Raw genomic sequence first — 282737 nt, 5'->3', positions numbered from 1 at the left:
TAGTTAGGGATGGGAGGGATTGTCTGGCAGGGCATGGGGTGTAGTATTCAGGGCCAGGACTAAGGTCACTGCAGGCTTTCAATCTCTTCCCTTTCCCACAGTGTGTCAGCTTCTCACTATCTGCAGAGTTTCTTCTCTGCCCTGCCCCACCGTCGCCCACTCAAACCAGGTCATGGGCTCCTGGGCGCTCTTCTGCAGCCCGCTGCCCCTAGGGAATATTCTTCTGCTGGATGGAGCCCCCAGATCCAGGCTCCTCACACATTTTCGCTGGGGTCAGAGTGACCTCAGTCCTACAGCGCAGGCTGGCAGGTTCTTGCCTCTCCCTTGGGGACCTGGATTACCTCACCCCGGGGGCAGAGCCAATGGTTAACCAGCCGCCTTGCAATGGGCCTCAGAGGTCTGCCCTGGAGCAGACACCCACGGGGCAGAGGGTAGACTAGACCTTGTCTAGCTGGAATGGGCAACTGCCACCCTCAGCTCCTACCACCTTACTTGCGTTATCACTCATGAATGTAGGGAAAATTATTTGTCTAGAATATAAAGAAATGAGCTGGGTCTGGTGGCCTGTGCCTAGAACCCCCACTCTTGAGAGGTGGAGGAAGGAAGATCAGAGATTAGGGCTGTACTTGGCTACCTAGCAAATTTGAGGCCAGCCTGGGTTACTAGAGTCTATCTCAGAAACAAAAGAAAACCAATAACAAAGAGCTTAGTATGAATACATATACAAGTGATAAGGCTTCCTGATGGTACAAAGTCCAGGTTTGGGTGGTTTATTTGTTTTTTTAATGCAAGTTTGGGTGGCTTCTGGCAGTGTTCTAGGTATATGTTAGTATCACTGGCAGCGATGGTAGTAGGTGCCTGTTACTCTAGTATACCATGGATGAAATCACAAAGATCCAGGGTCTTGGCTACATCCAGAATTTAAGGGCCAGCATGAACTACATGAAATTTGTCTTAAAACAAACAAGCAAGCAAGCAAGCAAACAAACAAACAAAAAACTAAAAAGCCAAAACCAGAAAACAGCCAAATGAACCATCTTTTGCGGTTCTTTGCTTCAGGATGTTTTTTTCCTACTTTATATGTCTATTGCATATATATTATGGCTTCTGGTCTTGTGCTTTTTTTTTTTTTTTTTTTAAACTATAGCTACATCATTTCCTGCTTCCCCTTCTGCTCTTCAAATTCTCTCATGTACCTCTTTTTTTTTTAAGATTTATTTATTTATTATATGTAAGTACACTGTAGCTGTCTTCAGACACTCCAGAAGAGGGAGTCAGATCTTGTTACAGATGGTTGTGAGCCACCATGTGGTTGCTGGGATTTGAACTCTGGACCATTCAGAAGAGCAGTCGGGTGCTCTTACCCACTGAGCCATCTCACCAGCCCCTGGTCTTGTGCTTTTATGAGAGTCCTGAGTGTGCAAACATATGATGGTATACTCCTTTAATTCCAGAATTCAGGAATCAGAGTCTGGCGGATTTCTACGAATTTGAAGCCCAGCTGGCTTTGTTAACTGGAGCTTCAAGAGACCCCGGATCTCTTGCTCTTCTGGCTCTGAGGGCACCCATAGGTGTGCATACACATAAATAAAGATAGATACATGAATGAATAAATCATTTGTTTAAAGTAGACCTTAGGAACAGTCAAATGGTGTTGGAAGTAGTGGCCCATGCCTGTCACCTCAGCATTCTGGAGACTGAAATAGCTCTGCAACACCTGGCTCCCTTTCTGGGTGGGGGCTTTTACTCTGGACCCTTTCCCCTCCTTCCCTGCCTTCCTTTCCCTGGCTCCCCACACATAGGAAGATAGTTTGTCTGTGGACGGTGGACCCCAGATCAAGGAGGAGAGAGACTAGCTCAGCTCTGACAGCTGTAGACTTTAAAATTAATGATCAATTTATTTTATTTAGAGAAAGGATCTCCCCCTCCTAAGCCTGCCCTGCTTTCCTCTTTTGAGACCTGGTCTCACTTTGTAGCCCTGGCTGTCCTGGAGCTTACTATGTAGACCAGGCTGGCCAGGAACTCACAGAGATCCGCCTGCCTCTGCCTCCTGAGTGCTGGGACTAAGGGAGGTGGATGCCACCAACCATGCCCAGCTGCTCTTCTTTCTTAATAAAATGCCCATGTTTTTATTAAAAGGGGGTAGGGATGGGGCTTTGTTTGTAGAGTGCTTACCTAGCATGCAAGAAGCTGTGGGTGGGTGTGAACCCCCAGCATGACACAACGCTGGCAATAAATAATGGTGCAAGGCTGAAATCTCTGCACTTAAGGAGGCAGAGGCAAGACAGTCACAAGTTCAAGGTCATCCATGGTTATAGACAGTTTGATGCCACCCTGTCTCAAAACAAATACCCACCAGCCACCAAAAACAAAAAACAAAACACAAAAAAACAAAACGAGAGAGAGAGAGAGAGAGAGAGAGAGAGAGAGAGAGAGAGAGAGAGAGAGAGAGAGAGAAATGGATGTACTCCTGGGAAAGAAATGACCCCTCCTGGTATTTCAGGCTCTTGGGCCGAGACGGCCACGCTGTAACGAATCAGCCTGATCTTAAGTTCAGAGTCCAGGTTCTCGCAGGACCCCAGTCCTTGAGGAAGATCTGGCCTCCCACTCTGAAAACACCTTTGTTTTAGCCCCAGGAGCTCTGGTCTCTGAGATTTCCCAACCTCAGATCCTGCCCTGTGCGTTTATCTCACCTGTTGACTCAGAGCCCTGAGATATGGGCCACCCAGTCATTGGCTGCCATTGGGTCTCAGAGGCCCATCTGCACCGGCAGCAGTACGAAGTCCCTTAGATGGTTTTCTTGGGTATTGCCCCAACAGGTATTCTCGAGAAAATGGCCGCAGAAGGTTTGCCGTGAAGCCAGACTCCTTTTTGCAGGCGTAGCCCCTGGGGGAAGCGCCATTTTGCAGCTGCCCATCAGGTATTTACAGTGCAGCTAGCAGGCGCGAGAGCGCCCAGGGCACAGGAATACACACTCTGAAATAGCTCTGCGACACCTGGCTCCCTTTCTGGGTGGGGGCTTTTACTCTGGCCCCTTTCCCCTCCTTCTCTGCCTTCCTTTCCCTGGCTCCCCACACGTAGGAAGATAGTTTGTCCGTGGACCATGGGCCCCAGATCAAGGAGGAGAGAGACTAGCTCTGCTCTGACAGCTGTAGACTTTAAAATTAATGATCAATTTATTTTATTTAGAGAAAGGATCTCACTATGTAGTCCTGACCAGCTACATACAACTTACTAGGTCAGCCGGGCAGATTCTGATTCTCAGAGATCTGACTCCTGAGTGTTGGGATTAAAGGTGTGCGTCCCCATGCCTGGTCACGGCTGTGGAATTTTCCAGCACAGGTTGCCCTAGACCATTGCTCCTTCTTAGACTATTGTTTCAGTGTGCTCTCCTTCAGTAGGCTCCCTTTTTGCACTGTAAGTGACTCAAAGGGATAAGCAGTATATGAATCCCCTAGACGGGGAAAATTCATAGGGTCAGGCAGTAGACAGTAGTTGCTAGGGACTAGACGGTGAGGTGTGGGAACTACTGCTTAACAGACCGTTTCAGCATAGGATCATGGAAAGTTCTGGAGGTGGGGCGTGGAGATCATTGTGCAACAGTGTGCCTGTGGGTGACAGCACAGAGCCCGGCACTCCTGACGTGGCTGAAATGTTAATGTTTGTGTCAGTTTTTCTAGGATTTGAAAAGGTAAGGGTTGGGAAGAAATGGTTTAATGGTAAAAGGGCCTGCTGGGAAAAGGGGAGGACTTGAGTTCGAATCCCCGGCATCTGTGTAAAAAGTTGGGCATGGCTGTCTGTGAGCCTGTAACCCAACTCAATGTTATGGGAGCAGAGAGAGGCAGATGGACCTTGCTAGCCACCAGCCTAGCTCCAGACTCAGTGAGAGATGCCGTCTCAAAGGGATAACATAGAGAAGGATAGACCTGACCATCCAGACTCTGGCCTTAATGTGATGCATGCACACACTCAGAAGCTGAGCATTGTGGGTAAAGGCCTTAGGAGGCTGGAAGCAGGAAGAGGTCGAGATAAGAAGATATTTCGATTTTTCGAGACAGGTTTTTCTGTGTAGCCCTGGCTGTCCTGGAACTCACTCTGTAGACCAGGCTGGCCTCGAACTCAGAAATCTGCCTGCCACTGCCTCCTGAGTGCTGGGATTAAAGGCGTGAGCCACTACTGCCTGGCTGTAAGAAGAGTTTTAATTCAAGCCAGCCTGTGTCTGTATTGAAGATTTTTGTCTTGAACAAATGAAAACCCAGGTAATAAGAATAACATTTTTTTTTGAGTTTTGCAATTTATTTATTGAAACCTTATACATACATTGTTTGGCTGTAGAATTCTAAAATCATAGTTTCCAAAATTTATCCCAAATCACAGAATGATTATAAGGAATACATTAATCACTCATTTTTGTTCCTCAATGTGTTATACAGTGAATTATTTGCTCATTTGGTAAACATTACCTCGTCAGCTTCTTCACCTTCTTCATCATAATCATCGTCATCGTCCTCGATAGCCTCTCCAGTGAAGTACAGCACTGATCTTGGGATTATGCGCTCACGTAAAAAGTGACCAATTTCAAAGTCTGCAGCCAGTATCGCCTCAGCATCATCATCCAGATCGCCATTCTCAGGAACTTCAGGAGGAGCAAAAAAATTAAAGAAAGAATCATTGGAAACTGTTTTAGTCACAGTACGAACTGTCCCACGCCCCTTGTGTTTCTGCTTCTTCTTAATGGTTTTCAAAGTAACATTCTTTCCTTTTTTCCAATCTATCTGGCACCCTGTACAGCCCATAATCTCTGGTCCGTCAAAAGAAAAGGGGTCAGAATCATCTGGTTCTGACCGCATCCTGTAAGTCTTTGTTAACACTTCATTTGTGAAATAGTCATTGGGTTCAAAGTGAAATTCTAAGACAAAACTCATAGGCTGGCCAGCATCCGAAAACTTCACTTTAATATCTTTCAAGTGCTTCAGAATAGGTTCATCATGTTCCTGAACCATGTCACTGAGCAAGTCAACATTCTTAAACACTGTCAACCAAAATTCAGGAATTCCTTTCGGGTCTTCTTTTTCTTCATCCTTTTTCTCATCTTCAATCTTGGCCTTTTCTTTCAGCTCCTCCGAAACTTCATCCTCCTCATCTGGTTTCCACTCGCATTCTTCTTCTGTAGGTTCATAGATTGCATTAATGATCTCAAATCGCTTATCAAATAAAGGCTGATAGAGAACAGCATACTTCCTCTCGAGATCATGAACTTCCTCATAGAATTTGGCTTCTATCTGTGCACATTTAACCTGAAGATTCTTGAGAGCATTCACTCGTCTTTTGACTACCTTAGGCAAGCTTTCAATGTATCCTGTTGGTGTGTCTACCAGACCATCAAGTCTTTCCTGAAGAGCTGCAAGAATCTGAGGATTTTGCATCATCTGAACAGTTAGCTGACGTGCTTTGATTTTTGTTTCTTCACCCGTTTCTTCTTCTTCTACTTCTTCAACATCTTCCAAATCTTGATCAAGTTCAGACTATTCTTTGTTGTCAATGTCGGCCATCTTGTAAGAACTCCAAATGTCGTTCCAGGAGGCTCGGACGCGGAGCCGGGCGGCGGGAGCTGCGCAGGCAGTGACTCAGGGCGGCGGCAGCGGCGGCGGGAGGAGCAGGAGGCAGCGCCGCGAGCAGATGGCGCTAAAAAAAGAAGAATAACATTTTTAATCCCAGCACCCCATAGGTAGGCAGATCTCTGTGAGTTTGAGGCTAGCCTAGTCTACATAGCAAGTTCAATAGCAAACAAGGACTATATAATAAGACTGTATCTCAAAAACAAAACATTCGGTTGCGGCACTTGGAAAAGTCAATTAGAAGCCGTTTGATACTCTCAGCTGGGTGACTGTGGGATTGACTATCTGTAGCCCTGGATATTATAAAGACCAAGGTAGGAGAAGTATGAGCCACCCACTTGAGGCTAGCCTGGACAGCAGAGCAAGCTGTTGTCTCAATAGTTTGAAAAAATATATTTAATTTAAAAAGACTCTCCTGCCAGTCAATGGTGGTGCATGCCTTTAATCCCAGCACTTGGGAGGGATTTCTGAGTTCGAGGCCAGCCTGGTCTACAGAGTGAGTTCCAGGACAGCCAGGGCTACACAGAGAAACCCTGTCTCGAAAAACCAAAAAAAAAGAAAAAAGAAAAAAAAAAAAGACTTTCCTGCCACATATTGTGGCTCAGGCCTTTGATGTCAGCACTTGGGAGGCAGAGGCAGGCAGATCTTTGTGACTTAAGGCCATCCTTGTCTACATAGTAAGTTCTAGGAAAGCTGGGGTTGTATAATAAGACCCTGTCTCTAACCAAACAAATACATTTTTCTCTGAATATAATTTAAAAGGAATCTCTGTTTCTATGTCCCATCAAGGATTTAACAGATTTAACAGGCTACTTATAATTTTCCTTAAAACTATTTTTTTGTGTGTATTTATTTTCTTAAACAGGATCACACAGTGTAGTTCAGGCTAGCCTCCAACTCACGGAAATCCTGTGAGCTTTGCCTTCTGAGCCCTGGGATTACAGGTTTGCAATATCACATCTGCCTTTAATATTCCTACTTAAACAGTCAAGTATAGTGGTACATGCTTGTAATCTCAGCACATGGGAGATGGAAGACCAGCTACAGACACAGTGTTAGCCTAGGGTATGAGACGCTATCTCAAAAATAATGAAACAAAAAAAAAAAAAAAAAAAGAAAGAAAGAAAAAAGAAAAGGAAAAAGTTCCCTAGAGACTGGCTGCCTTTGCAGCTATGGATGACTTAAGGTCCCTCTCCCTCTTGCCCATTTTCTGAGTGTTGGAGTTCTGGGCGTCTTTACCACTCTGGCCTATATTGTGCTAAAGAGCCATCTTGGGGCTTTGTACATTCTAGACAAGTTCTCTACCAACCGAGCATTGTCCCGGCCTCTAAGAATTTTGTAAATTTTTAAAAGAAGGGTTTGCCCATAAACTTTGTGAGTGATCTCGAACTCTTTTTCTCCAAACCTGGTTAACCCTGCAGACTATAGAAGTTACTAAACCTCAGATCCCAGCCTATACTGCCTTTTGGTCGCCGTGTGACCTTGAGCAAATGATTGGAATTCTCCGAGTTTGTCTCTTTAGCTGAAAAGTGAGGTGGTTAACCTCCCCACATGTCCAACACTGACCACGTGTCCAGCACTGACTATGTATCTAACACTATGTGTCCCACACTGACCATGAGTCCCACACTAACCATGTGTCCCACACTGACCATGAGTCCCACACTGACCATGTGTCCCGCACTGACCATGAGTCCCGCACTGACCATGAGTCCCACACTGACCATGAATCACACACTTACCATGAGTCCCACACTGACCATGTGTCCAGCACTGACCATGTGTCCAGCACTGACCGTGTGTCCATCTCTGGTTCCCACCACAGTCCTTGTGGCGTCTAGGAGGAAGCGCCAAAGGCTCCTAAGTGCCCTGTGTCCTATCTCACCTCGAGTGGACAGATCTGCTTGGGGAGGGAACACAACAATGACTTGTGTGCGCAGTGTGTGTAGGTGCACATGTGTGTTGTGCACATGTATGTGGAGTAGAGGACAAGCACAGGTGTTGTAGCTCATGTGTTACCCACTTTGTTTTTTGAGAAGAGTCTCTTCCTGACCTGGGGTGCAGCAATAATTCCTTACAAAAAGTCTCTTGTCTCCCTAGTGATGGCAGCACATGCCATCATGTCTAGCTTTTAAACCTGGATCAAACTTAGGTCCTCATGCCACCACAGTAACCAGTTCACAGTCCCCCAACCCAAAATAATATTCTTGTTTGTTTGTTTGTTTTGTTTTTCAAGACAGGTTTCTCCGTGTAGCCCTGGTTGTCCTGGAACTCACTCTGTAGACCATGATGACTCAAACTCAAAGATCTGCCTGTCTCTGCCTCCTGAGTGCTGGGTTTAAAGGTGTGTGCCCCGCTGCCAGGCTAGAATAATGTTCTTAACATTGTTACTGGATTTTACTATTTATACAATACTTTTATATTTGTCACCAATTTGATTTTTTCCTCTTTTATAGCCAGACTGGCCTCTGATTTACTATATAGATGAGGGTGGTCTTGAACTTCTGATCCTCCTGCCTCTACTTCCAAGAGCTGGGACTACAGGCATGTGTTACCATGTCAAGTCTATGTGATTCTAGGGATCAAACTCATGTACATGCATGCTAGGCAAGCACTCTACCAACTGAACACATGCCTAGTGCCACCGTGTTAGCTCTTCATCTGATGATACAATAAGAGAAGAAAAAAGGTAAAACACCTCGGGGAAGGGAGCTGGAAGCCAGAAAGGTGCATGCTCCAAGATTCACTTCCCACATCTTTAGTGCAAGCACTGACAAGGAAGAGGTAATAGGATCTCTATGAGTTTGAAGCCAACCTGGTCCACACAGCAAGTTTCAAGAAAAAAAAGATTCACTTTCTTTTTTTTTTTTTTTTTTTTTAAAGATTTATTTATTTATTATATGTAAGTACATTGTAGCTGTCTTCAGACACACCAGAAGAGGGAGTCAGATCTCGTTACGGATGGTTGTGAGCCACCATGTGGTTGCTGGGATTTGAACTCTGGACATTCGGAAGAGCAGTCGGGTGCTCTAACCCACTGAGCCATCTCACCAGCCCAAAGATTCACTTTCAAGACGAACCCAGAATCCTTGAACTCCCAGAGAAGGAAAGTAGAAAGGTGCTTTCGAGGGACTGAGTGTGGAGGGCCAAACGGGAATCAATGTTCGATAAACACAACTTCAGTGTGAGTGCACAGCAGTGTTCACCATGGCAACTCACCAATCTGTACAGTCACTCGGGCTTGATGAAGATGATAATTCACCACAATTTAAAACCAACAGCAAGCACGTAGTAGTGAAACGGTACATAACCTGGCACCAGCCCCTTGTGCTCGGGGCACAAAATGAGTTCCTGTGCTTCTGCCTCTGCTGCTCTTCTCAAGTGTGAGCACCAAAGCTAACAGGCAGAGACGGGGAGTCACTCGCTAGCAGGCACAAGTCCCCGAGTTCAAGTACCAGCACATACAAAGAAAGAGTTTGGAAAGACATCTCCTTGGTACGTTGATGTTGACCCATGCCTATCATCCCGGTCCTTCATTTGCTAAGACAGAGAGATGGCTGTGACTTTGAGGCCAGCCTAGGTGATGTAATGAGTTCCAGGTCACCAGTGTGATCAACAGAGTGAGACCTTGTCTCAAAAGACAGAAAATAAAAACAAAAATCAAAGCCCTATGGATCTACACACTGCTAGCTTCTGGAGCCCTGGTCTTATGGTTTCAGTGCCAGGCCTCAGATGGTCGGCTCCCTGCCCAGGATGTTCCTCCCCAGGCCTGGGCAAGAGCACAGCCTCTGGGGCCTCCCTGTTCTCTCTCCCCAGCATCGCTCAAAGTCTAATTCGTAGTCCTCTTGTGTGTGTTATTGGCTGACTTTTGGTAGCGCTTTAGAATAGAGGCTGAGGTGGGCTGGCAGAGCATTTCGTTTCCTTCTCTGATGTAATCCAGTCCCCCTAGAAGGGCATCTGGAATCTGATAGATACCCAAGAAATATTTGTTGACCGAATGGAGGGTTTTGAACTACTGTAGGCTATGTATTGAAAGCCTTTGGCAGAGACAAACCCTGAGAGGCCAGAGAGTATATTTTCACGTTCCCCTGTTTCTCCTGACTGGCTGAGGCCCTGTCCCAGGACAAGGGCCTGCTGTCCTCTACCTCTTCAGATGCCTTGAAGTGGGAAATGAAACCTAAGTGCCCAGCCCTCTGAGCAGACGCTCAGCAGACTCTAGCCAATGAAATGCAGCTCTCCAGTTGGGCCCTGGCCCTGGGCTGAGCAGGCTAGGTGTTGGCTATGACTGTAAGACGCAGACCATGGCTGGGAGGGAGTGGACAAGTGGGCCAAGGGAGGCCCTGCCAACAGGTGACAGGAGGTGGATGAGCCTCGGAGGGCAAATGGGGACGGGTTCTTTGCGCTTGGTTCTAGCCCCCCCTGCGGCGTGATGTGAACAGACTCTGAACCCAGTGAGGTACAAACAAAAGACTTGCTGCCTTTGTCCTCCTCCTGCCCCTTGTCCTCTGTTTACATCCTTCCTTCCCGTAAATGAGTTGGGCACTGGGCCCCGGTGGCTGCGAGCCAGACACACCTGTAGGACAGGTTGGGCTGAGATCTTGTGGGTGGAGAGTGGGTGGCAGCGCTGGCAGGTGGTTAAGGCCCTTGGGGTGCAAGCTGTTCCTTCCCATGGCGGCCAGGCCTTGCTGCTGCCGTAAGCCAGGGATTCTTGGTCCCTTCTAGAATGACAGGATGCTTCCTGGAAGCTCCCTTCTTTAGAGAAGGCCAGGAAATTCTGTGCCAGTGAATAAGAGGTGGACGGGCCAAGGGTTCTTTGTCCTTGGTGGGCATTCCCTAGAGGGGAATGGAGGCCTGAAGAAACACAGGCCTGGAGTGGCCATCAGACCCCCATGCTTGGTTGCCTGACTTCTTGAAGTGAGATCTGTCAGTACCCCGTGCCCTAGGCAGAGGTGGCTGCCCTGGAGCAAGGTTCTACCCTGCCTGATAACTGAGGTACACTCAGGGGCACTACCCTGCTCTGGGTTTGACCCCCCAGAGTGGATGAGTTAAATAAATGAGGGTGAGCCCAGCCATGCCTCTGGAAGGGACCAGAAGAGAAGGTAGGCTCCCAGAAAGGGGAAGAAGAATTGTAAGGACCAGGGCAGAGGTTCTATCCAAAAGGCATGTTGGTGTCTGCATCCAGGCCATCTGCAGCTCCCAGGCCTATTCCAGGGGGTAGGTCACAGTCCAAAACCTTGTAAGGATAGGAAGCATGGGACAAGTGTGACTCAGTCCGGGAAAGAAGTTTCCGTCTCTGTCAGAGGATTAACTGACCAGATTCACGTCAGACTGTTTTCCACCTCACTCTTCTCTGTCACTCTCAACAATGATGACAGGTCACTCTGTCACCAAGTATGCAATGGCTGCCTACTATGTGCCCAGCCTTTGGGTAAATGCTCAGATCACGGCTGGCTGTGTTCACTGGTGACTACCGGTCCTTGGCATTCAGCTCGGTGGGGGCTGTCTAGGCTAGCTTTATCTCCATCCCATCCCATCCGATTCCCTTCTTCCTGCACCATCACCTCCTAATAGATTCTCACCCGTGACCTTGTAGAACACACTTGCTGCTTCCCATTCTGTTGAATTGCTACTAATTTTTTTCCCTCTGAAAAGGATGCTAATTTTTTACCTCTGAGCTGGAGAGGGAGTCCCTTCCTTGCTCGACTCCTGGGGACAGGTAATCAACACATAGGCTCAGCTCTGAGACTACCTGAGGGCCTTTTTGAATAGGAGGCCTGAAGTCCCCTCAGCTGATGATGAGTGGTGACTTAGCTCATCCTGTCACTTCTCTGAAGCCTAACAGCTGCTGCTCCAATCCTGAATGTCCCGGGACCCAGGGCTTTACTTGGCCCTAGCCACAGACTCCCAAGGGTCCTGATGTGGTGGGTTTCCTAGACGGGGAAGGACTTCTCTTGTCTCCTTCATGTGAATGCTAGGTGCAGGGCAGTCGGGCCAATGGTTTCCCGGCCAACCCTAGTGAAGGGCTCTACCCCCGGGTTGTGCCAGGGTCTCATCCCCTAGACATCCAGCCTACTCGCCATTGAGGATACTTGTTCCTTGGGTCTCTCTGAGCTTTACTTTTCAAATGTATTTATCTTATTATTTTATGTGTTTAAGTATTTGTCTGCATGCATGGGTGTGCTCCACATGTATGTCTGGTGCTCCTGGAGGTTCGAGGAAGATGTTGGATCCCCTGGGAGTTACAGACCATTGTGAGCTTTGGCATGTGTCCTGGGACTCAAATCTAAGTCCTGTGCAAGAGCAACAAGTGCTCCTAACTACTAAGCCGGCTCTCCAGTCATCTCTCACTTCTGTATGGTACTGTTCAAGGTTCTCTGTCCATAGCCCACTACCTAGAAGAAGCCTTTCCCCCAAGCCCATGTCACCAGTGCTGGGAATTCAACTACCCCTCCAACATGGTAAGCCTTTCTTTCATTCCATCACTCCTGAATCCCCAGGCCAGGAGCAGCTGGACCACCCCTTCTCTGCCTGATTCTGCCCCTAGCACCCTGGATACCCAAATGGCCTGGCAGTGACTGAGTAGCTGTGAGGCCATGCAGGAGGAACGCTCTCCTCAGATGGATTCTGCCTGACTGCCCCACAGGACTGGGTGGTGGAGGTGACAGCAGGTGAGAGCTCCACCTTCAAGGAGCTCATTAAGATAAGGGAGCAGGCTGCAAGACTGCTCTGCCCTTCGTGTTACTGGAGACCATAAATTAAACTGATAAAAGACAGATAGACAATCAGACAGGAGAAAGGCATCGAACTTTAATTGATATATGACGTTTTATGTGTGGGAGTGCTACACAGAAAACAAGTGAATCTCCAGGCAGGTAGGTACATATTGGATTCGTGCCTCCAATCCCATACCTTAGGCGGGTGAAGCAGGAGCATCAGAAGTTTGAGAGCAGCCTGGATTATACAGCAGGGTGGAAAGCTGCCAAGATTATAAAGCCAGAGGGGAAAAGGGCTAGGAGGAGGAGGAGGGCAGGAGGAGGAGGAGGGAGAGGAGGGAGAGGAGGAGAGGAGGAGAGGAGGAGGAGGAGAAGGGGGAAGGAGAGAAGGAGAATGGGGAGGAGGAGGAGGGGGAGGAGGAGGAGGGGAAGAGGAGGGGGAGGAGGAGGAGGCAGCTGCTACAAAGAAGCCATTATGGGGGCTGGGAATTTAGCACAGTGATTGAATGCTTGGCTAGCAATCATGAAGCAAGCCCTGGGTTAGGTCCTCAGAAGCACAGAGCTGTGTATTAATATAGCACTCAGGAGGTGGAGATAGAAGAATCAAAGGTTCAAGCTCAATGTCAGCTACATAGCAAGCTCAAGGCAAGCCTGGGCCAGAGACCCACTTGCCTCTGCCTACCGAGTACTGGGATTAAAGGCATGCGCCACCACAGGCTAGCTCATTTACTAGCTTTAGTTTGAGATAGGATCAAATGGAGCCCAAGTTGATTTTGAGCTTGATATATAGCCAAGGCTAGCCTCACGCTCATGATCTTTCTGCATCAGCTTCTCAAGTGTTGGGATTGCAGGTGTGAACTGTCACACCTGATTACTCTCGCCTTTTCTGGAAAAGACACTTCAGCTCACCTTGTCCCTTGGCTCTGAGGCTCCAACAACTCCACCTGTCTCCAGCCGTGACTTCTCCATCTGTTTCCCTGCGGGTTTCTCTTCCTCTTTCAGAATATTTCACCTCAGAGTCAGCAGAAGGGATGGGAGGGGTGAGGAGGGGAGGGGAAAGCCACAGCTTCTTAGCTATGGATGTGGTTTACATATGTTATCTTACCTAATTCCTGAAAAGTCCTTTGAGGTAGGTATTATTATGATCCCTTTCTTCATGTGAGGAAACCTAAGAGTCACAGGGTGAGGTCAGTTACCCAAGGCTGGGTTGTGAGCATCCAGGAATGGAACCTTTATCCCAGCACAGGATTTTCAGAGCCACTCAGATGCTTTGCCAGGAAAGACCAGTTTGTTTGACAGTTGGCTGCTTTTGTTGTATGTATGTATGTATGTATGTATGTATGTATGTATGTATGTATGTATGTTGTTTTAAATTTATTTATTTTATATATGTAAGTACACTGTCTTTGTCTTCAGACACACCAGAAGAGGGCATCAGAACCCATTACAGGCTGGGCGTGGTGGCGCACCCTTTTAATCCTAGCACTTGGGAGGCAGTGGCAGGCAGATCTCTGAGTTCGAGGTCAGCCTAGTCTACAGAGTGAGTTCCAGGACAGCCAGGGCTACACAGAGAAACCCTATCTTGAAAAACAAAACAAAACAAACAAAAAAGAACCCATTACAGATGGTTGTGAGCCACCATGTGATTGCTGGGAATTGAACTCAGGACCTGTGGAAGAGCAGTCAGTGCTCTTAACCTCTGAGCCATTTCTCCTGCCCCACTGTATGTTTGTTGTTAATTAGTTTATGGACAGAGTCTGGCTTTGAAGCTTCAAAGCTCAGAAGTTTGCTTTGTTTTGATTTTCTGATCTAATAGTGTGGTTGGACGTGGTGGCTCGTGTCTGCAGCCCCAGCATTGAGTAGGAAGAGGCAGGAGGATCATGAACTTAAGGCAACTTGGGTACCATAGCCAAATCCAAGTCAGCCTGGTCTATACAAGACGGAGTCTCAGAGGAGAACCAGTCCACAGCGGCTTGGATGAGAATGGCCCCCATAGACTCATAGGTTTGAATTCTTGGTCTCCAGTTGGTGGAACAGTTTGGGAAGGATTAGGAGACATGGCCTTGTTGTAGGAGGTGTGTCACTCAGGGTAGGCTTTGAGGTTTCAAAAGACTTACCCTATTCCTGGTGTCTCTCTCACACACAGCCTCTGGATTTTGGATCAAGATGCTAGCTTTTAGCTCTAGCTGCTACCATGGCTTTGCCCCCACCCTCACCCTACCCCCACTCCCATCCCCACCCCCACCCCCACTCCCATCCCCACCCCCACTCCCACCCTCACCCTAGAGTCTAATCTTCTGAAACTATTAGCCTCAAATTAAGCATTTTATTTATTTGCTTTGCTTGTTTGTTTATTTTTTTTAAGATTTATTATTTTATGAATGTGAATATGTTGTCTTTCAGACACACCAAAAGAGGGCATCAGACCCCCATTACAGATGGTTGTGAGCCACCATGTGGTTGCTGGGAATTGAACTCAGGACCTCTAGAAGCTTAACCGCTGAGCCATCTCTCCAGCTTCGTTTGTTTGGATTTTTGAGACAGGGTTTTTCTGTGTAGCCCTGTCTGTCCTGGAACTTACTATGTAAATTAGGCTGGTCTTGAACTCAGAGATCTGCCTGCCTCTGCCTCCCAAATGCTGAAACTAAAGGCATGCACCACCGCTGCCTGGCTACCCATCCTTGTTATCGGGATCAACAAATACATTATTTTTTCAGCATTGCTATAAAACTTTGCAAGCCTGGAGCATCAGTGGTCCACAGAACTCCACGTGCTGCCTGCATCTCTGCTCAGCCTCCAGGCAGCCATTCTCTGAGACCACATCTCAAGAAAATCAAAGGCTTGACACTGTGACATGAGCCTCTCACTCCAGCACTTGAGAGACTGAAGCAGGAAGATCCTCAAGTGTGAGGCCAGCTTGGGCTACATTGTGATACCCTTACTCTAAATAAGTAGATACATTTTTTTAAAAAATAAAATAAAAGAGGCAATATTACATATGATGATTGGCAATAAATCCTAAAATTACCCAAATGTGGAAAGATGCCAGCTGCATCTCAGTGATTCTCAAGGCTCTTCAGAGAGGCACATTCATGTAAGAATCACTCTCTAACTGATCTACCAAAGTATTTAATTCAACCGTCCCCACTACCATTACTTAAATATATATCTAAGAGCTTGTGCTGTCTGAGCAAACCCAGCAGTTCTGGGCTAGGAAATACAGAGGTACCTAGGCCCGATGCCCTGGTGTCCCCATGGTCCTTTGTGGACGGTTTAACTTATAGAATAATCACTAGGTAGCCTGTGGAGGTGGTAGGGTCACCCATACCCAGTGTGTGGTGACACCAAAAGTCTCTAATAAGAGGTGGCTTCTTACATGGGACTAGGTAAGTTACGTAGACCTGTGCAGCTCCAGGATTGTGGAGAACTGCAGCAGACTAGGGTCTGGGTGAAAGAAAGGCAGTAAAGGCAGAGAGCATTCACAGAGTGATGTCATGTCATTAGGGCAACATTTCCCAGGAGTCTTTGGTGTGTTAAAATTTCCTGAAGCTAGATTGGAAGCTGAGCGGTAGAGCACTAGCCTAGAGTGCACAAGCCCCCAAGTCCAATCTGAGCACTCCAAACAAGAAAAAGGAAAGGAGGCTGGAGAGATGGCTCAGTGGTTAGGACCGCTTGCTGTTCTTCTCTGTTCCTCTCTCTTACATTTATTTATTATCTTATTTTATGTGTGGGAGTGTTTGGCCTTCACTCATGTATGTACACTGTATGTATTCCTGATGCTTTTGAAGATCAGAAGAGGGCATTAGGTCTCCTGGAGACTGGAGTTACAGAAGATTTCGGGCAGCCAGGTGGGTGCTGGAAATCAAACTTGAATCCTCTGCAAGAACAACGCGTACTTAATCTCTGAGCCATCCCCTAGCCCCGCACTTACTGTTCTTGCAGAGGCTCCGGGTTTGGTTCTCAGAGCCTACACGTCTGTCCATGGCCATCTTGAATCCCACTTCCAGGGGAATCAAAAACCCTCTTCTGGCCTCTGTGAGCACCAGGCACACACATGGTGCACACATATACATCCAAGCCAAACATCCAGACACATTAAATAAATCAGAAAAAAAAGATTAAAAAACATAAAAATAAATACATTTTTTTTTGTTTTTTATTTTTGGATTTTTTTGGTTTTTTTTTTTTTTGTTTTTTGTTTTTTGTTTTTATCGAGACAGGGTTTCTCTGTATAGCCCTGACTGTCCTGGAGCTCACTTTGTAGACCAGGCTTGGCCTCGAACTCAGAAATCCGCCTGCCTCTGCCTCCCGAGTGCTAGGATTAAAAGCGTGCACCACCACGCCCGGCTAAATAAATATATTTAAAAAGAAGAGTTGTAAGTTTCTCTACAAGCCACACTACACCCTTCTGGTCACCACAGCCCTGACCATACATGACCTGTTGCAGAGCAGGCTTCTGGAAGAATTCTTTCCTAAGCTTGGCTCGGGTTCCCATGAAATCATGGTTGTCAAGCTGAGTGTAATTACCTGTAAGTTTATACACTGGCACCAGAGGTCTGGCAGAACATTGGTAGATTAGGAGCTGCTACCTTTCCTGGTGAGATTTTCAATGCCTTCTCATTCCTCTTTTTACTTGTCTGGCATTTTAAAATCATATAAGAACATTTTTGAAAACAGTAGCTTTGGGCTGAGAATGTAGCTCAGTTGGTAGAGGGTTTGCCTGGGATGCACAAAAGCTTGGCCTACATCCTCAACAACGAGCAAACAAGGCTTGTTGTCACACACCTGTAATCCCAGCACTTGGGAGACAGAAGCAGGAAGATCAGAAATCAAGATCATTTTTGGCTACACATCAAGTTCTCAGCTACATGAGATTCAGTATTTAAAAAATAACTAGCTTATTGAAATCTAATTCACATTCACTTAGCATAAAATTGACACATCCTCTCTCACTTTGTGTGTGTGTGTGTGTGTGTGTGTGTGTGTGTGTGTTTGAACAGTTGTATTGTTTTTAGGATGGGGGTCATAGTCTATAGCCCAAGCTAGGCTAGAACTTGCTATGTAGGCAAGAATGACCTGGAATTCTCCAATCCTGCCCCTACAGTGCTAAGAATACAAAATGCATACCACCACACCTAACTAAAAATTGCCATCTTAAATAATATAATCCAAGTTGGAGAGATGGCTCAACCAGGCTCACAATCCAAAATATCAAGAATATTTCATATTGCAGAACATTTTCACATCTTTCTTCAGTTACTCCCAAACCTCCCGCCCCTTGGGCACTGGCACTAGAAATCTGTTTGCTGTCTCTATAGACTGGCATATTCTGCATATTTCATATCAATGGAATCATACAACACATGGGGTTTTTTTCACTTGGTATGATATGCTCATTTGTCCTCACCACCCACTTTTTTAAAGTCAAGGTCTCCGTAGCCCAGGCTGGTCTGGAACTTGCTATGTAGCCAAGGCCTCTTTTATAGCACCGGGAATCAAACCCAGGGCTATGCAGCAAATTCCTTATCAATTGAGTCCTGGGTTATCAGTTTTAAAGAGTGACCAAAAGGTCATAGTTCAGAGGCTAGGGAAATGAAAGAGCACTTGCTACTCTTCCAGAGTACCTGGGTTCAAGACCCGTACCCCATGGTGGCTCACAACCACCTGCAACGCCAGTTCGGAGGATTTAATGCTCTTTTCCAGCCTCCGTGGGCACCAGACCAGTACATAGCGCACACATACACATAGAGCGAGCATTTAATGCACAAACATATATACAGGCAAAACGCTAATACACACCAGGCAGTGTGGCACACCCCTTTAATCCCAGCACTCGGGCGGCAGATGCAGGTGAATCTCTAAGTTCGAGGCCAGCCTGGTCTACAGAGCTAGTTCCAGGACAGTATGGGTTACACAGAGAGACCCTGTCTTGAAAAACCAAAACAGGGGGCTGGAGAGATGGCTCCATGGTTAAGAGCACTGACTGCTCTTCCAGAGGTCCTGAGTTCAATTCCTAGCAACCACATAGTGGCTCACAACTATCTGTAAAGGGATAGATGCCCTCTTCTGGTGTGTCTGAAGACAGCAACGGTGTGCTCATATAAATAAAATAAATAAATAATTCTTAAAAAAATAATGTGATTTAAAAAAGAAAGAAAAACCAAAACAAACTAAACCAAACACTCACCCACATAAAATGAAAGTAAATTAAACTTTAAAAAAGGGTCCATAGTTTAGATCAGGGAATACATCTGCTTTTTGTGAGTTGAGTTTTTCCTTTTCCTTCTTTCTTTCTTTCTTTCTTTCTTTCTTTCTTTCTTTCTTTCTTTCTTTCTTTCTTTCTTTCTTTCTTTCTTCCTTCCTTCCTTCCTTCCTTCCTTCCTTCTTTCCTTTCTTCCTTCCTTTCTTTCTTTCTTTCTTTCTTTCTTTCTTTCTTTCTTTCTTTCTTTCTTTCTTTCTTTTTTGTTGTTTCGTTTTGTAGTTGTTGTTGTTGTTGCTGTTGTTGTTGTTGTTGCTGCTGCTGCTGCTGCTGTTTGGTTTGGTCTGTTTTCCATTGAGATAGGTTGTCACTACATATAGCCCAGGCTGAACCTGATCATCTTTTGTCAGCTTTTCAAGTGCTAAGACTATATAGGGATGTCCTGCTATAGTGCCATGTCTGGCTTCTAAGTCATTTTGGGGAAGTTTTCAGGGAAGTTTTTGAGTTTGGGGGGGTGGGGGTGGGGTGAGGGTGGCCTGGAACTGCGGGTGACTTTGAATTTCTGGCCCTTCTGTCTTCACCTTCTGTGTGTTGTGATTACAGGCATGGATCACACCCTATTTATGTGGTACAATAGATCAAACCCTGAGCTCCACACTTACTGTGTTAGCATGTACCAAATGAGTTATGTCCCAAGCCTTGGTAAGCCATCTTTACATTGGACTTGGATAGTATAGTCATGATAGTGAAAAATGGTATATAATAGGATTATATCTGGGCAGTGAAGCCAAAGGGCTCTGCTGAAAAATAAACAGTGAGGCAGAGGACACCAAGGTACCTGCCACAGGGTCAAAGGGTCAAAGGGAGGAAGGTGATGCCAAGTTGGGCCCAGGTGAGGATCACCTTGGTAACCTTGCTCAAAGATTCCAAAAACTCCTTGCAGTTGCTAAGGCTGTCTGCAACAGCATCCGTAGGCCAGAGCATCATAGTAGAGAAGAGCTAAGCCTAGCACTAAAGCTAGACTTAGGTGCACAGGACAAGTGTAGACAAGTCCCAGGCTTGGTGTGACACTGTACCATGGACCCTGGGGGAAAGTGAGTGGGACTGTCCCCTGCCTGCTGATATCTTAGACAACCAGGGCCGCCGTATGCTTTTGCTACTCCAGAGATTTAGAATAGGCCAAACTGTGTTTTTCAGCCACCCAAGCAACCTGGGGGGTGGGGTGCGGCCCTGCTACCCAGTTCCCAACCTCCTTTGTAGCCATGGGTTCCAAGGTTGATGTAACCTGAACTGCTCTCATTTGTGTGTGGGCGGGTGTGGTCCTGTGAGTCCCGGGCCAGTGAATGGGGCTCTGTCAGCTGCGCAGGGTGCCAGCGCTCTGCAAATAGATTGAAGTCACGAACCCAACAAAGGGTTCAGCTGGGTTGTCATTGAGGCTGCAGCAACTGTGACTGCACAGGGTGGGGCTGCTGACCAGTGTTCCTGCTCCGGTCTGCTTTCGATTATCCCAGGAGACAGGCTCCCCAAGGGACCGATGAAAACGATTAGTTGGGGGAGCACAGGGCCCTGAGAGCCTTCTGGAAACATCCCAGTAGGAGGAGTGAGGGCAGGTGGGGACCAGGTGAAACTGCCTTTTCTGGTATCTTTCCCCACGGTCCTTTTTGCAGAGAAGAAAATCTATACTGCAGGGATCAGTTCAACAAGGAGAGAACAAAAATTCGGGTTGAACCCCAAGCCAATTCCAGGGGCAGGAGTGGAAAGAGAAAGAAGAGAAAGCAAAAGTTCTGGTTGTCCTCTTTAGGCCAGAGGTTCTTCAGGCTGGAAGTGGGTACCCTGAGGCCTCCAGACACAAATAGAAAATCAACATCTGTATTCTCTCAACAAACACCTCTGGAGGGCCTTAGGTTTTTTCCATGTTTTAGTGTTGAAAATGGAACCCTGGGCTCCATGTATGTATGCAAGGCCAGTGCTGTACAGTAGCCCCAAGCACACATATGTTCATGCTCTTAACTGTTTGTTTGTTTGTTTGTTTGTTTAGAGTACTTCTTCATACTGAAGCCAAAGCTAAAACAGACATCGATTCTCTTTCTTTGTTTGCTTGAGACAAGTTTCTCTGTGTAGGAGACAATGAAAAGAAAAACAGGATAAGAGAATCTGAGTATTCATTTTGGAGAGACAAATGACAAGTTTATGAAGAATAGGGGTGTTTAAAAGGGGGAAATATGGGGCTAGAGAGATGGCTCAGTGGGTAAGAGGACTCCCTGCTTTGTCCACAGCCAGAGTCTGGTTCCTGGAACTTGCTCTGTAGACCAAGCTGGTCTCGAACTCACAGAGATCCACCTGTCTCTGCCTCCCAAGTGCTGGAGTGCATGTGCTACCACACACAACACTATTCTTTTATTTTTGACATAGGGTCTCACTATATAGCCCTGGCTGGTCAGACGAACCAGGCTGTCTTTTGGATTTATAGAGATCCACTTGCCTGGGCCTCCTAAATGCTGGGCTTAATGGTGTACGCCACTATCCCTGGCCACAGTTTTGATCATGGGATTTGTTCTCTCTCTTTCTATAAGGTACAGGACTATTTGATTTATTCTTGCTTCAGTTGTGTCACTTGTACCTGTGACACTTTGGTTTCCAAACACCGCTTTGGTTCTTGCTATGTCCTGTCACCCTGGAATTTGAAGGCTATTTCCGATCAGTCTGGGGATATTTTCTTGACTTAGTTCAGTGATGTCTCCTTTACTTTGATCCCCACCCTTTTTTCAAAAACAACAAAAACATTTTGAGACGGGGGTCTTACTATGTAGTTTCTCTGTGTAGCTTTGGCTATCCTGGAACTCAATTTATAGACCAGTCTGGGTTTGAAATCACAGAATCTGTCTGCCTCTGTCTCCCAACTGCTGACATTAAAGGTGTGCACCACCAAGCCTGCCTTATTTCCCCCTTTTAAACACCCCTATTTTTCATAGGTGTGTCATTTGTCTCTTCAAAATGTCGATTCAGTTTCTCTAACCCATTTTCTATCTCGTTGTCGTTTGGTTCTTTCTGGAGCATCCCTTTAACATATACTCTCTTTCTGTCGGTGTCAGGTTCAGGCTCCCTGGGTTTGGCATTACAAGCACAGGTCAGTCACTACCCCCGGCCTTTGTGTGAACTCAGGTCTTCACACTGACACAAGCCCTTAATGGTGCACATCACTGACTGAGCAGCGGAGCCATCTCCCCAGTCCATTTATTTTATCTTATTTTTTTATTTAAAAAAATTATGTTTGCCAGGCGGTGGTGATGCATGCCTTTAGTCCCAGCACTTGGGAGGCAGAAGCAGGTGGATCTCTGTGAGTTTTGAGGCCACAGAGTAGCCTGGGCTACAGAGTGACTTCTAGAACAGCCAGGACAACATGGAGAAACCCTGTCTAAAGAAAACAAAAAAACAAACAAAACTTATTGAGAGTTTTGTCTGCATGTGTGCACACGTACCATAGCTGCACCTGGCACCTGCAGAGGCCAGAAAAAGGGGTCAGAGCCCCTGAAACTGGCACTATGGACAGTTGTGAAGTACCATGTGGTACAGGAACCATTGCTGGGACTTGGATCATCTGCAAGAGCAACAAGCGCTCTTAACCACTGAGCCAGCTCCATAGCCTCTGGAGGTTTTGGTTTTGTTTGTTTGTTTTGTTTGTGACAATCTTCCTTCAGAATCTGACTGAGTAATAGGATTCTAGGAATGAGCACTAGATTTCCACAATGCTCTTACAACATCCTATGCATGGGCATTTGCTGTCTGTTACTATATGACCAATAACTCCAAAGTCCCAATTATTTATTATTTGACTTTTTGTTTGTTTGTTTGTTTGTTTTTGTTTTTGCTTTTCGAGACAGGGTTTCTCTGTGTAGCCCTGGCTGTCCTGGAACTCACTCTGTAGACCAGGCTGGCCCGAACTCAGAAATCCTCCTGCCTCTGTCTCCCAAGTGCTGGGATTAAAGGAGAGTACCACCATGCCCAGCACCAAAACTCAGATTTTTTTTTTTTGAGACAGGGTTTCTCTGTGTAGCCCTGGCTGTCCTGGAACTCAGTCCGTAGACCAGGCTGGCCTCGAACTCAGAAATTCACCTGCCTCTGCCTCCCAAGTGCTGGGATTAAAGGCGTGCACCACCACGCCTGGCCAAAACTCAGAATTTTAAAGCAACAATAGCAGTTATTGTCTCAGGATGCTCTTGGATTAGGAATACGGGTGTGCCTGGCAGCTGGGCTCAAACTCAGGATATCTCATAGGCTACAGCCAGAACATCGGCTTGTTCCACACTTGTCAGACATGGGCCTGGGGTGAGGAGCTGCTCAAGACAGGTTCTCATTAAGTAGCCCTTGCTGTCCTGGAACCCGCTTCATAGACCAGGCTGGGTTCAAACTGACAGAGATTCACCTGCCTCCTGAATTCTGGGATTCAAGGCATGCTCCACCACAGCCATCATGATTTTTGGCAGAAAACCCTAGTTGTTCTTTTCACAGCCCACTTCATATTGTGAGAACGTGTTGTCCTGTTAGGGGACAACAGACTTGCCCCAGAGCAAGCCATGAGGAGTAAAAATTAAAAGCTGTGACACTCACGTAACCCAGAAACAGGGAAGAAGAGAGTGGAGGTTCACAAGTTCAGACCATCCTGGCCTACACACAGAGTTGGAAGCCAGCCTGTCTACAGAGCGAGACAAGACCTCGTCTCAAACAAACCAGCAGCCATAAATGGATCTATATCAGTCTCCCTGTCCAAGGCTCAGGGTCCACGTGCCACGGAGGAAAAACTGTAAAAACTGTAGATGGAAAAGGCCTGGACAGAAACCACTTTCTGGTCAAACCAGGACCATCACACTCATGGTTAACAGCTGTGGTTGCCTGGGCAAGACCAGCAAAGCATGATGGGGAGGGACTCACAAGCTCTCACCCTCAGATGAGGAGTTGATGGCTGCTGGGGGAGGGAAAGTCAGTTTTCTTTAAGGGTGTGGTGCCTGGTAGGTCTTGTGTATGGTCCCACACCCGTGAGTATATGGGAAGGACAAACTGGAATCAGTCGGCTATAAAAAAGAAAAAAAAAAAAAGAGGTCAGGTGTTGTGGTAGATGCCTTAAACCAGTGGCTCTCAACCTTTCTAACACTGGGACAGTTCCTCATGTTGTAGGGACCCCCCCCAACCAGAAAATTACTTTCCTTACTACTGTTATGAATCATAATGTAAGTATCTTTGGAGATAGAGGTTTGCCAAAGGGGTTGTGATTCACAGGTTGAGAACCGATGCTTTAAACCCAGCATTTGAGAGGCAGGGGTAGCTGGATCTCTGTGAGTTCAAAGCCAGCCTGGTGTACATAGTGGGTTATCAGCCAGACAGGCTGCATGGTGAGGTCCAGTTGAGAGAGAGAGAGAGAGAGAGAGGGAGAGAGAGAGAGAGAGAGAGAGAGAGAGAGAGAGAGAGAGAGAAGTATATGAAAGTTAGGAGTGGGTGGAGGATGAGGGACGGATCTCCTGGGGTTAGGGAGGTTTGGGGCTTAAATATAATCAAAATATGTAGTATACGTGTGTAAATTCTCAAAAAATAATAAAAATATTATTTTTAATACATACACACAGGCCTGGCAGTGGTGGTGTACACCTTTGATTCCAGCACCAGGGAGGTGGAGGCAAGTGGATCACTGTGATTTCAGGCTAGCTTGCTTTACAAAGTTCAAAGCAAACACAGACTTGTAGCTCCAGCCACACATCACCAATGGCCACTTTTTAAAAATTTGAGGGTTATTTGTTTGATTTTGAAACAAAGTCTTACTCTCTCTCCCTAGTTGGCCTGAAACTCACTATGTAGCTTAGGTTGATATCAAAGTCACAGCAATCCTCCTGTTTCAGCCTCTGGGACACTGGAACCTCAGGCATGAGTCATGACTGGACATCCACCCATTTTCTGTGGATGTATGGTTGTTTTGTTTGTTTGTTTGTTTGTTTGTTTTGGTTTTTTGAGACAGGGTTTCTCTCTGTAGCCCTGGGTGTTCTAGAACTCACTCTGTAGACCAGGCTGGTCTTGAACTCAGAGATTTGCCTGCCTCTGCCTCCCAAGCATTGTCTCGAAGGGTGTGAGATACTATGCCCTTCCCTTCCAATGAAGCAGAGGTAGAAGTTGTTAAGAAAGGGTTTTTTTTTCTGTTTGTTTTGATTTTTAATATTTATCTATTTGTGTGTGCGTGTGTATGTGCATTAAACTTTCATAAAAACCTATATTTGGAAAAATTTATAAAGCTATAAGTTATAAGAATTATGGAGACTCAAGCCTATAGTCCTAACACTTGGTGGGCTAAGAGGAGAGGGGCAGGAGGATTGTGATTCAGAGCTAGCCTTGGCTAAAGTAGAAGACCATGTCAAGGGGAAACACAACACAAAAACAACAACAAAAGCTAACCAAGTTACTGCATAAGTTAGTAACTCCACTTTTAGGCATATAACCAGAAGAAGGAAAAAAACAAAACAAAACATAGCCAGGTAGTGGTGAGCACATGCCTTTAATTTCAGTTCTTGGGAGGCAGAAGCAGGCAGATCTCTGTGAGTTTGAGGCCAGCCTTCTCTACAGAGATATTTCCAGGATAGCCAAGGCTATGCAGAGATCCCTTTCTCAAAAACAAGCAAACAAACAACAACAAAATCAAAAAACTGAAAAACAAAAACCGACAACAAAAAAAAGAAATAAAACATGTCTATATGCAAACCTGCAAACAAATATTCACAGTAGTACTATGAGTAATAGGAAAAACCCAGTAACAATCCAAAAGGCTATCACCTGATAAATACAACTATATACATCAAAATAATTGAAATACTGACACACGCTATAACATGTATGAACCATGGAAGCATTTGCTAAGGTCACAGGACCAGTTACAAAAAGTCATATATTAGCTGGACTTGTAGCTCAGTGAGAGAGGCTTGTCTATCATGAGTGAGGCCTGGTTCAATCTCAGAACCACAAGAGAAAAAAAAATTTTTATTCCATTTATATAGAATGTCCAGAATCTGTTTGTTTGTTTGTTTGTTTGTTTTTTGGTTTTTCAAGACAGGGTTTCTCTGTACAGCCCTGGCTGTCCTGGAGCTCACTTTGTAGACCAGGCTGGCCTCGAACTCAGAAATCCACCTGCCTCTGCCTCCCGAGTGCTGGGATTAAAGGCGTATGCCACCACGCCGGGCTAGAATGTCCAGAATCTGATAGGCATGCAGGAAATAGTGTCTATAAGGAAACGAGTAAAAGGGGCTGGAGAGGTGGCTCAGCGGTTAAGAGTATGGACTGCTCTTCTAGAGGTCCTGAGTTCAAATCCCAGCAACCACATGCTGGCTCACAACCATCTGTAATGAGATCTGATGCCCTCTTCTGGTGTGTCTGAAGACAGCTACAGTGTACTTAAATATAACAAATAAATAAATCTTTAAAAAAGAAAAGAAAAGAAAAGAAAAGGGCATAGGCTGGGCATGTTGGCATACACTTTTAATCTCAGCATTGAAGGAAAAGGAGGAGGAGGAGGAGGAGGAGGAGGAGCTGCCAAACTACACAGACAGTGCTAAACACTGGTGATATTGGAGGGGAAGCTCTGGCAGCCTAAGCTGGAGATGGTTATAGAGATGGTTAATAAAGCATGGTGTCTGTTGGGACAAATAGATGCGCAGCTGGTCAGCCTGTGTTGCCAGAAGAAATCAAGGATTATAGCTAATTGATCTAGCTCTCAGGGCTTTCCACTTATCAATCACCCATGGCCTCTTAAACATGGCTGCTACCTGGGGGCTTTTTTCTCTGTAGGTTCTAGAGCTAGATGGCTGGAGAGAAGACTGGCCTGCTGTCATTCACAGAACAGGGAAGCATTCATGTGAGACCCTAATAACCAGTGAAGGGACTTCCCCTTATCTGAGTGGGTACAGAACCCCCGCCTGAGGAATCAGCCCCTCGGTGCCTCCATCAGATAAACATCAATCGGTGGCCACCTAGGCACCAGCTCGGAGTAGATATCACAGGAACCAGGAGGAACAACAGGGACTGGAGAGATGGCCCTGTTGGTTAGGTACCTCCTCCACAAGTAAGAGGGCCTGAGTTCAATCCCTAGAACCTATGAAAAGCCAGACCCAGTGGTACATACTTATAATCCCAGCACTTCGGGGAACAGAAACAAGAGGAGAAGTAGTTAGTATGTAAAGTCCTAGAGAGAAAGACTGCATCTCAAAAAGCAAGATGGACGACCACTGAGGAGTAACACCTGAGATTGACTGTAGGCGTAATATTTTTATGCATTGTGTAAAGATTATCCTTGTATTATTCCAGTGTTGATTTCTCTGCCCCTATCTCTGGTTACAATCCAGACATGGCATTGTAATACTTAGTCTAAGTATCCTAAGAATCTCCTGTCTCAATGTTGTATAAACGTTGCTCCATGTTTATTCTCTTATTGTCAATAAAAGCTGATTAGCCAATAACTGAGTAGAGGAGAGCCTAGGGCTAGACTTCTGCCAGCCAGGGAAGGCAGAGAGCAAGAGAGAGGAAGAGAGGATTTACCACGTGGAAAAGGTCCCGGAAAAACCATGAGAAAACACCCGGAGCAGAGAGAGAGCCAGATCAACACTAACATGCAGTTATCTCGGGGATTTTGGTGGAGAGGCAGCCAGATTAGCCTAGAGGATTAGAATAGAGCAACAACTGCTCAGCTACTGTGCCTCAAAAGCTTGATTAAATAAATCTTAAAATCTCTGTCATTCATTTGGGAGCTAGCCAGGATAAAGAGAAAACATCACTTATAAAATTTGTATAACAATTGACTTTTAGCCTTTACACACTGACATAGACACAGACACATGGGGACACACACACACAGAGAGAGACAGAGAGAAAGTGAAACTGTAGTAATTTTTGTCCCTGACTCTTGCCTATGACTTGTATTCAGAAGCCAGACTCAAGCAGACATGGGACAGTGACAGTCAATAACTGGAGGTAAAAGATGAACTGTAAGGAAGGACTTGACACCTGACTGTAGAGAGAGTGAGTGCTTCCAACTGCCAGCTCCTTCAGGGTTTGTCCAGCTACAAAGGACCACCTACCTCACTGAGCATGGGGTTGTCTTCCTCTGGCCACCCACCTCCGCCTCCTGAGCACTGGGATTAAAGTTGTTAGCTTCCACACCAGGCATGGTTTTGTTTTTTGAGATAGGGTCTCACAATAGTTTGGCTTGCCTGGAACTTACTACTTAGACTAGTTGGCCTCAAACTCACAGAGATCCATCTGCCTCTGTCTCCCGAGTGCTAGGATTATAGTTGTATGCCACCACACCTGGTTTTATGTGGTGGGACCCAGGTTCCTTTGAACCATCTACAACATATGTCAAGAACCAAATAGCATTGGAAACTGGGCATGGTGGCTCACACCTGTAATCCCAGCATTCAAGAAGCTGAGGCAGTGGGATTACTGTGTGCTTGAGGTTCGCCTGCACAAATAGCAATGCTGTTTAAACAAAAACAAACAAACAAACAAACAAACAAACACCGTATTACTACCATCAACAAAACCCAACTATCATTTGTCACTCTTCCTTAGACAAGCTGCTTATACTCAGAACCTAGAGTGATCTATCTTTCTGCCCAGTTTATCTGAAATGGCCCTGATATTCATCGATTGTCCCCACGTTAGGTGGGGCTCCTTTCGCTCTCAGATAGTTCTAGATTGGATAATCATTTACACTGTCTGGCCTAACATGATCGATTTGAATCATTAGAATCCTAGGAGCGAAGGCAGGGCATGTTGCATGTTGCACCTGCCTGCCGAGCATGTGCGGAGGCCTGGGTTCCGTCCCCAATACTAGAAAAGCTAACTATTAGGTAGTTAGTTCTTCTATAACTGCCTTGCCTGCTTGAGACCCCCATAGAACACATTGTAAATTTACCTTTCTCAAAGTAAAGGGGAAATTTTGGGGGGGGCAAGAGGGTATTTCTGGGAGTATTTATCCATAGCTCCATCCTACAGAGCCTGACACAAGTGAGGAACTAGGTTCCGTCCTCAGCATGACAACAATAATTAACTTGCAAGGATACCCATGCCCAACTGAAAACGAATCACAAGGACTCCCAGCAGGCTTATTTGGGAAAGCCTGCAGCTCACGAGGGATATGGAAGGAGAGTATCCAGTCTGGACCAGAGTAACCCCACCAGAGCCCAGCTGCCAGCCAGCCGACTGGCTGGTGATTAGGCCGACGGTTGGCCCTGCCACACCAATACACACGGACACACCCAGGTAGCCCAAAGTCCCCACCCGATTGGGTCTTTGCCCTGGCCAGCATTCCTTTTCTTTTCTCTCATTCTTCTACTTTCCAATTTTAAAGAAACGTCTTCATGCTCTCTGCTGCCTAGGCACAGCTAGGACATCTTATCCATGGTGAGCAAGATCCTCCAGGCTCTGTGCAGCCAAGTCTAGGATTCCACAGGAAACTGTGGATGAAGCCATATTAACCACACTGCCATTTATTTACTGCCTCCCCAGCCCCCCGCCTCCCGCCCCCCGCCCCAGCCTTTTGTGGCACTGGAGACTGAAGCCCGAGCCTTGTCACTGTTCATCCAGCATTATCCACGAGTTACTCAGTTCTGTTCATTATCCCACTTCCCTGGTTGTTTGGGTTTTTTTGTTTGATTGATTTGTTTGATCGATTTGTTTGTTTGTTTTTAAAGATTTATTTATTTATTATATATGAGTATACTTTAAATGTTTTCAGACACACCAGAAGAGGGCATCAGATCTCATTATGGATGTTTATGAGCAACCATGTGGTTGCTGGGATTCGAACTCAGGACCTTGGGAAGAGCAGTCAGTGTTCTTAACCGCTGAGCCATCTCTCCAGCCCCTGTTTGTTTGTTTGTTTGTTTGAGACAGGGTTTCCTCTGTGCAGCCCCAACTGTCCTGGAACTTGCTCTGTAGTCCAGGTCGGCCTCAAACTCAGAGATCTGCCTACCTCTGCCTCTCGAGCATGGGAATTAAAGGCATGCGCCACCACTGCCCGGCTATGTTTTGTTCTTGTCCCCACTTTACTGAGTAGAACTTGAACCTAACAATGTGCCTTGTCTAAGGGCCCTGGAATAAAGAACTGGGCTGCAGGAGTGTGTGGAGGGATACAGAACAGGGAAAGAAAATGTCCTTTGGTTACCATGGCAGTTGGGGCAAAGTTATGTGGTATAGTGTATGGATAGCACACTCTAGGCCCTGGGTTCACTGCCAGAAACAAGGTTAGTGAAGATTGTAGAGGTGTGTCACTCACTCACTCACTCATTCATTCACTCACTCATTCATTCATTCATTCATTCACTCACTCATTCCATAAGCATTTATTGACTTGAGTGTCTTGACATCTGGAAAAGGTGAGCTTCAAGCCAGGAATGGTACTTTGTGCCTCCAATGCCAACACTGGGGAGTCTGGGGCAGTGGGATTTCCAGGAGACTGAGGTAAGCCTAGGCTACACAGGGAGTTCCAAGCTAGCCTAAACTACAGAGTGAGACTCAAAAATGAAACAAAGCAATCCAGGTGGTGATGGTGCACACCTTTAATCCCAGCACTTGAGAGGCCGAGGCAGGAGAATCTCTGTGAGTTCAAGGCCTGCCTGGTCTACAGAGAGAGTTCCAGGACAGCCAGGGCTATTATTTAGAGAAACCCTGTCTTGAAAGACCACACACACACACACACTCAGCATAAACCTAAGGACAACACTGTACAAATCCTCTCTTGGTCTCTCTTCCTTTTGTGTGTGTGTGTGTGTGTGTGTGTGTGTTTGCTTTGTTTTTTGAGATGGAGTCTCTCTGTGTAGCCCTGGCTGTCCTAGAACTCATTATATAGACCAGACTGGCCTTGAACTCAAAAGGATCTGCCTGCCTCTGCCTTCTGAGTGCTGGAATTGATGGTGTGTACCACAGGGGCTGCTCCTTCTCTGGGTTTGTAGAGACAGAGGCCTGCCACTTATCACTGACTGATCTAAAACTGACTTTGTAGACTAGGTTGGCCTTGAGTGGTGACTCACTGCCTCTGTCTCCTGAGTGCTGGGAGTAGGGTATGCACCGAAATACTTGGTCTACCTTTCTCTGTGTGCACTGTACCAGGCCTTGCTACCCCTGACTGCGGGGTACCCTCCTTATTCATAGCGAGCAGAGTCTTTTGCCAATCTGCAAACGCAGTACCTCTTGTCCGTACTTTGGCCATTTGGGGCTTTTTCTGCGCCTGCTCGGATGTGAGCTCCTCGGTTCGTCTCAGCAGGCCGTCTCCCACCCAACACTTGCCATGCCTTTAGCCTGTCGGCCTATCTCCTATCTTTACCTTTCTCTCTGGTCTCTCACGCCCACCTTCTCACTGAGAAAAGCTCTGTGTGGGCACTAGTATGCCGGCCCAGCTCCGTTCTTTCTCCCACTTTCTCTACTTTTATTTATTTTATGTCTGTGAGTGTTTTACCTACATGTATGTATGCATACCACATGCATGCCATCAGAAGAGGGCATCAGATCCCTGGAACTGGAGCTACAGAGGGCTATGAATATGCTGGGGATTGAACCCAGGTCTAACTCTTAACTACTGAGCCATCTCTCCAGCCCTTCACGGGCTTCTTTCCCTCTTGCATCCTAGCAGCTCCAGGGTGCAGTGGGGAAGAGGGACAGGAGCCGGTTAACTTTGTTTCATTTTGTTTTGTTGCCGGGGATAAAACTCAGGACCCCATGCACTCTGCCTCTGAGTTACACTGCAGCTGGGCACTAAGGTAGGACTGGGAGGACTTTGTAGGCTGAGACAGGGATCATTTAAATCCACCAGTTCAAGGGCTGTCTGGGAACATAGTAAGAATTTATCTCAATAAATACATTAGCTGGGGTGATAGCACACGCCTTTAAGCTCAGCACTCACGAGTCAGAAGCAGATCTCTCTGAGTTCAAGACCAACCTACATAATGAATTCCAGACCAGCCCACACGACGTAGTGAAAGTGTCTCAAAACCAAACCAAACCCCAAACAAAACACCCTGAAATTAAAACGAAAGCCAGGTAGTGGTGGCACAAACCTTTCATAACGGTAGAGGCAGAAGCAGGTGATCTCTGAATTCGAGGCCAGCCTGGTCTGAACAGAGGGTTCCAAGACAGGTCGGGATACACAAAGAAACCCTGTCTTGAAAAATCAAAAAATAAAAATAAAGTTTAAAAAATAATCAGCTAAACAAATAAATAAATAACCCATAGGAAGCTTTCCCAAACATACACATATTCTTAGTGCGATGGGAGAAGCAGATAAGGTGGTATGGAGTCCTATGGTGCATCGTGTACCCAAGCCAACCTCTCTCTGGCTCCTACCCTACACTTGGCTTTCCCACCTCAAAGGGGCCTGGGCTTCAGCATGGCCTGAGGGAGGAGAGACGCAACCATGGTCTCCTAGATTTTTTTTTTTTTTTATGTGTGTGTTTTGAGACAGAAACTTTCCATGTTGTCCAGGCCAGCCTGAAACTCCAAACTCCCCTGCCTCAGCTTCTCAGGAGCTGGAATTACAGGTATGTACCACCACATCTCACTCTGAACGTTGGACCTGTGAGAGTCTGGGTCCCGCTGGGAATGATAAAGAAGACTTATTGTACTCTCTGCCCTGTTTCCCTGGCCATCAGCTTCTAAGTCCTGTAGGGGGCAGGGCCCCAGTGATGGGAGGTGTCTTCTCAGGACACAGGGATTTGTCTTCCTAGCAAGGTCTGCACTCCCACTGAGGGCCTCTGCCATCTGGGATGGTCTCAGAGCGGGGCTTATCATCTGAAGCACGCTCAGGGGCACCATGCAAGAACAGAGCCAGGCATATACCTGTAAACCCAGCATGGTAGTAGACATTGTAATCCCAGCACTCAGGAAGCTGAGGCAGGAGGACTGTGAATCCCAAGAAGCTGCTCTAGAGAATAAAGGTCCCGCCTCAAAACCCAAAAAGATGGCTAATGGCTCAGGTGGCCAGAAAAGGCTCGGCACCTGTCCCTTAACATGTTGGTGCAAGCAACAGGACCCCAGGAACCCCCAGACTGCACTTTTTAGCCCTGGTTTTAGCAAAGGCAGTTGCATGGAGATTCTGCTGGTCTCAGGCCCCTCCCTGTGATGAGGGCCCGGGAGGCGGAGCAGAAAGACAATCAGGCCTTTGCTAGGCCAGGCTGGGGATTTAGCACTGGGCTCCCATTAGCCTGAGAAGCTGTTATTCTAGAACCTGATAACTGCCTGGGCTGGGCTGAGCCGCTGATAAGAGGCAGCTGTTTGAAGTCCAGAGTGATAACAGCTTCAGAAAAAGTCAATTAAGGCAGTGGGAAACATGGGTTAAGGTCACCAGCCTTGCCCGTGCGCCTTTCAACAATTCTCTCAACACAGCACTTAACTCCCAGATCAGATAGCCCAGCACGATGAGGGGGCTCACGGCCACCGGTTTCCAATGGTCAGGCACTATCTCAATGTTGGTGGGTGTCCTTATGCATGAGCTCTGTTGTTGCTGATGGGAGCCTATCAGCAGCCTTCTTGACCTCACTTCTTCTCAAAGGCATTCACTCTGTCTGTATACATGCACTTCCCAAATATGTAGAGTGCTCAACTTTGTGGCAGACACAGTTCTGGGCACCAGAAAGTCAGTGGGGAAGTAAGTCAGCAAGCGCCCCGTCTGTTCTCCCAGGGCTCATGATCTGGATGGCTGGAGAAAAACAATGAACCACTAACTGTGGTGGGTGGTGGAGGCAAAGGAGGAAATGCCAAGGAGAGGCAGAGCAGGGTAATCAGGCAGAGAGCGCTGGACTGCTGTCTGGGAGTCAGAATGACCTTTCCGAAGAAATGTGGTGGCTAAGAATGAGGCAAGACAGACAGACTTTCTAGGGAGGAGAGATGGGTGCAGAGGCCCTTTGGTGGGAACTGGGGCTGTCTGGAGGTGTGTGAGAGAGACAGACCATGAAGGTGGGCAGAGGGTAAATGTAGGTGGCAGGGTGGGCAGGATTTGTTGAGAGGTGACTTGGCTGGGGTTATGGCTCAGTGGTCTGCCATGCTGGAGACCCTGGGTTTAATCCCCAGCACCATTGTCTTTTATTGGAGGGAGGGGGCTAGAGAGATAGCTTGGAGGATAGGAACACTTGTTGCTCTTCCAGAGGACCTGTGTGCAGTTTCTAGCACCCACATGAGGCTGCTCACAACCATCTGTAACTCTAGTCCCAGGGGATTCAAAGCCTCTGGCCTTCTTGGGCAATTATATCCTCGTGCACATACCCATATGGAGACACACACACACACACACACACACAGACAGACAGGCACAGACAGACACACACACAGAGACAGGCAGACACACAGAGAAAGAGAATGAGAGATAGTCACACACATATGTACACAGAGAGAGAGGGTAATACACACACACAACAGAGAGACAGACAGGCACATACAGACAGGCACACACAGAGACAGATAGAGACAGACAGACAGAGATAGACACACACATGTACAGAGAGAGAGAGGGTGATACACACACAAAGACACACACACAAAGGAGATACACACAGAGACAGACAGATAGACAGACAGAGGAAGAGACAGGCAGACATACACAGAAACAGACAGACAAACAGACACACACAGAGACAGACAGACACACATAGACACACACACACACACACACACACCAGAGATAACTGCAAGAAAGGAAACCATAGGAAGGCCATCCCAAGAAACTGGGTTTCTTTTCTGAAATTTTCACTTGGCACCAAGTGGAAGCCAGATCGGAGGCACAAGTGTGGTCAGCCTCAAGTGCACATCTGGGAAGATGAATGCAGGCTCTACCACACACCCTTAGACCTCGGGCCAGATGTCTCACCCCTCTGCGCTCTGTCTGCACAGCTTCAGAACAGGCTTCTACTCAGCCTGAATACCAGATGCCTATTTTGTCCTGGTCCTGCTCTGGCGGCACGGGAGAGCCTTATGGGGGCTCATTCCAAACAAGGAATCTAACACTAAAACCAGAAACCCACAGGGAATGCGACCACTGTGTGGAAAGTGAAAATAGCATTGTTAGAAGGTGACTGAATCCAGTCAGAGACCACTGTGAGGATGTCACAGTTGGCTGGGGATCCAGAGGACACAGGAGGGGCCTTCTGTAGTAACAGCCCCAAATGAGGAGACAGAGCTTCAGGGAGATACAGATGTAGAGAGCCTGCTTCCTAGAACTTTTCCTTAGGGACAATCGAAGGCACAGAAGAGTCTCTGGCCTGCAGTGCTCAAAGGATGTTGGGGAGATTTTGTTGTTGTTGTTGTTTTGGGATAGGTCTTTCTGTATACCTCAGACTGGCTCTGAACTCATCTGCCACCTCTGCCTCTAGAATGTTCAGCTTACAAGTGTATCCTACCACGCACAGCTTGTTTGGTTTTACATTTTGTGCATATGTGAGCTAGTGTGTGCGTGTGCACATGTGCTTGCACACACAGAGGACAACTTTCAAAAGATTCGGGTCTGACCTTCCTCCATGTGGATCCTGAAAATCAAACTCAGGTCCTGGGACTTGGTGGCAGGTGCTTTTACACACCGAGTCATCTTGCTGTTCATTTTGTTTTAAAGGCATGATCTGACTGTGTGGTCTAGGTTGGCCTCCAATTTATCCTGTGTCAAGCTCCAGCTGAGATTACAAGCCTGCCCCGCTGCACATGGCCATTTGCTAGTGTCTCTACAGATTACAATAGGAGAGCTGGGGAGAACTGCAGTTTGCAAGTTGAGCAGACTTGGGGACTGAAGATGAACTCAGAGCCACCTAGGTCTTTGGCTCCGTGGCAGCAGGGGTGGCTGGTATTGGTGGAGGCGTTACCTTTTCTCCTTGTCATTGTAGAGAATTCTCAGTCCTGGAGAGGACTTTAGTAGGGTCCTCTTAGCATCCCCTTCCTTCCATACCAGAGCTCACCACTCCAGAGATTAATGGGATCTTATCATTCAGAATCTCACCAATGAAATCTTACCTGCTTGCCTCCAATGTATCATGTGGAAAAACTGTGGTCACATGGTTTATTTAATATCCCCTTTCCTAGGCTGGAGATGTCGCTCTTGGGTACACTTGCCAAGCATATCCAAGGCCTTGGACATCAGTTACCAGCATGGTAAATATTTTTTAAAAATCACTTTTCTATAGCCTTTCAAAAATAGTTATTGCCGGGCAGTGGCGTCACAAACCTTTAAACCCAGCACTCGGGAGGCAGAGGCAGGTGGATTTCTTAGTTCTAGGCCAGCCTGGTCTACAGAGTGAGTTCCAGGGCAGCCAGAGCTACACAGAGAAACACTATCTCGGAAAAGAAAGAAAGAAAGAAAGAAAGAAAGAAAGAAAGAAAGAAAGAAAGAAAGAAAGAAAGAAAGAAAGAAAGAAAGAAAGAAAGAAAGAAAGAAAGAAAGGAAGGAAGGAAGGAAGGAAGGAAGGAAGGAAGGAAGGAAGGAAGGAAGGAAGGAAGGAAGGAAAGAAGAAAAAGAAAGAGACAAATATCCCATGTTTGCGGAGCTAATATTCTACCTGCAGAGAATGATGATTCAAATCTAATTAACCAGTCCACAGAAAGCCTGACATGAGCAGATATGACGTAGAAAGGGAATGGGGAGAGAGTAAGGATGCATGTGGCTCTCATGTAGGTTCAATGCAGGACTCTGGCTTAAGGCCACATTTGAGGGGTCAGCTAGGAATGCTCTTGGGGACAAGGACATCCCAGTTGAGTAGGGAGGGGGTTTGTGTGAGGAACAGCAAGGGGACACAGTACACAGCTGAAACAGTGCAGAATGTCAGGGGGATGGCTTCTGCAGAGGGGTAGGGTGCAGGCAATGAAGCGCTGTGGACTTTCCATTGCCGATGGCAAATCAGGGATGGCTGAAACTCTGACTGCACCGTGAAGAAGAGGACATGCAGAAGCCTCGAATTTTGTTCTTTCCAGCAGGACATTCCCACACATACCTTGGGCAAAGCTGGAAATGGGGTTGAGGAGAAGGGAGCTGGGTTGGTATCAGGAAACTAACTCATGCTGCCCAGGCACACTAAAGTTCTTGGGGACAAGACTGGAAGACACACCAAGTGAGTTAATTCGGGCAGTCTGGTGTGCAAATAGGCCTTCGACCGGTTTGATCCTCACATGGCCACAGACAGCCTGACTGAAGCATGGCAGCGAGGCCCTCAAAGTCTCCTCCTTCCAAAGCTTTCTAGAGTGCTGTGGCAGCCAAGTCTTGGATGTTAGCTGCCATTGCTTGGGTCCCCACCTTTATTCATGTCCTTTAGTCTTCCTCTGTTTGACTCTTAGCTTCTCAGGAAAGGACCACTTCCCAGACATGCTAATTAATCCAGACCTCTCCCCCACACTCTCCAAAAGTCACAAACCTTTATGACTTTTATGACTTTGGCCAGGAGACAAGTTGGGGAAGGGATCCAAATTCATGACCCCGGGAGTCAACCTCTAGCCTCGGTTGTGCCTTTAAACTTGCCAAGTTGGTACATGACCAGTGACATGTAAATTGTTTTGAAATTCCTAACAAAACCAGTGAGTAGCTCCTAGAACAACGGTTAGGTATAAAACCCTTTGCATGGCATTGGGGGAGGGGTGTCACAGGCCTCTGAACTGCCTCCGAAGGCCTCTTTAGCTCTGGTTTTTTGGTGCTGCCTGAGTCACCAGCCTTGGGGAGAGTCTGGGTTGTTTATTTGTTTGTCTATCTGTTTGTTTGGGGGGGTAAGGGGGGGCTCACGGGTGACTTAAGACTTGGGGTGGGTTTTTTTTTTCTTCAAGATTTGTATTCTTCAGCCAGGCATGGTGGCGCACGCCTTTAATCTCAGCAATCAGGAGGCAGAGGCAGGTGGATTTCTGAATTCGAGGCCAGCCTGGTCTACAGAGTGAGTTCTAGGACAGCCAGGGCTATAAAGAGATACCCTGTCTCGAAAAAACCAAAAAAAAAAAAAAAAATTTGTATTCTTCTTAATTATGTGACTATGTGTGCACATCTGTGTGTGGGTGCATGTACATGGAAGGCAAGAGGTGGCACAGGGAGCTTGGGTTGTGAGTCACCCAGTGTGGGTACTGAGGACTGAACTCAGGTACTCTGCAAGAGCAGTATCTCTTAACCACCGAGCCCTGGTCTTGCTTTCCTTGAGTTTTAAAACAGATTTCTTTGTAAAGACAAAGAACTTGTGTCTAGAACTTGCAAGCTGTTGTCTTGGGGACCCAGGGGTGCACATGTGTGATGGAGAAGGCAAGGTCCCCGTGGATGAAAGGCCCACCACTTGTTGCAAAATAAGAGATGCAAGGGTGGTGGGAAGGACCTTAAAGTAGGTGGAGAGGTGGAAAAAGAGAGATAGGTCCAGGGAACCACAGGCAGAATGAGGGGAAGCTGTGGGCAGAGCAGGGGACCAGGCCCTGGTATCTCCACAGAGAGGAAGCCACGCCCAGATGGGAGGAGGGAGGCCTCTGTGAATCTGAGGGCATGCGCTCCCACCTCCACTCACGTTGACAGAGGATCTGGGAGATCTGGTGGCTTTGAGCCAAATCAGTCACCACCCTTTCTCACCAGGTAGTGCCTCTCTGCACGTTCACACCCAGTGCCCTGCTGGCAGGGGCTGTAACCTGAGCCCTGAGAGCCAGCAGGAGGAGAGAGCCGGTCTCCCCCAGCTTCCTTGCACCCCAAGGCTCACACAGGTTCAGCCCACGAAAAAAAGGGTACGAGGATTAGAGACGGATGACAGGCTGTCAGCAGTTCCCTGAGGACAGCTCCGTAATCCCGACACCCCAAGCTACAGTGCCCTTTGATCCAGCCTCTGAAAGCTTGATTATAAGACCCAGCCCTTGTTTCCATAAAGGGGAGAACAATTGCTCCCAGCCCAGACAAAGGACTCTTTGTACAGACCTGGGACCCGCGCCCCAGGAGCCTCCTGGGGGAGGTAGGACAACCGCGCCCAGGGCAAGGAGGAGGGGTGATGAAGTAGGGCCGTGCTGGGGCGAGGCAACCAAGGCTCCCGCCAAGCGTGGGGGAGAAGGGCAAAGGCCTTTAGGGACGTCTTATGCTCCGCCCAAGGAGCAAGCCCAAGCTCAGAGGAGGCGGGGCTCCCTGCTGAATTGCTTTAGCCTTGAACTCAGGATATACTTGGTCATACCAAGTTCCAGAACAGCCAGAGCTACACCTTGAGACCTGTCTCGGAAACAAAACAAAACAAACAAAAAACCCGTAATCTTTATCCCTGTTAGACTGATGTTGGGGAAGGGCTGGCTCCTCTTTGCCAGGTATCAACACCTGAGCAAGCAAACTGGTATCAGGGTAGAGAGAGAATCTGGACTAATAAAGAAGGATGCTCGGTGGGGAGATAGCCACAGCTGTATTTGGACCAGCAGCCTGCTTGGCGCTGTCTTTGCCCATCTGCAGCTGCTGTACAACTTACCTGGATATAACCACACAACACCCTCAGACTTTGCCAAGCAAATCAGCCTATTGCAGCGGCAAGAGCTTTGCTGTCCTTCCCTGAGCAAGGGAGAGGCCTGTGGATTGGTGGCACTTGTACCCAAGCTTGCTACACCCTGAGTGCATTTGTTAGTTAAATCAATGCTTTCTTTCTTCACTCTGCGACTGCAGGCATTGACTAGGAGGAGGCTTGAGGGTGGCCGGAGGCTTCTTCCCTGACAGAGGCAGTTGTGAGCCAGGGAGTCTGGTTTGACCCTGGGGGAGTCAGGAGAACCAAGGCTGGGCTTGGGAACTTACTAAAGTTGCCCCTGCAGAAACCAAAACAGCTTATGTGATGGGGAGATTAAAAAAAAAAAAAAAAAAAAAAAAAAACCAAAACACTGTTGAACGTCAGCTTCACATATATTTACTATCAACTCAGTGATAGTATCTAGCCCAGCTTAGTACTCATCTTGAAGGGAGATAGCCACCTCCGTAGTATTGGCAACTGGGAGTTTAGGTTGAAGATATTTTAGGGGTGGCATCTGTAATCTTAATATCCGGGAGGCTAAGTCAGGGGGATGGTAAATCAAGGCTGGGTTACATAGTGGGGCCTTGTTTCTAAATTTAAGTAAATAAATAATAAATTGACTAACAAAATGAATAAACATGGCTCCAGGGCTGGAACTGTGCCTTTGTTGGTAGAGAGCAAGCCTAGCAAGCGCAAAGCCTTGGGTACCATCCTTCGCAGGACTAAGACTAGAGTGCTGCTGTAGCTCTGGGACGTGAAGGTAGGAGTATCAGTTCAAGTCCATGCTCAGCTACGCAGAGCTTGAAGTCAGTGTAGGGCAGATGGACTCTCAGAAACAAAGAAATAGAAGCTGATGGGATGGCCCAGTGGTTAAGAGCATTTGTTGTTCTTGCAGAGGACTCGATGTAGTTCCCGGCACCTACACTGGGCAGCTCATAAATCTAGTTCCAGAGGATTCTACCCTTCTTCTGGCCTCAGAGGGCACCTGCACATGCATGTAGGCATACATGCTATGCATATACGTTTTTTGTTTTTGTTTTTGTTTTTTTTGTTTTTTGAGACAGGGTTTCTCTGTGTAGCCCTGGCTGTCCTGGAACTCACTCTGTAGACCAGGCTGGCCTCGAACTCAGAAATCTGCCTGCCTCTGCCTCCCGAGTGCTGGGATTAAAGGCGTGCGCCACCGCGCCCAGCACATATAAGTATTTTTTAATTAAAAATAAGGAAGAATAATTAAGGGTTGGGGCTCAGTAGTAGAGAATTTGTCTAATATGCATGAAGACTTAAATTCTTAGTCTAGGGGAAAAGTCACATGCAAAAAATAAATAAATATAAAAAGGCCTTTCATTGAGAGGGAGGGAGGGGGCTTTGAAGAATGAGACCAGGTATAAATCACTAAGTAACAGATCAAAACACCAGTGATTCCCGCCTTGCCTTTAATCTCAGCCCTCAGGAGGCAGAGGCAAGAGGGTAGATCTCTCACTTCAAGTCCAGCCTGGTCTACAGAGTGAATTCCAGGACAGCCACGTCCTCACTGAGAAACCTTATCTCAAAAAACAAGACAAACCAAAACCAAAACCAAAACTGCCAGAGATTCAATAACTGGTAGGAAAAGCCAGGCCTAGGGTACATGCTTTTAAGCCCAGCATTCATTTGAGAGGGGAGAGTCAGGGAGACCTCAGAGAGTTTGAGGCCAGCCAGATCTACATAATGAGTTCCAAGCCAGCTACAGCTACATAGTAAGACCTGGATGCCTCCATTGACGATTGGTCTTTGGAGAAGTTCCTCAGATAAAATAGAGTTCTTTAGCTGGACAGAAGCTATGGCCATGCTAGCGTAGGAGATGAAGATCAAGTCATGTAAATGGGGGCTGGTGAGATGGCTCAGCAGTTAGGAACCCTTGTCATTCTTGCTGAGGACTTGGTCAGTCCCCGGTATCCACCCGGTTGCAGCTTAGAACTATACACAGGCACATACACATGCAGCCAAAACGCTCACACACATAAAATAAGCAAATCTTAAAAGAATTAAAAACAAATAAATAAGCTCATGCAAATAGCCCTAGACTGTGGGTCTGATCTGTAGACTATGAGAGATGTTTGGTACAAGAATGTAGAAGTCATGACTCCTTTGGGGGTTGAACAACCCTTTCCCAAGAGTCGCCTAAGACCTGGGACAACACAGATTTACATTATAATTCATAACAGTAGCAAAATTAGTTATGAAATAGCAACAAAAATAAGCTTATGGTTGGGCTCACCACAACATGAGGAACTGTATTAAAGGGCCCCAGCATTAGGAAGGCTGAGAGCCACTGCTCTAGAGGCAATGGGGCTCACGCTGGAGTGTGTCACAGGTCTCTGGGTCTGTAGGACAGTTGAGCAGACCTCATGATGAAGAAGGAGAAGCTTTGGAGTTGGGGACGAGAGGGAGGGGACCTCCAGCTGACCCCAGGGAGAAGGCTCATGGGCTGGAAAACAGGATCGCAGGTGCCAAACAGGTCCTTGCGCATGGAAACAGGCTTTGTTGACTTTGGCAGCCCCACCCTCAGCCTCCTCCTGCCCCATGAGGGCCTGAAACTGACACTGGGCCATTCTGGGGGGTTGGAGATGTTCCCAGTCCAGTCCTGTTCAGGCCAGCTGCAGCAGGCTGCTTGCGCTCCTGGCTTGCAAGAGGGCTTAAGAGGCACAAGGGGCTGGTACCCAGGCCCCGCAGGTGAAGGCCAGGGCTGGGGGACATTAAGACTGAAGGATTGGTCTCTTTTTCTCAGACTGTAAGCCCAGCTGAAGGAGATGACTGTTATAAGGACTGCTCCAGGGTGTCCCCTCAGGGGCCTGACATCCAGATAAGTGCTAATTAACCACCACAACAAATCGGCAGTTAAAGAAACAGATGTCCACAACCAGACTGACCGGGAAGGGACAAAGTGGCAGGGCCAGCTCTGCTGTACCACTTGGCAGCAGCCTCTTGGGTTGAGCGGGCATCTCATTCATCTGCCCGCATCAAGGGAGAAACTCAGGTCTCTCCTGACTTGACTGAAGGATTAGGTGGAAGCCATCACTGGGAAGGAGGGGATGAGAGATAAGGAAAAAAAAGCAGTCAATGGAGAAAGATAGGCACGAAAGGGAATAGAGCCTTTAATCCCAGCACTTGGGAGGCAGAGGCAGGCAGATTTCTGAGTTCGAGGCCAGCCTGGTCTACAGAGTGAGTTCCAGGATATCCAGGGCTGCACAGAGAAACCCTGTCTGGAAAAACCAAAATCAAAAAAAAAAAAAAAAGGGAATAGAGAACTGTGTGTGCTCACGTGTGTACATGTACACATATGAAATGTGTGTATTACTTGTGTATATACATTATTGTTATTGTTGTTGTTATAATTTTGAAACAAGGTCTCACCATGTAACCCTGGCTAGCTGTGTAGACCAGTCTGGCTCCAACTCTTAGAGATCCAACTGCTTCTGCCTCTGCAGTGATGGTGTTCAAGACAAATACCACTTCATCTGGCCTTAAAAAATTTTAAACAGTTTTTAAATTCACTTTGTAGACCAGGCTGGCCTCGAACTCAGAAATCCGCCTGCCTTTGCTTCCCGAGTGCTGGGATTAAAGAGGCGTGCGCCACCACGCCCGGCTTTTTTTTTTTTTTTTGTTTTGTTTTGTTTTGTTTTGTTTTGTTTTGTTTTTTGAGACAGGGTTTCTCTGTATAGCCCAGGCTGTCCTGGAACTCACTTTGTAGACTAGGCTGGCCTCGAAATCAGAAATCCACTTGCCTCTGCCTCCCAGGTGCTGGGATTAAAGGCATGTGCCACCACGCCCGGCTTTAAACGTTTTTGATAAATTATTTCATGTAGCAAGCCGGCCTGCCGCTTACAAGGACTGGGTACACCTGGGAGGCAGGCTGGGGCTGAAAGATCCAGAGAAATAATGGAGCCAAGATGATTCCCTGTTCAAGGCTCAATGTTTACTAGCAGTCTGTGCTTATAAAGGGGGGAAGCCCATCCCCTGCCATGCCAGGCTTCTTGATGTTTTGTTGCCACATTGTTAGCACTAGTCCGCCAGAGCCGTTAGCAGTAAGTCGCCAGTTCCACTCTTGGTGCCTGGAGTCATTCCAGGCTGCCAGGCTGGCAGTTTATTCAGGAATCTCTCAGGAAGACAGGTTCAGACTCTTGGCAGGTGGCAGAATCTCAGGGCAGTTGTCACTTCAAAAGAAGCCAGCCAAGTCAGAAAGCTGCACCGCAGGTGGGCCCACCTCAGTAACAAGGTTTGTACCAGCCCGCTTCAGGCTGGGGGAGGCTACAGTTTCACTTATCCCAGGCTGGCCTTGAACCTCTGATCCTCCTGCCTCTACCTCCCCAGTACTGGAATGGCGCTGAGATTACAGGCCTGAGCCACCCTGCCCAGTCTTGTGTGGTTTTGGAAACAGAAGCCAGAGCTCGATCGACTGAGCTACACCCAGAGTCCAACACTGAACAAATGTATTTACTGTTTGCCCAGCTGGCCTTAAATGTGTGATCTTCCTGCCTCAGTCTTCCAAGTGTTTTGATTTCAGGTGTGTACCTCAGAACCCAGCTCCAGTGTTCTACACTTTGTTACATCCCTTTTCAGAGAGCTCTCAGAAAGGTAGAAAGGTGATCTAAGAAGACCATCATGAAGGATGGAGAGGTGGGGTAGCACAGAATTCCAGGAATACGCTTTCTGGGCAAGGCAAAAGGACCAGCAATAGGAGAGTAGGAGGGAAGAGCAGGAGAAGTGCCACACACAGGCCATAGCCGACCTTGGTTCTTGTGGGCAAGCACCCTTCAGCTTATCACCCTGGTGCTGGCCAGTTCAGGGCTTCCTGTTCCATTTCTGCTGGCCATGTAGTCAGTGTTCCAGCTTACAGTTATCCCTACAGGCAGGGAGTTCAGTGGGCCAAAACCTTAGGACTACCCTCAGCAACTGGACTCCAGCAGTCTTTGCTTCCTGTCTTTGAGATAGATGCCTCTATTTTCTGCGCCCTAATTTGAGGGAAGTTGAGCACTCAGGGAGCTGTAAGCCCAGAGTAAGTTGCAGAGGCTGCGAGGGTGAAGGAGAAGCTGGAGGACTTGGGCTGTAACCTGAGGTTTCTCAACCCAGGTCCTGACTTTATTATCTCTGCATCAAAGTCTCCCTGCCCATCCTGTAGGAGATCTAATTACAATAACAGTAAACCAGTAACAGCTGCTATTTACTGAAAGCATTCCTTGGGCCATACATACCTCCAGATAAGTGCACTTATTTTAATTTACATCTAAAATAGCAAGAAAGACAATTCTTATGTTCTTTTGATTTTTTAATGTGGTTTTGTTTTGTTTTGTTTTGTTTTTTTGGTTTTTCGAGACAGGGTTTCTCTGTGTAGCCCTGGCTGTCCTGGAACTCACTTTGTAGACCAGGCTGGCCTCGAACTCAGAGATCTGCCTGCCTCTGCCTCCCAAGTGCTGGGATTAAAGGCGTGTGCCACCACTGCCCGGCTGTGGTTTTGATTTTTAAAATTTTTGTTTCTTGAGACAGGGTAGCTCTGGCTGTCCTGGAATTCCCCCTGCAGACCAAGCTGACCTCAAATTCAGAGATCTGCCTGCCTCTACCTCCTGAGTATTAGGCTTAAGGTGTACTCCACACCTGGATGTTTCAATTTTTTTGAGGCAGGGTCTCTCAAGACTCAGTCTAACATTAGTCGGTCTGAACTTGCTGTGGAGCTGAGGATAACCTTGAATTATTGATCATCCTGAGGCCATCTCCCAAACGCTGAGGTTTTATAGATAATGCATTTGTGTGCATGGTATGTGTGTGTATGTGTGCATGTTCACATGTGTATGAACATATGTATGTGTGCATGTGTACTCATGTGTGTGTAGAGGCCAAGGTTGATTTCAAGACACTTCTTGGATTGTTCTTTAACCTTCTTTTTAAAATTATTTACTTTTATTTTATGTGTATGAGTGTTTTGCCTGGTGTCCACAAAAGCCACAAGAAGATATTGGATCCCCTGGAAATGAAGTTCCTGGGAGTTGTGAGCCTTCATGTGCCTGCTGAGACTTGAACCCAGGAAGAGGAGCTTAGCCATTGCCACAGGTTTGCTGGCCTGAGCATCCTCTCAGCCAACCCAGCCTGCCAGTGCTCCCCAACTTCCCAACCTACCAGGGCTATCCAACTTCCCAGACTTTTCTTCCCCCACCCCCCCACCCCCCATTGAAATATCTTGAGTGGCCAAGATCTTTCTATGTAAGCATGAGATCAGATCTCCAGCAGCTTCCTGGAGCCAGATGCAGCAGCACATCTACCTGTGGTCTCTGCTCTCAGCCATCTGAGCTGTGCGGACAGGAGACTCCTCAGACGCGTTCTATGCCTGCTACATGTCACACCATGGCGGTGAAGGAGTCTCAGATAAAGTGGAAGGTGAGAACCCGTTTCTGAGGTTGTCTGACCTCTGCTGGAACAGTCACACAAAGAGGGAGAGGGAGAGGTAGGTGTGTGTGTGTGAGTCTCTCTGTGTGTTTTATTTTTATTGGGCTGACGAGATGGCTCAGCAGGTAAAGGCACTTGCTGCCAAGCCTGACAATCTGAGCTCAATCCACAGGACCCACATGGTGGAAGCAGAGAACTGACTCCTAAAAATTGTTCTGTGACCTCCACATGCATGACACACTTATATTCACAAATAAATAGCTAGGCTGGGTATGGTGGTATTCATCACTAATCCAAGCAGTACAGAAAGAAAGGCAGGCAATCACTTCAAATTAAAGGCCTGTCTAGTCTACATAGTGAGTTCCAAGTCAGTTGAGGCTTATAAATAAAAATAAATAAATAAATAAATAAATAAATAAATAAATAAATAAATAAATGTTAAAAAAAAAAAGCCACTCTAAGCCGGGCGTGGTGGCGCACACCTTTAATCCCAGCACTCGGGAGGCAGAGGCAGGTGGATCTCTGAGTTCGAGGCCAACCTGGTGTACAAAGTGAGTTCCAGGACAGCCAGGGCTACACAGAGAAACCCTGTCTTGAAAAACCAAAAAAAAAAAAAAAAAAAAAAAAAAAAAAGCCACTCTAGGGCTCTGAGAGTTGAGAGTATAAAAATTTGAAGGCAGGGCAGCCTGTCTTGGGGAAAAAGCCATCTTTATGCAAAAACTTGTGATATGTTTTTGTAGTATGGCCAGCTCCTGGGGAGCCAAGGCAGAAGGATGAGCCAGGAGTTAGAGGCCAGCCTAAATGGCACTGTGAGGTCTTGTTGCTAAGAGGAAAAAGGAAGAGGAGAGAAGAGGGAAAGAACGCCCCCCCGCCCCCCCCACCCCCCGTGTGAACACATCAGATATTCTTTTTGAAGGCCAAGGGATAGATATCAAGCCAGGAGTCCTGCTTCCTGGATGAGCACAGTTTGACTTGCCTCTCCTCCTGCTCGTAGACCCCTGAGGACCCCAGTCACCTCTCAGCGGAAGGTGAAAGAGAACACCTACCTGTGCCTGTTCCCATGGCTTCCCACCGCGTTCTCCCCACCGTATGGTACTAATCCACTGTGGCTTCATGGCGGAGGGAGGGGATGGGGGCATTCCCATGTTCTAAAATTCACTCGTGTGTTGAGTGAGTTTTGGCACATGCCAACAATCCTGTGCTCCGCACACAATCAAGTCTTGGAGCATTTCTTTCCTTTTTGAATTTTATGCATATAGGTATTTTACCCGAATGCATGTCTGTGCACAGTGTGTGTGTGCCTGGTGCCTGCAGAGGTCAGAAAAGGGTCAGATCCTTTGGTGTTATAGACAGTTGTGATCCATCGCCATATGGGTGCCAAGCACTGAACACAGTCTGTGTGTTTAACATCCAAGCCATCTCTCCAGTCACTTTCTTGTTTTGGTTTTGAGAGGATCTCACCACGCAGCTCTGTCATGCCTGGAACTCATTCTGTGGGCCAGGCTGACCTTGAACTCACAGAAGCAACCTGCCTCTGAGAAGACCAGAATTTGGTTCCCAGAATTCACATTCCCCGCTGCTATCAATCTCTGTAACTTCAGTTCCGGGGAATCCATCGCCCCCTCCATCCTCCATGGGCACTGCACTCACATGGTACCCTGACATATGTGCAGGAAAACAAAAAACAACTGTACGTACAAAATAAAAATAAATAAATAAAATTTAAAAACAATTTTATTTGTGGCTGGAGAGATGACTCAGCAGTTCAGAGTGGCTGGTGTACTTAGGACACCTATGGACTAATGCACACACATACATACACTCACAATATACATATAAACACACTCTCATACATACACACTTACATATACACATACATTCTCTCTCATACACACATACACTCACACATACACGTACAAATACTCTCTCATACACATACCACATACACACTCACTCATAAACGCATATATACATACATACATACATACATATATACATGTACCACATACACACAGACTCATTCACACATGTAGGAAGCCGCCCTCACATTCGCCGTTGCAAGATGGCGCTGACATCCTGTGTTCTAAGTGGTAAACAAATAATCTGCGCATGTGCCAAGGGTAGTTTTCCACCCCATGTGCTCTGCCTTCCCCGTGACAACTCGGCCGATGGGCTGCAGCCAATCAGGGAGTAATACGTCCTAGGCGGAGAATAATTCTCCTTAAAAAGGGACGGGTTTTCGCCATTCTCTCTCTTGCTCTGGCTCTTGCTTCTTGCTCCTAAAGATGTAAGCAATAAGGCTCTTGCACTCTTGCGCTCTGGCTCCTGAAGATGTAAGCAATAGAGCTCTGGCTCTCTTGCTCTCTGGCTCCTGATAAGTAAGCAATAAAGCTTTTGCCGCAGAAGATTCCGGTTTGCTGCGTTCTTCCTGGCCGGTCGCGTGAACGCGTGTAAGACACACACACACTCACACATATACATATAAATACTCTCTTACACACATACACATACAGACTCTCTCACACACATACACATACCACATACACATATACTCATTTACATACATAAACATTACCACACATACACACACATACTCATACACACACAAGCATACAGGTATATATACATACCACACACACACATACATGCACATACACCCACGTAATTAAAAATAAAATAAACTTTGAGAAAATTACTTATTATTATTTTGTGTGGGTACTCATACCACAGCACACATGGAGGCCAGAGGACAATTTCATGGAGTTGATTCTATGCCGTCACTTTAAGGGCATCTGTCAGTATGCTTGCATGCCAAAAGTCTTTACCCTCTGAGCATCTGCCAGCCATCAAGTCTGAAGTATTTCTAGCCCTTGTATTTCCCAGAACTGGTTTGGGATAAGCTTACTTCGACTCTTACCCCCAGATGAGCATTCATTCTGACACTATTGTTTTGTTTGGGTGTTTTTCAAGGCAAGGTTCTCTAGTAGCCTTGGCTGTCTGAAGTTCACTCTGTAGACCAGGCTGGCCTCCTCGGAGATCCACCTGCCTCTGCCTCCTGAGTGTTGCGACTCCTCCTTGGCTGACAGTGTTGTATTCCCTCCTCCCAAGCCCACTCTCCAGGTCTGAACCCAGGGCCTTGGTCTTGCTACACACATTCTACCACTGAGCTAAGTCCCAATCCTGACACTGTTGTTTAACTTTTTCTATAAGTAGAGTTAGGCAGTCTGGACTATTTTGTGTCTGGTTGCCTTGAGGTATACCCATTGTGTGTGAGCTTAAACTTTATTTTCTTTTATGATATATAAATGTACATTTATTATTATTATTATTATTATTATTTGCATAGTAATGAAACCTTGAACCCAGCACTTAGTGCTGCATGCATGTCGAGCAAGAACGCTAGCTATCATTGCATTATATCCGTTGTCCTCCACTGTGACTTTCTGTTGTTTTTCTAGAAATTAGGATTGATCATTAGGGGGCTGGTGAGATGGCTCAGGGGGTAAGAGCACCTGACTGCTCTTCCAAAGGTCTGAAGTTCAAATCCCAGCAACCACATGGTGGCTCACAACCACCTGTAACAGAGATCTGATGCCCTCTTCTGGTGTGTCTGAAGACAGCTACAGTGTACTTACATATAATAAATAAATAAGTTTTAAAAAAAAAAAAAAAAAAAGGATTGATCATTAGAATGTCTGTGTATTGGTGCTTTGCCTGCATTCGTGTGGTGGCATGTGTTCCTAGGACCTGCCAGAGGCCAAAAGAGGGCTTGGATTCCCTGGAACTGGAGTTGCAGACCTTTGTAAGTCAGCATGTGAATGCTGGGAACTGAGCCCATGTTCCCTGGAAGAGCAGCCAGTGTTTCTAATCACTGAGTCATCTCCCCAGGGTGCCTCCATTGTGCTTATCGCTGAGTCGTCACATCTCCACTGTGCTTTAGAGAGAATTAACTTACTCTTTGGTTTTGCCTGATAGTATTCCACACTGTGATACCCTACACTGTATTTTTATACATCCAAGCATCAGTAGACATTTTCATTGATTTAAAATCTGCCTTGAACAGATTTCTCCATTTCTCATGGATGCGTGCTAGGGAATGACACTGCTAATTTGTATGTTCATTAGAAACTAGGAATGGTTTATTGGTGTTTAAGAACGTCAAACACACCCTCTCCCCTCTATTTTCATTTGATGGGTAAAGCTTTACTACTTTAGCCTCCACTAAAGTAGAATTTAAAAACATAAAGTCGTACGTTAAATAGGAACATAAATATTACCCACCAGTTTTTTAATTTTATTTTTTATTTACTTAATAAATTGTTTTTTGCTCTTTTAGGAATTGAAGCCTAAACAGGGGCCTAAAATATGGTAGACAAGTCCTCTCTCATTAAGGTACCCTCCCTTCAACAGCCTGAGGACCAGGGTTCAATTTCCAACACTTAGACGAAGGCTCACAACTTATCTCTCACTCTAGTACGGGGAAATCATATACCCTCCTCTGGCTACCTTGGGCACTTCATGTATGCAGTATACAGACACAGTCATACATGCAGATAAAACACCCATACACATAAAAATTGATCATTATTTTTTTGAATTGAGAAAAGGAAGTCATGCTGGGTCTGAGTACGGTGGTCCACGCCTGCCTGTAATCCCAGGATGCAGGAGGCCAAGGCAGAAAGATGACATGAGTCTGAAGCTAGCCCAGGCTATATAGTGAGTGTTGTGTTCATCGTGCAGCTCCAGAAAGACCACACCAGGCCAAACAGTTCCACATGAGGTTTACTGAAGGAGAGAAGGGTAAAGGTGGCGGTGAAAAGTGGGGAGGGAGAGAGGGAGAGAGGGAGAGAGGGAGAGAGAGAGAGAGAGAGAGAGAGAGAGAGAGAGAGAGAGAGAGAGAGAGAGAGAGAGAGAGAGAGAGAGAGAGAGAGAGAGATCAGAGAGGTCTTCCTTTTATATGGATAGTGACACAGCTATAGGTAAAGGTGGGAGGTGAGCCAAGTGGATTCTGGGAATATGGTGACTGTTGCCTTAGCAACTGGTGCGCGGGGTTGCACTGTTGCCTAAGTGTGATGTTGCTGGGTTCAGAGAACCTGATACCAACAGTGAGCACCAAGGCAACTAGTGAAATAAATAGTTCCCTGAGTAGAGGAAGGGAGAGGAGGAGAGAAGGAAAAGGAGGAGGAAGAAAGAGAGAAAGAAAGAAAAAAGAAAGGAAGGAAGGAAGGAAGGAAGGAAGGAGGAAAAAGGGGGGAAAGGGGGAGGGAGGAAGGGGAAGAGAGAGAAGAGAGAGAGAGGGAGGGGGAGAGAGAGAGAGAGTTTCCTATAGTGCACAAGGAGGCTGGGGATCTCATTCCCAGCGCTACAGGAAAACTAAGTCATGCGCCAGGCTGTGCAAAACAGCTCCTTCACTCAGCACCAGCTTCTTTCTCTCGGTCTGAGATGCTCCTCTACCTCCTTGCCCTTGTCTGCTTTCTGCCCGTTGTCCTGCCTCTCCTCCCCTGACCTAAGGCCCTATCTTTCTCTGCCACCCCTGCCCTGACTGGCTTTGGGCACTTTCTTGGCTCCTTCAGTGCCTCGGGCTTCCTTCTTCCTGTCTCAGCATCCCAGCCCGCCAGTTGGCTCATTGGCCTCCTCTCCGGAACCGCGGGACTGAGTCCTCATTTCTGTGTTCCCAGGGCCTGGCTGGCACCCTACACAGTTTAGTGGCCGTTTGTGAATGAGATACTGCTAGATGTTTCCTCTAGATTTCTTCCAAACTTTTTGATGAGTATCCATTCATAAAGCGGTTGCCATGGTTTCTCTTCCCCTCATTCTCCACTGGAGAGAAACTCAGCCTTGGGCTTGGGAGAGCCAGTGTACAGAGAATCAACTTGAAGGCCTGGTGGCAAGTGTCACATTTATGCATTTTGGGTAGGACTCTTGTATCGCCAACCTTTTGTTTTCCGAGTGTTTGTTGTTGAAGAGAGGTCTCCCAATACCTAGGCTGAAATCAAAAGATGAACCCAGCAGGCCTTTACACTTTTAAATCCCTGGGCACTATGGGGCTGGATCTTCAAGAGACTGACCTTGGGTGGGCTGGGTTTGGAAGGATAAAGAGACATTCTATGGAAATGTCCTCCTTGCTACCTGCTGGGCTACTGAATTCTTTGTACCCGATTGTGCCTTTCTTTAGTTTGGCTAGTTAACTAAATGTGCCTAGGAAGGGGGTTCCCTTATCTGTGCTGCTAGACCCAAAGCCCTCAGCGTGAGCTTTGTCCTGCCTTGTCTCTTTCTCATTGCCCATTCGCTGCTCAACCCCACTCACAGTCCAGACTTACAACAGTGCCCCAGCCAACACCCCAGCACAGTGGAGAGAAGGGACAAAGCCACAGCAAAAAGAAAATCTAGAAGTCAATCAAGGAACCTTTGGCTTGGGGAGCCGGTACTTCAGGCCAACAGCAGAGTCCCAGTGAAGGCCAAAGCATTTGTCACCTGCAGTGCCCCCGTGTATTCCACTCCATAGCTACTCTCTCCCATCTCTAGTGGGAGGTGGTACTGGGAGATCTGCTCTAGATGGTACACGAGAAGTTCCCATCTAGGGAAGCTGAGACGATTCATGGCAAGAGACTGCAAGGACAGACTGTGACAGAGTAGCAGCAGTGGGAATAAGGGGTGGGGGGTCCTCAGAAACAGGTGGCAGAGTGCTGCACACTGATTGCCTCCAGAGGAGCCGGTCAGGATCAGCCTCCTTGTGGGAGCGGAAGCCTGTGCTGGGCTCTGTAGAAGCTGGCGTTAAATTAACTGGTAAAGATAGCTGTGGTGAGCAGCAGAGAATTCCTATCCAGAAGAAGAACGGGTAAGCTGGTTTCTCTGTTCTCTGGCCCGTTCCTCTCTGTACATCCCAATCCCCAAGAGTTCGAAGTTCAGAAGAAGCGACATGACAAGTCAGTCAGCTCGTTCAGAGGCGTGTGCCCCATCTGGCTCTAGGAAGCCAGGTTGAGAAGTGAATGCCAGAAAGAATATATATAGCACATTTCTTTCTGTGAATGTAGGGCTTTTAGGGCTTTGGTTTATTATTGTTTTTTATTTTTAAATATTTGTTTGTTTGTTTGTTTGTTTGTTTATTATATGTAAGTACACTGTAGCTGTCTTCAGACACTCCAGAAGAGGGCATCAGATCTCATTACCAGTGGTTGTGAGCCACCATGTGGTTGCTGAGATTTGAACTCAAGACCTCTGGAAGAGCAGTCAGTGCTCTTAACCACTGAGCCATCTCTCCAGCCCCTGTTGTTATTTTTTTGAAGGTCAAAACCAAAACCAAACAAACAAAAAACCAACCAAACAGGTAGTGGTGGCTTACACCTTTAATACCAGCACTCAGAGGGCAGAGGCAGGTGGATCTGTGAGTTCAGAAGCCAGTCTGGTCTACAGAGTGAGTTTCAGGACCTTTAGGGTTACACAGAGAAACCCTGTCTTGAAAAAACAAGAAAAAGAAAGAAAGAAAAGAAAAGGAAATATTAAAAATTTTAACTATATATATGTTTGTACGTGTGTGTGTGTGTGTGTGTGTGTGTGTGTGTGTGTGTGTGTGTGTGACAAATGTTGAGCCAAGGTCTTGAGGATTTTATCTCAGCAGGAGAATGAATGAATGAACACTCAGCATGCCCTGAGTCCAATTCCACTAGTATCGAGTGTGCACTCACACACACTGGTTGAGCCTGTGCCAGGCATTGTGCCTGAGGGACAATCGGGTCATCTCATTTCATCTACACAACAGTCCATGGGTAGGTATTGTCAGTCCTGATTTACAGAAGCCATTCAGTGAGGACAGGCCCAGCCCAGATCTCACAGCTGATTGGTGAGGAACCAGGATAACCGATACCATGAATTCTCAAAATTCCACCACTTACACCACAATACTCTGTGCTGTCAGCAAATGCTCAGCCGAGGTTATTCACAACTCACCACTGCTAGAGAGCTGACTCAGTCACCCAGGGCAAGCGCTCCTGGGAGGTGGGTAGCAGAGGGTACCAGTAACCCTACAGTTGACAGACCTACCCCATCTGACTGCACTGTGCAGCTGCAAGAGGCAGAACTGGATCTTTCTTCCCACCTCCAAGGGATCCAGCCCTGTGATGTCATACTGCCGGGCAGGGCTTCCAGGGATTGCTGACGTCAGGAAACTGATCCACTCCACCCAGGAACTACTGTCGCTTGTCTGCATCTTAGCCATGAATGTAACTGCAGACCCTTACGAGTCCTCGTCCTGGCAGGACAGAGAAGATCTGTGGTTCCGGGATTTAAACTCATGGATGATTTTGGAGCCTCAAGACGGCTCTCTGTGTCTCTCGATAAGTCATTTGTCCTCTCTGGAAAACCTATAGGGGTGGTCAGACTCCTTCCTCAACAAGACAAATCGCCCAAAAGAGGTTGGAAGATCATTTTCCAAATGCCAGTTAGAGAGTGCCGGGAGCAGGGAGTGGGGGAGGCGGGTGTGTGTGTGTGTGTGTGTGTGTGTGTGTGTGTGTGTGTGTGTGTGTGTGTGTAGGTAGGACACCCAGTTGGTCCTGTTCTGTGTCCTCAGCTGTGTTGCTCCCCGCTGTGTCCTCTCCATCTCCACCCCCCTCTAGTCCCTGAGAGCTACAATGCACATGACTCACCCGGCTCTCTGCACCCAGTTTCAGCCTCACCCCACCCCTGCCCTTGGCTTTCCATTTGCTGTTTACTCCAGGGAGGGAGGCATAGGTGTGCCTGGTCACCTAACCCCAGAGGGGAGAGATACAGGATTCCAGGCTTGAGCCCCAGGACTCTGCTGGCTTCACTCCCACTGGTGATCTGGGGTAGGGATAGGGTTGAGTTTCTAGCAAGGTAAAGGGAGTGGGGAGAAAAAGGCTTCAAGTGGGCCCCACAGAGCCACCTAGCACTCTGGTCCATAGTCTCTGGTCTCCTCCCCCGCCCTTAGTCTTCCGGGGTCACCAGTGGTTTCAATTCTCCCCACCCCCACCTCCAGCATTGTTTGGTGGAGCAGCCCTGCCTAACCCTCACCCTGAGGACACCACACAGAGGTAAGGACACCCTGAAAGTGGTGGGAGCCAGCAAGGCTGCTGCTAGCTCTGAGGTGTGCAGGGCCAGGCCAGGCCAGGCCAGGCCACTCCCTGTGTTGAACTGGTACAGGGAGTAAAAGGTCACTGGTCCAGGACGCTGATAACCTTGTGTTGGGCTCAGAACATGATAACCCCAAGTATGGCATCTCAGCATGGTGCAGACTCTGGAGAAGTCCTGAAGGCTCCAAGTTAGCTCCTGCCTTTAGGTCTCCTAACCCTTTGTTCTCCCAAACTCAGTGATAAATGTTAGAAATCTTCCCCAAGGTAGATCTCAGACACTAGGCACCCTCTCCCCGAAAGTCACATAAAACTTAAAGAAAGCCGATCTCTTCTTTCTCCGCTAGAGACCCTGTGCCGAGGGGATTCCATGGCAGGAAGAGGACAGGCTACAGCGAGCACAGGAGGAATCTAAATGGGTGACCAGCTTTGCTGGGTCCACTTTTTCCAGCTCCATCCCTTTCCTGTGTCCAGACATATTTTTGCTCCAGCTGTTTGTTCTCCATCCTTCCTCAGCAGAGAGGATTTCCTTTCGGGGTCTTTGTCCTCTGAAGGCTCTGGGCTACGCGAAGCTCAAGCATTGTCTGGACACATGTGCTCTTCTGTCCTGACTTTTGTTGGTTCTGACCTAGGGAGTATGTGAGGAGAGGTGTCACACCTTTAACCTGCTTCAGATAGTGATGGAGAAGGGATGGGGGAGGGAGACTCCCTAGGACAGAGAGTGGTGACAGATACTGGACTGTGAACCTGGAAACTTGGCTCTAAGCCCTGACTTGGCTACCATTTCCCTTTGTGACACAAGGTTTGCCCATTAGCACATCTTGGTGTCACTGTATAAGCATCATCCACACAAGGCAGGGGCTCAGTCAGTCCAGGCTGCTTCCAGGGACCAACCTTCCCAAAGCCTCATCTATCCCTGCATCTCTTCTAGGGAGGAGACAAGAGACCCAGTTGGGTTGTGAAGTAAGGAAAGGGTCCCCAAACAACCCAGGAGTTCTACTCCAAATACCTAGGGGGACCTGCCCCTCCCCAGGCCCAGGCTCCAGACCACAGAACAGAAAACATAGGCAAGCAGGTGGAAAATTCCCTCTGGCTCTCTGCCCAGGCACCCTGGATTACAACTGTGCCAGCGCAGGCAGGCAAGAGCCGGGAGTCCAGGGTACCAAAAGATCGCCCAGCAGTTGCTTTGAGGCCTCGGTAGCTCAACTGTCTCCACTGTCCAGTCGCATAAATTATACTTTGCTCTGGTGGACAGAAGGTGTCCACCACAATTTGTTAAAATCTGTGTGCATCTCGGGAGTTGCTCCCCGAAGCTAAGATCATTGTTGTGCCTACTCTTCCTGGAACTCTGGTCCAGGGGTCCCCGTGACTCTAATGGAGGGTCCGGAGCCCGGAGCACATCAGAGGACATGTACAAATAGAGCTTTGGCAAGTGCTGCAGGGACAATCATCCCCGTGTGTGTTCCCTGGGTTCTGTGACCTTGGGCTGTACTACTCCTTTTAGTCCTTGACTTGCCCATCCAAACACAGGGACAACTGTCTGCCCCTGTCCTCCTGAAGGGCATGATGCAGAAAAGTAAATAGCTGGGTATACACGTGACTACAGGCTGGGAAGCAAAATAAGTCTCATGCCTACATGCCCAAGGACCTAGGGCCTGAAGAGCCAGGGCAGGCTTCATTGTGGAGACTCTGCAGATCCCGAGTTACCATGGCAACACCTCCTGCCCATCTTTATGGAGGCCTTACCTACCTGGGATCTGGAACCAGTTTCTAGAATGTTTATCCACAAACACTTTCATGCTGCCAGTCAGTCCAGAATCGAGGAGGCCCCCATTCCTCTTTGCTAGGTTACAGCCTGACAGCCCCTCAGGTCACTCCCCGAGAACATGCCATTTTCCTGTCACTTGAGGTGCAAGGAGTCAGAGTGTGATGAGGTCAAGGCAAAACCCCCACACAGTGCTGGGAAAGCCACTCAAAGGGCACGTCCCACTGACCTGGAGTCAGCAGCCTATAAGCGTCATCGCCAACCTGGGAACATTGTCCGTCTGGGTTGGCAGGCAGAAGAAGGCCCTAAAGATAAGGCAGGGCATGAACCCGACTCCATGACAGCCCATTAGCTCCGCTCCAGGAACCTAACCGCCATGAGTCACCCACAGCCAATCAGGAGGCCCAGCCATGTACCGCTTTCAGCCAGACACACCTGTAACCTGCTAGCCATCTGTTGGACCACACCCTTGCCCCAGCCATTCTAGAAAGAAATAAAAAGGTATACAGCTGCGTGTGTGGGGCTCTGTAACCCTAAGATGGAAGGAGTTGCATTGTGGCACATCGTGATTCTAGACAGATACAAACACGGGCATGCACAGGGCATAGCTGAAAACACCATGCCACTTCCAGCCCAGTTCCTTCCTGCCTCTCTGCCAAGGTCCCTATCATCCCCCGCCTCCACCTCCTAGGTCAGAAATGGGTACTAAAGATAAAGCCTATGATATTGCAAATGATGTCGATATTTCGTCCACATTCAGTGGTGGCTTTTTGTGAACTATGAGACCAGAAGTTGCTCTAGACATTTCCCCATAAAATTCCCCTCCTTTTCTGTCAACAAACACACAGAACAAAATAAACAACAGCGACTGAGATCATCCAGAGAGGTTGCTCTGGGAACCCTGGACTGGAAAGGCATTGAGAACTCTCCAAGCAGATCCTCCTGATACAGACTGGGGCTCAGGCCCAGAGAGATGGGGTTCTCTATGCCAAGGAAGGATCTTCTCACTGGTATTGCCAGGTTCTCTCTTGTTTTGGTTTGTTGAGACAGGGTTTCTCTGTGTAGCCCTGGCTGTCCTGGAACTCACTCTGTAGACCAGGGTGGCCTTGAACTCAGAAATTTGCCTGCCTCTGCCTTCCAAGTGCTGGGATTAAGGGCGTGTGCCACCACACCGGGCTGCCAGATCCTCTTGCCAAAGTTCTAGGAGGCAGTGAAATACTGCCTGCTGCTGGTCATGGTGTCGCCCAGTCTCAAGTCTCAGCCCTCAGGAAACAGAAGCAGGTAGATCTCCTGTCAGTCTGAGGTCAGACTGCTCTGCATAGTGAGTTCCAGGCCAGCCAGGGCTATATAATAGTGAGATCCTGTCTCAAAACAACATAATGTCGGCTTCTGCCTCTTTCTGGAGACCCTCCTGGGTGGGTAACGTCAGCTGCTAGTGATGGACGACTTGTGGCCAGAGGAAGGCCTGGGAAAGGGACACTAAACCATGCTTCTATTGACTCTCCACCTCCCTGCCTAGGGCCTGCACGTCCTAGGAGAGCTGTGAGGTCAAAGGCACCGGAGTTCAGTGCTGTGTTATACAGGGCACACAAGCTACCTGGGATGGAACCTCCAGGCCTTGCCAAAAGCCTGACCCATCCTTCAGCAGAGCCTGCAGAGATCAAAACTAGCTATGTCTATGAAGCACACTCTTTTTTAAAATTTTTTTAAAAATATGTTTCTTGTATATTGATGAACTGATTGTGTTAGGACAGGACTCAGGTTTGTACGAGTGCTCTACCCTGAGCTACATCCTCAGTCTGAAGTTCATACTTAGGGTCAAACTCCATAGGGAGGAGAGGGTAAAGGGAGGGCCCACAGCTTGTTCTCATGGCGATAGGTATGGTAGCTTTAGCAAAAGGCCCCTCCTGCCGTCTCACCTCCAAATCCAAGGTTGCAGCTAAGTCCTGCAGACCGACAAGATTTTGGTGCTAGGTTAGACAAGAGGATCTAGAATGGGTCATAGGCTTGACTGCTTAACACAGACCAGGGTGTTAACATGGTATGATTAGGACCATGGGGCAGACAAAGCCAGGGGAGTGCTCTCTCCTCACAGATGGGTGGACAGCAGGCAGTGGTGTTGGAATAAGCTCCGACTGCGGCTGGAGATCATTCTGTCCATCTGTAGGTCATTTGTCCTCTGATCTTCGGCTGCCAATCTAGACCTGCCTATTCTGGGGAACAGAAGCTGGGCCGCAATTCTAAGGTGTGACAGAACTGGGCAGAACTAGGGGGTTGGATCTCTGTGTCTAACTTTAGTCTCTTTTGCATGCTGGGAATTTCCTCCGTGTTTCCCACAAAAAGGTGTGGCCAGGGACCTTTGCACCCCCACTTTGAAGCAAAAGCTGAGTCAGCGTCACATTGCTAGCCTAGCCTACAGAGAGTTCTCTGGGCTCCTATCTGTCAGGGGCATCGGGGGAACAAACACTGAGGTGCAGAGCGTTCAAGCAGCGCTCTTGGTATGGTTGGGGAGATGAAACAGGGGTAATGTTGGAAGAGAGGAGAGAAGAGGAGGGAGGGAAGGAGGGAGGGGAGGAGAGCTGGAGAGGGAGGGGGAGAGGGGGAGAGGGGGAGGGGGAGAGGGAGATGAGAGAGAGATTATGGCATTGACTGGGTATAAAGCCATTGACTTGTAATCCCAGCACAAAGGAGGCTTAGGCAGGAAGACCTGGAGTTTAGGGCCAGCCTGGGCTACTAATAGAACACCACTTTGTGAACTTTATGTCAAGAACGTTCCATGGTACTTAAGTTATATAACTTAGCTGACCAGGGCAATGTGATGAAGCTACACACTGCTGTCCACATCTCCAGGATAAAAGCATGAGATTCTGGCTGTGCATGGTGTCCTGTGTTCTTAATTCTAGCACTCAGGAGGCAGAAATGAGGCAGATCTCTGGGTTTGAGGATACCTTGCCTACACTGCAGATTCTAGGCCAGCCAGGGCTACAGAGTGAGACTGTCTCAAAACAAAACAAACTGGGAGTGGTGGCTCACACCTTTAATCACCAGCACTTGGGAAGCAGAGGCGGGCAGATTTCTGAGTTTGAGACCAGCCCAGTCTACAAAGAGAGTTCCAGGGCAGTTAGGGCTAAACAGAGAAGCCCTCTCTTGAAATTAAAAAACAAACAAACAAACAAACACAACAACAACAACAACAAATCCTCAGGGGTAAGCTTTGACTTACTGAGGCTACACAACTAGAAGTCAGGGAATTTGTATTTTCATAGGTCTGATTTCATGCTGTGTTAAGAATCACCCATCAGTGCAGAGTGGAGGAGGGAGCTCAGGAGGACCTGGGAGTGGAAGTCCATCCTTTGCATCAGCTCTCACCTTACCTGGCCTGATGCAGCCAGTGAAGGGCTAGCCCCTCCTCTTTGGCTCTGAGCTGCATTCTTTTGTGCTGAGCCCTGGGGTTGGCAACTCAAATCAAGAAAGCAGAAAGGACACAGCCAGGGCACCTGGCAATGGATAATCTGCTTATCCCAGCCCTGCTGCCCTGTGGCTGTGTGGTGCTGGTTGAAAGGGGACAGCACCGCAGGGCCTGGGAGCAAAGGGCTCAGGGCCTGGAGCTTACTCCTTCATCTCAGTTATGATTTAACACAGAAACTGTGGCAGCTTTCCATGCCTCTTAGCTGCTGCCACAGTCGGGGACGTGACTCTCCTCTGACATGCTTTTGTTTTGTTGTGTATGTGGGTACACTGTTTTGTGTCGTTGAGACAAGGTCTGTAGTCTGGCTAACCTGAGACTCACAATGTATCCAGAACTTGGAGACTCCTGTCTCAGGCTCCCAGGGGCCAGGATTATCATCTGTGGCACTATTTGAAAGGATTAAAAGGATTAGGAGGTGTGGCCTTGTTGCAGTGGGTGGGACCTTGATACAGTGGGTGTAGCCTTGTTGGAGGAAGTGTGTCACTGGGGGGGGGGGGCTTTGAGATTTCATAAAGCTCAAGCCAGGCCTAGTGTATCACCTTTACTTCTGCCTGTGGATCTGGATGTAGAATTCTCATCTATTTCTCCAGCACTATGTCTGCCTGCATGGTGACATGCTTCCTGCCATGATGAAAATGGACTAAACCTCTGAAACTGTGTGCAAGCCTCAAATAAATGTTTTTGTTTTATGGGTTGCCTTGGTCAGGGTGTCTTTCACAGCAATAGAACACTGACTTAGGATGCAGGAATATGCCACGACACTGGGTTTTTCATATATATATATATATATGATGTAGAAAGATTATTTTCCCCCAGCACCGAGTAGTGAATGTCGTAAACCCTTACAGATGCTGGACAGATGCTTATTACTGAGCTCTGTCTGCTGTTGGCTCAGCTGAGACTTTTTTTTTTTTTTTTTTTTTTTTTTTTTCTGAGACAAGGTTTCTCTGTGTAGCCCTGACTGTCCTGGAACTCACTTTGTAGACCAGGCTGGCCTCGAACTCAGAAATCTGCCTGCTTCTGCCTCCCAAGTGCTGGGATTAAAGGCGTGAGCCACCACCGCCCGGCTTAGCTGAGACTTTTATTTCACTGTCTCCACCCACTCCACGGCTGCAGAATCAGGATTTAGCTTCCACAGGACCTGTGGAGGGGTCTGAGTTCAAGAATCCCACACAAGCCTTTGCAGATATACAGAGACATGGCCTTTGGCCACTCTAGCCCTGACCAGGCTGAGCTACATCCCCACGTCAGGATCAAATACTTCTGAGTAGTGCTGTATTTTGGTTTCTGTTGCTGTGATAAAAGATTTCGACCAAAAGCAATGTGGGGAGGAAAGGTTTGGTTTAACTTACAGTTCCACATCACAGTCCGTCGCTGAGGGGACTCAGGGCTGGAACTCAAGCAGGGACCTAGAGGTGGGAACTGAAACAGAACTGACCAGCTTGCTCCCATGGCCTGCTCAGCTTGTCTTTTTATAACATCTGGGGCTACCTGCTCAGAGGTGGCATTGCCCACAGGGCTGGGTCCTCCCACATCAACCACCCATCAAAAGAAACCAAAAAACCCAAAACACCATCACCAACAACAACAACAAAAAACAAACCCAAAAACAACAACAACAACAACAATCCGCAGTCTTGCCTACAAGTCAATGAGATGGAAGCATTTTCTCAGTTGAGGTTCCTTCTTCCCTGATGATCATGGCTTGTGTCAAAGTAATTAAAAAAAAAAAAAAACAATAAAAAACCCTAGCCAGCAAAAGTAGCCATGTGTCTGGTACATGATGCACATTCAATAAACTTTTGTTTTATATTTTTAGTTTTACTTTTAAAATGTTTTTAACCTTTTTTTTTAAAGATTTATTTATTATTATATCTAAGTACACTGTAGCTGTCTTCAGACACACCAGAAGAGGGCATCAGATCTCATTACCAGTGGTTGTGAGCCAGCATGTGGTTGCTGGGATTTGAACTCAAGACCTCTGGAAGAACAGTCAGTGCTCTTACCCGCTGAGCCATCTCTCCAGCCCCCTAACCTTTCCACCATCACATGTGTCTATATGACACATGTGGGTTGCATCCCCTTGAACTGGAGTTACAGATAATTGTGAGCAGCCATGTGGGTACCACCTCTCCAGCTCCTTTAGAGATTTTTAAAGACAGTTTCAGGGCTGGAGAGATGGCCCAGCCTTTAAAAGCATTTGCTGGCTGGGTGTAATAGCACATGCCTTTAGCTGCAGCACTTGGGAGGCAGAGGCAGGTGAATCTTTGTGAGTTGCAGGTCAACTTGCTCTCCAAAATTAGACCCTGTTTTGTTTCTCTTGCAAAGAACCCAGGTCTGGTTTCTAGCACGCAGGTCAAGTGGCTACAATGGCTTAAACTCCAGCTCCCAGGGAGCTAATGCTGACTTCTAGCCTATTTGAGCAGACATGTGCTGTACATACAGATAAGCAGGCACACACACACATAAATAAAGTAAAACACCAAGGAAACCCAGTTTCATGTCTTTAAGGCTGGTCTCTAACATGCTCTGAGGCTGAGAGCGACCTTTGACCTTCGACTCTGTCTCCCAGCTGCTGGGATTACCACACCTGGTTACAGTTTTTTTTTTTTTTTTTTAACAAAGTTGAGGCTAGAAGGCAACAAGCATCCTAGGCAAACACTATGGTTTGAGCAACATCCCAGTCCCCCAATACATACTTGCTTTGAGAAATACTTCTAGTTGCATTTTATTAATCTGTGTACATGTTTTGCATATATAGGCACGTGTGTGTACATAGGCACATGTGCATCGGTGAGTGTGTCGATCAGCCGACAATGGGTAAGAATTGATTTTCTCCTTCTACCAAGTAGGTCCCAGGAATGAAACTCAGGTTGTTGGGCTTAGAGGCAAGCACCTTTATCTGATACGCTGCCTTATGTGTCCTCTTAAACATTTTAAGTATCTACCTGAATGCCAGGCACTGAGGACCCAGATAGGAAGACATGGATCACGTTCACCAGATGTTTGGTAACTCCATTGTCTGGGTTCTTCTAGGACCAGTGTACCTCCCTTCGTGCCCTACTTAGGGCTGTGCACAGGAGACCTTCTGTTTGAATATAAAAAGAAAATTTAACGAGTGTATTTTGAACCCCAGTTTAAATCAGAACATCAGAGTCCCCTGGTTCCCTCTCTGGTCCCACCCTTGGGGCAGTCTGAGGCGTGGAAATGTATATTGCATGCAAATGGCCAGGTGTTTCTGTCCCTCCCTTGTACGTTGATAAGTACCAGCTGTTATCATCACAGAAGGCTTACCATTTAAAGTGTTATTTAATTCTGCCAGGAATGGTGGTGCACACCTTTGATCCCAGTGCACGGGACGCTGAGGTAGTAGATGTCTAAGTTTAAGGTCAGCCTGGTCTACGTAGCGAGTTCCAGGTCAGCCAAGGCTACATAGTGAAAATCTACATCAAAAAACAAAAACAAACTCCACCCCAAAATAGAAACAACCATCCCAAATTTACCCTATTTTGAATTTATTTATTTAGTTATTTAGTTATTTAGTTATTTAGTTATTTAGTTAGTTAGTTAGTTAGTTAGTTAGTTAGTTAGTTAGTTAGTTTTTTGAGACAGGGTTTCTCTGTATAGCCCTGGCTGTCCTGGAACTCACTCTGTAGACCAGGCCAGCCTCGAACTCAGAAATCCACTTGCCTCTGCCTCCCGAGTGCTGGGATTAAAGGCGTGCGCCACCATGCCCGGCTTGATTTTGTTTTTTAATTAATTAATTTATTTATTTTTGGCAAGCTAGGGATGGAAGCCAGGACATTGTTCATTCCAGGCTAATTACTTTCCCTCTAAGCCATAACCCAGCGCCGAACCTTTTCATTTATATATAAAAGGCCACACAGTGACCACATCTTACTGTCACAGCATCTTGTGAGACTTCAGAGCCAGGCACCTCTACTTCTCGCCAACGATTAAGTGAAGGGTGAGGCGGTCCCATGGGCTTTCGGGTCCCTGTCCTTTCCCTCCATGCCTTTCACCACCCTTTAGGCTGTTTTGCAGATTCAGCTTTTTAGTGGCCGTATCCTTCACAATAAGGTGAACCCCAATTCTCATGTTCCCTCTTTTTATTTTGAAAACTTATTTATTATTTTTTTAATTATTTGTGTGTCTATATGTGAATTTGTGCTTGTGCATCTGGGTGCAGAGCCCTTAAAGGCCAGAAAAGGGTGCTAGAGCCCCTGGAGCTGGAGTTACAGATTGTCATTAGTCACCGGAAGTAGGTACAGGGAACTAAACATTGATCTGTTCAGGTCCTCTGAACAGAAAACAAGCATCCTTAACCACTGAGCCATCTCTCCAACCTCCCTCTTTATGTTAGTCCCTAGATGTACTTTGGCTGCCTGGAAATTTGCTACACAGTCCAGGCTGCTTCAGACTTGCGCTGATCCTCCTGGTTCTGGCGCGCACTCTCACACACAGCTCAAAGGTGAATTTCACCAGGGCTTCCTCTGCGCCTCACCCTGGCTCTGATCAGCCAGGGCAAAGCCCAACACACAGTAGGTGCTCAACAAATGTTTGTAAAATGAACTACATATGCAACTTTTAGCTCTTTATTTTTTAGTTTATTTGGCTTCTCGAAACAGGATGTCCCTGTTAGAATCTGTCATACTCGATTTTAGCTGTCTCCCGCCTTTCTGCTTTGATTTCTGGCCCTGTTAAAGAAAAATCATAGCTAGCACTCTCTCTCACAAGGGAAGATGTGAATTTTCTCTTGCTAGTGGCTAGTGAGTCATATGGGCTGGAGAGATGGCTCAGAGGTTAAGAGCACTGGCTGCTCCTCTAGAGGACCTGGGTTCAATTCCCAGTACCCACATGGCAGCTCATTCTATAACTTCAGTTCCAAGGGATCTGTGGCACATGGTGCACATGCACACACACATACACACACACACACACACATACATTATGTATGTAGGTGTATATGCACACATATATGCATGCAGGTGAAAACTCATACACATAAAATAAATAAATCTTTTTTTTTTAAGTGAGTCCACATTACCCCCAGTATTCACACCGATTTGATCTTCCCACTTCTCAGGAGCCTGTTGCTGCCCCATGCTATGGGTGAGGAGCCGAAGCAGGGTTAAGCACTTGAGCTACTGAGCAGCTGCGAGTCGTGTACAAGGTGGCATTTGCTCAGTGAAATATGGGCTTGTATTATTTTCTTTGGTGAGGAGTCCTCACCTACTTCATTGCCAGGGAGAGCCCCGGTCTCTGTTTCCCTCTCTCCCTCCCACCTACATAGCATGTTGCATGTAGTCTCTCCCTCCCACCTACATAGCATGTTGCATGTAGTCTCTCCCTCCCACCTACATAGCATGTTGCATGTAGTCTTTAGCTACCAGTGGGGGAAACTCCCAGGTGGAAGCTCGGGGAATTCCTGGGATCATGGAGAGTCAAGGGGAGATTACGCAGGAGCTAAGGTAAGCCAAGTAAGAGGGCTGGCGTAGATCATCTCTGAGCTCTTTGCTGTTACAGCTCTGCACCTTCAGTGCCTTTCTGGGGTTCTCCAAGCAAGTGCTCCTCCGGCCTGGTCCGGAAGCTTCCAGAAGCAGCCGAGGGTGGAGAGCACTTTGCAGGTAGGTGGCCCCTCTGGAGGTGTTGGGTAGCCGTGAGCACACAGTACCACCACCATCTGTGTTTGGATCAGATCTGCAGGCAGCTCACAAGAACTGTGGGCTGGACTTGGGTACTGTGGGCTAGCTAAGGCCGGGGACAGGAGAGGACCAAGGCTTGAGAGCTGTCTTAGTCTCCAACTCTGATTATTTGGTTCCACCTAGTGGCCTCTGGCATTTCAGCTGTCTTACTGGAAATCAGCAAGGAGATTGCATGTCCTTTTAGGCATTTGAAGAAGTGTGTGTGTGTGTGTGTGTGTGTGTGTGTGTGTGTGCATTCATGAATGTGTGCGCCTGTGTACACAAACTCAGAGGGAGACATGGGGTGTCATGCTCCATCACTCTGCCTTATTCCTTTGAGATAAGGACTGTCAGTAAACCAGAGGCTAGCCTGGCTCCAGAGAGCTACAGACATCTTTCTATCTCTGCCCCGTGGCACTGGAGTTATGGGTATATGGAGCCACATTTTTAAAAAAAAGATTTATTTATTATTTTTATGTAAGTCACTGTATCTGTCTTCAGACACACCAGGAAGGGGGGGGGTGTCAGATGTCATTACAGATGGTTGTGAACCACCATGTGGTTGCTGGGATTTGAACTCAGGAACTTCGAAAGAGCAGTCAGTGCTCTTAACCAGAGCCATTTCTCCAGCCCCCAATTAAAAAAAAATATTTCTTTACTTTGTGTGTGTGAATACTTGCACGCATGTATGTCATTCCTCAGCCATTATGTGGGTTCTGGGAATTGAACCCAAGTCCTTTGCAAGACAAGTGCCATCGATTGGAACTCATTTTTTAAAAAAAATGTATTTATTTATTATGTATACAGCGTCCTGTCTGCATGTACACCTACAGGCCAGAAGAGGGCATCAGATCCCATCACAGATGGTTGTGAGCCACCATGTGGTTGCTGGGACTTGAACTCATGACCTCCGGAAAAGCAGTCAGAGCAGTCAGTGCTCTTAACCACTGCGGCATCTCACCAGCCCCTGGAACTCACATTCTTAGCTCTCTTACCCACTGAGTCGTCTTCCAGCTCAAACTACACGGAGTGTCTAGCATATGCAAGCACAATGTGAAGCAGGATGGGCTAGAATATAGAATGAATGAAAAATATGTGTGAATATGAAAGAAAAGCAGAGGCCTAACTCTGGCTTCCATCAGCCCTGTGCTAAGATCTAGCCCAGCGGTTCTCAACTTCCTAGTGCCAAGACCCTTTAATATAGTTCCTCACTGTGGTGGCCCCCCCTCCCCCAGCCATAAAATTATCCCATCGCTACTTTTTTTTTTTTTTTTTTGGTTTCTCGAGACAGGGTTTCTCTGTATAGCCCTGGCTGTCCTGGACCTCACTTTGTAGACCAGGCTGGCCTCGAACTCAGAAATCCACCTGCCTCTGCCTCCGGAGTGCCGGGATTAAAGGCATGCGCCACCATGCCCGGCCCATCGCTACTTTGTAACAAATTTTGCTGCGGTTATGAATCATGGTGTGATCACCTGTGTTTGCCAATGGTCATAGGTAACCTCTGTGAAACGATCGTTCAACCCCAAAGGGGCCGTGACCCACAGGTTGAGAACCACCGATCTGGGTTCCAGCACCTGCCTGTGAAGCAAGCTAGGATCGCACAGTATAGATGTGGCTGCCCGAGTCTGTTGCCGTGGGACTTGGCCTCGCAGGTCTTCCGTTTCCACGTCTGAGAAGTAAAAGGGCTGGCGTAGATCATCTCTGAGCTCTTTGCTGTTACAGCCCTGCAAGCTACAAAGGAGCAGGGGAGGGGTTTAGGGTTGTGAGTCAAACCTTTCTTTCGGATGTCTGGGTCATTTCCTAGCTGAGTGTCCTTGAGCTGGTTTCTTTATCTCTCTGAGCCCGTGTAATGAAGTAAAGGCTACCTGGTAATCATGAGTGTTTAGGACAGAGCCTGGTACTTGGGGAATGCTTAGTACAAATAACGATGACTCCCCTTCACCCAACTAGCTACAGCATAAGGCAGCATAAGGCAGAAAGAAGGTGGAGGATTTTAGTCGCAGCGCAGCCGTTTAAGGTCATGGGAAAGACAAAAAGACCAGAGTGGTTCTGGGGCAGGTTCCTGGAGCAGTTCTCCGGGAGGATTAGAAGAGCCTGGCTGGTTCTGAGCACGGAAGAGCATGTGGTGCTCGGGGCGGGGCCTTAGCGCTTCTCTTAAGTTTCCCGAAGACACAGGATTCCTGTGGGGTCCAAGTGTCCTTTTCCTGATGACATAATCTGGGTCGTGGTGGTGATGAAGCTGGGCTGCTGGCTGGCATGCCAGACTTCAGACAGAGCTCTGGCAGCTCCCCAAGACTCCTCAGCAGAGGACAGACTCTCCTATCTTTCTCTTTGTCTCCTCCTCCTCCTACTCTTTTTCTCCTGGAACCCCTAGTTTTACACAGCATGTCGGGACCTACTGGGTAGGGTGGCAAGTTTCCTGGTCAGGAAGTCTTCTGGGAAAGCTGCTTTCAGATTGAAAGTCTTGGTAGCAGTGGTCAGTTAATGCTTGCCAGTGGACTGTGTAAATAGCTCCCAGTCAGCCCTGTGTCCTGTTTGCTTTGGCCGTTCTCCTTAGCTGCAGAAATCAACATCCCAGTGCTCCGGCATAGATTTCCACTGGTATCCAGAAGGTCTGTCCTGCAGAAATGGACGGGCAGAGTCCGTTCCCTCAGCCTTGATACCTCCCACACTCCCTGCAGTGAACCCCTCAGTGTTGCAGGCTCTCCTGGAAACAATACCTGCTTGTGCTGTTGGGAATCTGCTGCCCATCCTGGCCCCCTTGAAAGTTACCTGGTCAAGTCAATGCTCTTCTTTGTGACAGTGTGTAATATTCTCCCTTGCCTCTGGGATAACATCTTTTTGTTTTGTTTTAGAGTCAGGGTTTCTCTGTGTGGCAGTGGCTATCCTGGAATTCTCTCTGTAGACCAGAGTTGAACTCAGAGATCTGCCTGCCTCTGCTTCCTAAGTGCTGGGATTAAAGGTGCGCACCACAGTGTCTGAACTCCTTGGTCTAGCATACAAAAGCCTTCTTGCTCCTTTATCTGGTGATTCTTGCCCCAACCCCATTGCCCTGCTCTCCATTTCCCTAGCATCCCATCCTCCTGTGAATTATTGCTGTCTGGCAGGAACACCACCCACTTTCAGGACCCTGCCATTTGTGTGCTGTATCTTCTGCCTGGAGCATCTTTCTGTCCATCTCTTAGGAGCCTTTAAGGCTTCACTCCAAAGTCGTTTTGCTTCAGAGAACTTCCAGCCTTCCAGACAGCCCCAGGATCCTCGGACTCTGCCCTGTACCTTGACCCCGCCTTTCACTGCATCTGCCAGGCCAAGGTGTAATCATTGATTTACATCTCTATTTCCTTTCTCTTGACCACACTTTCATAATTTTAATTTCATATTATTATTATTATTATTATTATTGGTTTTGTTTTCATGTAGTTCCAGTGCTGGAGACAAAACCCAGGGCCTCAAACATGCTAGGCGAGGACTCCCACTAAGATATGCCGCCATCCTAGAGTGTCGTGTTTGGAATTTTTCCTTGTAGCTGCTTTCCTTTGGGAGTCTGTGTGGCTAGAAGGCAAGGAATGGGCTCTTGCCTGCTGAGACCAGCATTGAGTTCAAAGGCTATGGAGTCAACTCCATGTTTGAACTTGTGTCAACTACATAGTTATTAAGACTACCACAAATCTTAAAATTTGAACTTGAGATCACAACAGCACTGCCCCACGAAACATATTAAGAACCGTCAAGAGGGCTGGTGAGATGGCTCAGTGGGTAAGAGCACCCGACTGCTCTTCCGAAGGTCCAGAGTTCAAATCCCAGCAACCACATGGTGGCTCACAACCATCCGTAACGAGATCTGACTCCCTCTTCTGGAGTGTCTGAAGACAGCTACAATGTACTTTCATTTCATATAATAAATAAATAAATAAATAAATAAATAAATAAATAAATAAATAAAAATAAATCTTAAAAAAAAAAAAAAAGAACCGTCAAGAACCCAGCTGATAGATGTTGGTGGCTTGCATCTTTAATCCTAGTGGTCAGGAGGCAGAGGCAGATGGATCTCTGAGTTCGAGGACAGCCTGGTTTATAGAGTGAGTTTCAGGACAGCCAGGGCTACATAGAGACCCTGACTTTAAAACAGACAAACAAACAAATAAACAAACAAACTCCAGAAGAATGGTACACCTACCCATGAATCCAATAGTTTTGGCAATTATTATAATTCAAGTTTTGACCTTGGCAAATTAAAAAAAAAAAAAAGGCGCAAAACCAGGATCTTGCTATGTAGCCCAAGCTGGCCTTGAACTCTGTCCCCCGTCTCAACTTCCCAAGGGCTGGGATTACAGGCCATAGTCACCATACCGAGCCTATCTTTCTGTTTTGAATGTAGGATCTGCCTTAGAACTGGGTAGAACTGGGAGATCTATGCTCCAATTATAGTCTGCCTCTCCATCACCTGAAAACCTCATTTCCCCGGTTGCAGTGATTGGAGCAGGTCCCTCGAGGGATCCTCAATCTGCCCCGCTGTGGTCTCAGAGCCTGAAAACGGATGTGGTCGGGAATGCAATGTGTGCGGCCAGGACAGACAGCTCAGTGTCCAGCAGAGGGCCCTGGCTAGACCATGGCCAACAGGATGGGAGGAAGGGCCATCCATGCCAGACGCCTGACTGGAGGCGGACCCAGCTGCCAGCTGCCTCTCTTAATTCCACGCAGCCCTTAGGTCCCCTCACCCTCACCTCTCCGAGGCAGCTGTGCCCTGCTTTCCTGGCCATGCGGTGGCTGTGGCCCCTGGCTGTGTCTCTTGTTGTAGTGTTGACTGTGGGGCTGAGTGGGGTCTCTGGGGCTGCCACCTCATCTTTAGGTGGGCATAGAGCCAAGGTCCAGGAGCAGCAGAGTCGACCCCGAAGAGGCACCAAGGACGAGGGGCCCAAGGAGGTACAGCACTATGTACCCGAGGAGTGGGCTGAATATCCCAAGCCCATCCATCCTGCTGGCCTGCAGCCCACCAAGACTTTGGAGGCCACTAGCCCCAACCCAGACAAGGATGGGGCCACCCCAGGTAATGGACAAGAGCTGAGGGTCAACCTGACCGGGACGCCAAGTCAGAGGCTGCAGATTCAGAACCCCCTGTATCCGGTGACCGAGAGCTCCTACAGCGCCTACGCCATCATGCTCCTGGCTCTGGTGGTGTTTGCTGTGGGTATCGTTGGCAATCTGTCTGTCATGTGCATTGTGTGGCACAGCTACTACTTGAAGAGTGCCTGGAACTCTATCCTTGCCAGCCTGGCTCTCTGGGATTTCCTGGTCCTCTTCTTCTGCCTCCCAATTGTCATCTTCAATGAGATTACCAAGCAAAGGCTACTCGGGGATGTTTCTTGCCGGGCAGTGCCCTTCATGGAGGTGAGTATGTCTTTCTATAGCCTAATTATAGGCTAAAACCAGGGAAGGGGCTCCAGTGTCTGCAAAGATCTGTAGGTGTGTATAATCCCAGCACGCTGGCATTTCCAGTTTTCTCTGTGTCATTGGGGAAGGAGACAAACCCTATCAGGGAGGGAGACAAACTCAATATTGGCTTCTGGTAGCTCTCAGGAAAGCAAGTCAAGCCAGATGAACAGGCAGGTGTACAAGACCACTGGCTTGGGACCAACCCGGTCTTCTTCTTTTGGAGTAGCTGCACAGAGGACTCACCCTTTTCTAGAGAAAATTCTGAGCTGTCTGTCTCTGATGGGTGGTTCCCCTGACCCCCAAGTCTTTGGGGGTCTCCTTTTTTCTTTTACTGTGTCTCTTGCCACCTGCCTTGTACCCATGGCTCCTGTTTTTAACCCTTTGGTATCCCAACATCCTAGCAATTTCTTACTAACACCCCAGGTTGAGTCTGTGTTTATTCCCTGTGGATGCAAACACCAGGACAGGCCCTTCTTCCTTTTCTCATTGAGATTATTGTCACCTTCCTTCAAGGTCATCTCCATTACTGTCCTCCTAAGGCCTCTCTGAGAGGCAAGTCCTACTTCTGGGTACTTATAGAAACAGTAGTGTCAGCTCTGTCACTGTATTTTGCTTGTTGCTGGACATATCTCATCTCTTCTCCTGCTTCCTTAGCATGGAGGGTAGACCAGATGACCTTTCTAGCTGGTTTGCTCTATAATTCTGAAGTATAGTGCTGAACCCCCTTGAATGGGGACTTTCTTGTTAAGATAAGCACATGGGTGAAAATGGCTGTGTGGACCACAGGGAGACAGCTTAATCAAATCACTGCACACATCTACCCATGCGTGAGGGCTGTTCTATCAATGATAGTACCAAACAGCGGCCAGCTTTCTCTCTCTCTCTCTCTCTTTCTCATTCTCTTAATTTTTTTTAAAGACAAGAGTTCACTCTATAGCTCAGCTGATGTGGTACACACTGTGTAGACCAGGCTGGCCTCAAATTTACAGTGATTCTTTGCCTTGGCCTAGTATTTCTTTCCTTGTTTATTTATTAATTTGTGTGTGTGTGTGTGTGTGTGTGTGTGTGTGTGTGTGTGTGTGTGTGTGTGTGTGTGTGTATGTATTTGGGTGTGGATGTGGATGTGTGGATGTGTGTGTGTGTGTGTATGTCCTGTAGCTCAGGCTAGCTTCAAATTTTTTTTTTGTTGTTGTTGTTTTTGGTTTTTTTTTTCGAGACAGGGTTTGTCTGTAGCCCTGGCTGTCCTGGAACTCACTCTGTAGACCAGGCTGGCCTCAAACTCAGAAATCCACCTGCCTCTGCCTCCCAAGTGCTGTGATTAAAGGCATGTGCCACCACTGCCCAGCCCTAGCTTCAAATTTACTATGTAGTAAGTTCAGGGCTGACCCTGAATTCCTCTGTTTCCCTTGTTTCTATCTCCATTCTAAAGTGCTGAGATTGTAGGCATGTACTTACCACAGTCAAGTTTATTTTTCCTTTTTTTAAAGATAGGGTCTCACTATGTCATCCAGGCTGGTTTACAATCATACTCACAAAGACCTCCTGATTGGTGGGATTTAGGAGGAACAGTCTGTCTGTCTGTCTCTCTTAAGACATGGTGTAGTCCTGGCTATTCTAGAACTCACTCTGTAGATCAGGCTGGCCTCAAACTCACAGAAAACCTCTTGCCTCTGCCTCCCAAGTGCTGGGACTAAAGGTATCTAAAGGCATGAACCACTACATCTAGTGGGAACAGCAATTTAAATCCTGGCTATAGGGAACTAGAGTGGTTAAGAGCACCGGTTGCTCTTCTAGAGGACCAGGGGTTGGGTCCTTGCACCCACAATCAATAGTTCACAATCATCCATAGCTCTAGTTCCAAGGGATCTGATACTTACTTCTGAACTCCAAAGGCACCTGGCATATACATAGTGTATGTACACATGTGCACACAGAAACAATCATAATATGAAAAGAAAAATAAATACATGTTAAAATTAACAAACCTTGGCTATAAGGGGGACAATGAAGGAAATAATGGCCTCCCATGAGCTGGACACAGGTTCAAAGCCCCAATTAGCTCTATATTAGTGATTATTACAAAACTGGCTGCTCCAAGGCTTAGAAGCTGAAACGGGTTTTTCCTGTACCCTTAATGCATGGAGGCCATCTATTTGGTGGGTCAAAGGTCTCCCAGCTTTAAAGAGACCCTACAATTCAACACGGTCTTTGCATCTTGTTGTTTGATGAACCCTTTTATGTGACTCTTTTTCCAGCCTTGAACTCACTGAGTGTAGACCAAGCTGGCCTCAAGTTCACTGAGATCCACCTGCCTCTGTCTTCAGAGTGCTAAGATTAAAGGCATGAGCCACCATGAATGACATTGGTCTGTAGATCTTACCTGTCATCTGGTACTCATTGCCTAGGTGAGCTAAGTGGCTACATGTTTAGGTACACGAACTCGTGTGTGTGTGTTCATGTTGTTTTGTCTCATCATGTAGCCTTAGCTGGCTTAGAACTTGCCATATAAGCCAGGTTGGTCTCTAACTCATGGAGATCTTCCTGCCTCTGTCTCCCAAGTTTGGGAATAAATGCATCTCTGTGCTGGGCCAGCACATTGCTTTGGAATTGAACAGATTATACTAGAAACTGGTCTCTTTGTCCACTGCTGGACAAGTTATTTAACCTACCTAAGCCTCAGTGTTCTCATCTAGGTTGATAACTATCTGAGTGAGTCGGGATAATCTTAAGGGCTTCACACATTCTAAACATGTACACTTCAAGCCCCAAAGCTTTTTGATATTGCTGCTGTTGTTTTGAGACAGAGTCTTCCACTGTAACCCTGGAAGACCTGGTACTTAACTATAGCTGTAGTTCAGACTCAAGCTAGTGGCAATCTTCTACTTCTGCCTCCAAAGGGTTGGGATTGTAGCTGTGGGCCACCATGTCTGGCAACTATTTTTCTAGTTAGGGTTGAACCCGGGGCTTTCACATAGGCAAGCATTCTGCTGAATTGTACCTCCAGCCCACTGTCCCTTTTTTTTTTTTTTTTTTTTTTTAGCTTGGGATATTGAACTCAAGACCTTGTGCATTCGAGGTCAGTAGCCCACAACTACTGAGCTATATCACCATGACTAATTTGCTCAGGTTGAACTTGGACATACTCTGTAGTCTAGATAGGCCTTGGACTTTTTTTTTTTCTTTTTGCCTTAGCCACCCAATTAGTTGAGGTTTTATAGGTCTGAATAGCTATGTCCAGCAATCAGCCCCAATTATTATTATTATTATTAATTTTATTTTTTGATATGGTCTTATGTAACCCAATCTGGCTTCAAATTTGCTATGTTGCTAGAGATGACCTTGAACTCTTGACTGCTCAGTCTCAGCTTCCCAGTGCTGGGGTGACAGGCATGAGTATCACACCCAGTTACTTTAGGGCCAAATCTCTCTCTCTCTCTCTCTCTCTCTCTCTCTCTCTCTCTCTCTCTCTCTCTCTCTCTCTCCACCCCCATGATCTCCCATTGCTCCCCTTGGCTCCAAATTCACTATAATGGAGGATGGCCTTGACCTCCTATTCCTCTCCCTTCTACCTCCAGAGTGCAAGCTTTACAGGTGTGTGTCGTCACTCCACTTGGCTAGTCCTGATTCTTGAAGGATTAAAATGAGTAGCGTTCTGCATGTGCTTAGAATCAATGGAGCCTATGGTGGCTTTTACTGGGGCAAGGCTTAAGGAGAAGAGGGAAGAGGGCAAGGCACACAGCAGCTCTTGCGTGTGACTGTGAGCCTCTACTGCTGCCCAGAACTCTCCGGTAGGGAAGACCCCAGGATGGCCCCTTGGTAAGATTTGGAAGCGTTTCTGAGCAGTAGGGGAAAAGAGAGACCGCTGTTTTGCCGGAGGCTGAAGGCTGCTCCTCAGCAGGCCCAGGCTCCCCTGCCAAGAGAGGGGGTTGGGGTTCTTACAAAGGACACTTGGTGGCAGTGCAAAGAAGCCCTGAATTGTGTTGCCCCAGCCAGAGAAGGAGGGAGAGGGAGCACTCTCCCACCCCCAGTGGGAGCCATCAGCTCAGGGCCTTTTCCTCTCGCTAGCTGGTGTTTCTTGCCCTGCTGTTCTGGCTTCCTCTTGGCTCAACCGGGATGATTTTCCTGTGTGCTGATGGACGAACAGTGTGAAGGGACGGTGAGAGCCCAGGCCTCTCTCCAGGAGCTGCTCCCTGCATGTGGGACTGCTTAGGACAGTGTGGGCAGGGTGAAAGCAAGGGAGAGTAGGCCAAGTTCCCTGGCACTTAACTCAATGGTCTCACATGAGAAGGTACAGGAAGTAGAAAAACCTGCAAAAAATCCTAAATTTGTCCATTCATTCATTCATTCTTTTTTTTTCCCCTAGCTATCCTGGAACTCACTGTGTAGACCAGGCTGGCCTCAAACTCAGAGACTCACCTGCCTCTGAGTCTTTCAGTGCTGGGATTAAAGGTGTACGCCACCACTGCTTTCATCTTTCATTGTTCTTTTGTTCTTTCCCTCCCTTCTTTCTTTCCTTCAGTCTGTTTTGAGACAGGGTCTCATATATCCCAGGCTAGCCTTGACCTTTTTGTATGGCCAAGGTTGGCCTTGAACTCGTGATTCTCCTGCCTCTGGCTTTCAAGTTCTGGGGTCCCGTGTACATGCCGTCACTTCCAGGCTAAGCCCAGAATTTTTATGTCTTTGTCCTGGTTCTTCCTTAGAGGTGACGTCCAGTGTCTGAGGGACGTCAGGGTCTGTGGGAGGTAGGTCTAGCAGACTCTAGTTTGGGAAGTGGAAAAAGGATCAAGCAATGCCTATCTACCTCAGTTTCTCCATTCATCCATCACCTGTGTGGTTGTGGACAAGTCGCTTTTTCTGCCTGAGCTTCCGTTCCTTCTGTATGATGGTACATCATCTGTATGAAGTGCTAGGATCACACTGTGTGTGTGTTGACACTATGCAGGAAGACAATTGAGAGTTTGTGACATACAGGGAGCGCTGGATGGGTAGAAAATTCTTCACCAGTAGCAGTTATTATCATAGCTGCTAGTCTCTGTTCAGGTGTAACTCGTGTTTCTATTTAGCCTGGACCAGGATGTCGTTGCCTCCGTAATCATTCAACTGAGCACTCTCTCTTCCACATCCTTGTTCACAGGTCTCCTCCCTGGGAGTCACAACCTTCAGTCTCTGTGCCCTGGGCATAGACCGATTCCATGTGGCCACCAGCACCCTGCCAAAGGTGAGGCCCATTGAGCGATGTCAATCAATTCTGGCTAAACTAGCTGTCATCTGGGTGGGCTCCATGATGCTGGCCGTGCCCGAACTCCTGCTATGGCAGCTGGCCCAGGAGCCGGCTCCCACCGCAGGAACTGTGGACTCGTGTATCATGAAACCTTCAGCTGACCTGCCCGAATCTGTCTATTCGCTGGTGATGACCTACCAGAATGCCCGCATGTGGTGGTATTTTGGTTGCTACTTCTGTCTGCCCATCCTCTTCACCGTCACCTGTCAGCTGGTGACGTGGCGGGTGCGGGGCCCACCAGGCAGGAAGCCTGAGTGTAGAGCGGGCAGGCATGAGCAGTGTGAGAGCCAGCTCAACAGCACCGTGGTCGGCCTGACTGTGGTCTATGCCTTCTGTACACTCCCTGAGAACGTCTGCAATATCGTGGTGGCTTACCTCTCTACCGAGCTCACGCGGCAGACCCTGGACCTCCTGGGCCTCATCAACCAGTTCTCCACCTTCTTTAAGGGCGCCATCACCCCTGTGCTCCTCCTGTGCATCTGCAGGCCACTGGGCCAGGCCTTTCTGGATTGCTGCTGCTGCTGCTGCTGCGAGGAGTGCGGCGGGGCCTCAGACTCCTCAGCCACAGTCAGCGCGGACAGCAAGCTGAAGGCGGAAGTGTCCTCTTCTATCTACTTCCACAAGCCCAGGGAGTCGCCCCCACTCCTGCCCCTGGGCACCCCTTGCTGAGTCTATGGGGGATCGGGAGCAGGTGCAGAGCCGGCGGGGGAGGGGTGCCATCCCGGTCCATGATGGTCTGCTGATTCTTTGACACGGTCTCACTTTGACCCCTCTCTCATCTTGCTGTTTAGAGATGGACTTGGCTCATCTTGTCAAAGTCTGGGCTTTTCAAAGCTCCATCTACAAACAATGCTGTTCTTATCCTCCGAGGGGCCTGCCAGATCTCCACCTCCTTGTAGATGGAGATCTGTCTAGGTCATTAGAGTTGCCCAGAATCTCAATCTGGCCACCCTAGAGCCAGGGCTTGGCCTTTTGCCTATTCTCCCTTTGGTCTTAGGATCTGACTATTGGCTGAGCCTGTCCATCATGATGGATTGTGTGCTGGTGAGCTCCAACATCATTTCTACTCCTACCTAGCCTCCTATACTGGACTAGGGACTTCTAGGGGGCTAACCTAACCAAGCCCTGGTCTCCACTTTCTAAAGTGGGTCTGTCTTAGCCCTGCATGTGTTTTCCCTTTTCCCCAGAGCATTCTCTCACTCTGTCTTCCGTTCTCAGAGGTTCTCAGTTGCATTGTTCCCGTTAGGTGCTTTTCTGTAGAAGGCCATTCTGGAAAAAACAATAAAGTAGGTACCACAACCCTGTGCCCACAGAACTTCCTTGCCAATGGATGATGGTGTTTAGACATGTAGTGGAGCCTTTTCTGGGGTGGGGCAGTCCCCTTAGCCTGGGCTTGCAGTTATTCTGCCTTGGGGGAAGGGTCCTAAGGATGTTATAGCTTTTAAGGGACAGAGAGGAGGGGAGGCTTCGGGGAACCGGGCACTAAACCTTTATCCACAGCTAAACCCAGATGCCCCTGAGAAGTCAGCCCACTGGTCTCTGGAGCTCCCCGCCTTCGTCCACCCTCTCCACAAAGCCCCCATTTGAGGAAATCCAGAGGCCTTCCTTTCGTGAGCCACACAGCTTCTCAGCCCCCCCTCACTCAAACAGTGGCTCTTGTTCAGCTTCTTAGAATGGACTGTTTGCCTCTGAGATGGCCCAGCTGCCTTCCCCCACCACCCCCACCATATCACCCTTCCTAGCAGCGTTCTATAGTAGGTCCCAGTAGGTCGATCCAGTAGCTTCTCCCACTGGTTCCTGCCCTTGGAGTCATTTGCTCCGGTTCTTCCCCCCCAGGCACTTCCAAAGACCCCTTCTCTCTGCTGGGCTATCAGCCAGAAACGAATCTCAGCCCCGGCCACCAACATTCCTTCCCGAATGGCCCAGCTTTCTCAGAAGCACCTTTATCTGGAGCTCTGGGTCCCACAAAGACTCTTGCACATCAGTCCAATCTAGAACCTCTGCTAGCACAGGTCCTTAAGGGTGCAGGGTCATGGGCACCTGACTCCATTCTTTGCTTTGCTCATTCACCCATACTCCTGGGCCGTGGCCTGCCCAGTGGCCAAGCCTCCCTGCCCTCCCCCCCCCCCACTCGGAATCTGAACAGCCTTGTTCTCACTCCCTGGCACCCACCCCCCAGGGCCAGCGATGCTGGCCAAGAGAGGGAGTCTGTTGCTAAGTGATGGAGCTGCCATGTGCACCCTTTGTGCTGGAAAATGACACCCACCCATTTCTCGGCAGACCTGTTGCTACAGTGACCGAACTCTCCGGCTTTGTGTTTAGGAACTTTGAGTGTGTGGGTAGTTGGAGAGGGGGCAAAGGTGGGCCCATGTCTCTGAACAGAACCAGCCAGCATATGCTTTCTTCTATCTTCCCTCTACCCCAGCCCTGCACACACCAATAGCTCCTAACTGGCCGGGTGAACTGAGGTGAAGTCAGGGGCAGGGAGAGGATTGAGAGTGGAAGGCTAGGGGGTGGGGTGGGGTGGGGGTGGGTTCTGCATCCTGTTTGGTAGCCTCTTCCACAAAGGGCACACTCTGGACCTCCCTCTTGCCTGCTGGCTGGCCCAGAGCTGAAGGGGAATGGGAGGGGGGAGGCGGGAGATGGTGGCTCTTAGACCCTACCCCGTTGCCACCTTCCAAGCCTGCCAACGTGAATGGCTTGCAAAGCTAGTCAGCAGTCCAGCCAGTCTTGGGAAAGAGCCACTATCCCTCCAGCCTGAGCCAGCCAAGGAACAATGTGGGATTTGTTGTTCAGGGGTCCCAGGCTTCAGGGGGAGGGGTTGTTGCTCAAGGGTGGGCAGTGGCTTTGAGCTGGGATGCTCAGGAAAAAGATGATGACATCCACAGTCCTCGGAGCCCGATGCCAGGGGAGAGGCATCCCCTGACATTCCCCACGGGTTATCTTTGTTCTGTCTCGGCTCCACCCGTCACCCTGGGCCCTGAGTATACCTGCTTCAACCTCAGTCTCAGCTTCTCACTCTGGAAACCGGAACGATCTCTCCTTCACAGAGGCCTATGGTCATTAAATGAGGCCAGATGCATCATATGCTGGAGCTGGAGCCCAGGGGTAGACTCCTTGCCGAGTGTGCTCCAAGCTCTGGGACCCATGCCCATTGTTAAAGAGGAAGAGGATGGTGTTCTAAGCATCTGGCAAAGTTCAGTGCCTTTTGGGATTCAAATCTCTAGCAATATGGAATAGACTTGCTTTTTTGTTTTTGTTTTTTCGAGATAGAGTTTCTCTGTATAGCCCTGGCTGTCCTGGAACTCACTTTGTAGACCAGGCTGGCCTCGAACTCAGAAATCCGCCTGCTTCTGCCTCCCAAGTGCTGGGATTAAAGGCATGTGCCACCACCGCCCGGCTTAGACTTGCTTTTAAACTACTTTTTTTTTTTTTTTTTTTTTTTACCATTTTTAATCATGTGTATGTGTGTGGAGTATGTGCACATGGACACAGTACCCACATAGGTCAGAAGTCACCTGACACATGTCCTAGGAGCCAAACCTGTGTCCTCTGGAAGAGCAGTACATGCTCTGAGCCACCTCTCCAGCCCCTTGGCCAGATATTAACTCATCTACTTTTGCCCTCAGAGGACCCAACCATGATGTTGTTTATACATGTAGGTTTATATGCATACTATCCATAGTTTATTCCCTATCCAAGAACAGGTTGTTTAGCCCCCGCTGCATGCCTGTTGTATGAATTCACTGTGCAGGGTACTGATTTTGCATGCAGTGATAACAGGCTCATCATCAAATCGCATCTGGAGAACACAGGACCCAAGCGGCAGCTCAGTGCTGCAACATCCTCAATGGCTGAGAACAATGGTCCTCTCCAGATATAGGCATAGAAGCACAGCGACTTCCTTGAAGCAGGCAAGGCAAAAGACAGAGCCTGGGCCCATCCTCCTTCCCAACTAAGGGTCACATTTTTTTTTTTTTTAAAGATTTATTTTATATATGTGAGTACATTGTTGCTGTCTTCAGACACACCAAAGAGGGTATTGGATCCTGTTACAGACAGTTGTGAGCCACCATGTGGTTGCTAGGAATTGAACTCAGGACCTCTGGAAAAGCATCAGTGCTCTTAACCACTGAGCCATCTCTCCAGCCCCTAGGGGGTGCATCTTATCCTTGTAAGGGGTTGGAAAGCTCCTGAGAAGCAGCAAACACCATCCAGTTTTTCCTCAAATCTTTTTCCCCCATGCAGTCAATGGAAGCCAGGGCCTGGTCTATTGTATGCTCCATCAGCGCTCTGTCAATGAGCTAAATCTCCAGACCCTGTCTTCAAATCCCCCCAGCAATAAGAGATCCTCTTCCAGGCTGGATATATTCACGGCTGAGTAGTGGCCTCACCCAAATCCTCTCACAAACCAAGGACAGATGTGGCTGTTTCTTACTGCAGATGCAGGGTGAAGAGATTGCTTATTCTACACGGAACATTCCAGTCTCTATTTCCAGGCAAAGGGGAGGCAGAACAGGGAGTGGGGGAGGGGGACCCAAGAGATCGAGGGTCAGTATAAAACTAGCTGTGGTTGGATTCACATTGGATCAAGGAGGGCCCACAAGAACTGAGGCTGTGAGCTCCAGCTAGACAGGCAGGGTAGGAATTCTATCCATCGAGTTAACAAATGGTTGGGTCCTTTTCTTAGATTTTTGGTTGTGAGCCTAGCCTTTAACGGCTGAGCCATCTCTCCAGCCCTGGTTGGGTCCTTTCCAAGAGACCAATAGCATGGACAGCAAGGATGACAAAGGAAGACTCTGCAGGCCCAGTATACCCCTGAGGACATTTGATTTCTTCTTGGTGGGCACTGAGTGTGATGAGAGGATGCAGAGTTCTGTTCTGGCTCCACTCTGGCTATATGGGAACAAGCAGGTGTAGACTGAGAGGGGGCCATGAGCTTAAGTGTTTATGATGGAGAGCAATTCAGTTTGAATGCCACATGAAAGGCCCAGGTCTGGGCAGCTCCTCTAACAGACCTGCTTAGTGCCACTTGGCAGCTGTCAGCGTACAGGAGTGAGAAGCAGACAACAAGCAGGGCCCAGAAACACGTGTGGGCTGCTGTCCCAGTGTGAGCACACGTGATAGGCCACTGTGTTTCCAGAGAGCGTGAGTATGTGTTCCCTGTAGGTGTGGCACCCTGTGGTCATCCCTGTGTATGATGTGTAGTGGTGCTCATGCCCCTGTGGGTCCGCTGGTCGGTGATATCTGTGGGAAACAACCAGCACCATACACACCCCCCAACACAAAATTGGTAATTTATTGTTGTCATTATTAGGAGGCAAAAAAAAAAATGTACAGTTACAAGGATCGTTTTCCAAACAGAGGTTAAATATGAGCTGAAAACTGTAAAAAGGAAGAGGAACATCACTTTACAAATTATTAAATTAAACAAACAAACAAACAAACAAACAAAACCAAAGAACCAACCCTCCCATGCTGAGTTCTCTCCTTGTACAACTCTGTGAAATGAGAACAGAAAATGAGATGGGCCGTGGAGGTGGGGACCCTGGGTAGGGGCAGGACCTGGGGCCAGGAACAGTGACAGTGGGGGTTGCTGGGACGACATGGACCCTGGTCCTCCCTCTTAGACCTGGTTGTACCTGGTGGCCCTATCAAGGCTGGGGACAGAAAAGGAGGCTCCTGCTGGCCTTCAAATTCAGGTCCTCCACTGGGAGACAGAGATACTTTACAGGACATGGGGACAACCACTGCCCTATGTGGCAGTCTCCCCTCTTCTGCATATGAACTTGCCCCACATCGACCCTGCATCTCTCTCTGCCTTTCCAGTTTGCCCCTCCCAGGTCCCGATTGGCCCCTGCAGCATCAAATGGTTGATCTTAGTCTTTGCTTAAATTAAAAAATTAAAATATATATACATATATATACTGTACACACAGGACAATAACAGAGTGTTGAAAGGGGAAGAGGAGGGTGGGGCAGAGAGTGAGGAGAGGGCTTGCGGGGCCAGGGCTGTTGACAGGGAGGGGAGTGGGGTAGCTGAAGGGAAAAAGAGAGCAAGGGAGAGAGGTTAGGGGACCAGACTTGGGGAGAGGGCAATTATTTTACAATAAAAACAGGAGTTGAAACCTCAGCAGAATAGGGCTCTAGGAGCCCCAGAGGGCCCTCCCCACACTGGGTGAGGAGGAGTGGGCTTAGGGAGAGACAACAGGGTGGGCGGGGAGCTCGGCTTCAGGTTAGGTGACTGTGGTCCCTAGTCAGAAGAAGAGCCACAGTCTCAGCTTCTCCGTGACTTTGAGTGTTGAATAAGCCACTGTAGGGTGATGTCTGAGGGGAGACAAGAGAGAAAGTTGTAAGGCCTCCCTGTGTGAGAAGGGCCTGGGAGGTATGAACAGTTAAGCCAGGTTCCTGCAATGGCAGCCTGGATCAAGCTTAGAGCTGTGACCCCACCCCCCCCCACCCCCCACCCCCAGCTCCACCCCCCCCCACCCCCACCCCCCGCACCAAAAGCTCCAAGCTAGTGATATAAAAGACACAAAGCCACAGCTAGCAAAGAAGGGACTGGAATACCTGCTCTAACCAATCTCAGAAGTGGAAGAGGGGGCAGGGCTAGGGTAACACCCAGAACTGGGGCCTCCTAGCTGCCTGCTGCACCCAAGGACAAAGTGGCTCGGTATGGACTTCCCAGATACCGCATCAGAAGTATCTTTCCCTTCAGCCCAGCCACTCCTGGCAGAGTGCCAGCAACTTCCCCAAGCCACGCACCTATGTTGTCCTTCTCTTTGCAGGATATGGAGTAGCAGCAGATCTCTCGGTCCTGGATAGCAGACAGGTTCCTGCGGGAAGACCAGAGAGGAGTCAGCGGATGCTGGAGCAGTTAAGGGACCAGGGAAGGGCAGGGTGTTTTTCTCAGTAAAAGGTCTACAAGAGGAGGGCGAGGCTTCTGGGAAAGATACGTTCTGCTGCCACCATGTGGTAAACACCAAGAACAGCAACAAGCCCAGCCCAGAAGCCTTCGGCAGCTGGGGAATTTGGGGGAGCTGAAGCACACAAAGAAAGGCCACTCAGCTCACATTTTCTCGATTAGCTCCTTCTCATCTAGCGCTCCGGCGAGGTCTCGCTTGTTACCAAGGACTAAGACCTATACAGGAAGCAAGCCGGGGAGAGTTAGAGCAAGGATACCTGGGTACCTCGGCTGTACGGCGCTCCCCCCCTCCCCCGCCCCCGCCCCGTGATTTCTGATCAGCTCCCTCTCCCACCCGCTCCATCTCCAGCTGACCGGGATGCCTTGTAGCTGTGGCTTGTCTAGCAGGTTGTGGAGCTCATTCTTGGAGGCCTCGATCTTCTCCTGATCCGCAGCATCCACCATATACCTGGGGAAGGCAGTGAGGGATACCGTGGGTTGAGGCACACAGGAAGAGGAGCTGCTGAGGGGAAGAAGGCCTCCAGTTCCAGCCTGGTCGCCTCTGGAGAAATGGACTACCCTGGTCTGACTCAGAGAACACTTTCCCAAACATAGGTGTGAAGCACTGCAGGCTCAGTCCTCTGTGGAACTGGAGCCTGTAGGATTAGCTGTGAGTCGGGCCCAAAGTGACCCATTTACATTTTCATGGAAAGCCTAGATAGGACCAGAGTAGAAAAGGAAAGGCCTCCCTACCAAGGGACAGGGTACAATGCTATTTTCTTTTTCTTTCTTTCTTTCCTTCCTTCCTTTTTTCTTTTCTTTTCTTTTTTTTTTTTTTGAGACAGGGTTTTTTTTCTCTGTGTAGCCCTGGCTGTCCTGGAACTATGTAGATCAGGCTAGCCACCAACTCAAGAGATCAGCCTACCTCTGCCACCTGCGTGCTGGGATTAAAGGCATGTGCCAGCTACCACCACCTGGCTACAATGCTTGTATAAAAACTCAGGTTTAAGCTGATCAGGAGGCAGAGACAGGTAGATCTCTTGTGAGTTCAAGGCCAGCCTGGTCTACAGAGCGAGTTCCAAGACAGCCAAGACCACACAGAAGAACCCTGTCTGAAAAACAAAACAAAACAAAATATACCAAAAAAAAAAAAAAGTTTAAACTGGGAATGGTATGCATGCATTTAATCCTAGCACGTGAGAGGGGGAAGTCTATGAGTTAGAGGGCAGCATGGTCTTTCTATATAGTGAGATCCAGGCCAGACGGGTCTACATAGTTAGATCCTGTCTCAAAAAACAAAAAGACAAAACACTGTTTATTCTATTAAGAAAACTAAACTGGGCATACTTTTTTTTATTTGTGTGTGTATGTGAGGTGGGGGGAGGGGGGCTGGAGTTGAATCCAGAGTGTGTGTGAGACTGGAGTTGAACCCAGAGCCTTATATATGCTAGAGCTTTCAGACCAAGTTACATCCCTTGTCTGGATAAAATTAACAGGCAAAGGAAGGAGTCACTTAAACTACCCAAAATTCAAGACATGGTGATTTGGATTGGGAGAGACACTGTAGGCTGGCTGATCAGATCTGTATATATATTACAATTTTCTTTTTTAAAAAAATATAAATTCTTTTTTAAAAATATATATATATTCAAATAAACAGTATGCAAAATAATAAAAGCAGGCCACGTCCAGGCAGCAGGCATTAACAGGGACCATGTGTGTGGTTCTGCATCAGGCCTGATGGCTTGCAGGCGGGAGGGTGGGGAGACCCTACTTACACAATGGCGCTCACTCCTCTGCAGTAGCGTTCCCACATGCTTCGGAAACGGGGCTGCCCCCCAATGTCCCAGAGCTGAGAGAGAAGAGGATAGGGAGAAGGTGGCCTCAGGAGCAGGCAGACAACTGAAAGCCATTGGGTTCTTAGCTTCCCTTCTGCAGTCTCCCCCCACCCTAAGGTCACAGCTCCTTCCCCCTCCTACGTCTACAGTGCCTATCTTCAGCTCCCTTTCCCCAGTCCTCCAGCAGCCCAGCCGGTTGCCACCCTCCCCTCCCCTGGCTGGCACTTCCCAGGTGCCGCTGTCGCCCTCCCTCACCTTGATGGTCACATTCCCTTTGGTGATTTTTCGCATGTTGAAACCCACAGTGGGGATCATGTCCTCATTGAACTGTCCTGACTAGAGAGAAGAGAGCCAGGATTGGAAAAGATGCAAACATTGTCAGGACCCAGATGTGATGGCCCTCCCTGGTGGGTCCAGAGCAAGAGGTTGCAGGGCGACTTTTAGGTGACCTCAGATTTCCTCTTGAATGTCTTCTGCTTTCAGGGAGCATGGATGTCATCAACTTACATGCCGTCCACATCTGGAGGTCTATGGGGAAGAGGTCACTAGCTAGCCCTTAGGTAATCTCAGGGTCTCTCAGTCTAGACAGGGAGAAAGCTATTCCCAAGGTCTAACCTACAGTTCTTGTTAAAAGAAGCCCCTTTACTTAGTCTCCAGTTGAGTTAGAATACATTACTTCTCAGGAAAAGAGGCTCACCACAAGAGACATGGCCAGGAAAGCAGAGATTATCAAAGTAGTAGTAAAATGTTTTTTAAAAATGAGGAGCCGGGCAGTGGTGGCGCACACCCTTAATCCCAGCACTTGGGAGGCAGAGGCAGGTGGATCTCTGTGAGGCCATCCTGGTCTACATAGGGAGATCTAGGACAGCCTTGGCTACATAAATAGACTATGTCTGAATAGGTGGGTTGGGACTAAATTCACCACCCACAAAATGCAACACATATTAGTATTCATCTGTTATCCTCTACCATGGATAATCCACAGCCTATTATTTACCTACATGTGTGTCTCCTCTCTGGGCTGAGAGCTTTCTGGGGGAGAGGAGCCAGGTCTAGAGTAACAGTGTTAATGTTTACAGAATGAGCTGAGAATAATTCCAGCTCCCATAATTCCTTTCAATGTCTGGTATTTTTCTCTCCCTGCATTCATTGTGTTTGAAATCTCTGGGTTAATCTAAAGTAGACACAGGCTTCAAATAAGGCCAGCCCTAACTCCTCCCAGGTCACCTTCCCGTCACGGTCACAGGTGGGAGCAGGAGAGACAGATGGAGGCCACACAGGAGAGGGTTGATGTACCTGGAAGCTGAGGGTGATGATCGTGTGCCTGTACCACAGCTTTTTGTCTCCTACCAGGTAGTAGACTACTTTGCTTGAGTCCCATACAGAGACCAGGGGCTCTGACCACTAGACAAAGAGCAGGAGATGATCAGTTCTCAGTCAGTGCCTGGAAGCCTCAGTGACGTGCTCCAGGTGTACCAGATGAGCGAGCCACTCCCCTGCCTCTGAAGGCCCAATGCCCAGTGACAAGGAATAGCAGGGAATCCTCATCTGAGAACTGCAGCTGGATTTTGAAAGTCCTCTGAGCCCCCTGGATGTACAGTCATCCACAGGGGTGGGTCCAGGGCCTGCCTCACAGCTCCTCATGGAGATGGCATAGCAATGTTCTGCAGGGTTCCTAAAACCCCCGAATTCAGGTGGAGGGGGAAGAATTAAGAGTTCAAGGTCAGCCTCAGCTAAATAGTAAGTTTGAGGTCAGCCTGGGTTATATGAAATTTGATCTCAAAAACCAAAAAATAAAATAAAATAAAATAAAATAAAATAAAATAAAATAAAAAAATGCCAGCACACATCTAACGATATACTTTAATTCTATACTTATTTATTTACTCTGTGTGTGTGTACACGTGCGTGTGCACATGCCACAACATGCTTGTGGAGGTCAGAGGACAACTCTTGGGAGTTGGTTCTTGCCTACAATCTTTGCTGAGTCCTGGTATTAAATCCAGGCTATGTTGCCAGACTACCTTAGGGATAACTAAGCCACAGTACCCCAGAAGTGCCTGATCTTGTCTGATCTCAGAAGCTAAGCAAGGCTGGGCCTGTTTTGTACTTGGATGGGACATGTCTCCTGTGCTCAAGTGACCTCCTCCAGGACCCTAGACCAGCGGGGACTGTAGGTCTCCTGGACTATGGCTCAGTAAGTGCTTGGGAGTGGCTCTGATGCTGTGTGGAACCATCACTGCGCTTTGGGAACTGAAAGACCCATATGCTCCCAAATAGATGAGAGTATAGCCTGGAAGACCATGACCCTGGCAAAGAGATGCTAGGAGACTCTCAGACAACCAGGCCTTCTAACACCCAGTTTCTGCTCAGTTGGGAATCGGAGCTAAGTTGCAATCAGGCTATGATTTAATTTCCCTGCTAATGACTCAAATTCTTCCTGTAAGGATGGAAGCAACTTTACGTCATGTAACCCAACCTTTTGTCTCAGACTTGAATCTACTCTATATCATTCTCTTTTCTCCTTTACCTTCTCTCTCTCTCTCTCTTTCTTTTTTTTTTTGAGATAGGGGCTCATGTATCCCAAGCTGGCTTGTACTCAGAGGTACCCTGAACTTTGTATCCTCCTGTCTCCACCTCTCTGGTGCAAAGATTATAGGCGTGTGCCTCTGTGTCTGGCTTTATGTGGTGCTAGGGGTTGAGCTCAAGGCTTTGGACATGTTAGGCAAGCCCTTCTGTCAACAAAAATACATCCCTAGCTCCTCCATTTATTATTATTATTATTATTATTCATTACTATTATATGAAGTGATCAAGACTGGCCTTCAACTCCTAATCCTCCTGCCTCAGACCCTGAATGGCTAGGACTAACAGTGTGCACCACTGTGCTAGGCTTCCACTCCCTCTCATGTTAGTTCAAATTATCAGAAAGTTCTTTATGACTCAAAAACATATCTTCCTATAACCTGTGCCCCCCTTTGTTCTTTAGTCCTTCTGGGTACCCCAAGACCAGTTCATCTATAGTGACAGCCTTTCATGTTTTAAGATATTTGAAATGACCCCCGTCAATGGGCATAACCACTCATGCCTACAGTCTAGCACTAGGGAGACTAGAGGATTGACCAGACTCTGTCTCAAAGAGAAAGGAAAAGAACGGCCTTTTTGCTTCTCTTGGGCAAAAACCGATCTCCTGCCGGGCGTGGTGGCGCACGCCTTTAATCCCGGCACTTGGGAGGCAGAGGCAGGCGGATTTCTGAGTTCGAGGCCAGCCTGGTCTACAGAGTGAGTTCCAGGACAGTCAGGACTACACAGAGAAACCCTGTCTCAAAAAACCAAAAAAAAAAAAAAAAAAAGAAAAAAAAAAAGAAAAACGATCTCCCACTTTTCTAATAAAACAGCTTTCAGCACTCAGCCGAGTTTCTGTCTCTCAGACATACTGCAATGGCTCGTTACATTCTTTTTACTTAACCTGCTAAGCAGCTGAGCTCACTAAACTCAATTCCTATTCCCTGCCACATCTCATTGGTGGTGGTGGTGGGGCTGGACGAGGGGGCACAAGGGTTTTTCTCTGTTTGCTGAGACAAACAGAAGCCAAGTCGAGAGCAAAGGCAGTGGTGGGCATGGGCACAGAGCCCAGGGGTTCCCAATCCTTTTGTAACTGTAGGGGGAGCGGCAGAATGTCTGTCAGGGCTCTGGTGGGTCTGAGAAGGCTGGAGTTACCCAGCTGCTGGAATTCCCTGCAGCACCCTAGGTGGTGGTTTTACCTATTAGGGTCTCTTGAGAGAAAAGAAATTCAGCTTGTCCATTTAGTGGTAAATTTAGTATCAAAAAGGAGAAGGGGAGTGGGGGAAGGAATGTTGAATACCAAACAAAACTGGTTTGTCTTTGTCTGTTTTTGTTTGTTTTTTTAATTTCTGAAACAAAGTCTCTCTCTATCCCAGGCTGCTCTCAGACTAGGGATCCTGCCTCAGCATCCAGACTGCTGCGTTTACAGGCATGCTCCATCATGCTTAGTTTCAAGGAACCTCTTGACTCTGGCAGGAGAATTTGAGAACTTGGCTTCTGTCCCTGACCTGTCAGAGCCTTCCATTCTTTAAGAAGATGCTGGTCTTAAAGAGTAGGCCCAGGCCAGGAAGTTGAACCCACCTAGGTGTCTCTGCATCCCTATACTAACACGCCGCTGAGAAAGACATCCCTAGGGACTGGAAGTGGTGTCTTGGCAGAGTCCAAACAGCTAGTTTCTCCTTTTGAGAAATACAAAAACATCTCCCAGACCCAAATGCCCCAAACCAAGCCACCTAGGTCTGAAGAGACAGGTGGGAATCCGGGTGTTGGTTTCCTGCTCTGACAGCCTAAGAGGCAAGTCAACACCAAGCCTAACCAGGGTGTTTGGTCCTAGGGACACAGCATGGCAGTCAGGAAGCAAATGTGTGTTAGTTCAGAAAAACATGTCCCAAACATCAGCAGAGGCCCGTGGAATAAGAAGGGTCACTGAGTAGGGGAAGGTCCAGAGGTCAATGGCGGAGCATATTTAGGGAAGAGAGAGCGCCCATGCTATGATCACCTTTAAGTCCCTCTGAAGGCTCCCCTTGCAGGGATATTGAGCCCTATGGGGCTTCAGGGTCGGGCAACAATACAATACAGGCAAGTGGTGGTACCGAAGCTGGTGGTCTCACATCTTTGCGGACCTGCACATCAGCATCTTTAGCCTATATCTGGCGAATTCACAGTCCTTGGAAAACCCATCTTTGGGAACGGGCCTAGGTTCTGGGGGGGGGGGGGGAACTATGTCCCCGTCCCAAGCCTTACTTGGTCCCATAAGCCCAGTCTTGCCTAGCTTGGAAATACAGGCTGCAGCCATTACTGCAGCTCAGCTCACGCCCAGGGAGCTCATCTTCCTCTTTTTTAAAGAGAAAATTTAACTCCTTCTTCACCACTCCTCTGGCACAGACATACAACTGCAATCACCCCCCTCTCTCCTCCGCCTCCCCCAGTGCTGAGTCTCCAAAGCTGCTCTCTCCCCTGTCCCCAGGTGGATGGCGCCCCTCCAGCTCATCCTCTCGGGTCCTCGGTACCTACTCTTGCAACTTCTGAGCCAAGTGGAGTCTCCCAACTCCCTTTATGGTGCCATGCTTTCGGGACCCCAACGCTAAGGCAGGCCCGGGACAGGTTCCGGGGAGGAGTCTGGACTAGAGCCAGGACCTCAGCTGACTCCTCTGCCTCTAGGGATACCTTCCCCCCGCCCCAAAGGGCCGCGGCTTCCGCGTCCAGCAAGGGTAGGCAGAGCCCTCGGGGTGGGGCTGGGCTGCTAGGGCACCCTGGCAACACGCTCCGGCCGCGCGTCCCGTGACCCTCCACGCGCGGAGCGGGATTGTCCGGGCACTTTCGCCCCGTCATGCCTCTTTGCGCCCGCCTCGGGGGCCTGTCAGCCTGCGGCGGGTTCCCGGTGCGTGGAGACATCTCCGTGCCGCCAGCTCCGGAACGCAAGCTCGGTTCCCCTGGTCCTCGCTACCCCGCCCCCAGCCCTGCCATCCTAGCCCAGGCCAGAGAACGGGTGGCACGCCAGTCGGTCCCCCAAGAACCGTGCTAGGCCCTAAGTGCCCGGAGCCGGCTCCTCCCTGCCCGGAACCCGGCGGTGCCGGGCCACGCCAGGCGCCGACCCCAGCTGCCTAGGGCGCGGCGCCGGCGACACATCTGCCCGCATACCGCGATCACGTTGACGAAGGTGGTCTTGCCCGAGTACTGCAGCCCCACCAGCGTGAGCTCCATTTCCTCCTTCCAGAACAGGGCCTTGAACCAGTCCAGCAGCTTGTTGAACAAAGCGATCATGGTCGCTGCCACCGGCCGCGCCCGGTGCCGGGTCCCCGCCGCCTTCGGTGCCCTCGCGCTGCGGCCCGGAGCGGCCCCTCCCCGGTGCGGCCGGGTCCCGCGGCTCGGTGCGGGCGGAGGCTGGAGCGCGGCGGCCGACGACGCGCTGCCCGAGGATCCGCTCGCCGATGGGTGTGGCCACGGCGCCTCCACCTCCTCCTCCGCCGCCGCCGCCCTCCCGCGGGCCGGGCCGCGTCCTGCTCGCACCCGAGCGCGCTCCAGTCTCGCGCGCGGCCTAGGCCAGCGCCCGCGGGCGGGGCGGCGGGGACCCGCGGCGGCCGGGAGGAGCGTGATGGCGCGCTTGCGGAGAAAGCTGTAATTTTATTTTTTCTGCTGCCCTCGTTTGCCCCGCCCTGACTGCACCGCTTTCTGGCTTGAACGGTGGTCGGTCCTGGGCGGGTGGTGTCCCGATTAAGCTAGGGTATTTCCAGGCCGAAGAACCGTGACATGAAGATCTCCAAGAAACGGTTTTGTTCCCTGAACCTTTGCCTCTGAGCATCTCTGGGTACCGAATTCCATCCCCCGAAATGCCATAGAGAGTAACAGCCGGATTTAGAGCCCTTAATACTCCATCTTGTTTTGTTAACCACAGTTTGCCAGGCTACTTGTCTGGGAAGCCCAAAGTGAGATCGACATTTGAACTTGATGCTTGTCTTCACTATAAAGAGACGGGCAAAATCAGGGCAAGGGATTCCCTGTGAGGAACGGCGGTAGCAAAGGAAAAAATGTATGCTATTTTGATACAAAGTTTTTGATAGTGGGTGGTGGAGAGTCTGCCAAGAAGTCCCCATCCTCCCTTGCAGGAGATAACAGCTCAGTCAACCGGCTGTGCCTTCCTGGTCTCAGGATTCCTAGGCAGCTGGGCTCTCTTTGGGGGTCGGTTTTCACCTGGAGGCTGTGATGAACTGTTAACATCAACTGTATGGATTAAACCTATTAAAGAACCAGACAGCCCTCAACATCTGGATCAGCCTATTCTGATTTACTAACATCTGTCTAATAAGTTCTTCTCTTCCTCCGTAGGTACATGCTATAGTCTGACATGTTTAAATTAAAGTTTAAGTTATCATACAAAGTAATAGATTTTCATTGCTTTACATTTCTGTGTCTTTCCCCCAGATTCATATATTGAAATCCCACTCCTCAAAGTGATGACCATATAAGGCGACTAGGTTATGAGGGGGGAGGCCTCCTAGCTAAGATTAGTGCCCTTATATAAGGAGAGAACAACAGAGGTGCCCAGAGCCTATACTCCTCCCATCTTGAGGCTACAAAGAGAAGGCTGTAATCTATTAGCCAAAAAGTGACTCCTAACCAGACCCTGAATCTACCCGTACCATGACAGATCACTTTCCCATTTTTCAAGCCATGAGCAACAACTTTCTGTTGTTTATAAGTTGTGGGGTGTGGGGTGCTTTGTTACAGCACCCTGAACAAGGTAGTGCCTCTGTGTCTCCCTTCCATTGATTACAGTTTTGTTACCATGTCCTTAGAAGTACTGGAAAAGAGTGTATCTTAGGGGTGAAGATCTAGTAGCCTGTTTCTGCTCCCGAGAGCCTTACTCTGTTGCTAGAGAGAGCCCCAGAGGCTTAAAATGATGGAAAGAAGAATTGGGTGGGCATCCAAGAGGTTATTTATTTATTTATTATGCTTTTCCAGAGCCTGTGCCCTCTAGAACAGGGTTGGGGTGACTGTATAGGGAGGGAGCCCATAGGGCTGTACAATTGCTCCCTTGCACCCTTCTATACAGTCTCTGAGCTCATGTAGCATCCTGTACTTTAGAAGCCTATCCTGGGCAGCAGTGCAGACCTTTCAGGGGACTTAAAAAAAAAGTGGAAGTGCAAGCCACCACCCCAAGACTAAAGAAGCAGAGCACCTACTCAGCTCAGGTCGAGCATTAAAAATGTTAACCTCAGTTGTAGCCTCACATTATTTTTGTTTGTTTGTTTGTTTGTTTAGTTTCGTTTCTTTTCTTTCTTTCTTTCTTTCTTTCTTTCTTTCTTTCTTTCTTTCTTTCTTTCTTTCTTTTTTTTTTCTTTCGAGGCAGGGTTTCTCTGTATAGCCCTGGCTGTCCTGGAACTCACTTTGTAGACCAGGCTGGCCTTGAACTCAGAAATCCGCCTGCCTCTGCCTCCCGAGTGCTGGAATTAAAGGTATGCACCACCATGCCCCGCTGCTTAGTTTCTTTTTGTTTGCTTGCTTTTGAGATTGGGTCTCACATCGCCAAGGCTGGTCTGGAACTCCCGATTCTCCTGTCTTCCCTGTCCAAGTGCGGCTCACAGGCTTTCGACACTATGTCCAGAAGCACTTCGAGTTCTCCAGAGAGATGCCAGGAAGCAAGGAGGCAGTCACTCCTCCAACTCCTTGGGGTTTTCATGGAGGACTTGTGTCACTTAGCACATCCAGGAGCTGAGGACCAGACAGTAGGAATAGTATTCTGCCTTCCCCCCCACAGGCAGCCCAATCCGGGTCAAGGGAGACTCAGGGTTTGTCTGGCTTTCTGGGATTCATAGTTCATCCCTGAGATAGATCATGAGTTCCCTGGAAATTCTGTGAAGTGATGATGATGAGGGCTGAAGGTCTTAGCCCCATGCTGCTTGGAGTGGTGACCACCCAGCCTGCTTCTGGAACCAGATAAGCACTCTGCAAAGAAATACAAGCCAGGGGAGGTACGGCAGGTAGGTTTTCTTGAAGCAGACATAGCTCTTTGTCTCTTCTCTCCTCTTTCTTTGATACTTCATGGGTACCCAAAGGATGCTCTGAAGTCACAGAAGCAAAGCAGAGAGTGCTGGGTTTTCCCCCAGAGAGTGGTTGGGAGCAGATGACAGGAAGGAAGCCATAGAAGCAGAGGCAACCCTCATCTCCTCCAGAGAGCAGAGAGCTCAAGATTGCCTTAAAAAAAATCTTGCTATGTTGTCCTGGCTAGCCTGGTACTCAAAATGTAGATCTAGCTGACCTCAAACTCGCAGCAACCCACCTGCTTCTACTCCTGAGTGCTAGGATGACAGGTACATCATCACTTCTGGGCTCATACAGTGATCCCAACGGCTAGAGCTGGTTACCTCTGCATCTCCTTTTATGATATGTATGGAGGCAGGCCAATCAAGGCCCTTATTCTCTTCTGAGCCGGTCCTCCAGCACTCACGGGTGTATGGGGAGGAGCAGTCTATGTAGGATAGAGAAGATTTGACCAAGGTCAGACCAGGATTTTCCCTGCTGTTGCATCTGGCCTGTGTGTGGGAAAGGCCTTAATGGAAGAGGATCTTGCAATCACCATCTCTGCAGCCGCATCAGCAGGGCTACATCTGGAATGGCTTTCAGGAACATTCTGTTTGACTGACTCTTTGTGTCATGGACAAGGAAGGGAGCTCACCGAAAGCACCTAAATAAGCCAGCACTCCAGCTGCTCTCTCAATCCATTGCAAGGACCAGCTCCTATCTGTAAGTTCAGAGCCACAGGACGCTCCCGCATGTTCCACTGGGGGCCACTGAAGAAGGCAGAGTCGTGGTTGGAGGTGAAGACCCGTGGCCTGGCTCCTGTTGCTTGCTGGGGCAGTTTCCTGAGACTGTAAAGTATTCCAGGGATCCTTTTCCTGTGCGGATGCAGAAGCCATGCCAGAGCTCACAGCCCACTTCCCCAGACCCACTGTCTCAGGCCTGAGAGACCCATGAGCTGGTGGAGGGTCAGGGGTTGGGCTCCGGGGGCAGCTGGGCTGCATATAGGGCCAAAGTGTGGTGCAGAAACTGGTACTGCTCGGCCGTCTGGATCATGCCTCCTCTGTAAGCAGAGTCAAGAGTCAGAGTCAAGAACACCTGCACTGTGCTAAGGTTAGCATCCTCTCTCACTGTCCTGCTAGGGAAGCCCTGACTCTCTCCTCCCCATAGGCACCCTTGCCCTTCCTACTCCCCTTTACTGTCCTCTGCCAGGACAGCCCCAAGGGAGGAAGTGACTCTTGGTCTCCTGTCTCTTATCCAGCCAGCTCTTCAGCAAAATCAGACCCATGCTCAACTCTCTCATTTGTAATCTTAAAAACGAACCGTTAGCCCCACATGTGTAGAACAGGTCTCATTTCTAAAACACTCAAGAAGTGAACCCATTTCTTCTTCCAGTTGGGGGAGTAGACTTTACCCCTCTCAATTGCCACAGGGCAGTGGTGGTGTACACCTTAAATCTCAGCACTCAGGAGGCAGAGTCAGGCTGTGAGTTTGAGGTCAGATTAGTCTACACAATGAGCTCCAGGATAGCCAGGAATACATAGACTCTGACTCAAAAAAAAAAAAAAAAAAAAAAAAAAAAGGGTGTGTGTATTGGGGGAGTGGCTACAGAATTACCGTAGCAGCTAGTAGCATATACCCCAGAGTCTGAACTGGCTTCTCCATCTTCAAGCCCAGTGAATACCACTATACCCATAGCTACTTTGTATCTAGAACAAGTTGTATCTTTTCTTTAAAAAAAAAAAAAAAAGTCAAGACGCTTGCCCTCTGTAGCCTCATTGGCCTTGAGCTAACTAAGCAGCAAGCGAAGGCTCTGACCTCACATTCCCCACCCTCGCCCCTGCTTTCTGAGTGCTGGGTTTACAAACATGCAGCATCATACTACCCTTTGTTTAACTTGTTCCCTAGCTTTCTCCTGAGTAGAGAATTTGGGGGCCAGGAGAGATTGAGGGAAAATTCAGGGTGACATATTTAATTCCAGGCCCCCACGCTAACATTTCAGACCATCTTTCATGTGGGCTTAGTTATTGGCAAACTAGAAAGTTCTTTTGAATAAAACAAGTTCCTTGCTTTCTTCCAGGAGGACCTGCAGGTGATGTGCACCTCGGAGCCACCAATGTCCTTGTCAATTACTGTGGCCGCCCACACCTGTTTCCCATGGACCCACCTGTCTAGTCGAAGTTGGCACACGATGCCCAGAATATCCACCTCCCCTCGGGCCTTCAGCTGCTGGCAGCCGATGCGGGTGGCGATGAAGCAGCCGGTCCGGCCGATCCCTGCACTGGATGGAACCAGAGAGAGGATGGGGAGGTCACAGGAGACCAGGGAATGGGGGAGACAAGTGAGCATGGAAGGTTGAGGCAAGGCTTCACGTGATGAAAGAAGAAATGGTATTAAAGTGCTCTGTTTGTGGGGTGGGACTTGCACATCTCCGATTCCAGCATCCCTGGGATCCCTGGTGGAGGCAGAAACCAGCTTACGCAGGAGAAGTCTGTAAGCCCTTATTACTCTCACTCTATGCCTAGTCCAGCTCACCATTAATTAATTAATTAATTAATTAATTAATTAATTAATTAATTAATGTTTTTAAAGATAGGATTTCACTATGGCTGTCCTGGAACTCACTATGTAGAGCAAGCTGACCTTGAACTCAGAGATCCACCTGCCTCTTCCTCTCAAGTTCTGGGATTACCCACCCCACCCCACCCCCGATAGAGTTTTACTCTAAAGTCCAGGGAAGCCTGGAACTTACTATCTATCCTAAACTCACTGTAATCTTCCTGCTTCAGCCTCCTGAGTCCTGGTTGTCCAGGACAGTCAGAGTTACAGAAGAGTGCCACCATATCAAGTCTTTTTTTTTTTTTGTTAGTTTGTTTATTTGAGACAGATTCTCTCTCTGTAGCCCTTGCTGGCCCTGGACTTATTGGGTAGACCAGGCTGGCCTCAAATTCACAGCCATCTGCTTGCCTCTGCTCCCAATTGCTGGGATTGAAGCCCAGATTTGTACTTTTTCCAGTTGTTTTTTCTTTCTTTTTCTTTTATATTTTTATTTATTTTAATCTCTCTCTCTCTCTTTCTCTCTGTGTGTGTGTGCGTGTGTGTGTGTGTGTGTGCATGCATGCACACACATCACTGTACCTATGTGAAGCTCCAGTAGAGACCTCTCATGGGTCAGTTCTGTCCTTAAACCATGTAGGGCCCAGAGATTGAACTCAGATGTCAGGCTTGACTGCGGGTGCCTTTACCCATGGAGGCACCGTGGTGACCCCTGATTTTTCTTTTCTTTTTGATAATAGGGTCTAGTCATGTAGCCAGGACTGACCTTTGATTAGCAGTCTTACTGCTTCGGCCTCAAGTGTGCTCTGCCACACCCTAGTCCAGCGCACACGGTGGTGATCACATCTGTTTACAGCACCTGCCTGTGCAATGGCTGTCCCCCAGAGCGTTCCTTCTCTGACCACAGCCTCCTCCCAGCTCCATGTGAGCTTCCACAGATGCTCCAGGGCCCCCATCCCATTATCCTCTTCTCAGCTCCATCACCTTTCTCTCTTCCCACACCCCCTCCCCTTCTTGCCCTTTCTGGCTTTCAGCTCCCCACATAAGTCTTACATGTGCCTTCAGTAGAAGGAGGTGTATACTGGGGTGTGTAGAAGCCACTAGTGACTTCCAGCACTGAAGTGTGTGCGCGCGCGCCCTCTGCATGGGTCCAAGCATGCCCTGTGTGTACTGTTTGCTTCTCCCTCCTCCTCCTCGTCCTCCTCCTCCTCCTCTCTTTCCCTCTCAACAAAACATCATATATCCCAGGCTGGCCTGGAACTCCCTATGTACTTTAGATAGGCTTTCAGCTCCTGGTACTCCCGTCTCTACCTCCCAGGTGCTGGGAATACAGGAATATGCCGCTGTGCCCGGCCCCAGGCATTGCTTTTAAATGGTAGATTTGGGGTGTTGGATTCAGCATCACAAAACCCAAAACAAAATGGCAAATCTAAGTGTCTTAGCCAATCATGCAAGTCCGATTCATGAAGCCCTTAGCTGCCTTCCATACTGTTTTCCATCAGTGTCCCTACATATAAGCACCACTCATAACAAGCTCCACCCACAAGCTCCACCCACACCAAGCCCCACCCACACAAAGCCCCCCAAAGCTCCACCCACAACAAGCTCCACCCACCCACAAGCTTGGGACTCCTCTCTGACCCTCCTGACAGTGTATCTTTTTTGTTTTGTTTTGTTTTGTTTTGTTTTAAAGTTTATTTCCTGAGCATATAAGGTTCTCTGCCTGAACGTTTTCCTTTCCCCCTTTCAGAGGCTTATTCTCTCTCAGGTATTAGGTGACCTTACCCTGTGGCCTCTATACTACTCCATCTAGCTCTCTCTGAATTGTGGTCTGCTTCATTGTTTAATCTGCTACTCTTCTGACTAGTCTATTAACCTGCCCGGGAAGAAACTAAACTGTTTTGTTCACCGTTATCGTCTTAGTATTTAACATTGTGCCTGATGATAGCAATAATAGGTTTCCAATAAGCCCGTTACAGTTCATGCCTGTAATCCCAAACTGAGATTGAGAGGTTGAGAAGCTGAGGCAGGAGGATTGCCATGAGTTTGATGCTAACCTTGGGCACAAAGAGGGATCCTGTCTCAACAACAACAACAAAAAATAAAACAAAAAACCAAACAACACAACAAACCCAGCAAAAAACAAAACCAATCCCAACACTAAAAGACCTAAGCCAACGAAAATGTTATCTGGTGCCTAAACGGGCTCCTCAACAGTGGGGACGGAGTTTATCTCATTTCTACCTCACTAGAAACTTCCCACAAGCCAGAGCTCTGTCTAGGTAAGAGTTGGGTCTGTCTGGTGTGGCGTTGGATGCCTCCACACCAGAGACTTAGTGAGCAGAGAAGGCAAGCATTGGATCTGCGCTGGGACCAGGGAAGTCCCTACCTGCAGTGAACCACTATAGGCCCGGAGTTGGCAGCTGTCTCTGGAGTCTCCACCTCGGCCACCAGGCGCAGCAGGGGCCCCGCTGATTCTGGAGTCTGGTGGTCTGGCCAGGCTGAGAAGAGGATGTGCTTCACTGAACGGCATTCCTGTTGGTGCTGGGGTGTGAGAAACCAGGAGAATAAGGCTCAAGACGTGGGATGTGGGTGTGGGTGCTGTGATCTATCGATCAATCATGCACAGTGGGATGCAGCATGCAGGGGTGAGTCTCCTGGCTACTTTGCTATTCAGCTTAGCCCAGGCTCAAGTCTTGGCTGTGCCTCTATCTATTGTGGGACTGTGGATAAGTGCAATAATCTCATTTTCTTCCCTAGAAGTGGGCACAGTGATATCTTTTTTGTTTGCCTCCCAGGATGCTTGGGGAACAACGAACTGATACAGAAATCATTTGGAAGTGTAAGAATGTGTACCTTAACAGAAAGCCCTTCCTTCCTTCCTTCCTTCCTTCCTTCCTTCCTTCCTTCCTTCCTTCCTTCCTTCCTTCCTTTCTTCCTTCTGTCCTCCCTCACTCCCTCCTTCCCTTCTCTCTCGACAGGAATCTTGCTATGTTGTTCCAGTCAGTTCTCTTCTCCCGTCATGTGAGTTCTGGAATTGAACTTAGGACAGCAGGCTTGGCAGCAAGTGCCTTTACCCACTGAGCCCTTTCTCTGTCCCCTAGAAAGCATTTTTTAAAGTCCATCTGCATATCTCATCTGACTTCTCCTGAATCTCCCAGCATTCCCCTGGGGCTCTCTAGTCTCCTGGGGCCCAGATTTCGAGCACGGGGAGAGGTTGCTTCCTGGTGGCCTCTGTTTTGTTAGTTGGTGCATCCCTATTTAATTAGAGGTACCCCTGAGGGGTGTACCCACCTCTCTCTCTCTCTTTCTCTCTCTTAGTTTTTCGAGACAAGGTTTCTCTGTGTAGCCCTGGCTGTGCCGGAACTGACTGTAGACCAGGCTAGCCCCAAGCTCAGGGATCCACCTGTCTCTACCTCTCAAGTGCTGGGATTAAAAGTGTGAACCACCTCCGGGCATGGTGACGCACGCCTTTAATCCCAGCACTCGGGAGGCAGAGGCAGGCGGATTTCTGAGTTCGAGGCCAGCCTGGTCTACAGAGTGAGTTCCAGGACAGCCAGGGCTACACAGAGAAACCCTGTCTCGAAAAACCAACCAACCAAACAAACAAACAAAAAACCAAAAACAAACCAAAAACAAACAAACAAACAAAAAAAGGAACATCATGTGAGATCAAGGTTTAAGTTAGTAAACTTGGCGAATTTAGTAAATTTAGTGAAGGTGGAGCCTGAGTTTCAGAGATACTAGGGTGGCCCAAACCTCCCATTGGTCTGTCCCAGGGGGAGGTACCTGGATGGTGAGTTGCCTCACAGTGTATTCTGGGTGCTCTTTCATGTCCTGGATGCGGATCTGGAAGGGCCCATAGGCTTCCTCTTCTGTGGGCCAGTAGTGTACACATTTCTAGAAGGGAAGGATCTGGGAGTCAGAGTGGGAGGGCCCATCATGGCACGGGGCTGAAGCAGCAGAGAGGCCTAGTTTTCTCTCCTCATATCTTACCTCAAGACCCAGGCCAGTGACCAGAGTCTAGCTCTCTCAAGCTTCAAGTGTATAGTCACCCCACCCACAGCTTCCCTGGGGTGTATTCCTGAGAGATATGGCAGAGGGCCTCTTAGGACTCTCAGCCCCCACTGAGGCCTCTGGTCTGGTGTGCATGGGTGGTGTGACCGGGTAGGGTGCAGACCCTTTCCAGATGACCCTGCCTCCTACCTCCTTGCCCTCTCGGAGCTGGGTGAGCATGACAATGAGGGATACGTCTTCTTGCCACACCATCTCCCAGAAGTCTGCTACAGTGTTGGGCATGGGGCCCTGGGTGGCAATGTAGACCTTCTCCTTCCCGTCATAGCCCTGGGGAGACAAAGCACAGAAGGACGGAGATGCTGTGACTTCTCAGTTCGCAGTGCTGGGGAAAGGCTAAACACTTACACACATTCATGCACAGACATGCACATAGAAGCCACATGCTGGAGGAGGACATGGGACCTACTATGAGGAACACCCGAGTTCAAATTCTTGCCCTTCTGTTTCCTAGCTAAGTGGTCAGAGGCACATTCCTGACTCAGTTTTCCCTGAGCTGTAGACTGTGCCCAGTAATTATAATAGAGTGTGAGTTAAATCAATAAAACACATTGGCGGTCTCTCACACGGCAGGCACCATGTACATTTGTTCCCATCCTCTGCTGCTTTCTTCTAGGGCAAGATATGACAGTCCTCAATATTTGTAAATGAACGTCTCACATTTCACAAATTACTTTTATACATTTGACACCAAAGTCCAGCATACTGTACCTAGTCTGTTCTCCTCCCTCCCATCATCCTTAGCTTCCATCATCCTTCCATCATCCATGCATCCCACTGTTTGCCTGGTCCCTGCTGGCAAACAGAGGACCACGGATCTATTGTGCTGTCATGGATCTAGTCTGTCTGACTGTTTTGCTCCTCAGCACCCAGACTACTGTCCTACCACATTTGGCCACAAGAGGGCAGTGGTTTCACACCCATCCACCAAACAAGGTAAGAAGTTGGGATAGATGATCCCTCTTGCTTTGAGGTTGCTATTAGATGGACATCAGTCAGTCTCTACAAAGTAGGCAGTACTTGGTAGGGGTCAGGTGTGGGGGCAGAGACTGAGTGTGGGAAAGGAGATAATAGGAGATAGAGAAATTCCTACCTGAGCTGGCTTTGTACAGCTTATAGAAGCCGTTAGCCTTTAAGAAACTGGTGACTAGGCTCAGCCAAGTTTAGAGGGTTGTCATGGGTAGGGTAACAGGTTAGGTTAAGGTGGCTTGGAAATTTTGACCTCCTTTTCTAGACTGATTTCTTGGGGGTCACTCAGTATGTATCTCTTTCCCTGCTCCCAAGTCTAGCAGAGGGAGCTATGGCAGGAGGGAGTTGGAGCCCTTGAGGCCAAGTCGCAGATGGATTACAGAAGGTCTCATGCGGTATTTTCATCTTTAAGGCAGTCTGGCTCCCAGCTGCAGCAGCCGACCACTCACCCGGATGTAGTTGGCATTGATGTAGTCACTGTCCTCCTGGCTCTGTGCCCGGCCAAGACAGACACGGCTCTGGGGATCTAGGAAATGTAGATCAGTAAAGGTGAGAGGTCAGAAGGTGACCAATGAATGTAGACTGTGACAGAGTCAAAGGGGAGTTCGTGTCCTCACACTGTTTGCAGTACTTTGTGGACAGCAGGTAGTCCGTTGTTTTATTTTATAGACAGATAACATAATAGCTGTGTATTATAAAATATACTATTTCATGACAACAGGGAGCCATGATGTTTTTGAGCCGGAAAGTGGTGCAATCAAATCAGAAAGATGGACTGAATGGTGATGTGAAGCACAGACCATAGAGCTGCAGACACCAACTGGGATATTATCATGTTTTAACCTTGAGATCAGCAAGGGTATAAAATGGGAGCGAACTGATAGGAAGAGGAAGAGATTCTGCAAAGGAAAAAAATGCCTTTTTGATTATGAATACAAGCGTTAGACGAATACATTGTTTAAGATATCACTCAACCACAAGGAATATTGGCTTCGCTCTCCAGAGGTGTGGGTTCTTCCCCAATCAAACCGGATGGGGGATGAAGAAGCTAACTTCCTCTCTTTGATGGTTGGAGAGCTTGCTAGAATTAGGCCAAGGCCAAAACTGATCCAACTCACATTGACAAGTGTTCACAGACAGTGCCTGGTCTCTTCTAGCAGGCACTGAGCCTGGAGTCTCAGTCCTGGGCAGGACCCATGTGCTGGGCTGAATTCGGACCACAGTTCTAGAAGCCATTGTACTAAGCTCTGGGTATCAAGCTGGCCTATGGGAAGTTGGGGGTGCTAGGCCTGGGTCCATCTGTGTGAGTTCACACCTACCACACAGGCGTGCAACCGCAGGAAGTGTCTGTAAATGCTAGCATGCAACTGGGCAACAACTGTCTGTCTCCTGGCTGCCAGGGTGTGGGTTAGCCTTTCTCTGTTGAAAGACAAGTGTCTCAAGCATTGATCTTCCTTGGCTTTGGAGAGCTGCTTTTTGTTATTGTTGCTTGTTTTTGTGAAGGTCTCATATAAACCAAGCTAGCCTAGAACTTGCTATATAGCTGAAACCGGCCTTTAATTCCTGATCCTCTACCCCAACCTCCAAGAGCGAGGATTATTATAGTCATACATCATTATGCCTGGCTCCCAGGCCATATGTATATCTTGCCTTCTTGAGTTCTTCACCCTCAGGGACACCAACCCCCTCAGTCCCACCGTGCTCCTTACTTGGCAAGATGGTCTTGTAGCGGTCTTTGGAGGCGTGGCCAGGGATATCCAGGTCTTCAGGGTTGACAAAGTTTGAGGGAATCTTCTGTTGGGGGAGGATAAATGAGTTAATCTCTGTTCCCCCACTTCCCAGCCTCCTTTTCTTCCATTCCATCCTCTGCACACAGAGAGGAAGAGCAAGGATGGGGACAACCTCTCTCCTACACCCCAAGGAGAAGAGAGGCCCAAGGAATCCAGGATGGTCTGATATGGAAGTGTAAAGTGATGTGGAGAGGACCCCAGGATTCCTTACCAAGAATTCCTCCTCTAGCTGCTTGGGGCTGGGAGGTTGGTGCTGTAGCGTCCAGCGTGTAAGGGGGTGTCCAGCCGTGCGCAGGAAGTGTAGGGTGACTTCCCGGGGTGTGTTCACTGAGCAGATGGGTTCAACCGTGCCCAGAGACTGTACATCCAGCATCAGAGCCACACTGGAGCCCCTTCTGCAAGCACAGCCAACCATTGCCCAGTGAGCATCTCAGAGCATCTGCCTCGCTTTCAAGCTCCTTGTGGGCTCTGTCTGGGGAGGATCTGCTGAGTCTTTGTCTTGACCTAGAGGCCCAGGGCACTCAAGGGTCAGGCCCCTACTGCGTTCCCCTTTTCCTTTATCAGATAAGAACAGAGCAGCCTGCAGCTCTTCTGCTCCTTCCTGCTGTCTCTCTCTCCTACTCTCAAGCCAACACAGAGGCTCCAATGCACACCCAACTCCACAGAGGCCCCTAGCTTTGTCCCAGAGACTGTTCATCACAACTTGAAACTTAGAGAGCAGACAGACCAGGGATGACGAGAAACTTGGTGCCTCTGCCATACAAGGAATGGGCGAGCAACCTTCAAATGAGCATTATTTGGTTTGGTTTTTCCAGGCCTTGTGGATTCAGTTGTTAGAACTGGACAGGAAAGAAGGAAGGGAAGGGACGGTGATCCAGGCCTAGGAAGATCCTCCCTGTGAAAGATCTCACCTCTCCTGCAGCCGCACATGCTTCTTGGCTGGAGCTTTGGTGGGTGGAGGCTGAGTCATGTCTGCCCCCAAAGACAAGGTCGGCAGCTGTGCTCTGGAGCGCCCCTCACAGGCCTGGACCATGCTGGGGTAGGTTGCTGGGCCCAAGGGAGGCTCATTCAGCCATGAGGCATGCCTGAAAGACAAGGTCCCGCGAAGGCCTCATTAGCTAGAAGAAGGCTTCTAGTCCAGGCCAGCCAGCTATTCCCTCAAGCAAGCGGCCCAACAGCTCTCTGTTGGGATGCAGGATAGAGGACAGTTAGGGGTTAGAGTAGAAGGAAGGTACTAGAGAGAATACAGGTATGGGGAAGATAGGAAGGAATCCAGAAGGAGGAAGAGAGAGGATACCCAAGTCCACAGGGCTCTAAGCTGGGGTCTGCATGAGGCCAACAGCCTGCTAACCACACAGAAGGAAAGGGAGAAAGCATACAGCTCTCTGAGTCTAGCCAGCTAGCAGGCTTCTCTATAATGAGAAATGGAGGCCTTGAGAAGCACTGGATCCAGTCAGGGATCCAGGCACGCTCCAACTTCTAGAAGGGTCTTCTCATTGTCGGCAGTTCCACTCCAAGATCAGTTGTGGCTCCTGGGGTCTCTGTCTAGGGCGGTAGCCCAGGGGTGTTTCCTCCCTCCTCCTTCCCATCCCCCAGTCTCCCGCCTCTGCAACCGTCACAGGAAATGGCCTCATCAAACCCTAGAGCGCCAGCGCATGGTGAGGCTACAGCTGGGGGTACAAGAGAGAGGGGGCATAGAGGTGATGAGGGCATCACCTTTTGGGGGCAGCCCCTGTCTCTCAGAGCTAAGGCATGGGTGACGTGGTGGTGGGGTTAGAGTCGCTAACCCATGGGGACAGAGCTTTGGGAGCAGTGTGGGCCCATGCAGGTGTGGCTGGGACAGTACTTGCCCACAACAGGAAGGGGCCTTTAGCCTCTCCTCTCCTGGCACTCTGTGTGGCTTCTTAGCCCTCCAGTCACAGGGACACCAGATATGTCACTTCTCATGCCCTGGCCAGGCATGGGAGCCCCAAACTCAATGCTTCTTCAACCCATCCTTGGAGCCCCCCATCCCACCCCAGGGCCATAGGATGTCTGTACTCACTTCAAGTACTTACTGAAGAAGCTATGTCCCCCAGGCTGCCTCTTGCCAGCTGTCTGTCAGTCCGTCTATCTTTGAGGACTGAGAGGTTTCAGGAAGCCAGCTTCCTCCCTCCGCCCCTCCTGGCTTCCACCCACGCACACCCAACTGCGGGCTGCCCTTCTGTGCCTGCCACAAGCTGCCACCAGGGGTCGGGTGCATCCTTCCTGTGCCCTCTAAGAGCAAGCGGCTGCTGTCCCGCCACCCTCACTGGATGCCAAGGCTCTGGGAAGCGGCGAGAGATGAGGCCTTCCCTGACCACCTCGGGCCTCCTCCTCTGGGTCCTCATCAAGTGCTGTCCCCCACCCCCACCTCTTCCTTGATAGCCATGGGGAACCTTCTGCTGCTCTTCTGGTTGTGACCTTGGCTAGAGACTTATTTCCACTTCTCAGCTTCTGCCCCTGTAAGCTTTGTTGCTTCAAAGCCTGGGAATTCAGGGCCAAACCCAGACCCCCAAACAGAGCAGATGTGTCACAGAGGTGCCATAGGGGGTGGCAGGGAAGAGGAGGCAGGAGTCCTTGCTCTGTACAGGAAGGAGAGGCCAGGGCTAGGCAGGAAAGCTTCTTTCCAACTCCCTGGCCCCTCAGCCTGCAGACATAGGCTTGTCACCAGAGAACAAGTATCAGAGCTTAACTGGAGAGGACTCTGGGGTGGCTTCCATAGCAGCCCCTCAGACTACCCCTCTGGGAGTGTCTTAGAACCCTGTATCTCCTCTGAAGACTTACAGATAGGTGAAGGCTGTGACCCTCACATCAGAGACTTCCCAGGTCCTCTTCACCAGGGGGCCACTTGGATGCTTGGGGTGTGGAAAGGGAGCAGTCCCCAAGTCTAGAACTCCACACACCCCCTACCCCCGCCTGGCTTTGCTAGGCCATTCGCTGGCCCTCAGCCCAACTGGTTCGTGGTTCATGCTTGCTTGCAAGACTCCTTCACTCTGTAATGTTCCCCAAAGCGTTCCTGGGCCCCACTGCTTGAATTCCACATCCTCTCTCTCTTCCTCCCACTTCTCCGATTCAACTGTCAAACGGGTGACACCGAAAAAGAGCTGCTGTGCAGTAAGCACAGGGATGGCACCTGAGGGGGGGGGAGGGGCTGCCCTTCTCTGGCCCACGGGGAGGAGGGGAGGACCAGGAAGAGCCTTTGAAGTCCTAGGGCTTGGGGCACCTGTCTTTGTTCTTGGCTGTAAGTCAGAGGGTGGTTCTCCCAGCCTCTCCATGGCTGGTTGGTTGGTTCTGGCTCCCTTTTCTCTGTGCCTGCTCTCCTGAGAGGACTAGGTGGGATTTCCTGAGGGGGAAGCTCAGTGGAGTTGGGAAGTGGTTGGCCCTGATGCCAGGATGAGATGACAGCAGCAGGAGCCTGGGAATCCCTGCACACCCGAGCACAGGGACAGGGAGACTGGGCTCTGCCTGGACCTCCCCACAGGAGCGTCTGCCCTGGCAGATAGTGGAGGGAGTGGGAGCAGAGTGGAAAGAGAGCCACCCGCCCTGGGGCCAGCTGTTGATTAGGATCAAGAAAAGGAAGTGAGGATACCACAGGGGCGGGGAGAAGGAAGTAGGCAAAGCCCTCCCCCACCGGTCTGCCTAGCATCCTCAGTTCACAGTGTTAGCCTGCTGGCTGTGAGCACACCTCTTGACCCTCACAGTGAGGACCCGGTGGGGTTCTAGAAGTTGGAAGATGAGCTCTTGGGTAAAGAGCAAAGGAGGCTGGGAGATGGGGAAGGAAGTTGGTGGGGCAAAAGGGTCAATCAAGGCAGGAAACAAGACTCTGAGGCTCTGTCCAGGTCTCTAGATGGCTTCTCACTTTCCTGCCTCTTCTATCTGTTCTTCCCATCCCTGGGGGGCGGTGGGTTGGGGGGATTGGTCTTTCTGACTGGGAATTAGGATCCAGTACTGTCCACTTTAGAGAATGTAAAGTCCTGTTTGGAAGCCTAGTGAGCAAGCAGACACTTAGTGGTCATGTGACCTTGGCCAAGTTCCCTGAGTCTCAGGTTCCCCACCAGCCTCCTCCTTCCCTCCCTCCCTCCCTCCCTCCCTCCCTCCCTCCCTCCCTCCCTCCCTCCCTCCCTCCCTCCCTCCCTCCCTCCCTCCCTCCCTCCCTCCCTCCCTCCCTCCCTTCTTGTCAGGAAGACAGAGCCCTGTGAAGTACTTTGTCCACAGCCCCAGCACTTGGAAAGTCTGGAACTGAGAGCTAGGGAGCCTCACCTGGTGGTGGAAGTGGAAGGGAGGCTGAGTCTGTCTGTCTGTCTGTCTAGGCTCTTCCTTCTTCCCCTTCCTTTTTCCAGTCAGCCATCATCTTTTTTTTTTTTTTTTTTTTTTTTTTGGGAAGTTCCACTCAGGCAGTGGAGAGAGTCTAGGAGTCACTCCCAGCAGCCCGGCATGGGCAAAGTTCCTCATTTCAAAATGCGCAGAGAATGGCGGTCATGCCTAGACCCTGGCCAGGGGTGGAGAGGAGCAAGACTCCCACCTGGAGCCTCACCTGTGGTCCTATGGCTAGCCTAAGATTTCTCCCTCCCTGCCTCTCTCCCCTTGATACCGGGCTTCTTCTCTCCACTTCCATCCCAGGGGCCAGGAGCCACAACTCCCATAGCTAGTGCTGCTGAAGTTCCCAGAAGTCCTTGTGCACTGCAGCTCTTGGGGAACCAGATAGCTGCCAGTCCCCAAAGGCTAAAGCTGTCACCCTGTAACATTCTGGGATGCTCTGGGTGGATACAGACAGGATGAGAAGTCCCAGGATGGGAGGTGGCTGTTCCTGACTGCCTCCATCCCCCTCAAATACTGAGGCAGCTCTTCCTTCTCATCCCTGCAAGCCTAGGCTTGTCCTTGGTAGTGTGGGGGAGACAGAGTTCACCAAGGAGGAGCCAGGAAGACACCCAAGGAGGCAGGGTGAAGCCGTGGCACAAAGGCCGAGGCACCCCAGCGTGCCCCAGGCTGTACCTCCGTGACAGCTGTCCCAGGTGCCCCTTCCTGACCCAGTTTTCCTCCTGCTATCTTTTTGGTGCCCGCAGGTGTTCGGACTTTCCCATACCCCTTGTCACTGGTGCAGAGGACCAATTGCACAGCTCAGCATGGAACTATGCTTACCTTTCCTAGAGTGCCAGGAAGTAGCCCCGCTGTACCCGCTGCTGGGCTCAGTGCCCCGGCACAATGACTTCAAGCTGAAGGGGATTCCCTCCCTTTCTCCCAAGTCCAGGGCCAGAGGGATGGACACCTGCCCCACAATGGCCCTTCCCCCCCAGGGGCCCTTTATGTCCTTCCCACTGCTGTCATTGATGCTGGCTTATACACCCCCACCCCCAGCACATTAGTGGCTGTCCCCTCCAGTCCCTTGCTGAGCTCTCCCAGCCCGCTCAGGAGAAACTGGACCTTCTCCCTTTCCTGGTGACCTTCCCCAGTTTGTGGGAGGCAGAGGGGGCGACTTGTTCTCTTCTGCCTGGTAATTATCTTCCTTTAGTGTGGGGGATGCCCAAGGCCTGGCTTCAGGCTGTGGGAGAGCAGAGGAGGAGCTGGAAGAGCAGCCTACAACAGCTGTCGGGAGGGACCAGGGCTAGTTCACACTTGGAAGCTGGGATGCCAGGACCGGCCCTCCTGCCTCTCTCGGTCTCCATCGGCCTCCTGGTCAGCTCACTCCACACTGAGACGGTAAGCTTCAGGACTTTGCGGTTTTCTAGGCAGAGGATGTGGGTTTGCCTGTGGGGGTGGCTTCTGGGGGAAAAATATATTTTTGCTGAATAGAGAATCTCGGCCTGGGTGTGGGGGGGTCGGAGGGGGGGCGCTGCTTTCTTAACCTTTTTCTGAGCCTATCTCCCATTCCCAAGGTTGCTCTAACAGGGTAAGGCTGGTAGCAGGGCCTTCTACGACCTAAAACTTCCCCAAGGTTGGTTCATAGGGCTAGCCACGAAGCATGTTCTGTCCCCACAGGCCTCTCTCTTAGCGACTTTGGGATCCCAATCCTTTACACACACACACACACACACACACACACACACACACACACACACACCCCACCCCATGCACTCTGTGTGTCCTCTATACAGATTCTGAAGTAAGATGCTCCTGGCTCCTCACAGACTCTGCTACAAGAGACAGAGTGAAGTGTCCCCAGGTGAGATGGGGTTGATGAAGGACCAGGTTAGGATCTCTCCCCTACATCTTGGCCAGACTGAGGCCTGAGACACCCCCATACCCCGCTTTCTCTGGTTGCTAGCTCCACTCCTTGCCTCATTCAGAAGTGTCCCGTTTGAGCGCACGAGCATTCACACATGTGCGAGCGCACATACACACACACACACACACACACACACACACACACACACACACACACACTCTCACTCATACACGCACACAGCCTGGAAAACTTGATGAGTCTGCAGTACTAAGTTTCCAGGACCCCATCCAGGCCGGTGGGCGGCTCTGAGGTTTGGGGCTGGATGGAGCTGTGGTAGGGGGTGGGGCGGGCAGCAGTCCCTGGTGCTGGGCAGAGGGAGGAGGCAGGCAGGCAGAGCTGGTTTCTGGTGCAGGCCTGAGCTACTTGCTGAAGCAGGCTAGTCTGCCTTGGTGTTCAGAGTCTGTAGCTCTGTCTGTCTGCACAGCCTCTCACCCCCCACCCCTCCCTTGCTCGCTGAGTTCTGGGCTTCCTTCCCAGGGCTCAGAGCCTTTGACTCTGCTCCTTCCCTTCCCACGGCTGAGTTGGCACAGGAGCACCTGGGTGAGCTGCACCAGGTGAGCAGCTGGCTGTGGGTGGGTACAGGCAGAGCTGAGCTCTTGCGTCCTCGGTCGGCCAGGCCTCAGCTGGGTCTCTGCGGTGTCTGAGGGCTCAGAGAGGGCAGGGGAGTCAGGTGGGTCCTGCTGACTGAAGTAGAAGTAAGGAGAGGGGAGAAAACCCCAGGATGCCAATCACTTCCAGAAGCTTCCGAGCATAGAGGACTTGAGCTGGGGATGGGAAACACCCTCTGCCTTCTCTGCTTGATGGAGTCAGAAGTCCCGGGTTCAAGTCCAGCTTCTTTCCTCACACACCCACCCATGTATGTGTGGACCCCAGGCTGGACCCTCTCAATGTCAGCTTCCTCCTCTGAGCAGTGAGATGTGAGAGACGGGCTCCAGAGGCCAGGCAAGCTCTATGCACATGACGTTCCTCTGTGCCTGTGACTACTGGAGCAGGTTAGGCAAAGGGGCCACACACAGCTGGCTTGCCCACCTCATGTACTCAGGATGCCACCCTCATGCCTGCCTTGAAACCTCACCCCTGGAAACACTAACACTATCTCTCAGGAAGGCACAGGGGAAAGGACTAATGGATACCAAGGCCTATTCTGGAGACAGTGTGGGGGAACTAGACACTTCTGCTCTGTGTGTTTGTTTGCAAGGCCCCATGCAAGTCTTCCTCAAGAGCACAGGGCAGTTTTTCTTCCTGGAGAGCTGACTGCTGACAGCCAGTGGAGACGAGAGGAGCAGAGGGAGGAGGTGGGCTTGTGGACCACCTGAGAGTTGCAGCTCCCTTAGGGCCAGACGCTGCTTCTCTTCCACCTCGCAGCCTTTCCCAGAGCAGGCTGGATTGGGGTCAGGATCTGCTGCCTATCTGAAAGTCCACCCTTCCCACCCTGGCCTGCCAGCCAGCCATCAGGACAAGGGGAGAGCGAGGGGACCTAGCTCTGCCTCCCGATTTTGCCTCTGCAGACTTAAGAAGATGAGGCCCCCGATTCTGTTAGCTGCCCTCCTCTGGCTCCAGGACTCTTTGGCCCAGGTAAGGTGGGCATGGGGCAGGGTGGGGTGGGTGGGCCTGTTCTCTGGGGGCATGTCTAGGCTTCCCACCTCTCTATGGGGCTCCACAGCTGGTCTTCATTATGGCAGAGGGAAACCGCTCCCTTCCCTCCCAGGCCAGCACAGAAGCTGGGAGGAAAAAAAAAAATTGTTCCAGCCTTCCAGGCTGCTCGCTGCTGGCTACTGCCTGCTGCTGCCTGTACAGTGCTTTCAGGAATTGTCTCTTCAGTAGTGTGTGGCAGTCAGTGTGTGGGAGTCAGACACACAGGGAATCTTTTCTCTGGTCTGGATCCTCACTCCATGGGCTTTCCCAGAGGCCGGTGCTCCAGAGGCCTCGACACATCTGCTTCCTCCATTCCTCTCCTCCCTACAGGAAGATGTATGCTCATCCTTGGATGGGAGCCCAGACAGGCAGGGTGAAGGTAGGTGTCTTTAGAGAGAGGGAGAGGGCTCTGGGTGTGGGCAGTAGGTGGGTCATAGGGCTGATTTCACCACTAGACCCTGCCTGCCCCTGGTCCCTTGACTTGCCTTCCTTTTTCAGGGCAGAAAGGGTACCGGGTGAATGTACTGTATCCACCCCTGTCCCCCAGGTCCACCTCTGAGTGTGAACGTCAGCAGCCGCGGAAAGCCTACCAGCCTGTTTCTGAGCTGGGTAGCTGCAGAGCCAGGTGGATTTGACTAAGCCCTCTGCCTCAGGGCTGTGAACTTGTCGGGTTTTCCAGAAGGGCAACAGCTCCAGGCTCACACCAACGAGTCCAGCTTTGAGTTCCATGGCCTGGTGCCAGGGAGTCGCTACCAGCTGGAACTGACTGTCCTAAGACCCTGTTGGCAGAATGTCACAATTACCCTCACTGCTCGAACTGGTATGAAGCCTGCAAGCTGAGGGTGGTTTTACGTGGGGTTGGGACAGGAGGTGACAGCTGCTCTAGAGGACTAGTAGGGGGACTCAGAGAAACCAAGAGGCAGCTCCTAGGATGGTCAGCCCTTTGCACAGACTCTGTGCTTCTTTTGCCCTTCGGCACAGCCCCTACAGTGGTCCGTGGACTGCAACTGCATAGCACTGGGAGCCCAGCCAGCCTGGAAGCCTCATGGAGCGATGCCTCTGGGGATCAAGACAGCTATCAACTTCTCCTCTACCACCCGGAATCCCACACTCTGGCATGTAATGTCTCTGTGTCCCCTGACACCCTGTCTTACAATTTTGGTGACCTCTTGCCAGGTAGTCAGTATGTCTTGGAGGTTATCACCTGGGCTGGCAGTCTCCATGCGAAGACTAGCATCCTCCAATGGACAGGTAAGCTGGGTAGCTGGCCAGGGACCCAGGTAGCAGCTAGACTAGGGGGGATGTGAGAGCGATGTTGAGTCTGGAACTTCGTAGGTGATGTGTCCCAGTGTGGCTGAAGTCTGGGATCCCTCCTGCTAAAACTGGTGTGAGCATCTTGCTCCAGAGTCCTTCCTCAAGCCTGGCTTCCTCTATCTATGCTTCCTGCAGAGCCTGTCCCTCCTGATCACCTAACACTGCGTGCCTTGGGTACCAGTAGCCTGCAAGCCTTCTGGAACAGCTCTGAAGGGGCCACCTGGTTTCACCTGATACTTACAGACCTCCTAGAGGGTACCAACCTGACCAAAGTGGTCAGACAAGGCGTCTCAACCTACACCTTCCTTCGCCTGTCTCCGGGTACACCTTACCAGCTGAAGATCTGTGCTGCTGCTGGGCCCCACCAGATTTGGGGACCCAATGCCACTGAGTGGACCTGTGAGTGCCTAGGAGACACATAGAGGCTGTTCCATTCTCCTCTGGCCAAGTAGTGAAGAGCTGGGTTTCCTCCAAGCCCTGGAAGGGTGTGGCCCTCTGGTTGACTTGTGATAGCCTGAGGGGATAGTAGTGGTTATGATCAATTGAACTCTTTCCAGGTAGACTCTGAGCCTGCTACTTCCTGGGTAAGGTTCCGTTGAATCCCCAAAGAACCTGGATAAAGGTCTTGCTGCCCTATAATACTCTAGGCACAGAGGGAGCCGATCATACTTTGTATAAATGTGGTTGACTCTGAACCTAGGCTGGACACCTGCCTCTGCCATCATGACACCATGTTTTCACTGTGAGAAAGAGTTGCATGGTGGTTAACAGTTTCTGCTACCCATTGGCTGTGTGTCTCTGGGCATATTGTTTACCTTCTCTGGGTTTTAGTTAGGGTTAGTGTTGTGGGAGGTACCCTGTGTAGAATCCTCCGGGCCACGCTGGCTTGCAGAGATATGAGTACTTGATATACCCTTGTTTCTGTTACGGTTGTGTTGCCCATGGCTGGTTGGTAGCTGCCAGGACTTGGCATTCATTTGGAGTATGAAGAGTGAAGCTAGTAATACCCCAACAAGAGGCTGGCAGGTATGTGTAGTGGTTAGAGCACAGAATGAGTTTTCTCACACACTGTATCTACCCATGTCTCCTCAGATCCCTCTTACCCATCTGACCTGGTGCTGACCCCCTTATGGAATGAGCTCTGGGCAAGCTGGAAGGCAGGGCAGGGAGCCCGGGATGGCTATATACTGAAGTTAAGTGGGCCAGTGGAGAATACAACTACTCTGGGTCCTGAGGAGTGCAACGCTGTCTTCCCAGGGCCCCTGCCTCCAGGACACTACACTTTGGGGCTGAGGGTTCTAGCTGGACCTTATGATGCCTGGGTAGAGGGCAGTATCTGGCTGGCTGGTGAGTCTGGTTGGAACAGGGCTCAGGCTGGGGGCTTGCATAGGAGCTCTGCAGCCATAGGGACCAGGATCCTCACCCTCTGGGGCCTGCTGATTCCCCAGAATCTGCTGCTCGTCCCATGGAGGTCCCTGGTGCCAGACTGTGGCTAGAAGGACTGGAAGCTACTAAGCAACCTGGGAGACGGGCGCTGCTCTATTCTGCGGATGCCCCAGGCCTCCTAGGGAACATCTCTGTGTCTTCTGGTGCCACTCATGTCACCTTCTGTGGCTTGGTACCCGGAGCGCACTACAGGGTGGACATTGCCTCATCCATGGGAGACATCACTCAGAGCCTCACAGGCTACACAAGTGAGTGCCAGTGTGCGAGTCTATTGGGCCTGGGTCTGGAGGGAAGATAGGGTAAGGGAGGGATTCAGGAGAGCTGGGCATATGGCATCACAGGAGTATGACATGGCCTCTTGCCAAATCGCCCCCTCTTTAGGTCCCCTGCCACCACAGTCTCTGGAGATCATCAGCCGGAACAGCCCATCTGACCTGACTATCAGTTGGGTTCCAGCGCCAGGGCAGATGGAAGGTTATAAGGTCACCTGGCATCAGGATGGCAGCCAGAGGTCACCTGGCGACCTTGTTGACTTGGGCCCTGACATTTCGAGCCTGACTCTGAAATCTCTGGTACCTGGTTCCTGCTACACCGTATCAGCATGGGCCTGGTCTGGGAACCTCAGCTCTGACTCTCAGAAGATTCACAGTTGCACCCGTGAGTTCCTGACCTGTCCCTGGGAGGCTGCCCGGCAGTGTGCATGTGGCCTTGTGGCCTCTACTCTCTGCTCTTCTCTGTGGTGTGAGTGAAAATAGAGGCCTTTCCTGAGTCAAGCATCTTCTACCCCGGGTCACATGGTTGGCTAGCCATGCCTACCCATCTATGTGCCCCCTCACGCCCCCCTCTCCTGTCCACCTATCCATGCATCCCTCTGCCTCTTTATTCCTCCTTACAAATACCTATTTAATGCCACTCGTTGCTAAGGCTAGATTATGAACAAGTCCAGAAAGGAAGACTGACAAACACAGTTCATATACTGATGATGTAATGACTTCACATATCATATTATAACAAATATAGATTAGTAGGGATATGCATGACATGTGAACTATTTTCTTATACCTGATTATCAGGAATTTTATTGTGGGTTGACTACATCTTCTCATACTGATAGACAGACACCTGCATAGGGGGTCAGAACAGGGTTCCCCGAGAAGGAACAGGAATGGACTGAAAAAGAAACCCATGTGGCTAGACAGGATGATGGGTGGAGGGCCTGAGCTTGCCAAGGGCCCACAGTTTAGAAGCATTTTGCACCACATCAACCCATCAGTGAATGGGGGATAGTGGGGTCCTGAGGTGTGAGGGAGCAGGCACTGAGCTAGCTGTACTGGAGGCAAGAGAAGGAAACTGGACATGTGTTTAGGGAGCTAGCATACCTCAAGGTAGGAGGCAGGCATAGGGCAAGAGTCAAGGGTCAAGGGGAAGGGGGCAGGGGGCAGGGGGAGGGGCAGGTGTTGGGTCCCACCTCTGCAAGAGGTTATCCTGGGCAGGAAAAACAGCCATCTTAGAGCCTTCCTGAAGTTGGAACTTGGGGAGCATGGAAGGCAATTTCACATTGTCCTGACTCTGTCTCTTCTTGTCCTCAAAGGTCCTGCTCCTCCCACCAACCTGAGCCTGGGCTTTGCCCACCAGCCTGCAACACTGAGGGCTTCCTGGTGTCACCCACCGGGTGGCAGGGATGCCTTTCAGTTACGGCTTTACAGGCTGAGGCCCCTGACACTGGAAAGTGAGAAGATCCTATCCCAGGAGGCCCAGAACTTCTCCTGGGCCCAGCTGCCTGCAGGCTATGAATTCCAGGTACAGCTGTCTACCTTGTGGGGGTCGGAGGAGAGCGGCAGTGCCAACACCACAGGCTGGACACGTGAGTCTTCCCCTACCACAGACTCCTTCCCCAGTCTTTTCCTCTCAGGGACTCTGAGACTGTGAGAAGGCAGCTAGGCTGTCTGTGGGGTCTGTCTCATGTGGCCTTGGACCTCTGTGGAGGTCTGCCTCCTGGTCCTGAGGCACCAGGAATTTTCTCACAGCCCCCCACCCCCAGGGACTCTTGTGTTTGTGCTCTTGCACAGTGCCACACCATTCTTGGGATGTCCCTCTAATGCAGTCTGGGTGTGAGCCATTAATAACAATAGTGTACTCACTGGGCTCCTTGCATATCGCCCTACCCATGTTCTCTTGTGTACCTACCGTGACAAGTCTAGGAGCTGACACTGTGGTCATTTAGATTTATAGTGGAGGGAACTGAGGCACAAAGAGAGAAGATAACCTTTTCTAGTCTCCTTAGCCTTACAAGGAAGGCTGGGATTTTTGTTCAGGTAGCATGAGCAGAATAGTTTCTCTGATATAGCCAACCCCAACTTTGCATAGCAGGGGTGGGGCACAGAAACACAGAGGTGCAGAGTATATTTGAGCACCCCACAAAGAGCTCCCAGGGCCTGCAGAGCCGGGTTTGGAGTTCCCCCTTTCACACCAACTTGATGTCTTGGGCTTGTTCAGCCCACAGCTCTTGGGGACAAATGAGGAGGTGGGAGCTCCTGTCCCCAGCATAACCTTCTCCTACATGGGGACTCTCCACACCTGCCTATGCCCCCCCTTGACTTCCTTCTCTCCCTTGGGGCACTATCACTGTCCTTTACACTCCCAGCCCCACCACCACTAAGGACTGTAGGACCTCAGACACCTGGGGGAACAAGGTATAAAGATGCCTAGCCTGGAAGCCAGGAAACCAGGCTTCTAGCTGCAGCTTGGTTCAGAGAGCAAGTCTTTGCTCCCCCGAGCCTCAGTTTCCTTATCTGTAAAGAGGTCTGTTATGGTGTGACTAGGCCAAGCTCACATGGCTCCAGATCCCAGGCTTTGAAGGTGGATGAATCAGCGGCTAGGCCCCAGATGACCATCCTCTGACATATGGGTTTTCAAACTCCTTGGCTGTATGTAGGTTCTGGGAAGGATTATCCACCCATCCATCACTCCTGGACTGCTGAGTTTAGCTTTGCTTCCCAGTGGGAGGTGGCAGGGCCCGAGTGAGTGATAGACTTTGAGATTGTCTCAGTGGCTTAACATGCGTGTAAATCTGTTTCAGAGTCTAGTCAGAGGTTCACCTGCTGTCCTGAGCTGCACTGAACTCCTAGGCTCTGGGGCTGAGGATGGAGGAAACAGGGATGGTGGTGAGGGGACACTTAGTTTAGGTTATTATATCTCTATCTGTGTTCTCCCATCTACTCTCTCTGCAGCCCCCTCAGCTCCTACATTGGTAAATGTGACCAGTGAAGCCCCCACCCAGCTCCACGTATCCTGGGTCCACGCTGCTGGGGACCGGAGCAGCTACCAAGTGACCCTATACCAGGAGAGCACTCGGACAGCCACCAGCATTGTGGGGCCCAAGGCAGACAGCACAAGCTTTTGGGGTTTGACTCCTGGCACTAAGTACAAGGTGGAAGCCATCTCCTGGGCTGGGCCCCTTTACACTGCAGCAGCCAACGTTTCTGCTTGGACCTGTGAGTGGGGTGTGAAAGGCATTGGGGGAGGAGACCCCTGGTCACATTAACTCCACTCAATCCCATTTCTCAGCTCTACACCAAACACCCTGAATGAGGTCAGCCAGCCCCAGCACTGTGTGAGGCATTCTCAGGACTAGGACCAGGGGCCTGGCTGACCTCTGCCTTCTCTCCACAGACCCACTCACACCCAATGAGCTGCTCGCCTCTATGCAGGCAGGCAGTGCTGTGGTTAACCTGGCCTGGCCCAGTGGTCCCTTGGGGCAAGGGACATGCCATGCCCAACTCTCAGATGCTGGACACCTTTCATGGGAGCAACCGCTGTCGCTAGGCCAAGACCTCCTCATGCTAAGGAACCTCACACCAGGACATACGGTTTCATTGTCTGTGAAGTGTCGGGCAGGACCACTCCAGGCCTCCACTCACCCCGTGGTGCTGTCTGTAGGTACGTTCTCCATCTATCTTAGGTTCTCTTAAGACCTGTGGATGTCTTCAAAGGAAGGGTGATATGCCTGAGAGGCTTGCCCTTCTGCTCTAAATCATCTGCTCTTCCCAGGCAGATGTCTGGCTCACCCCTGCCCCAGTCTATGCCTCTTCAGATGAGCAAGGGTACCCCAAAGACAAGTCATTTCTCCATGACGCTGCTGTCTCTTTCATGGCCATAAATGGTAGCCCTTTGTGTCCTCTGGTTTTGAGAGTCCCTGACACTCACCCGACACGGACACCTAACAATGTGAGTGTTCTGTTTCTTCAGAGCCTGGCCCTGTGGAAGATGTGTTCTGTCAACCTGAGGCCACCTACCTGTCCCTGAACTGGACGATGCCTACTGGAGATGTGGCTGTCTGTCTGGTGGAGGTAGAGCAGCTGGTGCCAGGAGGGAGCGCTCATTTTGTCTTCCAGGTCAACACCTCGGAGGATGCACTTCTGCTGCCCAACTTGACGCCCACCACTTCTTACCGCCTTAGCCTCACTGTGCTGGGTGGGAATCGCCAGTGGAGCCGGGTGGTTACCCTGGTGTGCACTACTTCTGCTGAGGGTAGGCGCTCTCCACCTAGACTTCCTTGTCTACTGTCCACTGGTGCCGTCCCTCTACTGAGCCTGGCTGCCTGCGGCTCTCCTTGCTCACAGACCTGGCCCCTTCCTCTGACCCCTGTCCTGTATTTTGGAGCATCGTGCTCTAATACCCTAACCCAAGAAACCCTCCCAGGCCTTATTAAGTTGTTCATGAGCCATTTGTGTTGCCAGGTGTCATGAGAATGCTGGGTAGTGCTGGTGTGCCCTGGAAGGCTGATTGTTAGTGCTGAGTTGAAGCCTTTATTTCCTTTTCCCTAGTTTGGCACCCCCCAGAGCTAGCTGAGGCCCCCCAGGTGGAGCTGGGGACAGGGATGGGTGTGACAGTCACACGTGGCATGTTTGGTAAAGATGACGGGCAGATCCAGTGATATGGCATAATTGCCACCATCAACATGACATGTGAGTTCTGGGCTTGCAAGGGCTGGGGAGAGCATGGGAGCACAGGGGAGGGTCAGAGAGAGCATGGGAGCACAGGGGAGGGTCAGGGAGAGCATGAGAGCACAGGGGAGGGTCAGGGAGAGCATGAGAGCACAGGGGAGGGTCAGGGAGAGCATGAGAGCACAGGGGAAGGTCAGGGAGAGCATGGGTGCAGAGGCACAGGCAGGTAAGGATAATCTAGGGAGGGAGACTGCATGAAAAGCCAATGCCAGGGCCAGTCTGTAACAGGAAAGGGCTTGGCTGTTACTGAGGATAAAGTAGGTATGGGTCTTGACCCACTGCTCATCTTGCTCTGTCTCTTTCCCATTCCTCCTCAGTGGCCCAGCCTTCCCAGGAAGCCATCAACCACACATGGTATGACCACTACTATAGAGGACATGACTCCTACCTGGCTCTCCTGTTCCCAAATCCCTTCTACCCAGAGCCTTGGGCTGTGCCAAGATCCTGGACAGTACCTGTGGGTACAGAGGACTGTGACAACACCCAGGAGATATGCAATGGGCATCTCAAGCCAGGCTTCCAGTATAGGTGAGGGCTCAGGCCGCAGGGAGGGCAGTTACTCTAAACTCCACTCTGGGTTCCTGTTCTTTCAACAATAGACAGGGGCAGACTCCTAACAGACTGCAAGTGCCAGTCCACAAGACTCCACAGTTATTTGGATCACTTCCTGGGGTGGGGGTGGGGGTGGGAGTGGGAGGAGGAGGAAAGAGGATACCCACCAGATACATGGTTCTTTTGTTAAAAAGACCTGGGGGATAGATTCTTTGGGGACTTTCAGGGAAAATCCAAGGCTTTCTGGTTCCCTATATCTAGAGTTACCTCTTGCTCCCAGAACAAGCCAGAGGAAAAAGAAGAGAAGCCAGAGATGGTCTGTGCAGGATGATAAGGAGCAGGCAGGCTATCCAGCCTCTAAATACGACAGGATGGAAGCTAGTTAGCTGAGGTGGCCGTGGCTGCTCCCCAGCAAGGGTCTCCTTCCCAGGATAAAGTCCTGTTCCTTTGTCCCAGGTTCAGCATTGCAGCCTTTAGTAGGCTCAGCTCTCCAGAGACCATCCTGGCCTTCTCCGCCTTCTCAGGTAGGCCAGGCACCTGGCCGGGTTCCGGCTAGACTGGCTAGATGCTGGAGAGGGAAAAAGGCTGGAGAGGGGAGGCAGTGGGAGGGACTGATCTCATGGGAGTCAAGAACTGCTTGGCAGTGTTGGGGACCAGAACATCAATGACATGCGCTAGACTTCCGACCTGGGATGGGGCTTGGAGCAAGTGTGGGAGAGGCAGAGACTCTGAAGGGGCTGTCATGGTGTACAGCCTCTGGCACCTTCCTGCACCACTCCCTGTAACTGGCTACTCCCAAACCCCTTTCATTCAAGAACAGCTCTGTTCAGAAGGAACCCTAGGGGAGACTCCAAGGTAGCCAAACAGGATAAATAAATTACTATTTCCTAGTAGGTATATTGGAAACTAAAAAGAAATAGGTAGCTGGGTATGGTGACATATGCCTTTAATCTCATCTCCCCTATATCCTGGGAAGGCAGAAGCAGGCAAATCTTCAAGCCTACTTTGGTCTGCCTAGTTCCAGACCAAAGGCAATAGAAAGAAGTAAGTTACTTTTTAGCAATTGTTTTACTTAAAGGAGAATAGTTAAAAGTAAGTTAATGTTTCAAAATCAGAAGGCGTTTGAGAGTCTGGGGTAGGATGCTTGCCTAGCAGGCACCAAGGCCTAGGTTGGATTCCTAGCACTCAACAGACCACACCAGTAACCCCAGCATCTGAAAGATGGAGGCTGGGGAATCAGCAGTTCAAGACTGCCTTCAAACATCTGATTGGAAGTCATTCTTGAGACTATCTAAAACACAAAACAAAGCAAGCAAACAAAAACAACAACGGAAAAAAACCCAAACAAATAAAAACTGTGACCCCCCTCCTCCATCCCCCTCAGCCTTTGGCCACTCGTGTGGTCTCACACTGCACAGATCTTAAACTGCTGTAGCCACACTGTGGGTGCTCAAGAGCCCGATGTGGCTTCTGGTTACTGCAGCAGGTGCTACAGTCATCAAAGGTCTAGGAGGCTAGGGCTTCACCCTCATTCCTCTTAAGGGTGTCAGCAGGAAAGCAGGGTCTGTGGGGTGTGGCCAGCCACTAGAAGGAAAGCTGTCTGTCTACCCAAAGCCCCAGACAGTCCAGACATTTCTGGGCTCTGTTTAGTATCCAGGGTTTCTTGGAACATGGAGGGATATTACTATATTCTGTCTAGAGCAGTGGTTCTCAACCTTCTTAATGCTGTGGCCCTTTAATACAGTTCCTCATGTTGTGGTGACCCCCAACCGTAAAATTATTTCATTGCTACTTCATAACTGTAATCTTTCTACTGTTATGAATTGTAATGTAAATAGCTGATATGCAGGATATCTGATATGTGACCCCATAGGGGTTGTGACACACAGGTTGACAACCACTGATCTAGAAGGCCCAGGTCCAGGAGAGGCTGGCATGGCCTGTGGGGCCAGTTGTGGAGTTTCCCGGTCAGTGTTTCCTTGCCTTCCACAGAGCCTCAGGCTAGCATCTCTCTGGTGGCCATGCCCCTGACAGTTATGATGGGGACTGTGGTGGGCTGCATCATCATTGTGTGTGCAGTGCTATGCTTGTTGTGCCGGCGGCGCCTGAAGGGACCAAGGTGAGGAGGAGGCAGGTGGGACTGGGAAGCCTTGTGTGATGCGGGGAGACCCTCACTTGCCTCCTGTTCTCTTCTCCACTGTCACAGGTCAGAGAAGAATGGCTTTTCCCAGGAGTTGATGCCTTACAACCTGTGGTGAGTGCATTGAGACTTCCCAATGACACAACAGCAGTATGGCCCTACAGTGGCTCTGTGAGGCTCCGGGGCTGCACCAGACAGGGGGCTCTCGTCTCTGATAGCCCCCATCTTCTCAGGCTTTTCAGACGTGGCCCCTCTCTTTCAATTCGTCTTTTTCCTCTTATTGAAACTCTCACCGTAGAAGTCAAGGGTTTCAGAGAGATAGAATCAAGGATTGGGAATCCGATGAGGTAGCAGGCCAGAGACCCAGAGAAGGGTCTGAAGGCATCTGCTGGTGGAATCCCTCTCGGTGGGGACAGGTCAGTCTTAGTTGTATTAAGGCTTTTAACTGACTGGACAAGGCTATCTCACAAGAGGGAATCTCATTGGCTTTGCCTGGACTGCTGCTATTTTCTTTTTTTTTTTTTAAGATTTATTTATTTATTATATGTAAGTACACTGTAGCTGTCCTCAGATACTCCAGAAGAGGACATCAGATTTCGTTACAGATGGTTGTGAGCCACCATGTGGTTGCTGGGATTTGAACTCAGGACCTTCGGAAGAGCAGTCGGTGCTCTTAACCACTGAGCCATCTCACCAGCCCAGCTGCTATTTTCAAAGGGCCAAAGAGGGCTGGAGAGATGGTTCAGTGGGTAAAACAGTTGCTATGTAAGCATGAGAACTGGAGGTCTGGTGGGTACCACCACAGCCTGTCTGTGATGTCAGGGCTCAGAGGGAGGTGACAGAGTCCAAGAAGCAAGTTGGCTAGCTAGAACAGCCAAAATGGTGAACTCTAGGTTCATTTGAGAGACATTGTCTCAGTGCATAAGGTGGAGAGTGGCTGAGAGTGACCCCTGGCCCAGCCTCATGTGACCACAGCTTCATATGTGCCCCTCCCATATAAGCTGGGAGGATTTTTGATCCTAGCCCTTGGGAAGCAGAGGCAGGCAGATCTCTGTAAGCTATAGGCCAGCCTATACAGATTGAGTTCCAGGGCAGCCAGGGCTATACAGAGAGACCCTGTCTCAGGAAACAAGGGCAAAAGATTGATACGCTCTAAAGAAAAATCAGAGTCTTCCAGAGAAGTTGAATGTTAATATCACCCATAAAACATCTTCACAGCAGCATCCAGGATAGCATTTACCTAAAATTCGGGTGCCACGTCGGGCCAAGGTGGTACATACATTGAACATCACACTCTCCTTCTCCAGTCCTTGCTAACGGCTTCCTAACAAACCATGTGAACCTCAGAAAAACAAAAGTATTTGTTGAAAAATACACTATAAAAAGGAAAATGTAGCCCGGAGAAAGCGCGTGGACTGAATCAGGCCTGGTTGCTTTCCCTCTTACTGACTTCCTGTTAAGTGATCCCATGTAGGCTGGGCAACAGTTCAGAGCTAGAACATTTGCCTACTGTGTGCAGGCCCTGGTTTTGATCCCCCAAACTGAAGAAACTCCTAAACAACAAACTATTACTGTGTCCAAATGCTCTGGCACACACATGTACGGTCTTCCTGTATCTGGACTGTCTCCCTTGCTGGTCCCCTTTTTCATTTTATCACGCTATGGGTTTGGGGGGCCTGCTGGGTCTTAGAGAAACTTTCTGTTCTCCACAGGGAGGGGAGGGCAGGCCATCATCTGCATGTCCCATGCCTGCCTTCTCCATTGCCTCATTGGGCAGGTCGCTTTGCATCTGTCTCCCGGGACAGGGCAGGGCATGCATTCCTAAAGCTGGGCTCTATTCTATTCCTTCCCTCTTCTGCCAGGCCGACCCATCGGCCCATCCCCAGCCATAGCTTCCGGCAGAGCTATGAGGCCAAGAGTGCACGTGCACACCAGGCCTTCTTCCAGGAATTTGAGGTAAGTCCTGTGTCATCCTGTGTCCCGAAGAGGGAGGACCGGGACATCTGGGCTGGGCTGGACCTGCCTTGCAGCCTAACTTCCTCCACTCATCCTACCTGCTGTGGGGTGAGATGGGTTTGTCTCTGCAATGGGGCCTTGACTTCATAGGAGCTGAAGGAGGTGGGCAAGGACCAGCCCAGACTAGAGGCTGAGCATCCTGCCAACATCACCAAGAACCGGTACCCACACGTGCTACCTTGTGAGCAAATGCTGGGAGCAGGAGGGAGGTGTGGGTAAAGGGTTGGAGCTTGGCCTTAAGGAGGGGCTGGCTACATGTGCTGCTTCCAAATCTATATCATGTACCTCTCTGCAGATGACCACTCCAGGGTCAGGCTGACCCAGCTATCAGGAGAGCCTCATTCTGACTACATCAATGCCAACTTCATCCCAGTAAGGGCTGTCTGCAGGCATGAGGGGCATTCCTACTGGGCTTTTGCAGGACACTGTCCTGTGCTAGCTATTGTAGTTGTCTGGAAATATCACCAGGCCATGTTTTTAGGCTAGTCTGGCAAGAGGTCCACTGTGTGCCAGGCTCTATACTGGTTCCTCAGGAGGCATACCTACAAAGAGGCCCACCCATGGTGTGTGTGTGTGTGTGTGTGTGTGTGTGTGTGTGAGAGAGAGAGAGAGAGAGAGAGAGAGAGAGAGAGAGAGAGAGAGAGAGAGAGAGAGAGAGAGATTTCAGTGTGACAGGTGGTATGTCAGAGGAACAAGACAAGCATAGACTCAGGCACATGCAGGAAAGCTTGGCACACTTGAATAATCAAAAAGACCTTAGAGGAGGATAGATTTGATCTCTTGAAGGATGGATGGGATTTTGATAATCAATGGGAGAAGGACACCCCACATAGAAACATCTAGAAAACAGCCAGACAGGAAGGCACAGGGTTGTGTGTGTCTAGCAGAATGTAGAGTGGAGTGTCTGGAGTGTTAAGTGGTGGGATGTGGGTTTGGACTGGATGAAGAATAACGTGGATTATCACACTGAAGGCTTTGATTCCACCTGCCCAGAAGTGGCAGCCATGTACAACATGAATACACACACACACACACACACACACACACAGAGGTGGGGGGAAGTGTTAGTTTGGCTTTAGGAAGATTTCTCTGGACCTAGGCATGACGGCAGACACCTGTAATTCCAGCATATTGGAAACTGAGTCAAGAGAATTGGGAGTTCGAGGACAGCTTGGAGTACATCATAAATCACTGTCTCTAGAAAACAAAGTTACTCCAGGGTTAGTGGGGAGGGGCTGGGTAGACTGTTTCTAGCATGTCGGGAATCTTACATTCCCACGCATGTTTTTCTCACCCGTTCCGAGTGGGACATGGGTGGTGGCAGTGTCCTTCAGGTCACCCTCCAGGACCACAGTTCCTGTAGGTCATAGATGATCATAACCGCTGCTGAATGTTTGATGGGCCCGGCTGGCCAAGACACTCTGGTAACATGCCCCTACCCTGCACCCACACCTTAGGGCTATAGCCACCCACAGGAGATCATTGCCACCCAGGGGCCTCTCAAAAAGACGCTCGAGGACTTCTGGCGGTTGGTGTGGGAGCAGCAAGTCCACGTGATCATCATGCTAACTGTGGGCATGGAGAATGGGCGGGTGAGTGCCCTGCAGCTTCCCAGAATCACCACCAGGTGGCATATGTCCTCCTCGCAGGAGTGCCCTCCTCCTCGATCTTGGGGCAGGTGGGCAAGTTGGGAGTTGGTAAAGGATTCTGAGAATCACCTAAGAGGAGGAAGTGGGGCGAGGAGACAAATGGGTTCATAAGTTCCTGGTTTGATTTAGTTCCTCCTGGTCACTTATTCTAGGCAGTGCAGGGGCAAGGAAGGCTCTCCTCTGACAGCCCAAGGCCACCTTCTCTGTGCTGTGCATGGACAAGGCTGGCGTAGAGCAAACAGAGGTGGCTGAGTGTGTCCTCCTGTTGAAGCAATGAGGAAAGGCCAGACTCTCCCTAAGTCAGGGCTATCTAGCTTCCCAAGGGAGCCAAAGCCAACGCAGAGCCCTAAGGGGGTTATAAGGGCATTGGAGCATAGGTAGGGGAGGGAAGCTTCTGAAAGAGATGGTCTCACATCTAGGTGGAGGCAAAGAAAGGAATTTCATTAGAATGGCAGGGACCAAAAATATTGAGACCAGATACAGTAGGGAACAGCTCTAACAAGCACCCCCTTACTCCTAGGTACTGTGTGAGCACTACTGGCCAGTCAACTCCACGCCTGTCACCCACGGTCACATCACCACCCACCTCCTGGCAGAGGAATCTGAGGATGAGTGGACCAGGAGGGAATTCCAGCTGCAGCACGTGTGTGCCCAGGGGACAGGGCTGGTGGGAGGGGCACTAAAGCTGAGACTCCCCTCCTGTTCCACATGACCTGCTCCTGATGGGGGCCATATGCTCTTGGGCACAGGATGGGATAGCATGTGGGGAGGGGGTCAGAAGACACAGCGAAGGCTAAAGGCTGAGCCAAGATCACACTGATGGAAAGAAAGAGCGGGTCCTTCTACCTTATGCTGGGCTCAAAGATCCTCATTCCCTCTAACCTCCTTCTTGTTCCCACATGCTGTGACCTCTTAGAACCAGAAAAGCCAGAGACAAGAATAGCCTCCCTGCCTGGCCATCTTTGGGAGGTAGAGATACACCAAGAGACTAGAGGAGGATCAGAGGTCCACACCAGGGCAAGGGCATGGGCTAATGTCCCGTACTGTGAAGCAGGAGCTTGCCTCTGCCCTTAAAGAGTTGGTGAGGGGCTGGTGAGATGGCTCAGCGGGTAAGAGCACCCGACTGCTCTTCCGAAGGTCCGGAGTTCAAATCCCAGCAACCACATGGTGGCTCACAACCACCCGTAATGAGATCTGGCTCCCTCTTCTGGAGTGTCTGAAGACAGCTACAGTGTACTTACATATAATAAATAAATCTTTAAAAAAAAAAAAAAAAAAAAAAAAAAAGAGTTGGTGAGGAAGGTTTCTGAGGTTAGTAAGAGGCCCTGGCATTCAGAAAATGAGCACAGCCCTTTCACCACCCTCCCCAGGGTGCAGAGCAAAAACAGAGGCACGTGAAGCAGCTGCAGTTCACGACCTGGCCAGACCACAGTGTCCCCGAGGCTCCCAGCTCTCTGCTTGCTTTTGTGGAACTGGTGCAGGAGGAGGTGAAGGCAACTCAGGGCAAGGGGCCCATCCTGGTGCATTGCAGGTGAGGACCAGCGGCAGGGGTGAGGTGGAGGGTCCCGGCTGGCCTTGGGCAGGGGAAGGGATCTGGGTTTCTAGGAGCCCTTCCCTTCCCATGCTTAGTGTTCATGGGCTGTCCCTACAGTGCGGGTGTGGGCAGGACAGGCACCTTTGTGGCTCTCTTACGCCTGTTGCGACAACTAGAGGAAGAACAGGTGGTCGATGTGTTCAACACTGTGTACATACTCCGGCTGCACCGGCCCCTCATGATCCAGACCTTGGTGAGGGCCCCATGTATTGGTCTGGGCGGCTTAGACCCAAAGGAGTGGGAGAGGGTAGGCAGCTTCACGAGAGCGGGAAAAGTTGCTCATGGGAGCATGTGGAAGAGCAAGGGGTGAGGGTCACACCTAGGCTATCATCTTACCCTGACTGCCACCCGCCTTTCTGTAAAAGGAGAGAAGGTATTGGCCCCCGACACCCTTGACACTGTAGACAGACAGCTCAGGACTCTCCAGCCCCACTTGCTACACTCCTGCCTGTGGGTTGGGACCAGGGCTACTTCCCACCGGGACGGAGGCCACTTAGCACGTCAGTGCCCTCTTTCTGCAGAGTCAATACATCTTCCTGCACAGCTGCCTGCTGAACAAGATTCTGGAAGGGCCCTCTGACGCCTCAGAGTAAGTCAGCTACCCTTAGGTCCAGGCAGGTGGGCACTGGTGTCCTGTGCTTCCCGCTAGGCTCTGAGCTCCTAAGCACTAGACCCAGCAGAGAGGCCCGGAAGCAGGGGCTAGACAACCAAGTGCTTTCTCTCTCCTCCCTCCTCCAGCTCCGGCCCCATCCCTGTGATGAATTTTGCACAAGCTTGTGCCAAGAGGGCAGCCAATGCCAATGCCGGTTTCTTGAAGGAGTACAGGGTATACTTTGAGCTGAGGAGTGAGTAACCATGGAACAGTTCTCCCTGCCCAACCTTACCATGTCCATCCATCTCTTTCCCAGCTCCTGAAGCAGGCCATCAAGGATGAGACTGGCTCTCTGCTGCCCTCTCCTGACTATAATCAGAACAGCATCGCCTCCTGTGAGTCTCACGGGATACAACGTTGATTGGGGTGGAGCAAATGCCGACTGTGAGACCCCTGGCAACTTCATCCTCTTCATCTTCTCTCAGGTCATCATTCTCAGGAGCAGTTGGCCCTGGTGGAGGAGAGCCCAGCTGATAACATGCTGGCAGCCTCACTCTTCCCTGTGAGACGATGCTGAGCCTGCAGCCCTGCTTGATTATTTGTGCTTCCCTGCCTGGGGTTGGGGCTGGGTCCTAGGGGCTTATAGCACAGATGGACTATGGTCAGGAGACTCCTTAATCCCTGGGAACCAACAAACTGTGCTCTGCAGGGTGGGCCGTCTGGTCGCGACCATGTGGTGCTGACTGGCTCGGCCGGACCAAAGGAACTCTGGGAAATGGTGTGGGAACATGGCGCCTATGTGCTTGTCTCCCTGGGTCTGCCTGATACCAAGGAGAAGGTGAGGCGAGTGGAGGGACAGTATGTGTTGCTCCAGGAACGGGGCGGGGAGAGGAGTAGTATATGGTGTTGTTTGCTGTTCAGCTAGGGCATGGGTGGAAATTTTGGAAGCTGACTGTTTTGGTCCTAGCCACAAGACATCTGGCCAATGGAGATGCAGCCTATTGTCACAGACATGGTGACAGTGCACAGAGTGGCTGAGAGCAACACAGCTGGCTGGCCCAGTACCCTCATCAGAGTTATACATGTAGGTGTTGAGATCTCAGGGCTTGGGGCAGAGGGCAGTGATATGAGAATCCCATGCTGACTTCCCTCTGCCACCCTCCTGGAGCACTAATGCTGGTATTGCCCTTCCTCCAGGGGGACAGTGGGACGGAAAGGCAGGTTCAATGCCTGCAGTTTCCACACTGCCAGACTGGGAGTGAGCTCCCAGCTAACACCCTACTGACCTTCCTTGATGCTGTGGGCCAGTGCTGCTCCCGGGGCAATAGCAAGAAGCCAGGGACCCTGCTCAGTCACTCCAGGTGCCATCGACAAACGTCATGTGTTAACTTGGGTTATGGGTCAAAGGGTCTCCCAAGGCTCCGTCTCTTCTGCTCCATTTGCAGGGATTTGGTAGGGCTCTCTCTAGCCTGGCTGGCCAATCAAGTGCCTAGCATTATTTCCTAGTCCTTAGAACTAATCTTGGTTTCCCCATGTGCCTGGACACTACCCCATCTCCAGAGGTCCCACATCTAACTCTAGGTCACTTACAGCAAGGTCACATACCAGCTGGGCACCTTCTTGGCTATGGAACAGCTGCTACAGCAAGCAGGGACCGAGCGCACAGTGGATGTCTTCAGTGTGGCCCTGAAGCAGACACAGGCCTGTGGCCTTAAGACCCCAACGCTGGTGAGAGGCAAAGAGGGAGGGGCTTACTGTGAAAGGGATCAAAGACAGGCCTGGTCTTGTCCCAGCCACAGATGACTATTAGGTTACCACATCCAGGTCACCACTAGGTGGCTCTGTGGACCACCGTGCCCTGTCCAGAAGGAGTAGGGGTTAGGAGAACCCTGGGAGCCTTCTCTGTCAGGTTTGGGCAAGTAGGTAAGGTTTCTTGCCTGTGTCTAACCAGGAGCAGTATATCTACCTCTACAACTGTCTGAACAGCGCATTGAGGAACAGGCTGCCCCGAGCTAGGAAGTGACCTGTGCCCTGCTAGGCATCACGTTCCAGCAAATCCACCCAGGCCTGGCTTCCCCAGGAGAACAGATCTATCGGCCTCACGCTGTCAAAGGGCAGAGTCTGGGAATAAAGAGACATGGTCAAACTCATGGTTGTGTCTGCTTCTGCATCCTTCAATCTAGGGCATGGGTGACAGCCGGAGCTTGGTCTAGCTAAGCCTGTTGGCTAAAGCTGGCATACTCTTGACTATTCCCAGCTATTCCCTGTTCTCTAACCTTCTGCTTTTCCAGTGTATTCAGACATCAAACTTTCTACCTGTCTTAGTTACGGTTTCCATTGCTGTGAACAGACACCATGACCAAGGTAGCTCTTATAAAGGACATGATTTAATTGGGGCTGGCTTACAGGTTCAGAGGTTCCGTCCATTATCATCAATGTGGTTCGCATGGCGGTGTTCAGGCAGGCATGGCACTGGAGGAGCTGAGAAATCTACATCTTGTTTCAAAGATAAACAGAGAACTGGCTTCCAGGCAGCTAGGATGAGGGTCCTTAAAGCCTATGCCCACGGTGACACACTTCCTCCAACAAGGCCATATCTCCAAATAGTGCCACTCCCTGGGCCAAGTATATTCAAACTACTCCTAACATCCTGCGATGCTGAGCCCTATTTACTTATTGTTCTTTCTCCATTTTTCTCATCTGCCACTGGACCCCCTTGTCTATCTCCAGGGGCTATCCTCAGTCACTGTAGGCTCCTTGCCAGAGTAGAGGTGCTAATGCCACACTGTGACCCTTAAGTAAGGAACCAGGGGTGGCTCTGGTTGAACCTGTCAAGTTTCCCCCATTCCTGCACTGTCTTCCTTTCTTTTATACAGGCCACGCCCATGGCAGCAGTAGCCAGGTTTCTCATTGGCTAACTTGGTTCTTAGCCGTATGCAAGGGTCCGATGGTCTGCTTCGGTGAAGAAGTGGAAGGAAAGCTTTATGGGTCCTGGGAGGTAGTCAGTTTGTAGAATTCTTGCCTTGTATGCATGATATCCCGGTCCAGGGTTTGATCCCCTAATAGCGCATAGACTATGCATGGTAGCCCATGACTGGAATCCCAGCACTCAGGATGTAAAGACAAGAAGATCCGAACTCAAGATCATCCTTAGCTACATAGCAAGGGTGAGGCTAGCCTGGGCTACAGGAGATCCTGACTCAAGAAACAAAAGTAACAAAAAAACCCTAAGTAACAAAAGGGGGCGCTGGGCTGTCAGAAGCTCAATGGGCACCAGTGCTTGGTGCCAAACCTGATAACCTGGGCTCAATCTCTGGGACACATATGGTGATGGAGAGAATGGACTCCCACCGATTGGTCTCTGGTTACATACTTACGTCATGTGCCATGGCACATGTGCCCATGCTACCCTTACACAAAATGTGTGTGTGTGTGTGTGTGTGTGTGTGTGTGCCTGCATGTATGTCTGTGTGAGAGTGTCAGATCTTGGAGATACAGTTGTGAGTTGCCACGTGGTTGCTGGGAATTGAACCTGTGTCCTCTGGAAGAGCAGTGCTCTTAACCACTGAACCGTCTCTACAATCATACCCATACACAAGACAAGTGTACTTAAAAAAAAAGTGGGGCTTTCTACTAGCGAGGAGCTTTCCCAAAGTGAGAATGGGTTCTTGTGACCCCCTAGGACTGAACATTAATGTTTTCTTCAGTACTGCATTTCTCAGGAGTCCAAGGGTTGGCCCCAGAGTGACTCTCCATCCTGTGGGCAGGCTGGACACTCAGCTCTGAGTTGCCCAAGCCCACTTCAGAAGGCTGCTCCAGAGGTGGAAAGGGGCCCAAGTGTGATTTTCCAGCTTTGGCTGGGGACTTGGAGCAGCATGAATGGTGTGTGTGTGTGTGTGTGTGTGTGTGTGTGTGTGTGTGTGTGTATGAGGGGTTAGAGCCAAGGTGAAGGCAAGGGGTAAGCGAGAGTAAATACAGAGGGGGCTTCTGCTTGCAGGTCTGTGTGGCTGTGGAGGGACCTTCTTACAGGCTCATCTTGTAGTTCTATCACAGCTGCGGCTGGAGCCCTGGAAGCACAGCACAGTTCTTTTGGCTTCTTGGTCTGACTATGCAGCTTCCCCTCTGCGGGCCCTGCGGCGTCCGCAAAGATAGAGAGGGGTTGATGAAGTGTTTGGGATATAGAAGTAAAAGGTGGAGGGTATCTTGGCTACCTCCGTGTGGTCCTCATGGACCATGGGGATCAAACTGCTCCCAACTTGGTCTAGTTCCATCCTGGGGCTTGGCTCAGGGAAAGATCTGGAGACCAGAGAAAGCAAAAGGACACGTGAAGGAAGCACTGCTAGCCCAGGCTGGCCTAAGAAGAGAGCTGAGTCTTGACTCCAGTTTTAGCCACTATTGCCCTTGCTCTCCAAGGTCCTGGGATTATAGATGGATTATAGATGGAATCGGGCCCTTAAGGTGCTTGAGCTGCATCTGTAGTACTGGGCCTCCAGGTGGCGCCAATCAGCCGACTCGCTGGCAAGCTCTGGCAACCAGCTGTGCGGAGGGCAGCCCCTCTGCTGTCCTGGGTCCCGAGATCAAGGTTCAGGGTGATCTCTAGACCTTAGATCTTATAGTCTACATGAGTTCATTTCCATGCCCTGTGCATCAGGTGGAATCTACGCCAGTTGCTTGGTGTTGAGGAGTGGCTCCTCAATGAGGGGGCCCCTCCTCATTCCTACTACCAACCTGCGACCACGTCCTTCCTCCTTGAGACCTTCTTCCTTCCCTGGTCGGAATGGGTGTAAAGGAGTGATCTGGGCACTAGTTCTGAGGCTGTCCCCAACTGCCGTGTGACCTTGAACATCTCTTTCTCTCGGGTCTCTTTTCCCATCAGCCTAAAATCTGGTAGTGGGGCTCAAGTCTGTGGAACTCTCTTTTGTTGTTGTTTTTTTGTTTTGTTTTGTTTTTTGTTTGTTTGTTTCTCCCCTGATGGTCTCTGGTCCCTTGAGACCCTGTGGCTGTTCCCAAAGTCAAAAAGAATTCGACCCCATAGGCCCAGCTCTGGGGCACCCTTTCTAAACAAGTGCAGGTCTCTGATGTGCTGGCCCTTCCTAGCTTTCTTTGGGTTTCTTTGCTTTCTTCACCGCCCCTCTCCTACCCCACGCCCCCGATGAAATTCCTGCCAGCTGGGAAGGAAGGAGGGAAGGGGAGCGAGCCACAGCGTAGAAAGTTTCCTTGACTCCTCCTCCCAGCCCCCCCACCCCACCCCCGTGTCTCCCTCCCTCGCCAAGCCCAGCCTGTGAAACTGAATAACGAAGATCACTCAACAATGCCTGCCCCTCTCTGACTGCACCGTCCCGCCGCCGCTGCCGCCGCCGCGCCCAAGCCAAGTCGAGCGGGGGCGTTGCCCACCGACGGCGCAGCCCTCGGGCCCGCCCGGGACCAGGAGGTGAGCCGCGCGCGCACAACTCCGTGCGCTCGCCCGTCTGAGCGCCCGCCAGGTGCCCCGCAGCCCGCCGCCGAGATGCACAGCCCGCCTGGGCTCCTGGCGCTGTGGCTTTGCGCTGTGCTGTGCGCATCGGCGCGCGCGGGCAGCGACCCCCAGCCTGGCCCGGGGCGTCCCGCCTGCCCGGCTCCCTGCCACTGCCAGGAGGACGGCATCATGCTGTCCGCTGACTGCTCCGAGCTCGGGCTCTCAGTGGTGCCTGCGGACCTGGACCCCCTGACGGCTTACCTGTGAGTACTCACCTGCTGGTACCTGTTATTCGTAATGGCCGCCTGCCCCGCAAACACTCGTTTGGTGCCCTTGGACATGCGCATCCCCAAGAGGGCTCTTCCTTTTCCAAGAGTGAAGGACTGGGAAGCTAGTCTTAGAACTTGGGAAACTGAGGCAAGAAATGAGCCTAGGCCTCCCTGCTACCTTTCCCAGGTGTTTCTCCCCCACCCCTATGGGCTTAATGTGGGACCTGGTGAAGTGCAGTGTGAACGCCAAGCAAGAAAGTGGTGTGTGTGTGTGTGTGTGTGTGTGTGTGTGTGTGTGTGTGTGTGACAGTATATTCTTTTGCTGTCCTCCTCAGAAGAACACTGCCCAGGATTGATGAAGGCAAAAGTTAGTGCTCTGTTAGGAGGTGAGGGAAGTTTGCCCTGGTAGGGATGAAATGGGTTCTTCCACCACAGCAGGAAGCGGCACTGCCCCACTGAGGCAGGGGGCTTTGGTGAAGGGTCCACGCAGCTCTCCTCTCCTTAGTTAGGGACTCTGCCAGTACCATCTTCTTGTGTGGAGGTCTCCTACCCCCTCCCCAGGCCTCCCTGAAGTCTTGTCCCAGGAGGCTGTGTTAGAGACACTAATTTGTGGGCAGGCTTCAAGACTGAAAACCAGAGAACCATTTTTAGAGTCTGAGTTGGGGTGAGGTGGTGCACGAAGGGGACCCTATTGGGGGTAGCCGGCTCAGAATCGGGAGAGCCGGAAGCTGTAGCTGATCACTACCTGGGCAGGAGTGGGTGGGAGCATAGCCCGGACCTCTTGGCCCTGACCCCTGCTGCAGGGAGAGGAAACCCCCTGGCCTCCCCTGCTATCCCTTAGAAGAAGGAGAGAAGGTGGGAAGATCTGGGTAGAAAGTCTGGCCAGAGCTCCCTCAGGCCTGAGAGAGGCTCTCTCGGCTTTGGGATCCTAGAATTGAGGATCGCTGAGGAAGAGGCAGCCGGGCTTGTTCCCAGAGGCTCGGCAATAGAGCTGGTGGGGCCAGGGTGCGATGAGAGGGTGGTGTCCTGGTAAAAGTGGGGGATCCTGAACTAGTGCCCCTTGTGGGGCTCCTTCCATATCGCGATTACCTCCCCGCCCCCATATCCTTCTTCACTCCAAAAGAAACAGTTGTGGGAACAGAAACACCCATATTCCAGAAGGACAAACCAAGTCCTGTACAGCCCCTAGGGGTGATGGGAGAGGTGGGCACAGGTATTCACAGCAGAGCTGTGAGGGTGCCCAGCACCAAGCAGAGAGCAGCAGGTCTGGGCCCACCGCCATCACACCCCAGAAATTCCATTTCTAGCAGTTTAATACATTAGGGGTCTATGACACTGTTTCTTTGGAAGACAGGGAAGATGGCTAAAAAGACTTTAGAAATAACTTCTATTCAGCCTTCCAGGACAGCAGAAAAGAGGCCTCTTGCCTGTGTTAAAGGAACAGAGAGGACACAGGACCTTTCAGAGGGTGGCAGGTCAGGCCACATTTCTCAGCAACCAAAATTTTCTAGAGTAATCTGTGGACTTTTTTTTTTTTTTTTTTCCTGGCAGGGCTTGGGAATAAGGATAGAGTTTCACTTTGGGGATCCAAGTATTCCACGTTCCATGGTGACAACAGTTCCGTGACACTTTGACCCAGTGCCCTCTGATATGCGGGGTATCTTTGGGTTAGAAGAGGTGAAGGTTTCTGAGCTCTTCCTGAGTCTTTGTGGGTGTCAAGGAAGCCTTTGAGTTTCCGAGGGTAGGAGAAGGGAGTCACGGGTGTGGGTCCTGGGTGATCCGGAGATTTTTTTCAGCAATATACACAGCGTTGCAGAGAGCTGGAAAGACCCATCCTCCTGCCTGGGCTGTGCAGGGGTCCCAGTGGGGGGTGGAGGAGGGGCTTCTACTATCTGTAGATAGCTCAGAGGTGGAGCCTTCCCTCTTTGCTTTCTCAGGGGAGCTGCGAGGACATTTTACATCTCTCTCTCTCTCTCTCTCTCTCTCTCTCTCTCTCTCTCTCTCTCTCTCTGTGTGTGTGTGTGTGTGTATCTATGTTGGTGTGCACATGTCTGCAGGTACATGTTCAGTGTGTGTGGAGGCCAGGGGTCAACCGCAGGTGTCACATCTCAGGAGCTGTCCCTTTGGTTTGGTTTTGTCTTTGTTTTTTGAGACAGTGTCCCATGCTAACCTGGAGCTCATTGAGTGATCTAGGCGGGGAGTCCCAGGGATCTGCTCATATTCCTCACCTGGCGCTGGGGAATGACCAAGTGCACACCACCATTTCTGACTCTTTTTGCATGAACTCTGGGGAATGACCAAGTGCACGCCACCATTTCTGACTCTTTTTGCATGAACTCTGCAGGTAGAAACCAGATCTTCATGCCTGTGCATCACACACATCACTGTTCTGAGCTATCCTTCTAGCTCTGCAAAGGCCTTGGAAGGTAATGAGAGACAGATCATGAGAAGGAGCCAGGCAGGGATATCTTGGGACCCTGTCCCTTCTTGGCAGTATTAGGACCTGCTGGCGGGCCACAAAAGACATCCTGGGTCCCTTTTAGTGCTTCCTTGACAGAATTTCAGTATAAAACTACTTGGCCTCTGCTTCCCACCCGGGGATAGTAAGGATCCTTCCTAGCCAGTACCTGTCATGAAGTGGCTGCCTCCACCTCCCTCCATTCCTGTTCCCAGGGAGACCGAGAGTCTTTATGTCTATTTATTTGACACACAAGTCCAAAACCCACGAACAGTCTGGGGCCCAATGCCAGCCCTGTTTGATCAAAGTTAGGAGTCATTCATTTATACACAGTACTTCAAGTGTCTCTAGAAGGGCTCCTCCCACACCCTCACTGGAGTGAAGCTCAGGGAAATTTGCTGGGTTTTGTGTGTCTCCCTGAGTTGAGGCCTCTTACGGAAAGAGATGGAGAGGAATATGCCTCAGCTGGCTCTGGGGCACTGCAGTTTGTGGGGATGGGAATGAGAGGTGTCCCTGTCATGCCCCAGCACTAGCAGTCACAGGAATATACATGTAGCACGTGCTCGCTAGGCAAATGCACCCAGAGCTGGGGAATCCAGGGATTTACGTGGGGTCTCCTGTTTGCCTTCGGCACTGAGAAATGTTGGAGAGTGTGTGTGTACCTCTGGCTGTAAACTCTCAGAGGCTCAAGCACTGTGGGTTACCCCTAAGCATCCGTTTTGTTACTTACTGCTGCCAAAACGTTTGCTCTATGCCAGGCTACTCAAAGGGAATTCGCTTCCTTCAAGCCAGAATAACCACTGGGTTTGTGCGAAAGGTCAGGTGCGTGTGACTGTGCGTGTGTGTGTGCGTGTGCGTGTGCATGTGCGTGTGTGTGTGTGTGTGTGTGTGTGTGTGTGTGTAGAATCAGGATAATCTCTTGCCATTGCTTAAGCATGTCTATAACCAGACAGATGGAGGTGGAGGCAGTGTGTCATAGGAAGAGCACAGAAGGTTAAGGGTGGGCGTTGGTGTGAAGGGCAGCGCTAGCAGAAACTGAGCAAGTATATTGGTTTATAACTTGACCTGGCTTCTCCATCTATAAATGAAGCTAATACCTGATTCAAACGGTGGCTGTGTGGCTTCACTGAGGTAGTGTCTGCAGGTATAGGGTCCGGAAGAACACAGTGTTAATAGTGTTGTCACCAGGGAGCCAGGAGGCAGTTGTCTTGGAAGGCTCCCTGGAGGTGGAGGTGCTGGAGCTAGTACTGGAAAGCGGAGCAGCCTGCTATGGGAGTTGTTCAACAAGTCTCTGTATGCTGAGGGCTGTGTGTATGTGGCGGGAGAACACACTGTCATGTAGACATTGGTGGCGACCTTGGGGAACCAGAACACTTTTGCAGCTGCCCCCACCAGCTGGTACAGTCTCAAGACTTCGTGGAATGGGAGGGGGTGACCACTAGAAGACCCTAGCTTGCTCTCCAGCTTGCCCCAGATGGGTTACTGGAGGGACGAGAGGTGAGATTCACTTAGCATCAATTGGCAAACACTGGCCCTGGGTTAGAGTGTGTGTGTGTGTGTGGGGGGGTATCACTTTGTCAGCTCACTTCCTCATCTCGGAGGCTCCCTGCCTGGTCCAGCCTCTGCACTTCCGTTGTGATGAGGGGTACATAAATTCTAATCCTCAATCTCACAGTGGGTGAGAGACCCCCAGGTAAGTCCCAGGGTTTCTCTGGATCTCTGTGCTCCACATTTGGCTGGAAACCCTGGGTCCTTCGCTGCCGGTGTGGAACAGGGAGAGCTCTGGAATCCAGGAGGGAGAGAGAGAATCCAGGCAGCACCCAGACCAAAGCAGAGAGAAGCAAGCAAGGGAGGGATGGAGCAATTTCAGGAAGTGGGGTCCCCTGGGCCCTCCCTTGTTGAAAGAGCCTGGGGGGTTGCTGGAGGAGAGTGGCTGTGTGGGGGAGCTGTCACCCCAGTTCAAAGGAAAGGCAGGAGACAGCCTTAGGCAAAAAGAAAAAGGAAACCTCTGGGCTCTGGCGGCAGTGGGCACGGGAGCGGCTGGGTGGGGCACCGGCGGAGAAGAAAGCCTGGCTCAGAGGGAATTGGCCCCCAGCCCGCTCAGCACCACCATCTTCCCCCTCCCATGGGCACGCTCTGGATGGTTTTTTGTGCCACAGCCTGCTTCCTGCTCTGGCCCAGGCTCACAGGTGACAGAAGGTGGACGGGGCACAGGAGAAGGGGCCCACATGGGTGCCACTGGGTATTGGTAGCTTATCAGGTTCCAGAGATCAACACCAGCAACCCTGATGTGGGCAGAGCTCTTCTCTTCTCTTCTCTTCTCTTCTCTTCTCTTCTCTTCTCTTCTCTTCTCTTCTCTTCTCTTCTCTTCTCTTCTCTTCTCTTCTCTTCTCTTCTCTTCTCTTCTCTTCTCTTCTCTTCTCTCTCTTTGGGTTTTCTTTTTCTTCTTTCTTTCTTTCTTTCTTTCTTTCTTTCTTTCTTTCTTTCTTTCTTTCTTTCTTTCTTTCTTTCTTTCTTTCTTTCTTTCTTTCTTTCTTTCTTTCTTTCTTTCTTTTTTCGAGACAGGGTTTCTCTGTGTATCCCTGGCTGTCCTGGAACTCACTCTGTAGAGCAGGCTGGCCTTGAACTCACAAAGATCCATCTGCCTCTCCCTCCCGAGTTCTGGGATTAAAGTTGTGTGCCACCACTGCCCCACTTGTGGGGAGAGTTTTTAGCTCCAGACCCACAGTTTTAGTTTCTTAACCTAAAATGGAAATACTGCTTGTGTCTACCTAGAAGGGTTGCCAGGGGGAACATGGCTCAGAGGGAGTTGGCCCCCAGCCCACTCAGCACCACCACCTTCCCTCTCACTCACATGGGTACCCTCTGGATGGTCTCCTGTGCCACAGCTTGCTTCCTGCTCTGGCCCAGGCTCACAGGTGACAGAAGATGGACAGGGCACAGGACATAAGAAACACGTGTGACACTTCTCACAAGCACTTTAAGTACGGGCCCTCAAAGAGCACCAGCTGGACTTTTTTTCTCTCCGCACTTCAACTACAAGTGCCCCAAGAGGCCCAGAAGGGGGATGGTTGTAGTGCCAGAGCTTCATCTTTTAGGGCTCTTCAGAGGGGTCCTCCTTCCCACTGACTTCTTCACTAATTCCCTCCACTGACCTTCAGGGAAAGGGCCTTCCAGGGATACAGGCTGCTCCTGGGCTCCAGGCTGGGCGTTGGAGGAAGTGACCCTGTGTTGAGCCTGGAGGAGCCGCCAAGAGTGCCTGATGGGAGACTCTCCAAAGAGGAAGAGTCTGGCTCTCAGGTCAGGCTGCCTGGAGAGCCTGGCTTTTCCCCAGAACTGGAAGACATTTTCATGGGTACGGCCTCAGGTTAGTGGTGGGGTACTGGGACCTGGGCTTGGGTCTCACCCCGAGAGTGCCTGGAAGGGCCCTTTGCTCCTCTTTGCTCATCTCTGTTGGGTTGTGTGACCTTAGGCTAGTAACTGGCTCTACCGGGAGCAGAGTCAAGGACAAAGAGTCCTTCTAGGGCTTTGGTCACCTTGGGAAGGTGCAAGAGTAGGAGGTGGGGGGCCATCCCCTCCCTCTTCTGGAAATAACTTCCGTTAGCCAAACTGAATAGACTTATTGATTGAGGGGCTCTCAGAACTCTGGGAGCCCCTTTGTGCTAAGTAAGGAAATGGCAAGCCCCAATTTCTAACAATAATTTGGGTCTCTCCTGCTGCCCTTCAGACATGGGAGAACAGGTCCCAGGAGGAGAAAAACAGCCGAGAAGCCAAACTTGGGCAGTGAGCGAAGAGTTATTTTGGAAGCAGTGAAAGGACATGGTGGGGGGAAAGCTCAGGGCTTGGCACTGAGCCCCCCGGAGCCATGCCAGAGCAGGCCACAGCGGGCTGGTGTCGGGCGGGCAGGTGGGGGCTGGGCCGGCAGCTCAAAGACAAGGTACCTCCAGAGGAGAGGTTTTCTTTGTGTCCCTTCCCAGCCCTCTCAGCTGCCAGGCTTTTTCTCCTCCAGAGACCTCCAAGGGACTTGTGGCCTGCATCCGGATCAGAGGCCCCTCTGACTAATGGAAATGTGGCCACTGCAGCACTTACGTCCCTGGCTTTCTGCCGCTCCTGTCTGCTTCTAGGTGCAGCAGCGATGTCTTACTGGCTACAGTTTTCAGTTTTTTGATTGTGACCTTACCCCCAGAAGTACACTAGTTCCCCCAGGAAAGTCTATGTCTGGGGCCCAGTCAGGATGGCACCTGATGGTCCTGGAGAGACTCGTTTATGGACCTGCCATCACTCCTAAATCCATCACAGCAACTGCTGGCACTTCCTGGTTAGTTGCTCGGTGGCACAAGCTGCTTTCAAGCACTTTATCTGAAGCATCTAGTATAAACCCCGTGAGGGAGGGACTTGCGTGAGGTCCATCTTACAGTTGAGGAAGGTGAGGGATTTAGAGTCTAAGATCTCTCGCTGGTCACCCCCGGTGTTGTAGTTTCAACAGAACAAGCTCTTCCCTAACCCTTTGGATAGTACTGCTTAGAGGTCAAACTGGAAGGGCTCTGAGCTCCAGCAGGATGGGCTGCGTTCTGAGAAGTTAACACCCAGCTTAAGCAGCCTCACAAGGCCTGTGTCCAGTCTCCTCAGGGTTGGGATTCATTTCTGTCTCATCCACAGGGCATGACTTCTAGGGACTCATCCGTGGTAGCTGATTGAAGGGGACGGTTTGGGGCTCATCGCAATTGAAGAATTATAGCTGGGGAGGGTGAGACCATTGCTGTAGCAGACATTATCCTCAGTGGTGTTGTCAAAGACCTACTGTGTACTGAGACCTACTGGGTGCGATTATGGGAAATGGGGCCAAAGTGTTCGTGAAAACTGAACTCACTGGGCCAGATCTTCCTAGGAGCATCCTCAGAGAAGTGTGGTGAGGTTGACAGGTGCTCCGAGAGAGATGCCTGGTGGGTTCAGGGAAACTCTGGAGAAGAAGAGGCTGAAACCAGGCCACCTGAAGCATCTTATCTACCACCAGAAGACCCTGCAAGAGAAGAGAAAGCCTCGAGCCCTAGGAGACTCTCCAATCAAGTCAGGGTTTCTTTGTGTTTGTTTTGATTTTGAGGCAAAGTTTTGCCGTATAGTCTAGGCTGGCCTGGAATTCACAATCTTTCTCTCTCAGCCGCTAGAAAGCTGGGTTTACCTGGATCCTTCCTGATACCCAGCATGCACTGGTGCTTTGCTGCACTGTCCCGGCTGCCTCTCTGCACAGTTCTCAGAGGCAGGAGGTACCAGGGCAGCGCTTTCTGCCTTTCCTCCCCAGGGCACACATGTAAAGCAAACAAAAGGATTGGAGGTGTTCATCAGCTAGGACTTATCAATTGTGCTTCTCAGGCCGCCAGCACTGCCAACCAACCCCAGGCAACATCTGGCACATCTGGAACCACTGCCGTAGAAGGAAAGAACTCCTTCCTTGTGTGTGTGTGTGTGTGTGTGTGTGTGTGTGTGTGTGTGTGTGTGTGTGCATTCACCAGGGACTGGGCCTTGCACATTGTAGACGAGTACCACTGAACTACATTTCTAGCTTTTGGCTTTTAAATTTAATTTGTTTTTAGGTGTATATTTGCTTCACTTGCGTGCATACCTGTGAGTCGTGTATATGCCTGGTGCCTATGAAGGCTAGAAGGCGGCACTGCATTCTCTGTGATTGGAGTCACAGACACTTGTAAGCTGCCAGGTGGATCCTGGGAATGGAGTCTGGGTCCTCTGGAAGAGCAGCCATTGTTTTAAACCATCAGCTCACCTCTCCAGTCCCTGTTTAAAGCCTAAGATGGTCATTCTCCCTGCGTAGCCTCCTGAGCGCATGGTGCCCACGCCCAGGGTACCAGTGTGTTTCATTACGTCTGCCGGCCTGTTTCTGTAGCTCTAAACTGGAAACAATCACAGCAGACTCTGAGACAGACATTTGTAATTCAGCACAGTGCTTGGCACACCGCCATGGCTGACACGAGGCGGTTACGTAGGAGGGACTCTGCTATTCCCTTGGGAGAAGCATTTGGAAGGAGAAACTGAGTCTGTCTGTCTAGGACTTTGCTGAGGGTGATATCCAGAGGGCTTGTTCGAGAACAGAGTTCCTCTCTCTCTCTCTGCCACTTGCCCGATCTCTTTTGGCCTTAGAGGTGTTGGGGAAGGTGGGAGTGTCCCCGTGGCAGCACTCAGGAAGGTGCTGAGTGTCTCCTGTTGCACCAGTGTCTGAATGTGGTCCCCAGGGCCAAGGCCAAGGCCAATGGCTAATGCAGGGGAAAGAGAGGAACAGTGCTGGCAGACTCCTCATCACTGCCTCTCAACCTAACCCCGGAGATTGCTGGGCTCTCTGTAAGGGGCAAGAGCGTGTCCTCTTATTCAGGAATAAACAGGGGAATCAGAGGCACAAGCCCCAGCCAACCAGGGTTGATTGCAACTCCACTGTGACTTGGGATTTGGACTGCACCCCACCTGTTACCACGGGCTCCTGGGAAACAGGCCCAAATCGGCTGCTGCTGAAAGGTCTTTAACATGCCCTAGAGGAGGGAGCCTTTCCAGGTGACCCATTCTGTGGCTTCTTTCTGATAGGTCTCCAGGCCTCTCTGGTTTGCTCTGTGTTCCCCATGCATGCTATGAGGCAGGAGCGTAGGCTGAAGCCCAGCGACTTGTGAATTCTGGTGACACCTCTCACCCTAAGTCATGCAGTAAACACTCCCTTCCCATCTTGTTAACGGCTAGTGAGGAAGCTACTTGAACCCCCAGGCTGTCTCAGGGAGTAAACACTCGCTCACTCATTGACTGGCCGGACACAGACAGGATGCTTGCTCCCTGAGAGCCTCTGCATAAGGTTCTTTGCGTGAATGTCCCATGTGAGGACAAGACCACTGCTATCTCCTCTGAAAGGATGAGGCTATGGGGTCACAGAAGGGAGAAAAAGAGCCAAAGGTGAGCTTGGACTCCGTAGTCCATGCATGGTCTCCTCTGGGCCCGAGGCTCAAAACAAGCTGATAAGACAAACGCAAATAACACACACGAGGCGCCTTGTGGGAAGTGAGAAGTGCTGTAGGCGGGGTCAGATAACCACATGCCCTGGGCAGGCAGGGCAGAGGACAGGCTCCGCTGAACTAACTGAGGTCTCATGTGGGAATCCCTCTGAGAGGCAGTTGTGGTGTGAAAGAAAAGCCACAGGCCCTTGAGTGAATGATCTATGAGGACTGTTTGCCAGGTAGTGTAAGTCTCTCCCTGCTGATCTGTAGGAAGCAAGAGCCTGCCCAGGGGAAGGGCTTTTCACACAGGGAATGTGACTTTATTTTCTTTGAAAATATTAGGTATTATTAGAAACCGTCTGCATGAGTCTGTCTCTGAGTCCGAGTCCGTCTCTTTGATGGGGCTTTTTTTACTATCAGATTCGGAGCTCACGGGGTTCTTAACTCTGACTATCCTTTCACTTTAGACTGGGAGGGAGTCTCCTGCAGGCCTGGTCTATGCTCCCCGGCCCTTTTACTCAGTACCCTGTCAAACTTCCTCTTGCTTGTAGGCCCATAATATGGGTTTCTTCCTGCAGGGGGTGCTCTGGGTAGGGCCGGACAGACAGTCCACCTATAGGTATTTGGTCTTTGCTTCCTTCCTGTCAGCTCTAGATCTGGGGCAGTGAGGGTGTTTGAGGATGGGAAGGCTGGATCCAGTGTCCAGGTATTGCAAGAGTTGAGGCAGGAAGGGCTGTAAACAAATCCCCTGCCTTTGTGGTGGACCAAGCGGAGGAGGCAGGGAGGAGACAAGAAAGGAAGGCAACCATTGTTTAGGACAAAAGCAAGAGAGAATTGGGGCAGGACCTGGGTTCCCACCCTGCTTACCTGAGGACAGGTAGGTACTCAGAACCCTAGAGGATTGGAGGTGAGAGTCAGGTACCTCTGACTCCACCCTGGGCCCAAATCCTCCAATTACCTGGACATCAGCCTGTGAGTCACCCTGTCACTTGCCACCTATGCACTGCTTTGAAGGGCTCTAACTTGGGTCAGCACTCTGCTATTTCCACATGAGAGACTTTTATTTTGCACTGGATCCTGTTAAGTGTGCAACCCCCTCTCAGACTCTTAGGCCATCAGAGCCTCACACTCTGGTTTGTAGGGATGGGGTGTGTGTGTGTGTGTGTGTGTGTGTGTGTGTGTGTGTGTGTGTGTGTGTGTGTGTGTGATTTTTACCTTGACTTAGCTTCCATTTCAGGTAGTCATATGTTCTGTCTGTTCCTGAATGTTCCTCTTCATATGAACTAGGGACTGTCTATTATATATGATAGAGTTCCCCCTTACACTCAAGACGCTCCAGTTAGATGTCTAAGAGCTCAGTTAGTACCATGCCCTATATAATATGTGCTTCTACATGCTCACAGCGAACAAATATTACTTAGGTTATTAATTAAGCATGGGAATGTCACCAACAGTAACAATAAAATGAAATAGAACGATGAAAGAGACCTCACAGATGCTGTGACCCAATAGACACATTGCTGTCCCATTGCCCCTTGATGGTGACCCCTTTAGGTCTGATGGTTGGGGGATGGAAGGAAGGGACATCTATCTGTGGAATGCAGTGGTGTAGACGTGAGCTTTTGTCCAGATACACCAGAGGGGTCTAGGATTAGAGAAAGACTGGGCATCTCCAGGTTGCAGGTGATATTTAGTTTAAGAATGGCACCTGGTGGCCGGGTGGAAGTGGCACTTGCCTTTAATCCCAGCACTAGGGAAGCAGAGACAGGTAGATCTCTTGAGTTTGAGGCCAGTCTGGTCTACAGGCAGAGTTCTAGGACAGCCAGGGCTACACAGAGAAACCCTGTCTCAACAAAACAAAACAAAACAAAACAAAACAAAACAAAACAAAACAAAACAAAACAAAACAAAACAAAACAAACGAAAATGAATGGCATCTGCAGGGCCCAGGGCTATGGAGTATGCTGTGCTGAGGTGGGCAGGGAAGCACACTCAGTCCAGGTGGGATAGGTCGAGGGCTCCGATGCAAAGGCATTTGTTTAGTGGGAAGGAGGGAGGGAGGGAGGGAGGAAGGGAGGAGGGGAGGAGGGTAGGGAGGGAAGGGAAAAGAGAGAGAGAGAGAGAGAGAGAGAGAGAGAGAGAGAGAGAGTCCTGTATGGCAGACTCCATCCAAGTGCCAACACACTTGGTTAAGGGCACCACCCCCCAGCAGTCAGTCTGTCTGGGTTTAGATCCTGGCTCAGTACTCAGGAAGAGACTCTTGTTAGCTTCTTCCTATAAAATGGAATTAATGATACATACCACATGGGGATTGTGAGGACCACTGACACATCATAACCAGTTAGTGGACATTAGCCATCATTACGTTTGTTTCGACCAACAAATATTTCTTGAGTGTGTACTTGGTAGCAGACAAAGCTGAACTAGACCGTGGCATTAATTCTCAGTATTAGTGGTCCTTTCTTATTAAAAGTTCTAACTTTCTGCAGTTTCAGTTATCTGTGGCCAAACAAGGCCTGGAAATGTTACATGGAAAATCTCAGAAGTAAATAGTTGATCGTTTAAAATCGTGTGACATCCTCAGTAGCGTGATGGCGTCGTGCTGTCTCCGTCTCAGCAGAGCTCTGTTGCATCCCGTGTCCAAGGTTTCTGTGCTGTGTATGCACCTTCTTGATAGTCACTCAGTAGCCTTTTGCTACTCAGTTCATCTGAGAGGACCCTGCAGGGCAAGCAGGCCTTGGTTTAACAACCTTTGCTTTATGTCAAGATGGCCCCAAGTGCAAGAACAGGGAAATTGCAAATTCCTTTAAATTAAAAAAAAAAAAGTATAATAAACTTCTTTTAAGAGAGAATGAAGAATGCATGCACATTCGCTTAATTTTTATTAGAGTATATTCACTTAATTTTTATTAGAGTATATTGTTATAATTATCCTGTTTTAGTGTTGCTATTGATAGTATCTTACTATGCCTAATTTATTAATAATGTATATAAAGCATGTATGTAGTATATAGGCTTTGATATTATATGAGATCTTAGGCATATTGAGGTGTACCCCTCTTGGGTAAAGGGGACACTGTGTAATAGACAGTCCCTAGTCCACCCAGGGAGGAAGGCACTCCCGAGCTTCCAGATGTGGGAAGCCCTCCACCCTGGCTGCCCAACCTTCCAGGCTCACCCTGCTCTCCGCTGGGCTCTTCCCTACAGCGTCCATTCTTTGCAGTGTGAAGGGATCAGTAGGCCCCCTCCCCTTATGTCTGCAACTCCCCTGACCCTACCTGTCTAGAATGTTAGGTTTGTTCTCTCTTCTGTAGAACTGGAATCAGGGGTCCTAGGCTGGAACCTACCACTGACACCTGTTTATCTTGGCCAAGACCCAGGTCTCCTTGGGCCTATTTCCTGCAGGTAATAGCTCCTTTCTCCCAGATGTTATGGAGATAAATAAGGATGCAGAGGAGCTGGGGAGAGGCAGTGTAAGAGACCCAACGAGAGGGGACTTGATAGGAGGACCCAGCCTCCATTTTCCTTGAAATGTTCACTCCCTGAGACTTGAGATCCCAAGGGCTAAGATAGGGCATGACCGTCATTACTCTCTCTCTTTCCTTGTGTGTATGTGTGTGTGCTGACACTATGCCTAAGTGTTTTGAATGCAGAGGCCCAGGGTGCAGATACTTCACCCATCTGCCCCACGTTCACCTGACATATTAGCAATGGTAGTGGAAGGGTACCATTTTAGGCCCAGGGACATGCTAGTGGTAGAGTTAGCAATTGGCACTTCCAAGCTGGCCAATTCTCCAATGGCTGGTGTTGATGGACAGGTGGCTCTGTAGCTTTAGATGGTGGGGAGGGGGTCGAGAGTGTAGCTACAGAGGAACATCTAGAACTTCTGGAGCTGGGCCTGAAGAACCCACCTGTTGCTTTGCTCAGCCCTAACTGGAGCCTACAGATGGGCAGAACAGATCATTCAACACCCTGTTTCTACTTTCACCACTACCACCACACACACTTGCTTTGGTATTTGGCTTTGAGAACATTCTGGAAAGTGCCTCCTAGTATTTCCCCCTGCCTACCCCCACTGGCTGTGATGGCCCTATCCCCCAAGTTTATCCTCTTTCCCCAGGTTTCCTATTAGACTGGGGAGAGAGATATCAGCTAGTCCCTGCTTTGCTAGTAACAAAGGCATCAGTGAGATGGACTGGGTTTTGCTTTGTTTTGTCTAAGAGGAAGGAAACCTGGAATATAGAAGCTTTCAGAGATGCCATACACGTGACTCAGCATCCCCCAGGGTCTGCCCACTGATGAAGTGCCTGAGAACCTCTCTGTTTCCACATGACTGGTCACATCCTTGTAGCACCAGGCTGCACACACCTGCCATCGGGCTGCAGCTGGCATAGGGGATGCCCTTACGCAAGTGGCCTCATCTCATGTAAAGGGTCAGAGTTGTTAAGTGGAAGTGAGACAGGGTTTTAGCCTCTGCCTTTAGGTTCCTCTTTGGCCAGGAGCTTTATTTAGGCTAGACCACAAGGTGTTAACAGTACTGTGCCAAAGGGATCAACACTTAAGATGAAAATAGTGGTTGAAAAACTAGTCAAGGAAACAAAGAAATGATACAGTCAAAGTTACAAAGACTTAAGAGCAGGTGCTGCGGAGAGAGATGGAAAACACCAGGCTCTTGCCCATCCAGTGTGGAATCCTTTGGAAAACTCCAGAAATGGTCTGTAGTCTTTTCTGTTTAAAACAGGGTCCTAGGCTGGACTCAAGAGATCTGCTTCAGCCTCAGGAGTGCTAGGGCTCCAAGAGGGTACCACCACTCCCCTGTCCCCCCCCGCCCCCCATGTGTGTGCACTCACGCATGCATGTGCATATGTGTATGTGTGTACAGAGGTCTCGAGGAGCTGGAGAGAAGGTGCGGTTGGTACAGTGCTGACTGTTGAAGCACGGGAACCTAAGTTTGGTCCTCAGCACCAACACTTTCTAAAAAGCCAGGTGTGGTGACACACACGTATAATCTCAGTTCTGGGGTGACAGGGACAAATGGCTTTCTAGATTTCTTAGACAGAGAGCCTAGCCTAACCAGGGAGTCAGTCCCAGATCTCTCCTAGCTACTTGCTTAGCTGAGGCATTGTTAGTTCACGACCAGGATGGTAAGGAAGAGCCCTGTCATTGTTGAGTTTCTGCAAGACCATGGTTAAGAAACGGGTTCAGACAAGAAGCTTGCAGATCTGGGAGATGTTGGAGGTGGTCAGGAAAAGATCAGATTATCCCAGATGTTCAGGCAGGGTTTCCCAGAAAGGCCTCCACAGTCCTCAGCGCCAGAGAAGGCTCCCTTCTGCATCCTACAGTACCCTGGGGCCCTCACCCAGACTCTTTCCAGTATATTTGTTTCTTAAACTAGGGTGAGAGCACCAAGAAGACAGCCTTGGCCACCAGTGCACTGGAGGTATCCCCAAGGCAGGCACAAGCCCCACTGCATGTAGTGGTCAGGGGTATTGGGGCAAAGGACGAGATGTATAAATGAATGAATGCACGGAGGGCCGGATGCCAGGAGCTACAGAGCAGTAACAGGCTCAGGCTGGAGCAGACGGACATTCTGGAGAGACAGGGTGGGGATCGAGGGAGCCCTCTCCAGACAGGTGGTGGCACTAACCTGGCTCCACTGTGGGCAGGAGCTTGAGGTGTGGCATCCGACCCAGACGGCTGCGGTGAGGACAGAGCCGCAGTGGAGAGGCTCTAAAGCTGCCAGGCAGCCAGCTCATGGCCAGGCTTGGGTTTCATTAGAGTGAGCCATCTGTTCTATAAAGCCTTTCACTCGGAGGCTGTGGCCTTTCCTATTCATTGCCTTTATTTTTATGTTTAAAGGAAGACTTCTTTTGAAAATTTCCACCCTGTTCTAAGCAGGCTAAGATGAACAAAAATATGTGCCCGCCCTAGGCTGGGTTGGGCAGATGGTTCCAGGGACTTAAGTAGGTGGGCACTTGGATCCCAAGGGTGTGCCTGACATTTGCTGAAGACCCAGGATGAGTAAGAGCTACATTCTGTGTTTAGAGAGACCCCAGGCTGCTAGGTCAGGAAATTCCATTCTAAGCATTTAAATCGTAGGCAGGAGATGTGCAGATGTGCTCATGGGGGCACTCAGGAGATGCCTAGGTGGGGACAATGGGAGGGAAAACTGTGTCTCATGTGAAGTAGTGTGAAATCCAGGGAGCTCATCTGGTGCCAGGGAGGCCTGGGAGCAAAGTCGGGGGGGGGGTACTGATGCCTTAGTCATGCCGACAGAGCTCAAGTGTTTATTAAGGGTCTGTTACATGCCAGAGTTCGTGCAAGGTGCAAAGCGTACACAGAGAAGAAAGATGAAAACAAGACACAGAAGCAAACACTGGCACTTCAGCCCAGTGAGGTGACACGGGAGGAGTACCCACGCCAACCAGGGGGCAGAGAGGGAACCATTTGCCAGGCTGCACCTCATCGAAGATGGTTACTTATCTCTAGTTTTTAGATATCTATTTCTATTCCTGTGTATGTGTCTCTATGCCACCGATGTGTAGGTAGCTGGAGACCCCAAAGAGGGCGTCTGATGCCCTGGGGCTGGAGTTACAGGTAGCTTTTCACCACCTGATGTGGATGTTGGGAACTACACTCGGGTCCTTTATCTTATGGAAGAGCAACAACAGCCTCTCCTGGAAGACTTGTAGAAGGTGGGGTGTGTGTACACATATGCATTTGTGTACTTGTGCATGTAAAGGCCAGAGGGTATCTTCCTCAATTGTATACCGCCTTATTTATTTTATGTGTTTTGCCTACATGTAGGTATGTACACCCCCAAGTGTGTTTGGTAGCCAAGGAATTCAAAAGATGGCATGAGACCTTCTGGAACTGTCACTGATCATAGTTACGAACCACCATGTGGGGGTCGGTATCTGAACGCAGTTCCTTTGAACAGTACCAAGTGCTTTGGCAGAGCCATCTCTCCAGCCCTACTCGCTATCTATCTTTCTATCTATCTATCTTTCTATCTATCTATCTATCTATCTATCTATCTATCTATCTATCTATCTATCTATCTATCTATCTATCTATCTATGTGAGATAGACTCTCTCACTGAACCTGGAGCTTACAAGTTTGACTGGACTGGCTGGCCAGCAGGCCCAAGGAAGCCCCTTCTTGTTTCTCCAATGTTGGGGCTGCAGGTTCATCCGGTTTCTTTATGTCAGTGTTGGGGATTCTAACTCGGGGCCTCATCTCAGCCATTTTCCCAGCCCGTTTTGTAACTTTTAGAAAGAGTCTATCTGTAGATAGATAGCCCAAGTTGACCTCAAATCCATTATTTAGGCTAAGGTATTCTTAAACTGCTGCCTTTCCTTCCATTGCCTCCCAAGTGCTGGCATTACAGATCTGTATCACCATGCCTGCCACCCCCCCCCACCCACCCAAGGCTTTAAAACTAGCTTTGAGATAGTTCACTGGTAGGTATCTGCCTAGCATGTGTGAGGCCATAGGCTGCATCTTTAGCACCACAAAAGAACAAAGAGCTCCTGAGCCTTTAAGAACAATACACATTGCAGAAAGGAGTACATAGCATAGGTTGAGAGCTTCGTAATTTTTGCCAGTGAGTACATTGTGTAACCAGCACTCAGAGAAACAGAACACCATCGTCTCTGTGGAAGTTCTCTGCTCCCATGCCCTTTTCTGGTCACCATCTCCTCACAGGGTCAGCAGGGATGGAGAGTTCAGTGTTGGCTTTAAGCTTTATGGAAAGGGGAGGTATGTTGAGTCTGGCATGGTTTCCCCAGTATGTTTGTGATTCCTGCCTATGACTGCTGGTCCTGGCTTGCTCATCCTCATGGCTGTGTAGTGCTCACACAGATGAATATGGCACAATCTGTCCGTTCTGGGGATGCTGCTGGTGTTGCTATGGATATCACTGCTAAGGGTTGTTCTGTGTGGATGTTTAATGAGTACACAGATGCACTTCTGTTGGTTAAATGCCCAGGATGGGAGTTGCTGGGTCAGAGTAGTCCCAGGACAAGTCTCAAGAGGTGGAGTGACTGTTGTAGGTGGAAAGAATGAGATTGGTTGCTGGTTTGGCCTGAGGTACCAAGGGAGGGGCATGATGGGATCCCAGGGGAAAGGGGGTGCACAATTAATCCCACCTGACAGGCCCGTGGCATTTGTGTTAATTTCCAGTAGCTACCACGACAAAGTGCCAGAGAGCTGGTGTCTTAAAACAGAAGTTATTCTCCACCAGCGTTTGAGCCAGAAGCCTTTACTGTGTGTTTAGAGAAGAACCCACCTGTTATGGGATGGGAATAATCTCTGCTTTTCTTGTGCCTCCCCTGCCCCCGTGTGTATTAAGGGCAAATATCTACAGACTTTTGAGCCCCCCTGGAGGGTCCAGGATGGGCTTCTTATCTCAAATGTGTCATTTCACTGTGTCCACAAAGACCTATTCTCATATTCACAACTTCTAGGTAGCCATACAACTGCGTGTGTGTGTGTGTGTGTGTGTGTGTGTGTGTGTGACTATTCATCTCACTATCCCCCATACTCCTACTTTAATTTCTCCCTCAGCAAGCTCTAGGTCTGGGCGTTTACTGATGGGTATTATGCTCCCAGACCAGCTTCCTCCAGGAAGTCCTCTGTGATGGTACTTCGGTCCACAGGCTCTTGAGAGTCTCCTAGTACTAGTGTTCTGAGTTCTGCCCAGAGTGGATCTGTAGTCCCCACTCCCTCCCCAGACCTAGGGTTCCTGAGGTCCCGGAATCATCCTTTCTCCTTTTTATACAAGGCATACACACTTCCTGTGTACTCAACAAGGGATTTACATTCCAGGACACTGAGAACAAAGACCTTGGCCCTGGGAACCTTTCCATAGGGGTCTGGTCCAGCTAAGATGCTGAGCCAGCTAAGATGCTGAGCCTAGCTGGAGTAGCACCCAGAGCCAGGGGGCTTCCTCTCTTATTTTCTCTTCTTTCCAAAACCACTCTCAACCCCCTGCCACCTCAGGTGGACCTGGTTGTTACCTGATCTAAGGACCTGCGTGACTTCACAGAGCAGAGGAGGGGAGGAGGGAGGGGCCGGGGCATGGAGCAAGCCCAGCCCTTTGCCTTTCCTTGGAGGAGGCTGGAAGACAGGAAGACAGGAATGCCTTTGGCTGGGAGACCCTGGCCAGAGATCAGAAGATCAAAGGCAGAGAAGATCAGGGGCGAGGCAGGTGGCACCACAGAGAGAAGCAGCAGCTGGTGCCTCCTAAGGGCAGGGCTGACCCAGAACGCCCTCCCTTGCCACCTTGCCATCTTTGCTCCCTGCTGCTTTGCGGCTTGCTGCTTCTGTCTGATGGAGGCGTTGGGGGTGGTGTGTGTGAATGCCCCTGAAGGAAGGAACGCCTCTGGTGGGCAGATTTAATACCCTCACCATGCACCTGGATTCTACCACTTAAACCCCACAGCGGTTCACTTAAGAGGGACTATTATACAACCTTTCTTAGACCCCCTAAAGTGAGGCACACATAGGGTAAGTAGGCTTAACACCATCAAACCACTATTCAGTGTCGGTGCCAGGCCACAAAGTGGGTATCTGACAATAGAGAACTCCATAATGGATGGCCAAGAACGCTAGCACAACTGTAGTGTGAGTGAGAGTGGGGCTCAATGCCAAGGACTTCTTGTTGGGAAGGAGTTTTTTGAACCTGAATCTTTCGTCTAGTCTTTCTACAAATGTGATGATCCAAATAGGCAGAAGGTTGAGCAAAAGGGGAAGCGAGTGGGGCTCCACTTATAGGGAAGGACACACAGGCAGAGGCAACAGAACTAGAGTGGCTCAGCGTGGGCCGAATGGGCAAGGGTAGCAGCGCACAGAAGGCCTAAGGGTCTGGATGGAGCTCAGAGCGCCGGAGCCGCTCCGTGGCAGGCGGGGCCCCAGGGGCGGGGCCCCAGGCGCGGTGCAAGCAGGTGGGTCGGGGTGATGGGTGGGGGTTTGGGGAAGGGCGCGAAGCTCCAGAAAATGCCACAAGGTTCCGGGAAAGGAACCCCAAGATCTCCCGCACAGGTGGCGCCCTCCTGGCTGTTCTTGTCTCCAGGTGCGCCCGGGCGCAACAGAATTAAACCGCGTGGGTTCTCCTAGCAGCGGCTGTGTGATCTGGGGGCCGAGTGATATTTCCCAGTATCCATTTCCTCCTTTAACGTAGGGACAATGTTCATTCCCTTGCCCGTAAAAAAAAAAAAAAAAGTCGAATTAAATGAGACCTAGAAAGTGCCCGTGTTTTGGGTGGGAAGAGGGAAGGCTGATGCGGTTGGGGGTGGAGTGGGTCAGGCGGCAGCAGAGGCAGCTGTCCCGGGTACTCCGGCCAGATTCAGACTCAGTTTGAACAGGCCAGGTTGGCCCGCCCGGGAGGGTGTTGGTGCCGTGGTGCGGTGGTTCAGTGTGTGTGACACAGGCGGGGCGGCAGGGTGCAGCTAGGTGAAGGTTCTCCCCAACCTCCCACTGCTGTCCCGGACTGCCACTATCTTGCTCCCTATCCACTACTGAAAGCCCAGGCACTCCTCCTGTCCCGGATGGGGGTAGTTCCATCTGTGTGAGCACAGCTAAGGACCATGGATTGGGGGCCTTACATTAGTGTTCCACTCAGACACTCTGGGGATAAAGAGCTCAGGACAGTAGCCTCATCTGCGTGAGACTCCATCCCTCACCCCTCGCTGTTACTGTTGCTGCAGCCCCTCTAGCTAGGTTTTTTTTTGGGGGGGAGGGGGAAGGGGGGTTGTTTTGTTTTTCTGTTTTTGACTCTGCTCAGCGCTAGTTGTCGAATCTGGTAGTAGAGTCAAGACACAGGGATTGCCCGGGCAGTTCTTCCTTCATAGAAGGCTGTCAAGGCCGCCTCAGTGTGACCTCTCTCTCTAAGCCTTAGAGTCAGTCTAAGGGGTTCTAGTATGCAAGGGCAGTTAGATTTTTACACCCATGCAAAGCACCTCACTACAGAGCCATGATGGCCTTGTAGCTAGAGCTAGAGATCAAAATAAGGGCCAGAGCAGAAGCTGGTAAGTTGCAGGACCTAGTTTTGCAGGACTCAGTGGGTTACCCCTCAGATGACAGCAGTGTTGTAGGGCTAGAAAATGCTTCAGTGATTATGAGTGCTTGCTAGCCACTCTTCCAGAGGACTTGAGTTCAGTTCCCTGCCCCTACATCGTGTGTCTCATAATTGCCTGTAATACTCCTTCTTCTGACCTCTGAGGTCACCTACATACAGGCACACAACACAGAGAGACAGACAGACACACATATACAGACATGCACATACAGACACAGGCACATAGATGCACACACACACAGTCAGACACACACAGAGAAAGAGAGACAGACACACATACACAGACATACACATACAGACACAGGCACATAGATATACACAACACACAGAAAGAGACAGACAGACAGACATACACAGACACAGAAGCACAAACACAGGCACACAGACATATACACAGACACACAATACACACACAGACACAGCACACACACAGAGAAAGAGACAGACAGACAGACACACATATACAGATTTAGAAACACAGGCACACAGACACACACACACACAGAGAAAGAGACATAGACGGCACAAGCACACACACACACACACACACACACACACACACACACACAAATAAAAACAAAACTTAAAAAAAAAAAAAGAAAGAAAGAAAACGGACCTCGAAGCCGGCATGTGCGTGTGTGTGGCAAGGACAGAGAACTGGGCTCTGTGGCGGAACTCCCAGACTGTTTAGTGAGAGCAGCCACAGGAATGTGCCATCGGAGGGTAGGAGATGACAGCTCCTAATCAAGGACAGGATCCTGTGGCTTGCCCATGTGACTGCAGCCTCAGGGACCAGACTCAAAAAGCCACAGGGATTAGTCTGAGAAGCCCCGTGACTAAAGTCCCAGCCTTAGGCCTGGCCACTTACGCTTTAATTGTCCGCTCTACTGCCATTGTCTTCTATAGACTTGGCTCTTTAAGGACAGGGCACACACATTGCTGGGCTCTGTGGTTTCATCACTGAGGACAGTGCCTGTATGTTGCAGCCAGTTACAAATACTTACAGTGAAGACAGAGCTGCACGACTAAGTGGCTTGACCAGAGCTCTGGAGCTGGGGGGTGGGGGTGGGCCGTGAGGCTCACAGGTGATGTCTGCTGGCTTACCGCGCACCAGGCCTTGTTTAAGCTCTTTACCATCGAAGAGGGCAAGGCAGAGACAGGTGAACTCACTTACACAGAGTCTCAGGGCCTGCGAGAGTTCAGTCTCACTGCAGCAGGGCTGTTGCCGAGCCATGAAATGCCACAGGATGATGGGCTTTTCTAGGTCTCGCAAGGAAGAAGGAGCCAAGAGGGGCAGTGTGCAGGCACTGTGCAACCCATAGACCATGCTTTGCTCCCAGGAAAGGTCACCTGACTCTGAGTACCGCTAGGAGCAGCTCCCTCTGCCTTATCAAGGGTCTCAGGGAAGGGCAAAGGGGGCAGAAGTCATACGTTGCAGTTAACTTTTGGTGGCACTTCTGCGTGGAGTTTTAGGCCCTGAGGATGGGTCTAGCTTAGCAGCTTCACGAAGGAGTGTTGGGTCAGCTCATTTGGGATGGGCCTGGCTCCTTCCAAAGATATCGCCCTGTGGTTCTGAGGGTTAGAACCAGCCACAAGCTCCTGCTCTTCATTCTTCTCAGGTGCCCAGGCCCCCAGCTTGCTGCTGCTGTGACATGGTATCTCTATCTTCAGAGAACCACCATGTAGCCCAGGCTGTCCTAAAACTAACTCTGTAGTTCAGGCTAGCCTCAAACTCCCAATCCTCTTACTTTTTACTCCCAAGTGCTGGAATTATAGGAGTGCACAGTAACCACCACCACAACCACCACCACCACAACCACCACCACCACAACAACAATAACCACTAAAACAACTGCCACCACCACCAAACCCATTCTGTAAGAAAAAGGGGAAGCCCGGGTATAGTGGTACATCAAACCACAGTTTCTTGTATCTAGCAATTTTGAGAGGGAGGTATCTCTCCAGTTCTCTTGTCCTTGGCTTCCTATCTGTGCCACCCGACTTTGAGGCAACCCACAGAGGTCCTGGTGATGTGACAAGTAGCATGGTCTTTTAACCACAAGTACAAACAAAATCGTGTGTGTCTATCTCACCTGAATTTTAGTAATGTCTCCTTCCCTTTATCCTAGCCCCACCTTAATTAATTAGGCCACCTGTTGATGCCTTGGGTTTCCAGCTTTCTCCCTGGTACAATCTGACTTACACAAAGGTCTTCTTTTCCTGGCTGTCTCCTGGGAGTCCCCTTCATAGTACTCCAAACCCTTGCTAGCCCTTCAGCCTCTCCCTTCCTCACCCTGCCCGCTCTTTTTTCCCCCATCAGGGGTCCTCCTGGCACTGTTAGGCAGGCTGGGAGGCATTGTTACCAAAGAGGGAGCCAAGAAAAGACAAAACAAAGCAAACAGACATCTATTTAAAAGCACAACATTGTTCTCACATAGGAGTTTGTGCAAAGCCCAAGAGAACAATCTGTGCTGCTATGTGGATAGAGAAATACATTTTCCCGGATGGAAGTAACTCCCTGGTTTGGCAATTTATGAAAACTGCAAAATCCAAGAGAACTTGGTGTTGTGTTGTGAGTCTGGGGTTTTTAAGAAGATAATGACAAGGAGATCTTCCTTCTCCAATAGGAGGTTCATCTCCGGGAACAGACTACACGGAGGAGGCCACACTGGAAAGCCTGAGGTCCTTCTGGGCTTTAGAGCTCTTGGGGCACTGCAGGAACTTGCAGCATGACCACAGGTAGCCCTGCTCCTCCCCAGATCTGCTTTTGCTGTGTCAATGTGAGCAAGGTACCTGTCATGATGGGGCCTCTGCAGACATGTGGGATGATGCTTTTAGTCTTTATTGTATCCATCACTTACCGTGGTGCTGAAGATGGATCACAGGTCCTTTATTGTCTTAGGCAGATGTGGTGGGAATCCCCCTCTCTCCCCACTCTGGGCTTTCTAACATGCCCTATCCTACTCCTCACTGCCGCTATTAACTCCCTCACTGTCTCCCAGGATGGTGGGATGTCTGAATACTTCAGACTGGTCCTTAGGGAAGGGCTGTACTTAGGTGTTATGTGGCCTGCTGAGTCCCACCAGGAGACCATGAGAAGGCTCAGGAGAAATGCCTTGTCCCATTGTGGGTCCCAAATGGTGCTAGCCCATGTGCACTGGGTAGAATATTTGTACAAGCTATAACATACTGTAGCCATGAGTGACCTAGAGGGACATCGGGAAGATTCCCCTCAGAGATGACTTTGAGCCACAGGACTTATACTACGGAAGAACACTGTCTTTCATTAGTTGCAGCACAGTTATCTAGTTAGCTTTCTGTTTGGTACTGTGTGTGTGTGTGTGTGTACCAAGGGCCTGGGAAATGCAACGCAAGTGCTCTACCACTGAGCAAAATTCCCAGATCTCCTTTCCAACCATCCACTAATTTGTGGTTTATTACCACTATTTTCAGTTAGTATACAAAACAGTGAGTCTTACTGTGATTTTTTTCTTTCTTTTCTTTCTTCTTTATTTTTTATTTTTTTATTTTTTTGAGACAGGGTTTCTCTGTTGGCTGTCCTAGAATTCACTCTGTAGACCAGGCTGGCTTTGAACTTTGAACTCAAAGAGATCCACCTGTCTTTTCCTCCCAAGTGCTGTAATCAAAGGCGTGCACCACCACCATACCTGACTCTTACTGTGATATTTATTTACACACACACACACACACACACACACACACACACACATTTATAGTTTGTCCATGCTCAGTGACCCTCTCTTCATTACTACAGCATTCCCCACCTCCTTGCCAGCCCTTTCCTCTTCCGATAATCTCCTTTCTGTGTTCACTGACACACTTCATTGAAACCTTATCGAACACCTCTGTTTGCCAGATGCCCTAGTAAGCGTGAAGACTGCACAGATTAAATCCTCGCCTTGAAGAAGTGTGTAGTAAAGCTATGTGTGTTGGTACCCATCTCTAAATCTAAGCCCACAAGAATCTAAGGCAGGAATATTGCCAGTTCAAGACCAGTGTGACCATATATGTCTCAAAAAATGTGATGAGAAGTGTCATCATGTACCAGTAATTATAATTCAGTTAAATAACTATGATACTAAATACAGGCATATTTATTAGGCAGTTGTTTTACATTGTTAACTCTGGTAACTTCATATTGCAACTCCTGTCAGGTGAGTATTGATACTATTATCATCCCATTTTACAAGCGAGAGGATAGAAACTTAGAGGCAGAAGTGACAGGACCAGAGTCACAGAGTCAATTAATACACCCAGGCAATGTTAAATGCAGTATGGTTTTCAGTATGTGGCTCATTGGGTGACTGTGTACAAAGTACCACAGAGACTCCTGTGGCCCAGCTCTGTCTCTAAAGAGGTAACTATAGGACATAGGCATCGCCAGGGGTAGATTCATGCCACCCTATGACTCGAGTCAGTCAGTCAGTCAGTCAGTCAGTCAGTCAGTCAGTCAGTCAGTCTCTCACAAAGACATACACACACAGACTCACTCACACACCCCCGCCCCCATAGCTATGGAGGAGAGGATATGTTAATTAGTTTGACTGTGGTTCTTATTTCACAATGGAAATGTGTATCAAATCAGCAAGTTGCACAAATGTATAGAGTAAATTATATAATAAACGTGTTTACAATATATACAATATGTAGTATGTATTAATAAATACAATAATAGTAACCCAAAATAACTAACTGTAGAGATGGACAACTTGAGTTCTTATCCCAAAAAGGGTTCTGTGTTGTCAGCCCCTCCTCCAATGTGGGGTGTCCTTTCACCTGCTCCCCAGCAGAATGCACAACCTCTCTGTCATTGGTTTTTTTTTTTTTTTCTTCCTATAGGGAAAACTCAAGCAGACTAGTCTCCCTGGGTCCTTGGGTCTCAGCCAGCTCCTGGAGGAGCATCTCCAGGTGCCCACACCCTCCAGCCTGGTTCTGCTGCTCTGGGCCCCCTCTGTTTCCTAGCATCCTCCCTTTTATCAAACCTGTTCCCTGTCTCCATGGTGACACTGCCTCACCCAGCTTCCTTGGGTGGTCTGGTTGCCTCACCGGCTAAAGCTCTGAGAACATTTTCCTAATGTGCAGCCAGAAGCTTCCACTTCCTGTGCCCAGGGCTACCCCTTTCATATTGCCACACCCTTCACTTGAACAGCCTCTCTGTCAACATCACCCCCATCCCTCCCACCACACCATGCTGTGTCCAGCCGAGAGCACACATGGCCCCTCTGGGTATCCCAAGGCCTACTGGGAGGAAAGTTTCAGGGTGAGACTGTTGGCCACCCTCCACACCCTGTGGCTGTCAGTGACAACAGCTGAGGGAGGGTGCTAGGAAATTGAGGGGAGCAGCAGAACCAGGGCTCTCCAGAATGTGGGGCCCTATGAACTGGACAGTCCCCATGTCCCAAACTTAGCCCTGGAGAGCTGTGTGTGTGTGTATGTTGTGGTATATGTACTATAATGTATATATGCGGTATACATGTGACATGGTGTGAGTATGGTATGTATGGTATATATAGTCTATGTATGTGTTTTGTATGTGTGTGTGTGTATGATATGGCATGCTTGTTATGTGTGTGAACATGATGTGGTATGTGGTGTTTGGGTGATGTGTGCTGTATATGATGTGTATATGTGTAGTATGTGGCATGTGGTGTGTGGTGTGTGTGCTATGTGTATAGTGTGTGTAGTATAGTATGTGTGGTAATTGGTGTGTGTGTGGTATGTGTGGTATGTAATGGTGTTCATGGGTGTGGTGTGGCCTACATGTGATGTGTATCATGTGATGTAGTGTGTTCACGGGATGATGATGTTCATAGATGATGTTCATAGGATGACAGTGGTAGAACAGCATTGTGCTTAGGCTTGGGTACCTATTTCAGCCACAGATCAGTTAGATCCCAAAGCTGTGTTTCTGGACACTAGATGCTACCTGAATTAGACAATCGGAAAGTCACACAGCCAAAGAAGAGTTGGGGAAGCTGCTTTCTTCCTGCAAAGGGCCTCTGCCTTCCTGATAGGTAGATGCCCAAGGATACTTTGTAACCTTTGCTTAGCCAGAGCTCCAACATGCAAAGTGCTGAATGGAAGAAGTATCCATCTGTAGGACACATGGATGCCCAAGCTCTGAAGGACAACATAGGAAGGTACATCCAAGCATTCTCTTATCTCAGAATCATGTGGATAAGCCAATAGACCCACAACCTCACCTTCAGTACCCAAGGGTCCAGGTACCCTCCAATTTCCCTCAACCCCAGGCATGCCAGAAACATCAGAGCTGTGTCCCCTGGGTTCACAGCTGGTTTCCTCCAACCGGCACAGGTCAGAGCTTTCAAACTCTGTGCTGGGAGTGTCTGCCTGTCATTTCTTCCTTCTATTCCCTGAAGGATCCCAGAGCCATCCCTTGGACCTATGGCGGCAGTGTGGAGGGCCAGGGCTTGGTCTCCCTTCCTCAATCCTTGGAGCAGGCCTTTGCTTTCCTCTTCTCCTGGCACCAGCCTCACCCCTTTTCCCCCCACCAGACACCATTTAAAATCAACCCCCTGGCCCCACCCAGCTCCTCTACAGCAGCTGGGCTGGGTGCTTGTCTGCGGCAGGATGTGTGGAGGGGGAGTGAGTGGGTGGGGGCACAGCCCCCTCCTCCCCAGGGAGAACAATGAAGCCGCTGGCCTTGGTGGAAAGGTGGAGGGAGTGGGTGGGGGGCATGGAGCTGCATCAGAGCCTCTGAGTGCGGCCCCTGGGGGGACAGCTGAATGATGAGGCCTGAGTCACATGCCCTGTATGCTCCTTGAACTCCCGCTCCCCTGCCTGTCAGGACACATCCAGAAATGCACAGGGTAAATATTTAGAGGTAATCGTATTTTTTTTTTTTTGGTGGCACCTTGCACCTCCTCCTTCCTGAGGATGAGCCAGGCCTGAGATTCGAGGGAGAGAAATCCAGGTAGACTCAGGATTGTCTCTGTGAGCATCACTTCAGAGCTGAGGGATCATGAGGGTTGAGCCCAGGCTAACATCCACCAAGGAGCCCTCTTAGTTCCACCAGCCCCAGCCTTCCTCCACTGTGACCAGGGTGCCTCCTGCAGCTGTCACTGAGCCCACCCATCCTAGCCCCTCAAGCCTGCAGATGCCCTTCCATTTCCACAGGATAGCGGGGAGGGAGGACAGTCAGGAGAGGAGCAGCCCATGTTGCACATGGCATTTTTCTTGGCTTTACCCTGCATGGAAAGTCTTCCTTGGAAGACATGGTCTTGGAGCCCAGGCTTTATCAAAGATAAAACATTTTAGACTAAACAGTCTTTTTATAGACTGGAGCCGGGCGGGCTCTCTCAGCAAGTGTCCCTCGCCATCCCCAGCCTGCCTCTCGGAGCACGCATGGAAAGCAAACCTGTTTCTGGGCACATGGAACCGAGAAGGTTTGAGGGTGAATTGTACTTCTGCGGAAAGGGGACATCAGGAAGGCCTAAGCTGCCCAGTGATTTGGTCTGCCTCCACCTTTATAGCCCTAGGGGGTCCGCCTCCACCTCTATAGCCCTAGGGAGCAGGCACTCAGAGACAAGAGTCAGCTGGCAGGGGTTTGAGGCGGGATGGAGCTCAAATGTGTCAGGCATCCGTCTGTCACATGGCCACTCACTCAGGCACAAACATAAGAAAATGTTAACATTGGGCAGTACCCACAAATCAAGCTGTCATCGGCTCTGCCCCACCAGGTCTGCAGAGCTGAGACTGTTGTACATAGTACACCAGAGGGAGAGTGGAAGGGAGAAGGCAAATACTTCTTAACTGCGTACTATTTACCAGGCAGTCTGCAAACATTAGCTCACCTAATCCCCACAAAGACCTTACCTATCACTAATCCTTGTTTTTAAAAATGGATAAGGAAATGGAGGGTCACGGTGGTCAAGGTGGGTAACTAGGGGAGACATTTGATTTGGGGACTCTCTGACTCCACTCAACCTCTTCTGTTTTTAATTTTTACTTTTAAAACTTTTGTATGCGTTGGGGGAGGGGAGTGCCAGGAATATGGAACTATGTTTGGGAGTTGGTTCTTTCCTTCCATCATGTGGGTTCAAGGGAATGAGCCTAGGTCATAAGCCTCAGCAGGAGGTCCATTTATCCTTGGAGAAAAGTCGATGGCCCCTTTTTTGTTTGCCTGGATGTCAAATAGCAGTTCTGCTGGGATTATGGAAAGGTTTAAATGGGATTATTTGGCTAAAGGCTAGTTAGTGCCTAGTATTAAGGTGGGTCTTCAGTAATGTTGATGGAATTATAGTGATGGCTTTGTGTGCAGAGCATCTTAGGGAACAGCAACACAAGTTCCTTTGGATAACATAGGCACGTTAGAATGCTTTAGATGGTAAATACTCAGAGGCCAGCTCTGCACATCTAGATAGATACTCAGGTACCTGGGCATCTTTGGGGAAGTTCCAAGAAGCCAAGAAAGGCAGAGGTCTGGGGAAGCAGCGCCAAGAAGAGGAGGTTGGCAGAGACCTCAGCCTGCAGTGAGGCCCACCATTACTGAGCGGAGCAACACACGCGGCTGGGGAAAAACCTGGGTTCAGGAACATCAGAGCTTGCTGCATGGGTAGTGACCCTGGCTCTCAGACTGAAGACTGTCCTCACTAGGGACCTTGCCTTCCTGCTCTGAAATCTTATGCTTCCTTCTCTTCCTCTTCCTTCTCCTTCACCGCTGCTTCTTCTTCTCCTCCTCCTCCTCCTCTTCTTCTTCTTCTTCTTTTCTTTTTCTCCTTCCTCTTCCTCCTCCTCCTCCTGCTTCTTCTTCCCCAAGGCTCCTCTCAACAGTGAGGTGGTTTTCCTGGCTAACCATAGCTAGCTCAGGGAAAACCTGCCAAAGGAAGCATGAAAAGCAGAGGGACAGCAGAGGGGACTGGAAAGTGGCCCAGATTTTTGCTCCTAGACTTACATGTGGCTGCTGTTGCCAGACATCCAGTGGGGTCCAGATGGCATGCTGGGAAGGTGGAGGAACAGTGGGAAACCCTGGGCTTCCCCTATACAGGGCTGGAGCTGATCATCACAGATAGTATAGACAGGTAACCACAGCCTGCTTTCCACCTTCTCTCCACCCAGAGACCTCAGTATGAACAACCTCACGGAGCTTCAGCCGGGTCTCTTCCACCACCTGCGCTTCCTGGAGGAGCTGTGAGTTGATGGGTGGGCAGGAGTTGGGGTCTGGGTGGGTGGGAGGTGGGTGAGCAGGAGGCAGGGTCTGGGTGGGTGGAAGGTGGGTGGGTGGAACTCTCTGGTCAGCAGCTGTAGGGTCCTGGGCTCTCTGGAACTTGAGGGAGAAGGGAGAAAGCAGAGCTCACTCGGGAAAAAGGTGTTCAGTTGAGACCTGATACATGGGCAAAAATTCCAGCGTCCCAGTGTTAAGCCACGAGGCATTGGAGGTGTGAGCCAACACTCTCTGCAGCTCTTTCCCCTACCCCATGTTTTAAATTAATTAATTCATTAGTTTGTTTATTAAGACAGGGTCTTATTATATAGTTCAGAGTGGCCTGAAATTCACGATTGTAGCTCAGACTGGTCTTGAACTTAGCACTTATCTTGCCTCAGCCTCCTGAGGGCTGGGATATCAGGCATGAGTTACCTTACTTAACATAGCTTTCCTTCTTTAAAAAAAATTTGTTTTTTTTCCCCTTAATTTTATATGTATGGGTTTCATGTGTCTCTGTGCACAACATGCATGGCTGTTGCTCTAGGAGCCAGAAGAGGGCATCAAAGCCCTTGAAACTGAAGTTACAGATAGTGGTGAGAGCTGCCCAGTGGGTGCTGGGAATTGAACCCACTAGTGTCCATAAGACTGGGCAGTGTTTGTAAGTGCTGATTCTTTTCTCTGTGGCCTAGCTTCCACTCATGATCCCACCTGCCCCCTGGAAATCACCTTTGAACTTTTATCCCTAATATAAAGGCTCTCTGCCTGCGGGAAGGGGAGCTCCATGTGGGCGGGGCATTCTGAGGTGGGCGTGGCACAGCTGGGATGGGAACCTAGAGGAGAGCTAAGGCATTTAAGCAAGCCCAGCTTTCCATCTCTTACTCCCCAAGAAGGGGCTGGGCCTGTTTAAAAGGCCCCACCTAAGGGAGCAATCCACCACCTAGGCCCCCATCACAGAGCCCAAGGGTGGTGATCCCAACTCTGTCTTGTAAAACAGCAGATGTCAAATAAACAGACAGAGGCAATAGAGATTATCAGGGCCTTGGGCGCTCTGGCTCTGTCACTGAGCTGAATCCTTCTCATGGAAGCTGGCTGTGGTGGAGTGTGCCACCAGTGCTTATACAGGGCAGGCTGAGGCAGGAGAATTGTGAACATCAGGTCATCCTGGACTGCCTAGTGAGGCCCTGTCTAAAACCAACAGTGACAAAACCCCAAACAACATCAACAACAAAACAACATGCACGCAAGCGCGCGTAAAATAAGACCTTAGCTCTAACACACACACACACACACACACACACACACACACACACACACACACACACACACAAACTACCCCTCAGTTTTTCTTATCTGAAATTCGAGGGTAGTACAGGTTGAGTATTCTCAAATCTGAAATCTGAAATTTTTTTGAGACAGGGTCTTAGTATGTAGCCCAGGGTAGACTAGAATCGTCTATGTAGCCAAGCTGGCTTTGAACTCATACTTTTCTGCTTCCAAGTCCTTGGATTACAGGTATGTCGTACTACCACACCTACGTTTAAAATCGGAACCATGTTGTGCACTGGTAGGCCACCATGGTGGGCAGTTCTGCCCCTGACTTCATGTGACAAGCACAGGAACACTGAAATATTGCAAAAGTCAAGGACTGCAGCTCATTGTTGGGGTTATCACTCTCCGCAGGTTTGAGGTGCTGGCCTCCATCTTTAGTACCCCACTGGCCAACATAAACCTGCCTCAGGCTCCATGTTTATAAAGCAATCTCATTTTGGTCTAGTTGGTGAGATGCTCAGGGGGAAGGCACTTCCCACCAAGCCACACAACCTAAATTCAATGGTGAGAACCTTAGGCTGTCGTTTGACTCACCCGTGTGGGTCACGGCACATACTCAGTCACAAGCGTACACACACGCCAAATAAGTAAATGTGAAATCAAATAAAATCCAGTGAATTTATGTCTAAACTTGGACCCATCCCCAAGACAGCTCATTATCTAGATGCAAATATTTGTAGATCTGAGGAATCTGAAGGCCAAACACCCCTGGCTCTGAACACTTTAAATCTGGGATACTCACGGTCTCCTGCCCCTCCCAGGATTAACGGTGAAAGTGGAGCTGATGCCAGGAGGTGAACAGTGAACCTTGGAGCTCAGGAAATGCCAGTGCTGTCACCACCCTCTCTCCTGTACTCCCAGACAGAACCTCACCCCCTTCAAGGGTTCCCCGGCAACACCTCTGACCTCTGTCTTTGATTTGCAGGCGGCTCTCAGGGAACCACCTCTCACACATCCCGGGACAGGCATTCTCTGGCCTCCACAGCCTCAAAATTCTGTAAGTAGAGGCTAACCCTTTCACATGAAGATGTAGTGCTTAGAATGGCAGACAGGGTGGTGGGGGGCGGAGAGGGGTTGTCATTCAGAGTCTGGCTCTGGTCCTGGTTTCCGTATCTCCATTCCTCTTGTTTCTCATTATTTCTATGTCTTTTCTTTCCCTCATCTGATGTGTAAACAAAGATTAAGAGGAACCCAAAGTGCCTGGCAGCCCTTCAGGGATGAAGTGACTCTGTTTATGAATGGTGACCGTTGCAGGGCTCTGTTGGGGTTTATTTTATTTTTTTACATTTATTATTTATTTTTGTGTGTGTGTTGAGTGAGTGTGGAGGCCAGAGGACAGCTTTCAGGAATTGGTTCTCTCCTTCTCCCGGTGGGTCCGGAGGTCAGAACTCGGGCGGTCCATCAGGCCCAGCAGCAGGTGCCTTTACTCACCGACCACATCACTGCTCCTTTGTTTTAAGTTTTGAGGATTGGGGATGTAGTTCAGTTGGGAGAGTGTTTGCTTAACATATAGAAGGCTCTGGGTTAGGTCCCCGGCATGGTAGAAATGGGCATGATGGTGCATGCCTGTAATCCCAAAACTCTAAGATCCTCATCTGACAGATGTCCATAAGATCAAATTGCTTTGTCCATAAAGTGCTTGTCATGTGAAAATGAGGACCCGAGTTGAGTCTCCAGCCCCGTAATGAAGCCAAGTGTGATGGCTTGTGCTTATAAGGCCAGCACTTACAGGGTTGAGAAGGGCGAGCCCCTGGGTTCAGTTGTAAGCCAGCCTAGCCAAAGGGGTGAACCTGGTCCCAGTGAGAGACCTGGTCTCAAAAGACAAACAATCCCCCAAACAAACAAATCAAATCAAACCAAACAACAAAACAAAACAAAATAAACAAGATAAGAGAGAAAGAAGGAAAGAAAGAAAGAAAGAAAGAGAGAGAGAGAGAGAGGGAGAAGGAGGGAGGGAGGGAGGGAGGGAGGGAGAGAGGGAGGGAGGGAGGGAGGGAGGGAGGGAGGGAGGAAGGAAGGAAGGAAGGAAGGAAGGAAGGAAGGAAGGAAGGAAGGAAGGAAGGAAGGAAGGAAGGGAGGGTAGGTGCCTGGTGATGGCTCATGCCTTTAATCCTAGCCCTCCAGAGGCAGAGGCAGGCAGATCTCTGTGAGTTTGAGGCTAGCCTGGTCTACAGATCGAGTTCCAGGCTACACAGAGAAACTGTTTTGAAAAACAAAACAAAACAAAACAAACAAAAAAGCAAGGTGGAGGTGGTTGCTTCTTCCTGAAGAATGACACCCGAGACTGACTCTGTAGCTTATGTGCACATGGAATCACACACATGCACCTGCATGGCCATTAAGAGCACACGCACACACATATACAGAAATGAACTTCAACATCATTCTCAGCTATATAGCTTGAAAACTTTGTAAAACCCAGTACTTAAATTTTTTTTTTTTAGTGAACATACTAGATAATGGGTTTTCTTTTTACTATTCTCTGTGCTAAAATCATTTTAATGTCCTTACTAAGGAGTTATCTCAAGACACTAGCAGATGGAAAAGCAGTGTTCACTATGACATTTTAGCCATACATGTCGTACTTTGCTCAGACTTACTCTCCCCACCCTCCCCATCCTTCAGTTTGTCGATTGATTTATTTTGAATTTTTTTTGTTGTTGTTGGTTTTTTTTTTTTTTTTTTTGGTCCTTGACTTTTTGAGAGAGAATCTTTCTATGTAGACCTGGCTGACTCGCATCTCAACAACTCATTAAGTACACCAGGATCCCCTCAAATTTGTATTGATTCCCCTTGCCTTCTGCCCTTGTAAGCATGGTATACCCCAATCCAGCTTTTTTTCTTTTCTTCTCCTCCCTCCTTTTTTTTTTTTCCTAGACAAGCTCAGGATAGCTTTTCCTGTCTCAAACTCTGAGGTGCTGGGATTATACGTATGTACATGCCCAGCTCCGTATATGCCTTTTCCTCTTCCATGTTTCTCCTTAGTCTCCGTGTCTCCAGCTCTTTGCTATTAAAAACACTGCGAAGGAATTTCCTTCAAACTGGGCTGCCTCTTCTGGCCCCTTCATACCTTCTCAGGATCAAAAGGAGCACGAGGCTAGGAGAGGACCTGACTCTTAGTTAGTGAGCCCACTGTAGAGAGGAAAGTGGGCACTGTCCACTTCTACCCTAACCCATGACGTATCTTGTCCTTGCTAAGTCCATCTTTCCAAAAGGGGTAAAGGTGGGAGGAGATGGGAAGAAGTGGATACAGAGTCTAAAGGAGGGTGGAGATCAGAGAGGGCACAGCATCCCAAGGGACCAGTGTGAAGAAAATGAGCATTTGAGGGGCTGCTCCAAAAGCAACAGAATGAGCCCCAGGGCTTTCCAGTTCTGCTGTCTGGTCCCCACTCTAGATACAGCTCTTCTCTGTAGAGTTGTGCAGGTTGTTGGCTGCACAAACGCATCTGAGCGAGGGGAGAAGGCCTGAACCCCAATTCTGAACCCCAGTTCTGTGCCTGGGTTTGGAATGGTATCCATCCAAAGGCGATCCCTCTCCTGTTTTCTCAAAGTGGCTCATGACAGCAGCCCTTCCTCTGGACCTTCCAGTTTCCAGATGATCGCCGGTCTGTATCTGAGCACTTTGTGTATCTGGTGTCTTTAGTCTCCAGCTTCTTTCTCCATCTGCCTCTAGATCTCTGACTTCTAGGGCTCTGAGGCCTCAGTGTATTTATTCCCTGTAGCTGTCCAGGGTGCAGGGCGGGGAGGGGGAGAATGGGGGAGGAGGCATCTTGAACTCACAGCATAGTGCAGGCAGACTGCTTGGTGGTATATCTGTGCCCAGTGGCAGGTTTAGACCTGCAGTAGGATTAGAAAGCAGGGCTCTGTTTGCGGGGCCTTCAGAAGATGTGAGGCTCACATCCCGTTCCTAAGGCTCTGGCTTAGAGATGAGCCTCTTCTTTCTTCTCTGCCTGCATTAGGCAATAAATCAAAGACTGGAAGAAACCGCAGCCGGCCCGCCCCCTTTCAACCAGCGGCGCCTGGGCCCAGTGAGCAGGTTGGCCAAAAGCATTATGTGGAAGCCAGGACAGCCAAGCTGCTCACCCCCCCTCTGCCAGTGACCCCCCATTTTGCTCCATCCTTGAAGACCACCAATCACTAAAGTCTTGTATCCTCTGTCTGCAGAGTTCCCTTGTTCGGGGACAGGAGGCACGCTGGGGATCCCCACCCATCTCCCCCAGAGCAGGAGAGTCCATATGTGTCCTGGGTACTAAGTCCTTTCTAACATCCAATGACACTTTTGCTGGTTGTAGGTTCTTGTCTCTCAGACCTGTAAGAAAATAAGAACAGTAGTGCCCACCCCCACCCGTGGCCTAAGAGCTTCTTAGGAGTACAAGGAGACACTTGCTTTCTATGTTCAGACCCTTCCCAAGGCTGTGGCTTTTTTTTTTTCTGAGGCCTCTAGAGTAGACGGGCAACAGAGGACATGAAAATACAAGGAATCCTCTCTGCTCCCCTCCTAAGGGACTGCAGCAGAGTCCCTCCCAGGTGACCTCTCTACACTGACTGTGGCTCTCCTCTCCTCTGAGGGTCCTCAAGCCTGCCAGCTTAGTGCAGGTCTGATCAAGAGAGTCAGCCCAAGCAGGAAGGTCTAGCCTGAGGAAGAAGGTCCCGTGAGGCTGTAATGACCCAGGTGCTAAATTCACAGAGCTGCTCTAAGGGAAACCATACCCCTGATGCCCCAGACATGTGGGGCAAAGCCTGGACCTTTGGCTGTTCTGTCCGCTGTGCCTTTGCAGGGCGCAGAGCAGCTGTAGGCAGATTCCAGGATCCTGGCACCAGCCCAAGGAGATCATAGGATGTGTTGTGTTTCCCCACTTTACCTCCCCGCAAAGCTATCATCTTAGAAAACAAACATGGTCTAGCTTGACCCTTCCCATCCTCTGCAGACCATCCGAGGCTTAGAGCCACCCTGGTTCAGGTCAATGTAGCCCTATCTAGAACAACCCTGCTGAGTGAGCTTCAACTACCTTGCACCAGACCGAGATTTGAGTAACAAGGGTTATTCAAAGGAGGCTCAGGGCTTTCCTCCCCTCTTTGCCTTTAGAAACCTAGGTAGGAGGTTTCCCCGGGGGCCCTGCTCCTGGATAGAGCCTAGATCCCAGAGTGAGATTGTGACTCAGGATTCCCTCTTAGTAAAGACTAAGGTTCTAGAAGCTGCTCACTGCTTCTGATCTTGCCCATCCAGTCCAAAGCCTGGTTGGACACAGAAGGGAGGACGGGGGAGTTAGATCTTGGGTCCAGCACAAGGAAATCTAGTGTGACGTCAATGGTATGGAGCTATCTCAGGTTGACACTGCCCTCTTCCTCTCTGTTTGGACTGATGAACTGAGTGGAGCCGACTTGGAAAGGACTCGAGTTCCTTGAGAGCACTGAGGTCTTCAGTCTGCTTCTTGAGATGCTGTGAGGAGCCCAGGGAGATCTTTTATGCTGCTCTTCAGCAAGAGCTCAAGTTCCATCCTCCCAAGAGACTGGATGGCAGGAACTGGGGCTCTCTGGAAGCAGAGAGAAGTAGGGCTAGACTCAAGCAGACTCAAGACTTCACCAGTAAAGGGAACATGGCAATGGTGTAGGTCTGAACTTCCAGCACCGGAAAGGCTGAGGTAAAGGACCACTGAGTTCAAGCCAGGCTGAGCTAGAGATAAACTGTCTCTCAAAAAGCCGAGACCTGGAGCTGGAGAGATGGGATAGGGGTTAAGAACATATGTTGCTCCTGCAGAGGATCCAGGATCAGTTTTCAGCAGTCACATGGTGGTTCACAACCTTCCTTAACTCCAGCTTCAACAGCGCCAACATCCTCTCTGGGTCTCCTTGGGTACCAGACATGTACATAGCGCACATACATACATACATATAGACAAAGCACTCATGTATGTTGAAAAAAATTCAGTGGCAGAGTCCATGCTTAGCGTGTACAAGGCCTTGGGTTTGATCCCCAACACTACAAAAGCAAAACAAAAACATGAATACATCAAAATGATGAAGGATCTTTTACAGGCTGCAGAGGGTGGGTGAGCTTCAGACCCTGCCTCACTCATCCACACAAGCATCCCCATGGGCACCAGATCTCACAGAAAGAGCCTGGTGAAGAGCACTGGGGTGGGGTTGACTCTCTGCTACCTGCCCCACCACCCCTGCTCTCTGTCACTGAAATTCATGGTTTCTGCCCCCAGATACCTCCCTGGCAAGAGAAATATTCTGAGTATGTTCTTTGTAAATAAGTTTCAGAGGGGGGGGGCGTTGCTGAGGTGACTTGCACTAGACACCTGTTTGCACGTTGGACTCAATCTTGAGCTTAAAAATGAATAATGCATCATCTTTTACACCAAACATAGCCCCAGATGCTTAAGTGGACCGTCCTATGGCCTGAGCATTTTCCAGGTGCTTCTAGTGTGCATCTAGAACCAGGAGCAAAGGGTTAAATCCATGTTGCCCCTATCAAGCCCAGCCTTGGCTAGAAAGAGTGGATCTTAGAGCCTGGTCCTAATGTTGCTGTTAATACGATTTGTAACTCTGGGGAAATCACCTCCATTGCCTCACCCTAGAGAATAAAGGGTTACTCCCTTCTGACCATCTTTCCACCCAACTGGGCTTCCATACAGTAATGCTGGGAAAAGAGGCTGGGAACAGCAGAGAAAGCAGGTCAGGCCCAGCACCAGTGAGCACTTTACACTCCACCTTGCTGGGTATTGATTCTCAAAAGCAAGCCACACTATCTGTCCCAGCGTGGCTATCGGGGAGAAGCTGAGTTCCCTGACCCTGGAAGGAAGGAGAGTTAAGTGCATCCTTAAAGGCACAGCATGGAGACTTTAAAGATCTCTCTAGAGCCGGTGAGATGGCTCAGTGAGTAAAGGCCCCTGCCACCTCCAGGATGCACATGGTGAAGGGCGAGTCTGTTCTTACTAACTCTAATTTCTATCTGAATACACACGGATGCATACACACACAACAGAAATAAAGGAGTGGGGGTGACATCAGTTCTGATTGATATGTTAGGGGGGCTCCTTGGAGGTGCAGGTCACCTGTGCAGTGATAAGCTATAGCTTTGGGGACCTGGGAGTGGTATACGCAGTGACCACTACTTACCCAACCATAGTTTCTCATGGATCCTTGATCTGAGCTTGCTGTGATCTTTGTGTGGGAATCATGAGAAGCAAAGCAGTTGGCAGAGATCAGAGTAAAGAGGCACTCACAGCTTCAAAGTCAGGAGGTGGAGGAATGGAAGCACCCAAAGTAGTCAGCCAGAAAACTCTGCTAGCTCCCTCACCACATGCCCAGAACAGAGGTCTCCAAGGAGCTCCTAAGCTCTGCTTTGGGGTCATCTTCAGGCCTGATGTCGACCCAGTTCCAGGAGGGCAGCTGAGCCAGATGGTTTTCTTGACTGTCTTGTTATTTCTTCTGAGTTGTTGTGTGAGACTGCATTTCTCACGCGCGCTAAGCAAGGCCTCATTCACCATCACTATCATCTTTGTTTACGTCACCATCATCACCACCACCATCCCATCACCACCATTGTCATTTGGATAATTGAGGATAGAGCCCAGGGCCATGGGTATGGTAGGCAAATCCTCTGCCAATGAGCCATACCACCAGTACTTCTGAGAAAAGGTGTTGTCTCTAGGTCTCTTCTCTTAACCAAGGAGGGAATTGAGGCTCAGAGAGGGGAAGTGACCTCCTTAAATCAGCCAGTAAGCCATAGACCTTAGACCCAGACATTAACAGTGATAGTTGATGAGATCCGCTAGGGTGCTCTGAGTTCCATCTCTGTGTGAGACCTTGCTGTAAAGTAAGTTCCCTGCGGGACCATTGTATATGGAACCAATGAGCGGAGACGTGGTTGCCACACTTCCACAGTCACACAGCTGAAGAAGCGCAGAGCCCAGGGTTGGGATTCAGGCTACACAGCTTCAGTCATGGACATTGTACTTTTCAGTAAGTTGCTGAAGTCTGAAGCCCTCAGTGTGGACGGCATACCAAGCATACAGCAGGTGCTCACTGGGTGCTCACTCCCCATTGCATCCAGGGAGCATGGCTAGCTATTGAGGCAGACCTATTAATGCTCATGGCCCTTTCTGTAATAACATGCTTAGGGCAGCCTGGGAGGGAGGGAGGGAGGGAGGGAGGGAGGGAGGGAGGGCTCAGTTGGTAGTCGGTTGCGTCCTTCCTCTCTGTTCCCTACCTACTTCCTGAATCTGCCTTGTACCCTCCTTCTCTCACATCTGGATCTAGAGCGTGGAGATAAAGAATGCCCGTGGGACAGGAAAGATGGTTCCCTTGGTAAAGGGCAAGGATTTGGTTAAATCCCTAGAACCCACACTGAGAAGAAAGCCCTATGCCATGGTAAACCCTTGAGCTTGTAACCCAGCTCTGGGAGGCAGAAACACATGAATCTCTGGGGCTTTCTAGCAGGCCAGCTTAGTCTATGGTGAGGCCAGTGGGAGACAGACCCTGTCTCAGAAAACAAGGTGGGCATCTCCTTAGGAAGCTGAAGTTGTCCTCTAGCCTCTACCTACCTGTACTGGCCAGTTTTGTGTCAACTTGACACAGCTGGAGTTATCACAGAGAAAGGAGCTTCAGTTGAGGAAATGTCTCCATGAGATCCAACTGTAAGGCATTTTCTCAATTAGTGATCAAGGGGCAAAGGCCCCTTGTGGGTGGTGCCATCTCTGGGCTGGTAGTCTTGGGTTCTATAAGAGAGCAGGCTGAGCAAGCCAAGGGAAGCAAGCCAGTAAGTAACATCCCTCCATGGCCTCTGCATCAGCTCCTGCTTTCTGACCTGCTTGAGTTCCAGTCCTGACTTCCTTTGGTGATGAACAGCAGCATGGAAGTGTAAGCTGAATAAACCCTTTCCTCCCCAACTTGCTTCTTGGTCATGATGTTTGTGCAGGAATAGAGACCCTGACTAAGACACTACATAAGCACCCATGTTCATGAACACACACACACACACACACACACAAACACACACGCTTGCAAGCATGCACTCATGTTCTGGTGGTAACTGCTGCCCAAGGGCCTCTGCTGTATTTCTTTTTCGTAATGTATCTATTTAATTTTATGTGTGTGGGATTTGTCTATGTGTATGTTTCTGCACAATGTGTGTGCAGTACCCATGGAGTCCAGCAGAGGGTGTCAGGTATCCTAGACTTGGACTTACAGACAACTGTTAGCCATCATATGGGTATTGGGAATTGAACCCTGGTCCTATGGAAGGGCAGCCAGTGCTCTTAACCACTGACCCATCTCTCCAGACTGTTTTTAATCCACATATTTAATTTTCCTCCTTCTGGTCTCTGTGCTTTCCTCCCAGCTTACCTAAGGCCCCTGTTTTGCCTGGAACCCCTGGAGTCAGAGCACCCCTTGTAGAGATGCTTATCTTTCTGTTGTTACCCGTTGCAAGCTCCCCAACTCTCTCTCCTACATATAGGGTTTCTAGGCTCCCCAGGAGCTTTGTGGTTTCTGTCTGCAGTGCCCTCATGGGCTTTGTGGCTGGCTCTAGTGCTAGGCTGGCAGCCTCAAAAACAGTTACTTAGCGTGTGCTTATGTGAGCTTAAGCCACCACAATAGGCTGATGACGGGGGCACTTCGAATTGCTTCTGGAGGCAAGGACTCCGGAAAGCATATCTTTGCGATGCCCTGTTACTTGAGGGGGCAGTTCTCAGACTTACCTTTACCCATATCTTCCATCTCAAAAAGAATCCCTTAGCATCTCAGCTGAATAGATAGGGAAACTGAGGCCCATGAAGTAAAAACCAAACACTTCCTGGCCCAAACTCGGCAGTAAATCGTCTCATCTCTCTCCTTTTCCCCCTCCCCCTTCCTCCCTCCCCCTCTCTATCTGTCTCTCTATCTCTCTGATTCTTTCCCATTCTAGCTCAGGCTACCCTGGAACTCAATATATATCCCAGACTGTCCTTGAACTTCTCTCTGCCTCCCAAGTCCTGGACTAAATGTCTGTGCCTCCATATCTTGCTCTCCCCTCTCTTCATTGTCCTTTTCGTCCTGCCATGTTTCCCAAACCTATCTCAGGAGACCACACCTTAAACTCTGAGCCCTGAAGCAGGGGAATGGGGAGAGTTTAGAAGGAGGAGCCCCTCTCCTACTGCCCTCCCACCCGGGTGACTCTCACAGATCTCTCTCTCCCCTTCAGAATGCTGCAGAGCAACCAGCTCCGTGGGATCCCAGCAGAGGCACTATGGGAGCTGCCCAGCCTGCAGTCGCTGTGAGTCATTGAGGGCCTACCTCCCTGCTCTGGGGCACAATCCAGGTCCCATCTTACTTCCTTTTCCTCTGCACCCCACTCACTGGTGCAGTCAGTGCTCCTGGCTCTGCTTTCTTGAGGGTTTTCATTGTCATAAATGTGTGTCTATGGCACGTGTGTGTTTGCAGGACTGTAGAAATGGAACCTCACTAGGTAGGGCCACCAGGACAGCTTTCCTGGGGCCACTGGCATTCTGCCATGGGGGCTAGGTTGTGGGGTGGAGACTAGTGTCCCAAAGAAGTACCAGGAAGGGGCTGTCTCCTCCTCCTAGCTGGATTTTGCCTGGGGGCTCAATAGGAGGAGGGCCAGGTTCAAACACCTTCTTCCCTCCTTAGTGAGGGGTTAGGGAGTGTTAGGGGGTACTGTGATCAGAGACTCCAGGCCACCCATGATAGAGCCCACCCCCAGGGAACCCTGCAGTTCCCCTTTTACCCAGCAGGGGAATCATAGCAGCGAGACTAAGCCTGCACCTGGAAGTGGGAATCGGTGCTAGGGTCGGGAAGCTGGCCCTGCCCACCTACTGGGTTGAATGCATGCTATGCACAGCACAGGGCTGGGAACCTGGTTGGTGCCTCACGCCTGCTTATAGAAGCCAACTGAAGTTTCGGTTGCATCTCTTGCCATCCAATGACATGGATACATGCTTTTTGGAAATATCCAAGTTGGAGCATAGGACTCAGGTAGGTATGACGTGTAGCCTGCTGGAACCTAGGCATGAGTAGTGAGTGTATGGGACCAGACTTTTACTGTCCTTGGGTGTGGGTTTTGCTGTGGCCCTGCCCAGAGCACGGATATGGGAGTCAGACAGTCTTAACCTGTTGTGATTGTTTTGAGCAGGAAGAGGGAGATAGGGAAGGTGGCTTCTCTCTGGATTCTGCCTTTATTTGTTTATTTATTTACTTACTTACTTACTTATTTACTTATTTATTTATTTTTAAATCAATCATCCCATTCATTTACATCTCAAATGACAGCCTTCTTTGATACTCCTCCATAAAACCCCCCATCCCACATCCACCCTCTCCCTCCTCCCCTTTGCTTCTATGAGGGTGCTCCCTTGACCACCCACCCTTTCCTGCCCCACCACTCTAGCATCCCTCTATGCTGGGGCATCAAACCTCCACAGGATCAAGGGCCTCCCCTCCCATTGCTGTCGAATACTTGGATTCTACCTTTAAATCGAGGGTCTTTGGCTAGTCGCAGCCACTACTGTTTTGGCTTTCCTCTCTATGGTCTCTGGGTTTACACTGCTTCTGTTGCCTGAGTGTCCTGGGCGGTAGAACCTGCCTTCTCCCACTCTCTCATCTGTCTGCCCTCCATCCCAATGTGTCTAGGCTTCTGGCCTCAGCAGCCTCTCCCTCCGTCTAGCGGAGGCAGAGGTAGGCAGGATGCCTTGGGAGGCCAAGGCCAGTAGCTGAGAGCCAGGAAAGCCTGTGCGTGCCGTCTTGCAGGCAGACTAAACATTTGCTTAGGACACCAGCGAAGAGCTGGGAAAGCCAAAAATAAGAGGTGGTACGTGGGATGGGGGGAGGGGTGACATTTCAATCAAAGCATCAAACAGACTCATAGGAAAAACTTGGACTTGTTTGGAAGTTAAATTATTAATTAAAAGAAAAAAAGCGAGTCACACCTTGTGCTGGAAGTCCCTGAATGTCCTGCTTTCGGGACAGGCCTGGCACTTCTAGTGAGATGGGCAGTTTCCCTCATGCTTTTTGAGAGTGGGCTACCCAGTTTGTGGGAGTAGAGCATTTACCCCAGCCCCATTGCACCCCTCTGCTTAGGCAGATGAAAGCAGAAACCAAGGCAGATGGCTGGGTTTTGGCTCTTAAGGTCTGGAGAATGCCAGCCTGCCAGGCAAAGGTTGGCTTCAGCCTGTGCCTCTGATCCTGACTACATGCCTCAGTTTCTCCATCTTCAAAGATCATGATCTTACCCTGGCCACCTCCAAGGGCGTTCCTGAAAAGAACACGGAGAATCCATTTGAGAGAGGTAGGGAAACAGAAGGCTCCACAGAGCTGTTCATCTAACCAGTCATCAGCTTGTTCATCCCTAAGTATTGCTGAGGCTGTGCTGAGTCAGCAACATTTGATTTAGGTCTTGAAGGGCCAGGAAATGTCAATTATGTGAAGAAGCAGGGAAGGATGGGGTGGGCAGAGGGGCCAGAGGGAGTTAAGGTAGAGAGGTAAAGGGGGAAGAGACTGAGTGATTTGGCTGAACTCTGTGTGTGTGTTTGTGTTGTGTTGTATGTGTGTGTGCGCGAGCACACACACGTGCGATTGTGCATGTGTATGCATGTGTATGCATGTGTACAGTGACTTGTGTGTGTCTGGAAGAATGATTAGGAAAGGCGCAACGTGAAGACTCTGAATGGCTAGGGTTATACCCTGAGCTTTTGGAAGGTGGAAGACTCAAGAAAAGACCCCGCTCCAGACATCGAAGGGAGGTGCTCCCCACCAAATTCAGTCCTCACCATGTCAGGTACCTACAGTAAGACCAGGCTTGTGTTAAGAAGACGACATGGCTAAGCTGACTGCCCATAGGCCTGTGTATCAGCTCCATGTGTTATATCTACCATGTAGCTTCCATGTAACCTTTCTTAACAAGTGCCCTCAGCTAACAGATGAGGGGACCTGCAGGAAAGTTTTGGGGCTATCCAAGGTAGAATTGTTGAGGCATAGGTGTATTTCAGCTGTGGGATTCCAAAGGCCATGGCAGAGACTGTCCTTTGACTTCCATCGAGCAAGCATGACCCTCCTCTCTCCCCAGAGCAGGAGCAAATGACAATGTCCTGCTTTCTGTTGGAAGCTGGTGCATCAGGGAGGCACAGGGGCACGCCTCTTTCCATGTCCCCCAATAGTGTGGGCTGTCCTTCTTAGAGCAGGCCAGAGGCACAGAGGGTCTCATGCCATCTGACACCTCCATATAGCGGCATCTCTGTTCTGGAGCCATGCATAGCTCGGCCCTCAACCAGGCATGGTTCTACCTTCTACCAGCTAGAACCAGACCCAAGGAGCAGGAACTAGGTATGGGGAGTCGAGTGTGGGCCTGGAGCAGGCAGGGGCAGCCAGCCTGCATTCCAGGGTCCATGCATTGAGCTGGATGTGGCACAAGAGCTATTTAGTTTGGCACCTGGGCTGGCAGAACCTTACCCCCAGCACCCCCTCTGCACACACTTACTTCCTCTCTGACCAACATGGGAGGAGTACAGCCACACCAGACATGTCATGCCAGTCGTGAATCTAGGCCAAGAGAAACCACTGGAAGCCAGCAGAGCCTGGGGCTGAATAGAGACGGGGTGGGGGTGAGGCCGGGCGCTGGGGAGAGCCCATGGAAAAGCAGGAGCATGGCTCTCAAAGGCAGCGCCAGGTTGGGCTGGGGTTGGAGATCTTGGGCAGCACAGTGGCAAGGAAAAGGGGAAGAAGACAGAAAAAAGGCCAGTCTTAGAAGCTCTGACTTCTAAGGGGAGTGTTTATCACCAAGGACAACTACACAGGGTGACCCTGGAGAAGAGACTCAAGAGTAACACGGGAGCCTGGGATCCAGTCACACATCTAAAACACAAAAACCACTTGCTACTCAGAGGAGGTGTGGGGAGTCTGGAGCACAGGGTGTGTGTCCAGGGATGCGCTCTTGAGGACAGAAGGGCACTACTAGGCTATGGGGGGAGAGGCAGAGAGGGGAACTCACTTGGCAATGGCCATTATGCCAATCTTGAACACTCCCAGGTAGCTTCTAGTTATGACCATTTTGTAGACGAGGCACCGAAAGCCCAGAGAAGGTAAGCAGCTCACTTGAGGTCAAACAGCTGGGAGAGAACAGAGGTGGGAGTTTGCTTTAGTTCAGACTTCATAGTACCAAGGTCTTCCCTCTGCCGTTAATACCTTTTTGAAGCTTTAACACCTTAGGATCCAGAGATCTAGGTTCAAGTCTTGACTTTATCACTAGCTGTCAATCATCTCCCCTCTTTGAGCCTAGGGTTCCCCGTTTCTAAGATGGGAAGGTCAAATAAAATGATTGGACAGCCAGACTTCCAGGAGATCTTCTTGTCTGATGATGATAATTTCCTGATAGGGCTCTGGTCCTGTTCTGGAATGACTGATGGCTTCTGAGACTTGCTCATGTTGGGCCTCAGTCTCACTGTCTATGCTATGACCAAGTTCCCTGTGAACTTTGCATCTAGCATCTTGGGAACCCAGCAGAGCTGGACAGGGAGAAGAAGGACATGTGTTCAGGAGAAAGTGACAGAGAATTTGAGCATCCAGTCCCATGGCAGGTGACCCCTGAGCACAGGCATAAGAGGGTTCCTGGGAAAGATAAGGCAGGTGCCCCCTCCTGCATACTGTGACCTACTTTGGAGGGATAGACTAATGCCCCAGACCAGACTAATAAGAGCAGTGTGCAGATGACACTTGCTGTGTGACAGTCTCTTGCACCTGTCGGTCCTCACAGCACTCCTGTGGGACCAGTACTACCACTGATTTCTCCCCACTCCACAGATGAGCATCGCAAGGCACAGAGAGGTGATGTTATTTTAGTAGAGCCACCATCGGAACTCAGGTGGCCCCAAGAGGAAGCCACTCGCACATCGACTATACCTAGCTGCCTCCAAGATTGAGTCTGAGTGGCAGAGGAAGGAGATGGCCAGCTCTAGGGTTTGGGTTATTTTGGGGCTTTGGGGACAGGGTATTTCCAGGGCACCTGCTTCAGGAGCTGTTAGGCTCTGCCATATGAGTTGCGGCATCCTGGATGCAACTACTCCTGCCTCTATATTGGAACTTTAAAGTAGAGCCTCAATGGAAGAGACAGGATGATGTTGGTAACCTGAAGAGCTAGGGCCTACCAATATGTTAGCTTTATCCCCGAGAACTCTTAGCCTTGGTGGGAACCTGAAGACTTTTGGAGAGAGAGTTCTAGTATGCCATGCCTAGTGACCATGCCTTTGGAGGGTGTACTGACACTCCAGGAGTTGATCTACAGCTCCACTTACAGTCCTGGATCATAGCATGGGCCAGGGGGAGGGTCCACAGGAATCTTCTGGCGTGACTGTAGGACTTTCCCATCTATTCATAGGTAAATTGACAGGAGGCCCCAGGGGAGGCTTGAGTGGTCTCGGAAGAACCCAGTTAGGCCTGGGATAGGGTGGAGCATTCCCTCTGGGAGGTATTCTCCAGAGTCTCCAGAGAGCTGAGAGAAACCTGAGGAGGGCTGGGCCAAGGGAGGTGTCTTTGGGGAAGGAACTGTGGGCAGAGAATGGGCAAACTTAATTACTGGCAGAGCCCACAGAACAATGGTCCTCCAGTTTTTTTGTCCAGAATAGCTGATTGTATCACCTGGGACCAGTATGCTATGGCATTCTCAGCCCCGTGGGGCACTGTGGTACCAGCATTCCACAGGTAGAGGCGGAAGGGCTCCAGTCCAAGAGCAGCTTAAGCTACGTAATAAGCCGGGTCTCAAAGCTGGCAATGCACATTTCCAGGTCCTGGCCCATCTCCACTGGATCATGTCTGTGGGTGGACTTGACTGTCTGAGTCCTTCAGCAAGTCTTCCAGTGATTCTGACCTACTGACCTACTGACCATGAAATAGAGATATGGGGAGCTTCCTTTTCTGGACCCCCTTAACATACTCCAATGGTGTGGCTTAAACAGAACTTTACACAGACACAGTCCTTCAGTCACTAGCAGGCTGTACTTGGCTAGAAATCCCGGGAGACACTTTGCCTGCCTCCTTTAGCTTCTGGTGACTACTGGCATCCCTTGTGGCTGCATTGCTCCTGTGTCTGCCTTCTGTCTTCTCCTGGCCTCTTCTCCTCTCTTCTGTCTCCCTGTCACCTCTGATTGGATTTTAATGATCTCATCTCAAGAGACTTCCTTAGATTCTATCTGTAAAATCCCCAAATGAGATCTCTCGTCCTCGTTCTGGACATTTGGATGTGAACGTATCTTTCGGGGTCATGTTTCAGCCTCTTGCAAGGGAAGTTGTGAAGGAAGAGGAGGAGAAATGGCCCCAGAGCGCTACTTGAGGGTCAAGAGTTGAGGGTGGGGGAGGATAAACTCACACACTTCTATCCATAATCCCAGCCTTTGGGAGGTGGAAGCAGAAAGATCAGGAGCTGGGGGCCAGACTGGGCTACAACAGCCAGAGTGTCAAGAGGAAACAACATACTCGCAAAAACTAGAAGCAACAAAAGAGCAAAGGTTGAGTAAAAGGAAGCAAACAGAGAGGGGAGAAAGCTCATCACCCCAGCCTGCGCCTGCAGGAATGAGGCAGAGGGAGAGCTGACAGGAGAAGGAGCAACAAGGCCCTGAGGCCTGAGAACTCTGAAGAGCCCAGCCTGGAGTCACCCAGTCTGCCACGAGGAAGGGAAGTCCCCGTCTCCAAAGCTGGCCTCAAGCCCTGCTGGTGACTTGGTGAGTTCTGTTGGTACCCCAACTTAGCTGCAAGTTAGGGAGGGCCCTGGGGCCCAGCTGTGTCAGGGGGCCTAGCATGGGGTCCCTAGGGACTTGTGGGGTGGCGATGGCCTCCTTGACGTGGCTATTTCAGGCAGCATAATTATATGCCACCTTGTTTGGCTCTTCCAGGGTTCCGGCAGTTGATTACTACGTGTGTCTACGCAGAGGCTGCTCTGAGGTGGGCGGGTGGGCAGACTAGTGCCACTTGCAGCCCATGAGGGTCCCAACATGAGTCATTTGGCTCCCGAGAGACATGGGGAGAGTGTCAATGGTGGGATGGGCTTAGGGACCTGCTGGTGATTCTTTCAGCCATAAATGCTAGTCTGGAGCAGACTTGGCTCCAGCAGGGCCACCCAGGAGCAGCACTGGGCTCCTGCAGGATCCAGAGCACTGCAAGGCAGAGTCAGGGGCTCCTCATCTCCTGCAGGTGTTTCGGGGTTATGTGTGGTGCTGGGGGCTCCTTAGGTGGGTCAGACAGTCGCAGACTGAAGTTCTTGACTCCTAAAGTCTGTTAGAGATCTAGACTAAGAGACCAGAATATCCGGGGATGAGCCTGGGAGCTCAGATTAGATTTCTGCACAGGTTTCTCCTCCAGCTAGGCAAAGGGCCATTCCTAAGCAGCCAAGGCCATTTCAGAGCCTTAGCCTGGACTCTGGGAATGTCTACACAGATGGGACTCCACCAGCCCCCCCCAACCCCGCGCCCCAGTCCGCTGTCTCTCTGTGTCCCCCTTCCTTCTCTCAGGCCTTTCTCCATTTATCTATCCTTTTCCACTTTGTAGAATGCTTGTAATGCACAATGGTATTGAAGACACTGGGTTAATAAATGAAGGCCCTCCCACTTAGTGGCTGATGACTTATGTGGGGATGTCAGATAGCCAGGCTTCATCTTCCCATCAACCACACTGTTAGAGCCAAGCTCCTGAGACAGAGAAGCCACTGCACGAGAATAGGGTTCAAAGCAGGGGTAAAGAAGGGAGCTGGCTGCACGGCTGAAACCCTGGGAAAACAGAGTGTGTGTGACTGCAATCTCGCTGGGAGCTAATATTTGCTGGGTGCTTCGTGTGCGTGCGGCAAGGCTTAATGTGCAGCAGACACAGGCTCATTTATTCTTTGCCATTCATCTCCAAGGAAGGTGCTGTGACCTCCATTTTACAGACGAGCAAATGGGGCTTTAGGGAGTAGCTCACAGCTAGCTCATCTGAACTCTGAGTTCATGTATTTTTACTTTTTTATTTTTTTTTAAGATAGACTCTCACTCTACAGCCAGACTGACCTCAAATTTGTGGCTCTCTTGCCTATGCCTACTGAATACTAGGATTATAGGCCTGTGCCACCATGCCTGACCCATGAACACTCTTAGCAGGACTCTAGACTCACAGGAGTTAGCTACGAGGGAGCCTAAAAGACTATGCACCTCCAAACTCCAGAGATGCGTATCAAGTGCATTTCCAAGGTCCCTTCTCTGACCTGAACTGAGATTCCCCAGGATTGGAACCAAGACATCTGGGTCTTAGGACACTCCTCTCTGGTGATGGATGCAGTATCCACCTTGGGGACAATGTCCACACATGCCCTTGATACAGCATCAGCAGCCTCCTGAAGCATGGGAGACACACAAGGCCTCAAACAACACCCAGAACTCCTGATACAGAGTCCCCCCCACCCTGTAGGTGACCAGGAGTTTGACTTTAGAATCACTTTTTCCCCCCAGGATCTGGGGGTGGGGTGGGGTCTACCCTGAGTTTAATGGAGCCCTACCTTACCCTTCCAATCTCAGTAAGATGGACAGCAGCCATCACCAGCTGTCAATTTCCCACTGTTCTTAAATGACAAGGACTTTCTATACAAAGTTCCCAACGCTTTGAACTCCCCATTCATTCTTCTGCAGCTACCTCTACACGCAGGGTAGAGATACAAGAACTTAACTGGCTCAGTTGCAGTGCTGGGAGAAGGACTAGATAACCCCTTGAGGGAGGATGGAAAGAAAGGGTTAGATCTTGGGAAGAACTTCCAGTGGTCAATAACTCCAAAAGAGGGCTAGGATGCTAACTTCCTTGTGAAGGTAATTCAGGGTCACAATCTTCTCACTTGGCCTGCGGACCGGGAGAAATATGTCTATATCTCCTGACATCTCCTCAGAGCTCACGTTTTCCAGGATTCTGCCCCACAGAGGCCTCAGAGCAACCCAAAGGGAAGGTGAGAGAAGCTTCAGGTGACACTAGGAAGTGCCCTGGCCACCCCTGTATAGCTAGCAACTGCCTTTAGGCTCTAGACCGAGCCAGCCTGGTGAGAGAAATGGATCCAGAGCCAGGGAAGTGTGGTCTTTACAGAAAGTCTCTGTCTGGGTCATTTCCATTTGTGAGCCTGAACAGTTCAGGTGGCTCCTGGCCACTTCCTGTAGACTGGGAATCCACACGTTAACTGCAGAAGGCAGCGAATGACCCTGTTTCTTGCTGTGGCCCACCTAGAGAGGCATGGACAGAGCCTGCCCACCTGGGACCACAAGGCCTTAGTATATCGGGGCAGGAAGGTCTGCAGTCCAAAGGGCTCCTTTTCAGATGAGGAAACTGAGTCACACAGAGGGAGGAGCATTTCCAGCGTCACCCAGGAATCAGTGCAGAAGCCCAGGCCAGACCCATGTTTTCCTTTAGAAAGGGGATGAAATATTTATGAGCCCGTGTGGCCACTTAGGCCAGATGGCTGTAAGATCAGTTGCTCTGGAATGTGACCCTATTCGGGGACTCTTGCCAAAGTGGCTTCCTTCCCCTCACCAGTCCTGACACCTGTTTTGGGACTCAGAGCCAGCTCCTTCCCCCAACTCTCCTTTAAACAGCTCCAGCAGGTGGGGCAGGGCAGTGTGGGGTGGGGAAGCTGTATCAAAGAGCTCTAGACTCTTGGACAGGGCCTGGGACGGAGCAGGTGAGGAGTGAAAACTCATAGTGTCTGCAAGATGAGCCACTGTGAACGGCTGTGGCAAAGGATGCAGGGCTAGTACGGGCCTGGCAACCCATGCTAAGGGCTGTTGTTGTCCTTTGGCTCAGCAGTCTCTTGATGGGGAATGGGGGATGGGGCAATGGGGGATGGGGGTGGGTACTGTAGCCCTAAGCTTTTGCCACCCTCCCTTGTCTCCAGAGGTGTTTTCAGGATGGGTTTGCATTTTTATTCCCTGCTAAACTAGGAGCACAGTCCAGTCTCTGGCCCTAGAAAACTTTCAGTAGAGGTGACCTCAGCCCCATCCATCATCAGTACCAAGCCACCATCTTCAGGCTAAGATGGGAGGAACAGGAGGCGGGATGGAGAGGAAGGGACTCTGAGTTGCATGTACCTTATCCAGTCCTCACTCAGCAGCAGGTCTACTGGCCCACCTCTCAGGGCCCTGCTGTGCAGCCTCCAGCTGCATCAGGTCTTCTCACCAGCATCCTCCTGGGGCCGCCTGCAGTGCATGTGACCTCAGGCCCTGTTGGCTAATTAGAAGGGGAGGAGCCTCTATGTTCTCATTTCCCAGGGGAGGAGCCTCTATGTTCTCATTTCCCACCCTGGCTCTCTAGGTCTTACCTGGCTCTCTCCCCTTGGTGGCTACTAAAACTGGTTCTCCCCCGCCCCATCTCTGCCCTTCCTCCATCTTCTCAGTAGACCTCTCTCTTCTAGCTGATCATCTAAGGGGCACCATTCTTTAGTCTGTCCTCAGAGTCTGCCTGTGGGCTGACGATTCCCAGGGGCGACTACTTCCTCAGCCTAGGTTGATCCACTGAACTGGCCAGTGGAGTCTCTGCTTGGTGGGCCCAGAAGGACCTCACACGTCTCCCAAGGTAAGCCTATCGGCTTCCCTTCCATATTGCCTTTCTAAGTTCTAATTCTCTCCATGCCAGGAAGCCACACCGTTCGTTCACTTCCGTCATTTGGCAACTGGGTATCAGCTTTGACTCTAGCGCCTCCAATGTGTCTGATGAACTGGGTTCTAGGGATGGTCCCAGTTGCTCTGGAGCAAGCCCCACTTCTTTTGCCTGCAACAGCCTTCTAGCTGGTGACTTGCTTCTCTTCTGGACTTGCCCTCTGCCCTTTGCATCAGCCATATGGGGCTTAAAACCCAGATCTGACCTGCTTCCCTCTCCACACATGGCTCAGGACTTCCATGGTAGAGCATTTGCATTTGCTCTGCTGGCTGCTGCTGCTCTCCCTGGGACACTGGCTCCCATCTCCTTCTCAGCTCTCTCACCTGCTCATGCTTCAGGAGCTTTTGCTAATCCCCAGGTTCATCCCACAGCACTGAGCTACTCAGCATCACCTTCCAGTCCCAGTTTCTTCCTTACAGTCCTTGAGTTCCGCCCAGGTGAAGGTGGCGTGTCTCCACTGTTGCTGTTGTTAATTTGGGGGACAAAGTCTTTCTGTGTAGTCTCAGGCTGATCCCAAATTCGCTATCCTCCTGCTTCTGCCTCCTGAGTGCACCATCATGACTGGGTTTTTTTACCCCTTAGATTCTAATTCAGAAGCTGTGCCTGGCACATAGCAGGTACTGAGTGACTGCCAGAGGCATCCTGTTCCCCAATTCCTATCTTGAAAACACCTCTGATGACAGTTCATTTTGAGGGGGGAGCTGATGCCAGGTGGAGAGAGTGTATGGGTCCAGGCTGCCTTTTCCTTTGGGGGAAGGGGCAGTATGAATGTGTTGGAGCAAGGTCTCGGGACCAGAGATGTTAGTCTTTTGTTTGCCCAGTGGCTTGAGAGACCTGGGGCTTAAGTTCCAACTCAGGTGTGTCTGGGTCCTGAGGCCGTGAAGTTATTTGTTCCTTCCCACTTTCTAGATTCTTCCTTAGACCATGTGGTAGGTGTCTCTGAGGAAGGAGGAGGGAGTGAGGGTTCACAGAGTTTGCTCGCTCTCTTCCACTTTCTGGGGTGGTGGGAGAGCAGACAGGGCCGAGCAGGAGTCAGAGCGGAGGAGACACATGCGTTTGACATGAGCCGGATGCAGGTCACAGCCAATGTAGGCAAAGCAGCTGGGCTCGGTTCTGTGCCAGAGAGAGAGAGAGAGAGAGAGAGAGACAGAGAGAGAGAGACAGAGAGAGAGAGACAGAGAGAGAGAGACAGAGAGAGAGAGACAGAGACAGACAGAGACAGACAGAGACAGACAGACAGACAGACAGACAGACAGACATGGGGATACTGGCTGGACCTCCACCATTTGACAGTGTTTTGTGACGGATTGCACATTGGAACATACATCGCCCTAAATAAAACAATAAACTTGTTAATTTTGAAAAAGCCACGCTATGGCTCCCAGAGCCAAGAATACAGTTATTTAGAGTTACCTGCTACTTGAGGATAATCTATGTCCTGCAGTCACTCAGTGTTTGTGGGAAACAGACATCTTTCTGCAACAAAGAGGCAGGGTTTTGTAGAGAGACGGTGAAAGCTGACTACTTGGGGGTGTTCATAATTTCCAGAGTTCCGGGCTGGGGTGGGGGTGGGGAGGAAAGAGAAGCTTCCAGATCCAGGAGGCCCAGGAGCCAGGAGGCACCATTCCCTGAAGATGCTCTCCCTCCCCAGCCTAGTCCCCTTCCTTCCTGCTCCGTCAGCTTCAGTTGACAAGAATGAAGCTTTTCAGCCTCCTCAGGGACCAACCAGGCCTTCTGGGCCAAGGCAGCTGTCTTGGGCCCCCAGCCCCAGCCCCAGCCTGTTCCCCTGGCCCCCATTAACCTGCCTCTCAGCTGCACATCTGCTAACCTGGGGGCCTGGATGGCCTTAGGAGTAAAACCCCTTCAGACCATCTGGAGTGTGGGGGTGCGCCAGCCCCACCTGGACGGGAGAGGAGGCGAGAAGGGGGAGAAGGGAAGAAAGATGGAAGAGGAGAGGGGATGAGAACCAGAGAGGGAGGGCAGTGTGCTGTGCACATGGTGGGTGCTGGTGGGGAAACGGAAGCACACCAGCCCTGGGGTTCGGTGTCCATCCTTTGACAGGTAGGAAAGGACTGGGAGCAGGGACGAGGACAGGCTGAAGTGTGTACCCGAGGCTCCCATGGCACCAGCTAGGTAACCTGTGTCTTTCATTAGAGACCACGAAAAAGCCCTGACTCCTGGGGCAAACCTTTCGTTGTATTTCACAGTGGTATTCCTGTTCCCAGCTGTCTGTCCCAGCAAAGGAAGCCATCCCCTTGTTTCTCCAGACCTCCCAGACTTTGCCTGAATTGTTTCTCAAGCTAAGACGGTTTTCTTTACCACTCCTCCACACCGTGCCTCTCTCCTTCCTGCTACTATAGCACTTATCTCCTCCAGGAAGTCCTCCAGGATGGCTCCATGTAGCTCTGGGCCTGCTGGACACATGGAGAACATTCAGTCACAGAGCCAGGGAACCTTTTCTCTCTTCTTAGCTTTGGCTTTTGCATCCACAGCTGGGTGGCAGTTCTGAGCTTTGTGTGATGGAACTAGGCAAGCCCTCCCCATGGGGACACATGGGATAGTGAGTATTCTGCTCCAGCCAGGACCAGCCATGCCAGCTAGCCTGCTGGACCTAGAGTCTGCCATAGCTACCTGTATCAGAGGTCAGAGTGTGGGGTGGGATGGGGGTGGGTGGGGAAGTAAGCTGGAGATCTGGATTCAGTCTTAGGGGCTTTGGACATTAAATAGCCACATTTTGGTAAGCCTTGAGAAGGCCTTTATGTCCAGCCTGGGGCAAATGGCACCCATCTTAGCTGTCCCTCTTCTTAGTAAGACGTGACAAGCATTCTGCATCTGACTGCACCCAGGATGCTCTGTCTTCTGGAAGGAGAGAGGAAGGAAGGAGGCCTTGAGAGTGTTGGCCAGTGTGAGTGCTACGCCAGCCTCGTGCCCGGTTGTCTTTCTCCAGCCTTGTCATGAAGTCCTTCGCCAGCCAGAAGAGTCTGTCCAGGCTCCTTGAGTTCTGAAGCCCCGGCCAATGTCCCCCATCAGTGGACAGAATGCAGTGGGATTTTTATAGCCTCTTTCTATGAGAAAACTTTTCTTTGGAAGCCAGCTCTGCCTTTTTCTAGAAGAGAATTACAGATTATCTCAACATTCTGTTCTTCAATTTTGAAGTCTGTCAACTGGGAATAATAAAGAGACCATTTAGACGACAAATAGGACAATGAGTAGAGATATGAGCACTACACTGGGAGAACCCTAAGTACACAGGAAGCTGTGAGCACAACACGGGGAGCATTCTTAAGTACATAGGAAGGCATGAACACAACACAGGGAGCACTCAAGTGTGTAGGAAGGTGTGAACACAATACTGGGAGCACCCTAAGTACACAGAAAGGCATGAGCTCAACACTGGGTATACCCTAAGTACACAGGAAAGTGTGAGCACAACACTGGGAGCACTCCTAAGTACATAGGAAGGCCTGGTCCTGTATTAGAGTTACTGCTTCCCAGCCCATAGCACTGTCTCACTAGATGCCATCATTGGTAACAGGTTTATGGCATAATGGTGTGGGCAACTCAAAAAACCTGGTTATGCAGAACTAGAGTCAGACTGGTCATTTGAGAAGACTTGACTGTAAACTAAATTATTCCAAGAGAGACAGATCCTTTCCTAACCCCTGAACTCATAGCTGGCTGTCCCTTTTGCTCCTGCAGTGAGGCCGTTAGATCATTTCTTCCATTACTGTTTCTTTACGCAGATCCGAGTTGGGCATCTTCACAGTGATGCACTCAGTTCTCATGAGTTTGTTATTAAGTAAGAGGCTCATGACAAGGTCACAGATAGCCAATGTCAGGATAGAGTGATGCCTAAGAGGATCTGGAATACTGCGGGACAAGGAGGAGTTCTCCTCTGTTGGCCCCCAGCTATGTGGCGGGTGCTGCGCTGGCTTTTGAAGGAGGTGTATGAGTTGAAGTGGTGGGGAAGAAAGGACAGGAGGAAAACCTTGAGAAGACCCTGGGAAGGCAGCAAAGGGTACGGGGCACGGGGGAGTGGCACTTAGTCAGGGAAGAGCAATTTGATTTGGAGCAGACTCAGCTGGTCCCTACGCTTACAGCCCTTATTGTAACAAGGCTGTGCATAGGAGATCTGTCTCTACACAGATAGGTTTCAATGCAGAGAGGCAATTACAGGGTTTTTACACAGGCAGATGGACCCGAGAGAACCCGAGATGTCCACAGCACATCAAAGAGGCTCTGCTGGGGGCCATGAGTAAGCTTCCTTCAGAGACCATGGTGGGATAGGGACTAGACCACAGCAGTAGCCCTGTGGTCAGATCAAGGGGATGTGACCTTCAGATTCCAATGCTATGGCCTAGAGACTCCATAGGCAAGAGACACAGAGGGAGGTAAGGTACAGAGATGGCAAGATGCAGTGGGTGATAGGATCCCCACTGCACACTCCACTGCACACACTCCCAAACCTGCTCCTTAGGTCCCCTGCTCCAGGCTGCTGGCTCCACGGTGCACTCCCTTGCTGGCCCCCCTCGCCTCAGCACTCCAACGGTCTGGAACTTAATTATACACTGACGCACTTTGTTTTTTAAAAACATGTTTATTTTTGTTCTGACTCATTGCAGAAAATTTAGAAAATACAAAAAAAAAAAAAAGAAGAAGGAGAAGAAAATAAAAATCACCCACGGCTCTACCACCCAGACACAATGCTTGCTGGCATTTCGGGGTACTTCTCAGCAAATGGGCAGACATAGAAGCTAGCTTCATGCCATGTGCTAATACCTTCTGTTGGGTCTGGTTTAGTGTCTTATAATAATCACACTAGTACAATGCTAGTGTTAAAAAAACCACTAGTATAGGGGAGACTGGGAAGGGGGACAACATTTGACATATAAATAAATAAAATAATCAATAAAAACACTAGTCTATGACACATGTTAAGAAACACACTAAACTTAACTTAAAAATCACACGAGTATAACACTAGTGTTAAAAACACTAGTATATCTTAAAATCACACTAATGTAATTAGTATAACTATATACTAGTATAACTTAAAACCACATCAGTATAACTTTAACTCATGTAAGAACTTTTACTGAAGTATTTTTTAAAATTGTGATGTAATTCACACAGCATAGAATTCAGCCCCATCTAACGTGTACATGTCTTGTCATTCTTTGAAGAAAAGTTGGCTCCTCAGCCATCCCCACCCCACCCTAACATGCAGACTAATCATGTCTCCAGATGGTCCTGTTCTGGCCATTTCAGGAATTATACACCATGTAGCTTCCCCTCTGGCCTGTCATAGTGCTTTAAACCTTCATCCATACTTTGTAACTGTGGATTAATACTTCATCCTTTATTTCTGTTGACCCCTTTTTGATTAATCTGAGTCAGGGCTAGTAGCCCAGGCTAGCCTCAAACTCAAGATCCTTCTGCCTCTATCTCTTAATGGTTCATTCCTTTTATAGGTGAATGCTAGTCTTTATATGTGTAAGCAGTATTTTGATTTACCTATGAATCTGTTGATGGGTTTCCCCCTTTTTATTTTATTTAGTTTAGATTTGTCTTGTTTTTACAGTTTTCAGAGCATAGATTTTTCACTTTCTTGGGCGGTCAGGGATTTTGTGTAGGGATTTGCACGCCCTAGGCAAGCACTTGACCACTAAGATATATCTCTAGCTTCTAGGATTTTCACTCCTTTCTTTAATGTATCCCTAGGTAGTTTTGTTCTCATTAGTACTATTGCATATGGAATTGTTTTCTCCTTCTAGGGAAGGAATGCTGCAAGCACATAGAAACCAGGCAATCTGTGTGTGTGTGTGTGTGTGTGTGTGTGTGTGTGTGTGATCCACAGCCTCAGCACATAGTGTGTGAGTGTGTGTGTGTGTGTGTCTGTATATGTGTGCATGTATCATCCACAGCCCCAGCACATAGAAACCAGGCAATCTGTGTTTGTGTGTGTGATTCACATCCTCAGCACATTGTGTGTGTGTGGTGTGTTCATGTGCATGTGGTGTGTGTGTGTAGTGTGTGCATGTGGTGTGTGGTGTGTGTGTGTGTGATGGGTATGTAGTGTGTGTGTGGGGTGTGTGTGTGTGTGTGTGTGTCTGTATATGTGTGCATGTATCATCCACAGCCTCAGCACATAGAAACCAGGCAATCTGTGTGTGTGTGTGTGTGTGTGTGTGTGTGTGTGTGTGTGTGATCCACAGCCTCAGCACATAGTGTGAGTGTGTGTGTGTGTCTGTATATGTGTGCATGTATCATCCACAGCCTCAGCACATAGAAACCAGGCAATCTGTGTTTGTGTGTGATCCACAGCCTCAGCACATTGTGTGTGTGTGGTGTGTTCATGTGCATGTGGTGTGTGGTGTGTGTGTGTGTGATGGGTGTGTGGTGTGTGTGTGTGGGGTATGTATGTGTGTGTATGATCCACAGCCTCCTCTCTGCTGTGCTTGGTGTTTGGCTCTGGGGCTAGCTTTTTTTAAGTTTAATTAGGTTTTTCCTTATTGGCAGATGTTTTACAGTTTAGAAATGGAAGTCTCTGTCTTTTTTTCTGTTGTTTTGCTCACCTTTCATTTTATAACAGGAACATTAGTTTTTATTTCTTCAGTGCCCCAATCCCTTGCCAAGAACTTCTTGGTGGGGCTGTTGGCTTTTTATCGTCTATACATTGAATGCTTGCCGTCTTGCATACTTAGGAAATGCAGTCTATGCCCACAGGATTTAGGATTTTTCTTAATCCAAAACATCTTTGTAGATCACAATATACTTTTATTCCAGTCTCACTTGTTCTCATTAAGGACCTATATATTTCTTGCTAGAATGACTTCATGATGTTTATTGGGTTTTGTTGTGTGCAAGCTGTTTTGGCGGCTACTGCTAATATAAAAGGGCTGTTTCGCCATGTCCCTTCCGCTCCTTGCTGCCGGGTAGGGGACGAGTCAGGTGTTGTCCTAGCTTGTTTTCTGTGGCTATAATGAAATATTTGTACCCTGGTAATTTCTAAGGAAAAGTGTGGGAGTTTAGAGAGCTACTGGGAATTGAACATAGGCCTCTGCGGCTGCGTAGGTGCTTAATCATCACGATTGATACACTCCAGCCCAAACGCTGCAGTTCCTAACTCACAGTTCTGGAGAAACAGCACTGTATGTGGCATCTTCTCCTATATCACTCTGTGTATGTGTGTGTGTGTGTGTGTGTGTGTGTGTGTGTGTGTGTGTGTGTGTGTGTGTGTGTGATGGTATCGTGGTATGAGAACACACACAGAAGGAGAGAGAGCACACACACACACAGAGGCAGGGAGCAAGAGAGATTCATGGGTCAGCTCACTTGTTTGTTTGTTTGTTTGCTTGTTTGTGTTTGTTTGTTTGCTTGTTTGTTTGAACAACAAACTGCTCTCAAGGGAACTTAACCAGCACCTACAACAACTACATCAGTCCCTTCCAAGTGTGGTGCCAGTGGTCACCTAGTGACCTTCTCTCAGGAGTTACCTTCAAAGTTTTAGTCACTTCTCAACTTGACCAGACTGGGGACCAAGCTTCCAGCCCATGACCCTTTAGGGGACATACTCAAACTGGATCTAGATTGGAGTATGTACACACACTTGCCTTCTATCTGGGCACTTTGTTCAATGTTCACGTATTTACCTTGTTCTGAATTTTGTTTTGTTTTTAAAGATTTATTTATTTATTTGTTTGTTTATTTATTTGTTTGTTTATTTATTTATTTATTTATTTATTTATTTATTTATTTATTTATTTAATGTTATGTGAGCACACGGTTGCTGTCTTCAGATACACCAGAAGAGGGCATCAGATCCCATTACAGATGGTTGTGAGCTACCATGTGGGTGCTGGGAATTGAACTCAGGGCCTCTGGAAGAGCAGTCAGTGCTCTTAACCTCTGAGCCAGGTCTCCAGCCCTTGTTCTGGATTTTGAAAGGAAAATTTGTAGTATTTTATTGGTATAGTGGTGGAAAACCTCTAATATAAATAGTCCTTATGGTTTGGGGAAAGTACTTTCTTCTCTTCTCTTCTCTTCTCTTCTCTTCTCTTCTCTTCTCTTCTCTTCTCTTCTCTTCTCTTCTCTTCTCTTCTTTTTTCTTTTCTTTTCTTGACAGTGTTTCTCTATGTAGCCCTGGCTGTCCAGGAACTCACTAAGTATACCAGACTGGTCTCAAACTCACAGAGATCCATCTGCCTCTGCCTTCCAAGTGCTGGGATTAGAGGTATGAGCCACCATGACCAGCTCTTGGGTCACTTTTGAAATAGGATGTCACTCTATAGACCTGGCTGTCCTGGAACACACTATATAGCCTAGGCTTGCCTCAAACTTATGGCAATATGGCTGCTTTAGCTCCCTCAGAGTTGGGACTCTGGGCATTTGCCACCCTACTTAGCTTAAACAATACTGGGCATCAATCCTGGCCTTCATGAGTGCCACTAGGCAAGCACCTTAGCAGCTAAGCAGTAGACATTGTATCAGTAATATTATATTACATGCTAATAAAATAGTCATAAATGGCCATGGGCTAATAACTTGTGTTCTTGCTAGTAACTTCCATAGTCAGGCTGAGCCAAGGTAATGGAGTATCAGTCCAACTCTCTAATCCCTGCACCAGTTTATAAAGTGAGAGAAATTTTTTTTAAGAGCTTGGAAGGGTTTAACGATAAATCACACTGTCCCAGATGCTTGGCTTGGGAAGCAGATTCTTCGATAATGCTTCTAATGTCTTCTGGTTTTCTATCTCTCACTAGTTTGACTTTCTCTTTTCCCAATCACTCAGTTCACAGAGCTCTTCTCGCTTTCTGCCAATATATCAATTGGCCCAGAGGAAAGGCTGCACGTGACTTGCTCTCACTCCCAGTCCCAGTCAATACTTTAAAAAGCACTTCTTTGATCTTTCCACAGCTCCCCCCTCTCTTTCCATCCCCCCTCATTCTTGGTACTCTTGTCTCTCAAATCTGAGCCATCCTGACAGTTCCAAAGTCTGAATCCTGTCTCCTCAAGTGGCACAACCACGCTTTCTCTTTGAGTCTCTGCTTTGTGTGGAGGCCTAGAAGGTCTCTCCAGGCAGAGCGAGAACAGAAGGTTCACAGCACTGGGCTCCTTTCCTGGGCTGCCTGTGGCCCGTGGTTTTCCAGTTGAGGCAGAAGGGTTGGCCCCGTTCTTTTTACTTCATCCTCCCTGGAAGTAGAACACGTGAAGCCTTCATTCTGGAGGTTGGCAGTGTAGTTCAAGGTTTGAGCAATGTTCTACCTGGCTTGAGGCCCTGGCTTTGATCCCCATTCACTGAGAGGTGCTAGGAAAAGCTTTCATTCCCTGTTTTGTTTTGTTTTTTTAATTTTAATTTCTCTTGATGGCTCATTCTTTATTTTTTTTAGTAAGTTTTTCTTAAGCCAAGAGCAATATCAGCTACTCTATTAGCTGTTATAATCCCTTATAATGCAAGACTTTTGTTGTTAGGAATATATTTGTTGGGGAGATGGCTCAATTGGGGTTTTCTGTGCAAGTATAGTGACCTGAGTTCAATACCCAGAACCCATGTAAAAAGAAAAAAATCCTGGTGTGGTGGCAGGCTTGTGATCTAAGCACTGGGGAGCTAGGCAGATGCGTGGGTCTGGTTAGCTGGCCAGCCACGCCTCTTGGCAAGGTCCAAGACAGTCAGAGACCAAGTCTCAGACATGTAGATGGTACCTGAGAAGTGACACTTAAGGTTGCCTCCTGTATCCCAAACAGATGCGTGTGTATTCATGTGTGCACCGCCCTCCCCACATGCACACTCACAGAAATATGCAGACAGAAGTACACATACACAGAACACATTTGTGTGAACTTCATGAACGGTAGCCCAACTAACTAGACACAAAATCCTTGCATCCAAATGCTCTATGATATATATCTGTTTCCCTCCGGCATGTAGTATGCCTGAAAAATCTACGAGGTTTCCCTGATCATTTACCTCCGGGACAGCATACTTCCTTATGAATGCGTATGGTTACTTTATTTCATTTTTTCATTTAAAGTTGTTTTTACATTGTGTGTGCGCACGCGCGTGCGCGAGAGTTAGTCAGAAGACAGCTTTTGGGAGTCAATCTCTCCTTCCACCACATGGGTCCCGGGGATTGAACTCAGGTCATCAGGCTTGGTTGCAGGCCCCTTGACCTGCTGAGCCATCTTGTCAGTCTCATTGGTTTCTTATCCTCACATATGAGAGGTTTATCAGATTTTATCCAGGTATACATCATTTTTTCATGGGTCTATGTTTGCTTCGAACACAAAGAACACTTCAAACCTGTCTTGTTTTTTTGGTCTCAGTTTGTTCTTTTGGGGGAATCATGGACTTGTGTTCCATTCTCTCTGCTTGGATGCTTTGAAATATCTACAGTCCCCAGTAGCACAGGTCCCTCCTCTCTCCTATTTATCTCCTCTTCATTTCCATCGCTCTCACTCCGTTGCCCCTTTATCCTGAGTTTGAGGAAGTGTGTCAGGCCTGCCTTCCTGGTGTTCAGTCAGGGCAGGTTTATTCTTTGTCACCTTCAGTGTGAATTTGAATGTTGCTTTCAGCTTCTTTCCTTGCTGGCAGCTGCACCCCTCCTCGTTCTGTTGTTTTCGTTTGCCTTTGAAACAACCCTTTATACTTTTCCCATTTAACTTTCTGCTTTCATCTCAGCTTCTTTCCTTTCGACTGATGCCCGTTCCTGCTTCGTCTACGTTATGACTGCTCATACTTACTGTAGGAACAAATTACTCTCTGAAATGTGATCTTCTGGGTTTTCAAAATGCTACCACCTCTTCTTATATTTAATCTTTTTCAGAATTAAAAAAGAAGGTTGCTTTTTAGCTTTCCTCCCATCTTACATTTTAAATACTTTTTTATTTAAAAAATGATGGTAAAATATATATAACAAAAATTTGTCATTGTAACTACTTTTAAAATTACTTTGAATTATGGGTATATGCCTGTATGTGAGTGCAGGCACTGAGTAAGGTCCTCTGGATTTCAAGTTATAGGCGGCTGTGAGCTACCTGGCATGTGTGCTGGAACCTAACCAGAGCTCTCTGCAAGAAGCTCTTAACCATTTGCTCTGAACTCCAGGTCCTCTCTCCAGCCCACTTAACTATGTTTAAGTGCATAGGTTTACTGTATAGTGAGACAGCTCAGCGGGTAAAGGCCCTTACCCCCGAGCCTGACTTCATTCTCAGGATCCACATGGCAGAAGGAGAGAACTGACTCTCAAGGCTGTCCTCTGACTGTCATATGTGCATTATGATACACTCACATTATAAATATAATTTTGAAGCTAAAAAAGGAAAAAGGATTTCCTTCCACCTTAATGTGTAATAATAGTCCAGTGTACATCCAGAACTCACTTATCTGCTGGTGGATTTGGGGATGTTGGCTGTGTGCATCATGAGGCTGAGTGTATGTGTCTACATCTCTCTGAGTCTGTGTTTTGTTTCTTATCTTCAAATAGGAAAAAGCACCTCTGTCTAGATGTAGTATTTGTCACTATGGAAGTGATGGGAATTTTCCATGGTTTCATTCACTCTCCTTTCTGGGAGAGCTCAACCTGCTCTTCAGACACAGCTGGCAAGCAGGCTGGTGTGCACAGTTTTCAGAGAAGTTTTTAGCATCTGAGAAGATATGCATCTGGAATAGTGTTGATGTCCGGGGGCGGAATCCTTTACCTCTGGTTGGTTCTTCACTAAGGTCTATGTGATAGCCTACAAGTCCCTGGCTTGACTCACCAGAAGCCAGCAATGCTGAGCTCAGCTTCTGTCCCACACCAATGGGCTCCGAGATTGTAGGGAGAACTTGTAGGATTCCTAACTCTGGGGAGCTCCTTGGGTGATGCTACCATGGGGCCAGATTGGAGGAGAACCACAGCTTTGCTAGGTGGTGGCACACATCTGTGATCCCAGCACTTCAGGAGGCTCACATGTGAAAAATGTGTCTGTGGTTGTCCTTGACTATGTTAGGAGACCTGGGAGGGGAAAGGGGAAGAGAGAGAGAAAAAGCAGAAAGAAGGGAGGGAGGAAGGGAGGAAGAGAGAGAGAGAGAGAGAGAGAGAGAGAGAGAGAGAGAGAGAGAGAGAGAGAGAGAGAGAGCAGAGAGCAGAGAGCACAAGCTGTCCTGACTGCCACAGGCCAGCTCTACACGTTGGTTACATCAGAAAGGTTATGCAGGGATATGGTTTCCCCGTTTCCTAGATTTTGACTCATAGACATCCAGGGCAGGAGAAGATAGATGTGTTTTCACCTTCCATCTACACTGGCTGGACTATTCTGCGCCACAAAGCAAAACAGAGGGAGCCCCTCACCATTCGCAGAGATGCCATCCTCTGGCTTAGTGCTGCTTGTACTCCAGGTTTTATTTAAAGATACGTGTGAGTGTATGAATGTGTATGCATGTGCACACATGAGTGAGTGTCTGTGCATGTGTGTGCACATATGAGTGTCTGTGTGTGCGTGCCTGTACACATGTGAGTATGTGTGTGTGTGCAAGCATATTTGTATATGAGTGTGTGTATGTGTGTGTGTGTGTATGTGCGTGCGTGCGCATGTGTTTCTTTTTTCTATATGCTGATATATATTTTGGTGGTAGGTGATTAGTGGCTGCATGTCCCTTGGTTTTACAGATACAGCTTGAGCTTGCGTGTGCTTTCTTTGGCTTGTTTCCCCTCCAGGTGGGAGGAGAGGAACTATGGCCACTCTCCCTGTTTGTGGATGAGGCTGAAGGTCCTTGGGTCAGTCAGTCAGGACTGTGACAAAGCTGAGTATAAAAAAGGGATGATACCTGGTGGGCTCTAAAAGATCTTTTAAGCAAAGATTTGAAGAGAGGAGGAAAAACTATCATTTTAAGAGGCACAGCTCCTTGAAAGCAGAAGAATGATTAAGCGTGGACTCTGGGGTGGACCCTTCCCAGAGAGGCATGTTTGCAGCTGAGGTGGGGAATGGGAGAATGAGAAATGAAGCTGATGAGTCAACTCAGGGCCAACTAAAGAGGCTGTAGGTGACTGCAGGCTGTGGATGATTCTGAGGAAGACAAAGGCAAGACTGGTGTGACAACAACTCTCTAGTCTGTATGAGCGGTACATGGTTGGATGGATAGGGAGATGGGGAAGCCGAGAAAGATGGAATTAGCATCATGTAGGTGTAACCTCTGCATTTCTTATACAGTTCCACTGGGAGGAGAAAACAGATTATCAAAAGGCCTGGAACCCTGGCTAGGAAAGCCAGAACAATATGGATTTTTACCTTTTTTTCCTTCTCTTGCTTCTCCTTCTAGAAATGTTAAACTGTGATCTGGCTTTATTCTCCCTTGTACGTATTACTTCAGAGCCTGCTAATAGTATCTTTCAAGCACTGGGATGTCACTCATGTTCCCTAAACTCTGACATCACTTCACCCTATCTGGAGAGGCAAGTTTAGAAAAACCCCCATCTGCTTTCTCCTGCACCAACCACAGCTGCCTTTGCCAAGGGCAGGCACCAGGCCCAAGCAACCACAGAACTCAGCTCCCAAATACATCTCACACAGCCAGGCAGGTCCCCAGAAACCAACCTGTAGTTCGGAATCCAAAGGTTGGAGGGTGGGGGAGAGACGGGATAGCTTTTCACAGTCCCCACCCCCGGATTCCTGGATTGTCACCCACAAAGCTGGCCTTCTGCCCAGATTTGTAGGTCCATGTCTTTAGGGGAAGCTCATGAAGGCTACACGGTCTCTTGCTGCCTTCCTCCTGTAGGGCATGTAATTATTTTTATATATTGCTGCCGAATAGAACACAAGGAATGGCTTGCAGAAACACTCAGGTATCGGCCTTTGATGTACACAAAGGAAGCGGCTGCTCTGCCTCCTGGGGCTCTTGCACACCCATCAATTCTTCTGACAGATGGAAGGGAAGGGTGGCTTGGGCATTAGCATGGCCCTGAGAACGAGTTGGAATTGCCTTCATGTTAATATCCTACTTTTGATCTATTGGAAGGCTGACAGTGCGAGGGAAGGCATCTATAGGTGACATAAATCAGAGCTGATGAAATCCCTGCACCCCAGCAAAGTCAGCCCTTCCTTGTGTGGGGCAAGGGAGAGCCCCGAAGCCTCCCCGCTCCTTCAGTCACTGATGGAAACACACAATCATTTGGGGCTCCCCACACCTTTCTTGGCTCGACTCTTCACAAGTTCAGTTCAGGCCCTTGGTAGCTCAAGTGGCCTCCTCTCTGCTCCTCAGCCCCTGTCTCCCTGAGACCCATCGTCTATGAATGATCGATCTCCAGCTCTCTAGGGTTTGTCTGAGGATGCTTCTGTATGGGTGTGGCTCTCTGTGAGGTCCTGAGGTTAGGTTCCAATGTTGAGGTCATGGCTAGGAGCCATGGGAGAGAACCCAATGTTAGATGTGTCCAGGAAAGGCTCTTGGAACCCAGGATCCTCCCAGCAGCAGAGCCTGGGAGATGGGAGCATTAGACTCTGAATAGTAGATTCATACATAGCCAATATCTTCTTGATCATGCAATACTTCATTCAGTGACTTTGACCAAGTAACTTGGTCCCTTAGAGATTCCTGGTTGAACGGGGTCCCTTTCAGCTCTTATTTCTATGAATCTGTTCCCTTCTTAACAAGCAGTTCTCTAAGTAGTGCTAGAAGTCCTACTAGCTTCCCTTTCTTCCACTGCTAGAGATGAAACCCATGGAATTGTACATGTGAGGCAGGTGGTCTACCTGGTAGTGTTTAGCACCCAGTCCCAGCACTTAACTTGACTGATAAAGAGCACAGACTTGGAGGCATAGGGATATAGTGGTAGAGCACTTAGTCAGCCTGCTCAAGGCCCTGGTTTCAATCTTCAATACCATCTCAATCCCCACCCCAATCCACTGAAGAGAGGTTCAGGGAATGAGGTGACATAGTTCCTCTTCCTATGGCTTTTCCAGTACAATGGAGAAAAAAAAATTGAAGCAGTCTCTAAGGTGAAGACACTTGAAGATCCAAAGTTGGCCTTTGTCTTCCTCCACCTTGATTGATGTCCTTCCCAGCTCCCATCTCTCTGCACACCCTGTGTTCCATGCCTGTGTCTCATTTGCAGAAACTTTCCTCAAAAAAGATGTTCTCAGCTAAAAGGATACCAAATAATACTTGCCAGGTTTTAAAAACAATAGCGGGCAGATTCTACACTATAAAAAAGGTAATTCTGTCCAAATGGTAGGACTTTAGTCATGTTGGGATGCTTCTAGGGTGTGGAGTGGAGCTGGCTGCCTGAGCCTTGGCAGCACACTGCATGCTTTAAGCAGGCATGCTCAGCGAGTCTCCTGCCTCGGGACACAGGGACAAGAATAAGGAAGATTTTTGTCCAAAGATGGCATGGACTCCTTATAGGATACAGGCTTAAGAATCCTTCTTGGGTTCACCTTGTCTGGGTGAAGAAACTGAACCCAGGGGGAAGAGAAGAATGTACTAGACATCACAGAGCTCTGTGTCTCAGAGGAACATGATCCCAGCAGCTACCACCTGAGCTGTGTTCCTACCCTCAGCCTTCCCAATCCCTAAGGCTAAAAATCAGGCACACAGAGCCCCCAAGACTAGCACATTCTCCTCACAACTGCCTCTCCATCTTCCCTCCATTCCCCCTCTGTGCCCCCCCCAGCAGCTTCTGCTTCTGTGCACATAGTGGGTTGTTTCTCCTTTCCCATGGTGGGCTTTGGCCAGATGTCTGAGTATCTCCCCACTGAAAGACATCATCCTTCCTGTTTTACTGAAAGGGGCTTCAGTTGTCCTTAAGGCTCACTATGAATGTCAACCACTCACTTCTTTTGAAAGCCTGGTATACCTTCCCTGTCCTCATGATCATGACAATCACTGTCTCCTCTACACACACACACACACACACACACACACACACACACACACACACACACACACACACATACACACACACACTCATCTGCAGTACAAGACCACACTTACACTGTATCATGGTTGGTGGCTTATGTACTCTGAGTTCCCAAGAGGCAAGAACCAAATCTCCCTTGCACTGTAGCCGGATGTCTCACACAGAACCTAATTCCTCATAGCTGTCCAGTCTGGCAGCCACCAGCATCTTGTGTCAATGAAAATGAAATAAAATATAACCCGATTCCTCGGTAATGTGACTCAGATTTGAAGTAGTCAACAGCCCCGGGTGCCTCGTGGCTATTGTGTTGGACAGCACCCTTCCTCCTGTCACACAATGTTCTATTGGGTGGTTTCCCCTAAACACCAGGAACACTCAGCTACCAGAAAGAAGACCTGAGGGTCTAGGGAATCTCATCGCCTACATCCCATGTGCACTGGTACTTGGCACAGAGATGATGTTGGATGGGAACTTTCTGGAGCTGGGTGTGGAGTCCTATCCCATGTTCTCTAGGCTTGGTTACTATTTCTAGAACCAACATTCTGCCTGGTCTTTATTTGGAAAAAGCTCCAAGTGGCACCTCCTAAAGGCATCATGTGCTGGGACTGCCCTCCTTAGCTGAGACACCAGGTAGGGCCTTTCAGGACAAGCTCTGATGCTCACACCTGCACAAGGGAAGGCTTGCCAGTAGCCTGGGTTGCATGGCAGTAACTTGAAGGGTTCTTCTTCAAGGGTTACCCAGTTCTTCCCTTGGATAGAGATAAGAGGCACTTGCAGAGGACAGAGTGGCTTCCATACTGCCCACCCCGAGCCCAGGGTAGGCATCACGCCCTGCCCCCAGCCTACGGTTAACCTCACTGGGTGATCTTCTTCCACCCCACTTCAGCTTGTTATCTGCTGCCACCTACCCTTCCCTGCTCCTGCCACTTCCTCTCCAGCTTCTGCTCACACACTTGCCAGCTTTGAGTCTTTTGTGAGGCCTTCCCTGCTCTGGGCATTTGCTCTTACTGTTCTTGCTGCCTCTCGGGCTCTTTCTCTAACATCGCACAGAAAATCCTACCTTGGGAGATAATTTAAATGCCCCCTCCTTTGTGAGGCCTTCCTTGATTTCTCAAAGGCAAAAAGGGTTGGGCCCTGGCTCCAAGAGTGTTTTCTACAAGCTAGATCAAAGAGTGTGAAGCTGTGTGTTTAAAGCCAGAGGCTTTGGAGTCAGACCAATGACTTCCCCTCCCTGAGCCTCTCTCACTGTATGCAAAGGGCTGGGATGAAGATTAAGTAAGATAATATGTATATAATGTTCACTACACCTGCCAGACACCTAGTCCTCACTACACATCAGCTAAGGCCACTGAGCCACTAAGCCATATAGTCTTAGTAAATAATCAAGTAAATAGGCTGAGAACTTGTGTGGTGGGGAGACTATATGTTACTCAAGTTGATTCCCAGAGCTGAGCCCAACACTGGCATAAAAGGGTTGCTGAGTTTAATTCACTGGTTGGATGCTGTCAGTACTGAGGGGCATTTGAGACAACCTGATAGGTAATAGGGGATACCTCCAGGGCAGCAGAGTTTTGTGGAGGTCCTCATGACACAAGAGCCTTGGAGTGGTGTCAGTTTATATGAAGACAGACACTCAAGTACTGGTGCCCAAACTGCCTGAGTCCAGTACAGTCTGCTTTGTACCCAGACAGATAGATAGTCCTTATGCCAAGCAGAACTAGGGCATGCTGTGCACAGGGAGCCCACCCTCATGCAATGAGAGCCCCATGGCCTCTGTGCAAAAGCTGGCAACTTGTATAGAGGCTAGTGCTGGGGTGGGAGCCAGGGGACCTTGATGCCTGCAGAGGCCTGGGGCTCCTCCTCGCTGCTGTGCAGGTGCCAGCCTGCCCCTTCTGGAACCCTTACTTTCCCTGGCAGGCTCTTGGTCAGGGCTGTTGGTCCCTCCAGGCAATCAACGGCTCCTATGTAGGATTTTTCCCCCCACAGAATTACCATTTCCATAGCGGCTGCTTCTCTTTCTCTCTCTTCCCTATCTTCCCCTTCTGCTTTTATCAGAGCCTAAGAAGCCTACCCTCCATTTTCCCTCCTCCCTCCTATCTTCAGCGCTCCACCAAAAGTCCATCTATGAAGCCTTTGAGCTGGAGATAGGCCTATAAGGTGAAAGCCGAAGCCTGGGTTTGGCCCAAGCTATCAACAACTGTTTGAAGCTTCCTTGTTCTCAATCTCTCTCTTCCAACTTCTTCCTTCTCTTGACAGTTCCAATTAGGAAATGGGAACAGAAATTGCCCATAACTCCTGGGGAAGTTTTGAGTAAGGTTTAGTGCTGTTTTTACCATCTTGGGTTTTGTTTTGTTTTGTTTTGTTTTTCCAAGTCAGGGCCCCCATAGCCCAGGCTGGCCTAGAACTCACCATGTAGTCTGGCCTGGTCTAATGCTTTTAGTCATGCTGCTACCCAAGTGCTGGGAATCTATGCACAACTCGCCATCCTCAGGGTCACTGTGAACTTCTTCATTAGTGTTGAACAGGATGTCACAAGCTCATGTGTGTTGGGTCTTGAAAGTTATGTAGTGGGCCTTCAGGGTCAGTGGTGGGAGACTCCTAAGAGAGCAGAGGCAGCCAGAGGCAGCTGGGCTGGAGTATGGGTTGGGGCCAAGCAAGTGGCCAGAGGTTGCTCACTGGATGACTGCAAGCTAGGGGTTCCTGCTCTGAACCTGAATATCTCAAATGGAACCTCCATCCCTGTTCTCCAAAAAATCCTGGTGGACCAATGAGATCAAGGAACAGTCAGAGTCCTTGGGCTTGCAGAAGGGCTTTCTTCCAGTGAAGGGGCATGTTATAGGAGGAATCTAAAGGTCTAGCTCTCTCTGATTGGATGAGAAGCAGAACTCTCTCCCCAGATGTGCCCCCACCACAAGAAGCCTCCTTCATACCACCTTCCCTCCTGATCTCTGCTCTTGGAGACCCCTGTCCTGTATCTGCTACATCTTTCACACCATGTGCTGGAGAGGAGACCTAAATCATAAGCTGAGCAGGACAGGAGAGATGGGCACTCTCTCTGTTTCTGAGATGGTTTCTCAGCTGTCTTCCTGCTCTCCTTGCAGCCAATCGGCCTTCAGATTCCAACCAGTCTGGACTCAGAAAGCAAGCACAATTGCTGGGCACCAAGCCTAGAGCTTCTAAAGAATTGCCCCTTTAAGAGAATCGCTGGCAAGGACTGGAGGGATGGCTCAGAGGCTCAGAGCCCTGGCTGCTCTTGCAGAAGACACAGGTTCAGTTCCCAGCACCCGCATGCTGGTTCACAGCCCCCCTGTAACATGGGACGCACATGATGAACATACATGCAGGCAGGCAAAACAGTCATATACATTTTTAAAAACTAATAAATCTAAAAGAATCCCTGGTGACTTTGTGGGTCAGCTAGTGGCCCATATAGGAAGAAGTTCCAGAAAATTATATCAGCCTGCTCCCCTGTGTCTGTAAGAGCCTGTTTTCCTACAACTGAGAGACAAATCTTGTCCTCTTGTCATACTTTGTTATCTATCTATCTATCTATCTATCTATCTATCTATCTATCTATCTATCTATCTATCTCTATCATCTATCTACCTATCTTATCTCTCTACTTATCTATCTCTTCATATATCTATAATCTATCTATATCAAATATCTATTTCTATCATCTGTTTCTATCATCTATCTATATAATCTATCTATAATCTATCAATCAATTATCTATCTATCTATCTCTGTCTGTCTGTCTATCATCTATCTACCAACCTGCCTATCAACCTACCTATCTAATTTTGTTTATTCGAGACAATGAATCCTGTAACCCAGGTTGACCTCAAACTACATAGCTGGGAAGTAACGTGAACATAATTACTCCCTGCCTCCACTTTCTACAGGCAGGGATAATAGGCATATACTATCTCCAGTTTTATGTGATGTGAAGACTGGACCCTAGGCCTTGTACATGTTTCGCATGTGCTTTACCATCAGCCAAAGTCCTCTACATCCCAAGCCCCTCTCATCACTCTGGGGGAGTCAGAGTAGTAGAGCAGAAAGAAGCCCTGAATTCCACTTCCAGACCTGATCTCCCATTTGACATTTCCCTTGATATATCAGCGTATCAAGATCCTGATGTAACCTGAGCTAGATCTAGCATCCTTCAGGTCCCCATCAAATACACAGCTTGTCTTCTGGGTCACCCTTTGTGGACATTTCCTGCTGTCTAACCTGAAACTCTCCTTGTAGGTTCTCTACTCACGTTGGTCATGGGACAGACATGTCCTCTTCTCCCTGAAAAGTCTTGGAGCTAGACCCTCTCACCCTACCTGTTGCCTCTACCTCAGCATGGGGCTGAGAGTGGGAAGATGTTAAGCTGTTTCCCCAAAGCCCAGGCAAGCCCCAACTGGCCTGCCAGAGCTCTGCTAATCTGCCCTATCACCGCAGGGAAGAATTCTAATCGGAAAGCACTGGAGGGGCCAGGCCCACGTGGGGGAGAGGAGCGGTGTTGATTTTATTCCAGTGCTTAATTGGTATAATTGCTGTCTTCCGCCTGCCAAACCAGAGTCAGGGTTGGCTCTCCCACCTGCGGGCAGGCGGGCAGGCGGGCAGAAGCAACTCTGGAAGTTCTTAGTCCCCAAAGGCAGGTTCTGCTTGGCAGTAAAGAAGCCCCCATCAGCCCCTTCCACTCCCAGGTGGCAGGGAAACCTACTTATCCCAGGGGCCTAGGCACCCCAGTGGAGCCTGAACCCTCCCTCAAAGTGGATAGGAATGATTTCTGCAGAAGGTGCCCATCCTATGAAGGAGCCAGGTGGGAGAGATTTCTTTGCAGCAGGGTGCTGACCCTTGCAGGTCTCTAAGAGTCAGGCCACCCTAGTGGTAGTGGTGGTGGTGGTGGGATTAGAGCTAGTTTACTGCTTTCCCATGGGGCAGAAGGCTTGAGTCTTTTGAACTCAACACCGGGTGTTAGCCTCAAAGCCAAGGTCTCCAAGACCTACCATTTCCAGGTGCCCTGCTCCTTCCTGGGGTCACCAGCGCATCTCTAGATTGGCTGTTAAAGGGATAGAAGAAGGAGGGTGCCAATGGGGACATCAGTGCCATACACAGGCTAAAAGGAAGGGACGTGTGGCTGCAGCTAACAGCTAAACCCTCCTCCCCCCCAACTCTCCACACAGGAGCAGTTGCCAGATAAAACTCAAATACATTTCCAGATTTCTTTTAATGGGGCTCAGTGGCTGAAAGCACATATTACCCTGAAGAGGACCCTAGTGTAGTTCCCGGTATCCACATGATTCACAAACCATCCCTAAATTCCAATCCAGGAGATCTGATGCCCTCTTCTGACCTCCATGGGCACCAGGCATGAATTCAATGCACATAAATACATGCAGGAAAACACTCATACACATAAAATAAATAGATCTAAAACATTTTTAAATGTTTTCTTTTTATTTGTAACTGATGTGCATGTGTATTGTGATATCTGTGAGTATCTGCATGTGAGTGTAGCTGCCTACAGGGACCAGAGTCATCAGATTCTTGTGGAGTTGGAATTGCAGATAGTTGTGAACTGTCTGACATGGGTGTTGTAACCCAAACTCAGGTCTTCTGCGTGAGCAAGATGTATTTTAATCTCTTGCTGCACCATCTCTCCACCCCCTAAAATAAAAGTCTTACCAGGGGGTGGGGTGGGGACACACTTACCCTTTATCTGATATTTAAATTTTACTGGGCGTGGTTTTAAATATTACATGGGACAAATTTTTGCTAAAGGTCTTCATTTACATGCAATTCAATTTTAATTGGACAGAATGCATGCTGTTATTGCTGCCTACCGGACAGGGTCTCACTTTGAAGCCCAAGCTTGCCTTGAACTCATTAAGCAGTCCAGGCTGGCCTTGAACTCTTGACCCTCTTGCCCCATCTCTAGGGCTTGTACTTCAGGTGTGTCCCGCCAGGCCCTCCTGGCAGCATGTGTTTCAGTTCACTGTACCCAACAGTGCCATCCTGGGTTTGCTCCACCACAGAGCCCAGCTGGCGTGAGTGGAATGTGTAACTTCCCGGATCACCTCAAACTCGAATACAGGCTAGAATGACTTCATATTCTTGTCCTATTTCTCTCAGTTTGCTGATTCGCTTGACTTTCAACTTTGCCACTTCCCCATCTCCAAGTACCAGGAACAGGGATACAAACGGCCCTGTGGTCCAACAGCCTAGAACAGCTCTACCATAGATGTGTGAGCTATAGAGGCATCCTGGCTCCCTGCCCAAGGAGAAGAAGGGCTGGAGGGTCCTGCAATCAGTCCTTCCTTGAGAGGTGAGAAGGAGGAGGCCTTTCCGAGTGAGGTTGAAACACAGGACGCAGGAAGTCTTTGGATGCTAAATGACTAGCCTGGTTTCAGGGGCCCTACACAAGCTCTCGTGCCTATGGTTTGCACAAAATGCAGGAAGTGGGCTGCTCAGGACTGTAGTGTGCACGTGGAAGCATGTGATGCACGTGCAAAGGCCTACGTGTGTGCTCACACATGTCCATTCACACAGAAGTGACTTTCTGGAGTTGGCAAGATGGCTCAGTGGTAAGGGCACTTGCTGCCACGCCTTATGAACTGAGTTCAGTCTCCTGGGTTGGGACTCCGAGACCCACATGGTGGGAGGAATGAGCTGACTCCTGTAAGCTGTCCTCTGACCTCCACATGTGAGCCCACAAACATGCAAAAGTAAATAAATAACTGAAAAACAAGTTGTTTTTAAAATAACTGACTTCTATCCATCTTAGGCTCACAGGATTAAAAGTTGCCCCCATCTCACCCCCACATACATCCTGTCCCACTTCCTGTCTCCCTTAAGTAGGTGAGCAGGTTCTCGCCTCCCCTGATGTGTTGGAGTGTCAGCATCACGCAGTGGGAAGGTTCATGGATTTGAGTGTCAGCAGACAAGGGTTCAAATCTCATGACTTTGGCTCACTAGCTGAGTGACTTAGCCCAATCTCTGTAAAGTGGGGATAGTTAGAGCCACCTTGTGGTAGTGTTGAGCAGTCACATACCTGTACCTGGCCCTATAACTAGCATATGACAAGTGCTCAGAAATAGAAACAGTGACTACTGGTGGTGTCATGGTTACTGGATTCCCTATGGCTAAAGATATCACATGTACAGTGACAGAGGACCATGTCTGTGGTGACATGAATCCTTAGGAATAGAGAGCACTCACTGTAGAGATCTCTGGCCTCATCAGGTTATTATTAAAATTAATTATTTTAATTAGTTCACAAAATAATGAGTTTTATTATGACATAATGCATATCATTGTTCTCCAATCATATTTCCCATCCTCTTCTACTCTTCTTTGAACTTCCTGCCAACTTCTGCTGGTCTCTCAATGGTTTCACCTTCTACTTTTAAAAAAGGATTTGTTGCCGGGCAGTGGTGGCACATGCCTTTAATCCCAGCACTTGGGAGGCAGAGGCAGGCGGATTTCTAAGTTCCAGGTCAGCCTGGGCTACAGAGTGAGTTCCAGGACAGCCAGGGCTATACAGAGAAACCCTGTCTCGAAAAAAAAAAAAAAAAAGATTTGTTTTACTTTTGTGTGTAGAAGTGTTTTCCTGCATATATATGTATATATGCATATGGTATAGATATACTTTTATAGGTATGAGTATTATTCCTGAATATATATCTACATATCATCTATATATAGATTCATATCTTTCTATATAATCTACCTACCATTTGCATGCAGTTCCCATGGAAGGCAGAAGAGGGCATCAGATCCCCTGAAACTGGAGTTACAGATGCTTTTGAATCACCATATGGGTACTGGGAACTGAACCCAGGCCCTGTGTAAGAACAAGTGCTCTTAGCTTGTGAACCATCGCTCCAGCCCACCTTCTGCTTTAATGCCATATAAACATATACTATGTGTGTATGCATAGTTATAATTACATTATGCATGAGAAAAATAGGCAATATTTGTTCTTTTCTCCATGCCCCATTGTCTTCTCTTGTTTCTGCCCCCTTTTAGGCTTTTCTCTAATAACATATAATATTCCTTAATATTATATGTTTCATATAATATTTTCATATCACATTATGTATATATCTATTATATCCATCTATATGTATGTATATAGATAAATACATGCATGTTTACTTATTTATTTTTTATAGTCTTGAGCATACTATGCAACTATTTTGCCATTGAGCTATATCGCCAGTCTATACATATTATATATTTAGTCAAGATTCCATATACAATAGAAAACTCTTATATGGTTTTTATCTCTCTGAGTCACATAACACAATCCTCATATAGATTTCACTGACATGGCATGACTATTTTAATGTGTAAATAAAGCTCATTATCTGTATGCACCATGTGTTTTTACCCATTCCCCTGTTGATGGGCATCTGGTTTCCTTATCTTGGCTCTTGTACATAGCAGCGATAAACACAGAGGTTCAGGTTCTTCCCACCATCTATGCTGACGTGATGGAGGTCTTTCCAAATTGCAGCCTTCAGAGTGTGTCCTAATAATTTTGTCCTTATAACCAAAGGCTGTATGTCAGCCTGTCCCTCAGATTCCCCTTGATGCCTAGCTGGGGAGTTTCTCCCAGGGATGCATGAGACCGTCAGGGATGGTACTGCTAACGTAACTTAGGCAAGACACAGAAGCGCTGCTGGCCTTTTCTGAACAGGCTTGTGCTGTTAGGATAAAGGAAAATCACTTCTTCCCACCTTTCTGGTCAAGCAATTCCCCCCTTTGGATTCAGGATTGTGTACTTCAAGCTTTGTGAACAAGACCTGAGGCTTCCAAAATGGATATGAGAAGTCTGTGTGGGGAAGCCATGGCTCAGAGCTAAGACCCATTCAAGACAGCAGAGTCTAAGCATAAATACAAGAGCTTGTCACAGATCAGTTTGTCTTTGCTCCCTGTGCAGGACAACAGAGTTTCAGTCTAAGCCCCAGACTAAGAGGCAGAAACAGTAGCATCTCATGGCTTGGGCAGACCTGTGAAAAGATAAGTTATCTTATTCTGTCTATCTGCAGAACTAATAAATCCTCTAGGGATCATATCAAGTGTTTTGTGCTCTGGAATCTCTGTTCACATAGTCACCCATCTTTCACTTACCTGTTCTGAGAAGCAGCAAATAAAAGGTGTCTCCGTCAGTGATCTGTAGCTATGAGGAAATTCCATGGTCAATACAACTATTATGACAAAGCATGTAACTGGAGACATGCTTATAGTTTCAGAGATTTAGTCCATCATCGTCATGGTAGGGAGCACAAGCCTGCTTGAAACAGGTCAGCAATGCTTTTGTGTCTTGCCTATTTTTCTTTAGCAGTACCCTCCCTGATGGTCTCATGCATCCCTGGGAGAAACTCCCCAGCTAGAGGTGCTGGTATGGGCTTTTGAAACCTCAAAGCCCATCCCCAGTCACACTCTTCCTTTTACAAGGCTACACCTCTCAATCCTTCTAATCCTTTCAAATGGTGCCACTGCCTAGTGATTAAACATTCAGATATATGAGCTTATGGGGGCCATTCTTATTCAAACCACCACAAAAGGTTTGTTATACCTTGTACCTTCATAGGTCATTAACATATCTAGCAGCCCCAGGGCTTTGACAGGATCCATACAAAACCTGAAGGTCTTTGAGGAGTTAAGGAACAGGTTATGCCCTGATTAGGTGCCCTATGTCCCTGATTAGGTGACAATGACTTACATGTTTGAGGAGACATTTTCTTTAGTTATGTCTAGAAGGGAGAAATTTTCCTGTGTCACTGTAGGGGACAGATCCATTAATCTCCTTGGGGTGGACAGGACTGGGGAAATATCACACTCAGAGCAGGGGAACTAAGGATGCGTGGGAAGTGCTGGTTATCACAAATAGGCTATGGCTTCTATGTTGGTTCTGAGAGGGATAGTTAGGGTCATAAATAGGAATGCTGTGAATTGTGGGCTGGAATATTGAAGAGGTGGGATCCATGGTAAGTGGTACTGTAGAGTGCCTGTTAAAGCTTGATCTGTACCTGCGTTGGACTGATCCCTCTCCATCTTCTTTTCCTTCCACCAGGCGCCTAGATGCTAATCTCATCTCCCTGGTCCCTGAGAGAAGCTTTGAGGGGCTCTCCTCCCTCCGCCACCTCTGGCTGGATGACAATGCACTCACCGAGATCCCCGTCAGAGCTCTCAACAACCTTCCTGCCCTACAAGCCATGACCTTGGCTCTCAACCATATCCGCCACATCCCTGACTATGCCTTCCAGAACCTCACCAGTCTTGTGGTGCTGTGAGTGCCGGCTCAGTCCCCACCTCCTGCAGGGATGGGAGGCTGCACGCTTTCTCCAGTTGGGTTGGGAGCTTTGCTCTTCTTGGTATGATGTCAAGCCTTCTTGTTTCAGTTTCTGCTCTGTAGACAATGAAGATGACCGTCCCTCGTTGACTCTATAGGATGATCTCAAAGCCAGATGACATTAAGCTCATAGAAGTGTTCTGAGAGTCACTTAGGGGACTAATCACTATAATCAGAAACAGAAATATTTTTGTTCTTTTATTTTCTTACTATGCAAGTATAATAGCCACTCCATGCTAATTGAAATATAAATCAAGTGTTTCTTAAGTAATTCCCACTGCAGTTGACAATCAAAAGATACAGTCATATGCTTTGGCATAGGGATAGAATAAATCCATCTAATTTTGCAGGCCTAAAGAAGCAGGAAAGGCCATCACATGTAATTAGATGTCAAAGCCCCAGCAGGGTAATTACCTGCGAGATAGCATCCCTGGCAGGGATAGGGGCTGGGGTTAACTCTGTCTTCCTAGTGGGAACTTTACAGTGCAAATTAGCTTCTAGCTAATTGCTATGAATGATTGGTAAGTTCATAGTCTAATTACTAAGGGCTTGGAGGTCATGTGTAATTGCTCTGGGTTACATACTAATTGCTGCAGGAACATGTGTGTTAGTGGCTCTGCTAAATGGCAGCACTGCCTCCTTTGTTCTTGGGAATCTGGTGTGGTTTTCTAGGCCAGCATGAAGGGATGATGCTTAGTTCCATGTGAGAGATGAAGACGTAGGTAGTGATTTAATTGTCTAATGTTCTGTCTTGGGAACTTAGAGAGCCAACACGTATGTTCCCAGTGGAGTCTACTCTTCTATTAGAATGGCCATATCCTCCCTTGTTCTGGGAGTCAGTGTGGCTGGTTTTAGCTTTGGTGATGTCCCTGTGACCTCACATGGGAATAGGGTCAGGTCTCTGTGACAGACAAGATGACTGGAAAATGAGAACTTTAGGATGGGTCTCTGCTACATGGGCAACAGGCTCTGCTATATGAGCTTACAGAGCCTCTGTGTGTGTGTGCAGAAGGATTCGGCAGAACAGCTGGCCCACAGAGGGCTTACAGTCTGCTTTCCTCTGAAGAAAGACAACCAAGGCAGTTATGACTTTTGTCACTATAGCTAAGTGGTGAAGGCAGATTTGTACGTAGCACAGGAGCAGTGGGGAGGCCTCACAGCTGTGGGTGGGAAAGAAGAAGGCTTCCTGGGAGAGGCAAGACTGCGGCTGGACATGGAGAGACAGTGTATTGGACAAGCAAAGGGGGTTAGAGCATTTAAGACATAGTGGAGGAGACAGAATGTTTAGGTGTTGGTGATGGGACCATCCAGCTATAGTGGAGAGTCCTTGTGCAGAATATGGGAGAAAAGGCTGAGGAGGTGACTTTGGGGACAGACTATGTCAGAGCAAAGACTCTGGCTTTATTTGTCAATTGTGAAGGGAAGCTTGCAAGTTTTCAAGCAGATGTTAAAAGGAAATATTTTTAGGATGGTTAGAGTGGAGGGATGGATGGAGACACAGGGAGCCCAGAGACAGGAAAATTAGCTCTGAGGCACTTGTGTATCAAGGTTCAGCTTCGGAGGTAGCAGAAAGAAGGAGTGGGAGTGTGCTACTGGAAGGGGCATTTTGAAGGAAGAATTGATCTACCTCTGAGGTTTTCCCGACCAAGCAGAAAAGGCCTCATGGAACTTCAAGGCTTGGCTGGAAGTTAGGAAGCTGGCATGAGATTCAGGCCCAATATAGATATAGAAGGTGCGAGGTCCCACTGGGTATAAGAAGGGACAATTAAGGGAGAAAAGCTTGTGCAGAGGAGCAAAGCTGAAACATGCCAGGTTCCTTGGCACAGGGTGAGGCTTACTTCTCTGCCTCCCATTAGTGTGTGAAAGAGGCTTTGTAGCAGGAGGTGATAATGAAGGCAAAGAAGACTGGAGGATGTTGTCCCAGGACTTTGAGATATGCTGTGGGGAATCCCAGGAGGCAGATAAGGAAGAATAACCACAATAGGAAGCAAGAACAACGTTAGTTAAAACAAAGGGGCAGGCTATGTGGTGTGTGCCTGTGCACACTTGTAATTCTACAACCCGGAAGGCTGAGGCCAGAGGATGGCCAGGTAGAGACCAGTGTGGGTTATATAATGAGACCATACCTCAAAACAAAGAAAACAGAAAGACATATGTGTGCATGGGGGGCCTGTCAGGAGATATTCAGACAAGTGTATCAGAAGGGATTCCGTTCCCTCTAACAGCCTGTGCTCAGGTGCCACTCTGACATGTATGGAACCCCTTCCCACACGGGTGGCACAAGCAAGAACATTATGAAGCTTCTCTTTAGTAATGTCCGGTAGGTAATCTTATAAGCCCCAGCCTAGGTCCCTGGCTGCACTACTGGAGGCGCCAGGACTCCAGAGCTGAGTGAATAGTTCAGTGGAGAGAGCAGGAGCCACAGACCTGGAGGTCTAGAAGCTGAGATGGTCTGGACCAGAGCTGAAAGGGAAGGGGAGGGGAGTCTGGGAAACTGAGGCAGGCAGAATACACTTGGTGAGAGTTGCGATGGAGGGGGGAAGGAAATAGTAAAAGTTAAAAAGCCTCACTCAGAAGGCAAGGGTTGTTTTTCTTCAGGACCAGAAGATCCTTGAACTGGAGGCGGGGTCTGTCTTCCATACTGGGACCTGGTGGAGTAGGTGGGGATGGGAGTGTCACGAGACCCGTGGCCCTCCCTGTCTAGCTGGATGGCTTTGGTCTGGTGCCCTCATAGCTCAGCAGCATCTTTGCCAGCCAGCCTGCTTTTTACCCCCTCCTAAGTGATTTCCCTTTTCCGCCTAAAGATGTTTGTAAATTCTTGAACTTTAACAGTGTAACTCAAATATGCAACAGTGTAGAAAGTTCTGCATCTAATTTTCCCCCAGAACAATGGATGCCTTTGATGGGAGATTCTGTTCTTTCTTCCAGAGAATTTTTTGCATTATTGTATCTTCAGGCTCATGTTCAGGAGAATCATTTCCTTCAGAGAACCTCGGTTGCTAACCATTGATTGGGTTTTTAACTGTTTTAACTTTTGTTTCACTCTGCTGTGCCCACCCTGATTGTGTCCAGCTTTATCTTTTTCTTTGTTATTTTATTTATATGTGTGCATGCCCAAATGTATGTATGTATGTATGTATGTATGTATGTATGTATGTATGTATGTATATGCCCTGAGTGCATGCAGTGCTCACAGATGCCAGAAGAGGGCGACAGATCCCCTGAAACTGGAGTTACAGGTGGAGTTGAGCTGTAGTGTAGATGTGGAAAACTGACTCCCAGTCCCTTGTAAGAACAGCAGCTTACCTGTGTCCAGTTGTTGTTGTTGTTGTTGTTGTGTGTGTGTGTATATATATATATATATATATATATATATATATATGTCAACTTTCACCACTGCTTACTCTGTTCCTTGTTTCAAATTGACTAGCTCTTTCTTTTTTTCTTTTTTCTTTCTTAGTAATGAAGTTTGGGGCCCCAGTTTTACCTTAACCTACAGTGTAATTTTTCATTTAATTTTTTTCTTTGAAATGTCACTTAGGTTGTTTTGTAGTAGAAGGTTACTGTGATCAGTTTTCTTCTATTCCTCATTCATTAATTGTAATTTTCTTTTTTGAGGCAGGGTCTCGTGTAGCCCAGGCTAGCCTCCAACTCACTATGTAGTCAAGAGTAACTCTGAACTCCTGGTCCTCCTGCCTCTACTTCCAAATTGCTGGGGTTGCAGGGTTTCACTACCATGTCCAGCATTAGTTGAATTTTCTTCAAGGCTTGGATCTTTGCTATTCTTCACAATCCCCTTCTCCCTTTGTTAGCCTGTGGTTTCTTCTTTGGGGGGACCCTTGGGAAGCTCTGGGGAACACATCATGTCTAGGCTCTGTTGGTTGTCCCTGCCAAGCTGCCCTGTGTGGGCTAAGTCCACAGAAGTTACTTCTGTCCCATTCTGTACCCTGGTGGGGTAGGTGGGAGAGGCAGCATGTGCTGAGCTGGTGGCCAGTCTTGGGGAGGCCACCTGGGCTGAGTCTCTGCCACATCGTATTAAGTGTGGAGTTGAGTCCCTCTGCCCATGGGTACCCCTGGGCTTCACACACCTCTGGCTCCCTCCTCCATGACTAGTCTGAAGCTTTCCGTTTACCTTCTCTTTTGCCTGTTCCCTTTGGATGACAGAGTACAGAAGAAAACAAGAATATTTACGTGATTGGTCCTCACAAATTCGAGTGGGATTTTTTGGGGGTGGGGGTGGGGAATCAAATCTCAGAGTTTGTTTTCTCACTAGATCATTCTCTGAAACAAGGACTTTTGAAGACCCTCCCCCTAACTGTTTGCTTGGCCACAAGGTCTACAGCGTCTCTACACAAGGCTGGGTGCCTTGCCTGACTTTTGCTCCTTGTAAGAGACTTCAGGTGGAGTGGAGTTTGGTCTTGTTATTTTTGCTCAATTATGAGCAGGCAGAAGGCAATTTTGTTTTGCTTTCAGCGAACTGTTTTCCTTGGGAAGCTCTCCTAAAACTTCCCTCTGCACAGTCAGGTAACTCATGCACCTTCCTGTCACCCATCTGAGCCTGGAATCCCTTCCCTCCACTCAAGCGAGTTGCCTGTCAAGGCCCTGCTGAGGAGTGCCACCTCTGCTCTGAGAGGCCATGCTTGCTGCCTCAGCCTCACCAACCTCCCAGCTCTCTCAGCATGACCACAGCTCTCTCCAGTTGTAACAAAGTTTAGCCTTTAATTATATGTTGTCTGCAGTGGTTGACTGTTGGCTCCTCTAAGAACGTCTGGCCACTGAGTCAGGCTGGCTGAGTCCTAAGGAGTGGGGCCAGAGAAGAAGCCTCAGATGTGAGCCCCTATGACATCAGGTCTCTCTCCCAGTGCTTAGTCAGAACTCGCTGGAGCCTTGGCTGGGCTTTCCTCTTCCCAGAGCGGATCACTAGGAAGGCAATAAGGTATCCAGCCTGTGGTCGATCCTGCCTTGGCAATCGTGGCTTCAGAAATGGGTCTTGGCTGATTTGCTTGTCCCTGGAGAAAAGAGGTTGGACCACTGGGGTTTATCTGTTGGTGCTACACCCTTATTCTGCTGCTGTGTACACTGTCTGCCCTGGCTCCGAGGTTGTGCCACACACTCTGATGTGTCTCTCTCCTTCCCACGCAGGCATCTACATAACAACCGCATCCAGCATGTGGGGACCCACAGCTTCGAGGGGCTGCACAATCTGGAGACACTGTGAGTGGGAGAGCCTGTTTAAGTCCTAGTCTGCTGGGTGAGGACATCTTGACTAGAGTCGGGGTGTGGGCTTAGGAAGGGCCAGCAGGGTATGATCCGGTCCTGGTCACCTGTGTGCCCATTCTGGGACTCTTCTCTAAGATGTCACTCAGCAAGAATTCCTTCTCCCTTTAGGTGGGTACAAGGTAGTTCAGGGTAGGTAGCCCAGGAAGTAGGAGGGCAGGGTCCCTGCTAGCAGAGACATCAAATAATGCGTAGAAGGAAACAGTTAACAAGGCAGAGGGACTGGGGCATGAAGCTTGGAGACTGGAAGATTTCGGGGTGGGCTGGGGCTGACCTGATGGCAGTTTTGATGTCTGCTTAAGGGTGGCTGCTGACAGAAGGGAGAGGAATACCATGGAATAATGTCAGGAGTGTTTGCCAGCTGATCTAACTAGCTAAATGATTAATGGGGAAGTGGCCCGCTCAGCACCACAGCCTGCCTATAAAAAGCGCCCGAGCTGTTGACTCTTAAAAAGCCATATTATTCACACATCATCATCCAGGAATTCAGCTAAGGTCAGAATGCACCCAAGCCCTCCCATCACTTCCTCTGGAGGCCTGCCAGCCCCTGCAGAGTGGGCCGAGTGGGGCCCCACTGGGCAAACAATCAGCCAGGCTCTGCAAGAGTGACTGGTCATGCCAGCTGGGGTCTTTAGCTCCCCTGAGGGAACTGGCTACCACAGCCACCTGGTGCTGGATATGGAGTTGGGGGCTCTGGGAGAGAAGGGCCCCAGATCACCACAAGTGTAAGCCGGCAAGGGTGGGGAAAGGTTCATGAGAGATCAGGAGTTTATCACAACTTTTGAATCTCCTTCTCCAGTTATAAACAAGCCCCCATTTTCTAGCCCCCCCCCCCGACTGCTCTTAAGTTGATGGAGTCTTAGGAATCCAGTGCAGCAGAAGCTAAGATTCTGGAAGTCAGGCTGTGATGGGGGAAGCAACATGTTGGGAAAAACCACTCTGTAACGTCTACCCCAAGATGCCTTGGCTCCAGAATCTGTGGTTGTATGGGGAAACCGATGAGAGACTCATACCTAGGTCAGTCATATATTATTTCCTGTGGGTATGATTCCTAAGAACATGGCTGCTCTCTTGTGCTTAGTACATAGCAGGAGGAACAGCAGCGCTGGGTTCAACTCTCCTGGAATCCAGACCCTTTGACCAACTGTATATGAAGGAGCACTGTGTCAGGGCAGCATGCCCCAGCCTGGATGCAGGAACATTCCCATCTGTTCCCACTACTGTGCAAGGCTTAGACTATCTGCTCCTCCTCCATAGCTGTGACTGATGACTACACAGTTAGAACAGGCCAGTCTAGTCCTCTAAATCTCCATAAGAGAAAGTTCCTTTCCAGGAAGGCTGCGTAGTTCCTCTCAGAGTGATCCTTCTCCCAGGGTGACCTCCCAACTGTGCCCAGAGCAGATCAGAGTGTTAATGAGACAATGGGAGTCCTTAGGAGAGACCCTGGTTGTCCTACCCCCCTGGCCCAATGTATACTGAGTGGACCTACTGTGTGCTGATTCTGGAGCCTCCCTAGAGAAGCCCAACTCCTGGGTGGTGCTGAGATTGGATTGCAATTAACAGTGGGCCGGCGGGAGAGAGCACCTCCACCCTGGAATGTGGGGCTGTTTAGCTTTGCTGGGAAGTCAGGTGAGGATTGGGGCACAGATATGGAGTGAGTTGGCACCTCAAAAAAGCCAACAAGTAGCTGTTTCTTCACTTTTGGGGCACACTGCCTAACTCTTTCTCAATTAGCCACTGTCTTGCTGTGCAGGGCATTTGGCTCAGCGGCTGCTGGCTGAATTATAGAGCAGTCCTGCCGCTGCTAAGCACCCACTGTCTCTTTCATCTATCTTGGCCTCAACACACAAGGCCCCTGGGCTATGCCCACCTTGCAGATGGAAAAGCCAAGACCAAGAAACATGGAAAAGTCCTCCAACCTTTACAGTGTGGAGGCAGAAAAGCCCAGTGGTTATTCCCTTGGCACCAAGCAGCCCGGAGCCCTTACTGCCGGTTCTCCCAGCTGTCTGAGCTCAGCCGTTTGCCTTTCAAAGAGTCTTAATTTTCTAACCTATAACATAATGTCACAGGGTTGTATAAAGTTGTTACAGAGTCTGGCAGATATATAGGACCCTCCCCTCCTCCCTGTTTTCTTCCTCAGCCCTCTGTATGAGGCTTCATCTCCATGACACCCCATTTCCTCCCCACCCTCGAAGAGCAAGCCCTTCTTCCAACTTTTGATCTCCAATTAAAGCGGGGGTGGGGGGGAGTGTGTTCTTTCTCTTCTGTTCCCCAGAGCGTTTTCTTGGGGAGCCTGCAGGGGAAGGCAGATGTGGAGGAGGAGGAGCGGCTGCGAGAATGAAAGGGGGAAGAAATGATAGGCAAGTCTTTTAATTGTTGCATAATTGGCGTACTCGGCAGCCTTGGCTATTACTTGGGAGCTTTCATGTGTACTTCTTGCTGGAAGGGTACTTCTCCCTCGGGCCCTGTAAATCTCTGCCACTTAGACCTCTCTCATCTCTGGCAGCAGAGGGAAGATCAAACCCCCACAGCCCAGGCTGTGGTTTGGCTCACGCTGTGGTTTGGCTTCTCTGCAGCCTGCTCTTCAGAGCGAGAGCAGCCCCCAGCTTTGCCACCTGGGAGGAGGGGCCAGGTGCGGGCATGGACATGCGTGGCCACACAGGCTCTCAAACTAGGCACATGCAGCACACACAACGTAGCTCATGTCCTCTGCCACCCTCTTTCCATGCTGCCAATCCTTCTCATACCACCACAGCAGAGGTGTGCCCCCCCAAATGTACCTGTGTAACTCAGCTTCTTGAAAGTTCTCATGGATGAGGACCAGGCTGCCAGTTCTGCTGCTGTAGGCTGGGCCAGCAAAAGTACACGCCCTCCCTTCTGGGAGCAGGAGGCTACCCTAGATGGATGTGGTGGCACATGCTTGGAACCTCAGCACTCAGAAGGTAGAGGCAGGAAGCTCAGGAGTTCAAGGCTAGCTTGTGCTACATGAAACTTTGTCTCAAACAAAACAGAAAAGGGGGCATACAGGTCGTGTACCACACAACCTTTATTCTAAAGGAGCTTTGAGCAGAGTCTAGGGTGGGGCTCTGTTATGGCCTCTGTTGATGGACAGAATTACACAGCTCTGAAGAACAAACCTTGCTGTGCTCTGAGGAGTCCGGCATTCACAGAGGGGATGTTTCTCACAGTGTGGTCGTCACCATTCCAACCATTGCCAGGAAGCCTGAGCTTTATGCAGACCAGACTTGCTTAGTCCTGCAGCTACAAGCCTTTGATCTCCCACAGTGAGGATGACCACCGCTTTAAGGGAAACTCCAAAGCAGAGGTGGTCGAACCATCTGTCTCTAAAGTAGCAGGTCCTCTTTCCACGTTAGGCCCTCAGGTCAGTTCCAGGACTCCCTAGGTATATAGGTTGGGATTTAAAAGAAATCTAGGTTGAAAAAAAGAAAGGAAAAGAAAAGAAAAGAAAAGAAAAGAAAAGAAAAGAAAAGAAAAGAAAAGAAAAGAAAAGAAAAGAAAAGGTTCCAGGAAAATTCTCCATGAAACCAGGTGCCAATGTACGTTGGTCCGTCACTAGAATTTCAAGTTTGGGAAACACAGGCAGCTATGCCAGACTGAAAACCCACAGTATTCAAAGCCCCAACTATATATATACTTAACTGAAACAGGGATGGTTTGGGAACCCTGATTCCATCCTCAAGGGCCCATATCTGAGAACTTGATGCCTACATCTTAGCAGAACCCAGAGTGAGGGGGGGTTCAGGAACCTGTACAAAATAGCACCTCCCTTCCTCAAGCCCGGGCAATGATCTCTGGGCCTTGCTATGACCTTGTTAAATCTGGCCCATGTGGAGGCAGAGCTGGCTGGACATTCCCCTCTGGAAGAGGGCCTGGTCCTGAGTGAGAACAGAAGCCTTCTGGCTTGGCTCCCTCTCTAATCAGGACCAGCCCTCAACATGGGACTGTGAAGTGCAACGGACAGGGTAAGACTATATAGAATCTCACCTTAAAGTCCAGAATTGTGCATTCCTCATCAACTGACATCCCTGTGATGTTTCCAAAGGACATTCTTACTTCAACAGTAGCTGTGGCTAGAGAGTGTACTCCTGTCTCTTTGTCATTGAAACCACAAATGGTCAACAGGTTTCACTCTCAACTCGCTGGGAATTGGCCCTGAAAATGTCTGGCCACTTCCCAGTGCTGGGCTGACCAGCAACCTTTCATCAGAACATCAGGTGGGTTTCCACCAGGACTCTCCCAGGGCTCTGGGCATTCCAGAGACGATCAAGGATTAGACTTGAATTCGAAGACTTGGATTCAAATCCTGACACCGCCACCAGCACGTGGCATGTTCAAGTCACTTGACCTCTCGAAAGCTTTAGCTGTCACACGTAGGAAAGGAGGCCAATATTTTACAATGCACAGGACATTGCAAAAGTCACACTCAATGCAGTGACTCTGCACAGTGCTTTGGAGCACTGTTGTGCTTAGCTTATGTTGGCCGTGCCTTTCGGACTCAGCACTTGGTGTTAGCTGGAATGTGTCTGAAGGGGTCAGGGAGGGTGCTGCAGGGGCGGGGGAGGGGGTGTCACTTTACAGTGCTCCCTGCTGTGACTCATCACTCCACTAAGAATCAGAACTCTCAGGCACTCAGGACATGACTACTGTATTAGTTTCCTGTGGCTGCCATGACAAACTACCACAAACTTAGTGGCTTAACAAAACAGCCATTTATTCTTCCACAGTTCTAGAGGTCAGAAGTTCAAAATCAAGGGGTTGGCAGGACTGGTTACTTCTGTAAGGTTTGAGGCTGTCTGTATTCTCTTCCCCACCCCACCCCCTGTCTCTCTCTTTCTCCTCACATCTGACAGCTGCTGGCAACCCTTGCCATTCCTTGGTAAGAGACATATTCTCCAGTCACAGCCTCCATTCTCACAAAACTTCATTTTTGCCTTATAAAAATTCTCAACATTGGTTGGAGAGATGGCTAAGAACACTGGCTGCTCTTCAGAGGTTCTGAGTTCATTCCCAGCAACTACACGGTGCCTCACAGCCATCTATAATGGGATTTGATGCCCTCTTCTGGTGCGTCTGAAGAGAGTGACAGTGTACTCATCATATACATAAATAAATGAACCCTAAAACAAAAACAAAAACAAAAAACAAAACTCTTATCATTGGATTTAGTGCCTGACCTGATAACCCAGGCGGACATCTGGATTCTTTCACTAGATTCTTTCAGCAAAGGTGCTGTGCCCAGTCACTTTCATAGGCACCAACAGTTAGGATGAGTTGGGCATGTCTTTCAGGAAACATAGACAGACAGCATGGCTTCCTACTGGCAAGCTTCATGGCAGAGGGCAGAGGTCTAAATGAAGTTTTCTGACCTTTCTCTTTCTTGCTTCTTTCTCTTCCTGCCTTTCTTTAGACCGGATCTTGCTATGTTGTACAGGCTGGTCTTGAACTCACAATCACCTATACTAGCCTCCCAAGTGCTAGAATGACAGGCTTGTGTCACCACCTCCACTTGTTCTGATTCTGTTCCTCCTCCTTTCCTTCTTTTCCCCTTTCAGTTTTAGTAAGTTTGGTTGTGTGTGTGTGTGTGTGTGTGTGTGTGTGTGTGTGTGTGCACAAATGGGCATGTTCAGGCCAGAGGACAGCTTGCAGGAGTAAGTAGGTTTTCTCTTCCTGCTGTGTGGTCTCTGAGAAGCAGACGCCATTCCTCAGGCTTGGCGGCAGTCGCCTTTTCCTGCCTTGCCACATAGCTTGCTCTTTTCTGGTTTTGGATCTCAAGGCTGTCAGCTCACTTTGCTAGTTTCTGTTCTTCCTGTCTTAAGTCAGGGTCTGTCTATGTAGTCTACGCTGACCTCAGACTCACAAATGTCCTCTTGCCTCAGTCTCCCAGGGTGCTGGGGCCACAGGTGTGAGCCACCATGGCCAGCCTGTCCTTGTTCTAACATTAACTTCTTACCTTTGGAAAATGACAATTTCTTCTCTTCAATCTCATTTCTCCCCCTCCCCCCCCCAACTCCCAACCCCTGGCACTCATTGAGGAAGACAGGCAGGAACTGTGCAGCCTCTTGTAACAAATGGACAAACCAAGGCAGAGAGTTGACGACCTATCTAAGGCCACTCAGCTGGTTAAGAGGCAGGATCAGAACTCAGGCTTCTCTGCGCTTGGCCCCATGTCAGCTCCTCAGACCACAACGCCTCTTGAGGTCTCAAGGAACTCCTGCCCCCTTCCCCCCATTCTTAATCATCTTACACTTGTGGGTTTATTAGCTGCAAATTTGTGGGCTTCTGTGGCTTATAGAGGAATTTATTGTTCCATATAAACTTTTTCCCCCTGGCTTCCCCCACAGAACCACTAATGACTTTTAACAGGCAGAAAATTGAGCTGCCCAATGAGTTTGTCTTGCGTTCTGTGACCATGACGAGTTATTAATAGCTCTTCCCAGCACAACATTCCCTTCCCATCGTCCTGGCATTGGGGGTAGCCAAGGTCACCTCCTGTCACTGCTGCCCCTTCCTCCCTGTTGGCAATAGAGCAAAACTTCCACTCGACCCCTCACTCCCCCAGGGACCCTGGCCAGCTGGTCTGGAATGGAGAAGGATGGGAGGTTAGGGGAGGAGGGCTCCGCCGTGGATCCTTAACAGATGCCATGGAGAGGAGACAGAGGGGCCGAAGACTGGCCTTTGCTATCTGTAGGAAGGAAGAGCTGGAAAGAATCAATTATCCCCACTCCCTTTGCTTTTGTTGCCGCGCATTCAATCATCCCACAGATACCGAGCATCCCTTAAGCACCAGAGCTCATCGCAGGCTCCGAGGAACAGGTAGGCATTGTTGACACTAAAGGATTTTATCCCAGAAGTCTTGAGGTCCTTTAAGTTGATCACTAAGGTCACATCTCGTGCCTCAAGATTCCAAATCCTTAACAATATCACCCCGAGGGGCTCATTCTGTGGTGATGCTACACAGTCTGGTCTAGCTTTTAACACTGCATCCACCAAGATCTCCAGCCCAGACCTCATCCCTGAACATCAGGCTTAAGTGTCCCCTTATAGCCAGCCCAGTAGCTCCCTACCACAGATGTCCCGGCTCTAACTCACTGATAAGTGCTGGTCGTGGGCCTTGCTCATTGCAAAGGTCCCTCAGCTTCCACACTCTGATGAGATCAGGCACATTTACAGCCTCCAGGTGGTCCACATTGACAGGACCCTGACCCTGGGATCAAAGGTTGTCTCAGGGAACTGATCAAAACCCGAAAGTTAGATCCTGTTCTGGGTGTCACATCTTCAGAGCAACAAGGGCTTTCCTAGGTGAGAGATATGAGGTGTCTACAAAATGTGATTCAAAGAACCAGGGAGAAGCCGTGGGTGTGGTGTGGTGTTCTCCTTTGTTAGATATGTATGGGATGCATGGACTTCCAGCCGGAAGTAAGAGCCAAGGGAGGTGGTGAGGTAGCGTTTTTTTTTTTTGGTTCAGGGTGAAGAATCTTCACTCAGTGTGTTGAACAACCCCATGGTGGCTGCACTGGGCAGTCAGCAAACTTTAGAGTGTGTCTTACCACTGGAGACAGTCTAACCAAAAACTGGATCCTCCTCTGGCTAGAAGCTTGGAGTTGATTCCTGCTGTGGGGGCTGTTTAGAACATTACCTTTTATCTCCATTCCAAGCCCAGGCTCCTGCGATGCCAGGTGCTTCATTAGCTCAGGAAAACACGAAATCTCAGTAGGAGAGAGTAGCTCCTGTGGTTAAGATCGCCTGCTATTCCAAATGTACGCTGGCAAGGAGGAGCTTGGAGGTGGAAGGAGGGTGTGTCTATGTCTCTCAATAGAAACTGATGACAATTTTACTAATTGCTGCAGTTATGAATGGGTGGCCTTTTATGTAGGCTGTTTAGGAGGTAAAACAATGCTATTAGTCATAAAGTGTTGGTTCCTGGCTCTGCAGTCCTCTGCACCATGCACGTGCAGTGAGATTAGAGACAGGTGCTCCATCCACCGTGGAGGAAGAGCAGTTAGGACATGCATCCCCTGAGCTTGCATGCCGTAATTCCAGGCCTTGGGAGATAAAGTGGCTCAGAGTTTCCAGCCTATCTGAAACGGCCATGCGTTGTGTCTCATACCATGGAGTCAGGCTTACCTACATTTCCCCTGTGCCCTCCTTATCTGCAATCTGGTAATAAACATAAATATTAGTCTTGATAATAAAATGTTAAGTGGAAACCCAATTAATGTAATTCATCTCTCTTAATTGCTATGAGAAGTAGACAGAGCAACTTGTATACCTACAGTTGTAGCATGTGGTGAAGAAAGTATTTGCCAGTGTGCGGCGTCTACTAAAGCAGGACTCAAAAGGCCTTGGCGGTCTTTGATCAGCTACTCTGTGCTAGTCCCTGGCCCAGCTGAATAGAGCCGTGTTCTGCAGTGGGCCTTCTCAACTAACTTCAGGGAAAGAAGCACGCTGAGGAAATCAAGCAGCTTAATCAATGTGATCTTGTTGGTTAATGGAAGCCCAAGAACTTTGTACTCTCACATGGATAACTCACCAACAAACACGGCCTCTACATAATAATCATTTGGCCGCAAGTGTTATAAACACCTTTAGGAAATCCTATAGAACCTTCCCCTTGCACATTCCATCTTTCCCCTTCCCTTTGAGCCCTGCTGTTCATAGTCTTTCCAGGATCCAACTCTGGGTGGTTGAGAAAGTGGCCAAAAGGCCTGAGTTCAAAGTCTGTTTCTGAGAATCCCAACAACTTACCTTTTTTCTCCAACCCCTGTTTCCTCGTCAATAAAAAGACGTATGAAATCCTGCCAGCTGTGCCCACTGACCCACAGCAAGAGTCCCCAGAGATCTCAGGAACTGGGCACTCTGTGTACCCAGACTCGAGTTGGGAGTCCTGAAGCAGCCTGGGGCTCGGGCAGCCTTCTCGAATGTTCTGACTGACTGCTTGCCATCAGTTTGATTGGATTTGGCTGAAAACTGCTAAGCATACAGACGAAGGGGAGGATTGGGCACAGGCAGTCGCCGCTTCCAGGCGGAGCTCCAGTTGGAGATGGGGATGGTTTCTCTTTAACCTTAGTCCTTCTCCATCTGCTTCTGGCTCCTGCGAGAGGCAAGTGAGTGCTTCTTGGGCTTCTGGCTGATTCTAGGGACTATTAAAGATAACAGACTAAAAAGCCATAGAGCCATGAATGAGTTTTCTGTCCGAAGCACAGGGCATCACAAGAATCAGACTAAGCTGTGCTTTCTAAGAGTAGAGTAGATTCTCAAAAGACTGGGATGCTGCCCTGAAACTGCCAGTCACAAAGGCTAAAGGGGTTTCCACCATGTGGTCATGTGCAATGGGCTCAAATGATAATCTTTGACAATAGATAGTCACATGTGTAGCCCTGTACCCAGACTGCAGGGAACCCAAAATAGCACCCAGGAGCTCCCTGACTTCCAAACTTCCTGCCTCCCCAGAGTGGGAGAAGATATATGCAAATAACCTCACTGCTCTTGGCCTGCCTGCCATGGGGCTTCAAGCTCAGCTATTCCAGCTGCAAAGCTGTTGCCAAATGACTGCCTGTCTCTGTGCTCAGTTTCCTGTCTCCAAACAGTGCCTACCTCAAAGGGAATGGTGGAAATCAAATGGATTAACATATGCAAACCTCCAAGAAACATAGCCCTTGCACAGTAATTACTATTATTACCAAGGCATCGTCATCCGAAATGGCTGTTCTGCACGCCGAGGAAGAAAGTGCCAGAAAACTGCTGAGAGAGTGCGTGACTCTAAGTGTAGGGATGAGGTGGAGTCCATGGAAAAAGGTATATTTGGATGCAATTTCAAAGAATGACTAGAACTTCAACAGCTGAGGGTGTAGGGAAAAGGGCATTCCAGGCAAAACCAAAGAAATGTGAAAATACATGCAGGGCTGAGATGCAGATGAAGCAAAGGATTTGATCAAGGGCATCGGAGCCCGCTAAGGAATTTGGACTTTGTTTTGTCCTTTTTTTTCTGAAAGCTGTTCTAGACTTTTCAGTGTAGGAGAGTCATAGAGTCAGTTTTGTGGTTTAAAAAGAACTTCCTGGCAGATGTGTAGTAGTCAGAAGTGAAGACGCTATACTCTAGCCACCAGGGTTCAAATCCTGGCTGCGTGCATTCATGATAATAGGCTAAATTGATGGAATAAACAGACAAAGATGTGTGTGGTGGCCCACAGACAGTAGAAGGCAGGCATTTGTTTGTTTATTTGTTTTTCTGATTACTTAACAGTTCCAGGAGAATATGGCATGTGGCATTTCTTCCACGCGGTCACTCAGGAGCCTGGGTTCTTGCCACCCCTGGAACATTTAGCTGTTGGAAAGGTAGACTGACCATGGAAGAGGAAAGCCAGCTATTTTATAAAAGTCAGAGACAGAAATGCAGATAAATTTCTACCTACCATCTTGGGGAGAAATATGGTCATGACGCCACACTTAATGCAAGGGAGGCTGGGAAATATACTCTAGCTATATTTTTAGATATTCCTTCTGTTAGGCCATCTAATAGGATTCCCTGCAATGGTAGGAATGTTCCAGATCTGTGTTTTTAAATACAATAGCTGCTAGTCATGTATTGCTATAGAACATTTGAAATGTAGCTACTGAAACTAAGATTTTTAAAAACCTGAGATAGAAATCTCATTTACTTATAATTAAATAGCCAGACATGGCTTGGAGCTCTGGTATTGGACAGTTCAGTTATAGAGTAAAAAGGGGAGGGATCTAAGCAAATAGGCAGTGCTTTCTGCCAGTTACTTGCTAGGTACTGATGATTGAGCATCGGGTGTGTTTTCTCATTTCCCTCAACTGAAAAAATGGTTGTAGGAAGAGAATCCATCTCTCCAGACTGTTGGAGGATGGAGATTGTTCAGCCAAAGGACCATAGCGAGTGCCCAGCCAGTGTTGGTCCATCCAACTATGGCCGAAGGCAGGGATAGTATGTGGCAGTCCATGAGCGAGGGCTTCCCTTCCCTCTAAATAGTTCCATTTGCTTCACAGAGCTAAGCTACTTGTTCATCTCCTCTGAATTGTGTCCTTCAATTGTCCTTCAAATGTGCCCATCTCCATAAAGTCCTCCAGGTGTGGCCTCTACAGGTGTTGCCTCTACAGGTGTGGCTTCTCCAGGTGTGGCCTCTCCAGGTGTGACCTCTCCAGGTATGGCCTCTCCAGGTGCACAACAGTCCTGATGTTTTGTGGGCTGTCCAGCATCTGCAGCAGCATACTTAGGGATCTCATCTTGTCTTGTGCTTCTCTCCACCTCACCGTTTTCCACTCTGCCCAGCAGAATGCTTTGTGTATCTTGGGACATTTGCCAACACGTGTCTATCGCATTGAGTTGAACTCACTGGGTGCAGAGAGGGTTGCAAGGACACAGTTCCTGACCATGAGAGCCAGATTCCATCTGCATAGCACAAAACAAAGCTAGAGTTTGGCAACTTCTCAGGTCATTGAACCTATGTAGACATCCAAAGGCAGCCACCTCACTGGTATGGAGTTTGCAGAGCTCTTTTGGACATTTGTATGAGTTTTCTTCTCCCACATTTCTCTATAAAAATAGCCTTCTGGTTCACATGCCTTTTACCATACGCCTTTCCCCACTGTCTGTCTACTCCTGGCAAAGTTCCTGACCAGAAACTGCCAAGGAGAACTGGAACCACTCAATTTGGCAGCCTGGACATGGGTCCAATAAGCTATATACGTGCTCCATGGGAGCGAAGTCACCCAGAACACATCCCATGGTCTCTGAGGCTCAGGGCAACCCTGACAGTGTCCCTCCTGACTATCCTGTGTCATTTTGACATCCACCTAAAAAAAAAAATCTCAAGAATGTGCCTCTTAATGTCCTGAATTCTCATGAATTTATTGATTTTTTATTATTATTAATGAGCTTGCTTAGAGTTCTTCAGTTGCTCATTCAGCACATACTTGCTGAGATCCTGCTCTGTGTCAGATATTATTCTGGTGTTTAAGATTCAAAACAGACAGAATTCTCATGTTCAAGAAGCTTTCGTTCTGGTTGGGTAGGAAGAAAAGAAATGACATGTGCCAATAAGTTCTACGAAGGCAAAGAAAGCAGGAAGTCTCTTGTGTCATAAAAATCACTCCAAAACGTAGTGACCTAAAGTACCACCTTATTATTTCTCGTGGCTTGGCTGGGCTCCCTGGGATCGTGGAGGAGGCTGTAGTCACTGGAGGCTTAGAGAGGGCTAAAGGGTCTACCACAGCTCCTCTTACTTATCGGAAGCCCCACCACTGGCTGTCAGCGCATCCTCTTGGTATAGCTCACCACTTGTGAGTCCCATTTGGGCCGCCTTACAAGCTGCTGTGAGGATTCCTAGGTTGTGAAGGCAGAAGCTGCAAGACTTTATCACTTAGGGCTAGGCCACACTATATTCCTTCTGTCTTGTATTGGTCACTGCCATCGACAAGGCCAGGCAAGTCTTCAGAGTGACACATCTTTATTCCTTATGAAAAAATATAATTCCCCGTGGGCAAGAATCGAGAATTCTGAAAGGAGCTGAACCAACTTTAAAGGGGACACTTGATTTTCAAACATTGAGACATGAAGATGAACCAGTTATGTACCGCCATGTTAGGCTAGGAGAAACTCAGAAGAGGAAGAGGTGAACTGTAATGTAACATGGAGGTAGAGTGGGTAAGAGGTTGTGTTGTTTGAAATACGCTGGTCAGAGAAGGCTTCTCTGAAGAGGGATATCTTAGGAAGGGGACTAAGTAGCCATACAATTGTCTGGGGGTAGGATATTTTAGGTAGAGGGAATATATCGCTACCAAAGGTTTTCAGACCACACATCTGCAATGCTTTTTGTTAGAGACAATGGGATAGTATTTTGAGTGAAGAAATGTCCTTGTTACTTATGGAAAATATAACTCTTCCTGGGCAACAATGGAAAGTTCTTAAAGGAACTGAACTCAGTTGAAAGGGGGCCACTTGACTGTGAAACACTGAAATGTGAAGATCAACACTTATGGAGTTGAAGATTCAAAATGTGTCTGTCTCTGTCTGTCCCCTGCTATCTGCACTTGTGCTCCTCACCCGATGCACTGGGTGATTTGTGTAGCCCTTAGTAGAACTCCAAGAACCCCAGAGTTAGAAAAGTCCTGTTTCCAGTCTCAGTACCCCTACTTTCAGTCATCTTGAACCCCATCTACCTACAGCTTTGCCCTCACACAGCCTGTGGGAACGTCTCTGTGAGAAGATCAAACTGTGATTCATGGGAGAGCAAAGTGTCTGGCTTCCTGAAGGATGGGGCAGAGCAGAGGGGTTTTCTGGTATAATTACCCAAGGTCGAAGGGGCAGTTTGAGGGTAATAGGTAATTAGTATTCATGCAGAGGGGGACAATTATCTAGCACACTGACTGCCAGACGCTTGTCACTGTTCCTCTGGCCTCCTGGGCTGGGGTCCTGGCTCTACCTGTGGCCTATTAAGTGTAATGACCCTCCTGTGGAGAAGAGCCTCTCATTATCTCTGTGTTAACATGATACTTATCCACAAAACTCTGGCGAGCTACTTTGCAATTAAAAGACCTCCACATAGTCCCTTTCTGTGGCCTTGGACAGCCATTAAAGTTGTCAGGCTTTAAAAGGCTGAAAACATGGACTAGGGTCCTCCCTGAAAGGGTCAAGAGCCATTCCTGAAACTGACACCTCCACATACTCCCAAAGCTGGGGACTGTGGACCCCAGAAACAGGACTTCAGAGGCATCAAGACCCCCCCTACCAAATCAGGCACATTGCACATAGGCTAATTCATTGGCTACTGAGTGTCAAAACTGGCTAGTTTGTTGAAAGTTGCTGTCTTTTCTGAAGACTGTTGCAGCCCTGAGAGAGGGAATCCTATTACACAATGAAGCAAAACTTTCTGAAAGTCCTCCCAGAAAGCAAGGAAGGCAACTGTAAAGAGGGTCGCCACACAAGATGGCAAGGAGCTACAGGGACAATCCTTCTTCATCGTCACTCAAGAACCTCGTCTTAGCCGGGCAGTGGTGGTGCACACCTTTAGTCCCAGCACTCGGGAGGCAGAGGCAGGCAGATTTCTGAGTTCGAGGCCAGCCTGGTCTACAGAGTGAGTTCCAGGACAGCCAGGGAGACAAAGAGAAACCCTGTCTTGAAAAAAAAAAAAAGAACCTCGTCTTTCCGCAGGTGTCACCTGCGTGTGGGTTTGTCTACTTGTCCAGAGCAGTTCTGTGTCTTCTCATGAAAATTAAAATTAGCCCTCAGCCTGTCGCTCCTCTCCTCCTTTTACCCTACCATTGCTGCCCAAGAGCAAAACCAGAAGGTCTCTTGAAGGAGTGGAAAAGATGAAGTTGTGATTGCTTACAGGCCAGCCAGTATTGACTTCTATCAACTAAGAGAATACTATTATGAGTATCATTATACAAAAATCTTCACACACAGGCATGAACTTCTCTGTACAATAATGGACATAGGAGAGCCTGAGTATATGAAATTCAACTAGAAAAGATATCAAACTGTTAAAAGTCATGTGTATTTAGTTTATTAGAAAGCTTGCATCCCTCCTTCTGGCTGACTTGGCTTACTGCCCCTTTAGAAACTTTCGTTCATTATTTTCTGAGTATGCATGTGATAAATGTTCCCTGTACAAAGGAAAAATGGAATATGCAGCAAAATGTAAGAGAAAGTAAAGATTAACTCCCATGCCACCACCCAAAGGGAAAAAGATCAGCTAGGTATGTTGACACCCAACCATAACTCCAACACTGTGGAGTCTAAGGCTGAAGGATCAACTGTCCAAATCCAGCTATATCAGGGTTCCGTCAGCAAAATCTTTCTGGCATATGCAATAGTGTCTAGGTTTGGTGGTTGTATATGGGATGGATCCCCAGATGGGGCAGTCTCTGGATGGTCCTTTCTTCCATCTCAGCTCCGAACTTTGTCTCTGTAACTCCTTCCATGGGTATTTTGTTCCCCATTCTAAGAAGGAACAAAGTATCCACACTTTGGTCTTCCTTTTTCTTGAGTGACACTATTGCATATGCCAGCAAGATTTTGCTGGCAGGACCCTGATACAGCTATCTCTTGTAAGGCTATGCCAGTGCCTGGCAAATACAGAAGTGGATGCTCACAGTCATCTATTGGATGGAACACAGGGCCCCTAAAGAAGAAGCTAGAGAAAGTATCCAAGGAGCTTAAGGGGTTGGCAACCCTATAGAAGGATGAACAATACGAACTAACCAGTACCCCCCAGAACTGTGTCTCTAGTTGCATATGTAGTTGGCCATCAATGGGAGGAGAGGCCCTTGGTCTTACGAAGATCATATGCCCCAGTACAGGGCCAGGAAGTGGAAGTGGCTGGGTTGGGGAGCAGGGTGGGGGGTAGGGGAGGGTATAGGGGACTTTCAGGATAGCATTTGAAATGTAAATGAAGAAAATATCTAATAAAAATGAAATGTAAAAAAAAAAAGTCCAAATCCACCCGAGAGACACAGGGAGATTTTTGTCTCAAAAACAAGCCAGCAGAGCCTGCAGCTAAAGCACCTGTAATCTGGAGAACTCTCTGGAATTACTAGACTAGTAATGTGTTAAAGATCATTTCCTTATCTCTCTTCTCTCATCCCGTGAATCCAAAGACTTAAAATAGACTTTGCTGAACTTTTTAGAGATTATTCTGAGGTAGGCAGATCCAGATACACACACTCCTAAAATATATCCCCATTCAAAACAGTTCTAGTGCCAGGAAAGCTCCAAGCCCAAGGACTTGTGGAACAGAAATGGAATACAAACATTCAGAAAATGTGTTTTCAGACCTTGGCAGCTGGATCCAACAGATTGGAAAACCCATCTCCCGGGCCAACCCTACAGCCAAGTTTCCATGTCTCGGGGACCCTGACATGCCCCGTTAAGCCTCCGAGCTAATGACTGCCTCGCTTTTCATTCCAGAGACCTGAACTATAATGAGCTGCAGGAGTTCCCCTTGGCTATCCGGACCCTGGGCAGGCTGCAGGAATTGTAAGATCTTCTGCTGGTGTTTTTGGGTGCTTCTCCCAGGGACAAAGGCCAGCTCATTCATCAAGTTGCCTTCTATAGTCTTTATGACTGGTCCTTGTAAAAGCTGTGGGTGGAACCCTCCACAACCCCCAGAGCGGCAGTAGTCAGAATTCTTGGTAGCTTGGCTTTGAACATTTCTTGGGGGTGTCTGATCAGTATAAATGGGTTTGGGACCTTCAAGCCTGGGAGCATATGTGTAAGAAACCACCTCTTACAACCTGGATCTGGCTCTGAACTGTCTATGTCTAAAGAAGACTTAGAAGAACTGGGGGCTGGTTTATAGGGTCACTTTTTAATACCATCCATAAAAGGGTTAAGAAATTGAGCCTGGAGTCCTATGGCCATTAATTATTATGATTGTTTCATTTGTGTGCGCATGTGCATACAAATGTGTGCATGATGTGTGTGTGTGTGTGTGTGTGTGTGTGTGTGTGTGTGTGTGTGTGTGTGTGGTGCACATGCCCACAGCATGTGTGTGGAGGTCAGAGGACAACTTTATGGAGTTTGTCCCTTCTTCTATATTTATGTAGGTTCCAGGCATTGAACTCAGGATGCCTGGCTTGCACAGCAAGCACCTTTACCTGCTGAGCCATCTCACTTTCCCAACCATTTATTATCTGTTTGAATATTCATAGACTGGTCGCTGTGCTTAGTGTTAATACAAAATAATGGTAAGGTAGACATGAGATCCTCTAAAAAGCATCCCTCGCCTCACTCATGACACAAAGGCACATCCGTGAAACAGGAACAAGACAAAGCAACATATAACTCCAGCCTTAAACTGTGGTATAGTATATTGGCTAAAATAGCCATGGGAATTCAGAATGACTGCTCACTGTGGACTGAGTTCTCCTGAGCCTGGTCTCAGTGGATGAGTGGGATTCAGGTGACAATGAGGGTGGAAGGGAACAGTTGTTTTAGTCAGTAGAGCAGTACAAAGCACAGACCTGACAGGAAGTGGTTAAGGCAGAAAGAATGACCACAGAAGGGACACCAACCTTGATGGGGGTGTGCTCAGTGACCTCAGAGATCTAATATACAGCTATACTAGAATCCAAATAGGGAGACAAGGAGCTTCATGGTTTTCTTTTTTGGAGAAAAAAAAGGTACACATTTAGGTATGAGTCCATCCATCCATTTATCCAACCATGCATCCATCCATGCATGCATGCATCCATCATCTACTGAGAGAAACCTGCTTGAGGACAGGGCCTCTATCATGTAAATTTCTCAGCCTCTCAGAACTTAACCTAGCCTAAGACATGAAAGAGATATTCCAATAAACATGGTGAGTAGAAGGAAAGAACCAACGAGCCTTGGTGGGCAGCACTGGCCAGAGATATCTGAGGAGGAGCCTTGAGTGACTGAGCATGGAGGTGAAAGGGATGATGGGAAACAGGAGATGGAGAGAAGTGAGCATGTGCTAGGTACGACACAGAAAGCCAGAGACTTCCAGTAGGAGGGGGAGTGTTGAGAGGTTGGGAAAGCTTCCTAGCGACACAAACACACTGTTCCGGGCTTCCAGACACCCGGTGGGGAACTTCATTGCTCACCACCCATGGATGCAATCTGTGGCCACTGACCGGACTCTGTCCTTTATCTCCTCCATTGCTCTGTCCCCACCTCTGTGTTTCTTCACTTTAGGAGCCTCTGTCACCCAGCATCCCCTGGAAGTTCTTTACTTTCTGTACCTTCCTATTCCTTCCCACACACACCCTTGGCATCCTCTGTGGGGACCTGCCATGGCTCCTGCCACAGATGACCAAGGATTCCTTCCTCAGGACCTGAACTCAAAGGCTTTCTGAAGTTTGAAGCTTGAAACCTGGGACCTGTCCCTGTTTCACTCCCAACACACACACACACACACACACACACACACACACACAGAGAGAGAGAGAGAGAGAGAGAGAGAGAGAGAGAGAGAGAGAGAGAGAGAGAGGCTGAGTATGTTGTTGAATGGAGATGAGAACGCGCAGGCAGGATTGGAGGCTGAGCTTCCCAGGCTGAAGGCCCTTGATCTCAGGACCTGTCTAGTCAGCTGTCCCATGAAGCGCCACTTGAAGCTGTTCTTCCTCTCCACGCCTCTCTTCAAACCCTCACTGCTCCTGGTGCTGTCTTCCAGGGGTTTCCATAACAACAACATCAAGGCTATCCCAGAGAAAGCCTTCATGGGCAGCCCTCTCCTGCAGACAATGTGAGTGCTTGTCTGGTTCCTGGTGCTGTGTGTTTTCAGGGGGGGGGATGGAGGTTGTGTGAGGGGGAGGGGAATAGAGGGGGGCCCCCTAGAAAGAATGTGGGAGGGCTGTTGATCTCTTCCCAGAGGAGTGGGGACCTGAAAAAAGGTGAGATCTGAACTAGAGCTCCGGTCTTTTTCTTCCAGACATTTTTATGACAACCCAATCCAGTTTGTGGGAAGGTCAGCATTCCAGTACCTGTCTAAACTGCATACGCTGTAAGTGGGCACCAGAGGCTGCCATTGGATTCTACAATCTGGACTTCTCCCCTATCCCCTCCTGTCTGCTCTCTCCTGCCCTCTGCCTCTCAGAGGCAGACCTCTCCATGGCCAGGCACCACAAGACAGGCTTCTGGGGCCCTAGACTTACACTGTCTCAGACCTATCTCCAGATCTGCCAGAATCCTGGTTGCTTCTTCCTGTATCTGACATGGATGAAGAGAGCCCTTCTTCATCCCTGCAGGCACATCTCTGATTTTTTGGGTTCTACTTGGCTCGTGGTACACACCTGCATACACACCTGCAGTGAATTCTGCGTGCGCTTTGGACTGCTCCGGAGCCCTGTGCACAGCTTCCGGGGCCCTCGCTATGCCATCTTTCTCACGCTTAGCCTGAAGGAAGCCCCTTTGTTTCCTTTCCCAACTCATCTAACTCCAAGCCTAAGGTCCCACTTTTTAAAATGAGGCTCCCACGGATTGTTTGCGGCATACTGAGGCTTCGCTCCACACGGCTAGGCCCCTGCAGGCACGGTTCCCTCCTATGTTCCCATTACCTTTCCTCCCCACCCCAATCTGTGAGATAGGCACCTCAGTTGGTTCTATAGAGGAAACCTGAGGAGCATGAAGCCAGACTTCCATTAGTGGGCTCCTTACTGGATGCTGCTGTTTCCTCGGGGTCTCTCCCACACTGTTCTTTTGTGACAAGGTTTCACATGGCCAAGGCTGGCTTTTAACTCCTGCTCCTCAAGCTCCTACTTTCCAAGGGCTAAGAGTAAAGGCACGTGACACCACTCCCAACACTTGCCTTTTAGAGAAGACACTCCTGCCAGGAGCGGTGGCACAGGCATAATCTTAGTGCTCTGGGGAGGAAGGCAGGAGGATTAGGGGTTCGAGGCTAACTTCTGCTGTATAATAAGTTTGAATCCAGTCTGGGTTATGGGAGACCCCCATCTCAAAACAAAACAATAACAACATGGAACATTTGCATCTCTCATCTGGATTTGGTTTGGTCTTTTTACAAATGTAAAGGCCTCAATGCTGGAGCTGCTGGGCTCAATCTCAGCCCAGCTGGACTGAGCAGAGCCGTATCGATTTAAGACAGTGATTGGGAGCTAGGTATAGTGATGCATGCCTTTGATCTCAGCACTCAGGAGGCAGAGACAAGTAGGCTAGCCTGGTCTATGTAATGAGTTAGAACTACATAAAAGAGAGACACTGGTTGTTTTGTTTTGTTTTTTTAACTAACTAACAAATTATTATAAACATGGCTAAACTTCCCACGGGGCCAAAGTGGCTAATTTGAGGGAGTCTTGGGGGAAATGACATGTCCCCCCAAAAGGCAGAGCCCCTGAGCAGAAGACTGAAGCTGAGAGCACACATGTTGGCACGCCTGACCCACCCCTCCTCCAGAGCCTGTTCTCTCTATTTGCAGATCTTTGAATGGTGCCACTGATATCCAAGAGTTCCCAGACCTCAAAGGCACCACTAGCCTGGAGATCCTGTGAGTAGATTCCCTTTCCCCCCACGGGGGACTCTTCCACCTCCCTTCATCTGGATGGCTGTTCTTCTGTCACCCTTCCTCTAGTCTGCCTCTGCTACTGGCTCAGCCCCAGGGCCTTGGCCATCTCCAGATGTGGTGCTGCCTCCAGGCAAGGCAGGGGTAGCAGGGCGTGGGGAGGCTGGTATTCCTCTGTGTGATTCCATTTGTCAGGACTGGATTCAGAGTTCCTAATCCTGAGTCACAGTACACAGAGGACTTTGGCTTTGAGAGGACTGATTCCAACAATGTCTTTCTTAGTGTCTCCATGTTATACTCTGTGTCATGGGGATATGTATAAAATAGGCCCTCAAAATACTCTGCACCCTGAGATAAGCACATAGTAGGCCATCAACACATATTAAATAATGAAAGAAAATGAACAGGCACTTAGTGTGAACATTAGGAAGTCAACTCCTTGCCCATACCACACAACTCGTTCATGGCATAACTGGGACTGGCGCTTTCCTCTGTGTCTCTATCGTCTTCCTCCTAGCTCAGTGTCATGTGGAAAATTTTCCATAAAAGTGATAAATTACCCAAGGATGACCTTGACCTTGGAGTCTTTCTAGGGCTACCCAGTGCCTAATCCGAGAACAATCTCCAGTTTGCTCTCACAAGCCTCTGCACCCTAAGCTTGTTTCCTTCCCCTAGGCTCAGGGAGCAAAGTGTGTCCCCATGGTCCTACTGGACCTGACTCCTAGCTGCTCCTTGCCATGGCTGTCTCTCTCCTTGGAGGCCCCAAGAGCAGGGAAGATTTTGTCCCTAAGGCCTAGTGTTGCTGGGACAATTATGAGAGGTGGGGTGTGGGTGAGGTAAAGTTATATGGGTTGATTTGGATTTATAGGAATCATGGGGCAAGCAGAGCCTATGGATTGAGGCCCTCATTCTCTCTACTTCCTACCTAAGCTCGCCTAGGTCAGGGGAACTTACGTTCAGATGCGGGTGCCTGCTACTTCCTGTTCCCGTAGCCCCGCCCCTGCCCTGTGTCTCCCACTGCTCACTCTTGTCAGCTCTGTCCTCCCACAACAATATCAGGTCCAGTGTTAGAGACGGGTGGCTGGGAATGGCGGGGCTCTGGGCCTGGTGCTAGCTCTGTCTGTTCTCCCTGCAGGACCCTGACCCGTGCGGGCATCAGACTGCTCCCACCGGGAGTGTGCCAACAGCTGCCTAGGCTCCGAATCCTGTGAGTGGTTCATGACCCTTTTATAGTCCTGGCCTTGTAACCCTGTCCCTGTGTCTCAGTGAAAGCCTCTGCTGCTTCTGTTGTACTTGGTCACATCTCTTTTGGGAGAATGATCATCAACATAGACTCCTGCTGAGAATCTAGGAGAGACTGGTCCTCTCTTGTTCAAGAGGAAGGACTTTGGTCTCTGGAGTTGACTCTGAGTGGTTTGAGACCAGGTCTGCTTCTCACTAGCTGTGTTCATTTGGATTTATTCTTTAATACCTCTGAATGTAAACCTCCTGTTTAACATGAGAGTCGATTTGTGAGACCCGAAAGCAGTCTGTGTCTAATGCACATACCACATAGTAGGCACTTGGCATCATTCAGGCGAGGGACGTAATTGCTTCTGGTATTCAGAAGCTACTTAAGTTGGCCCAGTTTTTCTTCCCACCTGGATTCTAACTCAGTCTAAGGCTGCTCCCTAGAGATCTCACAAGCAGCTCAAGATGGGTACATTGACACCTGCAGATGTGGGCTCCAGACCAGGCAGTGTCTTTGGGCAGGTCCTATGCTGAGGACCCAGGCCTTAAGCTCCCTGCCTAAGGGAAGGGTTGAGCCGGATGAGGGCTCCCAGCATTTCTTTTCGCTGCTAGCTCCGTAGATGGTGGTTATCAGCACTATTTTCATGGGAACACTATTGCCATGAGTGACATTGAGCGTCTTGCTCAGCAGTGGCCAAACTTCCTATGGACTGGCTCAGCACCTTATTCCCTAATGCTGGCCTCTCTCCTCATCTTCATATCCCTCACTTTGAGCTGTTTTCCCCAGAATGTTCCCAGGGTCCTGCAGGATAACATGTTCATAAGGTAGCCCTGATGAAAAAACAAAAGCCAAGTTGGTTCTATGTAGGCTTAGTGCGAAGTGGGGCTTAGCAGGGAGGAGGGAAGAGAAAGCTAACGGAGGAGACTGGTACTCCACCGTGAGACCGCCATCCTGTGTTCCCGCAGAAAAGCACAGCCCTGACCACAGTGCGTTCCCTGCCCCCATCCCTGCCCCTGCCTTCTACCCTCATATAGCCACTGCTTCTCCCTGAGCTGGGCTCTGACTCTTCCCCAGGGAGCTGTCTCATAATCAGATCGAGGAGTTACCCAGCCTGCACAGGTGTCAGAAGCTGGAGGAAATGTAAGTCTGGGGTCCGCTAGGGCCAGAGTCACAAAAGGGACACTGGGCAGGTCTGAGGGAGGGGGCCAGGGCCTAAGCATGTTCTAACTCTTCTTTCTTCTCAGTTTGTTGGACCTAGATGTGGGGCTGGGGGCTCAGCAAGGCCTGGGTACGAACCCTAGGACTCAATAGTAGATGATTTGACTAGGAACAGGTGCCCAGAGGAGTCTCAGGGTAGCTCCTTCTACATCAATAGCAACAACAAACTACAGTTGTGATTAAGCCAGTGGAGGGCTAGGGCCACCATGGTGCTTTGGGTGAGACACGAGAAGTCTTTGGAGGAACTGGAAGCAGTCTAGGTTTGGAAGTATGTGCTTCCATGTTCTATGACCCATCCACATTCACTCGTACATGTGTGCTCATGAATACAAAGATAAGCTTGGTTGCACATGAGCCTTCAGCATCACAAGGAAAAGCTGACTTTAAAATTCTCTGAGCCCCATTTGCCCATCTCCAATTTCCTTAAACTACTATGTTGTCTGAGCTCTGTGTAGCTGCCCCTGATTCTAGGCAGGGCAATGCTTTATGGGGCCATGACAGGAAAGATATATCTGGATTTGTCTGGTTTGTCTGAGTAATAATGTCTTTGACATTGTTGGAGTCTAGGAGCTATCTCCTAGTCAGACAATAAGTCTACTAAACTCTGCTTCTCAATTCAGTGCAGTCACTTGATTACCCAGTGTCTGCTGCTAGGCTAGGGTCTGCAGGACCCATGACTTTCAGGGAAAGTGGGGGGCACTTCAGCTGGGCTGGGAGCCAGGCCCGGTGGGAACCCTGGAAGCTGACTCCCTTTTGGGCCACAGGGATGGTTTTGTGGCTTTGTCTCCTGACCCACTTACCCAAGGCAACCGGATCCCCTTGTGCTCCCTTTAATTCTGGTGACTTCCGCGGGCTGGGCCTTTTTTCCTGTGCCAGGAGAAGTGGGGGGCTCTCCTCTCTTCCTTCCAGTGCTTGAGGGGCGTGGATCGGAGCCAGAGTCTGGGCCTGCAGGCTCATCTAGTCTCTCTTGCTGCTCTAGTGGCCTCCGACATAACCGGATCAAGGAAATTGGTGCAGATACCTTCAGCCAGCTGGGCTCCTTGCAAGCTTTGTGAGTACCTGCAGCACCCAGGGGTGGGATCTGGAGGACCCCTCCCCCAGTGTCCCCTCCAACAACATCATTTCCATAGCACATGTGTCCAGTTCAAGTACTCATGACATGTATGTTTATTTCTTTTCCACAGCCCCTTCACACACACACACACACACACACACACACACACACACACACACAGAACACTTCCTCATCCAGACAGTCATGCAGCCCCTTCTCCGTCTATTACCCAGGATTTTCTGAGGCTCTGAAATCAGACATGATGGCCCCATTCCAAGCTACAAGCAGGTTGGGAACTAGGCAGCAGTGAGAAACTTCCCCAAAGGCTTCAGGTCACTGCTGCTTGGGAAGGCCAGATGGAAAGTATGTGAGAGCAAGCCCAAGCTAGGCCCAGGGTCCGAACAGTGCCTCTCCCCCTTTTTCCCACCCTCTTCTACCTCCTGCTTTCTGCTCACAGAGACCTGAGTTGGAATGCCATCCGTGCCATCCACCCTGAGGCTTTCTCAACCCTTCGATCCTTGGTTAAGCTGTAAGTACCCCTTGAACTCTCTTCCAAGATGCTGAGGACCGGGTGGGACTGTGGACTGGTTGGTGATGCAGGAGGGCCACCAAGGAGCAGGGACTTGTACAAATGTTTCACCACACATCACAGGGAGGTCCGAGGGGCCTAATCAATCATTCTAACCGTGTGTTTGACACACTGAGAGGCCCGGTAAACAGAAAGCCTGCTTCCGGCAAACCCTGGAATATCATCTGCTAATGTTCTGCAGTGTTTCGGCAGCCTTGGTCCTCATTATGCTCAGTCCCCTCCCCTCTCTCCCGGCCTCCGTATCCTCCCCGTTCACCAACAAAGAGGACATACGCATCTGAACTTCTCGGTTCAAGAGGATGACGGTTGATGGAGAACCCAGAGTCTCAGAGAGCTGCAAGGCAAGAGGGAACCACAGAATCTTTAAGTCTCCTTGGATGCAAGCAGAGGGCATGGTCATTGTGTTAGGCTGAAAGAGCTCCTGACCTGGTTGCCACACACCGTATGGGACAGGTTCCTGCCTAAGGAGGAGCTGACACCCTCCCTGCCTGCCTTGTTGTGTGTCCCAAAGGCATTCCCACCTACATGGAGACCTTTCTGACTACCACAGACTCCTCAAGGCTCCCGGTCTTGGCCACTATCCAGCCACAGACCCTTCCTACACACTGGTGGCTTTTCCAAGGTCTAGGAGGAGAAGCCTGCTAAAGGACCTGTTGTGACTCCATGTGGCACGCAGTCCCCCCTCCCTCGTCCTTGGCTCTCTGGGCTCTGGGCCTTGGTCTTGTAAAATTCTCACCTCCATCTCCTCTCTATTTGCCATACTCCTGCCAGATAGGTAGGACAGATATTTTTATCCTTTAAAAGATGAGGCCATTGGAACTTGGGCAGATTTGTGACTCTCTTTGGTTACACAGTGAGTTGGTGACAGCGCCAGGTTTCCTGCCTGCCAGTCCAGGGCTGTTTCCACGACGCACAGTCTGTGGTCCTAGTGTTTGCATTGGACTCCTGGCTTAGTCTAATAAAGTCTCCAGTGGAGGTAGTGTATGTCCTCACCGCTGGCTACCAGGCGGTGTCTGCAAGGCAGAACGGATGATCCAATGCCTACTTGAGGCTGGTTGACCAGCTCTGTCCTACCCCCATCTGATCATCCAAGAAACAAAGGGAATACGTGAGGTATAGGCAAATAGCAGAGAGGTCTCCCAGGGCAGTGAGCAAGGGTTCCTAGATGGGAACCCAGACACAGAAGCTACAGTTGTGGGGCTCTATTACCTATAGATGGGACAATTTGACATTAATTTAGGAGAGCCCCTGATGCATAGCTGTCACCCAAGGTTTGTTGAATGAGTGAGTGGCTGAGTTAACAGAGGGGGGGTCTCTAGAAACCCCTAAGCTTCAGAGCATACAACATGCCCTGTGCTTAACTTCTCTTCTTTGCTCCTTCCCTCTTGCTTCATCCCAGGCATGCTGGCCACACCCTCAACAAAGCCCCGCCCCCTCAGCAGTCCCACTGACTGCCAATAACCCTGATCATGCACTGTCCTAGGGACCTGACTGACAACCAGCTGACCACACTGCCCCTGGCTGGGCTGGGAGGCCTGATGCACCTGAAGCTCAAAGGGAACTTGGCCCTGTCTCAGGCCTTCTCCAAGGACAGTTTCCCAAAACTGAGGTGAGAGCTTGGCTTGCCTCCTGCCTGAGGAGGTGTGTCCCAGACACCTTGGGAGAAACTGAAAAAGCCACAGAGTCTCACCCTGAGAATAGCCCGGTAGCTTGGAGTTTGGCTCCAGTAATCTCCTGTCAGCAGCTAACCAGGGACATGACTCTATTCCCTTCTATCTCCTCCCCGCTATCCCAACCACCAATCTAAGGGCACTGGGACCTGGGGAAGAAGTGAGCTGAGCAGGGGTTCTTCCCACAGCCTAGCGATCCCATCCTCACTTAGGCATCATCTGAGGCACAGAATCAGGGCAGAGCCCAGGGCACTGATGAGTGGAAAGCAAGCTGCCAGCCAGTCCCTGGTGTTAATGACATCCAGGCTTCCTCCGTGGAGTGGCGGCAGCAGAGCAGCCTGTGTGGCCCAAGCTTTGTCTGCTGCAAGCTAATGAGATGCTCAAGGCATCTGTCCTCACTCTCAGAGGGCACAGCATCCAGTTCTGTTATGCCAGGAGCTGGGCAGGGGACAGGGTGTTGGTTTCACAGAAGACAAGAGTGAAGAGTCACTGGGGAAATTGTTGCTTAAAAATGAGAAAGAAAGAAAGAAAGAAAGAAAGAAAGAAAGAAAGAAAGAAAGAAAGAAAGAAAGAAAGAAAGAAAGAAAGAAAGAAAGAAAGGAGGGAAGGAGGGAGGGAGGGAGGGAGGGAGGGAGGGAGGGAGGAAGGAAGGAAGGAAGGAAGGAAGGAAGGAAGGAAGGAAGGAAGGAAGGAAGGAAGGAACCTGGAGAGATGGCTCAGGAGTTCAGAGCTCTTGCTGCACAGTTCTGATAGTAGGAGTTAGGATCATGGCACCTATATAATAAGCTGGGATGCCATATATGCCTGTAATCCCACCTCCGAGGAGTACAGAGACAGAAAGATTACCTGAGTTTGCTGGCTTCTAGGTTAGCCAAGAAAACAGGCAGAGTTCAGAGAGAAACCTTTTCTCAATGAGCCAGAGAGCAATAGAGAAGAGGGCCCTTGACACCCTCTTCTGGTCTCTGCTTGTGTGCATAGGCATATGTACGTACACACTCAGACATAAAGAAGGAACATAAAGGTAGGTGTTGTGCATGGTCCTACATACCTTGAAGGTGGAAGGAAGAAGATGGGTAGTTCGTGGTTATCCATGGCTACAGGTGGAGTTTGAGGCCAGCCTGGATCACATGAAAACCTGTCTTGAAAGGAAAACAAAGGATGGAGGGAAGGAGGAAAAGGAGAGGAAGGGAAGGAAAGACAAAGGAAAAAGGAGAAAGAAAAATAAAAAAGGCTCCATGTCCCCCTCCTCCCAGCACTTGGGATCAAGCCCAAGGGACGTGTGCCTGCCAGGCAAGTGTTCCATGCTGAGTCACACCCCAGTCCCTGCCTCTTTACTGCCTCCTTAAATGCTAGACAAGAGTTACTGCTGAGGAGGAGCAGAATACCTGGGTGCTGTGTGGCCTTGGGGGAATTGCTACCACCTCTGAGCCTGCTGTGGGGACTTCTAAACCAATAGGCAGAAGGCTTCTCTCTCCCTCTCAAACTGAATAAAAAGAAGACTACAATCTCTCCAGAGTCCTTTGGGGTCAGGAATCAGGCTTCAAGATTCCTCTAAAGAAATGTCTAGAGTTGTGGTTCTCTCAACCTGTGGTCTCAAACCTTTTTGGGGTAGAATGACCCCTTTACAGGGGTCACCTAAAACCACCAGAAACACAGATATTTATATTATGATTTGTAATAGTAGCTACGAAGTGTCAACAGAGATAATTTTATGGTTGCAAGTCACCACAGCATAAGGAGCTGTATTAAAGGGTCTCAGCATTAGGAAAGTTGAGAACCGCTGCTCGAGAGGGAACAGGGCTCACTGGGGTTGAAGACCAGGGGCTGAGGGTACCCACACTAAGGTCTTAGATCCCAAACACACTAAGGCAGCCTCTCTCTCCTCAACCCTAGGATCCTGGAGGTGCCCTACGCCTACCAGTGCTGTGCCTACGGCATCTGTGCCAGCTTCTTCAAGACCTCTGGGCAGTGGCAGGCCGAGGACTTTCATCCAGAGGAAGAGGAGGCACCAAAGAGGCCCCTGGGTCTCCTTGCTGGACAAGCTGAGAACCACTGTGAGTGTCTGGGGACCTGGGCTGTGGGGGTTGGGGGCTGAGGAGAGGACTCTAGAAGGGAGGTTGAGAGAAGTATTAGTAGGGATCCTTGTGACCCCGAAGGAAGTGGCCTACTCTTTGCATACTCAAGAACACTTGTTGAAAAAGAATGATCGTAAGGATGGGAACCGAAATAGCAACACCTTCCTGGCCTTTGGAGTCCCCTCATGCGTGCCGCCCCTTCTGACTCTTCCTGCCCCGTGGGCCATCGCTTTGTCTTAGTGGTCACCCCTTGCAGTCCTTCACCTTTTGGTTGTCCTCAGAAGACAATTAATTGGCGCAGCAACTAATGATGATGGTATTAAATTAATTGAACTAACCCTGTTTCTGGGGGACAGGGATAGCCTTACTCTGTATCCTAGAACTAAACAGGACATTGCAAGAGAGTATTACTCCCAAGGCTGATGTCCTTTGCCTCCGTTCTTCCTGTGAGTTCAAGTGTGAAATTTAAGTGGCCACCGAGCACATGGCCCTGCTGAGTGAATAGGTTGTCTTGAGTCAAATATATATATATTTTCTTTTTCTGGAAGAGTTGGGGGTAAAAACAAAGTTGGATGTAGGTAGCTGATGTGTGTGTGTGTGTATGTGTGTGTGTGTGTGTGTGTGTGTGTGTGAGAGAGAGAGAGAGAGAGAGAGAGAGAGAGAGAGAGAAAGAGAGAGAGAGAGAGGTTCTGAGGGGTTATCTATAAAGTATGTCTTGGGAGAAGGGAACGAAGGCTGATTTCCTCTCCCCAGGCCCTGTGTTCCCACCACAAGTACAGTTAGGATAGAGAAAGGAGTCCTGCCTGTTGAGATTTAATTTTTCATCTTGAACTTCTCCTAGTGTCTCAGAGAAGCTGAACAGGAAAAATTAAATCTAAAGCTGGGTGTGGTGCTGCCACACACACCAGGAATCCAGCAGGTCCATGGGGAGGGTAGGAAGTTCAGGTGTTTGAAGTTATCATAATCTACATAATCGGGTTAAGGCTAGTCCGGGCTACATGAGGCTCACTTACAGCATCTCATGCTGGTGTTATAGTGTAGACAGAACTCAGTCCAAGCCCAGTGACACCATGTTCCATTTGGGTTCCCTTCGACATATTTTAGGCTGACCTTAACTTCCTTATCTCTCAGTAAAAACAGATCATACATTTCTCAGTGGTTGTGAGGAAGGACTGGAGGGTTCCATGCAAGGCAAAGTATGTTAGTCCAGTGGAGACAGTGTCACTGTATAATCCAGAACCCAGATTGTGGAATACAGTCAAATCCTGTAGTGCCCGGGGAATCTCTGAGAACATCCCTCCTAGTGAATGGAAACAGGTCAGAAGCATCTCCCAAAGAGTGTACAGACTCCCAAGAGGAGGAGGAGGAGGAGCCCGGCAACTGCAGGGCCAGCAGACAGCTATCCCCCAGGGACAGTCCCGGATGTCTGCTGCATACTCCTTGGGGGAGTAAAAGGGGGCTGGAAAGAGAAATGGAAATTTTCCTTCCACAAGGTGAAACTTTCCGCTGGGTTTAGGTCTTGGAGAACCACGGGCCTGTTGAGTTAGTGGGCTGCCTGCTGCCTGTAACAGGAGCTGGGGCAGGGCCCCCTACTTCCTGTGAAAGCAAAGGAGCAGAAAGAAAGCCAGGAGCTGCTGTTGCAGCCAGATTCGATTTCCTCCTCATTTGAAGAGTGGTTACTTAACACCTTGGCCGTGACTTTCCCAGCTCAGACGGTCTGTAGGTCTCACCTCTTGTATTTCATTCAGGCATTTTGATTTTAAAGAGTCACTGAAATCCTTTCTGGAGCAAGTGGGCAGGTGGGGAATGAAAGGTAGAGGAGGAAAAGGAAATGCCAGGACACAGTGGGGACACTCTGGCCTTCCACCCGCCCTGAAGCTGGCTAGGTCAAGGGCAGCTCCACAATATTCCAGTCTTCTGGGAAACTCCTAGCAGATGCTTACCTGTGTAAGCGGGGAGGAAAGGGCTACACAGGAACCTGACTTTGTGAGCCAAAGATGGGGGAGGCCAAGCAAAGTCATCCACTTCTTCTCCTGTGATGGAGGGAGCTGATAAGATCTCAGACATCAGCCTCAGTGCAGAAACCGTGTGTGTGTGTGTGTGTGTGTGTGTGTGTGTGTGTGTGTGTGTGTGTGTGTATATAGATTTATGTGGCTATAGGGCACGTCTTCCTCTATTGCTTTCCACCTTATGTTCTAAGACTAGGCCTTCCACTGAGGCCAGAGATCACGGATTGGCTAGACTGATTGGCTGGGAGATAGAGGGATCCTCCTGTCTCCCTCAACCCCAGCCTCCCCATCTCAACCCCGTCCTCTCCATCTGTGGGTCCCACCTGTGCTAGGGCACAGATGCATGCCACTGTGCCTGGCTTTCATGTGTCTGCTGAGGCTCTGAACTCAAGTCTTCATGTTTGCTATTGAGAAAGGTTTCATGTAGCCCAGACTTACTTCACACTTGCTTTGTAGGTGAAGATGACCTTGAACTCCTGAACTCCCTCTACCTAACAAATCCTGAAATCACAGGCATGTCCTCCCATGCCCAGCATCAACATTCCTCCTCCTCCTCCCACCACCACCTCTTTCTCCCCCCCCACCCCCGGCTGTCTTTGATCTCACTCTCTAGACCAGACTGGCCTTGAACTCAGAGAAATCCACCTGCCTCAGCCTCCCCAGTGCTGGGACTCAAGGCATGTACCACTTTCTCCCAGTTTCCAACATTCTTCTTCATGTGCGGTGTTCATAATAGGACATGGAACAGCAATGATAGGCTAGCTCGAGGAGGAACTATGTAACCACGGGACAGTTTGAAGAAGAACTGTGTCATCACTAGCTCTCTTTATTAGATCAGCCACGAGCCACACTCTGTGTAGCACTCATGGGCTAAAGATGACTAGGCACAAGGAAATGCAGAATAGCGGAGAGTGAAATGTCCCTTGCAGAGAACTAGATGTATACAATACCCGCAAGTGGAGAACATGTAGCTGTCCAAATGCTGGCACCCAAGAGTAGAAATAGCAGGGCTGTTGAATAAGCAGTGTTGAACAGTTAGATAGAGAGATAGCAGCTTAAATAAAAGACATTAACTTTTGTCAGTTAAAAGTGGAGCTTTAATGGCAGACACAGACACCCAGAACTCTAGACATATTCTGTCTTCCCTTCTTAGATGACCTAGACCTGGATGAGCTCCAGATGGGGACAGAGGACTCAAAGCCACACCCCAGTGTCCAGTGCAGCCCTGTTCCAGGTGAGATGGAGCTGGAGGGCTGGGGGGCTGGGGAGCAGACACCCGATTGCCTGGGTGAGAAACCACTTTAGCGTGTCTACAGTCTATGTTGCAGATATTTTCTTTGCCCAAAGCTCAACCTGCGGGGGTGAGGTGGGGTATAATCCCTGTCAGGAGGGGTTGGAATTTTTTTCTCTTGGTGTCTATACAGGGGAAGCAGCAGGGTTGGGAAAGGTCAAGCAGCCTTCCCAATTCAGCCAAATCAAAGGTTATGCATCTAGGAGTAAGTTGTTCTCATGGGAGAGAGAAGAAGAGAAGTGAGGGATGTCTTGATGTCATTGCTGGGGCTACTTTTTGAGCATGCCCTCAAACACACACACATACCACAGACTCATAGGGCCAGGAGAAGCTCTGAAAGATCACCTGCTCTATCCCGAGAAGAGTGAAATCTCTTTACTAACGTCTTCTAGAGTGGAACAATTTTGGATAATTCCTAAAGTACTTCCTTAGAGCCAGGAAAGCCTCCTCTGGAGTCTAACCTGGGGCCATGAGAGCCAGGTTGCTGGAAAGAAAGGGGAGGGGCTCTTTTTTCTTGATGCCAAACAACCTAAGTTTTTCATTTGTTCGATTTTAAGTGAGTAGAGTCCCTTCCCTGTGTATAAAATGTGAACGGAGCCAGGAATGGTAGTGTGTGCCTTTAATCCCAGTACTCAGGACACAGAGGCACACAGATCTCTAAGTTTGAGGCCAGCCTGGTCTACGTCTCGAGTTCCAGGACATCCAGAGCTACATAGTGGGGACCTGTCTCAAAAAAGCCAAACCAAAACATTAAAACACCAGCAGGCCATGCCAGAAGACAGCACAGTGCTGTGTGGGCCAAGAGATGTTCAAAATAAACACAAAATTACAAACAGTTAGCTGTTTTTATTTCATCCCACCTTCGTTTTCCAGATTTCCAGATTTCTTTGGCTTAAAACCTTTCTTTGCCCAGAAAGCTTTCAGCCTTGACCTTGCTTCTGACAAGCTTTTAGCGCTTAGCGGCAAAGTGCACCCTCTAGTGGTGGATGAGGGAAAGAAGCAGACGTGTATTTTGCTAGGAAACCGGTGCTTCAGTGGCTCTGCCTCGAGAATTTCATGTCTGAAAATCAGCAACAAACAAGGATGAGGTGAAAGAGAAAGTTCTGGAAAACAAGGTCCAACTTGAACTTGCTTTTAAAATAGCTCACACAAATTGTCAGATAAATTGATGCGGAATAGTTATACAGCCATTAAAAATATGTGGGGTCTTTTTTTGTTTTGTTTTGTTTTGTTTTTTGAGATTGTAAGGGAGCATGCAAAGCTTAATTTAAGGAGAATAAAATCCCAACTTATTTTAAATATATATATAAAACCTAAAAGGAAATATGCCAAAATAAGGAGTTCTATTTGAGAGGTGAGGCCATACAGTTTAAATTTTGCCATGCTATATTTTCAAATTTCCACCTATTATTTCATAATCAGAAAAATGTTTTCTAAAATAGCTCCCACAGAAATCTGTTAAATTCCCCAGCCACCTAGCAATACATTGAAAAACAAGTCTAGAGCCAAAGGAAATGAAGAAATACTATGCCCAAAAGTTACAAGGTGACTTAAGAATAGCATTGGGGAAAGAGATGGAAAGACGCCAGGATCTGACCAATCTACTCTGGGGTCCAGTTGGAAAATTTGAGAAGTTCAAAGTATTTTTTCTTTGTTTTTAGTTAGGGTCTCACTATCATCTCAGGCTAGCCTCACACACATCCCCTCCTGCCTCAGCTCCCTAAGTGTTGAGATTATAGATGGGAACTGCTATACTTGGCAAAGTTTTCTATATTTCGATTATGCCCTTTGTCTTCCAAATACTGATTGCACGATAAACATGAAGTGTACTCAAAGCAAGGGAGAACCAGCCTAATAAGTCTACTCAGGACTTCTCGACCAACCGTGGAAATGTCAATGATGGCTTGGGCAGAGTCACCACCATAAAGTAGTTGACTCTGGACAGCGCCTCACTCTGCCTTTGCTCTCGCCTGAACGTCTCTTCGCTTCTGTCGGACAGTTTGTTCCTTCTATCTCTCCAAATCGTGTTCCTTTAGGAAGACTAAATTTCTTAGCATTTCCTCGGGTCTGGGTTTGCACTGCATCACGCATCTATTTCTGTGTATTTTTCTTCCCAGCTTCCTCTTAGTTCTCCCACCCCATTTTCGGGAGGTTTTTTTTTTTTTTTTTTCCTTTCGGGAGGTTTTTGTTTTGTTTTTGTTTTTTCGAGTTTTCAAGTCTCTATTTCTGAGACAGAAATTCTCTCCTGTTGGTCTCCTTTGAGTTAGGAGTTGTCTGATCATGGCTTTACCAGTGAGCTGGGTTCTGGCAGCTCTGGCTCTGGGCTTACATCTATCTCTGCTCCTCTCTCACACAGGCCCCTTCAAGCCCTGCGAGCACCTCTTTGAGAGCTGGGGCATCCGCCTTGCTGTGTGGGCCATCGTGTTACTCTCCGTACTCTGTAACGGGCTGGTGCTGCTGACAGTCTTTGCCAGCGGACCCAGCCCGCTGTCCCCCGTCAAGCTTGTGGTGGGTGCGATGGCAGGCGCCAACGCCCTGTCGGGCATTTCCTGTGGTCTCCTGGCCTCGGTGGACGCCTTGACCTATGGTCAGTTCGCTGAGTATGGAGCCCGCTGGGAGAGCGGTCTGGGCTGCCAGGCTACGGGCTTCCTGGCTGTCCTGGGTTCAGAGGCGTCGGTGCTGCTGCTCACACTGGCGGCCGTGCAGTGCAGCATCTCCGTGACCTGCGTCCGAGCCTACGGGAAGGCGCCGTCGCCTGGCAGCGTCCGCGCAGGCGCACTGGGATGCCTGGCGCTGGCCGGGCTGGCCGCAGCACTGCCGCTGGCCTCGGTGGGAGAGTATGGCGCCTCCCCACTCTGCCTGCCCTACGCCCCACCCGAGGGCCGGCCGGCTGCCCTGGGCTTCGCTGTAGCCCTGGTGATGATGAACTCGCTCTGCTTCCTGGTGGTGGCCGGCGCCTACATCAAGCTCTACTGTGACCTGCCACGGGGTGACTTTGAGGCCGTGTGGGACTGCGCCATGGTGCGCCACGTGGCCTGGCTCATCTTTGCAGATGGCCTCCTCTACTGCCCCGTGGCCTTCCTCAGCTTTGCCTCTATGCTGGGCCTCTTCCCTGTCACCCCCGAGGCTGTCAAGTCAGTCCTTCTGGTGGTGCTGCCTCTGCCTGCCTGCCTCAACCCACTGCTCTACCTGCTCTTCAACCCTCACTTCCGGGATGACCTTCGGCGGCTCTGGCCAAGCCCTCGGTCCCCAGGGCCCCTAGCCTACGCTGCAGCCGGTGAGCTGGAGAAGAGCTCCTGCGACTCCACCCAAGCGCTGGTGGCTTTCTCAGATGTGGATCTTATTCTGGAAGCTTCTGAGGCTGGGCAGCCTCCTGGGCTAGAGACCTATGGCTTCCCTTCAGTGACCCTCATCTCCCGACATCAGCCGGGGGCTACCAGGCTGGAGGGAAACCATTTTGTAGAGTCTGATGGAACCAAGTTTGGGAACCCACAACCTCCCATGAAGGGAGAACTGCTGCTGAAGGCAGAGGGAGCCACTTTGGCAGGCTGTGGCTCTTCCGTGGGTGGAGCCCTCTGGCCCTCTGGCTCTCTCTTTGCCTCTCACTTGTAAATATCCCTCTCTGTTTGTCCTCTTCCCGTCCAATGATGGCTGCTTATAAAAGAAAGACAACTCCAACTCCATAGCAAGATGGCCAACACCTCTGACTCCATTGTTCTCTCTCCACGACCCCTAACCAATGAGTGCTTCCAAGTCTTGCTTTGTCTTGGCCTTCAGCTTCACTTTCACCCTGGGCCTTCTCTGTCCAATCCAATACTTCTGACAGAGGCCTGGGAAATTTGCATAGGAGAAAGGAGAAAAGCAAAAGACAGTGAAGGTTATGGGGCCCTGACAGAGCCATGATCAGTAAGTGCAGAGTGATGGGGAGGTCTCACAGAGCATGACACTGGAAGACAACTACCAAAGACATTGGAGAGTCTCCCCTGTGACATATAGAATATAAAATGTGTTTTGTGTTCCATTAATCTTGACCTATGCTGTGCCAAAGTGCTTCCTGTTAAAATACACTTTGGAAGACATTGCATATTATGTCCCTTTCTTAGAGTCATGGGGTCATGTTAGTGTCTAAAAGGTCCTGAGAATTAGGACTTTTTGGCTTAATTACTACAGCAATTAAACTTAATTATTTGATGATACCTATATATTTGCTTTTCATGAAACACTTACAAATCTCTCATAGAACTTTATGGTTTTTCTCCCGGGGAATCATCTTCATACCATGGAGTACTACCCTATGACATCATAAGATGCCACCCTCTTTCAAAGCCCCTATGAAGCCAACCTGGGGTGAAGTGCCAGAGGTGACTGATGATCCGTCATCCAGGACAGATTTTGCATTCTGCTCCCCTCCCCACCTCACTTATCCTACTGGAACAGACACCTGGAGGAGCCTGCCCCATCTCCAAGGTGGGGCGGGGGGAAAGAGACCTTGATGTGTTCCCACACCACACCGACCCCAAGCAGTAATGAAATTTCTGCCCTCAGCAAGACAGGATTCTCAGGTCCTGGTAAGATATACACTGAGAAGTCTGTGGTTCTCTGGGCTTCCCCGAACTCTATGCTAACTTTGTATGGTTTTACATTGTATGCATCTCACTATGGCCTGGACCTCTCTTCTCATCCCAATCCTGTTACTGGTAGGGATGGAAAACCCAAGAGAAGGGATATTTGTATTGTGAATATTGCATTTTAGGGAGTGCTGTGGCTATCTGGGACTCCTGGATGCCCCCAACAGGCCTTTGATTCTTCTGCCTCTCTCCTCTTGATCTTTCTTACCCTCTGCTTCCCCAAGTGCAGTTGAGGTTCTATGCAGTGCCTCCGCCTCACTCCAAACACGGGAATTCAATCTCAGAGAGAGGAGGTAACAAGTGGGGAGAAGCCAAGACTCAGCAATAGACGATAATTGCTCCTGGGATTGCCCCCAACACCATTTACCTAGAAAGGACCAAGTTTGGATCCTGAAGCCCAGTGGAGCACCATTCTCTGCCTGAATCCTGTTGTGATCCCTAGCCAAGTCCTCTTTCCAAAAACTCCACCTTTAAAACAAGCTGAGAAGGCCCTTCTCTAAGTTTAATAGTTAACTTTCCATAGCTTAGCTTCTCTGCGGTCTCCTGAGTGCCCAGTGAAAATTCTGCCATAGGTCAACAAGTGAGGTGGAGAGATGAGTCAGAGGCCATGCATGGAGCTCAGAACATTTCCAAACCTCCTGTGATTCACTGAGTAGCCCCTAGACTCTAGAAGGCTCAGAAGCAGAAAAGGATGACTTTATTATTCCTTAGGGTCTTCTCATGGGGCCAGTTTCAGGAAGGGCATTCACCAAATGATGGCAGATTTATTTATCAATTGTTTCTGGGTGCCTGATTTCTTTATTTCCCCCGGGCTATGAGAGCCCTTGGTGGGAGGTCCCCCCACCTTGAGAATTGGTGGGTTTTGGTTTTTTTGTTTTTTTGTTTTTTTTTTTTTATTTCCTAGGGTTGGCTATTTTAGTTAGGGTTTTACTGCTGTGAAGAGATACCATGACCAAGGCAACTCTCATAAGGACAACATTTAATTGGGGCTGGTTTGCAGGTTTAGAGGTTCAGTCCATTATCATCAAGGTGAGAACATGGCAGAATCCAGGCAAGCACAGTGCAGGAGGAGCTGAGAGTTCTACATCTTCATCTGAAGGTTGCTAGCAGAATACTCACTTCCAGGCAGCTAAGGACTAAGGTATTAAAGCCCACACCCACAGTGACCCATCTACTCCAACAAGGCCACACCTCCTAATAGTCCCACTCCCTGATCCAAGCATATACAAACTATCACAATGGCAAAATTGGCATTCTTTTGGGGAGGCTTGACTTACAGCAAGTTACCTAGATTTTTACCCTGCTCTCTCCACCTACATCACTATGAGATCATTCTCCCCTTTGGAGTCAAGGAACTAGCCTTGGAGTGAAGTGGCCATGTGTTGGTGGTCTAAGAATGTAGGCATTGTTCCTTAAAGAGGTCTTCTATGAGAGTGAGCCAGCCCCTTTGGGCTGCAAGCTTTAGCATGGCACAGTTGTCACCTTACTGTCTGCTTCTAAATCTGGACATCAGCCAAAGTTCAACATTCTAATTAGAGAAGAGGCAAGGGAGGAGAGAGTTGAAGTTCCATAAACTTTTATTTAAACGTCTAGCTAGGAGTGGTGGTGCCAGTGTGGAGGTGGCAAGATCGAGTGTTAGGGTCATCCTCAGCTACATAATGAGTTTGAGGCTATCCTAGGCTACATGAGACTCTGTCTCAAAAAACAAAAGCAAGCAAGCAAGCAAACAAAACCTCCAACTACTAGTTCATATACATTTACCCCAAATAAGATTGAGTAGTTAAGTTTCCTTGTGTTTTACTTTGGGCCAAATTTCTAGCAAGCCAGAATGTTAGTACTTTGGTTATCTCCTTTGTGGTCAGTTGAAGACCATGGGTCTTCTTCTAAGCAAATTTCTGAGTCTCTGTTCTACATATTTGGATCTGACAAGAAGGACCATGAGTCTTTGACTGGTCATAGGATGAAAAACTGAACTGTTAGGAGCACCTAAGTCCTCTACTGTTATCATTAACAAAATCTTCCCAAAGCCATGGAAAAGAATCCACTCCAAGGCTGAGATGGTGGTGGTAGAAACGCAAGGGATTGGTATGTACTACCATGGGCTCTGTGTGCTGTGCCATTAGTTAGTGCCAACCACAATCTTCTCTTACACAGAGGAGAACTCATGGTAGGATCACAGCTTGTTAAGCATCTCATCAAAAGGAAAAAACCCAAAAACAAATGTAGAGCTAAAGTCAATCAGAAGACTATGAGTGGGCGGGGCTTCTTACTGGGCCCTACCTTTCCTCTTCACCTCTTCTCCTGCTCCTTTGGGCTCATTTTTCCAGGAAGAGTAAAGGCTTAAAGAGTAAGGGAGGAGAAGAAGGAAGAGCTGGCAATAGGCAGTAGGCTCTTGGGACAAGGGTGGAAGAGGTAGTAGGAACCGCCATCTTCCTAGCTCCAGTCCCTCTGACTACCTCTGCTCTGGGTTACCAAGTTCTCCCACCTAAGACCTACCACCTCCACCTCCTTTCTGGGTTCCAGTCCCATGCCTCATCACCAACCCCAGCCATGTGAACTATAACAATTGTCAAGATGTAAATATCCGGTTTTTCTGTATAGTAAAGCACCTATGAAGTACCATGTGTGTCTTTCTGTTCCTTTAGCTGCCCCTGAGGGAACCATGAGTGTGATGAATGTGGGGTGGCTTTGAGGGAGGGAGGTGTGGTCAGAGGACCAAGCTAATTACTCTCCCCTTCTGAATTCTGGGGCATTCAGACCATAGCCAAGGAGGCTCTGGGTTGATAACTTGGAGCGATCAGAACCAGTTTTGGTCCTCTGTGCTGAAGTGAGCGTCCTTTGTGTACACTGGGTCAAATGGAACACACTAGAGAGAGCTGAGAACAGCTTAGGTTTTGTGTGTCTCAGACCTTGAAGCCTTGCCAGACCCAAGCCTCCTGCTGAGGTTTCCCCCAGAGAATCAGCTTGTTTTCTTTTCATTGCACAGACTTGCCACCTACTTCCTTCTTCTTCCTTCCCCGAAGTGATGACATTCCCAAGGAAATGGGGAAGGCAAAGAGATAAAGATTCACAAAATCCTGCAATCATGGGACATGACACACACCAAAGTTATCCAGGAAGAGGAACCTCAATTGAGAAAAAGCCTCCATCAGATTGCTTATAGACGAGTCTGTGGGGCATTTTTTTCTTTTGACTTATGATTGATGTGGGAGGCCCCCTCCTACTTGGGGGCGGTGCCACCCCTGGGCAGGTGGTCCTGAGTTTATCTTAAGAAAGTAGGCTGAGTCATTGGAAAGTAAGCTACTGAGCAGTGCTCCCCTCATGGTCTCTGATTCAGTTCCTGCCTCCAGGTTCCTGCTCTGAATTCTTTTTATGATATGGATTGAAAGCTGTACACTGAAATAAACCCTTCCCTCCCACAATGGTTTGGATCAGTGGTTTATCTCATCAATAGAAAGCAAACTAAGACCTAGACCTAGTGCCAGAAACCCTTCTTCTTCTCCCATTTCCCTATTCCTCCATCTCTACATTGAAATATTTCCAAGGTACGTTTTTAAAGCTGATACATAATCTTGATTCCCTTTTAAGAGACATATGATGTCTTCCTTCACAAACACCCAAGTTCTCCCACCTAAGTTCTTCCTCTTCTGTTCATTTTGAATTGAATATTCCAAACTCCTTATCCTTCTAGCTCAACTACAGGAGAGCCCATTTCCTCAGCCTTGTTAGACTTGGTTAAGAGGAAAAACGTGTGGTTGACTCCAGTAAATGTGTTCAGAATCTGAGCATCTAAGCAAACCCAAGACCAGAGAGGCCTGGCATTGTGGGAGTTTTTATCTAAAACCAGAGGCTGTTCTGGTTGAGACAGCCCTGGGTTTAGCCAGCGAGATTCTGGTATTAGTCACTCGTGCCCACTGAGTGCATGCTCTGCTGTTTTCTGTAGGCCTGTTTTTATGTCTATCTGCTCTGCAACCATAACCAACTGCTTCCTTCCTGCTCTCTTTTGTTTAAAAGCTTTAATCTAATTTTTGAACAAGTATTACACTGACATGGCTCGCGCAGCAAAAGTCTGTCTCCCCTGTGTGCTCCCCTCTCTGTTCCTCTTTGTTTCATTTAATACACACACACACACACACACACACACATGCTCACATGAATGCTTTCTTCTTCTTTGTTTTTATTTTCTGAGAGTCTCATTACAGCACACACTGACTTCGAACTTGCTGTATGGCAGAGGATAATTCTGTCGTTACATCCCCGGTGTCAGGATTATATGCATGTGTCTCCATATTCAATGTATGCAGTGCTAGGGATCAATTTCTGGGCATTATGCCTGCTCAGCTAACATTCTGCCAACTGAGCTCCATTCCTAGTTGTTGGGTTGCCCCTTCCCACCCCCCACGCCCTACCTTTTTGGAATACTGGTAATTAAACCATGACCTTCTGCATGCTAGACAAAAGTCTACTATTTGGTCAATTCCTAACTCAGAGTTTTTACACTCTATATTTAAAAAAAATATATATGTACTTGTTTTGTTGGGGGGGCAGTTTGCAGCACACCACAAGAAAGTTTCGCTTTTTAAAAAGCTGAATATAGTTCAAATATCAATAAAGCCTTTTCATTTTTTTCCATAGCAGTTTATATCCTTTCTGTGCTGGTTAAGGTTTTTATTATTATTATTATTATTATTATTATTATTATTATTATTTGTTTTTGTCACCTTGACACAAGTTAGGATCATCTGAGAAGAGGGAACCTCAATTTGTCAATTGAGACAATGTTTCCATAATACTGGCCTACAGGCCAATAAAGTGTCTGTGTAAGGGCATTTTCTTATTTAATGATTGATGAGAGAGGACCCATCCCACCATGGGGTTGTCACCCCTGGGCAGGTAGTAGAAAGCTAGTGGAGGGCTGGAGAGATGGTTCATTGGTTAAGGATACTGACTGCTCTTCCATTGGACCTGGGTTCAATTCCCAGCATTTATATGATAGCTTACAACCACCTGTAACTCCAATCTGAAACCCTCTTCTGGCCTCTGTGGGCACCAGGGATATACATGGTATAAGATATAAATAATTAGACAGACACACACACAGAGAGAGAGAGAGAGAGAGAGAGAGACAGACAGACAGACAGACAGACAGACAGAAAGAGACAGAGACACAGAGAGAGACATAGGGAGAGAGACAGACAGACAGAGACTGAGATAGAGAAATCTGAGCAAGCCATGGAGAGCAAAACAGTAGGAAACATTTTCCCATGGTCTCTACTTCAGTTCCTGCCTCCAGGTTCCTGCCCTACTTGAGTTCCTGCCTTGACCTCCCTCAGTGATAGAATGTGATCGGGACATATAAGCTAAATAAACTTTTGTTGCTTTTAGTCAGTGTTTTATCACAGCAATAGAAACCATACTAAGACCGACATAGTACCAGGACCATGAGCTATCACTGTGACAGCCTTGCTCATATTGTTGTGGGAGGACTGTGGGAATGGCTACAACTTTGGGCTGGAAAAACCATTGCATGCTCAGAGCGTAATGAGCTGCTGTAGGAGCTTAGGAGACAGGGATGCTGAGAGCCATGCAGATGATGGAGGCCAGACTGTGAAATTTCAGAGGGATGAAAGACTCTCTCAGGGCTGTTTGTGTATGCAAGTGGAACCTTTGCTTTGCTGGGACAGTTGAGGCCATCTAGCCGGGGCTACAAAATTAGCTATGATTAAGGAGAGAGCAGCACCACTGAGGTGAAATTTTCTGAGACTATGTCTTCAGAGTCAGCACACAGAAGCTGTGGTGCATCTCATGCTGGCAGCTAAGAGTATCCCAGGTGGTTCTGGTTTTGAAAGCACGAAGGGGTCATAGAGAGCAGCTGAGACTTGGCACTGTGAGAGGCTACTAGTAAAGGTGTAGTCTCAGTTGGAGTAGAAACCCCAGGATTGAAAGGGCATGGGGAAAAGCTGAAGCCTGGCATCACGAGGCGGGGGCAGAGTCTCTGAAGAGAGCCTGTTGGCCTCATTCACTGTATCCTCAGTTCTCTCTTACAGGATCAAACAGAGAGAAATGCTTGGTAACTTTTTGTTGAGGAGAGGACAAAGAGGAGTGGTATATATGGATATAAACCAGCTCTTGGGACATCCAAAGCAGGTCTGCCTGGGCTACATGAGACCATGTGTCAGAAAAAAAATTTTTAGAGTCAAATTAACATAACTAAATACATCCTTAAAGATTGTTCCTCAATTTGGCCAGAAGATACAAATACAGAACAAGAGAGAACTTTATGTCTGAACTAAGGCATTTGTAATTTTTAAAAAAATGTATATGAGAATGCTGTCAGTGACACACCAGAAGAGGCATTAGATGCCATTACAGATGGTTGTGAGCCACCATGTGGTTGCTGGGAATTGAACTCAAGACCTCTGGAAGAACAGTCAGTGCTCTTAACCACTGAGCAATCTCTCTAGTCCCCATTTATAATCTCATATCCTCCTTTTCCCAATTTGTTGTTGTTGTTGTGTGTATACAGGCATTACTCCAGAGTTTATGTGGAGGTCAGAGGACAAGTTAAGGGAGTCAGTTCTATCATTCCATCATACGGGTCCTGGGTATCAAACTCAGTTGTCAGGCTTGGTGACACATGCCTTTACCCACTGAGGCATGCCTCCGCTCCTATGTTCTTATACTCTTGTTAGTGCTGTCTCTAAGAACTGCCACTCTGTCCATTTGCCAGGTCTGTGTTGTGACCCTTGGGTTTATAAGATGGTGTGAGGAGCTGAAGAGATGGCTCAAAGGTTAAAAGCACTCGATGTTCTTAACAAGGACCCAGGTCCAGTTCCCAGCACAACCATGGCAGCTCACAAACCACCCACAATTTCAGTTCCCCGGGAGTCAATGCTTCCTTCTGGCCTATGTGGTCAGCAGGTACACAGTCATCCACATACATCTTAGAAGAAACCACTGTGTACAGACTATTTAAAAGGCAGGGTTAAAGGTTTGAGTCTTCGACTCTTCTCCCCTGGCTATCATGATTGAATGATGCTGTTCTGGTTATCAGTTCCTTTAGAGTCGATGTTTCCTGCCCAGTAACCACTTCCTTCCTTCTGGCAACAATTTCCTTCAGGAAGTGCAGCCCCTACTCTTACAGATGTGGTTCAATTCACTCCAGGTTTCACGGGTGGGAATTCGATCTGGGTCTTATCAGTGTTATCTTTTTTATTTATTTTTTTGTTCTTTTTTTTTTCTCCAATTTTTTGTTAGGTATTTACTTCATTTACATTTCAAATGCTATCCCGAAAGTTCCCTATACCCTTCACCCGCCCCACTCCCCTACCCACCCACTCCCACTTCTTGGCTCTGATGTTTCCCCTGTACTGGGGCATATAAAGTTTGCAAGACCAAGGGGCCTCTCTTCCCAATGATGGCCAACTAGACCATCTTCTGCTACATATGAAGCTAGAGACACGAACTCTGGGGGTACTGGTTAGTTCATATTGTTTTTCCACCTATAGGGTTGCAGACCCCTTCAGCTCCTTGGGTACTTCCTCTAGCTCCTCCATTGGGGGCCCTGTGTTCCATCCAATAGCTGACTGTGAGCATCCACTTCTGTGTTTGTCAGGCACTGGCTTAGCCTCACAAGAGACAGCACTATCAGGGTCCCTTCAGCAAAATCTTGCTGGCATATGCAATAGTGTCTGCATTTGGTGGCTGATTATGGGATGGACCCCCAGGTGGGGCAGTGTCTGGATGGTCCATCCTTTAGTCTCAGCTCCAAACTTTGTCTCTGTAACTCCTGATTGGCCAAAAAGAAGGGCTCAGAACCAAGTCTTGTAGTAAGATCTGATCCAAGAACTTTGGTGGAGCGAAAGAAATGCTGTCCCTGGAGCTGCCGGGCTGAGAGGCTGCACAGGCGCTGGAGTGTCTGGGCTCCTGGAGAACAATGGGTCCTGGCAGTACCATGGGAGCATCTCTACTAGCCATGCCTAAAGACACTTCTGGACTTCACAGGCAGTGAGCCAATGACTTTTGTTTGCATGTGTGGGGATTTTTTGGTACTTGCATGGAAAGATGCTGAAGAGTTTCCTTTAACAAGTCCCACCTGTCAACTCCTACCCAAGCCTAGAAGTAAACTCCTTTGTCTTAGCGACCATAGGGTAGTAGAAGGCATCTCCTAGAGTTTTGGTGGTCAAGGAGGATTGGCATGACTGTGAGGCTAGGCTACTGTCTTAGGGTCACTATTGCTATGATGAAACACCATGACCAAAACCAAGATGGAGAGAAAACTTTATTTGGCTTACACTTCCACATTGTAGCCCATCGTTGAACAGGGCAAACCCAGAGGCAGAGCTGCTTACTGGCTCGCTCCTCGTGACTTGCTTAGCCTGCTTTCTTATAGAACCCAGGACCACCACTCTAGGAATGGCACCACCCACAATGGTGGGCTCAGCCCCTCCCACATCCACTGCTAATAATCAAATGCCCAGCAACCTTTCCTGCAGCCTGATCTTATGGAAGCAAGATCTCAACTGAGGCTCCCTCATCTCTAATGCCTAGCTTTTGTCAAGTTGACATAAAACAAGCCAGGACACGGGCTCAGTGGGAACCCCTAAGGAGTAACTTAAGGCTAGAGGATGCTGAAGGAGGGGGCAGGGAAGAATGGAAAGAGCAGCTGAGAAGGTAGGCAGAGCCACTGGGCACTGTTTGGAGTTAGTGTCAGAACAGCACAGCTGCTGAATGTTAGCATCGGGGGGCGGGGGGGGGGAGTACAGGGAGCAGCCACTGGACAGGCTTTACTTAACCTCACTCAGATCTCCTATCAGTAAAACAAGAATGATAGTACCGAAATGCTGCAGGTTATTGGAAAGATCAAAGATTCTTTTAACGTAAAGAGTTAGTAACTCTCGGTTGAGTAGAAACCTGGAGATGGAGATAACACAACCCCTAGGTACTTTTGGTGGGAGGTCTGAGAAGTTGCTCCGAGAGGAACTCCTTGTCCACATTGAATAATCTCAGGACCCTGGGTAAAGAAGGCAGGCAACAATAGGGAAGGGACAGGCTAGCGGGATATAGTGTCAGGAAAATAAGGACATAAAAGGTAAAGCCCTAAAGTTGGCTGGGAAGGATGGAAGACACTAGACAGTCATCTCTGATATAAACTACTTGTTAGAGGGATGGCAGGAGGCAGGGGTGACACTTGCTAAGCAGCAAAGTAGAATGTGTTGTTTCTTCACATAGCAAGTCTGTGCTGTCCATTGCTCCACCTCTCCTGGGTTTCAATGGCAGCCCTGCTCAGGCATGGGTTGCAAGCTGCCCAGCAGCCAGTTAGCCTGGGAAGCAGGTTCTAACACCTCACCCCCCCACACCCAGTCGGTCCTTCCTTCCGTTAGGCTACCCCAACCTAAACAAGGCAACCTGGGCAGGGGGGCCACACGCTGATGGAAAAACACACACTTGGCTGGAAAAGGAACTTTATTTGTATGTGTTGAATTCCCGAAGCAGCCAAAGGATAAATAGCTTGTTCTAGCGTCAGCTGCCTGCTCACAAGGTGGGTGGTAAAATCTGTTCTTATTTAGATAGCTTGTGGGGAGAGGTGAAGTGGGGGGACTGAGTGGGGGGCAGGAGGGGAGGGGAACTTGGAATCTGCAATGTTTATGTGATCAGTCATGGATGTCATCTCTCCTCTTTAATTAGGGGTTTGAAGTTGGAAACACAGCTCGGTTTGGTTGTCCCAGGAACAAAGCAGGCTGGCAAGTAGGCTGAGGACATGGCCGCACCCCAGGGCTCACCTATGCTTGCATCACTCTCTCCAGGCCCCTGCAAGTACTGTACAGATGTCAACCACGCCGGGCCCCTTGCAGGATGCTTTACAAGCCTCCTTTCATTCCACACTAACAACAGTCTCTAAGTACCACAATGTGGCTATTTTACACTTGTGAAAACCAAGAAGGAAGGTGTAGTTGATAATACTTAAAATCCTGGTCCGGGGATTCTTCTCCACTTAGACTATTTGTTGTCAGATAAAAGACACACGTGGCCTTTATACTTTTAATATGCCTTAGGGAGCACAATAGCTGGGCAGCTGCCTACCCACCATGCTGTTAGTACCTGCTTTCCTATCAATAACCCCGATACTACTATTGATTTTGTTATTGTGGGTTGCTCTTAACTCCAACTGGCCAGCCCATGTGGTCACGTTTTTTTTTTATGGCTCAGCCATCCCATGGTGGCTCTGCCTTCTCTTCCTGCATGGTCTTCTTTATGCTCCCAAGCCTGGGAAACCTAAACCCCACTGATGTCTCTTCTGCCCAGCTATTGGCATCTTTATTTACCAATCACAATTAACTGGGAGTCACAGGGGCTACTTGCAGGCTCTAGGTCTTAGAGGCCTGAACTTAGCATTGCAACAGACAATAGAAGACAAAACCTCAGCAGCAAGGTATTAAGGCATTAACTTGGTAAGCAGTGCCCATTCAGAGCTGCGACTGGCTTTTCTTGTTCCTTTTTTTTAAAAATTAAATTTAAATAAAAAGGGGTGGAGGATAAGGTATAAGGTATATTATTATAGCCCAAGCTGGTCTCAAATTTGCTAGGTAGCTGAGGATGGCTTTGAATTCGTCTCCATGTTGAATTCATCCATGTTTTCAGCCATTCCCAGCCATTTCCTGAGGCGTGAAGGAATTTGGACTTTTCTAATCTGTAACTCCAGTTCCAGAGGATCTGCTGCCCTTGGGTTCCTGCATACGATGCACATGCATACACCCCCACACACACATATGCACACAACATTAAATATTTTTAAAGAAAGAAATCTGTAAGGGTAGGTGATCTAATAACTCAGCAATACAACAGCTGCCTACCACATGCAAGGCCGTGAGTTCAATCCCAATCTGTAGAAATCAGAAATTTGCATTTTTAGCAAATGTTAGCCTGTCATTAACGAGCAGATACATTCACATTGACTTTCTCTGTATAAGTCAGAGCACATATAGCAGCTTGTTACTGAGTGACAGCAGATGCAGAACACAAACTTATTCAGAGATGCATTTTACCTATTGTGGCATTACCTTATGTATAAAACCATCCATCACTGCTATATTGGGATATAGAGAGAGACATTATAGAGACTCTGTCTAGGTAGGTCCAGCCTTTATATTCCTTTTATATTCACACAGTACAGGTACCCTTTTCCTACATCAGCTGATTTATACTCCAGTCTGTTACCTCTGTCACTTAACGGGATAACAGGACTGGGAGAATAAAGTGCTGGCCAAGTAACACCCCAAACCTACCATAAGACAAGTATATTATGAAGTCACAGAGGATTCAAGTTTGGCAACTAATTGTGCAGAATAATATTTGTCACAGGCCAGGCATGGTGGTATATGCTTGTAAACCCAGTATTAGGACGCAGAGACACACTCCTCTGTGCATTTGAGGTTAGCCTTGGCTACACAGCGACTCTCTGTCTTAACATACAACAAAAGAGACTGTTGAACAAATGAAAGTTACACTGTAGTAATTCCCAGCTACATAAATCCCAGAGTGAAAGCACTGGCAAAGGGCACTGCCTCAGTCCACAGTTTAAGGCTTCTGAAAAACCACACTCGCCAAAGCCTAGGGCAATGATTCTTAACAACTATTTTTTATGTATTCAAACATTGTGTCTCTAGTGATGGTAAGTTGACCAAATATTTTAACATTCTGATCATATAGCACTATAAGCAGTTCACTCCCAGACACACGTTTCATATAAACACACACTTAACATTAAGTATTATTTATTTTTCAAGTTTAAAAGTTTTCTAAATACATATGTACAAGATAAATAAAACAAACTATCCTTAAAGAATCGCTGCATGGCAGAATTCGTAAACATACAAGGTCTTTTGTAAGGATACAAACATTTGTCATCAAATACAAAGGAAAACATTTAAAAGAAGCAAGCAAAAGAGACCACCTTGACACAGACTGCCGTAACTAAGAGGGACCAGGATAGACTCTCTGAACGTCAGGGGAAAACTTTTTTTCCATTCCTCCTAATGGCCTGGCCTTCCTTTTCTGTGTGGAATGGCTTTCCTCAGAGTCACCAACTTCTGATGAGGTGCCTAGCTCCTCTTCATCAGCCTGCAAAGGAGAGAGGGTGAAACACAACATCTACATCGTCAATGGAAAAAGTAGCTCTGTACTGCTACGTCCAGATATTCTTTGTTTTAAGATTTTAGTGGGCATGTGTTTCTTTCAAAAGTATCCTTGTCAAATTTTAAAAAACTAGGCACAATGATGTATGCCTACAACAATCAAAAGGTGTCGGGCGGTAGTGACACACTCCTTTAATCCTAGCACTCAGGAGCAGAAGCAGGCAGATCTCTGAGTTCAAGGTCATCCTGGTTTACAAATTGAGTTCCATGGCAACCACAGCTACACAGACAAACTCTGTCTCAAAGAAACTGAAACAAACAAACAAACAAAAAAACCAACAACAATAAACAAGAGGCTCAGGTAAGAGGACTACTGAGTTTTAGGCCAGCACATAGTAAGTTCAACAAACAAACAAACAAACAAAAAACAAAAAACCCTCGTCTCAAGAAGAAAACAAAACACTATCAACTTAAACACCTCTTTTTCTATGAATGTGGTCCCATAAGAAATAAAACTTTCCCTCTAGGCCTACCTTCTCATTATTTTTTAACTAATCCCTGGCTCAATATTGAAAAGGAAAAAAAATCAGAAAAACTTGATCACCTTCCTTCTCTCCTTGCTACTCACAAGAACAGAAAACTATCAAGCAGACGCTGCCTGCCCTCTAGTGTTGTCAGAGGATGACAACTGTTAAATGAGCAGCTAAGCATTTTGCTGAATAATTTTTAGATGGCTGCAGCAGGAGAAAGAATCCAATTAGCCATTCTAAAGCACAGTATGGATTTAGAAAATTTAATAAATATTATTTAGACATGTACTCTATTTTTATCTAAGTGCTTAATCTGGGATACAGATCTGTATTTTTTTTTTTTAAAAGATATATTTTGGTTTTAATTATGTGTTTATGTGTGTGTGTGTTTATGTACACAGGAGTGTAGGTACCTGTGGAGTCCAGAAGTGGGTGTCAGGTTCCTAAGAGCTGGAGTGAGAGGCAGTTGTGAGCCTTCTGACAGGAATGCTGGGTGCTGACTTAGTCAGGAAAAGAGGAGCATGCCCTCCTAACCATTATGCTGTCTCTCCAGCCCCAGGACATACATTGTAATATGTATAAGCGTGTGTATATATTATATTTTATTAATTCTGTGAGAATTTCATACAATGTATTTTGATGACATTTATTCCCTACTTCATCCCCACCTCCTCCCAGATCCACCCCCTATCTTTCTCCAATATTAAGTCCTCTTTTTATTTTTGATTAAAATTTTTTCTGACTGGGATGGGTCTACTATATAGATCAGGCTGGCCTCCAACTTAGAAATCTACCTTCTTCTGCATCCTGAGTGAGATGATTAAAGATGTGTATCACCATATTGGGCCTAATTTTTTTACTAATCCACCAAGACCAAATTGTACTGCCCATATAATACTCATATGGGTGTGGAGTCAACAGAGCATGTTAACCTAAGTGACTCTCCATCCCCCAGAGCTATCAACTGAAGAGTTTATTAGTGCCTCAGTCAAGGATGAGAGCTCACGAGTCCCTCCCATCCCCATAGGTATAATACTCAAACTGAGAATATTAGCAAATATCATACCTTTTGTTTCTGTCTTGCATGAGCCTCTGTCCACTGCTTGGCTTTCTTGAGAAAAGCTATCTTGTTATATTTAAATTCTGAAGACTGAAATAAAGTCAGAGTTAAAACAGAGAAACTAATTTGCTATGATGAGCACCAGCCTGAAATATTAAAGGTACAGATAAAGTAGGCTATTGCCAGCGATACGTACAATGTCAGCCATTAGTGGGTCATCAGGATTGGGTTCTGCCATGAGCAGCTGAATAGAGGTCAATACAGTGGCAATGTTGAGGGATGGTCTCCATGCACCCTATATACAAATGAACAATTGCTTTTGTGTGACAATGTGACATTGTTGAGTCAGGCACGGTGACTCATGCCTGTAATCTCAGCACTTATAGGGTAGAGGTAGGAAGACCAGGAGTTTGAGGCCATCCTTGGCTAGGTGAAACTGTCTCAAAAAATCAAAAAGAATGTGACATTGTATGTAACCTAAGGACTTTTTGTTTGCCTGTTTGAGACAGAGTTTTATGTAACTCAGGCCGGCCTTGAACGTGCTATGCCAATGAGGACGACCTTTAATTCCTAATCCTCCTGCTTCCCCCCCACCTCCCTCCCTCCCTCCCTCCCTCCCTCCCTCCCTCCCTCCCTCCCTCCCTTTCTTTAATGTTTCACTTAATTTCTTTCCTTCCTTCCTTTCCTTGTTGAGACAGGGTTCCTCTGGCTGTCCTGGAACTCACAGAGCTCCACCTCCCAGAGTGCTGGGAACAAAGTCATGACTGCCATGCCCGGTTTGCTTCCCCTTTTCAATGCTAAGAAAACAGATGTCAGAGTCAATTCTTTAACTTTACTCACCTTTGGTGGCAATTTGAGAATATCTAGACAAATCCTTCCACTAGAATCAATGTTTGGATGATAGATTGGAGTTAGAAATCGGACCTGTGGAGGTTCAAATGGGTACCTGTGAATGTGTGAGAGGAAAAAATTATCTTCGTGCTGCTTCTTGATTAAAGGCATGCATCACCACACTGAGCCTTACAGTTATGGAGCCATGCACCAGAGCATGGGTAACTAAGAGAGGCCTTAAAGAAAACAGACTCTTCATCCCCCATGAGCTATCAACTGTTGTCAGTTTTATCAGCACCTCAGTTAGGGGTGGGGGCTCATTCTACAACTTAAGTCATTTCTTGGTCACTAGTAGCTATCTAAAATAATGATGGATTAGAAAAATGTTAGAAAGACAGCATTTGGGAGGCAGATCTTCCCCAAACATGCCAACAATCAAAATTACTAGCAATCAAAGAGTTGAAATAGCCAGGCATGGTGGTGCACACCTTTAATCCCAGCCTTGGAGGTGGGGGGGGGCAGAGGCAGGCGGATTTTTGAGTTCGAGGCCAGCCTGGTCTACAAAGTGAGTTCCAGGACAGCCAGGGCTACACAGGGAAACCCTGTCTCCAAAAAACAAAAAACAAAACAAAAAAAAAAGTTGAAATAACAGTACTAAAAACACTAAGATCCCCCACCACCTTCTAAACCCTTCCAAGTATCTCCAAAGCATAAGAACACTGTCCTACTGAGATACCATTATATCTTTGAAACGTTTTTAAAAAGAATCCCTTGTTGCGCCAGGCTTGGGGGCACACGCCTTTAATCCTAGCACTCGAGAGGCAGAGGCAGGTGGATTTCTGAGTTCGAGGCCAGCCTGGTCTACAAAGTGAGCTCCAGGACAGCCAGGGCTACACAGCGAAACCCTGTCTCAAAAAAACAACAAAACAAAACAAAACAAAAGATAGATTTATTTATTTACTTTTATGTGTGGTTACCTACACATATGTGTGCCTGTATATCACTAACATGCCTGGTGCTCAGAGGCCAGAAGTAGGTGTGTATGATCCCCTGGAACTGGGGTTATAGGCAGTTGCCAGCTGCCATGTGGGTGCTGGGAACTGAACTCAGATCCTCTGTAAGTACAGCCATTAAGCCATTTTTCCAGCTCTTGTCTCCAAATATTTTTACAGCTGTGTTCTTCAAACAGGCTCCAATTAGACTTACACATTGGATTTAGTTACCATATCTCTTCAGTGACAAACAAACCTTGCAAAGCTCCAGTCTATTTTCAGAATTGATGTGACATAATTATTAAGCTACTCATTCAGGTTTAACAAGTTTGTCCAGGCCCCACCATGGTACAGAAATGTCCAGTTTTAATAGTTAAGACACTCACTCTACACAAAACTAGAGCTACAACTCATCTGACTGGAGCCTTACGAGACACTTGACTGAAGGGGCCTCACACTAAGGTGGAGAGAACCAAGGGTAGGTATCAGGGAACACTGGGAGGGGGTGGATTTTTAATGGGTATGAAGTTACAGTTTGGGAGGATGAAAAAGTTCTGGAGATAAAATATTAATAGTTGCACAACATGCTAGATGGTGGTGGCATCACTTTTAATCCCAGCACTTGGGAGGCAGAGGCAGGCGGATCTCTGGATTAGAGGCCAGCCTGGTCTACAGAATAAGTTCTAGGACAGCCAAAGCTACACAGAGAAATCCTGACTCTAAAATCCAAAACCAAAACCAAAACCAATCAAACATACAAAAAGCACAATAATGTGAAATTTACGCCTCAAATGGCTATAAGGGTCAATTTTATATTATATGAAAAATATATTTACCACATTTTTGGGGGAGGGGTGGGGCTCGGTTCTAATGTGGTCTATTATTTTAGAGAAGAAAACTGAACTCCAAAGAGACAAAAACAACTTACCACATTCCTAGTTATGGTAAAACTAGTATCAAAACACTGGCTCTTAACTGCTATATTTAATGCTCTAAATAGTATACTGTCTGTCTTTCAATGGCTGTGCCTTACATTATAAGCTGACTCTAATTCATACTCACCTCTCAGGAATGATAACTTCCAGTGTGAAAACACCTTTCTCATAAGGTGTATTAGCTCCACCTAGTATTTCTTGAAAAAAGAAAGGAAGGAAGGAAGAAAAGTTAAGAGAACCAGATGATTTAATCACCATACAAAGGGTTGAGGATGCAACTCAGTAAAGCATGGACCTAGCATATATAAACCCCAAGTTCAGCAGGAAACAGTATATGAACATGGTGGCATAGGTTGAAATCCTAATACTCCAAAGGCGGAGACAGGAGAATTATAATGTCAAGGTCATCCTAGTTATATTCAAAGTTTGAGGCCAACCTAGGCTACATGAGACCCTTTCTCAAAAGGCAAACAACAACAGAAACTGTATCAAATGAACCTAATAAGGTCTGTAGTTCTAGGTATAAGGGCTAGAGAGGTGCTCAGTGCTCAGTGTTCTTCCAAAGGACCAGAGTTTCAATCTTGACACCCATACCAGGTAGCTTACAACTACTGCTTAGATCTCTAACTCGAGAGGATCTGATGCCCTCTTCTGGCTCTTTTAGGCACCTGTACATGTGTGCATGTATTCATACACACACATGAATCAAATCTAAACAAACAAACGAAAGGGGAAAAAAGGAAGTGGGTGTAAGTCAGCAATTCTGTTAAGGCTTTAACTGTGTCTCCATGCAGTGTTTCTTGTCTGCCCACCTGGCCTCAAAAACTGCTGCACTGCTACTACCTAAATCTGTCTTTTTTTTTCTTTTTAAAATTATAATTATTGTGTGTGTGTGAATGTGTACACACATGCTATGGCATGTATGTGGCGGTCAGAGGAAAACCTATAGGAGCTGGTTTGCGCCTTTTACCATGTGGATACTGGAGATTAAACGAGTTAGGCTTGGTGACAAGTGTCCCTACTCACAAGACATCTTACTCCCATGCCCACCCCCTAACAAAATCTTTATTGAGATAAGATCTCGCTCTGTAATCTAGCTGGTTTCAAACTTGAAGTAATCCTCTTTCTCTTGCCTCAGCCTCCAGAATCCCGGGATTGTAGACATGTGCTACCAACACTCAGCTGTCAACCTTAATTACAACCCAGTACAAGGGCTGGAGCCCAGTACAAAGGCTCAGCGGTTAAGAGCACTAACTGGTCTTCTGGAGGTCATGAGTTCAAATCCCAGCAACCACATGGTGGCTCACAACCATCTGTGATGGGATCTGATGCCCTCTTCTGGCATGCAGGGGTAGATAATAAATACATTAAAAAAAAAAAAAAAAGACAAACAAACCAGTACAAGATATAAGAAGTCAATTAGGAAACGCCAAGCAACCCAACTAAGGAAGAGAGGGCAGGGCCCTTTCACCTTACTACGCACTACTTTAATATCTATCACCGTGTGAAATTAGGACAGTTTTCGATAGGGCTACCTACGAGCTCGCAAATCAGCCACTTGATCCTTTTCCTGCCAGCACGTGATGCCCGGGGGAGGTTCGATGGCTAGCATGTGCAGTTCCTTCTTCAGGCGTGAGGCTCTCTGCATGATCTCAAGTGAAAGGAACCAGAAACAGTTCACTGTTCCACACTGAGGTCTGGCGGGGGTGTACTGGAAAAGAAAAGAAGCAACCATGAAATAGCCATGCTGACTAGCGTTTTTAGCACAGCTTCAATTTAATGAAGAACAGATTCTTATTACTCTCTGTGACAAAGGGAGCCTGACTTTTCCATTTCTGCATGAACTTTTGGTCTACTCATACAAATAATAACTGTAAAAGTTTAAAATGAATGTCTGTTTCCATTAATAAATTATCAAGTTATAAGAAGAGAGTCTGGGTCCAATTGTGCTCACAAATATATCCAAGTGTGCCTGGGCAGGGAAGGACTGGGAAGACAGGAGCTGTGTGCAGCCTATATGCTTTGTGAGAGCAAGAAGAGAGCAGCCAACATTTGGAGATACTTGTAAGCTAGGGTTTAAGTGACTGGCATTCTTTCCATATATTATGGACTCTGCATTCTCCTAATTCTTCAGGGAGCTCACCCTGTCAATCAGCCCATCTTGCTCTAGTATTCTAATCTTTCTATGAAGTCTCTCTCACCTAAGTAACACCTACAAACATATCCACTCAACCAGCAGCCGTCTATAGAATCCTATTTTGATGTACATTACAGATATAGCATCACACATTATAGCTTACTTTGCTACAGTTTAGATGAACACATCTTCCTTTCGTTTTGCAGTGCTGGCTGAGAGCCTCGTTCATAAGTTTTACCTCAGCTTTTGCCCAGGCTGACCTTGAACTCACTCTAGTAAGCCCAGAAACTTGTGATTTTCCTACCTCAGCCTACAAAGTAGTTGGGATTAGAAGTCTGGGTCAAGTCCAGCTAATGAATATATTCTTAATGTTAATCCATTTAAAATCTTTCCCATACTCTCACATTTAAAGTTGTTTTCCTACATATTCTTTACATTAAAAAAAAAACATAACTTTTGGGCTGGAGAGATGGTCCAGTGGTTATAACCACTGGTTGCTCTTCCAGAGGACCTGGGTTTGATTCCCAGCACCCATGTGGCAGCTCACAACCACCCATAAAACCTCAGGTGCCAGGCATGCATGTGGTACATAGACATACATGCAGGCCAAACACATAAAATAAAAATAACTAAAAAACAAAATTTTGTTCTTTTTACTTAAATATTTTGGCTATCAGTAACTGTTTTTTGTGCGTAGTAAGGGGTAGAAGGTCCAACTTTAATCCCCCCCAACACACAAATGAGTAACCAACTGTCCTAGCACCATTAAAAAAAAGAAGAAAAAAAAGGAAACTCCAAATCTTCTAATATTATCATAAATTAACTTTCAAACATGTGGATCTGTTGAGTCTTCCAGATTTGTTCCATTCATCAGCTTGGATATTCTGAATCAAACCCTAATGTTCCAGTTACCTTAGCTTATTTCATTTTTAATGTAAATTGTCTTCAGTTCAGGGGCTGGGGATATAACTTAGCGGAAGAACATTTGCCTAGTATGAGCAAGACCCTGCACTACTAGATGTATGTGAGGGGTAGGAGAGGGCTGCAGAGCAAACCAGTCACTAGGTGATATTGCACATATTATGCTGGGCATGGGCAGGACACAACAATAATCTCATCAATTGGAAGGCTGAGGCAGGAAGATCAGCAACACACTGCCATCCATGACTATATAGTTTGAGGCCAGTAGTGTATGAGAACTTGTGTACTTAAAGCAAACTGAAGGAGGAGGATTACTCTAAGTCTGAGGTCAGCCTGGGCCACAGGGTGGTGTTCCTCTGTATTAGTCAGTTTTCTCCTTGCTATAACAAAATCCATGACACAGGAGACTCAAGAAAAGGTAGTGTCTATTTTGGCTCATAGTCCGGGGATACAGTCCAGGGTAGTGGAGCTGGCAAGACTGCAGGACTAGGAGGCAGCTGGTCACCCTGCACCTGCTTCAGTCAGGCAGCCACGTTTTTCTTTTTACTCAGTCTGGGACCACTGTCTGTTTGATCCCACCTATATTTATGGTTACTCTTCCCACCTTAACTAAGTCAATCTAGGTATGTCCTTTACAGACAGGCCCAGAAGTCTGTCTCCTAGATGATTCTATAGCCTATACTTCAGTTGACAATATTAACCATCTCACCCTGTAGTGGTATGAATAGCTTTGGCCTCCACAGGCTCTTGTGTTTGAATGCTTGGCTCTCAGGAAATGGCACTATTAGGTGGTGTGGCTTTGTTGAAGGAAGTGTGTCACTGTGGGAGTGGGTTTTGAGGTCTCCAATGCTTAAGCTCCACCTAGTGTGGAATTCCAGTCTCCTCTTGGCTACCTGCAGAAGACTCTCCCACTGCTGCCTTCGGATCAAGATGTAGAATTCTCGGCTCTTCCAGCACTAAGTCTGCCTGCATGATGATGCCATCAGGATAATGGACTGAACCTCTGAAACTGTAAACCAGCCCCAATGAAATGTTTTCCTTTTATAAGAGTTGGGCTTGGCCAGGCATGGTGGTGCACACCTTTAATCCCAGCACTTGGGAGGCAGAGCCAGGCGAATTTCTGAGTTTGAGGTCAGCCTGGTCTACAGAGTGAATTCCAGGGCAGCCAGGGATACACTGAGGAAACCCTGTCAAAAAAAAAAAAACCCAAAAAACAAAAAAAAAAAAACCCAAATCCGGTCCCATATTCTTCTGCCTCAGCGACAACAACCCCCCAACCCTGTATACTAAAAGTCCATCACGCCCAGTCCTGTTTATTGGTTTCTGACTGTGTTATTGGTTTCTGACATATTATTTATATCCTTTAAAACTGTTGAGTCTTGCTCAGAATGTCCTATGTGTGCTTAAAAAGGGAGACAATCCAGTTGTTAAAATGCTTGATATATATTTTGCAGACCTGAGTTTAATTCAGAAACCACATAAAAAGTGGTGTGAGGGGGGCTGAGAGATGGCTCAGAAGTTAAGAGCACTGACTGCTCTTCTGAAGGTCCTGAGTTCAAATCCCAGCAACCACATGGTGGCTCACAACCATCCATAATGAGATCTGATGCTCTCTTGTGGTGCCTCTGAAGACAGCTACAGTGTACTTACATATAATCAATATAATCAATCAATCTTTGGAGAGAGTGAGGCCAGAGAGAGCTATAATAAATAAATAAATTAAAATAAAAAAGTGGTGTGAGAAGGTGCATGAGTATAATCCCAGCACTTGGTTAGGGGAGAGAGAAGACAAATAACTCTTGTTAACTTGTCCTTTGACCTTCCCACATTTGCTGTACTGTGACACATACACATAATAATAATGAAATAAAAAAATGTATTGATTATATATACAAAAATCTAATTATTAAATGCAAAACAAAATATCTCCTCAGCTACACCCCATTACCCCCCCCCCAAATAAAGGGGAGGACTACTGAAAATTCTATACCAGCCTGGTCTACAAGGCAAATTCTAGACCAGCCAGGGGTACATATAAGATCCTGTCAGAAAAATAAAAATAAAATAAAAATAAGAGGGTGCTGGAGCAGGGCCACTGATTAAGAGCATTTGCTGTTTTTGCAGAGGACCTGGGTTTGATCCCCAACACTCATATGGTGTCTCATAACCATGTATGTGGTGCACATACATGCATGTATGCAAAACATTCATAATACAACATAAAAATAAAATTAACGGGTCCTTTGACTCCCCTTCCATACCAGAGAAAAATCTCAAAATAACTTAATAACTTAATTTACAGTGTTTTGATTCTTAACTCTCTCTGTCTCTCTAAGATAGGGTTTCTTTTTGTAGCCCTAGTTGTCCTGGAACTCAATTTGTAGACCAGGCTGACCTCAAACTTAAAGATTTGCTCGCCTCTGCTGGGATTTAAGCCATGTGCTCAGCCTCTATCGTTTTAAGCCTAATGAAGCCTTGTTATTGGGGGTGGGGTGAGGGAAGCATTGTGTGTGTTGGGTGGGGGGGCAGTATTTGGCTTACACTTCTACATCACAGTATACTGCTGAAGGAAGAAGGCAGGCCAGGAACTTAAACAGGACAGGAACCTGGAGGCAGGAGCTGATGCAGAGGCCACAGAGGGCTGCTGCTTACTGACTTTCTCCCCATGACTTGTTCAGCCAAAGCATTGCTATTTTATACAGAAATCTGAAGGACTATTTTCAGTAAAACGAAACAAAACTCTTGTAAATACAGGGGACTAGAAAAACAGTTCAGCGGGTTAAAGCCCTTGCTGCACAGGCCTGACAACTTGATTCAATCCCAGCAATCCACAGTAGGAGAGAACGCTCTCCTCAAAGTTGTCTTTGGGCAATCAATTACAATAAAACTACCTACAACTGTAAACTGTATCTTTATATAAAATAAGAACATAGTGGAAAGGCATGCTAATCAAATTAGAACGAGGGGGAAAAAGGCAGTTTCTCTCAAAGAAGCCATGAGACTATGATAACAATTGGTATATACAAAGTCTTCTCGGGTGAGAGATGGCTTAGCTGTTAAGAGCACTGGCAGCTCTTCCAGAGGACCCAGATTCAATTCCCAACATCCATCTGACATCTCATAACTAACACCGTCCTGTGCCTCCGAGGGCACCAGGCATACCCGTGGTGTGTATACATACATGCAGACAAACACTCATATACAAGAAAAGTAAATAAAAAATTAAAAAGTCCTTTGGTATAAAAGCCATGTGTTATCATGTATTTTATGAATATAAAGGGTTTTCACAGAGCCGGGGCTTGGGGGCATAGACACTGGAGGCGCCTAGGTAGAAGTCAGTTCCAGGTCAGCCTGGGCTACAGCGACACCTGTCTCACAAACAAAACGAAACCCTCAACCAAACAACCATAACAGAGTTCCTTACACTACGGCTTCAAAAGATATTTTCCTTTTAATTTTTTTTAAACCGGCGTTGTTAGCCTCTTTTCCAGTAACCACTCCCCGCAAACGTAAGCTTTTTACAACTGCACTGACTCTTCGTAAAATTCTTTGTGTCCCAGGCCTGAGGTAAATAAATAATCAATGCACAGAACCTGGGTAGGTGGCAGATGCTGGAGGTAGCCTTGGCGCGCCCAGGGCGGTTCGCTCTCCCCGCCGTGTTCCTCCCAGGGCCGCTCGGGTAGAAACGGGACTCCTTCCCCAGACTCTCCGTGACCTCGGGCTCGTTCCCTCAGGTGGCACTCGCAGCACCCGTCAGCAGCCCCACTTACCGCGGCGCGCCTCTGCTGTGCTCACGCGGAACCGCGGAGACCGTTGGAATGACTCCACCCCCTTCCAGGAGAGGACTGTGATTGGTCCGCAGCAAACCTGGGGGAGGCGCGCGCCCGCCTATTGGCCACCGCTCAGAGCTTGCGTCCGCTCACGCACCGCTCAAATTGGCGCGCGCACGCGTATCCGGAATTCTCAGTTCCCGCTGTGGTCTTGTTTGTAAATCGACTGTGAGCTGGGAAGGCTGGGAAGTCATCTACAGGAGAGGAAAAAAAAAAGGCAACTGGACACGCTTAATCTGGAGAAGTGACTGCTGAGTAGCTGCCTTTATATCTTTGTTGTGGTTCTGTGGAACGGGGTCTCGCGATGCAACCCTTGCTTAGCTTGGAATTTGCTATGTAGCTCAGGCTAGCCTGAGACTCCTGGCACTCCTACGCAGCTTCCCAATGGCTACCAGGTCACCCAGGCTTTAAGCAATGACAGGGGAAACTTTACAACTTCATTTAAGATCAGTAGTCTAAAGATACAAGTTAGCCGAGCACGGTCGCGCAGGCATGTTGAAATAAAAAGGTGAGAATTTGAGACCAGCCTTGGGTACATAGATTTCCTCCAGATGAAAAAAGATTTTTTTTTTTAATTTATAATTCTGGTGAACAAAGCATTCCATCAGGACTCTGAAGAGTAAAGTGGATGGAGTAAATTTCTCCACCACTGGAAATGTTCATATGGAAGCTTCAACCTGTTAGGGGTTAACGCAAGAGATCCTCTGCACTGTGAGGAAGTTAAGGATTTCCCCCTCCCTCTCCCTGAAAACAAGCCCGCTCTTCCTACATACTGTGCCAGCCTTTGATCCCTTTGAGTCACACACCAACCACGGAATAAATGACTTTCAAGCGCTCTTCCACCTCTAGAAAGGTATTTTCTAAGCAACCAAGTGCATGATTATAGCCAAGTCAGCTTTGAGGGCACAGCTGCGAGTGCCAAAAGTGGGTAGTCCTTGGGAGAGAAAGGAAAGCTTAAGACCTGAGACTCAGCAGAACTGGAATTGGTTTCAACTCTGGGAACCCTGGGGGTGGGACCAGAAATCAATCAAGGAATCACCTTTCTCTTTCACTGCTCCTAGCTTTTTGTACAGCTCCATAGCATAGACCTAGCAGTCGGTCTTTCTGAACTTCGAAGCTAATATAATTTTGGCTACCGCGGTGATGTCTGCATTTAGTCCAAACTGATGTTAAGCTACAGCTGGTTCCTCATGGAGGTTTTTATGGTGTGTTTTGTCTTCTGGAGACCCTCAGACTCATTAGGACTCTGACTGACTCTGCTCTGGGCTTCCCCAATTTAGTTGTAGGACTGAGCCAGAGGGTAGATAGTGAATTCTGCAAACTTACAGACTTCTGAACGATAGTCATGCAACAGTCTGACGTGCTTTTCAGTCTGCTGTTGCGGTTCTGTATTCATGGTTAGGATTTCTTTGTTGCAGTGAAGTGTTTTCGCTTACCATTTGGGATTACTGCTTATTTTACTACTGCCATTCATACTATCTAATGATATCTAATCTCCTCAGCATCTTTTCTTGTCCCTACTCCGACAGTGACCGTATTAGTCCTGTCTTGAAATAGAAACTTCCTTGGATGGTTCTTTGAAAAACACAGAGTTAAAAATGTCTCTTAGAAATAGCACAGACCGTAATGAGTTGGATCAAAGGAAAGGAGGGAAAAGACAGAGAGAGAAAGGGTCCCATTCTATCGACACAGTTTCCATTTGTCCACCAGAGGGAGGTATGTTAACTGGTGGGAATAGAGGCCAACAAGAGTGCTCTAAATGTTATTTTTAAACTTTTAATTAATTAATTTAGGGTTTCTTTTTGAGACAGGGTCTCGCGATGCAGCCCTAGTTGGCCAGGAGCTATTTAGACCAGGCCGGCCTCATAGAGATCTGTCTGCCTTTGCCTACCAAGTTCTTGGCTCAAATGTGTGTACCCTAATTTAGGATTTTTTTTTCTTTTTGGCAAAGGCCTCATTCTAAACCCCAGGCTGTCCTCAAACTCACAACAATCCTCCTGCCTAGGTATCATCACTATTTATTTTATTTTGTTCATTTGAGGCAAGGTCCCATATAGCTCAAGCTGACCTCAAGGCCAGACTTGAACTCCCAATCCTCTTGCCTCTGTCTTCTAAGTGTTAGGATTATAAACATGTGCCACCATGGCAAGCTTGTCATTATCTTTAAAAGTAGAGTGTTCTAATGTTGCAATTAAAGTATGAATATGGAAAATTATTACTTGATAAAAATCTGGATTGGCCCAGTTATTTATTCAGTGGATGAGTGTAGTGTGTGGTATGTGTGGGTTGTGTCTACCTGAGTGTGTAGGTAAGCAGATGCACCTTGGTAGCTCTTCTGAGTCCGTCATGGTGGGGATCTTCCTCTATTTCTCTATAACCTATTCCCTGAGGAGAGGGTCTCTCACAGATCCAGAAGCACATTGAAGCCAGCAACTAGGCTGGCTGGCCTGCCAGCTCTCGTGAGTCACCATGTATTTCCTAGTGCAGGAGCTATCAGCTGTAGGTACAATCAGCTGTGCTTGGCTTTTTATGTTGGTGCTGGGGACTCAAACCCAGGTACTCATGCTTGCACAGCAAATACTCTTACCTGTTGAACCATCTCCCTAGACCAGATATTTTTGAAAATATTTTCTAAAATGTATTTTATTTGTACACAGGATTGTTTGTTTGGACTTAACTGGTAGTTACACATGTTTTATTAGCAGGCTGCTGAGTTTGTCTTAGTAGGGAGAATATTTGCTATTCAATCTCGAGGACCTACGTTCAGATCCCAGCGCCTATTTATCGAGTTGGGGTCCAACAAATACCTGTACCTTCAGAACCCAGGGATTGATGCCCTCTTCTGGCATTGGTGTGTACTCACACCTACCTGTGAGCAGATACTCGTGCAGGTACACACAAATCAATACACTGGCACAGTCATAGGAAATGACGCAAGTCATGAAGCCAGCACAGCTGTTTGACACAGTTCCATCCAGGCTGTGCCGAGCGCTGCGCTGCCATGGCTGTAGTTCTGCCTCTCACTTTTAGGTTTTGGTGACTGCCTGCTGCACTCTTAGGGGCTTTCTGCATTATGGTTCATTTGATGTCTTTACCTGAGAAAATTATGTCTGAGTCTTTTTTTTTTTTTTTTTTTTTGGAGAATCCTTTCTGCTTTTAGGGAAACAACTTTATCTGGACACTACTTGGAAGTCTTCCTTATGCCCCGGAGATTGTGATAAGCTCAGATAATCAAAAGCTAGAAATTTCTAAATGAGGCTATGAATTCAGGAATCTTCTTGGGGTATCCATCCCTAAGCAAACTCAAACAGTATAATTGGTGCAGAATAAACAGAAGTAATTGACAAAGTCTGACTGACCAGGAGAATTGGTAACAGACTCTAAGCCTCTTTATACAATATACTGAGAGCTCTCTAAAAGTGCAGTGAAATGCAGTATAAAGACAGGAGTAGTCATACAGGGTACACCCCTAGGGCAATAGAACTCAGTAAATAAGATAGATTGACTAAAATAACCTTTTCCTACTTTATAGTGTAGCTGAGGAAATGATAAAATAAAAGGAGCTAGGTGTTAGCATTTGCTACTCATAAAAGCACAGGTTCAGCCTACGGCAAAAGAGACGCTGTCTCAGAAAAAATCAGTCTCGACAGTGGGAGGTTCCAGAAACAGGGAGAACACTACTTTCTTACTGTAACTGGAGTATTTGTTTTTTTCTTTTTTCTTGTAGAAGTAAGAGGATAACACTTTCTTTGGAGACTTTTACAGAAAGCATAAAAGGCTTAATTCTTTAGATAATTTAAGTGCATACCCACCTAATTGGAGAGAAATGTATCTTCCAGCTATGTGGTTCGTAAGAACAATAATAATTATTATTATCTTAATTGCTTTAACTACATCAGTCAAAAACTATACTATAAAACATCTGTCTCTGTAAACTTGAAAAGGTTTTCTTACTTAAAATTAAAGCTATGTTTGTTTGTTTTTTCCCAAATCACCTTCACCCAACCAAAAATTTCAAAGAATAAATGTATACTGTCAGCTCACTGAACAAGTTTGATAGCTTAAGTTTCTTAAATACTCTTAAAAAAATGTAAAGATTCATGTATTGCCAGGGCCCTGCCCCAGCACGTTGATAGGGTGGCCTCAACCCCCCTACAGAAAGATAGCTTTGAATTTCTGATCCATTTGCTCCCACGTTCAGAGTGCTATAATTACAGACAAAAACTTTTTAAAAGATTTATTTATTCCTTATATATACACGAATACATTGCAGGTGTCTTCAGACACACCAGAAGAGTGCCTCGGATCCCATTACAGATGGTTGTGAGCCACTATGTGGTTGCTGGGATTTGAACTCAGGACCTCTGGCAGAGCAGTCAGTGCTCTTAACCCCTGAGCCACCTCTCCAGCCCACAGACAAATGTTTTTGACTGGTTTATGTCAGACCATCATTCTGAAAACTAAGGTACATCCCCAGCCCCAAGACTGAGTTATTGTTAAATTTTAAGCTTATAAAAAAACAAAACAAAATATGGTGGCTTATTCCTGGCCCTTGGGAGGCCAAAGTGGGAGGAATATCATGGGGTTCTTGACAACCTAAACAGTAGAGAACCATTCTCAAAAAACAGTAATTTAAATAAAGAATGAAAGAAAGGACAGAGGGGGGAGGAGGGAGGAAGGGAGAGGGGAAGGGAGGAAGGGAGAGAGAGAGAGAGAGAGAGAGAGAGAGAGAGAGAGAGAGAGAGAGAGAGAGAGAGAGAGAGAGAGAATATACAAAAAGAACAGAGTCAAACCACGGGAAGTGGAAGCAGGAGGATCAGGATCTCACATTCATCTTTGACCAGCCTGAGTAAATGAGACTCCATCTCAAACCAAACAAAACAGAACATAGTCCCACAAGGTGTAACATTATTGGTCCCTGAAAATTTTATCCTACTTTAAAAGGTCTTACTAGAAGCCAGTCTATTGGCAAAGTAGGATGCAGCAGTGAAATGCAAAACTGAGTGGCTGTTGTTTACCAGGGCCGTGCTATTAAACCAGGGCAGGAGGGCTGCAAGAAGCTCACGGCTACATCATCTCTCCTAGTTTCTCTATGTGTTTGTATTTGAGGCAGTCTCCTTCTGCTGCTTTGGCTGGTCTCTCTCTCTCTCTCTCTCTCTCTCTCTCTCTCTCAAGATTTATTTTACTATATGTAAGTACACTGTAGCTGTCTTCAGACACACCAGAAGAGGGCATCAGATCTCATTACAGATGGTTGTGAGCTATCTGGTTCAAAGTCATCCTTTGCTGCATAGGCAGTTCCTGGCTGGCCTGGATGACGTGACACTTAGTCTCAATAAAACAAAAGCTTTTTAACAAGTAATGAGATTTTCTTGGTAATTTGTCGACATGTCAACCCATGTAGTTGCTGGGATTTGAAATCAGGACCTTCAGAGGAGCAGTCATTGCTCTTAACTGCTGAGCCATCTTGCCAGCCTGGTCTCAGACTCTTGATCCTCCAAGATAACAGGTGCGTGTCACCATGCCTGGTTCCTACGTTATCTTGGTATCAATATCTCTCTTATCAATTTGGCAGAGTTCTATTTGAGAACTTGGGTAATTTTAATTATTAATAAGAAGAGGTTCCATGTTGACAAATTACCAAGAAAATCTCATTACTTGTTAAAGAGCTTTTGTTTTATTGAGACTAAGTGTCACGTCGTCCAGGCCACCGGGAACTGCCTATGCAGCAAAGGATGACGTTGAATGTCTTGCCTTTTGTGGTTTGTTTTTCACAGGGGAATAGATTTGACAGGTTTCACTCTGTAGCCCAGGCTAACCTTGAACTCACAGTGTAGTCCAGGTTGCTCTAAAACTCCTGGCAACCTGGGTGCAGGGGTTACAGGTGTGAGTTGCCTGGCATTACTTATTTCTTCAACATTTGATTCCTAGTTTATTCCAATAGAAAATGAGCAACGGGCAAGTGTTCATTTGTTAGGAAATAATAAAAGTTCTTTTTTCTGATGACCTAATCGTGTTCACATTTTGTGTGTGTGTGTGTGTGAAATTTGTGAAATGAAAAATTTCAACAGTCAGGAATCTTTTTGGACCTGGAGTGAATGTCATATTGAAAATAATTTATGTAAAACTATAATACTGTATGTGTATGCATACTTTTCTCCATGCACGTTCATAACTAATACATGTTAATAAAACTAGATGTAAAAAAAAACAGGACATGAAATATCATCCTTCTGTTACTTCATGTTTAGTCTTCTTTTCTAGAAAATAAGGGTAATTACTGCTGCTTTTTCCACTCTTGAAGTGTTAAGTGACTATTAGGGAGGGAGTTCAGCTTAGTGATCGCAGCAATAAAAAAAACTACGATTCCCAAAATGCTTAGAGAAAGAGGATGCCACCGGTCTGGGAGACAGTTGCAGCTTCTTCCAGGCATAGGTGCTAGATTCCCCCTCGGAGGAGGGTGCAGCTTGTCCTTGACTGGTTTGTAATGCATCCAGGGATGTGTAGTTCCCGTAGGGCTCCAGTGCGCCCTCAGGGCAGGTCTCCTACTACAAGTCCCGTACTGACGCGGGGTTGGGCAGCGCGTGCGTGCTGAAGCTAAGGGAGCATGTGGGCGGTGCTACTAGCGGGAGGAGTAAAGATGGCGGCGCGGGGGCCTCCGCCTTCATTCCCTGGCTGAAGCCCTCCGAGGGAGGCGGCAGTGGCCACACAGGGCTACCAACAGTCTTGTGGTGGTACTTTTGGCAGCAGCTGCGGAAGCTCGAGCAATGGCGGAGCTGGAGCACCTGGGAGGGAAGCGAGCAGAGTCGGCGCGAGCGCGGCGGGCTGAGCAGCTGCGGCGCTGGCGAGGCTCGCTGACAGAGCAGGAGCCCGCGGAGCGACAGGGCGCGGGGCGCCAGCTGCAGACCAGACGCGGGAGCCCCAGGGTCCGCTTCGAAGACGGTGCGGTCTTTCTAGCTGCCTGCTCCAGCGGGGACACGGACGAGGTGAAAAAGCTTCTGGCAAGAGGTGCGGACATCAACACGGTCAACGTGGACGGCTTGACAGCCCTGCACCAGGTAGGACTTCTCTTTCTGTTGTGTGGGGTCTTTGACCTGCAAGCTTGTGACCCCGGTGAGTTGCCTCACCAAGAGTATATATAGTGTCACCGCAAAGCCCTCTTGCAAAGACCATGCCACTTCAGTCAACTCACATTCTTGGCCACCCTCTTCCACTCATAACCAGGGTGTGGGTCTTTACTTGAAGGACTGGTGTCACCCGGGTGACTGGTCAGTGTTTGTATTTCCCTCCACCTACTTGGGTTGTCATGGTGACTGATGATTTGGTCCTTGGTGTTATCTTTATAGATTAGTCATCTTTACTTCTCTCCTGTGCCTGTACCTCATGCCACTCACACTGTCATTAGCCTGCTCCCCTTTCAGAAAATTCAACTTTCTATTTGCGTGGCCTAGTTATTAAAATGTCTTAGGGTCAATTAAAGGGAAACCCCACTAGTGGATGGAGACAGGCAGCTTTTTTGAAACGCCACTTGTTTTGCTGATGTGTGATTTGTGTCTTCTCCAGGCCACCCTTAGAACACCCTTGACCTCATTGTTATGG

General features: G+C 48.6%; 6 protein-coding genes, 1 long non-coding RNA gene and 2 pseudogenes across 22 annotated transcripts in view; 5 read left to right on the top strand and 4 right to left on the bottom strand.

Annotated features, from left to right (window-relative positions):
* On the bottom strand, positions 4461–5693 carry Gm4204 (predicted gene 4204; annotated as a pseudogene).
* Positions 35612–47094, top strand: Gm41955. The gene is made up of 3 exons (XR_001779868.1): positions 35612–35681; positions 44960–45415; positions 46419–47094. It is a non-coding gene; the product is annotated as a predicted gene, 41955 (long non-coding RNA).
* A 22912-nt stretch (positions 47095–70006) lies between these two features.
* Positions 70007–77438, top strand: Gpr37l1 (G protein-coupled receptor 37-like 1). Its single transcript, NM_134438.3, has 2 exons — positions 70007–70813; positions 75993–77438. Exons 1-2 carry the CDS (start codon positions 70184–70186, stop codon positions 76806–76808), a joined length of 1446 nt encoding a protein of 481 aa, NP_602320.2. The 5' UTR covers positions 70007–70183; the 3' UTR covers positions 76809–77438.
* Positions 77439–81419: 3981 nt separating this feature from the next.
* Positions 81420–90854, bottom strand: Arl8a (ADP-ribosylation factor-like 8A). The gene is made up of 7 exons (NM_026823.2): positions 90588–90854; positions 85137–85217; positions 84822–84895; positions 83419–83512; positions 83213–83280; positions 82905–82975; positions 81420–82466 (listed from the first exon to the last, which is right to left on the bottom strand). The coding sequence occupies exons 1-7, from the start codon at positions 90708–90710 to the stop codon at positions 82417–82419; spliced, it is 561 nt and encodes a 186-aa protein (NP_081099.1). The 5' UTR covers positions 90711–90854; the 3' UTR covers positions 81420–82416.
* A 1505-nt stretch (positions 90855–92359) lies between these two features.
* On the bottom strand, positions 92360–105850 carry Ptpn7 (protein tyrosine phosphatase, non-receptor type 7). 4 transcript variants are annotated; one of them, XM_006529698.4, is made up of 10 exons: positions 105659–105850; positions 103765–103938; positions 103065–103248; positions 102773–102857; positions 101513–101589; positions 100227–100364; positions 99810–99920; positions 98410–98564; positions 95632–95745; positions 92360–94527 (listed from the first exon to the last, which is right to left on the bottom strand). In XM_006529698.4, the coding sequence occupies exons 2-10, from the start codon at positions 103884–103886 to the stop codon at positions 94434–94436; spliced, it is 1080 nt and encodes a 359-aa protein (XP_006529761.1). In that variant the 5' UTR covers positions 103887–103938; positions 105659–105850; the 3' UTR covers positions 92360–94433. The 4 variants fall into 4 exon arrangements, with proteins under 4 accessions (XP_006529761.1, XP_006529759.1, NP_796055.1 ...); XM_006529696.4 differs by lacking the exon at positions 105659–105850 and adding an exon at positions 104911–105038; NM_177081.4 differs by lacking the exon at positions 105659–105850 and adding an exon at positions 104898–104988 and having other exon boundaries at positions 92362–94527.
* Ptprv (protein tyrosine phosphatase, receptor type, V) lies at positions 105113–129190 on the top strand (annotated as a pseudogene). Its single transcript, NR_153383.1, has 37 exons — positions 105113–105168; positions 107938–108571; positions 108967–109034; positions 109575–109651; positions 110606–110672; positions 111063–111111; positions 111280–111552; positions 111714–111983; positions 112182–112445; positions 113139–113393; positions 113495–113740; positions 113874–114149; positions 115084–115356; positions 116723–116986; positions 117165–117431; positions 117741–118022; positions 118319–118459; positions 118816–119026; positions 119507–119574; positions 121043–121169; positions 121257–121304; positions 123053–123146; positions 123297–123387; positions 123502–123578; positions 124664–124798; positions 125376–125498; positions 126226–126386; positions 126507–126642; positions 126971–127038; positions 127188–127275; positions 127358–127436; positions 127527–127603; positions 127751–127879; positions 128009–128125; positions 128239–128402; positions 128634–128769; positions 128993–129190. The product of NR_153383.1 is annotated as a protein tyrosine phosphatase, receptor type, V (transcript).
* Positions 129191–132313: 3123 nt separating this feature from the next.
* Positions 132314–254388, top strand: Lgr6 (leucine-rich repeat-containing G protein-coupled receptor 6). 4 transcript variants are annotated; one of them, XM_017321280.2, is made up of 19 exons: positions 132314–132759; positions 162390–162461; positions 164732–164803; positions 173996–174067; positions 210421–210636; positions 215842–215913; positions 231929–231997; positions 234159–234230; positions 234417–234488; positions 235920–235988; positions 237139–237210; positions 238309–238374; positions 239432–239503; positions 239964–240035; positions 241579–241704; positions 243659–243819; positions 247003–247083; positions 249497–250521; positions 250589–250689. In XM_017321280.2, exons 1-19 carry the CDS (start codon positions 132548–132550, stop codon positions 250601–250603), a joined length of 2688 nt encoding a protein of 895 aa, XP_017176769.1. In that variant the 5' UTR covers positions 132314–132547; the 3' UTR covers positions 250604–250689. The 4 variants fall into 4 exon arrangements, with proteins under 4 accessions (XP_017176769.1, XP_006529777.1, NP_001028581.1 ...); NM_001033409.3 differs by having other exon boundaries at positions 132412–132759; positions 249497–251335; XM_011248036.3 differs by lacking the exon at positions 132314–132759 and adding an exon at positions 138449–138590 and having other exon boundaries at positions 249497–254388.
* A 9119-nt stretch (positions 254389–263507) lies between these two features.
* Positions 263508–275123, bottom strand: Ube2t (ubiquitin-conjugating enzyme E2T). 2 transcript variants are annotated; one of them, NM_026024.3, is made up of 7 exons: positions 274902–275123; positions 269790–269961; positions 268378–268447; positions 266333–266438; positions 265689–265787; positions 265499–265582; positions 263508–263888 (listed from the first exon to the last, which is right to left on the bottom strand). In NM_026024.3, the coding sequence occupies exons 2-7, from the start codon at positions 269896–269898 to the stop codon at positions 263742–263744; spliced, it is 615 nt and encodes a 204-aa protein (NP_080300.1). In that variant the 5' UTR covers positions 269899–269961; positions 274902–275123; the 3' UTR covers positions 263508–263741. The 2 variants fall into 2 exon arrangements, with proteins under 2 accessions (NP_080300.1, NP_001265044.1); NM_001278115.1 differs by having other exon boundaries at positions 275079–275123.
* Positions 275124–281724: 6601 nt separating this feature from the next.
* Positions 281725–282737, top strand: part of Ppp1r12b (protein phosphatase 1, regulatory subunit 12B) — a 201306-nt gene continuing 200293 nt past the window's right edge. For 3 of the 8 annotated variants that reach the window (XM_017321279.2, XM_006529707.4, XM_017321278.2), the window contains exon 1: positions 281727–282196. Coding sequence is in view for 5 of the 8 variants with exons in the window: in XM_006529707.4 (XP_006529770.1) it covers positions 281906–282196 (291 nt within the window). In the remaining 3 variants the exon portion in view is untranslated. Of the gene's footprint in view, positions 282197–282737 lie in introns of all 8 variants that reach the window. The other 5 variants (NM_001368829.1, NM_001368827.1, NM_001081307.2 and 2 more) reach the window with 3 other exon arrangements.

Source organism: Mus musculus, chromosome 1 (assembly GCF_000001635.26).
Source record: "Mus musculus strain C57BL/6J chromosome 1, GRCm38.p6 C57BL/6J".
NCBI classification, from domain to species: Eukaryota; Metazoa; Chordata; class Mammalia; order Rodentia; family Muridae; genus Mus; species Mus musculus.
Note: the sequence above shows the minus strand (reverse complement) of the source record. Positions and strands in the feature narration are given on the sequence as shown.

What these genes read in the sequence shown, in the direction of transcription:
- Arl8a (NM_026823.2), bottom strand. Translation starts at nt 90,710, where the DNA reads ATGATCGCTTTGTTCAACAAGCTGCTGGACTGGTTCAAGGCCCTGTTC. An exon ending in AAGGGAATGTGACCATCAAG is followed by an intron (nt 84,896 to 85,136) that starts GTGAGGGAGGGC and finishes CTTCTCTCTCAG; the next exon opens with CTCTGGGACATTGGGGGGCA. An exon ending in CAAAGAGAAGGACAACATAG is followed by an intron (nt 82,467 to 82,904) that starts GTGCGTGGCTTG and finishes GTCTCCCCTCAG; the next exon opens with ACATCACCCTACAGTGGCTT.
- Gpr37l1 (NM_134438.3), top strand. Translation starts at nt 70,184, where the DNA reads ATGCGGTGGCTGTGGCCCCTGGCTGTGTCTCTTGTTGTAGTGTTGACT. An exon ending in GGGCAGTGCCCTTCATGGAG is followed by an intron (nt 70,814 to 75,992) that starts GTGAGTATGTCT and finishes CCTTGTTCACAG; the next exon opens with GTCTCCTCCCTGGGAGTCAC.
- Ptpn7 (XM_006529698.4), bottom strand. Translation starts at nt 103,886, where the DNA reads ATGGTCCAGGCCTGTGAGGGGCGCTCCAGAGCACAGCTGCCGACCTTG. An exon ending in CTACAAGACCATCTTGCCAA is followed by an intron (nt 101,590 to 102,772) that starts GTAAGGAGCACG and finishes TACATTTCCTAG; the next exon opens with ATCCCCAGAGCCGTGTCTGT. An exon ending in AGCTCCGAGAGGGCAAGGAG is followed by an intron (nt 99,921 to 100,226) that starts GTAGGAGGCAGG and finishes CTTCCCTTCTAG; the next exon opens with AAATGTGTACACTACTGGCC.
- Lgr6 (NM_001033409.3), top strand. Translation starts at nt 132,548, where the DNA reads ATGCACAGCCCGCCTGGGCTCCTGGCGCTGTGGCTTTGCGCTGTGCTG. An exon ending in CTGCGCTTCCTGGAGGAGCT is followed by an intron (nt 162,462 to 164,731) that starts GTGAGTTGATGG and finishes TTTGATTTGCAG; the next exon opens with GCGGCTCTCAGGGAACCACC. An exon ending in CTGCCTAGGCTCCGAATCCT is followed by an intron (nt 237,211 to 238,308) that starts GTGAGTGGTTCA and finishes ACTCTTCCCCAG; the next exon opens with GGAGCTGTCTCATAATCAGA.
- Ube2t (NM_026024.3), bottom strand. Translation starts at nt 269,898, where the DNA reads ATGCAGAGAGCCTCACGCCTGAAGAAGGAACTGCACATGCTAGCCATC. An exon ending in TTCTCAAATTGCCACCAAAG is followed by an intron (nt 265,788 to 266,332) that starts GTGAGTAAAGTT and finishes ATTTGTATATAG; the next exon opens with GGTGCATGGAGACCATCCCT. An exon ending in ACCCACTAATGGCTGACATT is followed by an intron (nt 265,583 to 265,688) that starts GTACGTATCGCT and finishes ACTTTATTTCAG; the next exon opens with TCTTCAGAATTTAAATATAA.